The sequence below is a fragment of the Pan troglodytes genome, chromosome Y (genome assembly GCF_028858775.2).
Source record: "Pan troglodytes isolate AG18354 chromosome Y, NHGRI_mPanTro3-v2.0_pri, whole genome shotgun sequence".
Taxonomy (NCBI): Eukaryota; Metazoa; Chordata; class Mammalia; order Primates; family Hominidae; genus Pan; species Pan troglodytes.
In genome coordinates, this window is record NC_072422.2 from 25996857 (window position 1) to 26285214 (window position 288358).

Here is a 288358-nt window from a genome sequence, read left to right on the forward strand (position 1 = left end):
CCTAGTCTTCCTCAAAAGCCATAAGTGGGATGACTATTTCTTTCTTGTCCCATTCAGGACATTGTCTTTTAAAGTGACCTATTTTTCCACATGTGAAACATTTGTTCTGTAATTTTTTAGTTATGCCTGGCCAGCTATTGGTAACAAAGTGGAACTTTAACATTCCTTGTCCAAGGAGGCCTTCTTATTGTAGGCCAGCATATTTTCCCATTTGCTCTTTAAGCCTTTCTAAAAATGTTATCAGTCCCTCATCTTTTCGCTGTTGCATATTGGGTGCAGGACAGTGATTCTCAAATTCCTTTTATTATCATCTCCCTAAGGTCTTTCATATTTCCTGAATGGACTATATTGCTGTTATTCCATGGAAGATCCTGGGCTGGGAAGTTTTTGTCAGCTGCTGGGACGTTCTGATCTGGAAGGTGTTCACATTGCAAAACTATCATAGTGGCCCTGCATATCATGCTCCTTTTTCTTCTGAGAATAAGATGCCTAAGATAGACATTAACTTGGCCCAAGTATATAATTGGGGTCCTAGAAACCCGTCAATTTGATATGCCACTCTGTAAAGGTCATCTAAGAGTAGTTTAAGTTCCCTTTTTAGGTTTTGGACTTCTGAGCTCGTTAAGGGGGTGCTCACAAACTCAATGCCTCCTCCTTCAAGAGGCACTTATCTTAAGGAAAAGAGATGGAGCAGACTCTTTGAAGGTATTGGGGAAAAAGTAAAATTTTGGATATCTTTCTTACATTGTTATATCTCATGAGGAAGTCTTCTTAAGGGGTGACACTAAGGATTATGGGGGTAGGAATAACATGCATAGAGGAAGGGTTTGGGGTGGCAGCTGCTTGGGGGAGAGTAAGGTTAGCGGTATTTGGTGGGGGAAGCTGCTCTAAAGGGTCTCATGTGTAAGCATACTGTTCAGGTTTAACCTCTTCATAGGAGGTAGATTTTGACTTATCTCCTGTAACTTTTAGGGGATATTGGAGAACCCAACCTTGCTGCCAGCATAAGGCATAGTCTCTTTCTTCCTGTGAGACAGGATTTTTATCATTGTCATATTCTATTAAGAGTTGACAGATACAATCCTCATTTGATCCAAATGTTGGCCAGAAAACTGAGGGTTTGAGGATAGGTATTTTTGTCCAAATAAAACAGCAGTATTTTATTATTTGCTGCTTTTTCTTGTGTTTGCTCCTTTGACTATCCTTTCAGTATTCTAACATTAGGCCCAGGGGACTATCAGAGTGTATATTATCATGATCATGATCTTTCCTACATTTCATCTTACTTGTTTTATTTCCCATCCTGGAGAAAGTATTTTTCCCTGAGTTTACAGGCCTCACTGTCTCTTACTAGAGATTTCTTATACCCTAGCAAGCCTGTGAGGCTCAACCTCTGCTACTAGAGATTTCTTGTTCCAGAGAGGTTCAACCTCCCCTCTCTGCTACAGGTTTCTGGCACTCTTTATATTTTGCTTCATCCTTCACCATCTGCTTTCCTTGTGGGAATTTTCAGATCGCTCTTAGCATAGGCAGGTTGGTAGAAACCCCATGGCAGGCAAGCTGCTTTTAAGCTGTATGAGGTGACCTCAGGACCAGATCCAGATTCTGCACTCACTCTGCACTCAATTGTACATCTCACACACTTTCAACCTCCAGGGTGTTCTGATCACCAAGGAAATACTTCACCATCTCCATGGTTTTTCTTACCTTGGTCTCTCCACAGAGTTACTTGGTCATTGTGTATCTATAGGCCTTTACTTCCCACATCACTGAGAGTCCATGTTTATTCATCACAGCAGGTGGGTCTTGATCCCTTAGCCCTGAGACCACCACAGTGAGGCAGCAGTATATATCTCCTCATGAAAGATGATCAGAGATTCCTCCCCAGAGAAGAATGGGAATCTTGGATGGGCCCTTAAATTGTTAGAAACAGTTGCCCAGTGCCACAATGAAAACAAGCACATAGGCGGAAAATTCTTCAGCATGGCAAATTTACTTCTGTAGAAGGTGTGCAGCTCACCCTAGTAATGATCAAAAGATTATGTCAAGTGGGATAGGGCAGGGATTTTTATCCCTAATGTAGTTTCTAGCACTTCTGTGTCCTTTCTCCATTGGCTGAGGTTGGACCCCACAATCTAAGCTAACATGATTGGGGAAGGTTTAAAATTGAATAGGTTCTATTAGGTGGGAAGAAACAGAGATTGTTTGTTACTAGGCGAGAAGGCATATCTGAACTTGTCAGAGCACAGCAAAGATGGGAAAGTTGTTTACAGATTAGGTAGCTAGGAGACAAGACATAGAAGGAAGTTGGTCTTAGGAAACAAAGAACAGGGAACTAAAACTTTTTGATGAAGAATTTTTCATCTGTGACACTTCCAACTTCTGCTGATCAGAGCATCTAATTGTGTATTCATGGCAACTTGAGTCTGTTCTTCAGTGATGAAAGCCTCAAGCTTGGCCAAATAAACGCTCTATTTATATTAATTTTGCCTGAGTTTCTTCCTTTTATGTTGATCATCTCAAATGAGAAGAACCACACTATAGTTATCCTTTAGTGCCTGGCTTATTTCACTAGGTATGACATCCTCAAGTTTCAGGTACACTGTAGCCTGTGTTAGAATTTCCTTTCCTTTGAAGCTGGAATGCTTCAATCAATAACTTTTCATATAAAAGCTTTCAGGAAGGGCTCATCTTCCAAGATAAACACAGTTTTAAATACTTGGCAAATTTGAAACCTAGTTTAATACTGGCAAGGAAGCACTTTATGTTAACTGCAATTGCCAATTAACCTGATGTTGAAATCACATAGAAAAAAAAAAAAAAAAAAAAAAAAAGACTGAACAGAGGACCAGAATGGTATGTTCCTCTTAATTGTCTTATTGTACACTGAAAAAGTTGCTTGGTGCACAAAGATGTGTGTTTGCAGGAATCCACAGCACTTAGAATTACCTCAAGGTAAGCTAAGTTGTCTCATAGGAAGATCTTTTGACTCATTTTACCCACTTTTCAAACGTGGAAAATAAATAGCTCTCAGAAAGGCAGTTTAGAGTAGTCAGTGCTGCAGTTTGGCTCCTGGGGGAGCCAGGTTCCTCTCCTGTCTGCCACCTGGGTTTCTGAGGTTTACTTGGAGCAACTTCCTGCTGCCACAGGACCTAAGGCACAGAAACATCAGTCAGAGCTCTCATTTCAGCTTAAATATTTTTCTCTGCATGCTTCTGTACTGGAATACTTAAAGCCTGACAAACAGGTTTTTTAGAGGTTCTCTTGTTGAATACAAGGAGAAATAAATGCGTCTAGCTCAGAAACTTCTCCAAAAAAAAAAAAAAAAAAAAAAAGATGGAAAGAAAAGACTGGACATGAGGCTTGGGGAGGCAACCAGCTCTGCAGATCTTCCCCGGGAGTTCTCAGAACCAAGCAGATACAATGCAGATGGAATTTGATCTCCTAGTCCTTTCCCTTGCAAGTCCCTGATGGGGAGAAGGTTTTGAGAAAAGGCAGACCTCATGACTCCTGTTTCAAACTGTTCCTTTGAAGATCTGACCTAGATCTGTCTGCAGAAGCTGTACCCCAAACTGTTTTGTTTTGCTTTTTGCAGACAAGTGAGTCCTACCTAAGGCTGCAAAAAAATGACATATTTCTGGTGATAGGGATGGGGCCAAGTCTCCCTCCCTCAGCAAGGCAGGTTAATGGAGGCCTTGGGAATAGGTTTCATCTGATATCCATCTGTGGTTGCCGGTTTTGTTTTTTGTTTTTTTTTTTCAGGTAGATTTTCTTCTGTAGGAGAAAAAGAGGTTTGGCCAATGAGTTTTTGGGAACTGTAAGGTAAGCATAATGTTTTACATTACCAGAAAACAGCTGCAACTGAACAGAAGGAAAGCAGTCCTAGGAGATGTTCTAAGGAGGTTTAAACAAATGAATTTTGGTCTTGTTGTGCTTCCTATTGTTAGAGTAGGTAGGTAGTCAGCCATGAATGGGCAGGAGAGGGGTTCCCCCTCCCTCCTTTCTTTTCCCTCACATACCAGAAATGTGAAAATACCATCAGGTGATGGTCAGGTGATTGATAAACTATCCCTTTAAAATAATAATTGGGGCCAGTCATGTTGTTTCACATCTGTAATCCCAGCACTTTGGGAGGCTGAGGCAGGTGGATCACTTGAGGTCACTTGAGACCAGGCTGGCAAACATGTTAAAACCCTGTCTCTACCAAAAATACAAAAATTAGCCAGCTATGGTGGGGTGCGCCTGTAATCCCAGTTACTCAGGAGGCTGAAGGAGGACAATCACTTGAACCCTGGAGGTGGAGTTTGCAGTGATCCAAGATTGTGCCATTGCACTAAAGCCTGGGTGACAGAGACAGACTGTCTCAATAAATAAATAATAATTGGTCATGGCACCAGGGAAACACAGTCTCCTGATACACAGAAAACACCTGAAATGTGATCAGCAACTTCCCAATAAGATCTCAGGAGTCGGATAAATGGAATCAAGCATGCCTACTAAGAGACAAATGGGAGAGTGTAACTGCTATATGACGTTCTTCTAGGGACACTCAACTGGTAAAGGAAGAATGCCTCAAGTGAGCGCGTGCACAAAGCCACTAAACACACTGTGCATGCTCTCCTCCTGAGTGCTGGCATTCCCCTGCACTTGTGAATAGCCCACTCCAAGGGAAGAATCAGGGGAGAAGGAATGCAAGATTGCAGTCTAAAGGTCAATGCATAAAAACCCAAGTGTAATAGTAAAACCATGCACTTGACTCTGAAGTTGCCCACTAGTCTTTCTTCCAAGGGTACTTTCCTTTTTTGCTATCATTTTCTAAAGTTTTCTAAAAATCTTCCACTCATTCTCACTAACTTGCCTCCATCTCTCCTTCTGCCTTATGCCTCTCAGTCAAATTCTTTCTCCTGAGAAGGTAGGAATTAAGATTGCTGTAGAGCTGCATGGCTTTGCTGTTAGTGACACCAATACTTCAGTGCTTCCGAGGTGCCCTTTATCCACAGCTTTCTGCATGGCTGAGGAATGGGGCTCCCAGGAAGGCAAGCTGCTCCCAGAGAAGGAAGGGTACCTGCTGGGTGGGTGTGCACAGGTGGGCTCCTACCACCCAGCTGCTGCTTGGGATAAGATGAGGATATCCATGACAACACCCTAGAGACTCAGACTCAGAGGAGCTCAAAGGGTGTATGAGATGCAGCCACTGCTGAGAACTGGGAGAAACATAATCCCAAAGACAGGAGCAGCAGAGGGGATTTCATTTCCTTCAGGGTTTGACCTGGATACCACAAAGCACTCCAACAAAAGGCACAGTTAATAAAGGGTGTCCATAGTAACCTGTTGATGAAACCTCTCAAAAACCATTGCCGATTTTGGAATTTCTTTCCAGCCTCAGGCTCTGGCAGGACATCAGCCACTAGCCATGGGAGGATGGGTGTCGCATCTCTGAGACTGTGCAGTTATAGTTTTCTATTTTAATTGTTGCAAGATACACCTAACATACAGTTTACCACTTCAGCCATTTAAAGTGTACAATTTGCTGTTCTCAATAGCAAAAACTTGGAACCAACCCAAATGCCCATTAATGATAGACTGGATAAAGAAAATGTGGCACATATACAACAAGGAATACTATGCAGCCATATAAAAAGGATGAGTTCATATCCTTTGCAGGGACATGGATGAAACTGGAAATCATCACTCTCAGCAAACTAACGCAGGAACAGAAAACAAAACAGCGCATGTTCACACTCATAAGTGGGAGTTCAATAAAGAGAACACATAGGCACAGGGAGCCGAATATCACACAACAGGGCCTGTCAGGAGTTTTCAGGCTGGGGGAGGGATAGCATTAGGAGAAATACCTAATGTAGATAATGGATTGATGGGTTCAGTAAACCACCATGCCACATGTATGCATATGTAACAAACCTGCATTTTCTGCACTTGTACTCCAGAACTTAAAGTACAATAACAAAAATAATAAATAATAAAATAAAATAAAGTGTGGAGTTTGATGGCATTTAGTGCATTCACAACCGTAAGTTAGTGTTGTGTGAACAACAGGGTTGTGCAATGATTATGCCAATCAATGCTCAAACACTTTTTTTTTTTTTTTTTTTTTTTTTTTGAGACACAGCCTCACTCTGTTGCCCAGGCTGGACTGCAGTGGCTAGAACTCTGCTCACTGCAACCTCCACCTCCTCCCAGGTTCAAATGATTCTCATGCCTCAGCTTCCCAGCTAGCTGAGATTACAGTTACCCACAACCATGTCTGGCTAATTTTTGTATTTTTAGTTGAGACAGGGCTTTACCATGTTGGCAAGTCTGGTCTTGAACTCCTGGCCTTATGTGATCTACCTGACTTGCCCTTCCAAACTACTGGTATTGCAGATGTGGGCCACCATGCCCAGTAAAACATTTTTATAACTAACAAATATACTACATCCAATGATTATCAGCCCCTTGTCCAGCAATCCTCTCCCTACCTGAAGCTTCCAGCAAATATCAGTCTGCCATCTCTCTCTTTGCCTATTCTAGACATTTCATATAAATAGAATCATACAACATGAAACATTTGTATCTGTCTTTTGAAATTTAATATCATGTTTTCAATGTTCATTCATATGACAGCATGAATGAGAGCTCCATTTCTTTTCATTTTCCAGTAATAATCTGTTGCATGTGTGAACTCAATTTATGTAAATGCTTTCATGCTCTGATGAATATTTAAGTTGTTTCTACTTTCTGCCTCTTCTGCATCTTGCTGTGTTTGGCTATGCATTTATTTATTTAGCGACAAGGTCTTCATCTGTTGCCCAGGCTGGAGTGTAGTGGCAAAAGCTTGGTTCATTACAACCTCAACTTCCTAGATTCAAATGATTCTCCCTCCTCAGCCTTCCAAGTAGCTGTGACTACAGCTGTGAAACACCCCCAGCTAATTTTTGTGTTTTTTATTCAGATCACCTAGACTTAAGTGATATACCCACCTTGGCCTCCCAAACTGCTGGGATTACAGGCATTTACCACACTGCTTAACCCATGGTACTGCTATGAATATGAGTGTGTACATATCTGTTGGAGTCTGAATTATTATTATTTTTTTTAACTTAGTGATGGGGGTCTCAGTATGTTGATTAGGCTGGTCTTGAATTCCTTGCCTCAAGTGACCCTCCCATCTCGAGCTCTCAAAATGCTAAGATTACAGGGAGAAGCCACCATGCCTGACACAAATTATTCTCTGTACCTACTCAAGAATGGAATTGCTGGTCATGTGGTTGAGACTGTGTTTTATGTTGGATGTGTGTCAGCCTTCAACATCCATCCCATTCTGGAATAGAGCTACAGGTGGTTTCATAATGATATCTGACCTATATCAGACCCACTTTTTTTTTGGCTGATTGGTACTGTTTTTAATATGTCTTTAATCATATTCCAATGACACACATATTTGCAAATGACTGTGTGGGATTTGTTGTGTGGGGTGCTCAAAGGAGGAAGAAAGAAACAAGGAAGGGAAGGAAGGTGGGAAGGAAAAAAGAACAAAGGAAGCAAGAGAAAAGCAGAGAGAAGGAAGAAGGAGGAGAGGAGGCAGACGAGGAGGGAAAAGGAGATGAAAGAGGAGGAAACAAAGAAGGAGGAGGAAACAAAGAGGAGGAGGAGAAAGACAAGGAAGAATAGGAGGAAGAGGAGGAGAGGGAAACAGAGAAGAAGGAAGAGGAGCAGGAGGAGATATAAAAGAAAAAATAAGAGAAATAGTGAGCAGTGGAGCCAGTTGGACTTCTGGGTTGGGTTGGGACTTGGAGAATTTTTGTCTTAAAAGAGGATTGTAAAATGCACCAATCAGAACTCTGCAGCTAGGATTGTAAAACACACCAGTCAGTACTCTGCAGCTAGCTAGAGGTTTGTAAAATTCACCAGTCAGTGCTCTGTAAAATGGACCAATCAGCAGGACATGGGCAGGGACAAATAAGGGAATAAAATCTGGCCACCCCAGCCAGCAGTGGCAATCCACTTTGCTTCCTTTCCATGCTATGGAAGCTTTGTTCTTTTTCTCTTCACAATAAATCTTCCTGCTGCTCCTTCTTTGTGTTTGTGTCATTTTTTTTTTTTAAATGGAGTCTCGTTGTGTCATCCAGGCTGGATGGTGTGCAGTGGTGTTATCTTGGCTCACTGCAAGCTCTGCCTCCTGGGTTGATGCCATTCTCCTGCCTCAGCCTCCTGAGTAGCTGGGATTACAGGTGCCCACCACCATGCCTGGCTAATTTTTTGTATTTTTAATAGAGAGAAGATTTCACCATGTTAACCAGGATGGTCTTGATCTCCTGATATTGTGATCCACCTACCACAGCCTCCCAAAGTGCTGGGATTACAGGCATGAGCCACCATGCCCAACTGCATTTGTGCCATCTTTAAGAGCTGTAACAATCACTGCAAAGGTCCATGGTTCCATTCTTGAAGTCAGTGAGGACACAAACACACCAGAAATAAAAAAAAACTCAGAACACATCTTGGGGGCTCATCAGGGATAGCCCCATATGGTGAGTACCATCAGACCCCTTTTACTTACTATTGTGTCCTATTTTTCCTTGGAATTTGTGAGCTAAATGCCAGGCACCTGTCAGCCAATTAAAAGTGACTAGTATGGCAACCAGACTAAAGACATGGGTGTAAGGCTTTCTGGGAAAGATCTCTCTAAGAACCCCCTATTCTTCAGAGTTGGGAGCATTGGTTTGCCTGAAACCAGCTTCCACTTTTTCTATACTTCTGAGCTGAACTGAGGGTTGTCAGATAGGAAAGCCATTCAGCTGCGGGGTCCAGAGAATAAGTTGGTTGACCCTGCAGACATGAGGAGAACTCTTAAAATCATGTTAACCAAGTGAGACTTGCTTATCTGTCCTATCAATCCTGACCCTTGCCTCCTGGGTTCTAATGCCTGTAAGATAAATTTCCTTCCATCTCCCATCTCTGAGGCTAATCCCACTTGTAAAAACCATTGCTGATGATGGCCAAATAGGAAAAACTCCAGTCTACAGCTCCCAGCATGATTGATGCAGAAGACACGTGATTTCTGCATTTCCAACTGAAGTACCAAGTTCATCTCACTGGGGCTTGTTGGACAGTGGGTGCAGAACAGTGGGTGCAGCACGTCAAGTATCAGCCAAAGCATGGCAAGGCATTGCCTCACCCAGGAAGTGCAAGAGGTCAAGGAATTCCCTTTCCTAGCCAAGCGAAGCTGTGACAGATGGCACCTGGAAAACTGGGTCACTACCACCCTAATACTGCACATTTCCAATGGTCTTAGCAAATGGCACACTAGGAGATTATAACCCACTCCTGGCACAGAGGGTCTCATACCCACAGAGCCTCACTCATTGCTAGCAGAGTATTTGAGACCAAACTACAAGGTGGCAGTGAGTCTGGGAGAGGGGTGACCACCATTGCTGAGGCTTGAGTAGGTAAACAAAGCAGCTGGGAAGCTCAAACTGAGTGGAGCCCACTGCAGCTCAAGGAGGCCTGGCTGCATCTGTACACTCCACTTCTGGGGGCAAGGCATAGCTGAACAAAAGGCAGCAGAAACCTTTGCAGACTTAAATGTCCCTTTCTGACAGTTTTGAAGAGAGTAGTGGTTCTCCCAGCATGGAATTTGAGATCTGAGAATGGACAGACTGCCTCAAGTGAGTCCCTGACCCTTGAGTAGCCTAACTGGGAGGCACCACCAAAATAGGGCAGACTGACATTTCACACGGCCAGGTACCCCTCTGAGATGAAACTTCCAGAGGAATGATTAGGCAGCAACATTTGCTCTTCACAACATTCACTACTCTGCAGCCTCTGCTGTTCATACCTAGGAAAACAGGGTCTGGAGTGGACCTCCAGCAAACTCCAACAGACCTGCAGCAGAGGGTCCTGACTGCCAGAAGGAAAATTAACAAACAGAAAGCACATCCACACCAAAACCCCATCTGTACGTTACCATCATCAAAGACCAAATGTAGATAAAACCACCAAGATGGGGAAAAAAGGAACAGAAAAACTGAAAATTCTAAAAATCTGAGTGCCTCTTCCCCTCCAAAGGAACACAGCTCCTCACCAGAGGCAGAATGAAGCCGGATGGAGAATGACTTTGATGAGTTGAGAGAAGAAGGCTTCAGATGATCAAACGTCTCTGAGCTAAAGGAGGAAGTTTGAACCCATAGCAAAGAAGTTAAAAACCTTGAAAAACGATTAGATGAATGGCTAACTATAATAACCACTGTAGAGAAGTCTTTAAATGACCTGATGGAGCTGAAAACCATGGTATGAGAACTACTTGAGGAATGCACAAGCTTCAGTAGCTGATTTGATCAACTGGAAGAAAGTGTATCAGTGAGTGAAGATCAAATGAATGAAATGAAGTGAGAAGAGAAGCTAGAGAAAAAAGAGTAAAAAGAAATGAACAAAGCCTCCAAGAAATATGGGACTATGTGAAAAGATCAAATCTATGTCTGATTGGTGTACATGAAAGTGATGGGGAGAAAGGAACCAAGTTGGAAAACACTCTTCAGGATATTATTCAGGAGAACTTCCCCAACCTAGAAATGCAGGCCAACATTCAAATACAGGAAATACACAGAACACCACAAAGATACTCCTTGAGAAGAGCAACTCCAAGACACATAATTGTCAGATTCACCAAAGTTGAAATGCAGGAAAAATTGCTAAAGGCAGCCAGAGAGAAAGGTCGTGTTACCCACAAAGGGAAGCCAATCACACTAACAGATGTCTCCGCAGAAACTCTACAAGCCAGAAGAGAGTGGGGACCAATATTAACATTCTTACAGAAAAGAATTCTCAACCCAGAATTTCATATCCAGCCAAACTAAGCTTTGTAACTGATAGATAAATAAAATACTTTACAAAATGGAAAACATAAAAAGGCAGTGGTTGCAATCCTAGTCTCTGATAAAACAAATTTTAAATTAATAAAGATCAAAAGAGACAAAGAAGGTCAATACATAATGTTAAAGGGATCAATTCAACAAGAAGAGGAACTATCCTAAATATATATGCACCCAATACAGGAGCACCCAGATTCAAAAAGGAAGTCTTTAGAGACCAACACAGAGACTTAGACACCCACACAATAATAATGGGAGACTTTAACATCACACAGTCAACATTGGACAGATCAACAAGACAGAAAGCTAAAAACAATATCCAGGAATTGAATTCAGTTCTGCACCAAGCAGACCTAATAGACATCTACAGGACTCTCCAACCCAAATCAACAGAATATACATTCTTCTCAGCACCACATCGCACTTATTCCAAAATTGACCACAGAGTTGGAAGTAAAGAACTCCTCAGCCAATGTAAAAGAACAGAAATCACAACAAATTGTCTCTCAGACTGTAGTGCGATCAAAATAGAACTCAGCATTAAGAATATTACTCAAACCCGCTGAACTACATGGAAACTGAACAACTTGCTTCTGAATGACTACTGGGCACATAATGAATTGAAGGCAGAAATAAAGATGTTATTTGAAATCAGTGAGAACAAAGACACAACACACCAGAATGTCTGGTACACATTTAAAGCAGTGTGTAGAGGGAAATTTATAGAACTAAAAGCCTACAACAGAAAGCAGGAAAGATCTAAAATTGAAACCCTAAGATCTCAATCAAAAGAACTAGAGAAGCAAGAGTAAACACATTCAAAAGCTAGTGGAAAGAAAGAAATAACTAACATCAGAGGAGAACTGAAGGAGATAGAGACACAAAAAATCCTTCAAAAAATCAATGAATCCAGGAGCTGGTTTTCTGAAAAGATCAACAAAATTGATAGACCACTAGCAAGACTAATAAAGAAGGAAAGAAAGAAGAATCAAACAGATACCATACAAAATAACAAAGGGGATATCACCACCTATCCCGCAGAAAAAGAAACTACCATCAGAGAATACTAAAAACACGTCTTCACAAATAAACTAAAAAATCTATAAGAAATGGATAAATTCCTGGACACATACACCCTCCCAAGACTAAACCAGGAAGAAGTTGAGTCTCGGAATAGATCAATAGCAGACTCTGAAATTGAGGGAATAATTAACAGCTTACAAATCAAAAAAAAGTTCAGTACCAGAGGCATTCAAATCTGAATTCTACCAGAGGTACAAGGAGGAATTGGTACCATTCCTTCTGAAACAATTTCAATCAATAGAAAAAAAAGGGAATCCCCTCTAACTCATTTTATGAGGCCAGCATCATCCTGATACCAAAGCCAGGAAGAGACACAACCAAAAAAGAGAATTTTGTATCAATATCCATGATGAACATCAATGTAACAATCCTCAATAAAACATTCTCAAACTGAATCCAGCAACATATCATAAAGCTTATCCAACATCATTAAGTGGGCTTCAACACTAGGATGCAAGGCTGGCTCAACACACACAAATCAATAAATGTAATCCTGCATATAAACAGAACCAAAGACAAAAACCACATGATTATCTCAATAGATGCAGAAAAGGCCTTTGACAAAATTTAACATGACTTCATGCTAAAAACTTTCAATAAATTAGGTATTGATAGGCCGTATCCCAAAATAATAAGAGATATTTATAACAAACTCACAGCCAATACCATACTGAATGGGCAAAAACTGGAGCATTCCCTTTTAAAAATGGCACAAGACAAGGATGCCTCCTTTCACCACTCTTATTCACCACAGTGTTGGAAGTTCTGGGCAAGGCAATCAGGCAGGAGAAAGAAATAAAGGGTATTCAATTAGGAAAAGTGGAAGTCAAGTTGTCCCTGTTTGCAGATGACATGATTGTATATCTAGAAAACCACATCATCTCAGCCCAAAATCTCCTTAAGCTGATAAACAACTTCAACAAAGTCTCAGGTTACAAAATCAGTGTGCAAAAATCACAAGCATTCTTATACACCAATAACAGACAAACAGAGAGCAAAATCATTAATGAACTCCCATTCACAATTGCTTCAAAGAGAATAAAATACCTAAGAATCCAACTTACAAGGGATGTGAAGGACCTCTCCAAGGAGAACTACAAACCACTGCTCAATGAAATAAAAGAGGATACAAGCAAACGGAAGAACGTTCCATGCTCATGGATAGGAAGAGCGAATATAGTGAAAATAGCCATAGTGCCCAAAGTAATTTAGAGAGTTAATGTCATCTTCATCAAGCTACCAATGACTTTCTTCACGGAATTGGGAAAAACTACTTTAAAGTTCATATGGAACCAAAAAAACAGCCCACAATTCCAAGTCCATCCTAACTGAAAAGAACAAAGCTGGAGGCATCTCATTACCTGACTTCAAACTGTACTACAAAGCTATAGTAACCAAAACAGCATGGTACTGGTACCAAAACAGAGATATAGACCAATGGAACATAATAGAGTCCTCAGACATAGTAATACACATCTATAACCATCTGATCTTTGACAAACCTGACAAAAACAAGAAATGGGGAAATGATTCCCTATTTAATAAATGGTGCTGGGAAAACTGGCTAGCCATATGTAGAAAGCTGAAACTGGATCCTTTCTTTACACCATATAAAAATTAATTCAAGATGGATTAAAGACTTAAACGTTAGAACTAAAACCATAAAAACCCTAGAAGAACACCTAGGCAATCCCACTCAGGACATAGGCAAGAGCAAGAACTTCATGTCTAAAACACCAAAAGCAATGGCAACAAAAGCCAAAATTGACAAATGAGATCTAACAAAACTAAAGAGCTTTTGCACAACAAAAGAAACTACCATCAGAGTGAAGAGGCAACCTATAGAATGGGAAAAAAGTTTTACAATTTACTCATCTGACAAAGGGCTAATATCCAGAGTCTTCAAAGAACTCAAACAAATTTACAAGAAAAAAACTAACAAACCCATCAAAACTTCCCGAAAGACATGAACAGACATTTCTCAAAAGAAGACATTTATGCAGCCAACAGACACATGAATAAATGTTCATCATCACTGGCCATCAGAGAAATATAAATCAAAACCACAATGAGATTCCATATCACACCAGTGAGAATGGCGATCATTAAAAAGTCAGGAAACAACAGGTGCTGGAGAGGGTGTGGAGAAATAGGAACACCTTTACACTGTTGGTGGGACTGTAAACTAGTTCAACCCTTGTGGAAGTCACTGAGGTGATTCCTCAGGGATCTAGAACTGGAAATATCATGTGACTCAGCCATCCCATTACTTGGTATATACCCAAAGGATTATAAATCATGCTACTATGAAGACACATGCACACGTATATTTATTGAGGCATTAGTCACAATCACATAGACTTGGAACCAACCCAAATGTCTATCAGTGATAGACAGCATTAAGAAAATGTGGCATGCAAGATGGCTGAATAGGAAAAGCTCTGGTCTAAAACTCCCAGCATGATCGACACAGAAGACGGGTGATTTCTACATTTCCATCTGAGGTACTGGGTTCATCTCACTAGGGAGTGCCAGACAGTGGGCACGGGATAGTGACTGCAGTGCACTGTGCATGAGCTAAAGCATTGTGAGGCATTGCCTCACTCCGGAAGTGCAAGGGGTAGGGGAGTTCCCTTTCCTAGTCAAAGAAAGGGGTGACAGACGGCACCTGGAAAATCGGGTCACTCCAACCCCAATACTGTGCTTTTCCGATGGGCTTAAAAAACTGTGCACCAGGAGATTATATCCCACACATGGCTCAGAGGGTCCTATGCCCACAGAGTCTCACTGATTGTTAGCACAGTAGACTGAGATCAAACTGCAAGGCAGCAGCAAGGCTGGGGGATGGGCACCCGCCATTGCCCAGGCTTGCTTAGGTAAACAAAGCAGCTGGGAAGTTCAATCTGGGTGGATCCCACCACAGCTCAAGGAGGCCTGCCTGCCTCTGTAGTCTCCACCTCTGGGACAGGGCATAGACAAACAAAAAAGACAGCAGTAACCTCTGCAGTCTTAAATGTCCCTGTCTAACAGCATTGAAGAGAGCAGTTCTTCTCCCAGCATGCAGCTGGAGATCTGAGAACAGGCACACTGCCTCCTCAAGTGGGTCCTTGACCCCTGACCCCGGAGCAGCCTAACTGGGAGGCATCCCCCAGTAGGGGCACACTGATACCTCATACGGCCGGGTACTCCTTTGAGACAAAACTTCCAGAGGAATGATCAGACAGCATCATCCGCGGTTCATGAAAATCTGCTGTTCTGAAGTCACCGCTGCTGTTACCCAGGCAAACAGTGTCTGCAGTGGACCTCTAGCAAATTCCAACAGACCTGCAGCTGAGGGTCCTGTCTGTTAGAAGGAAAACTAACAAACAGAAAAGACATCCACACCAAAAACCCGTTTGTACATCACCATCATCAAAGACCAAAAGTAGAAAAAACCACAAAGATTGGGGAAAAAAAGAGCAGAAAAACTGTAAACTCTAAAAAGCAGAGCATCTCTCCTCCAAAGGAATGCAGCTCCTCACTAGCAACGGAACAAAGCTGGACAGAGAATGCCTTTGACGAGTTGAGAGAAGAAGGCTTCAGATGATCAAACTACTCTGAACTACAGGAGGAAATTCAAACCAAAGGCAAAGAAGCTGAAAACTTTGAAAAAAATTTAGACAAATGTATAACTAGAATAACCAATACAGAGAAGTGCTTAAAGGAGCTGATGGAGCTGAAAGCCAAGGATTGAGAACTATGTGAAGAATGCAGAAGCCTCAGGAGCTGATGCGATCAACTGGAAGAAACGATCTCAGTGATGGAAGATGAAATAAATGAAATGAAATGAGAAGGGAAGTTTAGAGAAAAAAGAAAAAAAAGAAACAAACAAAGCCTCCAAGAAATATGGGACTATGTGAAAAGACCAAAGCTATGTCAGATTGGTGTACCTGAAAGTGATGGGGAGAAGGGAACCAAGTTGGAAAACACTCTGCAGGATATTATCCTGGAGAACTTCCCCAATCTAGCAAGGCAGGACAACATTCAGATTCAGGAAATAGAGAGAATGCCATAAAGATACTCCTCGAAAAGAGCAACTCCAAGATACATAATTGTCAGATTCACCAAAGTTGAAATGAAGGAAAAAATGTAAAGCGCAGCCAGAGAGAAAGGCTGGGTTACCCACAAAGGGAAGCCCATCAGACTAACAGCAGATCTCTCAGCAGAAACTCTACAAGCCAGAAGAGAGTGGGGGCCAATATTCAACATTCTTAAAGAAAAGAATTTTCAATCCAGAATTTCATATCCAGCCAAACTAAGCTTCATAAGTGAAGGAGAAATAAAATACCTTACAGACGAGCAAATTCTGAGATATTTTGTCACCAATAGGCCTACCCTAAAAGAGCTCCTGAAGGAAGCACTAAACACGGAAAGGAACAACTGGTAGCAGCCACTGCAAAAACATGCCAAATTGTAAAGATCTTCAAGGCTAGAAAGAAACTGCATCAACTAACGAGCAAACTAACAGCTAACATCATAATGACAGGATCAAATCCCCACATAACAATATTGATTTTAAATGTAAATTGAATAAACACTCCAATTAAAAGACAGAGAGTGGCAAATTGGATAAAGAGTAGAGACCCATCAGTGTGCTGTATTCAGGAAACCCATCTCACGTGCAGGACACAAATAGGATCAAAATAAAAGGATGGAGGAAGATCTACCAAGAAAATGGCAAATAAAAAAAGGCAGGGGTTGCAATCCTAGTCTCTGATAAAACAGACTTTAAACCAACAAAGATCAAAAGAGACAAAGAAGGTCATTATATAATGGTAAAGGGATCAATTCAACAAGAAGAGCTAACTATCCTAAATATATATGCACCCAATACAGGAGCACCCAGATTCATAAAGCAAGTCCTTAGTGACCTGCAAAGAGACTTAGACTCCCACACAATAATAATGGGAGACTTTAACACCACACTGTCAATATTAGACAGATCAACAAGACAGAAAGTCAACAAGGATACCCGGGAATTGAACTCAGCTCTGCACCAAGAGGACCTAATAGACATCTACAGAACTCTCCACCCCAAATCAACAGAATATATATTTTTTTGAGCACCACACCACACCTATTCCAAAATTGACCACATACTTGGAAGTAAAGCTCTCCTCAGCAAATGTAAAAGATCAGAAATTATAGCAAACTGTCTCTCAGACCACAGGGCAATCACACTAGAACTCAGCATTAAGAAACTGACTCAAAACCACTCAACTACATGGAAACTGAACAACCTACTCCTGAATGACTACTGGGTACATAACAAAATGAAGGCAGAAATAAAGATGTTCTTTGAAACTAATGAGAGCAAAGACACAACATACCAGAGTCTCTGGGATGCATTCAAAGCAGTGTGTAGAGGGAAATTTATAGCACTAAATGCCCACAAGAGAAAGCATGAAATATCCAAAATTGGCACCCTAACATCACAATTAAAAGAACTGCAAAAGCAAGAGCAAACACATTCAAAAGCTAGCAGAAGGCAAGAAATAACTAAAATCAGAGCAAGACTGGAGGAAATAGAGTCATAAAAAACCCTTCAAAAATTTAATGAATCCAGGAGCTGGTTTTTTGAAAGGATCAACAAAATTGATAGACCGCTAGCAAGACTAAGAAAGAAGAAAATAGAGAAGAGTCAAACCGACGCAATAAAAAATGATAAAGGGGATATCACCACCGATCCCACAGAAATACAAACTACCATCAGAGAATACTACAAACACCTCTATGCAAATAAACTAGAAAATCTATAAGAAATTGATAAATTCCTCGACACATACACTCTCCCAAGACTAAACCAGGAAGAAGTTGAATCTCTGAATAGACCAATAACAGGCTCTGAAATTGTGGCAATAATCAATAGCTTGCCAACAAAAAAGAGTCCAGCACCAGATGGATTCAGAGCAGAATTCTACCAGAGGTACAAGGGGGGAACTGGTACTATTCCTTCTGAAACTATTCCAATCAATAGAAAAAGGGGGAATCCTCCCTAACTTATTTTATGAGGCCAGCATCATCCTGATACCAAAGCCGGGCAGAGACACAACCAAAAAAGAGAATTTTAGACCAATACCCTTCATGAACATTGATGCAAAAATCCTCAATAAAATACTGGCAAACTGAATCCAGCAGCACATCAAAAAGCTTATCCACCATGATCAAGTGGGCTTCATCTCTGGGATGCAAGTCTGGTTCCATATACAGAAATCAATAATTATAATCCAGCATATCAACATAACCAAAGACAAAAACCACGATTATCTCAATAGATGCAGAAAAGGCCTTTGACAAAATTCAAAAACCTTCATGCTAAAAATTCTCAATAAATTCGGTATTGATGGGACTTATCTCAAAATAGTAAGAGCTATCTTTGACAAACCCACAGCCAATATCATACTCAATGGGCAAAAACTGGAAGCATTCCCTTTGAAAACTGGCACAAGACAGGGATGCCCTCTCTCACCACTCCTATTCAACATAGTGTTGGAAGTTCTGGCCAGGGCATTTAGGCAGAAGAAGGAAATAAAGACTATTCGGTTAAGAAAAGAGGAAGTGAAATTGTCCCTGTTTGCAGATGACATGATTGTATATCTAGAAAACCCCATTGTCTCAGCCCAAAATCTCCTTAAGCTGATAAACAACTTCAGCAAAGTTTCAGGATACAAAATCAATTTACAAAAATCACAAGCATTCTTATACACCAATAACAGACAAACAGAGAGCAAAATCATGAGTGAATTCCCATTTACAATTGCTTCAAAGAGAATAAAATACCTAGGAATCCAACTTACAAGGGATGTGAAGGAACTCTTCAAGGAGAACTACAAACCACTGCTCAAGGAAATGAAAAAGGATACAAACAAATGGAAGAACATTCCATGCTCATGGGTAGGAAGAATCAATATCATGAAAATGGCCATACTGCCCAAGGTAATTTACAGATTCAATGCCTTCCCCATCAAGCTACCAATGACTTTCTTCACAGAATTGGAGAAACACTACTTTAAAGTTCGTGTGGAACCAAAAAAGGGCCCACATTGCCAAGTCAATCCTAAGCCAAAAAAAAAAAAAAAACAAAGCTGGAGGCAGTACACTACATGGCTTCAAACTCTACTACAAGGCTACAGTAACCAAAACAGCATGGTACTGGTACCAAAACAGAGATATAGATCAATGGAACAGAACAGAGCCCTCAGAAATAACTCCACTTACCTGCAACTATCTGATCTTTGACAAACCTGAGAAAAGCAATGGGGAAAGGATTCCCTATTTAATAAATGGTGCTGGGAAAACTGGCTAGCCATATGTAGAAAGCTAAAACTGGATCTCTTCCTTACACCTTATACAAAAATTAATTCAAGATGGATTAAAGACTTAAACATTAGACCTAAAACCATAAAAATCCTAGAAGAAAACCTAGGCATTACCATTCAGGACATAGGCATGGGCAAGGACTTCATGTCTAAAACACCAAAAGCAATGAAAACATAAGCCAAAATTGACAAATTGGATCTAATTAGACTCAAGAGCTTCTGCACAACAAAAGAAACTATCATCAGAGTGAACAGGTGACCTACATAATGGGAGAAAATTTTCATAACCTACTCATCTGACAAAGGGCTAATATTCAGAACCTACAATGAACTCAAACAAATTCACAAGAAAAAAACTAACAAGCCCATCAAAAAGTGGGCAAAGGACATGAACAGACACTCCTCAAAAGAAGACATTTATGCAGCCAAAAGACACATGCAAAAATGCTCACCATCACTGGCCATCAGAGAAATGCAAATCAAAACCACAATGAGATACCATCTCACACCAGTTAGAGTGGCAATCATTAAAAAGTCAGGAAACAAGAGGTGCTGGAGAGGATGTGGAGAAATAGGACCACTTTTACACTGTTGGTGGGACTGTAAACTAGTTCAATCCTTGTGGAAGTCAGTGTGGTGACTCCTCAGGGATCTAGAACTAGAAATATCATTTGACCCAGCCATCCCATTACTGGGTATATACCCAAAGGACTATAAATCATGCTTCTATAAAGACACATGCACACGTATGTTTATTGCAGCACTATTTGCAGTAGCAAAGACTTCAAATCAACCCAAATGTCCATCAATGATAGACTGGATTAAGAAAATGTGGCATATATGCACCATGGAATTCTATGCAGCCATTAAAAATGGTGAGTTCATGTCCTTTGTAGGGACATGGATGAAATTGGAAATTATCATTCTCAGTAAACTATTGCAAAAACAAAAATCCAAACACCACATATTCTCACTCATAGGTGAGAAATGAACAGTGGGAACACATGGACAGAGGAAGGGGAACATCACACTCCAGGGACTGTTGTGAGGTGGTGGGAGGTTGGAGGGATAGCTTTAGGAGATATGCCTAATGCTAAATGATGAGTTAATGGGTGCAGCACACCAGCATGGCACGGGTATACATGTATAACTAACCTGCACATTGTGCACATGTACCCTAAAACTTAAAGTGTAATAATAATTAAATTAAATTAAATTAAATTAAATCCTTCAGAGGCATAAAAAGATAAATAATAAAAGGTCAGCATTCAAGGATCCTTCCCACAATAACATGAAATTAATGAAATCTACCTCAGATTACAGAAATCTACCTAGGTAATAAGGAGCTATTTATTTAAAAAAGAAAAAGAAAATGTGGCACATATATACCATACACCATGGAATACTATGCAGCCATAAAAAATGATGAGTTCATGTCCTTTGTAGGGACATGGATGAAGCCAGGAACCATCATTCTCAGCAAACTATCACAAGGACAAAAAAACAAACACCGCATGTTCTCATTCATAGGTTGGAATTGAACAATGAGAACACATGGACACAGGAAGGGGAACATCACACACTGGAGCCTGCTGTGGGGTGGAGGAAGGGAGCGGGATAGCATTAGCAGATATACTTAATGTAAATGACAAGTTAATGGGTGCAGCACATCAACATGGCACATGTATACATATGTAACAAACCTTCACGTTATGAACACGTACTCTAGAACTTAAAGTATAATAAAAAATAAAACTAAGTAAATAAATAAATTAATTAATTAAAATAATCACTCTCTCTGTCTGGTGATTTTCCAACTTCTATTGTAAGAAAAATTTCTAGTACAAATTTCGGGACTCTGTTTCTTTCTTTAGGTACCCAGTCTCAACAAACAGGAAGACATAATTTTTGCCCAAAGCCCCATTGAGGGTTGGGGGATTATCTGGAATTTTAGGATCCCTCCTCAGACTAGCTGGCCTGAAAAGTCTATTCCTGAAGCTAGGATATGGGTAGCCTCAGAATTTTTTTCCTTCCTATTCATATGATGAGAAGTTAGGACAAAAGATGTCATTCTTCCAACCCTAGAGATCTCTTCCCTCCTTCAGGGTATGGCCATCCACTCCGTTTTTGAGGCATAACATCTTTATAGGATGGGATAAGGTCCCAATACTGACAGAAGAAAATGCTTAGAACTCTAACAGTTTTTAAGAATGCTTCAGTAAGGGCCACTACACCTGATTTTTCTTGGTCCTCTTTGTGTTCTAAGAGAAAAAGCAAAAGTGCAGGTTTTTGAATATGTGTCAGTAAGAGCCACTAAATCCGACCTTGCTCGGTCCTCTTTGTGTTCTAGGAGGAAAACTAGTGTTTCTGCTGCTGTTACGGTGAGCACAACTATGCCGATCGGCAGGATGCAGGAACCATTGCAGGTTCTTGGGCAAGAGGGGGATCTGCTGCTGCATCGGTGAGTGCAACTATTCTGATCAGTAGGGTCCAGAGACAATTGTGGGTTCTTGGGTGTGTGTGTGGGCGGGGGGGGGGGGTAGAACAACAAACCCAAACCACTGGCAGTTTTTTCTATCAGATGGAAAACACCCAGGCATCAACAGGCTCACCCTTGAAATGTATCCTAAGCCTATGGGAAGAATCTGGCCCCCAAACCCTGAAAAAGAAGCAGCTCTTTTTTTTTCTGCACTATGAGCTGGCCCCAATAATCCCTCTCTGATGGAGAAAATGGCCATACGTTAAAAGCATAAATTACAAAATTTTCTGCAGCTTGACCTTTTCTGTAAGAGGGAAGGCAAATGGAGTTAAATACTTTATGTCCAAGTTTTCTTTTCATTGAAGGATAATCTACAATTATGCAAAGCTTGCAATTTACAACTTACAGGAGGACCTCTCAGCTTACCTCCATGTCCTAGACTTTCTATAGCTCCACTTCCTATTAATGATAAGGCTCCTCTAATCTCCCCCACCCAGAAGAAAACAAGCAAAGGAATCTCCAACGGACCACAAAAACCCCTGGATTATCAGTTATGTCCCCTTCAAGCTGTAGAGGGAGGGGAATTTGGCCCAATCAGGGTACATATCCCCTTCTTCCTCTCTGATTTAAAGCAGATCAAGGTAGACCTGGGGAAGTGTTTAGATAATCCTTATAGGTATATTGATTTTCTACAGGGTCTAAACTTCTACCTAACTTGTAGAGATGTCACGCTATTGTGAGATCAAACCCTATCATTTAATGAAACAAATGTGGCTTTAGCTGTAGCCCGAGTTTGGAGATACCTGGTATTTTAATCAAGTAAATGATGAAATGACAGCTGAAGAAAGGCAAAAATTCCCTACCTGTCAGCAAGCTGTCCCCAGTATGGATCTCACTGTGAACTCAACTCAGATCATGGAGACTGGAGTCACAAACATTTCTTAACCTGTTTTCTTATAGAACTCAAGAGAATTAGGGCTAATTCTTATAGAACAAAACAAAATATAAGACTAAAGAGAATTAGGAAAAAGCCCATGAATTATTCAATGATATCCACCATAACTCAAACAGAGGAAGAAAATCCTTCCACCTTCCTCAAGCAACTACAGGAGGCCTTAAGAAAGTATACTACTCTGTCACCCAACTCACTTCAGGGTCAAATGATCCTAAAAGATAAGTTTATTACCCAATCAGTAACAGACATCAGGAGAAAGCTCCAAAAACCAGCCCTGGGGCCTGAACAAAATCTGGAGGCATTATTAAACCTGGCAAGCTCAGTGTTCTATAATACGGACCAAGAGGAACAGGCCAAAAAGAAACATGAAATCAGAGATAGGCCTCAGTCTTAGTCATGGCCCTCAGACAAACAAGCCTTGGTGGTTCAGACAGGGTAGAAAATGGAGCAGTCCAATCACCTGGTGGGTCTTGTTATCAGTGTGGTTTGCAAGGAGACTTTTAAAAAGATTGTCCATCAAGAAACAAGCTGCCCCCTAACCCATGTCCACTATGCTGAGGCAATCACTGGAAGGTGCACTGCCCCACGTGGCAAAGGTTCTCTGGGCCAGAAACCCCCAACAAGATGATCCAACAATAGGACTGAAGGTGCCTGGGGTGAATGCCATCTCCTGCCATCACCCTCACTGAGCCCCAGGTATATTTAACTATTGAAGACCAGCAAATTGACTTCCTCTTGGACACTGGTGCTGCCTTCTCAGTGATAATCTTCTGACCCAGAAACATGTCCTCAAATTCCACCATCATCTGAGGAATCCTGGAAAAGCCTGTAACTAGGTATTTCTCCCACCTCTTCAGTTGTAACTGAGAGACATTCGTCTTTTCACATGCCTTTCTTGTTATCCCTGAAAGCCACACAACCTTATTAGGGAGGGACATTTTAGTCAAAGCTGGAGCTATTATCTGTGTGAATATGGGGAACAAGTTACTAAATTTTTGTCCCCTACTTGAGGAGGGAACCAAACCTGAAGTCTGGGCATTGGAAGAACAATTTGGAAGGGCAAAAAATACCCACCCAGGCAAAATCAGGCTAAGAGACAGTGCCACTTTTCCTAATCAAAAGCAAAATCCCTTAAGGCCTGAAGCTCATAAAGGACTACAGGATATTGTTAGACATTTAAAAACTCAAATCTTAGTAAGAAAAAGCAGCAGTACCTGCAACACCCCAATTCTAGGAATACAAAAACCAAATATCAGTGAAGAGTAGTGCAAGATCTTAGACTCATCAATGAGACAGTAATTCCTCTATATCTAGCTAGCTCTATATCTAGCTGTACCCAACCCTATACACTTCTCTCTCAAATACAAGAGGAAGAAGAATGGTTCACTGTTCTGGACATCAAGGATGACTTCTTCTGTATTCCCCCACACTCTCACCCCCAGTTTCTCTTTTTCTTTGAGGATGCCACAAAACACACATCCCAATTTACGTGGATGGTCTTGCCCCAAGGTTTTAGAGATAGCCCTCCTCTGTTTGGTCAGACATTGGCCCATGATATAGGCCACTTCTGAAGTCCAGGCACTCTAGTCCTTCATTATGTGGAAGACTTACTTTTGGCTCCCAGTTTGGAAGCCTCATGCCAGCAGGCTACTGTAGATATCTTGAACTTTCTATCTAATCAAAGCTACAAGGTGTCTAAATTGAAGGCCAAGCTCTGCCTACAACAAGTCAAATATCTAGGCCTAATCTTACCCAGAGAAACTAGGGCCCCTGAAAGGAATGAATACAGCCTATACTGGCTTATCCTCTCCCTAAGACATTAAACCAGTTGTGGGGGTTCCTTGAAATCACCAGTTTTTGCCAACTCTGTTTATGGGTGGGTCCAGCAATGGCCATCTTAGTATCAGAGGCTGTCAAAATAATACAAGAAAAGGATCTTTCCGTTTGGATTACACATGATGTAAATTGCATACTAGGTGCCAAAGGAAGTTTATGGCTATCAGACTACTGCCTGCATAGATACCAGGCATCATTCTTCGAGGGACTGTTGCTTCAAATACACATGCTTGTGACACTCAATCCTGTGATTTTTCTCCCAGAAGATGGAGAACCAATTGAGCATGACTGCAAACAAATTATAGTCCAGATTTATGCTGTCTAAGAGGATACCTTAGGATTCCCCTTAGCTAATCTTGATCTTAACCTATATACTGATGGAAGTTCATTTATGGAGAATGGGATATGAAGGGCAGGTTATGCCATAGTTAATGATGTAACACTACTTGAAAGTAAGTCTATTACCCCAGGAACCAGAGCTCAGTTAGCAGAAGTAGTAACACTTACTAGAGACTTCGAATTGGAAAAGGGAAAAAGAATAAATGTGTATACATATTGCAAGTATGCTTATCTAATCCTACATGCCCACACTGCAATATGGAAAGAAAGGGACTTCCTAACCTCTAGGGGAAACCCAATTAAATACCACAAAGAAATCATGGAGTTATTGCACCAAGTTCAAAAACCCAAGGAGGTTGCAGTCTTACTCTGCCAAAACCATCAAAAAGGTGAAGGAGAAAAGGTAGAAGAAAATCTTTGGGCAGCCGCTGAGGCCAAATTTGCTGCCAAGCGGAATCTCCCACTAGAAATACCTATAGAAGGACCCTTGTTATGGGAAAACCCTCTCCTTGAGATTAATCCCCAGTATTCCCTGACAGAAACAGAATGAGGACTTTCATGGGGGCACAGTTTTCTCCCCTCAGGGTGGTTAGCAACAGAAGAGGGAAAGGTACTCATACCCAAAACCAACCAGTGGAAAATACTTAAAACCCTACACAAAACTTTTCATATGGGTATTGAGAACATTCATCAAATGAACAAATCCCTATTTACAGGGCAAATTTCCTCCGGACCAAACGACAAGTAGTCAAAGTCTGTGAGAAGTGCCAAAGGAATAATCCATTTGTCCATCCTAAGGCCGTCCTGGGAGAACAAAGAATAGCTCACTATCCCAGAGAGGACTGGCTGTTAGACTTCACCTGTATGCCTAAATCAAAGGAATTTAAATACTTGTTGGTATGGAAGTGGTTAAACTTTTAATTCATGAAATAATTCCTAGATTTGGGCTTCCCTAAAGCTTTCAAAGTGTCAATTGTCTGGCTTTTAAAGCCATGATAACTCAGGGAATTTCCAGGGCACTGGTGATAACTGCATCACCTTCACTGCACCTGGAGACCACAATCCTCAGGGAAGGTGGAGAAGGTAAATGAAACACTCAAGAGGCACTTAAGGAAACTAACACAAGAAACTCATTTCCCATGGCCTACTCTCTTGCCCATGGCCTTGTTGAGAATCTGAAATTCTCCTCACAAAATGGGGCTCAGTTCCTATAAAATGCTGTATGGATAACCTTTTCTCACAACAGAGACAGAGAGAGAGAGAGACAGAGAGAGACAGAAGAGCGAGGGAGAGAGCGAGAGAGCGAGCGAGAGAAAGGAGGAGGAAGGAGAAAAAAAAAAAAAAAAAAAAACGGGAGACAAAACCAAAAAGCAAAAAAGGAGGAAGTATTGCCGGCTGAACGGCAACAGTGACTCCCTCTTAAAAGTACCGCGGACGCAAGCTCGCAGTGGGGCTGAAAAAAATGTGGGGGAGGGAGTTCCGCGTCGTCCCAGCTCCACCGAAGGCCGAGGCCGGTGGAGGTCGCCGGCTCGGGAACGGGAATTGATGAAGGATATAACTTATTTGGCAAAATATCAATGAAACCTTAAAAACATACATGAAGGATGTTACAGAGAAAAGGGAACAGAGCTGTTTTAACTGGGAAATCTACTGTTTGTCAAATTCCTCCTCTCTAACTCCCCATCTATGTTTTTTTGTGGAGAGAACAATACTCAGTAATCCTCTCTACCCCCACTGCAGTTAAGGTGGCAGGAGTGAAGTCTTGGATTCACCACACCCCAGTTAAACTTTGGACACCCGCTAAGGAACCTGCTGGACAAACAGCTCAGGAATTCAAGGATCAGCAAGAGTAGGCTAGATACACCTGTGAGCCATTGGAGGACTTACATCTCCTTTTTTGGAAGGAAACATCCTAGACTAAAAAGACTCCTACAGCTGATCCTGAGGAAAAATCCCTTCCTACATAAAAAAGGTAAGTGAAAATCTACATAATTTTTAACACCTCTCCTTGCCCTTTTAATGGAATTCTTTTACTGTTTCATCACATTAAGCAGCATACTAACCATACTCTTTGAAATAGGGCTATATACTGTAGCTCCTGCAGGGATAAATATCCTAACCACATCAACCTTCTTTCTATCATCCTTCCTTCTGACAGCAATTTACTCCTACTTTTAACTCAGACTGGATAAAATGATCTCATCTTCAAAGCACCCCCTTAACCTTCCTAATTACTCTATGCCTATCTATCATTCCTGCTTCCTGGGATACCCCACACAGTCACCCCTCCCCTTCCACTAGCTTCTAATTACCTCTACAAGACTCTCAACTTAACCCACTCTCTGTTAAACCAGTCCAATCCTTCTCTGGCAAATGACTGTTGGCTATGTATCCCTCTACCTACCACTGCTTGCATTGCAACTCTCATTCCCGCAAAAAAACTAGGTCTCTACTAACTTAATCTACCACCCTCATTATGAAGGAAGAGATCGTTTCTCACTTCTAAATATGTAACCATCACCCAACTTCACCATCTCTGATAGGACCAAGAATACCCTAATATGACACACAATCCAACTTTTATGTTCTTACATGTCCAATCTCACCCAATACATAAGCAATGAAAAGCCAATACATGGCCCTGTAACTGCGAAAAACATCTTAACTTCCCAAGACCCTTTATGCATCCAACACAACCTGTTATCAGGCCTACCCCTGGGGTACCTACCTCCCCATCAGTGTAATTACACCCCACAACTTCAAGCCCCAAATGATCATAGTAACTTCCGAGTCACACAAACAGCTCCATTCAGACGGCTTGTCAACACAGCCTCCAAAAATTATCACCTCTTCCCTGCTTAGCAAATAGTTTAGGTTTTGTAATGGCAACCATACTCCCTGCATGACCATTCACCTCTGGACTCCCTGCAGCACCATCCTCACCACTGATGGATTCCTTCTTATGCCCTCTTTCAATCACTCTCTCAAATTGTTCCTAGTAGATACAAAATGTTTGGGTTTTTTTTTTTCCAATGGGGAAATAGAACACATTCTTCTTATGTGGAACTTCAACATTTATCTGCCTCCCCACCAACTGGACAGGCACCTGCACCTTAGTCTTCCTAAGTCCCGACATTAACATTGCCCCAGAAAATCAGACCCTATCAGTGTCCCTCAAAGCTAAAGTCTGTCAGGGCAGAGCCATACAACTAATACCCTTACTTATAGGGTTAGGAATGGCTATGACTACAAGAACCAGAACAGCCAGTTTGTCTACTTCATTATGCTACTACCACACTCTCTCAAAGGATTTCTCAGACAGTTTGAAAGAAATAAAATGTATCCTTACTCTACATTCCCAAACAGACTCTTTGCTAGCAGTGACTCTCCCAAACCGCTGGGTTCTAGACATCTCCACTGATGAGAAAGATGAGAAAGGAGGACTTTACACCTGCTTAGGAGAAGAGTTTTTTTGTTTTTATTTTTCTTTTTGTTGCTGTTGTTGTTGTTGTTTTACACTAAGTAGTCAGGGATAGTATGAAACACTGCTCGGCATTTACTGGAAAAGTCTTCTGAAATCAGACAATGTCTAGAGTTGAGCGATATGGCTTCTCCCCTTTCTAGACCCCCTGACAACCATCTTAATATTACTCACCTTTGGGCCCTGTATTTCTAACCTTCTTGTCAAATTTGTTTCCTGTAGGATGAAGGCCATCAAGCTACAGATGGTCTTACAAATGGAACCTCAAATGAACTCAACTAACAACTTCTATCGAGGACCCCTGGACAGACCCACTGGCCCTTTGACTGGCCTAAAGAGTTCCCCTCTGAAGGACACTAAAACTCCAGGGCCCCTTCTTCACCCCTATCCAACAGGAAGTAGCTAGAGCCATCATGACCCAATTCCCAACAGCATTTGGTGTGTCCTGTTTAGAGGGGGTATTGAGAGGTGAAGTCAGCTGGACTTCTGGGTTGGGTGGTGACTTGCAGAAATTTTCTGTCTTACAAGAGGTTTGCAAAATGCACTAATTATCACCCTGTAGCTAGGAATGTAAAATCCACCAATCAGTGCTCTGTAGCTAGCTAGAGATTTGTAAAATGCACCAATCAGTGCTCTGTAAAAATGCACCAATCAGTGCTCTGTAGCTAGCTAGAGGTTTATAAAATAGACCAATCAGCAGCCTGTAAAATGGACCAATCAGCACTGTAAAATGGACCAATCAGCAGGACATGGTTGGGGACAAATAAGGGAATAAAGGATGGCTACCCCACTCAGCAGCAGCAACCCACTCAGGCCCCCTTCCTTGCTATGGAAACTTTGTTCTTTTGCTCTTCAGAATAAAACTTGCTGCTGCTCACCCTTTGGGTCTATGTTATCTTTAAGAGCTGTTACACTCACCATGAAGTTCTGCTACTCCATTCTTGAAGTCAGCAAGACCACAAACCCACCAGAAGGAATGAACTCCAGACACAAAGAGGAGGAGGAGAAAAGGAATAAAAAATTAGAAAGAGAAGGAGAAGGAGGAGAAAGAAAAGAAAAAAAACCAAGCAGAAGGAGGAAGAAGAGAAGGAGAAAAAGAATGAAAACATGGAGGTAGAGGGAATAAGAGGAGAAGGGAAGAAGGAGGAGCTAAAGAAGAAAGGAAGAGAAGCAAGGAATGATAGTCACATACTGAGAACCCTTTTGCATTATCTACACAGATTTCATGTTCGGTTACTTGATGAATTCAAGGCTCTAAGGTAGCAAAAATATAAGTCAACAATATAAAGGGTACTCCTGGACTCATCTGAGTTTCACAGGCTGTTGTAGGTTAGAGTCTTCTCTGAAGGGCATGAGGTTTTATATATTTCCTTTTTTTTTTTTTTTTTTTTTTAAAGAGAAGGGGGAAGAGTAGGAGGAAGAAAAGTAGGGAGGTCTTGCTGGCTGAGAGATATCTGACATGATCCGGAAGTCACTGCTTCACCATGGGGAGATTGTTCTGGGTCATTGTTTACCTGATGCAATCTTTGATGGCTGTCTATGGAGGTACCTTCAAGTTCTGATAAAATGACCTAACGGTCAGGTCAGGAGGACTCTGGACTGAGACTTGTATGTTTACAACTGCACACCATACAAACGGTCTGACTCAGGACTCCTGTAGCCGAGAGAATTTACAAATTCTGCTTCCCACCTTGGTCTGTTCTGTCTAGCCCCCTCACCTGGCTGCACTCCTATACCCATACCTGATATCTGCGGTCCAATTTTATTCTAAAGGTTTTCACTGGGAACTTGCGCTCCAACACTAGTCCAAGGATAGAACCTTCCCAGCAGGTTCCCAGGGCACCTGCTCTGAGATTTTACCTCTTGGGAGAGAAAGGACGATATCCTGAAGTGAGTGTTTTATTTATTTATTTTTCTAAAGTGAATTGGAGAACTAAAGAATCAATCTCCTCAAACTTGAGTATGGCATGGAGTTAGGTTGGAATGACAAGAGAAGCTGGTGGATTGGGTTTAAGAAAGGCTGTGTACCTATGGTTTGACAGAGTGGTGGATTTGCTGGCATTAGCTTGTGTGATCTGAAATAAGGCTCAGGTGTCCTACGGCTAAGCAAGATGGGGGATGTCTTATTGGAGGCCATTGAAGGAAATTCTTAGGTGACAGAGAGTCAGATAGTGGCAGATTAGAAGATTTGGATGGAACCAGAAAACAGATCCATTAAAAAATTGTGATAAGAATACTTAACATGAAATTTATCCTCTCAAATTTTTTAAGTAGAAAAAAACAGTATTATTACTTTTAAATTATCTCACACTTAAAATAAATATTTGGTTAATTTTTGGGAAACTGGTGGTGTTTGGTTACATGGATAAATTCTTTGGTGGTGATTTCTGAGATTTTGGTTCACCCTCACCCTGGTAGTGTACACTGTACCCAATATGTTGTCTTTTATCCCTCATCCCTGTCCCATGCTTTCCCCCAAGTTCTGAGTGACCATTATGTCATTCTTATGCCTTTACATCCTCATAGCTTTTGCATCCTCATAATTTAGCTTCCACTTATCAGTGAGAACATATGATATTTGGTTTTCCATTCCTGAGTTACTTCACTTAGAATAATGGTCTCCAACTCCATCCAGGTTGCTGCGAATGCCATTATTTTGTTCCTTTTTATGGCTGAGTAGTTGAGAAGACAGTATTATTAACTGTAGGCACAATGTTTTATACAACAGATCAGAGCTTATTCATCTTGTGTAACTGAAGCTTTATACCTACAGAACGACATCCCAGTCCTCCTCAAAGCACCTGGCAACCACCATTCATCCTCTGCTTCTATGAATTTGCTGAGTTTAGACTGCACATATAAGTGAGACACGGCATTATTTGTCTTTCTGTGCCTGGCTGATTGTGTTTAGTATAATTTCCTCCGGGTTCATCTGTGTTGTTGCAAATGATTGATTGTCTTTTTTTATTAAACCTGAATAGTATTCCATTATATATATACATGACATTTTCTTTACCTATTCATCCATGCACTGACACTTAGGTGGTTTCCATGCCCAGGCTATAGTAAATGATACTGCAGTAAACATGGGGGTGCAGTTGCCTCTTTGATAATTTTATTTTATTTCATTTAGAGAAATACTTACAAGTGGAATTGCTTGGTCACATGATATACTTATTTCTAATTTTCTAAGAAACAGGAAATAACCATTTTTTAAAACAACATCTGGAAGAAGAGAGGAGCCATTGCGATAATTTCCAACACCTTCCTGTATGTTTTTTTCGAGTCGTTGTGTATAGTGTATAATAAACAAGTTAACTGCTTTGCAAATATTATGTAGTTCAATCTTCCCTTACCTTTGGAAACAGGTTGGTCTTAAAAAGCTTATCTGTGCTGTCTTTGAAATAAGATTTGGGGACAATCTCTACAGTTAAAGCATATGAATTCAGTGAGCTGCAGCTAACATTTTTGTCATCCAGATAAAATGAGAAAGAGGTTTGATCCCGATATAGCTCTTCATATGGTTTGGCTCTGTGTCCCCACTCAAATCTCATGTTACATTGTAATTCCCTGTGTTGGGAGAGGGATCTGTCTGGTAGGAGGTGATTGAATCTTGGGGCCGGATTTTCTTTCTGCTGTCCTCCTAATAATGAGTGAGTTCTCAAGAGATATGGCTGTTTAAAACTGTGTAGCACTTCTCCCTTCACACTCTCTCTGTCTCCTGCTGGGCATGTGAAGATTGCGCCTGCTTCCCACTACACGTTCTGCCATGTTTGTAAGTTCCCTGAGGTCTCCCCAGCCATGTCTTCTGTACAGACAGCAGAATTGTGAGCCAATTCGATGTCTTTTCTCTATACATTACTCAGTTTCAGTTATGTCTTCATAGCAATGTGAAAATGGACACATCCAGCTCTATTGAGTCAGAGAGTCTCAACTTCAGGCAGTCCTGTTTGGGGACGAACCCTCACCATATTATTCCAGTAGGTCTGTCGTAATAATATTCCACAGCCTGTGAGATTTAAACAACGGAGATTAATTTTCTCACAGTTTTGGAGGCTGGAAAGCCAAGATCAAGATGATATTAAGACTGGGGTCTGGGGAGGACGCTATTCCTGGTTTGCAGATGGCCACATTCTTGCTGCATTCTCACACAGCAGAAAGAAGGAAGGGGATGTGTGATGGGAAGAGAGAGAGATAATGAGCTCTGTTGACCAGGATTGGTGGGAGGGAGAATGAGGATGAGGATGTCTAGTAGGTATAAAGTTTTAGTTATGTAGGACTTACAATCTCTGATTTATTGTGCATATCTTGCCTATAGTTAAAAAAACTGTGTTGTATACTTAAATATTTAAGCAGATAAATTTCATATTAAGGGTTTTTACCACAATAAAAGAGAGAAAGAGAGAGAGAGAGAAAGAAAGAGAGAAAGAGATATAACTGGTGTTTCTTCATCTTGTTATGAGGACACCAGTCCTATAGGATGAAGGCCCAACTATTATGACCTCATTGCATCTTTATTACTTGTTGATAGGCTCTATCTCCAAATACAGCCACATGAGAGTCAGGGTCTCCCCATATAAATTTTGAAATTATGTCTTTCAGTCCATAATACCTACTGCAGCCCAGAGCAATGTGTTCTCTTTCCTTTGGCTGATTGTCTTGATGGAGTAGGAAGTAAGAATTTCATCCCCATCCTATACAGAACCTGTGGATTCTGGAACTTCTCTAATGGGCTGCAACTTGTTTTCAAAATAAGTAAGTGAAAGTTGGGGCCCAGTGCCTCACACTTGTAATCTCAGTTCTCTAGGAGGCACTTGAGCCCAGGAGTTTCAGACCAGTTTGTGCAAAATAGTGAGACCCCATCTCTACAAAATTTAAAAATTGAACAGATACCATCGTGCACTTCTTTGGTCCCAGCTACTTGGGAGGCTAAGAGGTGGGATGATGACTTGATACTGGGTGTCCAGGGCTGCAATGTGTTACAATTGTGCCACAGCACTCCAGCCTGGGTAACAGAAGGAGACACTGCCTCCCTCCAACCCCCTCAAAAAAAGTAAGTGAAAACTTCAGGGACATGCTGGCATGGGTTTGAAAACTCATGGCTTTCTCCCATGGTCACCCAGCACTGGAAGTTGTATATGTTTGAGGTACTTTCAGGTGTTTTGGACCATATAAAAATAGGATTAGTTTTTTACACCGTTGAATGTCTGCCACTTCTTTCTGGGATATAATTGGTGTGCCACTTACCTGTACTTTTTTAAATAATGAGGTCAGTGTTATCATCTTATAAATAAGTGCAGTTCTTAATTTATAAACTTTCTGCTAATTGCATATTACCCTTCCCTTCTATGTCCATAGGGATTTTGTATTATCTTCTAGAAAACCAAATAAAAGTTGTAAAGTCAATGAGATTAAAGTATCTTTAAAATTCCCAACATTCTGCTAAACATTTCTTTCAAAAATTTCCCCAAAGTGGTGCACAGATAAATCTTTTAAGATAAAGTCTTTTATAAATATACAGAAAGATTGGGATCTATTTGTGCATTGAGTTGTGGACAGTGTGGGGATGGGGAGGGCAAGGATTCTCTCTGCTCTTAACCTTGTTTTTTAATTAAAAAATGTTTTTATGAGGTCTTGCTCTGTTGTCCAGGCTGGAGTGCAATTGTGTAATTATGACTCACTCCAGCCTTGAAATCCTGGGGTGAAGCAATATTCCCAGCTTTGTCTTCAGGGTGCTCCACCATACCCAGCTAAATTTTTATTTTGTTTTTTGTAAATATAGGATCCTGCTGTGTTGCCTACACTAGTCTTGAACTCCTGGGCTTCAGTGGTACTTTTACTTTGGCCTCCAAAAATGCTGAAATTACATGTGTGAACCACTGGGATTGGTCCTGGAGATTAACTTCTGAGGTGACTGAGGTGATGTCCACTGTAGGCTTTGAGAGCTAGGAAAAGGTATTTTTTTCTCTATCGAGAGGAAATGTATAGAACATAAAATATACCATTTTAAAGTGTAAAACTCCGTGATATTTAATATGTTCACAACTGTATCTCTATTTAGTTCCAAAACATTTTCATCCTTCCAAAATGAGACACTGTACCCACTACAGATCACTTCCCATTCCAGCTGTCCCTCCCCTAACAACCTTATATTCTGACTCTGTGCATTTGCCTGTTATAGACATTGTGTATAAATGGAATCAAACAACGTATGGTCTTTTGTGCCTGGCTTGTTTCACTGAGTGTGGTTCAACAGAGTTGTGCAAGTATCACCATTATCAGTTTTCGAACATTTAGCTAAAGAGTATGAAGCTTCCTACTGAAAAAATGAAATGTTCTAAAACTGACAGTGGTTATGGTTGCACAATCCTGTGAATACACTAAGAACAATTGAATTGTATGCATTAAGTGGGTAAATTTTACAGTATGTAAACTATATTTCTATAAACCCCTTTACACCCCCCTCTGTCCATCCCTAAGCAACCACGAATCTACTTTCCATCTACATTGATTTCCTTGTTTGGGCTTATCCTATAAATAATATCACTTGGAACACAGCCTTTTGTGACCGGCTTCCATCACTTAGCAAAATGCCTTCAAGTTTCACTCATGCGGCGACCTGTGTCAGAACTTCAGTCCTTTTTAGGGTTGAAGAATATTCCATTATATGGATGGATCATATTTAGTTTATGCATTCATTTGCTGACAGGCCATTTGATGTTGTTACCACCTTAAGGCTATTGTGAATAATGCTGCTGTGAATATGTATGTTAAAGTGTTTACGTGAAAACACATTTTCATTTCTCTTGGAGATATACTTAGAAACGGTAACCGCCATATTTTAAATGTAAAATATTAGGATTGTCTTAGTGTTTCTAAATTTTTGCTTCCCCATTCATAAAATACAGTAATACTTTCCTTATAGGATTTGCGTGAAAATTATGTGATTTTTAGTTTGCAAAGAAGATAAGAAGTGACTGGTACCTCATGAATGCTTCAAAAATAACAGCTGGCTTGGTGCGGTGGCTCATATAATCCCAGCACTTTGGGAGGCCGAGGTGGGTGGATCATTTGAGGCCAGTAGTTTGAGAACAGCTGGGCCAGCATGATGAAACCCTGCCTCTACTAAAAATACAAAAATTAGCCGGGCATGGTGGCGGGCACCAGTAATCCCAGCTACTCAGGAGGCTGAAGTGGGAGAATCACTTGAACCGGGGAGGCAGAGCTTGCACTGAGCCAAGATTGCACCACTGCACTTTAGCCTAAGTGACAGAGAGAGACTCTGTCTCAATAAATAAATAAATAAATAAATAAATAAATAAATAAATAAATAACAGCTGTGGCTACTATATGTAAAAATAAATTTTAGAAAGAAGAAACCCCATATAATGAAGGTGATGGCTTGAAAGCACAGAAGAGTTTACCACGGATTCACATTTCTTTGTTGATGGCTGAATTGTATGCCCAAGTGAGATATGTTGAATCCTGAACTCTCAGCCCGTGAATGCGGCATTATTTGCAAACTGGGTATTTGCAGATGTAGCGAAGAATGTACGTGATGTCAGTGATGCAGATAGAGGTTAAGGACCTAAAGATGAGACATTCCTGGATTAGGGAGGGGCCTGAGTCCTGTGACAAGTATCCTTCTAAGAGTTGGAAGAAGAGACAGACACATCAGAGAAAGTTGTGTAGAGCAGGAGGCAAAGACTTGACTTATACAGTCAAAAGCCCAGGGACACCTAGAGCCCCAGGAGCTGGAGAGGGAGGAGGGATTCTCCCCTAGAGCTTCTTAAAGGAACCAAACACAGTCGCAATGGATTGAATGGTGATCCCCCCAAAATATGTTCAACTTCTAATACGCAGAACTTGTCATGGTATTTCATTTAGAAATAGAGTCTTTGAAGATGTTAGTAGTAAAGGATTCCATGATGAGCTCATCCTGGATTTCAGAATGTATTAGTCTATTTTCATGTTTCTGATAAAGACATACCCAAGACTGGCCAATTTGCAAAAGAAAAAGTTTTAATGAACTTACAATTCCACATGGCTTGGGAAGGCTCACAATCATAGGGGAAGGCAAGGAGAAGAAAATTACAACTTAGGTAGATGGTGGCAGGCAAAGAGAGTGCATGTGCAAGGAACCTCCCGTTTTTTAAAACCATCAAATCTTATGAGACCCACTCATTATCACCAGAACAGCATGGGAAAGACCAGCCCCCATGATTCAATCACTTCCCACATCTTCCTCCCACAACATGTGGGAATTGTGGAAGTTACAATTCAAGATGAGATTTGGATGGGGACACAGCTAATCCATATTAGGGAGGGTCCTGCATCCAATGACAGGTGTCTTTCTAGGAGACAGATGAGGAGACACAGACACAGAGGAGAAGAACTGATGGAGACAGAGACAGAGACTGGAGTGATATGGTCACAAACTCAGGGGTGCCTGGAGCCACCAGGAGCTGGAAGAGGCAGAAAGAATCCTCGTTTAGAGCCTGCAAGAGAAACTGGACACAACTGCAATTAGTTAAATGTTGGCCCTAAAACATATGTTCCTGTCCTATCCCCCAGAACCTCTGAATGGAACACTATTTGGAAATAGGGTCTTTGCAGATATAATCAAGTAAAGACCTTGAGATGAGATCATCCTGGATTAGGGTGGGCCCTGAATCCAATGACAGGTGTTCTTCTAAGACACAGAAGAGGAGACACAGATACAGAGTGGAAGCCCACACAAGAAGTAGAGAGACTAGAGAGATGCATCCACAAGTCTAGGGATGCCTGATGCCCCCAGGAGCTGGGAGAGGCAGGAAAGATCCTTCTTAGAACCTCCAGAAAAAGAGCAGCCCTGACATACCTTGATTTCAGACTGCTGTCCTCTGGGACTGGGAGACAATAAACTCCTGTGTTTTTAAAAGCTGTTCAGGTTGTGACAATGCATTATGGCAGCCCCAGAAAAACCACATGGGGTAAACACACTTGACACCCAAGAAGTGCTTCTTGCCAGGCACAGTGGCTCACACCTCTAATTTCAGCACTTTGGAAAGCTGAAGTCGAACAATTTCTTGAGCCAGGAGTTTGAGACTAGCCTGGGCAACAGAGCAAGACTTCGTCTCTACAAAAAGTAAAAAACTGCGGCTGGGCACAGTGTCTCATGCCTATAATCCCAGTACTATGAGAGGCCAAGGCAGATGGATCACTTGAGGCCAGTTGTTCAGGATTGGCCTGGCCAAAATGGTGAAACCCTGTCTGTAGTAATAATACAAAAATTAGTCAGATATGGTAGTGCACCCCTGTAATCCTAGCTACTTGAGAGGCTGTGGCACGAGAATTCCTTGAGCTAAGAAAGTGGAGGTTGCAGTAATAAACGATTACTCCACTGCACTCCAGCCTGGACAACAGAATGAGACTTTATCTCAAAAAATAATTTTTTTTGATTAGCTTGGTGTGGTGGTGTGTGATTGGAGTCCCAGCTACTTGGGAGGCTAAGGTGGGAGGATGAGTTGAGCCCAGGAATTTGGAGGCTGCAATGAGCCATGATCCCAACACTGCATTTCAGCCTGGGCAATAGAGTGAGAACCTTTCCCAAAAAGAAAACAAGAAAAAGAAGCAGAAAAAAATAATTCTTTCTGTGTTTTGTTTACTTAGCCTCTTTGTTGAAGAATCGGATGGGAGATTTAAAAAAAGTTTAGTTCAGAAGGCAGTATTTCCAATAAACTATCAGGAGGAATAGAAGAAAAACATCCAAATTCACAGCAGGTAACTGTAGGATAAACCAATGGCTTATTATGGGAAGCATCCAGGAGAATTCTTTGTCCTCTGACCTCTAGAGAAAGTGTCTCCTCTCTGTATCGTTGACATTTCTTTCTCTTCTTTCTTTCTTTCTCTCTCTCTCTTTTTTCTTTCTTTCTTTCTTTTCTTTCTTTCTTTCTTTCTTTCTTTCTTTCTTTCTTTTTCTTTCTTTCTTTCTTTTTTTGAGACAGAGTCTCACTCTGTCACACAGGCTGGAGTGCACTGGCATGATCTCAGCTCACTGCAAGCTCCGCATCTGGGGTTCAGTCAATTCTCCTGTGTCAGCCTCCCGAGTAGCTGGGACAACAGTTGCCTGCCACCAAGCCGGGCTAATTTACCATTGACATTTCAAACTGAGTCTTTGATTCTCTGTGGTGAGGGTTGGCCTGTGGACTGTAGGAGTTTTAGCAATATCTCTGGTATCCACCCACTAAGAGCCAGGAGGCTTCCCTCAGCCCCAAGTTGTGACAACTAAAAATGCCCTCCAGACATTGCCCAAGTATTCCCTGCTGAGGCAGAATTGTCCCTTCACTGAGAATCACTGATCTAGCCCTAGAAGTTGCATCATGGATTGAGAAAATGCTCTGTCCCTAGACATAGCTCCTTAAGTGTTAACTTGCAAACAAATCACTGAGTGACTGGCATGAAAATGTAGAATGTGATTTCGGAAGTTTGGGTGAGTCCAGGTTGTCTTTCTTCCTAAGCAAGTCCTGGATGCTGCCAACATTGTTGGTGCTTGGACTACAGCAAGTAGCAATGCATGTTGGTAACTAGAAATAGGGTAAAATAAAAGGTCTAGCCCAAGTGGAATTCATGGGGTATTCCTTCCTTCCTCCTTTAAAAAGAACATCAAAACAGTAGAAAGATGATACCAGTGTTTTTTATCCTCTGGGGCAGCCCACTGGAGCTCTGTATTTTCAGACTGCTATGAAAAAATATTATAAAATGAATAGCTTTTAACCCATTTCCCATTTAGAAAAAAGGTGCAGATCACTGCCAGCGCTCATTAAATTTGACATAACACACTCTTTGACTGAGGGAAATCTGATTTCCAATGGGAAAATAAAGTGCGAAAACTGTTCTTGGAGTTATTTCTAAACTGCAATTATGTCTAATCCTAACATAAAATCTTATACACTTCTTCTATTACATTAGGATGAGGGAAAAGAGTATTCTTCGGGTAAATGGGAAATGGATTAAAAAAAAGACATTTACTGCTCACAGTTCTGGAGGCTGGAAGTCCAAGATCGATGCCTGGTGAGGATCTTCTTCCTGTTTCACAGACAGTGCCTTCTCTTTGTATCCTCACATGGTGGAAGGAACAAGGGAGCTTTCTGAGACCCCTTTTATAAGGGCACTCATCCCATTCATGAGGCTCCACACTTATGATCTCATCACCTCCCAAAGACACCACCACCTAACACCATCACCTTGGGGATTTGATTTTCAATTGAGGGTAACATAAATATTGACTTTAGCAAGCTATATCACTGTGTCATTGTTTGACTACATATTTCATCAAAATCACTTTGCACAAATGTTGTACAGCTAAGGTATTTTCTTCTCAGGAAAACATTTTTTTTTTGGTCTCCCTAAAATAGTAACTATTTGTATTAAAATACTAACTGTCAACTCATGTTGCATGAGTTTTTGGAAGTGGGCAAGCCACAAAGTACAAATCACTAAATTTCAGAACAAAACATGAGTACAGTTTGTACACATTTCCTAGCTTTACAATATTTCTTGGGATGTTTTTGGGCTTAAAATATGGCCACACCAATGAGGTGGTATGTCAAAGAGCCTCTGTCCCACACCTCATTCTCTGGATTCCACATTCCAGAATGGGACTCCCAATCTCCTCATGGTTCACACTGGCAATGCCTGACACAGGATGCTGTTTCACCATTGAGACTAGGGTCCTCCTTCTTGTCCAGTTCCTGTATTTGGTATAGAATATTTTGAATAGCATTGAATATGTTTTTGAATATTGAATATTTATTGAATATTTCACATTCAATTGCATGGCACTGAATATTGTAGAATATTGTGGAATAACATTCCAAGCAGAAAAAACAGTAGGACACTTTGTTCTGACTGACAATCTCAGATCTCAGTTCTGACCATATAAGTCTTGGGTTGTTCATCATTCAGAAGACACTACAAAGTAAGATGGGTGTAAGGGGAATAATCAAATGTATACAAAGGTGCCTTCTTGAAGTGGACATGCAGTATGCCACGGAAGCATGAACGTGGTGTCTTTGTTGTTGAAAATGGTTCTAGCATCCTCAAGTTAGGCCTTGTGAATATGGTTTCAGAGGGAAGGTGGATTCCTTCACTGGTATTCGCAGAACAATTCAAAACTTTAGATTTCTCAGATTAAGATAGTTATCTAAGTCTACAGACCTGAAGACATAAACATTTGTTCACCAAGAAATGTTTAAGCCAGAAAGAAACCCAACCATAAACCACCAAAGCTACAAACAAAAGACGAAACCAAACTAAACAAAAAACCCACAAATAAGCAAACAAAAAACTTTCCCTGACAGAAGCCACAGAACTTTATTTTGGGAAAAGAAAACTTTTTTTTTTTTTTTTTGGTCAAACTATCAGTTGCTATGAAATACTCTTAGATTTTTATCCTGCGCTAATTTTTTTGGGGAATGGGAAGGTGTGTTGTTTATGTGTTATTGTGAGCTGCCAAAATTTGAGATGGGTCTGGTTTAATTTAGAAAGTTTATTTTGCCAAGATTTAGGACGTACATCCATGACACACCCTCAGGAAGTCCTGATGACATGTGTCCAAGTTGGTAGGGGAATAGCTTAGTTTTATACATTGTAGAGAGATATGAGACATCAATCAATATATGTAAGAAGTATATTAGCTTCTTCCAGAAAGATGGGGACAACAGAAGCAGGGAAGTGGCTTCCAGGTCACAAGTAGCTGAGAGAAAAATGGTTGCATTCATTTGAGTTTCTGATAAGTCTTTCCAAAAGAAGCAATCAGAATATACATCTGTCTTAGTGAACAGAGGGGTGACTTTGCATAGAATGGAAGGCAGGTTTGCCCTGAGCAGTTTCCAGCTTGACTTTTCCTTTTAGCTTAGTGATTTGGGAGGCCCAAGATCTCTTTCTTTCTAACTACATTAAAAATAACATGAAAAAAATTATGAGATATTAATGATGATGATGACGGTTATACAGATAACGAGAATGATCATGATATTGACATCCATCATGTAAGGGGGGGAAAAAAGGTGATGGTGGTGATAATAATAGAATATAAACTGCTTTGCTCCTCTTTGGGAAAGCCCTAGAGATGCAGACCTGGCTGGCCAGTTTATGGTGTATTTGCCTAAAATACCATCTGACCTACTATGTCTTTTCTGCTTTTCTGCCCTTGTTTTCTATAATTTTTCAATGTCTGTTTATGCTTCTAAAAATTCTAGATAACGCCATCTCAAACATTGCATTCATTCTCCTTTTCTTATAAAACAATAAGGGTTTTCATTAAGAAGTAAGTCACAAGACTGCAAGAGAACAAATATAACTCTTAATAGGTCTGTCTCTCTTCCTCTCCCTACACCGCGCTGGCTGGAGGTGGAGGATTCAAATGGAATTTTGCATGAAAAAGTGTCCTGCTCACTCCAGAAAACTGAATATTTTATTCATAATCATCTTTGCATCATTCACATTACCTTCCCTGACCATTATTCAGAGAACTCTAAGAAATATAATATATACATCGACATAAAGTTAGGAACAGTAGATATTGGGGAATATTAGAGCGTGGAGAGATGGAGGGGGCAAGGCTGAAAAACTCACAGTTGGATTCTATGCTCAGCACTTGGGTGATGGGATCATCTGTATTCCAAACCTTGGTGTCACATGATATACCCATGTAAAACACCTGCATTTGTACCACCCAAATCTAAAATAAAAAGTAAAATTATACATAAAAAAGTTTATGATCCATGAAATATAACAGACAAAAGGTGTCTATTATGGTGGTTAATACAACTGGAGTTCAAAAAGTAGGTGGCGGCCACAAACAGTGGCTCATGCTTGTAATAGCAGTGATTTGGGAGGCTGAGCTGGAAGTGCTACCAAGGGGTCCTTGCTCCTAGAGCTCCCTAGATGGCATCTTGGGCCACTTCCAAGATGGTGGCAAGCCTCTTCTTTTCTGATCTGGGGTTCTTGGCCTCACGGATTCCAAGGAATGGAATCTTGGGCCATGCAGTGAGTGTTATAGGTCTATTAGAAGCCGTGGGCCACAGAAGAGAACTGTGGAACCCAGGGACTAGTGTTCAGCTCAATTAGGACAAACCCAGGCACTTAGCCATGCAGGAACAATGGCAAGCCTTTAGTCCAATCAGGAGCAGCAATGGGTGCCTCACTGCGTGAGGAGCACAGCTGACACCCTGCCGGATCTGGAGGGGTGTAAGTCAGTGGTGGGTCTGCAATGGCAGCAAAGACCAGGAGTGGACAGAGAGCAAAAGCTCAGCTTGAGCCATAACAAACATGGACCAGAAGAGTGTGCAGATGTAAGACTTTATAATAGCGTGAATATAGAGCTCCCATACGAAAGGAGGGGATCCATTGCTGGCTCCAATGCCTGGGTGTATATCCCATCATTGTCCCTCCCGCTGTGTTCTTAGGTGATAGATGATTGGCTATTTCTTTACCTCCTGTTTTTACCTAATTATCATTTTAGTGAGCTCTCTTTTCTACCTGAATGGTTGGGTGTGAGCTAAGTTGCAAGCCCTGTGTTTAAAGGTGGATGCGGTCACCTTCCCAGCTAGGCTTAGGGATTCTTAGTCAACCTAGGAAATCCAGTTAGTCCTACCTCTCAGTCCCACTTCTCGACAGGAAATCCCAAGTGCTGTTGGGGAGGTTGGCCAATGATTGCTTTGTTTCCTGCTGAATTGTATTGTAGTAGGGGTTGTGGAGTTGAGATTTCCCTGTGAGGGGTGCCTTTGATGTCATCAACATCGGAGCATGGGCTTGCAGGCTGGTCCAGGGGTCTGTGGTAGATCTTAGTCATGGACTGAATCTGTGGCTCCATCTGAAGAATGATTTGTAGTTTTACAGCTTTGATTCTGGAAGAGACACACTTAACAAGGAAGTTAAAGATATAGGGATTGAAATGGCCTGCAGTGCAGGGGATTATTACTTTGGCACACTTCACAGGCCCTGACTATCTGCTTGATAGTTTTGAAAAGGACTCATCCAGTAAATAATAATTTGGCCATCCAATGGGTGCTATCAATGCCTAAGTGAAAGGTTTGGTGAAAGATTTTAAGCAATTTCCATTGGTTATTTGTAGGAAAAAGTATTTTTCCTTCCTTGGTGGATAGCTAACCTGAGGGGAGGAAACTACGTCCTCATGGGTTTTCCTATTCTATTTCTCCTGCTGAGTACCGGGGCTTGGTTTTACAGAGGGGATTACACCTTACTAGGGGTCCTTCCATAAGCATTTCTACTGGAGGATCCTGCTTTGCAGCTCTTTTGGCTTCAATATGCACTTGGCAGTTCCCTTCTATTTCCCTTTCCATTCCTTTCTGATGACCTCAGCTGTGTAAGACTGCCACATCTTTAGGTTTCTGTACAGCCAATAATAATCCCCTAATGGCTTCCTGATGTTTGATAGGTGTTCCTTCAGAAGTTAGGAATTCCCTTTCTCTCTATATTGCTGCATGGGCATGGAGGACTAAGTAAGCATACTTAAGAGTCAGTATATATATTTACCCTTTTTCATTTTCCTAATTCTAGTGCCCTAGTGAGGGCTATTAGTTCGGCCAGCTGAGTGCTAGTTCCTGGAGTGAGGGGATTACTTTCAAGTATTCCATTATCACTGACCACTGTGTACCCCACATTTCAAAATCCTTTTTCTACAAAGGAACTTCCATCAGTATACAAGTTGAGATAGGGATCAGTCAAGGGAACCTCTAGAAGGTCCCCTTGAGCAGCGTAGGTTTGAGCAATCACCTGTTGACAGTTATGTTCTATCTTTTCTTCATTGTCTGGAATAAATGTGTGTGGGTTAAGAGCTGCAAAAGTACGCAGTCACAGCACTGGCCCTTCAATTAATAGAGCCTGATATTTAAGCAAATGGTTGTCTGACAGCCACAAGTCTCCTTTAGCAGTGAGTATGCCATTTATATCATGAGATGTCCACACAGTAAGATATCTTCCCTGTATAATTTTAACTGCTTCAGATACTAAGACTGCTACTGCCATCACTACCTGTAAACAGTGAGGCCAATCCTTTGCCACTACATCAATTTTCTTACTCAGGTATGCCACAGGTTGCAAGCTGGTCCCTCAAACATCTGTAAAGACTCCTAAAGCTATTCCTGTTTTTTCTCTGACATATAAAGAAAAGTCTTGCCCCGTTGGCAAGCTTAACACTGGGGCTTGGGTTAGGGCCTTCCTTAGAGCGTGGAAAGCCACTTTTGTTTCAGGTGTCCATCTTACTAAATGGGTATTGGCTTTCTGAGTTTCCTTAATTAATGTATATAATGGCCTGGCTATTTTGCCATACCTGGGAATCCATATTCAGCAGAAGCCTGTTATTCCAAGGAACCTCTCAGTTGCTCTAGGGTTTTGGGATGAGGATAAGCCAGTATAGGCTGGGTAAGTTCCTCATTGAGGGCCTGGTGCCTTTGGGTAATTTTAGCCCTAAGTATGCAACCTGCTGTGAGCAGAGCTGAGGCTTTTGTTTGGAAACTTTGTAGCCACAGGTGGTGAGGAAATTTAAGAGCGTTTGGATGGCTTGATGGCACAAGGTTTCTGAATGGGTGGCTAAAAGTAAATCATCCACAACTGGGCACAGTGGCTCACATCTATTATCCCAGCACTTTGAGAGGCCAAGGTGGGTGGATCATAAGTTCAGGAGATCAAGACCATCCTGGCTAACATGGTGAAACCCTGTCTCTACTAAAAATACAAAAAATTAGTCAGGTGTGGCGGTGTGCACCTGTAGTCCCAGCTGCTGGGGAGGCTGAGGCAGGAGAATGGTGTGAACCTGAGAAGCGGAGCTTGCAGTGAGCCGAGATTGCACTACTGTACTCCAGCCTGGGTGACAGAGGGAGACTCCATCTCAAAATCAATCAATCAATCAATCAATCAATCAATCATCCGCATACTGAAGGACAAGAGTGTCCAGGTAGGAGAAATGGCTCAAGTCTTGGGCTAATGCCTGAGTGAACAGATGGGGGCTTTCCCTGAACCTTTGGGGGTAAAACAGTCCAAGTGAGTTGAGACATTGGGTTTCAAGGATCTTCAAAGGCAAACAAGAATTGAGAGTAGGATGTGCAGGGATGCAGAAAAAGGCATCCTAAGGTCCAGGGCTGCAAAACACTCTGCTTCCTCTGGTATTTGGGAAAGTAGAGTATAAAGTTTAGGTACAGCTGGGTACAGAGGGACAATGGCCTCAGTGATAATCCTGAGATCTTGCACTAACCTCCACTGTCCATTAGGTTTCTGTACTCCTAAAATTGGAGTATTGCAGGGGCTAGTCCATGGTTTTATTAGGCCTTGGGCTTTTAGGTCCTCAACAATCTTTTGGAGTCCTTGTTGGACTTTGGGTCTATGGGGGTACTGCCTTTGGTAGGGAAAGGAGTCAGCATCCTTTAGTTTAACTTGAACAGGACAGGCATTCTTTGCTCATCCATATTGTCCTTCTGTTGATCAGACTTCAGGATTAATTCCTTCCTCACGCAGGGGGAAACAAACAGGTGTTCCTTCACCTATGTTCAGGTGTATAATGACCCCTGCTTCTGCTAGAATGTCTCTCCCTAATAAGGGAGTGGGGCTTTCAGGTATAATTAGAAAAGCATGTGAAAAGAGTAAAGTTCCCCAGTCACAACTTAGTGGCTGGGAGAAGTATCTAGTGACTGGCTGTACTAGGACCCTTCTGATAGTGACAGATCTGGAGGACAGTTGTCCAGGACAGGAAAGTAAGACTGAGAAGTCCATGCCAGTGTCCAGGAGACAGTTAACCTCCTGGCCCTCAATGGTCAAGCATACCTGGGGCTCTGTGAGGGTGATGGCATTGGCTGGCACTTGCCCTGGGCACCCTCAGTCCTGCTGCTGGATCATCTGGTTAGTGGCTTCTGACTCAGAGAACCTTCATCCCCTGGGACAGCGGGCCTTCCAGTGATTCCCTTGACATAAGGGGCATGGATGAGGGGGTGGCTTATTTCTATTTGGACAATATTTTTAAAATGTCCTTGCACTGGAAGCAAGCCCCATTAGGCATTCAATTTGCCGCCTGCTCTTCCTGATCTCTATTATAAGAAAATGAGGTTGCCAAGTTCAATAGGGTATAGTAAGTTTTGCTCCAGGCCAAAGGTGGACTTTTGAAGTTTTTTTCTAATGTCTGCAACTGACTGAGTGATAAAGTTATCCTTTAATATTAGTTGGCCTTTAACACAGTCAGGTGACAGAGAGGTATGCTTCCTCAGCGGCTTTCTTAGTCTCTCCAGAAAGGCAGTAGGCTGTTCTTCCTTTCCCTGTGTTATAGTGGACATCATTGAATACTTTATAGGCTTCTTCCTAGTGTTTCTCAATCTTTCTAGCACACAAATTAGCAAATGTCTGTGGCACAAATCTACATTTGCTGATTCTGCATCCCATTGAGGGTCTACACTGGGAACTGCCTGCTGGCCTGTGGGGAATTGTTCTCTTTCCTCTGTTGTCATCCTATCATTAACCTGATGGAGACAGCAGAGATTGCCAAACTCTCAGGCTGCAGTTATGGTGGCACTTATCTCATTTGGGGTTAGCGTCCAATCTAGCAGTAACATTATTTCTCTCCATGTCAGATCAAAGGATTGTCCTAACCCTTATAAAACATTAACATAGCCATCAAGGTTATCTGAGAATTTACTTAGGTCTATTTCAATTTTCTTCAAGTCTGACAAGGAAACAGGTACATATTCTCTGACTGGGCTGAATACTCCAGAATACATTTTTGGGGCATCTTTGCCTTGGGGGGAATGTTTGCCTTGGGGGGAATATCAGCACCCCAGTCATTTTCTGATGAGCATTAGTCCTAGAGTGTCCTCTATGGTCATAATGCTTATACTTTTCCAGGGTGTGTAACCACCAATGGACTTCTGCTTAATGGATTAGTTATGCTCACCAATGTGGCAGTACTGTACCTGTTTTCCTGCCCTTCTTGACCACCAAGAAAGTGGTCTGGGCTGCTGGATTCTAGTGGTCCTTTACCAAGTGTGCCCAACATTGCCTTTGTACTCATAGGTGAGTTCTAGAGCTGGGCTGGGTTCCTGAGTATTTCATAACAACCCAGCTGCCCCATCAATATGCATTGCTATAAACAACAGTTCTTATGCAAATTTATTTCAGAGAGGGTGTAGGTAACCTTTTGAGTCAGGATTGAGGTACAGTCTTTTTTATTCTGTAAGTACTTTAATGTTTGGCTGAGTGCAAACAGCTAGCACGTTTGAGCAGACCAATTGTTAGGCAATTTTCCTAACTCTGCTTCCACAAGAGTCTCCCTATCAATTACTGAATAACCATTGTATTTTTGTTTTTTTCCCCTCAATCACCTGGGATGAACCATCTATCCTCCTGTCCTGAAGGGAGTTCCTCGTAGGTGTGGTCGGACTTTTGTATGGTAATTAAGATTTAAATTCCCTGTTAGGATATCTGCTGGGTTAAGGGAATTTTCAGTGGTTAATGTTAAATCACCTTTTTCTAAAGAATAGCCCCATACTTTAAGATGTTTGAGTTAGTAAGCTACCTTTATGCTTTTTGACTTAGAATAATTCTGAAATGGTGAGATGTGCTCACAAAGAGGTTTCGCCCAAAAGTTACTTTTCTACTTTCTTCTGTTAGCAAAGTAGTTACTGCTACAAATTGAATGCATTTGGGCCATCTGTAGGTTCCTGGGTTAAGGATTTTTGATAGGATGGCTACGGGTTGCCAGTGGTCTCAGTGTTTTCAGGGTATGACCTTGTTTACAATGCCAACAAGGTAGTATTGGAGTGTTATAGGGTCTTGGAGAAGACCTTCAATTATCAATTACAGGCTTTAAATTTACCCTGGCTTTTAAAGGAATAGGGCACACTGTTTTTTTCTTCTATCTGTCTTTCTCTTTCTTCTTTCTTTCTCTTTTTGACTCTTGCTTTGTTTCTCTCTCTTTCTCTCCCTTCTGTCTCTCTGTTTTCTGCTAGCCCTTTAGAAACCTGGGGCTTTGGCAAGGGTAGTGGGGAATGGGTCCCACATAACTGCCCACGTTGAGAGCTGTATGCATAAATTGGGAGGGATATCAGGGAAAAGACTCTCTGGGTTCATAGCCTAGGGGCCTAAGGATGCAGCTTAGAGCTTCCTTAGATCCCTTTGGAGATACAACTTGCTAGAGGAAATGAAAGTCTGAACCATTATTAATTAGGAGGCAGGGATTGGAGGAAGTAGATTCAGAAGTAAGGAGAATTTTGGGGCTACACTTTCAAGAAAGTCATGGTCAGGACCCAGGAGGTATAGATCAGAAGGAAAGGTGGGGGCACATGCATGGGCGACTGTTGAGTAGAGACTTCTGCCTGCACCATGATCTCAAACAGCTAATGCTGGGAGTTAGGGATGACAGCTTTCTGCCTCTAGTTAGCCCTCTGCTTCCCCAGAAATAATCAAAGAGGATGCTGGTTCTAGGCAGACCAATGATCCCGACCGAGAAGGGTTGAGATTGTTAGAAAGCCCTATCCCAGACAGCCTCACACCTGAGTCTTAAGTCCAGCACCATGCTAACGTTTTTAACTACCTGACAGGTGCCCAGTATTTTCCTCCAATTCTAAGGAAGGGTAGGACAGAATAGCAAGCGAAAGTGGTCCAATATTACTCACTGCTTTGTAGGTCCCTTTGTGGTTGCCAAAATGTTGCCAGGGGGACTTGCTTCTAGAGCTCCCAAGATATTGGGGGGGGGGGCACTTCCAAGATGGTGGTGAGCCTCTTCTACTCTAACCTGGAGTTCTTGGCCTCATGCATTCCAAGTAGGAATCTTGGGCCATGCTGTGAGTGTTACAGCTCTATTAGAAGTCATGGGTCACAGAAGAGAACTGTGGAACCCAGCTCAACTAGTTCAGCTCAACTAGACAAACCCGCGCACTTAGCCTTGCAGGAACAATGGTGAGCCTTTAGCCCGACTGGGAGCGGCAACAGGTGCCTCACTGGATCAGGAGCACAGCTGACACCCTGCTGGATCCAGAGGGATGGAAGTCAGTGGCGGGTCTGTGATGGTGGCAAAGAGCATTGGTGGATGGTGAGCAAAAGCTCAGCTCAAGCTGTAACAAACACGGATCAGAAGAGTGTGCAGTTGCAAAACTTTAAAATAGCATGAAAACAGAGCTCCCATACAAAGGGAGGGGACCCAAAGAGGGTAGCCATTGCTGGCTTGAATGCCTGGGTTTATAACCCGATCATTGTCTCTCCCTCTGCGCTCTCAGGCAATAGATGATTGGCTATTTCTTTACCTCCTGTTTTTGCCTAATTAGCATTTTAGTGAGCTCTCTTTACTACCTTATTGGTTGGGTGTGAGCTAACTTGCCAGCCCCATGTTTAAAGGTGGATGTGGTCACCTTCCCAGCTAGACTTAGGGATTCTTAGTTGGCCTAGAAAATCCAGCTAGTCCTGTCTCTCCAGAGGATCACTTGAAGCGAGGCGATCAAGAATTCACTGCTACAAAAAGTGAAAAAAAAAAAAAAAATTAGATGGGTGTGATTGTGCACACTTGTGGTCCAAGGTACTTGGGAGGCTGAGGTAGGAGAATCACTGAGCCTTGGAGGTTGAGATTCTAGTGAGCTATGACTGCACCACTGCACTTCAGCCTGGCCAACAGAGCAAGACCTTGTCTCCATTTGTTTTTTTGTTAAAGATCAAATGAAAGATGGACAAGAAGTGAAATCTAGAACTTTTCTCAAATACGTACAACAGGATGACAGTACACAACCTTCTTAATAGAGCTTAGCCAGAGGACAAGCTCAGTATTTTTTAGTTTGTTTTGTTTTTGAGACAGAGTTTCACTCTCATTGCCCAGGCTGGAGTGCAGTGGTGCAACTGAAGCTCCCTCCCGAGTTCAAGGAATTCTCCTGCTTCAGCCTCCCGAGTGGCTGGGATTACAGGTGCCCACAACTACGCCTGGGTAATTTTGTATCTTTAATAGAGACAGGGTTTCACCATGTTGGCCAGCCTGGTCTGGAACTCCTAACCTATGGTGATCTGCCCACCTCAGTATCCCAAACACTTCTCTCCAAAGTGTTGGAATTACAGGCCAGAGACACTGTGCACGGCCTAGGGTCAAACATTTAAAGGAAACTGAGGCAGATTAACTAATGAACTACCAAGACACCAATTAAGAATTTAGTTGGTCTGGGCACAGAGGCTCATGCCTATAATCCCAGCACTTTGGGAGGCCAAGGCGGATCACTGGAGCCTAGGATTTTCAGACCAGCCTGAGCAACCTAGAACTTCATTTCTACAAATAATTAATTAGCCGGGAGTGGTGACACAAACCTGTGGTCTCACCTGCTCAAGAGGCTAGGGCAGGAATCACTTGACCCTGATAAGTGCAGTGGCGTGATCACAGCTCAGTGTAGCCACAACTCCCCAGGCTCAAGCAATGCATCCTCACATGGTCATCCCTCTGTGGGTGTCTGTGCCCTTTTATTTTTTTAGAGACAGAGTCTTGCCGTGGCCCAGGAAAGAGTGCACTGGTGCAATCATGGCTTACTGCAGCTTTGACCTCCTGGACTCAACCAATCCTACCATCTCAGCCTCCTGAGTGGCTGGGACCACAGGTGTGCGCCACCGTAACCAGCATATATATATATGAAAACAGAGCAAGACAAGGTCTTGCTCTGTTGGCCAGGCTGAAGTGCAGTGGTGCAGTCATAGCTCACTAGAGTCTCAACCTCCAAGGCTCAGTGATTCTCCTACCTCAGCCTCCCAAGTAGCTGGGACCACACGTGTGCACAATCACACCCATCTATATATATACACACACACACACAAACACACACATAAACACACACATATACACACACATACACATATATATTTTTAAATACACACATACACACACACACACACACACACACACATATATATTTCTATACATGGAGTCAGGCTGGTCTCAAATTCCTGGCCTCAAGCGATCCTCTCGTCTTAGCTTCCCAAGTGGTTGGGACTAGCAGCACACACCATCATATCTACATAATTTTTTAAACTTTTGTAGAGACGGAGTCTTGCTATTTTGCCCAGGCTGGTCTCAAACTCTTGGCTTCAATACATAGCCTCTCGCCTGGGCCTCCCAAAGTGCAGGGATTACAGCACCCAGACCCAGCTGGACGTTTGTTGGTAGAACTATGAAAAATATGGCTGAATTAGAAATTGGGGGGTGCCGAGTGAACTTCACCCAATGCTTCTGTCACCGCATCAGTTCTTATGTACCCTTTTCGTGTGTTGGAGAACTAACTTGCAAGGCAGGGGACGCGGCTCCAGGGCGCTTTGCCTCCCTCAGGCGGCTCAGGCTCTCAGTGCGCGAGACCCAGGGAATCTGGAGTCAACGCTACAACCCGCCCAAGGGCCGTTCCCGCTCACGGTGGAGCTAGCGTCTCTGCTCGGGAGAGGGGTTGCGCGGCCAGTGCCCACCCGGAGCAACCGCTCCGAAGCCCAGGTCCCCTCCCCTCGACGCCGACCCACTGCTCTCCTTGCCCAGTGACGCCCCAGAGCAGCACAGTCCGGAGCCAGGCCTTCTGGGGACCCGGGCGCACTTGGCCCGAGCTGTCCTTGAGCAGGGGCACGGACCGACACTCGCCGCATGGGCGCGCGGGGCAGACGTTTTGCCTCCCAGCGCTTCAATACCAGATGTTCAAAACCAGATGTTTCCAGACCATATCCCCGTCGCTTCCGACACTTGGAAAGACCAATCGCCAGGCCCCAAGAAGGCAAGACCTTTGCGAAGGAAACCGCCAATCCGGTTGCTCGCTACTTCCAGGGTCGTGTGCTCCCTTACGCAGGACCCTGCCCAATCGTCACTGGGACGTCCTCCTACTCCCACCTCAGAGCTGTCACAGAGACTGTCAGTTCCGTCCCTCCCCTTCAGCCCTTTAACGCACGTCTTCCCGACGGCATAACTTGCTCAGTCCCTGCGGCCAACTGGGACGGGCCAATGGCTGTGACGGATAAGGGGTGTGGAGTGCGGGGACAATGGGACAGAGCTTCTCATGCAGCCTGCGCCAGCGCCGGGTCGGAGAGTCAGAGGCCACCCTGAGATGGACCGAGATCTTCAGTTGGGGAGGCGCCTCCGGTGAGCTTGCGGCCACACGCCCCCTCAGTAGTCCTCCGCAACGGGTGCCGCGCAGCCGAGTGGCGGGCTAGCATACCGCCTGCCCGCAATTCGGCCAGGCCTCGAGCCGGCTCCGCCTTCCCGCTGCAGTAGCGCCGCCGGGGAAACGCCGCCACGGGCTGCATGGGCAGCGCTCGCGCCCCGCCGCTGAGCCGCCGGGGAGCCGTCCAGGCTTCGAATCCCAGTAAGAGACGCCGCTGGCCTAGGGGCAGTGGTTGGGGCTGGCCCGGGGCATTCGCGCGGCCTTGCGGCCTGCAGCCATTCCCAGCCGGCAGAGCTGCTGTGTGGGCCTTGGGTCAGGCCTGGAGGGCCGGGATCGGGGTGGGCGGTGGACTTTGGGGGCTCGGGGAGGTCGTGAAGGGCCAACAGGGGGCTCCAAGCGGGTTTGGGAGCTCGAGGGGCTCGGAGCGACGGTTAGGGGGACCCGAGGCGGCTGTGCGGGAAGAACGGGGGCTCCGGGGCGGGGCTGGCGGGGCAGAAGGTCCCCAGGGGGCTGTGGGGGACCGACTGGGGGCTTCCGGGAGCGCCTGGGGGTTCTGGGAGCCCGGGGGCTGCTGTGAGGGGCTGCCTAGGGGGGCCCTGGGCAGGTGTTGGCTTCTGCGGAACTCGGGGGGCGCCGCCTTCTAACACACAAGAGGGGCGCCTTAGCTGTTCGGTTCTGGTCGTAGTTGTTATTCTCAGCGTTCCTATTAGTAGTAGTAGTAGTATTCTTTTTATTTTATTTATTTATTTATTTATTTTTGAGATGGAGTCTTGCTCAGTCGCTCAGGCTACAGTGCAATGGCGCGATCTCAGCTCACTGCAAGCTCCGCCTCCCAGGTTCACGCCATTCTCCTGCCTCAGTCTCCCGAGTAGTTAGGACTACGGGCGCCCGCCACCATGCCTAGCTAAATTTTTTTGGTATTTTTAGTAGAGACGGGGTTTTACCGTGTTAGCCAGGGTGGTCTCGATCTCCTGACCTCGTAATCCGCTCACCTTGGCCTCCCAAAGTGCTGGGATTACAGGAGTGAGCCACTGCGCCTGGCCAGCGTTCCTATTATTATCGCTCTTCTGGAATGAGAGCAGGCAGCTGCCGGGATCCCAGCCGGAAGGGGCGGGCGAAAGGCAGGGTTGCTGGAGGCACGCGTAGGTTCGAGTAGGGGCTGGAATGCTAGGGGCTGGAATGCGGGACAACAGTGTAGGGGTTATTAGGAGGAGGGTAGGCAGGTCGGAGGAGGGAGTCGGGAGGAAAGCGGCGGCGGTGGCGGCTTCAACAGCAGCTCTTGCCCTTAAGGAACAATGTGAGACGTTGCCTGAAATGTTAATTTCCGTTTCTCATTTCATCATCCAGGGCGTTGGGGAAGGGGGTGGGGAGAGTGTGCGTATGTGTGTCCCTGCCACATGGATTCTGTGTGTGTGTGTCCCTGCCATATTCAGTCGTGTGTGTGTCCCTGCCACATGGATTCAGTCTTGTGTGTGTCCCTGCCACATTGATTCAGTCCTCTGTGTGTGTATGTGTGTGTGTCTGTACTTGACACATTGTTTCAATCCCCTCTCAGAGGGATTGTGCTGTTAACGCTTGTAACTGTGTCATTTGGGAAGGTCGGTGGCAGGGGAGTCTAGGTTTTTCGCTAGGCCTGCTCTGTTCCTGGTGCCCGATTAACGTTTTCTGCTTCTGTTGTGTTTTTGAAAGGTATTCTTGTATACGAGTTCCAAGAAGTTTTGGAAGACGCCGGGAAAATGAAGCTTCTCTGACAGCTCCCTTTGCTTTAACTATTTTTCTTATAACAGTTAAGATGTAACATGCTTAGGTTTCATGGTTTTTGCAGGTTATGAGTAGTTTTGTATCCATTTGCAAGAACTGGATTTTTTTTTTCTTTTGTAGAGAAATCAGATTTCAGGCTTTCTTACATGAGGAGAGAGTTTCATGCGGTGATTTGAGCAATATCCTTTACACTTAAAATGAGAAATAAAATTGTTCACAATTGTTGAACTGCAAAACTTAGAATCTTTTGATCCTTTTTGGGGCAATGAGACTTATTCAGCCAACATGTAAGATGATATTGCTTGTGGAAAAAGTACTATTGAAACAGTTACTATTTTTGTTGTGTGCAAATGCCATTAATGGCATAACTAGGATAGTTCAAAATCAGAGACCCTGAGATTTTATTTGGCGTCTCTGAGCTCTTGATTTCTTTTATTAAATGTTGGCTGCGTGGAATACTTAGAGTTCTGTTAGTGTCTTTTGAGAGTTATTGAGCAAGTCCTGTAATATTACTTTGCAACTCGTACTTTGCCTGATCAAATGTAAGAGGAAATTTACTTTGCATATGGGCAATGAGCCCATCATCCATTAAATAACAGAGAGAGTATCAGTAAATGCTGGTTCAGAAAATAATCTACATTTGGTGGCCAAAATAAGTGTTTAGGTCTGTCCATTACCTTGTATAAGTCTCTTCATCGCTCAAATGGTAAGTGTAGTGGATGAGTGTTATTTAATAGCAAGGTATTTGCTAGTGAATAGGTGAAGATACATTGCTTGTCTAACAGCATGTTGTATCAACTTATTTAAATTGCTGTGTAGTCAGTGTTCTGTGGGAATTGTGACCCGTTTGGTAAACTTTATAGAAAAATGGAATGAATTCAAATAACTAAAAGTTACTGTTTTGAAATGTTGAAATGTTTTCAGTGTGTGTTTTTTTAATTTGAATTTTAAATGGAATGTCTGTGCAATTCAACTTTCTAGCTTTTATTGTAAAACCATATGAAAGAGGTGTCAATCTTCAGCTCTTGGAACTCAGGCAACTAAATAATTGCCTTAGAAAGCATTTTTTTTGTTTTGTTTTGTTTTTTGTTTTGAGGTGGAGTTTCGCTGGTTGTCCAGGCTGGAATGAAATGGTGCAATGTCCGCTTACTCCAACCTCCACCTCCCTGGTTCAAGTGATTGTCCTGCCTCAGCCTCCTGAGTAGCTGGGATTACAGGCATGTGCCACAATGCCTGGCTAATTTTTGTTTCACCGTGTTGGCTAGGCTGGTCTTGAACTCCTGACCTCACGTGATCCACCCGCCTTGGCCTCCCAAAGTGCTGGGATTACAGGAGTGAGCCACAGCACCTGACCCCCATAGAAGCCATTTTAGCCTTAGAACATGATCCACTTTAATGATCACTTCATTAATTTTGATAGACGTTTCTATTATTTTATTGTGTATTATTTGTTTATTCGTTTTTGAGATGGAGTCTCACTATGTCACCCAGCTGGAGTGCTGCAACCTCGGCTCGCTGCAACCTCTGCCTCCCATGTTCAAGTGATTCTCCTGCCTCTTGCTTTTCATAATATAGAGACAGGGTCTCTATGTTGCCCAGGCTGGTCTTGTACTCCTGGGCTCAAGTGAGCTGCCCACCTCAGCCTCCCATGTTACTGGGATTACAGGCAGGAACCACTACATCCGGCCCAGTGGTTCTATTATTAAGTGGCTTTTATTTGTTTGAGAAATCTTTTTCATGGCATCTCTTAACCTAGAGTCAGATTCAGCTTATATTGTTTTATGTATGTATAAGGCAGAACTTCAGATGTTATTTTTTTTTAATAACATCCCAAATGATGATTGTGGCCTAATTCTGAATACATGCCTCATTCTTTTACCCCGCCTCAGGCCTCCAGTCAGATCCTGCGTCATTCTGGCTGCCTTGGCCTTTCCTTTCCTCAGTTGAGCCAGGTACCATAGTTTTGGGCATGGCTTTGACATATCTATCGCTGTCTCCCATTCAGATGCCTCCATCACCACTCTAAGATAACTGTTACTCAGCCTTTGGGTCTTACTTTAATATCACTTGATTTTAGCATTTAGCAAGCCTTTTTTTTTTTTTTTTTTTTTGAGACAGCATCTCACTGTGTGGCTTACTATGGAGTGCAGTGGCGTGAACATGGTTCCCTACAGCCTTGACTTCCTGGGCTGAAGCGATCCTCCCACCTCAGACTCCTGAGTGGCTGGGACCACAGGCATGTGCCACCATGTCCAGCTAATTTACTTTTATTTTTTGTAGAAACGGGGTCTCCTGGCCTAGTGCAGTGGCTCACGCCTGTAATCCCAGCACTTTGGAAGCCCGAGGTGGGTGGATCACAAGGTCAGGAGTTCGAGACCAGCCTGGCCAACGAGGCGAAACCCCATCTCAACTAAAAAAATACAAAAATTAGCTGGGCATGGTGGCATGTGCCTGTAATCCCAGCTACTCGGGAGGCTGAGGTTGGAGAATTGCTTACCTGGGAGGTGGAGGTTACAGTGAGTCGAGATTGTGCCACTGCGTTCCAGCCACGGTGACAGAGCAAGACTCAGTCTCAAAAAAACAAACAAAAAATAAAAATAAAAAAAGAAATGGAGTCTCCTTATGTTTCATAGGCCTCAAACTTCTGGGCTTGCCTCAGCCTCCTAAAGTGTTGTCATTATAGGCGTGAGCCACCATGCGTGGCTCCCATTTGTTTTCATTACAAGTTTGCTTTTATAATTTACATAAAGGTGGGAACACAGTTTTCAAAATTGGCAGAAGAGATAAACATAATTAAAAGGAATGCTGTCTTTGTGGGAAGTAAATGCTTTCTGTGAAAGCAGTTTTAGTAAGACTGGTTTTTAGGCCAAAGTAGAAGGCCATAAGCTGTTTTTATTCTAATTTCGTCATCCTTTCCATCAGGGTTTCAGATGCTGTAAGGGATGGGTTGAAATCAGTTTTGGCTGCTGCTGTTTATGAGAATTTAATGTTTCATTTGTAACTTTGAGTACCTTCCAGCCAAATGTAGCTGAACAAGTGGAGTCATGTGAAAATTTTTGCATTTTAATGAAGAAAAAAATATTTTCTTTTGAGGGAAATACAACAAAATGGAGGTGTGCCTTATTGATTTTCTCATGTTTATGTTTTCAAAGTGTCTTTTTAAATAAAACTTAATTGGTGAAAAATGGCTTTTGAAAAGACTATGAGTATATTTAGGAGATCGAGACTTGTTTTCATTTTTTGGCTTCATAGTAAGAGGCAAGGATATTTGGTGGAGGGAAACTGGTTGCTTGTGGTTGAAAACATTCAGACACTGTTCTAGGTCTAAGAAATCTTACCTTGTAGTTCGAAAACTGGTTCTGTGAATGAAGAGTTAAAAGCACATTTTCAGTGTGAAAATAAAAGTAAGCCATCCTGTCAGTAATGGCTGAGATTTTTCAAGCGCTGAAAGAGCCAAATCTTGTTTACTGAAAATCCCATCTTCTGGGATGCCCCACACCTGCTTTTTCTCTTTCCTCTTAGAGGTCAAGGTTGAAGTGGCTGTGTGGGTGCTGCTGTCTTAGTTATAGTGTCCCTGTGGCTGGAGGAGTGTGAGACCTGTTTCCAGGCTTGTTCTTGGCATTTGTGTATTGAATTATTTATTATCCTGAAAAATCGGTAGGTCCCCTTTTTTTCCACTTACACAGCAACCACTGTGCACCCACTCTTTATTTGAAAATGTTGGCTTTTTCTCAATGCAAAACATTTCTGATCACTTCTATGAAATTTTTTTCTGTCATGGTAAAATTATGAAACTTTCCCCCTCATTACTTAACTCTAAAAAATGTGACTTTTAAGAATGGATGAAATTGAAATTCTATTTGTAAATGCTTAATAAGTTTGTGATATCAGAGGTTATTTTTTATGTAACTTTAGCAAATAGACCTCTTTTCTTGATGCATTAATAGTAAGTAGCTGGCTAGGCATGGTGGCTCATGCCTGTAATCCTAGCACTTTGGGAGACTGAGGCAGGCAGATCATGAGGTCAGGAGTTTGAGACCAGCCTGACCAACATGGTGAAATACTGTTTCTACTAAAAATACAAAAATTAGCCCAATGTGGTGGTGTGCACCTGTAATCCCAGCTACTCAGGAGTCTGAGGCAGGAGAATCACTTGAACCTGGGAGGCGGAGGTTGCAGTGAGCCAAGATCACACCACCACACTCCAGCCTGGGTGACAGAGCAAAACTCTGTCTCAAAAAAAGAAAAGAAAAAAAAAAAAAGGAAGTAGCACTTTCTCTCCTCCCTGTGGCAGTTTTTGGACTTAGGTTGCTAATGTCCTGAAATAATGAATGCAGTCATTCCAAGCAATGGGAAGATTGTGTAGGGTGCTTGATTCCTGAGGTTTTACCAGAGTTGGGATTAGCTTATGTCCTGCTTTCACACTGGCACAATCAAAGAAGATTTTGATTTAATTCTGGATGATGATGTAAACTTAAGATTGTTATGGCTATATTGTTTAAACTTACCTAAAATAGGAGAGAGTAAGAAGCAGTGAGGGACTGTATTTTACTCTTAAGATATCAAGCTTTGTTAGTATTCTACCATGTTTCTAAATGTGGTTTTACAGATACAAAACAATAAATAAAAGTAAAACAAATAAAAAACCCCAAAGCACCACTCTTGAAAGGCTTAACTTTTAAAAAGTTATTATTACCAAGATGTCTGGCTAATTAAAGGATGTGCAGAGCTCTAAATAAACCTTGCCTTTTTAGGTGGTGACAAAGAAAAAAAGCCAGCTTTTAGGAGGCTGAATAATGTCTTGAGAACTTGTATTAGTATTCCACAACCCCACAGTTGATTCTAATTTAAAGGAATTTTTAGACTTTGTGCATATTTCTTCACTAGAATTGTATGTTTGGCTGGTTATTTATTTAAATTACATACATAGATATTTTTTGTTACCTTGAGAATAGTCTATCTGAAATTTGAAGTTCTTTAGAGCATAATATATTAATATGCTAACAATCAAAACATTTTCTTATAGGTATTTTTTCCCCTAACATAAGAGAGGTATATTTGAATTGTATCCTTTATCTTTTAGTATGAAACTCAGAAAAGTGCTATGTACTTTCACTTAATAGTTTAGATAATGCTAAATAGATGTAACCTTAGTGAAATTTACATTCAAATTTTATGTTTCTTTGGCAAAGTGATTAGATCTGATTATACTAAACTTGGGTTCTTATCAGATGACTGGCTTTTTAAAGAAGATGATGCTGAAACTTTGTATTACTTTTTTAAAGAGGGACACTTAAGTTGAGGCTAATGGCACAGTGAAGTTTTCGGGAGTTGAGGAGAAAATCTGTCTTAGAATTTAACCTACACCTTCTCCTTTTCCTTAATAGCTTTCTTCTAAGTCCATAAATACATTGGTTCAGGGGGATGAGACGAAGGCAGATGGAGGGTGTGTAAGCAGCAGTGACGTGGGAGATACGGAAGGTAGAAGGGAAACAGCTCCCAGCCGTTGGAGAAGCACTGGCACTTTTATCAGTGCTGCCTGTGTTGGTTTTCTGGTGATGCTGTAACAAACCGCCATACACTTAGATGTATTGTTTTATAGTTCTGCTGATTAGAAGCCTAATGTGATCTGCCTGGGCTAAAATTAAGGTGTGGGTAGGGCTGGTTCCTTCTGGAGGCTCCAGGGGAGAATCTCTTTCTTTCCTTTTCCATGTTCCAGATGCTGCCTGCTTTCTGTGGCCTGTAGTGCTGCAATGTTCAAAGCCAGCCTCATGGCATCTCTCTGACTCTTCTGCTGCCCTGGTCCCCTTTTTTTTGGAAACAGGTTCTTGGCTGTGTTGCCCAGGCTGAAGTGCAGTGGCACAATCAAGGCTCACTGCAGCCTTGGCCTCCTGGTCTCAATCAATCCCTCTGCCTCAGCCCCCCGATGGTGCTGGAATTACAGGCATGGAACCACTGTGCCTGGCCCCTCTTCCTCTTGTGATTACAAGTGGAATCTTACTCTTGACTTGTGATTACATTGGGCCCATCTGAACAATGCAGGATCATCTCCCTCTCTGCTGATTAGTAACCTTAATTTCCTTTTCCATGCAACCTAAGATATTCACAGGTTTCAGAGAAAGGACACGGGCCCATTGGGACATTCTTCTCCTTCCCACATTGGGACCCTGTCGTCACATGTATGATTGGAGCAGGGTCGTGCACCTGGCTGCAGTGCTTTGAGTTGGTTCACCAGAGTCCATGTGGCCAGAGTAGTGTGGCATTGCTGGGGGACTACTGAGCAAGCTAGAGATTTTTCCAATAATGTTCCCTTGCTGTCCCAGGATCCCATCCAGGATCCCACGTTGCCTTTAGTTGTCATGTCTACTTAGTCTCTTGTATGTAACTATTTCTCAGTGTTTCCTTGTTTTTCATGACTTTGGCAGTTTTGATGAGGGCAGTGCTTATTTTTTATGTCTTTGTGACCATTCACACATTTGGCACCATTGTAAAACACTGTGTGGCTGACTTCTAGCTTACCTGTCTGCTCTTCCCAATGGGATGCACTCCATTGTGGGAGAACAGCTTTGTGTCTTTTTTCAACTTGAATGAGTTACATGTTTTATGGAAGACTTCTAAAACTAGACAAACTTAGCTTTTTCTGATGTGTTTTAGGAAACACAAAGATGGTGCAGACCCAGGCCCTGCTTTGACTGGGAGAAAGATGCATTCAGTTGACTAAAACTTGAAGTAAGTACTGGTTCCTGTGAAAAAGGATATAATATATCATAGGCGAGAAGGGCTCTGTGACCTGGGAGATTTAATGGAAGATGTGCTTTTTTTTGTTTGTTTGTTTTTTTTCATTCTGAGTCACCTATTCTGTAACCACCCTTCCCACTAAACTACCCAGCCTGCCACTCCGGCTCATACCCCTGCTCTCTTTAACATAGCCAGTCGGAATTAGCTTAGACTATGTGCAGTCCCACCCTAGCCAATAGGGGATGACACAGCAGTAGGGGCTACCTGTATCAGGAATAAAAACCGCTTCCCCTCCCTTGTCCAGGTGTGCTGTCACCATTACTCCATCTGCAACTTGCATCCTTCTATAGAAGTAAAAATTGTCTGCAGTGGCATGATCATGGGTCACTGCAGCCCTGAGATCCTGGGCTCAAGTGATTGTCCTGTCTTAGCGTCCCAAGTGGTTAGGCCTACAGGCAAGTGCCACCACACCAGGCTAATTTAAAATATGTTTTATAGAGATGGGGGTCTCGGTATGTTTCTTAGGCTGGTTTTGAACTCCTGACTGCTAGTGAACCTCCCTCCTCAGCATCCCAAAGTGCTGGGATTACAGACATGAGGCATCATGTCCAACCTTAAGAAGATCCTTACAAGAGAATCTGGAGAAACTTGAAACAGGGAGGGGACTTGGAAAGCAGACTGAGTAAGCAAGTTGTGAAGACTTAGTGGTGTTTCTTAACAGGTATTCACAAAAAAAAAAAAACTTGGAAAAAGAGAAAATGAATTGATTTCCAGTGGAGGGAATTGGGAAAACATTAGTTAGGGGAGTGGCTCTTGAAAGGATAGAGGAAAGGAGACAGAAAATAAAGCAGGAATGGGGAACAGGGCAGTGGAGCAGAAGCTAGGTGGTGTTTATTCTGTGCCTACTGTATGTCACACTCCATTCTCTGCCCTGGAAACATTTGACAGATGTGGATGTCACTGGTGTCATTTGCATACATTCTGGAGGGAGAAGTGGGCATCTTGGTTGAGGAAAGGAAATGGTTATCTGGGGAAGTGTGATGGGCAGAGCTCAGGAGTGAGGCTTGTGTTAGTCAGTTGTGTACCTGCTGGCTCTGATCAGCTCAACAGATGTGTTTCCTAAATAGCTCTATTGTCTAAGACAGACTGGTATTTGCTCTCATAGATTTTTGTCAAGACAATAAAGTGTGGGCCAAGATAGTAGTTTTGGGTCAAAATAGAAGGGGATTAGAGATTTTGAAGGTAGAAGCCTGCTGGTAGAAGCAGTATAGAAGGAAGAATATGGATTCTGTTTGCTCAAATGCATGGCTAGGCTCATCTTGGACTTGTTTTTTTTTATATCTCCTAATACTTCTATGTGCATATTAATAGATACCTAGTTAATATTAGGTTGAAATTTTGGTTGGAAGTCTGAAAAATTCTGATTTTTACAAAGGCTTATGGTCTGAGAAGGCAATAATACCTGACAGGAAATACTTAATATTTTATACAATAAACATTTAATGTGTTAAACTTGTGCCAAGCTTATGAACAAATGTGAGTGTTGGAGAGTTGTCTCAAGTGGGTATTATGCAGTCTTCATTCTGGATGTGAGCCTCTGTGGTCTGTGTGTGGGGCAGCAGCACTGGGCCCCTGTTAGGGAGCCTTCCATTGGATGGCTGTCTCCAGTGGCAGTGTTTCTATCAGTGCCCTAAATTACGCTTTGGCTTAACTGCAGATACAGAGATGAATGGAGAGCAGAAGTAAATGTTTTGGATGGCTCATTGCCCTGCAGTGTGCTCAGGTCCAGGTGCACGTAAAGGGAGTTGCTTCTGGGTACAGGAGGGCCCTGTGTGGCAAACTTTCTTTGTGTTTATTTTTACATAAGCCCTCCAGTTATGCTGAGTCCTTTTCTTAACTAGCCCTTCCCTCATATGGGAACATTTTACTTTTTCAGGTGTTATCTTGAGGGAGATAATTTGTTTTACAATCGTGGCATTGCCACAGTGCTGCTCCAGTCACGGTTTCCTTTTTGAGTGTTAGACTGCACTGGATTTGCTATAGAGATCCAGGAGGGCCTGGGTGACCTTTACTCTGGTATTTCTCTAGCTCACTGATTATTGTGCCAGTAGGAGCCAAGGGCTCATTGAAAGTATCTCTCAGGGCCTGACATCAGACAGGTCAGCTAGGCCTCTCCTTCATTTTATTTATTTATTTTTTCTGAGACAGTGTCTTGCCATGTCAGCCAGGCTGGAGTACACTGGCACGATCGTGGCTCACTGCAACCTTGACCTCCCAGGCTGGGGAAATCGTCCTTCCTCAGGCACCTGAGTAGCTCGGACCACAGGTGTGTGCCACCACACCAGGCAACTTGTGTCTTTGTTTGTTTTTTTGTAGAGCTGGGGTCTCGCTATGTTACCCAGGCTGGTCTCAAAATCCTGGGCTAAGCAATCCTACCTACTGCCTCCCAGAGGGTTGGGAGTACAGTGTTAGCCACTACGCCTGGCCACCTCTCCTTACCTATCCTAAAAATGGCTTGTTGTTTCTTTGTCATCCAGGGGTTCATTTGTTTTTATTTGCTGTATAACCTCCTCACAAGGATGCTTTTGAGGGTTCTGCTTTCAGTGAATCAGGTTTCATATAAATAATTTAAGATTAATGGGCTAAGAAAGGCTATTTAGTTTCAAAGTGTTCATAGCTGGGGCTGAAATCAACCCCTCCTGGGCTGTTGGGTTTAATAATCTTGCCGCCTCTTTTATTATCAGAGTCTCCTCTTTTTATTTATAGAGATGGGGTCTTGCTATTTTGTCCAAGCTGGTCTGAAACTCCTGTGCTCAAGCTGTCTTCCTACCTTGGTCTCCCAAACTGTTGGGATTACAGGTGTGAGCCACTGCTCCTGGCCTTAAGATATTTTTTATATCAGGTCACGTTTGTTTTATCTAGGGGGCAAACATTCCTTGTAAGTAATGTTTTTCTAGTGATGCTGCACTCTTGGAGTCAGTTATCTGTCACCTGAATCTTCAGGGACTGTTTTGGGCTATCCTGAGGGGGGATGCGGGGGTGGTGGCGTAGCAGGAGTTACTACTGATGGGACTGCTGCCCCTGTAAACAGGAGACCCACTGCTCACAGATTTACCAAAGGTGTGGGGTCTTGAGCCCCAAAAGTTGAAGTTGCAGTGAGCTGAGATGATGACACTGCACTCTAGTGACAGAGTGAGACGGTCTCAAAAAAAAAAAAAAAAGAAAAGAAAAGTGTTGGGTCATTATTTACGTACTCAAACAAGTGAAAGGCCTAGAAGGCCATCCCAAGTGAGGACAACTCAGTGCAAGAATGTTAACTTCCAGATTACCTCATCCTTGAGAAATTTAGGAATAATCAAAGTTTCATTCTGTTAAGGTGTGGTTCTTTGATGTTAGTCATGGGAGTAAGGAATTTGCATGTAAAGCCCTGAGGAGACATGTCAAAAGAAGAAGCTGCTGGCTGCTTCAGTGGTGCAGGTGATACCTGTGCAAGAGAACTGTGCACAGCCAGCTGCTGGAGGAGAGAAGATGGCCTCCAGAGATAGCTTCGCACTGGGGGGTGACTGTTGGGGGATGAAAAAGACACATTCATGTGATGATGCTCTATTGCTTATGTCAGTGGGATGTCCAGGTTGCTTCTTGGGGGCAGTGGGTCTTTGAGATCCTGAGACCCATTCTCTTTGGAACATTGTGAATTAACAGGTGGGATGAGGGAGAATGTTCAGGTGTGGTATGGAGACATCAGGTTGCTTAACCACAGAGGGAACTTTTTTTTCCTAAGAATTATGTGGATTGGGATGTCCACACAATAGACATCCTATTTATAGATTTGAAGGGCATTAAAAGAAAAACCAACTCCAATTTGGTTTTCCTTCTTTTTCAGTGTTGCAGCCTGAGTCTTTATTAGGGTCATAGCTTGTATGTGCATTTCTCTTTCTTGGACCCTGGCTGTAAAAAATGGGTCATTGAAGGTAATGAGAGTGTTTCTCTGGTCTCTGCCCTGTGTGTGCTGCTGACGAGGCAGCTGGTCCACATTTGCTGTGCCCAGATCCTCTGTGACCTAACAGCAATGTTAGGAACTATTCCCAAAAGTGATAAACACAATTTCAGTTTATTAGTGCTCCTCTCATTAAGCTATTGTTTTTTTCTTTCTTTCTTTTTTTAATTTTTTGATTAAAATGGAACAAGCTGGGCGCAGTGGAATGGGAGGTTGAAGTTGTAGTGACCCATGATTGTGCCATTGCTCTCCAGCATGGGAGACAGAAGAAGACATCATCTCAAAAAAAAAAAAAAAAAAAAGCAAATAAATATAATGGATCAGAAGGGTGTGATGTGCGTGTGACGCTAGTCCCTGCTTGTGCCGCCATGGCTGCTTCTGCCCGGCCTTGCTACTGCTTTGCTTCAAATGTCAGTGAGCCTCCTTATTTTCATTCCTAGGTTTATTGTTGAGTCAGATCGTTTTCTTTCTCCCTTTCCCTTCCCCTTAGTAAATGTTCAGATCTTCTAATATTGCACCTTAGAGATCTTGGTACCATTCCCCCAGATCCATACAAACACAAAAACACAGATGATACTCAGGTTGGAACAGGAGGGTGCAAACTTAGCATCCCTGTTTGCCTCTTACTCTTCTGGCTTCCGTCCTTACCTGTGTACTGTGAGTGTTTATTGGGCAGTGTTGATATTATGCCTAGACCGTTAGTTCCTTAAAGAAGACCACCAGAGTCCAGAGTCAAAGCCAAGCGGCAAGGATCTTTACTACAAGTTCGAACCTGGTCCCTCCATTCCACAGCATACAAGAGGGCCCTGAACAATGTGAGTGTTTGCTTTTTATAGCCTGAAAGTTACAGGGGAACAAAGGAATTCTTTTGGTTCCTGCTCTTTCAGTAAAACTTTGAACGGCTGTCTCCTAATCGGAGACTTTCCTGGTGGTGTTTGTACTGGGCTCAGGAAGTTTGAGAGATATATGGCGATATGTGGTGGGATGGGAGGATGCGATGTGTTTGTACTGGGCTTGTTTGTTTTGAGCCCGGGGCTGAGGAATGTGCCCGGCTCCTTTCATTCCCCCCCTTTCTTTTCAGGTATTTTTAGAGCTAATCTTGGGTCTTATAAGTCTGATTCTGTTTCAGCGTTTACAGGTTGGTATTGGGCTCTGAGGACTATGAGTTGTACAGTGTCAAACTTTTCTTTAATGAACCGCAAAATTCTGTTAACAACACAAGGTCTTACGGTAAGCAGAAATAGTAGACTCAGCAGGGGTCCAAGGAAGGGGGCTAACAGAGAAAACATAGATGAGTTCCACCATTGGTCTGCAGCTGAAGCAAACTGCTGTGTTCTTACTTCTGTGCTTAACTTGCGTAACTGTTGGACCCGGTCTTCCACAAGCCCTGATTCATTTATGTAGAAACAACAGTCTTCCTTTAGAAACATACACGTACCTCCTTTTTCAGCAATGAATAGGTCTAAGGCCCTCCGGTTCTGCAAGGTTACCTGTGCTAGGGACGTGAGCTGCCGCTGGAGGGAGGCAAAGGACTCAGCTGACTCTTCCATAGCAACGGCAAATTGTTGGTACAGCTTGTTACTTTCTATGAGGGTGTGACTTAGGGCTCCCCCAGCCAGTCCGGTTGCCATGAAGGATGCGGTGAGGGAGATTCCTGCAATGAGGGGGAGAAATATAGCTCGTGCAGGTCTCCGTCTAGGGTCTGGGTGAATAACAGCACTAGTCCAGTTACCGGTATACCTTAGGAACTCGCCGGCAGTAAGTAGAGTTAACTGGGGAACTAATGTGACAGGAAGACACAGTAGGTTGGTAACAGAGGGGCTTGATAGGTTTTTAGATAATGTTCTATTACACCAGAAGAATATGCCTGACGGAGCCCTTAAGGTGATATTAGGGGGCGTTGCAGTGATGCTGCAGAGGCTGGAATTAGTTCCTGAGAAACAGTAGGGAAACTTTTCTTGACTGGGGTTTAGGTATAGTGGCACGTTAGGGATAGGGGCATATGAGAGGTTTCGGTGGTTGTTAGCTTGGGCAGAGGTGGAGGATCCCCATGGCAGGGGGATAGCAGTTAGCGGTGGACGCCCTAGAGTGGCACACAGAAAGCAGCCAGACAGGCTGTGAAGTCCTGTAAGGTTAGCAAGTTCTAATCCTTCTTGCGATAATTTTAACCAGGAAAAAGGACGTAAATCTTGTGTCAGGCGGTTTTCTTGTCGCTGGATATTTCCATGGACCAGGGGCTGTACCTGCACTAGACCCCGTCACAGATAGAGGTGACTGCTAGGCCATGTGGAGGCGGAGGAGTAGTATACAGCCCCGTGTTGAGGCGTGGTCCAGCGGGAGTTCCAGGGGTCTCTAACTATCCATGTATATGAAAGGTCTCTATCTCGTCTGCAATGGAAGGGCCATCTGGGATCTATCTGTTCTTTTCCACCCCACCATTGGTATTTATGGATGTTACAATAGTTATAAGGGCAGCCGGCACTTTGGTGCCACCAATAGTGCTTACAATTGTATTTAGTCTGATCATACTCGAAGCATATTATTGGTGCCACTGGTTTGGCTATTGGGAAATCGGTAAAATTTAGTAAAATTGGGCTATTGCACCCTGAGGAGGGGCAATCTGCACTGGCCACTAATTTCCCGGGCTTATGAGGTTGCCTAGGGTGGGTTTGGTTTTCATAAAGCCAGAATCTCCAGACAAAGGGATTAGGAGCTGGCTTTATGTTTTCCTCAGCGGCCACTAGGGCGACTAATGTTAGAGTTAGACTACTTAACTGCATGTTTGCAGTGAGCTATGCTGCCGGCGCAGGGTGAGTTTTAAGGGGTTGTTCTTAGCTCTGTCCATAGTCCACGTGTCTGGTGCTTCAGCCGCCGCCACCGTGATTGGCCCCAGAAGGTCGGAGGTTGGGTCCACTGGCTTGACGTGGGTGTAGTGGATCCACGACGCAATGCCTTCTACCTTCAGGGTGGTGGGTATGGTCAGGAGTACTTGGAGTGGTCCTTTCCACCTGGGCTCTAGGGTCTCTTGTCGGTGTCGCTTAACCAGGACTGAGTCTCCCAGCTGGTACGGATGGGGTGTCGGTGGGGGACTGGTCTCATATAGCTCTTTCAGCTTGGGCCAGATTTCTTGGTGAATTTTCTGTAAGGCTTGTAAGGAAAATAAGAATTCAGAGACATTTTCTGTTTCAGACTTAAGCAGGTCATCTTTTAAGCTAGGAACCAGGGGTGGAGGTCTGCCATACATGATTTCGTAAGGGGTAAGGCCTAGTTTGTAAGGGGTATTACGGGCCCGGAACAGAGCATAGGGGAGAAGGACTACTTAATTAGCGCCAGTCTTTATAGTCAATTTAGTTAAGGTCTCTTTTAAGGTCTGATTCATCCTTTCTACCTGTCCTGAACTCTGGGGCCTGGAAGTGCAATGTAGTTTCCAATTTGCCTCAAGGATGGAAGCCAAATCCTGACTTACTTTAGTGACGAAAGCGGGCCTATTATCTGACCTTATCTGGATGGGGAAGCCGTACCTGGGAAGGATATCTTCCAGAATTTTCTTTGCTACGACCTGAGCAGTTTCTCTTTTGGTTGGGAATGCTTCAGTCCACCCTGAAAAAGTATCTACAAAGACAAGTAAGTACCGGTACCCATACTTTCCTGGCTTTATTTCAGTAAAATCTACTTCCTAGTAGATACCGGGCCTGGTTCCTCTGAGCTTTGTTCCTGTTGCAGCTTGAGATTGGGGGTATGCGTTGTTAAGCTGGCAGACTTTGCAACTTGTCACGATACTGCTGGCTGTCTCAGCTATATGTCTGATTTTGAGCTTGGAGCGTCTGATCAGGTCTATCATCCGCCGGGCCCCCAGGTGGGTGGTTTGGTGGATGTGTTCTAACACCTGTTGTCCTAATTTTTCTGGTAGGATAGTTTGGTCATTAGTATCAGTCCACCACCTATTCTGGATTTGTTTCAGGGGAAATTTGTCAATCCACTGGAGATCTTGTTCTGAATATTCAGGGAAATATGGCAAGTCCCGGGGGCCCGGGTCAGGGAGCTGGAGTGCAAGGAGTTGGCTGGGAGCCTTCGCCACATTCCTTGCAGTTTGGTCTGCCAGAAAGTTGCTTTGAGCAGTTGGAGTAGTTAGTTTCTGATGCCCTGGGCAATGTACAATGGCTAATTTTTCTGGCCTCCATAGGGCTGTTAGCAGGGCTAGGATCTCTTGCTTGTTTTTTATCTCTTTTCCTTCAGCCGTCAGTAACCTTCGCTCCCTGTAAATGGCCTCATGTATATGCGCCGTTGCAAAAGCATATCGGCTGTCTGTATATACTGACAGCTTTTTCCCCGCCCCTAAGGTAAGAGCTTGGGTGAGTGCTATCAGTTCGGCCTTCTGGGCCGATGTCCCCGGGGGCAGGGGTTCTGCCCAGATTACCTCAGTCTCTGAAGTTACTGCCGCTCCAGCGTACCTCTGGCCTTGATGCATGAAGCTGCTCCCATCAGTGAACCAGACGAGGTCGGCGTCAGGAAGTGGGCGGTCCTGCAGGTCTTCTTGAACTCCGTGCACCTGAGCTAGTATCTTGGTGCAGTCATGGAGTGGGGCGTCCAGGTCCGGGTTGGGCAGCAGCGAGGCAGGGTTTAAGGTCATTGGGGGCAGGAAAATTATCCTGAGAGGATTTAGTAGTAGTCCTTGGTAGTGGGTGAGCCAGGCGTTACTCATCCATCGATTAGGTGGCTGTTTGAGTACACCTTCGATGGCATGTGGAGTAACGACCCACAATTCTTGCCCCATGACAAGTTTATCAGCATCTTGCACTATCAGAGCCGTGGCCGCAATCATTCGGAGACAAGGGGGCCACCTGGCAGCCACTGGGTCTAACTTCTTTGATAGGTAGGCAACTGGCCTCCGCCAGGGGCCTAAGTTCTGAGTTATTACCGCCTTGGCTACACCTTTATTCTCATCTAGACCTAAGCCCTCCGTTTCCGCCCAAGCTTCTGGATATTGCTGGAGCCAGGTTGCTATGTCCTGGTCAGGGGCCGCTTTCTCCTGGTGGAGGCGGTACTCATCTTCTAGGTTTATAGTCAGGACGGACACGGGTCGGTTGTGGGAGTTGGTCATGACGGGCCCCTCAGGGAGGAAATGGATCTGTGCTCCTATTTTAGTTAGCAGGTCTCTCCTTAATAGGGGACAGGGGCTCTCAGGGATGGCCAGGAAAGAATGGGTTACATTCTTGGCTCCGAGGTTTACTGTTCTTTGTGTTGTCCATGGGTATTTCTTAACTCCTGTGGCCCCTTGTACCTACGAGGACTTGGAGGATAATTTCCCATTAGTTTTAACTAAGACCGAGTGCTGTGCTCCTGTATCGACCAAGAACTGGACTGGGGACCCCTCCACTTGCAAAGTTACCCTAGGTTCGGGGAGGGGGTCCGAACCCCGTCTTCCTTAGTCTTCGTCTTGAGTGACTAGTACGGGTGTAGACCTAGGGGGTCCCTGTCCTCGTTGTTTCTTTTTGGGGCAGTCTCTTACCTAGTGGCCAGCCCCCTTACAGTAGGCACATTGGTCTTTGCTCAGATTATCATGCCGGGGGGGCCGTCTAGGTTGGGTATACTCTGGCTGTAGATGCTCTTTCTGTACCACTGCTGCCAGTACCTTGGTCATTTTTTCAGTGGCCTTAAATTGCTTTTCCTCTGGAGTATCTCTGTTATTGTAAACCCGCTGGGCTATCTGAAGGAGGTCCTGAATCTGCTTTCTTTCCAAGTCTTCTAATTTCTGGAGTTTTCTCTTAATATCTGGGGCTGCCTGATTTACGAAAGACATTACAACAGCTGCCTGACTTCCTGGAGCCTCTGGATCTATGGGGGTGTACTGTCTAAAAGCTTCCATTAATCTTTCTAAGTAGGTAGCTGGGCTCTCTGTCTTTCTTTGCAGAATAGAATATACTTTAGCCAAATTAGTGGGCTTGCGAGCAGCTGCCCGGAGACCTGCCATTAGAGTCTGGTGATAAAGGTGTAGCCGTCCCCTACCTTCTGCCGTGTTGTAGTCCCACGCCGGCCTGGTCAGAGGAAAGGTTGCGTTTATGAGGTCGGGGTTGGCAGTCGGTTGACCATCGTACCCCGGGACCAGCTTTCTAGCTTCTATCTGTATTCTCTCTCGCTCTTCCGTGGTGAACAAGATTCGGAGGAGCTGCTGACAATCATCTTAAGTGGGCTGGTGGGTGAACATGACACTATCCAGTAAAGCCAGTAAATCTTTGGGGTTGTCTGAAAACTGAGCACTCTGAGTCTTCCAGTTATACAGATCACTGGTGGAGAATGGCCAGTACTGGAGCCTGGGGATTCCTGTATCATCTGGGGGTCCTATTTCCCAAAGGGGTAAAGCCACCGTGGAGTCAGGCGGCTGAGAGGGGGCTAGTCCGCGAAGTGCGCCCTCGCGTCCGCCCTGCCGGCCCTTCACAGTTACTTTCCTTTTCAGCGGGCCCGTGTGTGCCGGCCGCCTCCCATCCGCCTGCTCCTTCCCACAGCTCAGCCAGGGGGGCTGGGGCCTGGGGCCCAGAGGGGTACGGAGGGGGTTCTGTGAACAGTGGGTCCTCGCTGTCAGGTAGAACAGGATGGGGGGGGCAGTTGGTTGCTTGGATTTTAGTGGTTGAGCAACCAGTGCCTTACAGGGTTCAGAGGCTAATTGGAAAGGGGACAGCCAAGGAGGCAGGTTCTCAACAAGGTCCTGCCATATGAGGATATATGGGATTTGATCTAAGTGGCCCGCACGCCTAGGTAGGAAAATCTTGGACTTTTCCTTAGTGATGAGAGCAAGTCGGAAGGTCCCTTTGGGTGGCCACCCCACATCAAAGGCAGGCCATTCGGAGCGACACAGAGTAATTAGCTTTCCTTTCCTGATTTCTATACTAAGATCATGGCCCCTTGCTCTAACTTCTTTGAAATTATTCGTAAGGAGAGATAGAGGAGTGCTCTGGGTATTACTTATCCTGTAATAATTTGTAGTCTCTTCTTGTAAAGGAATGTGGGTTAGAATCCTTGTAAAGGAAATCTGATCTGACTTATTAATGATATCTAATCGCAGGCGCACTTTGGCAGCCCTGGTCAGAGTTAGCTGCCTGGATCGCGATCGCGCTGGGGCAGCCCAGATCAGAGATAGCTGCTGCCCGCCAAACCAGGGCAGTTCAGGTTGCAAGCGCGCACCGGAAGCCCAGGTCAGAGTTAGCTGCCTGGATCGCGATCACGCTGGGGCAGCCCAGATCAGAGATAACTGCTGCCCGCCAAACCGGGGCAGTTCAGGTTGCAAGCGCACACCGGAAGCCCGGGTCAGAGTTAGCTGCCTGGATCGTGATCACGCTGGGGCAGCCCAGATCAGAGATAACTGCTGCCCGCCAAACCGGGGCAGTTCAGATTGCAAGCGTGCACCGGAAACCCAGGTCAGAGTTAGCTGCCTGGATCGCGATTGCGCTGGGGCAGCCCAGATCAGAGATAGCTGCTGCCCACCAAACCGGGGCAGTTCAGATTGCAAGCGCGCACCGGAAGCCCGGGACAGAGTTAGCTGCCTGGATCGTGATCGCGCTGGGGCAGCCCAGATCAGAGATAGCTGCTGCCCGCCAAACCGGGGCAGTTCAGGTTGCAAGCATGCACTGGAAGCCCGGGTCAGAGTTAGCTGCCTGGATGGCGATCTCGCTGGGGCAGCCCAGATCAGAGATAGCTGCTGCCCGCCAAACTGGGGCAGTTCAGATTGCAATTTAGATCAGATGAGAGCCAGGGGACGTCTCCCACCGGTCTCCGCTGGCCGTCCTATAGCGTGTCTGCCAGGACTGTGCCAGCTCCAGTTTCAGACCTCGCGAGTCACAGATTCAGATTCAGAACAGACACAGACAAACGGAGACGAGCCAGCTCACCTATCAGTAGATCGATCCTAGCAGATCCGTTGACCAGGGGTCTCGTGGGCTTGGGGAATCCCGGACAAGCCCCCAGATGTTATGCCTAGACCGTTAGTTCCTTAAAGAAGACCACCAGAGTCCAGAGTCAAAGCCAAGCGGCAAGGATCTTTACTACAAGTTCGAACCTTGTCCCTCCATTCCACAGCATACAAGAGGGCCCTGAACAATGCGAGTGTTTGCTTTTTATAGCCTGAAAGTTACAGGAGAACAAAGGAATTCTTTTGGTTCCTACTCTTTCAGTAAAACTTTGAACGGCTGTCTCCTAATCGGAGACTTTCCTGGTGGTGTTTGTACTAGGCTCAGGAAGTTTGAGAGATATATGGCGATATGTGGTAAGATAGGAGGATAGGATGTGTTTGTACTAGGCTTGTTTGTTTTAAGCCCGAGGCTGAGGAATGTGCCCGGCTCCTTTCATTGACAGGAGCTTCAGTCTCAGAAGAAGGATAGGAAATTGCTCTCAGACTCTGAACCCTAAGATGTGCTGCTGTGTTACATTTCTGCCCCTAATCCTGATGGTTTCTCCTGCTCAATGAAGAGCACCTTTACCAAGTAGTCACCTGAGTATTAGGGCTGGAGGAGATCCGAGGGTACGACAGCTTCCCATTTTATTAGACGAGATTTGTCTGGAGATAAAATGAGCATGTGGTGTTTGGCAGGGCTGCATGTGTAGGTGGTAGCCATCACTCATGATGTTCATGGTCTTGTAATTGGAGTAAGGACCTAAGACACATTGCTAGATGAATGTTTTCCTGTTTCTTCTTTGCTGTGAGGTGTTGCATGTGAGTTGTGAGATATGGCAAGGTTTTTCTTCATAACAGCCTGCTCAGCCTTTTATTTTTTAATTCCCAGTACATGCCCCCAACTCCACCCCACCGCCCTTTCTTCTCCTTTTCTTCTCCTTGACTTTACTACCTGCCCGGGCGTGCCACAGCACCAGTAGCATTATCAGCACCAACTCACATTCCTTCCCTTATCTGGGAAAAGACTGGCTCTCTAGTTTGTCATAAACCACCCCTTCCTCCTCCACCCTCTCTCCCATCATGCGCCCACCTTATCTAAAAAAGTTTAAATGTTTAACCAGTTGAGCCTAGTTTAGATTGTGTGGTCCAACCCCAGCCAGTAGGAAAAAGGCAGACAAAAGTTGCCTTAAAAATAAAAACTTATATTCTCCTTTGTTTGGGGTGCTATCGTGGCAACCAGACATACGAGAGGCACCCTTCTGTGCAAAAATAAATTTGCTTTGCTTAAAAATCCTTTGAGGCTGGGCGCGGTGGCTCACGCCTGTAATCCCAGCACTTTGGGAGGCCGAGGCGGGTGGATCACGAAGTCAGGAGATCAAGACCATCCTGGCTCATACGGTGAAACCCCGTCTCTACTAAAAATACAAAAAATTAGCTGGGCGTGGTGGCGGGCGCCTGTAGTCCCAGCTACTTCGGAGGCTGAGGCAGGAGAATGGCGTGAACCCGGGAGGCGGAGCTTGCAGTGAGCCGAGATTATGCCACTGCACTCCAGCCTGGGCGACAGAGCGAGACTCCGTCTCAAAAAAAAAAAAAAAAAAAAAAACCTTTAAGTGTTCGTTTTTCCTTAAGACTCCAAGCCTTATTTCTATCATGAGTTGATTTGGATAGTAAATGAAATCATGCCTTAAGTATCTCCATGGTGGCCTAATTTGTTACCTGAAGCTTTTTCTTACAGCAGTCTCTAACAAAAAACCACTTCCTGTTAACTCCTTCAGGACTACAGGTAACTTGGTGAGTTCTTACTGTCTTGTGAATTCTTGAGGGAGATGAGAGCACCACACCACACAGGACTTGAGGGCAGCAGGCTTTTAGGTTTTGCACACAGCTTCTCAAACGGTGTGATTGGGAAATTGTTAGAATTTCCAGATAGTACCTAGTTTGGTGGTTCAATAGTGCTTTATTTTTATGTTTTATTTTTAAAATAAAGATGGTGTCTGACTGTCCAGCGCAGGCTGGACTCCAGCTTCTGAGCTCAAATGATCCTCCCACCTAGCCCTCCCAGAGTGCTGGGATTGCAAGAAGGAGCCACTGCACGCAACCGCAGTCATGCTTTTAGATTGAGGATGTAGAATGGAAGGCTTTGGTGTCTATGCTTTCGTGAGATTTCTTAGAGAATTTTTTTTCCCCATATAAGTCTATCATGTTAACCAATATTCCCTACATACATTTAGTCTGTGTACAAAACACCCATGGCTGCCTCTCCTCAGTGTGGTCACTCATGCCTCTCTCCTCAGACTGATCCACATTGACCTGGACTTGGATAAGCTTACCTCAATGTTATCTGGGGTGTGTGTTTCCCCTTGTGTGCCTGTCACATAATAGATCACATTTCAACGCTTTTTATATAGGGCAGGATTTGTAGAAAGGGTTTGAATCTTAGTGATAAGCTATGACCATGAGTAAGTTACTTTATTTTTCCTTGCTTTTGGTTTTCTTCTAAGAATTGGGATTATATCTCCTCTCACGGCCTTTTGTGAGGGATTAAATGAGCTAATGACTATTAAAGTAACTGCCAGAGTGGCACATGTAAGCCCTAAATAATAATTTTATTTCTTCCTTCCTGTTTCGCTTGGCATTTGAAGCCTGGCAACTGCTGCTTTTTCCTCCAACAACTTTATTCAGATATTATTGACATTTAATAAACTGTAGTTTAATTAAAGTATACACTTTGACAAATTTTGGGTATGAATACATTATAGATAAAGATAATGAATGCATCTATCCCTACCAAAGCTTCCTAGGACCCCTTCAAAATTGCCCTCTCCCATCCCAATTTGGTTTCTGTCCCTTTAGGGTACTTTACATTTTCTAGAACTTTGTATAAATGGAATCTATTCTTCTCTGTGTTGCCTTGTATCCTTGTCAAAAAATCCATTGTCAATATATGGGAGGGTCTCTTTCTGGGCAATTTCTTTCTTTTTTTTTTTTTTTTTTTTTTTTTTTTAAGAGATGGGGTCTCACTCAGTCTCCCAGGCTGGAGCTCAGTGAAGCCTCAAACTCCTGGGCTCAATCGATCCTCCCGCCTCAGCCTCCCAAGTAGCTAGGACTACAGGCATGCACCACCGTGCCCCACCATGCCCGACTACCTTATTCTTTTTTTGAATTTTTTGTAGAGATGGGGTCTTGCTGTGCTGCCCAGGCTGGTCTCAAACTCCTGAGTTCAAGCAGTCCTCCTCCCTTGGCTTCCCAAAGTGCTGGGATTACAAGTGTGAGCCACTGCATTGGGCCCCTGGACATCATTTTGTTCCTTTAATTTATTTATCTGTTATTACACCAGAAGCACACCATCATGATTACTGTAGCTTTAATAAACCTTTAAGTCAAAAGAATATTAGTCCTTCAACTTTTTTCCTTTTTCAAACATGTTTTGGTTATTTTAGGTCTTTCACATTTCTGTATTAATTTTAGAATCAATTTGTCAGTTTCCACTTAAAAGCCTGCTGGGATTTTAATTGGGATTGCAGTGACTTTGTGGATTAATTTGGAAGGAAGTGACATTTTGGTGAATTTGAGCCTTCTGACTCATGAACACAGCTTATCCTTCCATTGATTTAGGTGGACTGTGCTTTCCTTAGCAATGCTTTAGCTTTCAGTGTATGAATCTCACACATCTTTTTTCAGATTTATCCCTAAGTATTTCATATTTTGATACTGTTGTAAATGGTTTTGCTTTTCTAATTTTTGATTTTTTTTTAAACTGGGATGGAAACCAACTTTGTAAATATGCTGGTTTTGTATCCTACAACCATACTAAACTCAATTATTAATTCTGGTGCCTTTTTATAGATTCTGTTGGATTTTCTACAGAAATAAACAAAGTCAGTTTTACTTTTTCCTTTCTTGGATACCTTTTATCTCATTTCTCTTGGGCTAGAACCTGCAGTACAGTGTTCAAAAGAAGTGATGAGAGTGGACATCACAGGCTTATTTCTGACGGTAATTGGAAAGCGCCTACTTTTTTTACCATTAACTGTGATGTTTGCTGTAGAGTTCCATAAAGGCACTTTATGAGGTTGAGGAAGTTCCCATCTATTACAAGTTTGCTAAGTGTTTATCAGGAATGGACATTGAATTTTATAATTTATTTTGCCGTGGTCTTGGCTTACTGCAAAATTTGCCTCCCAAGTTTGATTGATTCTCCTGCCTCAGCTTCCTGAGGAGCTGGGACCACAGGTGTGCACCACCATGCTGGGCTAATTTTTGTATTTTTAGTAGAGACGGGGCTTCACCATGTTAGCCAGACTGGTCTCAAACTCCTGACCTCAGGTGATCCACCTGCGTTGGACTCCCAAAGTGTTAGGATTACAGGTGTGAACCACCATACTTGGCCCTATAATTTTTTTTTTTTACATTTATTTATCATTTGGTTTTGATTTCTTAGTTTGTAAATATTGTTAATTACATTGTTCTTTCAATGTTAAACCAATCATGCATTCCTGCATTAAAACCCACTTGGTAACAATGTGTCATTCTTCCTGTATGATACATGGCTGGCTGGGTGTCAGCTGAGCCCAGCACCTTTCACCATCCAGCAGACTAGTCACTGAGGCTACCAAGAACAGTAGGGCAGCAGAAGCTTGAGCTACACAGCTTCACTTTTGCTTCATTCTGTTGGTAAAAGCAAATCGCCGAGTGAGAAGAGATTCAAGGAGTGCAAAATAGACTTTCTCCCTCGACCTCCTTATGGAATGAGCTGCATTTGAATTGGAGGTGTGGGTGAGAAGGTGAGTCTGTGCAATTTGGGCATACCTACTGCAACAATTTAAACCCAGATCCTCTTATTTTTACTATTGTCATTTATTGCGGGATCTGACCAGCAGCCCGCAATGCAGTGGGGCTCTCTTTGTTCCCAGGCAGATCAGCAGGTCAAGGAATAATAGACACACACAAGATAGTGAAAGCTGAGTCCAGGGGGGTCACTGCCTTCTTGTCCCATGGTGCCAACAATGGACTGGATATACCAGCATTTATTATTAAGTTTAGTGAGGGCAAGGGTAGGTTAGTAAGGGATTTAGGGTCATTTGATTATGAGATGAGATGGTCACATGGGAATGAAGTAATTCTTTAACATAGCATCTGTATGCAAAAGCACAGTATACAGAGAGAAGAATTTACAATATAATGTGTGCATCAGTAATTTTTAACAGAGCCTTAAAACAGAAACACAGTCGTTCTATAACCTGTGATTAGCAAGATATTAATCAGCAGTAACAGTTGCAGCAAAAGCTGGTTACCAGCAATCCTTAGAAACAGGACGTGAAGCCAGACAACCAGTTAGACCAGAAATTCTCAGAAGGGAGTATGCTTTAACCCTAAAGAGGCCTAGAACAGCTGTGGCAAGATGAGGACATTTATAGCCCTATCTTATCCATATGGACAGGTGCCCTTCATGAATCCGTTTATAAGCTCTCCACAAGGGTCACATTCCATTCCCAGAGCTGTGAACATCTGCTTTTCTGGGATAGGAACCTTGGTGATATGAAACCTCCCTGACTGCACGTCCATTTATAGGCTCTCTGCAAGGGGAAGCACATCACAGGCTGTTGGCTCATTCTGGCAGTCCAACCTGGCATTGTCTTTACACAATCCTGCATGTAATTTTGTATTTACAATAATCAGGAGCATTTCATCTTTTATTCTATAGCAGTAATTTCAGGTGGTCTCCCTACAATCATCCAGATAATTGTTTCGTCTTTTGCTTTGGTTTCAAGTTATCACTAAATTACCAAACCCTTCTTTGCTAAGTTCACGGGAACAGTGTCCTAAAGTGAAAAAGGCTGCAGGCCAGGCGAGGTGGCTCACCCTTGTAATCCCAGTGCTTTAGGAGGCCGAGGTGGGCAGATCACTTGAGGCCAGGAATTCAAGACCAGCTTGGCCAACATAGCAAAACCCTGTCTCTACGAAAAATATGAACAAACTTAGCTGGGCTTGGTGGCACATGCCTGTAATCCTAGCTACTCGGGAGGCTGAGGCAGGAGAATCACTTGAACCCAGGAGGGGGAGGTTTCAGTAAGCCGAGATTGCACCACTGCACTCCATCTTTTGTGGCAGAGCAAGACTTTATCTCAAAAAAAAAAAAAAAAAAAAAAAAGACTGTGGGTAGCAAGTCACTCAGTTGTCTTACCTGATTTTTGTAAACATATCCAACATGTCCTGTGGTATCTTAATGGGATACACAACAGCATTTGGGATCAGCGATGCAGTGCATCCTGCATCTTGAAGTGTGATACAGGCCAGATGTGGTGCGCATAGTCCCCAGCACTTTGGGAGGCGGAGGCAGAAGGATCGCTTGAGATCAGGAGCTCAAAACCAGTCTGGGAAGTATATCAAGAAAGACCCCATGTCTACAAAAATAAAAATAAAACTTAGCCGAATGTGATGGTGTGTGCCTGTAGTCCCAGATGCTTGAGAAGCCGAGACTGGAGAGTCACTTGAGCCCAGGGGTTCTTTTTAGAGACAAGGTCTTACTCTGTGGTCCAGGCTGGAGTGCTGTGGTACCATCCCACCTCAGTAGCCTCAACTTCCTGAGCTCACGCAGTTCTTCCACCTCAGCTTCCCATGTACCTGGGACAACAGGCACATGCCACCCAGGTAATATATCTTTGAATTTTTTGTAGAGATGGGATCTTTCTTGCTATTTTTTATAGAGATAGGGTTTAGCAGTGTCGCCCAGGCTGGTCTCGAACTCCTGGGCTCAAGTGATCTGCCTGCCTTGGCCTCTGTACGTCCTGGGATTACAGACATGAGCCACTGCTCTTGGCCTAATTTCAGCTTACTCGTTTGGAAGACTTTGGATAATAAACATTTATGTGGCCTTTGTCTCCCCTACCTTCTCAGTCCTGGCAGATTTCCTACAACCCTTGAATTTTTTGAATGATAGGATGTCATTTGTTATTCATAACTAGCTCCTTTCTGATCACACCAGTATATAAGCAGTGAGGTGACAGGTTAGGGCTGGTCACCAGAAAGACGAAGTGATTAGAGGACTGCAGCTTTCATCTTTACCAACTAACCTCCAGGGAGGGAGCAGGAGCTGAAGATGAAGCTCTAAAAACTCTTGGACACATTCGAATGCTGTAAAGGCTCCCTGCCACCCACACCTTGTTCTGTGTATCTTTTGTTTGGCTGCTGCTGAGGTGCCTTTTTTGTGTCTTACATGTTGAACACATGGAATAAAGTTAAAACATCTTTTGTTTGTTTGTTTGAGATGGAGTCCCACTCTGTTGCCCAGGCTGGAGTGACAATCTGGGCCCACCGCAAACTCTGCCTCCTGGGTTCAAACGATTCTCTTGCCTCAGCCTCCTGAGTAGCTGGGATTACAGGTGCCCACCACCATGTCCAGCTAATTTTTTTATTTTTAGTAAAGATGGGGTTTCACCATGTTGGCCAGGCTGGTCTCAAGCTCCTGACCCTCAGGTGATCTACTCTCCTCCGCCTCCCAAAGTGCTGGGATAACAGGTGTGAGCCACTGTGCCCACTGTAAAACAGGTTTTAATGATTTTGTCTACTGATTTTAACACCTGTTTCAGTTCTAAGTTGGTTTCCATTGATTGATTCTTTTGTCTTCATTATGACTTTTTTTTTTTTTTTCAGCACTAGTACTAATTCTCTGAGGCTTGTATTTTTTTCTCTCCTTCTCATGCCTAGTAATTTTTATTGGATGCCAGGCATTAGGAATTTTACTTTGTAGGGTGGTGAATTTATTTCAGAAATTGTAAAATAAGCAACATAGTTCACAGAACACAAAATATACCATTTGAAGCTCACAATTCATGATTTTTAGTATATTCATCGTATATTGTGCACCTTATCACCATTGTCAAATTCCAGAATATTTCTATCCTCACAAGGTCCCCTGTGCTGTCAGTTTCTATCCCTGTTCTCCCCCTTCCCTGACGACTAGTACTCTACTTTCTATCTCTGTGGATTTGCTTATTGTGAACGTCTCCTTAAATGGGAATTAAGTCTTTTGGATTTTAGATAAATAGAATCTAAAACCCAAATCATTAGACTTATTTTCTCTTCAGATAACTGAACTGTCAACAACAAATTGGGACTGGTTACAGATGGGGTTGCATGTGCTCTCCTGTGTTCACCTGATGTGCCTGAGCCCACAGCCCGTGGAGCAGGTTCTGCCAGCATCTATTTCTGGGCACTTTGTTGAGGCTATGATACAACCTCCTTTTACTGGTCCCTGTTGTGATCAGCACCCTGAGCTTTTAGAAAGTGTGATAGTGGCTGTGTAGCAGAGGGGTCTTCTTTCACTAGTACATGTGATGTGCCAGGAGTACATGGGTGGTGTGTGCCAAAGGACACTTGAGATTTTTTCCGTTGTCTCATGGTGGAATACTGGAGGAGTAAGTGTTCCTACTTGTTAAGCAGGTATTCTGTGTGTGCTGAAAGAAGGCCTTTCGCTGATGTGTGCGGGCAGCCAGTGCTGTGGAGCAAGGCCGCCATGGACTGTCTGCTGTTGATGGTAAGAGTGTGCCACTCCTGTTCTTTGTCATGGCCTCTGCTATAAGATGAGAGAAGTCTGACACCAGTCTGATTCATGATTCTTTTGTAGGTAAGATTTTTAGGATTTTACGGAAACTTGTAGGATTTTCTATTTATATGTGGGAGTCTGACATTTCACTATTTTTAGGGTTTAGATTATGACTTCTTTATATTGGCTAGCATTTTGCAGCGCTTTAATATGCAGACTTGTTTTTTTAATGTCATCTCAGTTTTTCTGTAAATGGCCACAGAGTAGATATGTTAGACCTTGTGGGCCACACATTCCCTGACAGCTATTCAGCTCTGCCATTTATATCATGGATCATGGAGGGAACTGTGGGGCACACTTAAACAAGCCTGGCTGTTTTCCAATTAAACTACTGTTGACACTAAAATTAGAATTTTCTAATTTTAACTTAGCACAAAACATTATTTTCTTTTTCAACTAGCTATAAATATAAACCCCATTCTTAGCTTATGGACTGTCAAAAAAAGATATTGGGTCATATTTGGCCTCTGAACACCAGATTGTTGCCCTATCATAGTAGATGAACTTGGAACTATGTAACTTTATTGACTTTTGTCCTTGAAGCTTTCTTTTCTTCCTTTTGTAGAGTTTGTTCTCTGGTTTCTCTATTTATTTTTATTTTTGTAGACATGGGGTCTTTCTTGATACACTTCCCAGGCTGGTTTTGAGCTCCTGATCTCAAGTGATCCTTCTGCCTCCGCCTCCCAAAGTGCTGGGGACTACGTGCACCACATCTGGCCTGTATCACATTTCAAGATACTTTAAGAATTTTTAGGTTAGAGGGATAGATTCCATCATAGTGATTATTTATTTATTTATTTATTTATTTATTTATTTATTTATTTATTTATTTATTTTTGAGATGGAGTCTTGCTCTGTCGCCCAGTCTGGAGTGCAGTGGTGAGATCTCGGATCTCCGCCTTCCAGGTTCAAGCAATTCTCGTGCCTCAGCCTCCTGAATAGCTGGGAATACAGGCACCCACTACCACACCTGGCTAATTTTTGTGTGTTTAATAGAGACAGGGTTTTGCTATGTTGGCCTGGCTGGTCTTAAACTCCTGGCCTCAAGTGATTTGCCCACCTCAGCCTCTCAAAGTGCTGGGATTACAGGTATGAGCTACCACACCTGGCCTTACCATTGTGATTTAATAGTACTACAGTATTATTTTGTGTGTGTGTGTGTGAATAGAATTGCAGTCGGAACAGGAAGCATTTCCACTATAGGTGATGTGAAGAAGTTAATTTTTTCCATAACTAGAAAGCCATGGAAACATTAAACTTCATAACAATCTATTGCTTATGTGGTAACATAAGGAATTAATTTTGTATTAAATGTGAACTAAACAGGTTGCCATGGTGTACTACATTGAAATTATTGAAAAACTCTGAGCCAGTATTAATGATAGTTTTTATAAAATGAAGCTCATGACAGAAGGAAGTATACCAGTGGTGATGAATATGCTGAAATGGGCTTTTGCAGTAGATGCTCTGGAGGTCTTCACAAATGAGTGCCAGAGGAGGGAGAGGGCAGTAACTGAGTCTTCTGAACATTCTGAGAGCTGAGCTGTTAGGAAGAGACAGAGCCTTAAATGAGAACCCTAGTTTTTAAAACTTTATGTTTTGATGGAAGTGGCCATAATTGTTAGTGTTAAAGGATGCATTTATCTTATTGAGATTACAAGATGAAGTTCAGAGAACTTAGGTAGCCTCAATAAGATGATATAGTTAATGATTTTATGAATTTTTCCCTTTTTAGTAAATTTGTATTAAAATGGAATTATTAGGTGAGGTACAATGGCTCATGCCTGTAATCTCAGCACTTTGGGAGGCCAGGGTGGGCAGATAACTTGAGCCCAGGAATTTGAGACCAGTCTGGGCAATGTGGTGAAACACCGTCACTATAAAAAATACCAAAAATAGCGGGGCATGTTGGCACGTGCCTGTGGTCCCGGCTACTCAGTAGACTGAGGGTGAAGGATTGTTTGAGCCCAGCTGTATAAAATTTGCCATTTTTACCATCTTTGAGTGTACTGTTCTCTGGTATTATATTCACATTGTGTGAGGCCATCACCAACATCCCTCTCCAGAACGTCTTCATCTTCCCAGGTGACGCTGTGTACCTATCAAACACTTAACTCTTCATTGCCTTCTCCCCATAACCCTTGGCAACCACCACTCTACTTCCTGTCTCTTAAGAATTTCACTACTCCAGGTACCTCTCCTATAAGTGGAGTCATAAAATAGTTGTCCTTTGTGACTGGCATATTCCCCTTTTGGATCAGTTTGCCCCTGTGGGTCAGTCTTCAGTTGAACTATTTGCCCCCACAGCTTAGATTCCTCAATTGTGACCAGCTTGAATTTGTGGAGGTCAAAGTCAGTTTTTGTTACTTACTTACTTACTTTTGAGACAGAATTGCTGTCTTGCTCAGGCTGGAGCACACAGAGGTGCGATTGTGGCTCACTGTAGCCTCAACCTCTTGGGGTCAAGCAGTCCACCCACTTCGGCCTCCCATAGTTCTGGGATTACATGCATCAGCTGCTGCACCTGGTGTCAAATTTTACTTTTTTTAGTGGCTTTATTTTTGAGAAAATTTTCACTTCACCTGCCACAATTGGTAATGTTTATTTCAAGATACATTGCAGCCTATTCTTGTGAGTGCCTCACACTTACCAGCCATTGCATTCTGGATGTAGCATAGTGTGTTACCCATGGCTCCTGAATGGTCCTTGTGTCACCAGTCATTAGAGTGGTTGGTATGAGGCCAGTGCAAAGATGACTGTTTGTGGAAATGTATTCATGTCAATTGCCAATTGTCATGGGTCTCTCTTAGTTCTGAGTCTTTTCCCCAAAACCCAGCATTTCCCTGGCAATCTGCTGTCATTTTTATTATGGTCTGTGGACATCACAGAGAAAGCGACTGCTACTGTTACTGAAATTTCAACCCATATCATGGTCAGTATCCACAGTTTTTGTCACAAAACTATAGAGGCATCATTCTGAACTGCATCTAATACTGCTTGGAGGAGCAGCCCATTATTTGGAAATGGACAAGTGCTGTTGTAGCCACAGAATCAAGTGGCATCGAGGCTGTGTTCCCAGAAGGCCATGTGGCTTGTGGAGTGGGTGTAGTAGACATCGCCCATAATGATGTGTTGGACTTTCATTTGCCTGAATTTGTTTGTTGTGATCAATTTGGAAATAATGCTTTCAATTTCCTTCTACTGTACATATCAGAAAAATTTCCTGCTATAACTAATATGATGTTTTGACTTTGGGTTTTAATAAGTTTTAGTACCAATATTCAGGCAAAAATTCTTCATTTGAATACATGCTAGAGGCACATTGTTCACTACCTTTAATGCTCATCTGTTTTCTACCACGTAGAATTCCCTTCCTTATGTCACATTTTGATTCTCCATTCTTCTGTTGATGGACACTTTGGTTGTTTCAAGCTTTTGGCTGTTGTGATTAATGCTGCTATGAACAGGGGGCTACAAATATATGTTCAAATCACTCATTTTGCTGCTGTTGGATATGTAGCCAAGGGTATATAGATCTTTGAAGTAGAATTGCTGGATCTTATGGGTAATTCTATTTCTAATTTTTTTTTTTTTTAAGACACAGTCTCTGTGGCCCAGGATGGAGTACAAGGCCATGATCTCAGCTCACTGCAACCTCTGCCTCCCAAGTGATTCTCATAACTCAGCCTCACGAGTAGCTGGAATGAGGGGCAGGCCACCATGCCCAGTTAATTTTTGTATTTTCAGTGGAGATGGGGGTTTTACCAGGTTGGCCTGGTTGGTCTTGAACTCTGGGCCTCAAGTGATCTGTCTAACTTGGCCTCCAAAAGTGCTGGAATTATAGGCATGAGCCAATGCCACACTGCCTATACATGGATTTTTGACTGTGCTGGGGTGTCAGCTGTAATTGTTCAAGGGTCATATAATTGAGGAACTGATACCAAATTGGATGAAAAATTTTAGGATTATTCCACAGTGAATGAAGCTCAAGCAATGCCACAATGTGTTGTAGGCAGCTAATGAGCTGTTTTTCATCTGTTTCTCTCCCCCGTCTATCTTCACCCTCAATCTTTTCAATCAAGGCACTCTTTTCCAATCCCCAGGCTAATAATGTTCATAGTAATGCACCCCTGGGGGGAAGTGGTGTCTCACTTCCTAGCTATGTGACCCTGAGCAGGTGTCTTAACCTCTCTGGGCTTCCCTCCCACACCTATAAAATGAAGATAATAAAAGCTCCTGTCTCATAGCATGGTGATGAGGATTAAATGAGGTGAAACATGCAAAGCACATGTTAAGCTCTTTATAGTGTTAAAAAATCAACAAAAATTAAATGAAAGAAGCCAAGCATGGTGTTGCACGCCAGTAGTCTCAGTTACTTGGAGGTGGAGGCAAGAGGATCATTTGAGCCTAGGAGTTTGAGACCAGCCTAGGCAACATAGTGAGACCCCATCTTTTAAAACAAAACAAAAAAACTTAGCGCCGGGTGCAGTGGCTTCCGCCTGTTATCTTCACATTTTAAAAGGCTGAGGTGGGCAGATCACTTCAGGTCAGGAGTTCTAGACCAGCCTGGAAAACACAGTGGAACCCCATCTCTACTAAAAAATACAAAAAATTTGCTGGGCACGGTGGTGCATGCCTGTAGCCTACTCAGGAGGCTCAGACAAAATAATCACTTGAACCCAGAAGGCTGAGGTTGCAGTGAGTCGAAATTGCATCACTGCATTCCAGCCTGAGTAGCAAGCAGAGTGAGGCTTTTCCTCAAAAAGAAAAGAAAATACAAACTTTAAAAAAAGTAAAATAAATAAAAGTGAATTCAATGACATTAAATTAAAATTTTTAAAAATATAATGGGCCGTGCACAGTGGCTCACACCTGTAATTCCAGCACTTTGGGAGACCAAGACTGGCAGATCATTTGAGATCGGGAGTTTAAGACCAGTCTGAACAACATAGAGAAACCCTGTCTCTACTAAAAATATAAAAAAAATTAGCTGGATATGGTGGTCTATGCCTGTAGTCCCAGCTACTTGGGAGGCAGAGGCAAGAGAATAGCTTGAACTCAAGAGGTAGAGGTTGCAGTGAGCCGAAATTGCACCACTACATTCCATCCTGAGTGACGGAGTGAGACGCCGTCTCAAAAAATAAAGAAAGAAAAATGAAATGAAATAATGAAATGAGAAATGATGAAATGAAATGAAATAAAAAATAAAATAATAAAACAAAGGAAGCCACAGAGGGATCATGATATGCCCAGAGTCACCCAGAATATACCAGGCACAGAGGAAAGATTTGAACTCACAGCCACCTGATTCTATCCAGACTTGGCCAGGCATAGTGGCTCATGCATTTAATCCCAGAACTTTGGGAGGCTGAGGTGGAAGGATCGTTTGAGGCCAGGAGTTCAAAACCAGCCTGGGCAACATAGCTAGAACCCTTCTCTACAAAAAATAAAAATTAGCACAGCTGGCAGTGCATGTGTGTAGTCTCCACACTTTGGGAGGCTGAGGCATGTGGATCGTTTGAGCCCAGGAATCAGAGGCTGCAATGAGCCAAGATTGTGCCACCACACTCTAGCCTGGGCGACAGAATGAGACGCTGTCTCAAAAATAAATAAATAAATAAATAAATAAACAAACAATTAAAAATAAATAAATGAATAGAATTAAAAATTAAAAAATGAAATCCAAGCTTGCTCCAGAGGCCCCTCTTTTTGGCTTTCAAGGATGCCCCTTCCTGGGCTCCCACTGACTTACACTCCTTGCCCCTGCCAAGAGAATCTGCCTGTTTTCCCTGTGAATCCAGCAGACCTAGTGCAGTCTCTGAATGTTTGTCCATCGGGTCTGCACCCAGCTCCTCATGTGCCTGCCTTCACTTCTCTAAATCTTCCCTGTTGCTCCAGGCTCTGCTCTGGCACGGCCTCCTCAAGATAGACTCCCTGATTGCTCTAGATCACACAGGATGGGGAGGCCATAGCCCATACTGGGAAAATGAAAGGCTCCAAGTCAAGCCTGCCCACCCACGCCAGGCACAAAGAGGTGCTCAGGAAGGCTGACTGACTGCCCCTGGAGGTGAACCCTCACTTTCATCCTCTCCATCTGTGGCCTGAACTGGCCACCATACCACAAGGCACTTGAGGGGCCTAGGAGGGAGTGGGAATGACTGAGGAAGAAGCATATATTTCTAATAGTTCATAGACCAAGACAAGGATGCAAGAGACGACAGCTGGATCTACCTCAGGGCTTTTGCATTGGCTGTACCAGTCACCTGGTTTGCAGTTCCTGCAAACTCCCTCCCCTTCTGTTTCTTTTCTTTTTGAGAGAGAGTCTTGCCCTGTCACTCAGGCTGGAATGCAGTAGTGTGATCTCAGCTCACTGCAACCTCTACCTCCCGGGTTCAAGCAATTCTTCTGCCTTAGCCTCCCGAGGAGCTGGGACTACAGGCATACGCCACCATGCCCAGTTAATTTCTGGGTTTTTTTTTTTTTTTTTTAAGTAGAGATGGGGTTTTGCCATATTGGCCAGGCTGGTCTCAAACTCCTGACCTCAGATGATCCACCCACCTCAGGCTCCCAAAGTGCTGGGATTACAGGTGTGAGCCACCCCACCTGGCTGAGACCTCAGTTACTTCGTATAGAATACCTTCACCTTTACCATATAATGTAACCTAAATACAGGAGTGACATTCATGCTAGTTCACAGTGCTACCCACAGCCAAAGGATCTGCCCACCTCCATCTCTGGAAGTACTGGTATTACAGGCAGGAGCCACTGCATCTGGTCCTCCCCTTCCCTTTTTGATCTTTGCTCTAATATCACCTGCTGTGGGAAGCCTTCCCCAGCCATCCTCTTTAACACTGCAACCACCTCCCCTACCCTGGATGCTTCAGTTCCCCTTCCTGCTTTGTCTGCCCTCACGGCACAAAATACACATTTTGTCTTATTTATCTTGTTTTGTGTTCATCCCCCACACTCAGCGGTCAGCTCCACCAGTGCAAGGATTTTGCCTGTCCTCTTCCCGGGCTGATCTTCCCCTGTGCCTGGAACAGCACCTGCTATATAAATTATGTGCTGGATACACACACTCGAAAAGCAAGAGATCAGGCTCCCTGAGAAAGTGAGTCCTTGGAAGAGCAAGGGGTCACTGTGGCTGGGGAGAGCAGAGATTGAATGAGGAGGTGGTACTACGGCCACATTGTGAGGAATGATGAGGGTCTGATAGGTGGCAATGCAGGGAGAAGGTGTTGTATGGGGAGGGAACTGCCTGGGCAAAGGTAAGATGGCGGGAAAGCTTGTATGGGGAGAAATGGGGGAGTTAAGGGCGCCAGGGGCCAGCAGAGAGGAAAAGAGAAGAGGTGGATAGAGGCCAAAGGCTGTAGACTGGAATTAACGGGTGGATCTTCACTCAAGCCCTGGGATACAGAAGCCTGAAGTTAGTGGTTATCAGGCATCTAGGGCCTAACATCTTCTGTCGTCTTAAATTGTGCCGTGAGAATCTTCATGGACGCTGTTCTGCATTTCTCTTTTCCCAAGGCCACCTGGGGAAGGGCGAAAGTGGCGGTAGGGTGAGGGACACCAGTCCTGGGTGGCACAGTCTGCTACTTCCCCTCCTGAAAAGGACCACTTCCTTCTCCCGGAGCAGTCCTGGTCCCTAGAGAAAGACATAGAGCTGCTCCATCTCCTGTCTGCTGTGTGTCCTTTGGCAAGTTACTTGCCCTCTCTGTTTTACTTCCCTCCTCTATAAAATGAGAGAAATGATGCTTTCTTGACCAACTCATGGTCAGTTTTTGGTATGGTCCCTACACAGAGCCTGGCCAAACATGAGCTCAGTAAATGCGCCTCACTGGTATTTCCTGTTATCCAAACAGATCAAGCCTTTTCTGGTCTCTTAGCTTTTCTCTGTGCAGTTATTTCTGCCTAGAATGGTTTCTTTTTCCTACTCTGCTAAACTCCTACTCATCCTTCAAAGTTCCCAGGCAGAGTTCTAACTCCCCAAATCAGGTTTCTGCCTACCGCAGCTGGGTCTCTTCCTCTGTCAAGACTGGAAGGTTCTAGTCTTGTTCTGTCTTTTTCAACATTCAGGGGCTCCCTGGAGACTGAACCCAGGGCTGAGGGCTCTCAGCACAGAGGCATATTTACTGGATAGTCAGAGGGAACCCCCTCACAGGTAGGCACCCTCACATTGGTGTGGCCTTTGTGTGAATGACAGCAATTCACCCACAGTGGGTGGAGGTCTGGGGCGATGGCTGCATGCATGTGTGTGATGTGAGCGTGTACATGCATGCACGTCTGTCCACCTGGGCCTGATTTGTACAGGCAGGGAAGTCAGGCAGGAATATCTTGAAGGGATGTGTTTTTTGAGGGTTGTGACTGGGGAGTCCTGTATCTGAAAGGGATTCAGTGAAGGAAAATCTGTATTTGCCTCTTACCAGGGAGTAGGGGTTGAGATGTCCTCTACCTACCATCTACCTGCTCATGAATTTTTCAAGTCACCTTTCCACCCATCTACCACTCATGCATTCACCTGGACATCCATCCACCCACCCATTGGTCACGACCCACCCACTCACCCATCCAATTTACGTTCTCGTGGTTCTTCATCACCCTTTTATCAGGCTTCAGTCACCATCCATTCATCCACCCACCTATACCAAACACCCACCATCTCCCGCCATTCATCCATCCACTCAACCACCCTCTTACAACCATCCCTCCATCCACCCACCCATCCATCCATGCATCCGTCCACCCAACTGAGAGGTGACAGCGTGCTCGCAGCCCTCGCAGCCCTCGCTCGCTCGCTCTCGGTGCCTCCTCGGCCTTGGCCCCCATTCCGGCCGCGCTTGAGGAGCCCTTCAGCCCGCCGCTGCACCGTGGGAGCCCTTCTCTGGTCTGGCCGAGGCCGGAGCCGGCTCCCTCGGCTTGCGGGGGTGTGGGGTGTGGAGGGAGAGGCATGCGCGGGAACCCGGGCTGCGCGCGGCACTTGCCGGCGAGCTAGAGTTCCGAGTGGACTTGGGCTTGGAGGGCCCGCACTGGGAGTGGCCAGCCCCGGGCAGTGAGGAGCTTAGCACCCAGGCCAGCAACTGCGGAGTGTGCGCCGGCTACCCCAGCAGTGCCGGCCCACCCGCGCTGCGCTTGATTTCTCGCCAGGCCTTAGTTGCCTACCCCAGGGCCGGGCTCGAGACCTGCAACCCGCCATGCCTGAGTCCCCCCCACTCCCCGCTCCTGCGTGGCCTGAGCCTCCCCAACGAGCGCCGCCCCCTGCTCCAAGGCGCCCAGTCCCATGGACCCATGACTGCCCAAGGGCTGAGGAGTGCGGGCGCAGGGCTCCAGACTGGTAGGCAGCTTCACCTGCGGCCCCAGTGCCAGATCCGCTGGGTGAAGCCAGCTGGGCCCCTGAATCTAGTGGGGACTTGGAGAACCTTTATGCCTAGCTAAGGGATTGTAAATACACTGATCAGCACTCTGTATATAGCTCAAGGTTTGTAAACACACCAATGGACACTGTATCTAGCTAATCTAGCGGGGAGGTGGAGAACTTTTGTGTCTAGCTCAGGGATTACAAAGGCACCAATCAGCACCCTGTCAAAACGCACCAATCAGCTCTCTGTAAAACAGACCAATCGGCTCTCTGTAAAATGGATCAATCCCAGGATGTGGGTGGGGCCACATAAGAGAATAAAAGCAGGCTGCCTGAGCTAGCAGTGGCAATCCTCTGAGGAGGTCTCCTTCTATACTGGAAGCTTTGCTTTTTGGCTTTCTGAAATAAATTTTGCTGCTGCTCGCTCTTTGGGTCCACCCTGCGTTTAAGAGCTGTAACACTCCCTGTGAAGGTCTGCAGCTTCACTCCTGAAGGCAGCCAGACCGTAAACCCACCAGAAGGAAGAAACTCCGAACACATCAGAACATCAGAAGGAACAAACTCTGGACACGCCACCTTTAAGAACTGTAACACTCACCGCGAGGGTCCGTGGCTTCATTCTTGAAGTCAGTGAGACCAAGAACCCACCAATTCCGGACACACAGCCATCCATCCACTTATCCACCCATCCACTCACCTACCTATCCATCCATCTGTCCATCCACGCATCCACTCCATCCATCCATCCATCCAACAATCCATCCATCCAACCACCCATCCACCTATACATCCAGTCATCCACTCATCCATCAACTGATTCATTCCTCCATCCATCTGTTCTCCCATCCATCCATTCACCCATCCAATCATTCACTCATCCATCCATTCACCCGTCCATCCCTAGCCACCCAACTCCCCCCATCCATGGTGTGTACTCATCTACTCACTCATCCACTGTTATAAATAAAGTTTCAGTGCCACGAAAGAAATAACACTCAAATATAAAATTTTCTTTTTTTCTTCTCAGCAGGGCAGTTTACTTCTATAGAAGGGTGCACCCTCACAGATGGACCAATGGTGAGTGCACACCTTGATGGGGAGGGGAAGGGTTTCTTATTCCTGACCCATGTGGCCCCTGCTGCTGTGTCATTCCCCTGTTGGTTAGGGTTAGACTGCACAGGCTAAACAAATTCTGATTGGCTAATTTAAAAAGAGTGCCCGGTGAGTGATTTGGCGTGAAAAATGGTTTTGGCAGGTCAGGAAATTGGAATGAATCAGGGTGGGGAATGGGCAGGTAATCAGAACGATTCAGGGTGGAGCAGGTATTTGGAATGAGTCAGGGTGGAGCAGGTAATGGGAATGAGGCAGGGTGGAGCAGGTAATCGGAAAATGTTGCTTTACAAGGAAGTTAAGTTTAAAAGTAGAAGGCAAAGAACTGAACATACTGACATATTGATTCTTTGAAGAGGAATTTAGAACTAATCCATCCATCCATCTACCCATTCGTCCATTTACCCAACCACCAATCTATCTATTTGCCCACCCATCCATCCACCCTGGCATCCATTCATTTACATCTCCCCTGGTACCCATTCAATCACCGCCTAACTTTTTTTCTTCTAGTGTCAGGAGAATTCAGTCACACCCAAAGCAGGGGGTAATAAGACACCCAAGTGAGGACTTCACAGGCTGCTTGGGAGAAGACAATCATCCGTGGGCTTGGGAAAGGGAGAAATGCCTACTGAGTTTAGGGAATTGCTTGCTGGAAGAAATGATGGTAACTAAGAAGGACTTGGGTGGGATGTCGGGTGGGATGTTGAGCACCTGCATGGGAGGACACTAGGCAGGGCACAGTCTGGCAAGTGGAAGGTGGGTGCATGAACGAGTTTTATGTGTATGTCGGTGTGCCTAGGTAGCTCCTCAGCCTGGCTGGGACCCAATATGGCTTCTCCTTTTTCCACACACAAGAGCTCAGGGATCCTCCATTCTGGCGTCTCTCACCTCCTTCATCCCCTACCTCCTGCAGCTCCAGTGCCCTGAGCTCCCAGCCACAGTGCTCACTGCTGGCTCTGGTTATCCACTACAAGCTGCGCCACAAGCAGCTCCAGGTGCTCCCCTCTGACACCGAATCAATTCTGAGAGGGCAGCCCCAGGGGGTCAGGGATGAGCCAAGGGAAGAGACAGGCTAGGAGTTGACTGCCTGTTGGCCTACTGGCTCTGGTGGGAACATACCCATGATGTTCCCTATTATTGTCATTTTCTGGAAGGAGCCAGTATCTTCCTCACCTCTTGGCCTTCCCACTTGCTGTGCCTCCCACCAGAAACACTCTTTCTGTACTTCATGTAACTGCCAACCAGCTCTACCTGACTCCTGCTGCAACATCTTCTCCTCCAGGAAGCCTTCCTAGATGCCCCGAGTCTGGGTCAGGTGCCTCCTGTGAGCCTCCTCTCTGCTCTGTGCCCTCTGCACCCCCAACTGCACCCCAGCCACACCATGTCAATGTTTGTGTCCACCACCAGCCAGAAGAGCAGGGAGGGTGCTGTCTTTGTTGCCCAGTGTACCCAGTACACATTAGATGCCCAACACATGTTTCTTAAATGAGTCCTCAAGGTCACCAGCCCCAGTGACCTTGAGCAGGACCTGTCCTGGGAAATGCAGACTCTCTGTCAGTATAATATTCAGATAACTTAGACATTGAAGATCCTTGAATTGGGATCCCTACTGTCTGGAGTTGTCTGGCACCGTCCTTGTGGAATTGACTCATCTGTAAAAGGGAGTTAAGGGTACATCAATATCCCGTGTCCATAAATTTAGAGGTGACTGGAGAACTCTCACATAAGCGGCCACCTTCACTTCACTGGCTGGATCATGGGGCAGCTCTTTCCCAAGCCCGGCGAGTGCCTGCATGCAAGAAGGCGGGCTTCCTTCTGCCAGCAGTTAGCATGGCACCTGCTGTGTAAGCATCTTAAACATGCGCCTAGATGCGGGAGGCCAGATATGCAAGACGGACACTCGGCTCCTCCTTCGTCCCCGCCTCTCCTGGCTTCCAGGGTAGCGGCCTCAACAAGGGAAACTATTGTTCCAGTGGAGGCTGCGAGGATGTCGGTGATTTACGCGCCGAGCAGTAGCTACAAAAGGACAAGGGCAAGTGCCGGCCTGACCTAGGTGAGTGCAGCTGGGGTCCCGAGGGTAGCGTCCCAGAGCCGCGGGCTGGGAGGCGCTGTGGATGGCAGCGGGGCGCTGTGAGAGTATCAAGAGGTACTGAGGCTAGACAATGGGAGGGACTTCCCAGTGAGAAGGGAGTGAGAAGTGATAGCTCTGTGCACCCGGAGACGCAAACACGCCCAACCCTGGGGCCACCGGGCCGAGGCTGATGGGAGACAATGGGAGACGGCTTTGATGAGTGGAGAAACACCAGGGTTTTTTGTTTTCTGTTGAATTGGATAAAATGACAGCAACACACGTGGAGTGAATTTAAGGAGCGGAGAGTTTAATAGGCAGCATGAAGGAAGGAGCTTTCTTTTACAGAGACAGAGAGAGGAGGGCTCTATAGCCGAGATAGGAAACCTGGAGTGCCCTGAGATACTAGCCAGTTACATGAGGAGTCGGTGTTTGATATGCTTAGGGTATTGGTTTGACCAGGAATATTGTTCCCATAGTCTTTGAAAAAACTGACCCTTGCACCTTAGCCTTTTAATATGCAAACACAGGGGCCCTGATGTTCTATACACGTGGGGATATGTCGAGGTGGCCATGTTGCCAGGCAAATACGGGGGCAAGGGCAAGAGGAAAACCGTGAGAATCGCCATGTTTGGGTGGACCCAGTTTCTAATGGTGTGCATTTGCATGTCAAAAGTTGCCAGCGGGCTCTTAGCTAGGCTTTCCTGCTAGACAAGAAACGTTCCTGGAGCTGCTTTAGAAGAGATGAAAGCTTTTCAAGGACCCTTTTCCCCCTCTATCTGCCTGAAATAATTTCCTAATAACTCCTGTAACATTCCTCCTTCTGAACAAGTTAACCCTAACTGCTGTTAGGGTGTTTAGGGCCACGACATTTTCTCACTGCTTTCTGCTGAAAAGGGACGCTGAATGGGGAACAGCAGCTAAGGCTTCTCCGGGGGTTGATTTAAGGGTCCTTGGAAGAATGGCATATTCATGCGTGGTTTAGTTTGCAGCACCATTGGGAGCTGGATTGCTTTTAGGCAAGAAGAAACAATTTGACTTATAGTATTGTTACATATGAGCTGTAAATTTCTCTTCAAAAAATCGGTATGTATGTTCAATTCTTTGCTTTCTACTTTTAAACTTAACATCCTTGTAGCACAACGTTTTTCGATTACCTGCTCCACCCTGACTCATTCCGATTACCTGCTCCACCCTGACTCATTCCGATTACCTGCTCCACCCTGACTCATTCCAATTACCTGCTCTGCCCTGACTCATTTTCCACTCTGACTCTTTCTGATTTCCTGTTCTGCCATAACCATTTTTCCAGCCAAACCACTCACCCGTACACTATCTTTAAATTAGCCAATTGGAATTAGTTTAGCCTGTGCATCTAACCCTAGCCAATAGGGGAACACAGCAGCAGGGTCCACGTGGATCGGGAATAAGAACCTCCTCTCCTCCCTTGTCCAGGTGTGTGCTCACTATTGTTCCAAATGTAAGGGGGCACCCTTCTATAGAATTACATTGCCTTGCTGAGAATTAAAAAAAAAAATTTATATTTGAGTGCTGTTTCTTTTGCGGCACAAAACTTTATAACAATTTGGGGGGCTCACCTGTAATTACATTCCTCTCAGGGGCCCACCGGTCTCTGGCTTGCTCTTGTGAGTAGGTGCACCCTGCCCGCTTGTGGTGGCCTCAGGGGTGAGAAATCAGGACCCACCCAGTGAGAGAAATAACCCAAGCTGTCAGCAACGCGGAAAGAAATGGGCTAGCAACCTCTTAAAGCATCCTCACATACTGCGGCGATGACTCTGTGCACAGACCAAGGAAGGAGAGAGGCCGCGGAAGTCAGGTAGAGTACTTCCTTGGTGGTCAGATTCTGGAGGGCTAAACGTGTGTGTGCGTGAATGATCAAAAACAACCCTACTTGCGGTGTTGTTCATGTGGATGGTGACAAGTCCTACTGCTGGATGGCGTCAGTGGGTTTCTCTCCGTGGTTCCGTAGCTACCTCATATGGCTTAGGGCGGATTATGCCACGGGATTTATACTGGCACCCAACATTAAGAGGGGCCTAATTCTCCCTTGAAGGGGCAACCAAAGAGGATAACATGAGTGGGAAGTGTGCAAGGGACCTTCAGAGGGGGAAAGGGAGGAAACAGGTGAACCTTCTGGTACAGGCAAGGCTAGACATCCCTGGTTTGAGGTGGTGAGGCTTTGGGGTCAGGCAAGGCGAGACATCCCTTGTTTGAAGGGTTGAGGCTTTCAGGGCAGGCAAGGCAAGCCATCACCTGGTTTGAGCGGCTGAGCCTTCCGAGGCAGGCAAGGCAAGACATCCTTGGTTTGAGGGGTTGAGCCTTCTGGGGCAGGCAAAGTGAGACACCCCTGCTTTGAGGGGTTGAGCCTTCCGCAGATTTCAGGGGGTTGAACCTTACACAAACCTCTGGTGGTAAGAAAAATACTCAAAACTCCCCTTTCCTTTCATCTTGGGGAAAGAAAGAGTAGCTCCACTCCCACTGGTCCCTCCTCTAGGGGAACGGGAAGGGGAAGGAGAGGAGAGAACAGCAGCATAAGCGGCTGGCAGAGGCAGAGAAAGAGACACAAAGTCAAAGAGAGAAAAAGAAGCAGAGAGAGACAGACAAACGGAATCAGAGAGAGAAAGAGAGAGATAGTGGTAAAGAGAAAACAGTGTATCCTATTCCTTTAAAATCCAGGGTAAATTAAAAACCTATAATTAATAATTGAAGTTCTTCTCAGGAACCTTGTAACACTACAATACCACCTTGTCAGCGTAAACAAGGGCGTAGCCCGAAAGCACTGAGGCCACTGACAATCCGTAGCCTTCCTAATAAAAAACTCTTAACCCAGTAACCTGCGGATGGTCCAAATACCTTCAATCTATTGTGTCCAACGCTTTGCTAACGGAAGAAAGTAGAAAAATAACTTTTAGAGGAAGCCTCATTGTGAGCCCACCTCATCAGGTCAGAACTGTCTTAAATTAAAAAAAAAAAAAAAAAAAAGGCAAAAATGTAGCTTACTGACTCAAGAATCTTAAAGTGTGAGGCCATTCTGCTAGAAAAAGATGATTTAACATTAACCACTGAAAATTCCCTTAACCCCTGTAGGTTTCCTAACAGGGGATCTAAACCTTAATTACCACACAAAGGTTGGACCAGTAGGTTTCTTAACAGGGAATCCAAATCTTAATTACCACACAAAGGTCGGACCATACCTAGGAGGAACTCCCTTCTGGACAGAAGGATAGATGGTTCCTCCCGGGTGATTGAAGGAAAAAGACACAATGGGTTTGAAACTCTTGTAGAAGCAGAGTTAGGAAAATTGCCTACTAATTGGTCTGCTCAAACGTGCGACCTGTTTGCATTCAGCAAAGCCTTAAAGTACCTACAGAATCAGGAAGGAGCCATCTATACCAGTTCTAAGTTAATGTGGACTGAACAGGTCTTACTAATAGCAAAGAATACTTGAAATCCCAAACGTACAAAGTTTTCAACAAAAGTAAAGTTTGCTAAAAGTTAGCAGTGTAACATGCTAACTTAACTTCTAATCTTGTGTCCTTAGACAGTCTAGTCCCCATGTCTGTGGACATGAAGGAGGTTCACTTTGGAAAAGAATGTTTATCGTCTTTGAGAGAAAAAAAAAAGGGGGGGTAGAATTTATGTAAAATGGAATGCTATATGGTAAGTTATTTTCCTAAAATAAATTAACTGGTTGTTTAAATAAAGGGATATTTGCAACAAGTCAGAAAGTTGAGGCATGTGGAAGAATTGTCTGTGAAAGTCATGAAAAAAAGTTGTAAAATGGAATTTATGCAAGAAATGCTGTATAATTTAAAAGTATTAGGCCTCCTGAATGTAAAACTATTGAAGAAACAGTTTATGTGCAAGATGTGTAAGGAAAGTAAAATGTACTTTTGGTAAAAGGTTTATAAGGAGGCATAAGAATGTGGATTTTTACCAACATTAAAAGTTAAAAGAAATGTTTTTTTGTAAAGGTTTAAGCAAGTTTTGAAACAGGGAGTAATTTGCTGTTACTGGGTCCACTTTTCCCAGCCTGAGGGTGTGAAGTTTTTCTTCGGGGAGAGTGTTTTTTGGTACTGGGGGTGGAGTTTTCTCCTGAGAGGAATTAGTCGTCCAGTTGAAAGTGCTTTCATACCATGTTCCGTGTATTCCTGTTATGTTATTTTATTTTATTTTTTTTTTGAGACAAGAGTCTCACTCTGTCAATCTTGGCTGGAGTGCAATGGCACAATCTCGGCTCACTACAACCTCCGCCTCCTGGGTCCAAGTGATTCTTCTGCCTCAGCATCCCAAGTACCTGGGAATACAGGTGCCCACCACCATGACTGGCTAATTTTTGTGTTTTTAGTAGAGATGGGGTTAGCCAGGCTGGTCTGTAATTCCTGACCTCAGGTGATATTCCTGCATTGGCCTCCCAAAGTGCTGGGATTACAGGCATGAGCCACTGGACCCGGTGTACATCATGCTTTTGTGGTTACTTTTGCTTTGTAATAATTTTTGAAATCAGGTATTTATAGCCCTCTAACTTTGTTCTTCATTTTCAGTGCTGTTTTTACCAGTCTAGGCCCTTTGTATTTCTCTGTGACTTTTACAATCAACTTACCAATTTCTACAAAAAAGGCTTCTGGAATTTTTTTTTTTAATTATACTTTAACTTTTAGGGTACATGTGCACAATGTGCAGTTTAGTTACATATGTATACATGTGCCATGCTGGTGCGCTGCACCCACTAACTCGTCATCTAGCATTAGGTTGTTGAATTTTGTCAAAGGCCTTTTCTGCATCTATTGAGATAATCATGTGGTTTTTGTCTTTGGTTCTGTTTATATGCTGGATTACCTTTATTGATTTGCGTATATTGAACCAGCCTTGCCTCCCAGGGATGAAGCCCACCTGATCATGGTGGATCAGCTTTTTGATGTGCTGCTGGATTCGTTTTGCCAGTATTTTATTCAGGATTTTTGCATCAAAGTTCATCAAGGATATTGGTCTAAAATTCTCTTTTTTTTGTTGTGTCTCTGCCTGGCTTTGGTATCAGGATGATGCTGGCCTCATAAAATGAGTTAGGGAGGATTCCCTCTTTTCTATTGATTGGAATAGTTTCAGAAGGAATGTTACCAGTTCTTCCTTGTACCTCTGGTAGAATTTGGCTGTGAATCCATCTGGTCCTGGACTGTTTTTGGTTCGTAAGCTATTGATTGTTGCCACAATTTCAGATCCTGTTATTGGTCTATTCAGAGATTCAACTTCTTCCTGGTTTAGTCTTGGGAGAGCCTATGTGTCGAGGAATTTATCCATTTCTTCTAGATTTTCTAGTTTATTTGCGTAGAGGTGTTTGCAGTATTCTCTGATGGTAGTTTGTATTTCTGTGGGATCGGTGGTGATATCCCCTTTATCATTTTTTATTGTGTCTATTTGATTCTTCTCTCTTTTTTTCTTTCTTAGTCTTGCTAGCGGTCTATCGATTTTGGTGATCCTTTCAAAAAACCAGCTCTTGGATTCATTAATTTTTTGAAGGGTTTTTTATGTCTCTATTTCCTTCAGTTCTGCTCTGATTTTAGATATTTCTTGCCTTCTGCTAGCTTTTGAATGTGTTTGCTCTTGCTTTTCTAGTTCTTTTAATTGTGATGTTAGGGTGTCAATTTGGGATCTTTCCTGCTTTCTCTTGTGGGCATTTAGTGCTATAAATTTCCCTCTACACACTGCTTTGAATGCGTCCCAGAGATTCTGGTATGTTCTATCTTTGTTCTCATTGGTTTCAAAGAACATCTGTATTTCTGCCTTCATTTCGTTATGTACCCAGTAGTCATTCAGGAGCAGGTTGTTCAGTTTCCATGTAGTTGAGCAGTTTAGAGTGAGTTTCTTAATCCCGAGTTCTAGTTTGATTGCACTGTGGTCTGAGAGATTGTTTGTTATAATTTCTGTTCTTTTACATTTGCTGAGGAGAGCTTTACTTCCAAGTATGTGGTCAATTTGGAATAGGTGTGGTGTGGTGCTGAAAAAAATGTATGTTCTGTTGATTTCGGGTGCAGAGTTCTGTAGATGTCTATTAGGTCCGCTTGGTGCAGAGCTGAGTTTAATTCCTGGGTATCCTTGTTGACTTTCTGTCTCATTGATCTGTCTAATGTTGACAGTGGGGTGTTAAAGTCTCCCATTATTAATGTGTGGGAGTCTAAGTCTCTTTGTACGTCACTCAGGACTTGCTTTATGAATCTGGGTGCTCCTGTATTGGGTGCATATATATTTAGGATAGTTATCTCTTCTTGCTGAATTGATCCCTTTACCATTATGTAATGGCCTTCTTTGTCTCTTTTGATCTTTGTTGGTTTAAAGTCTGTTTTATCAGAGACTAGGATTGCAACCCCTGCCTTTTTTTGTTTTTCATTTTTTTGGTAGATCTTCCTCCATTCTTTTATTTTGAGCCTATGTGTGTCTCTGCACATGAGATGGGTTTCCTGAATACAGCACACTGATGGGTCTTGACTCTTTATCCAATTTGCCAGTCTGTGTCTTTTAATTGGAGCATTTAGTCCATTTATATTTAAACTTAATATTGTTATGTGTGAATTTGATCCTGTCATTATGATGTTAGCTGGTTATTTTGCTCGTTAGTTGATGCAGTTTCTTCCTAGTCGCAATGGTCTTTACATTTTGGCATGATTTTGCAGTGGCTGGTACCGGTTGTTCCTTTCCATGTTTAGCGCTTCCTTCAGGAGCTCTTTTAGGGCAGGCCTGGTGGTGACAAAATCTCTAAGCATTTGCTTGTCTGTAAAGTATTTTATTTCTCCTTTGCTTATGAAGCTTAGTTTGGCTGGATATGAAATTCTGGGTTGAAAATTCTTTCCTTTAATAATGTTGAATATTGGCCCCCACTCTCTTCTGGCTTGTAGGGTTTCTGCTGAGAGATCCGCTGTTAGTCTGATGGCCTTCCCTTTGTGGGTAACCCGACCTTTCTCTCTGGCTGCCCTTAACATTTTTTCCTTCATTTCAACTTTGGTGAATCTGACAATTATGTGTCTTGGAGTTGCTCTTCTTGAGGAGTATCTTTGTGGTGTTCTCTGTATTTCTTGAATCTGAACATTGGTCTGCATTGCTAGACTGGGGAAGTTCTCCTGGATAATATCCTGCAGCGTGTTTTCCAACTTGGTTCCATTCTCGCCATCACTTTCAGGTACACCAATCAGACATAGATTTGGTCTTTTCACATAGTCCCATATTTCTTGGAGGCTTTGTTCATTTCTTTTTATTCTTTTTTCTCTAAACTTCCCTTCTCACTTCATTTCATTCATTTCGTCTTCCATTGCTGATACGCTTTCTTCCAGTTGATCGCATTGACTCCTGAGGCTTCTGCATTCTTCACGTCGTTCTCGAGCCTTGGTTTTCAGCTCCATCAGCTCCTTTAAGCACTTCTCTGCATTGGTTATTCTAGTTATACATTCTTCTAAATTTTTTTCAAAGTTTTCAACTTCTTTGCCTTTGGTTTGAATGTCCTCCCGTAGCTCAGAGTAATTTGATCGTCTGAAGCCTTCTTCTCTCAGCTCGTCAAAGTCATTCTCCATCCAGCTTTGTTCCGTTGCTGGTGAGGAACTGCGTTCCTTTGGAGGAGGAGAGGCACTCTTCTTTTTAGAGTTTCCAGTTTTTCTGTTCTGTTTTTTCCCCATCTTTGTGGTTTTATCTACTTTTGGTCTTTGATGATGGTGATGTACAGATGGGTTTTTGGTGTAGATGTCCTTTCTGTTTGTTAGTTTTCCTTCTAACAGACAGGACCCTCAGCTGCAGGTCTGTTGGCATACCCTGCCGTGTGAGGTGTCAGTGTGCCCTTGCTGTGGGGTGCCTCCCAGTTAGGCTGCTCGGGGGTCACGGGTCAGGGACCTACTTGAGGAGGCAGTCTGCCCGTTCTCAGATCTCCAGCTGCGTGCTGGGAGAACCACTGCTCTCTTCAAAGCTGTCAGACAGGGACATTTAAGTTTGCAGAGGTTACTGCTGTCTTTTTGTTTGTCTGTGCCCTGCCCCCAGAGGTGGAGCCTACAGAGGCAGGCAGGCCTCCTTGAGCTGTGGTGGGCTCCACCCAGTTCGAGCTTCCCGGCTGCTTTGTTTACCTAAGCAAGCCTGGGCAATGGCGGGCACCCCTCCCCCAGCCTCACTGCCACCATGCAGTTTGATCTCAGACTGCTGTGCTGGCAATCAGCGAGACTCCGTGGGCGTAGGACCCTCCGAGCCAGGTGCAGGATATAATCTCCTGGTGTGCCGTTTTCTAAGCCAGTCGGAAAAGTGCAGTATTCGGGTGGGAGTGACCTGATTTTCCAGGTGCTGCCCGCCAGCGCTTTCTTTTACTCGGAAAGGGAACTCCCTGACCCCTTGCGCTTCCCGAGTGAGGCAATGCCTCACCCTGCTTCGGCTTGCGCAGGGTGCGCGCACCCAGTGACCTATGCCCACTGTCTGCCACTCCCTAGTGAGATGAGCCCGGTACCTCAGATGGAAATGCAGAAATCACCCGTCTTCTGCATCACTCACGCTGGGAGCTGTAGACTGGAGCTGTTCCTATTCAGCTATCTTGGCTCCTGCGGCTTCTGGAATTTTTAATGCAATTGCATTGAATCTGTAAATCAATTTGGCAGAGAACTGACGCTTTAATTATATTGAATCCTTTCACTCATATGAGATACAGTTCTCCCTTTTAAATTTTTTCTCAATAGTGTTTTGTTGTTTCTTTCAGGGTTACTTGTCTTTTATCTCTGCTTTTAAGATTATCTTTTTGTTACTGGTTTTAAGCAATTTGGTTATGATGTGCCGGTGTGTAATTTTCTTCATGTTTCTTATGCTTGAGTTTCATTTAACATTTTGAATCTGTAGGATATAATTTTCATTAAATATAGAAAAAGTTTAGCCTTCATTTCTTCAAATATTTTTTCTTTTCTCTCCAGTGTCAAGGATTCCGGTTATAGTTAGACCATTTGAGGTTGTCACCCAATTCAATGATGTTTTTAAATTTTTCTTTTTAATTATTTTTTCCTATTTTATTTTGTGCATTTCTATTGCTGTGTCTTCAGATTTACTATTCTTTCCTACCACAGTGCCTGTTCTACTGTGTGTTAGTTCTCACACTGCTAATAAAAACACACCCGAGACTGGGTAATTTATAAAGGCAAGAAATTTAATTCACTCACAGTTCAATATGGCTGAGGAGTCTTAAGGAAACTTACAAGCATGGTGGAAGGGGAAACAAACACATCCTTCTTCACATGGTGTCAGCAAGAAGTACTTTTTTACTCCAAAGGGGGAAAGACCCTTATAAAGCCATCAGGTCTCCTGAGAACTCACTATCATGAGAACATGATGGTGTAACTGCCCCCATGATTTAAGTGCTTCCTACCAATACTTGAATATTTTTTCTTCCTTCCCAGGACATGTGGGGATTTGGGGAACTACAATTCAAAATAAGATTTGGGTGCAGATACAGCCAAAGCATATCATACTGTTAATTCCATTTGTTGTATTTTTTACTCCAAGCATTGTTGTATTTGTGTCTGGAAGTTTGATTTGGATCTTCCTTGTATTCTTCATGTCTCTTAGCTTTCTGATCATGGGTATACAGTTTTCTTAGTTGTTTTCATGTCTGTGTCTGCTAGTGATAACACTTGTGAGTCAGTTTTGATTGAATGGTTTTTTCTCCTCATATGGGTCCTGTCTTCTTGCCTCTTTGCATATCTATTAAGTACACTCATAAGTAGAAGGAATGAACAAATTCTTTTGAAACTATAAAGTATAACAATTCAATCAAAATGGAATAGACAAAATGAATAGTCCTATAGCCAGTAAAGAAGCTGAATTAGTAATTGAAAAGCTCTAGGAAGGAAATGTCTAGGTGCAGATATTTTCACTGGAGAATTCCTCAAAACCTTTAAAAAAGACTTACCATCAACTTCACACAGTTGTTTCCAGAAAATAATTGAGAATGGGACACAACCCAATATGAGGTTAGGAATATCTGTATCTCAATACCAGAAAAAAAGTACAATTAAAAAAATACAGCTCAATACCCCTCATGAATGTAGACACAAAAATCTTTTTAAAAATTTGCAAATTGATAACAGCAGTATATGAAGAAGAGTAATACATCACAACCCAGTTCAGGTTACTCCAGGAATGTAAATCTGGTTCAGCATTCTAAAATCAAGCAATGTAATCAAACTTATCAACAGAATAAAGAAAAATCATACATACATACACACATACATACATACAGTCAAATCAGTTGATGCAGGAACACCATTTGACTAAACCCAACACCCATTTATGACAAAAAGTTTGAGCAGGTTCACATAGAGGGGAAATAACCATAGGTTGTTTAAAAAGAATCTACAAAAAACCTGTAGCCAACATCGTTCTTAATGGTGTAAGATTGAATGCCTCCTCTGTCACATTGGGGAAAAGGCAAGGATGTTTCCTATTACTATTTTTATTCAGTTGGCAGTTCTAGACTGTAATGCAAGGGAAGAAAATAAACAACATACATATTAGAAAAGAAATAAAAAGGCCTAGTAGCCTGGCATGCTGGAATGCGCCTGTAGTCCCAGCTACTCGGGGAGGCTGAGGCAGGAGAATCACTTGAACCTGGGAGACGGAGGTTTCAGTGAGCCAAGACTGCACCACCACACTCCAGCCTGGGCATCAGAGGAAGACTCTGTCTTAAAAAAAAAAAAAAAGAAAATTAATAAAATTGTCTCATTTTGCAGGTGTCATAATTGTGTATGTGTTGAAAATCCTAAGGGAGCTATAGAAAACATCCTATAACTAGTAAGTGAGTTCAGCAAAGTGTCAAGTTGTAGGATCAATGCATAAATACTAACCTCATTTTTATTTAACAGTGAACATATGGGCACAGAAATTAAAAATGCAGTACTCTTACAGTCATTCCTATGAAAATGAATCCTTACTTATGCTGAAACTTGGAATTTGTTGATAAAAGTAATCTAAGAATACATAAGTAAATAGACCCACTGTCTATTTGGATTGGAACATCCTACATTCCAGTTTTCTCAAAATTGTTCTGTAGGATGAATACTATTCCTATCAATATCTCAGGTTTTTAAAAGACATAAGTAATCTTATTCTAAAACAAATATGAAAAGTCACACACAGGCTGTAGAATAGATAAGCCAACTTTGAGAAGGAAAGTAAGTGGGAGGAAACACTTCTTGATGTTAAGGAATATTGCATAGCTACATTAATCAACATAATATGGAAGAATGATAGAGACAAAGGTTAATAAAACATTTTAGAGAACCCAAAATTAGACAAAGGTACAAAAACAACTAAATAGAGAAAAGGTAGCCTTTTCAAATGGGGCTGGGCACTTATGGGTGAGTAAAGATCATGGACTTAATGTGAAATGTAAAACTTTTAGAAAAAAAGAAGAAAATATTTAGAATCTAGGGTTAGGAAAATATTTCTTAGACTTGATACCAAAAGAACAATGTATAAAAAAATTTATGCACTGTACCTCATTAAAAGTAAAAATGTTTACTTTGCAAAAAAACGTGAATACAATGAAACACGAGCTATAGATTGGGAGAAAATACCTGTAAACTGTATAACTGACAAAGATTTTTCATCTATGATATATAAAAACTCATAAAATTTAACAGTAAAAAATTCAAATTAGAAAATGAGCAAAAGACTTAGACATTTTGGCAAAGATTTGCAGATAGAAAATAATCATGAAAATAAATTCAACATTCATTAATCATCAGGAAATGCAAATTAAAACTGAAATATCAGTATGTGTATGTCAGAACAGCTAAAATGACAGGATGGTGACAGCAGTTGTTGTAAACAATGTTAAGTGGATCACTTGTACATTTCTGGTGGAAATACAAATAATAGTTATTCTGGAAAATCTCTTGATAGTTTTAAAAAAAAAGAAAACTGTGTAACTATCCTACTACTCAGTAGTTGCACCCTTGGACCTTTATCACAGATAAATTTATATCGATACAGAAAACCTGTTGCAATTTCATAAAGTCCAGATATTCCAAATGAGTAACTAGTCAGAGAAGCAGCTGTGTTTCCACACCATAGCATGCACATGCGCATGTGGTGTTAGGAAAACACAGGGCTCTTTGCCCTTCTGATGTCCTTAGTCTTGGGGCGAAGGAAGAAGCAACAGAAAGTATCCAATTACTGTTTGAAATTACCTAGTTTGTTTATGAGTGCTCTGTACAAAATAAGAGAGAATAAGGACATAAAGAGTAATGGTCTGAAAATAAAATTTTACAAAATACTTTTAAGGCCGGAGCATGGTAGCTCATGTGAACCTATAATTCTGGCACTTTAGGAGGCCAAGGTGAGAGGATCACATAAAGCTAGGAATTTGAGACCAGCCTGCACAACATAGCCAAGAATTTAAAGAATTAGCCAGCTGCAGTGGCATACATCTGTTGTCCTTAGCTATTCGGGAAGCTGAGGCAGGAGGATTGCTTGGGCCCAGGAATTCGAGGCTGCACTGAGCCATGGTCACATTACTACACTCCAACCTGGGTAAAAGAACAGGAATCTGCCTCTAAAACTATTATGAATAAATTTCAACAAAATAAGTGCAAAATTTGCATTTTAAAAACTACCAAATATTGCTGAAACATATTAAAGAGACCAAAGTATATGGACAGTCCATGATCATAGTTCAAATTATATGTTGTTCAAAAGGCCGTGTACCCTAAATTGATCTATAGATTAAGTGTTACTATTCTCAAATCCCAGTTAAAGTCTTTGCAGAAATTGACAAACTGACTCTAAAATTCATATGGACATTGAAGCGCCCCAGAATAGCCAAAACAGTTTTGAAAAAGATGGGCAAATTTTGAATACTCACACTTCATTTGAAAATTTAATACAGATTTACAGTAATCAAGACTGTAGAGCTAGCATTGAGTTCACAGTGGAGAGTCCATAAAGAAAGTCTGAAATTTATGGTTAACTGAATTTTGACAATAATGCCCAGAAAATTGACTGAGGTAGTAGGAGTGTGTTTGGGCGGGTGCCTTTTTAGCCCCATGCTATTTGTGAAAATGCATCCATGTTTTGTGTAGTTGTTACCCACCCATTTTGTAATGTAGTATGACTTTTATCCATTTTACTGTTGATGGATATTTGGGTTACATCTAAGTTTTATCTAGTATGAATGATACTTTTGTGTCATATTTGACTATATCTCTTGGTGTACACATCTACCTGTTGCAGGAGCTGCTGTGTTTTGGGTCATGCAGTTCCGCTCTAGTAAATCCTTCACATCATTTTGCCAAGTGATATATTAAGTTATACTCCAGTCAGGCAGTGCCTTCACTTGCATTTTCAGCCTTTTTTGCCAACATTTGCATTTTCAGCCTTTTAAACTTAGCATTTATGATAAATATGTAGAAGTGGTTTTAATGCATCTTTCTACAGAGTCTAATAACATTGTATACTTTTTCATATGCTTTCATATATGCCTTTATTTTTTGTGAAAAGCCTGATAAAATTCCTTGGCATTTTTCTTCTAAGATATCCCTTCTTCTCATCAGTTTTTGGCCTTTATGCATTCTGGATTGGAGTTCTTTGTTAAGTTATATATGCGTTGCAGATATCTTCCTCTTCTTTCCGGCAGGCTGTGTTAAACAGAAATTCTTAAATTTAGTAAAGTCTGCTTTATTAATCTTTTCATTCAAGATTAGTTTTTTAAGAAAATTTTTGTTGATGATAGTCGTGTTGATTAAGCAATCCTTCACTACCAAAAAGTTATGAAACTATTCTTGTAATGTTTGATGAGCGATGACAATTCAATGAGGAAAGATGATTTTTTTTCTTTTAGGCATTTTAGTGTTCTTTCACATTTAGAACTGTAATTCTAAATAGATTTTGTGTTCACATTGAAGTCGAGATCAGGTATCATCTCCCCTCATTCCCTGACAGTACTCAGTTTTTTCAGCACTATTGATTTAAAGGATGATTATCTCTTTAATGATAATAAGGAGACTCCATAAATAGTGTCCATACATATGTGGACCTACTTTTGGACATCTAGTTTTGCATTGGTGTAGCCATCTGTCTTTGTGTAATCCTATCTTTTCTTGACTACTTTAATCTAGTTTTATTAGGTTATAGAGTTAATCTTCACATTTCATCAGAAACTTTTGCATTTCCTTGTATACATTAGGATTACCTTGTCAGTTCCCACCAAAAAAAAAAAAAAAAAAAAGCTAAGATTTTGACTGGGTTTGGGTATATAGACGAATTTATGAGCATTTGACGTACTTTCAGTAATGTACGTTCTAATTTCTGAACTCAATATATTCTATTTAGGTTTTATTTCTCTCAATATTTTATAGTTTTTTTGTGTAGAGGTCTTACACATTTTTGTTAGTTTTATTCTAGTGTTAGTTTTTTTCTTAGTGTTAGAAAGAAACAGCACTATCTGACAACATAGCTCCTTCAGCTTTAACATTTGAGTTTATTACTTGTTGACTGACAATCCATTTATTTACCATGGATAGTTAAGTCTTTATTAAGTTCAAAAAGTATACATAATTCATGACATTGTGTGAAGTATTCTAATTATATATATTTTTCTTTAGGCTAATTTAGCTTTCCCAACTGATAGAACTGTTAGTGATATTGATTAAATATATGAATAGTGACTTGTAAAAGTTTTAAATGCCGTAAAATATCTTTCAGTTTTTTTGTGTCATGAAAGAATATCTCCTCAAATCTGCAGGATTTTTTGTTTGCTTGCTTATTCAGTTGTAGATTTATACTTTAATGTCCATTATGTGTTGGTTTATGATGTGCTCTGTTCTGTGTTGGACATTGGAGGACCACTGTCATCACTTTCCTTGGCCATTTAGTCTAATGGGGAGGACATTGTTTTTTATAATGCAGTACCTGCTATGTTATACGTATTGGTTAAGGACTAACAGAGGACACATAAATGGCAGTATTTAACATTTTTTCATACTTGAAATTTTTTCTTTTGAGACAATGTCTTGCTCTGCTGCCCAGGCTGAAGTACAGTGGCATGAACATGGCTTACTGCAGCTTTGACCTCACTGGCTGAAGCCATCCTCAACCCTTAGCCTCCCAAGTAGTGGGGACCATGGGCCACCACTGCACCCGGCTACTTTTTAAACATTTTGTGGAAGTGGAGTTTTGCCATGTTGCCTGGGCTGGTCTCAAACTCCTGGGCTCAAGTAATCATCCCACGTTGGCCTTCCAAAGTGCTGAGATTACCAGCATGAGCCACCATGCCTGGCTGACATGAAACACTTTTAAAGTCACCACTAAATGCTCACTAATGGTAAAAAAAACTTAGCATTTCAACTAAAATGTGAATTAAAATATCAATTTTTATATACAAATTATAAGTGTTAGTTACTTCAACAATTTTTTTTTTTTTTTTTTTTTTTTTGAGACAGAGGCTCGCTCTCTTGCCCAGGGTAGAGTGCAATGTTATCTTGGTTCATTGCAACTTCTCCCTTCCGGGTTCAAGTGATTCTCCTGCTTCAGCCTCCCAAGTAGCTGGGATTACTGCCCTGTGCCACCACATCTGGCTAATTTTTGTCTTTTTAGTAGAGACAGTGTTTCACCATGTTGGCCAGGCTGGTCTAGAACTCCTGACCTCAGGTGATCCACCCGCCTTGGTCTCCCAAAGTGCTGGGATTACAGGCCTGAGCCATCATGTCTTGCTGCAAAATTTTAATTGTAACATTATTTTAGTTGTTTCTATAGCTATTTCTTCTTTGGAATGGAATTGTGTTAATTTATAGACCAGCATATAGACAATTAAATCTTTTGTAAAGCTCTTTGCAGAATCAATTAATTCTGTCCAACATGGTGTTTTTTAGGACTTCATAAAAAACTGGTATTTTTACTTTTTAAAAAACTTATCTATATATTATTATTGCAAAAATTGAAATTTACAACCATCTACACAAGCAAAAACAATTTTTATTACATTTTTAGTATGCGGCAATGAGAAATATGCTGTAGAAAGAGTATTTTACTTTGACTATAATAGATGCATGAAACCTTTGAAAAAAGAGTCCTCATTTTTAGATGAAGCTGCTTTACAAAGAAAATATATGTACTCCAGTTACGGGGATGATAATTTAGTAGTTTAATTTTCATTCTAAAAGATAAAAGTAGAAATTATCCTGTAAAAATTTTATTTGGTAATATATTGAATTCGTTAATATCTAAGTCATGTTTAATTGTTGATATTTAAAAACGCATCTGCTGTGTGATATATTTGCTTAAAAATAATCCTATCCTATCAGGACCTATGTATCCGATGTGTGTTTTCATTCAAATTCATAATAATATCTAATTAAATGATTGTTATTAAAATTTGATTGCTATTTTGCATTTGCAGTTTTATTCGTCAATTCAGCAAATAATTATTTATGTACCAGGCACTAATTTTTGCTCAGGATACAAAAGGCAGCAAACTTCAAAGAGTTCATATTCTATTTACTGGTGAAAGTACATACATTGACAGTAATAATCCTAATTGTATGAGTATTGACTCATGTAAAGAAATGTTTAGGGGTGGCCGGGCATCGTATTTCATGCCTGTAATCCCAACACTTTAGGAGGCTGAGCCAGGCAGATCACCTGAAGTCATGAGTCCAGCCTGGCCAATATGGGGAAACCCCATCTTTACTAACAATGAAAAAATTAGCTGGATGACGCATGCCTGTAATCCCAGATACTCAGGAGGCTGAGACAGGAGAATCATTTGAACTTGGAGGCAGAGGTTGCAGTGAGCCCAGATCATGCCACTGCACTACAGCCTGGGTGACAGAGCGAGACTCCATCTCAAAAACAAAGAAAAAAAAATAAATGTTTAGCGGTATGTATGAACAGATAGTTTTGCCTACTAAGTAGAGGTGGACTTTACAGAAAAGTTGCTATTTATATGGCCTGAACTTTCAAAACACAAAGATTAAAAAAAAGATAATTGGATAGAAGCCTACTGTGGCCAAGTTAATTTTGTTCTATCATAAGAGTGAACAGACAACCTACAGAATGGGAGAAAACATTTTTTTCAGTCTATCCATCTGACAAAGGGTTAATATCCAGACGCTACCAACAACTTAAACAAATTTACAAGAAACAAACAAACCCATCCAAAAGTGGGTGAATGGTATGAACGGACACTTCACAAAAGATGACATTTATGCAGACAACAAACATGACAAAAAACTCTTCATCACTGGTCGTTAGAGAAAACTGCAAATCAAAACCACAATGAGATACCATCTCACACCAGTTAGAATGGTGATCATTAAAAAGTCAGAAAACAACAGATGCTGGAGAGGATGTGGAGAAATGGGAACACTTTTACACTGTTGGTGGGAGTGTAAATTAGTTCAACCATTGTGAAAGACAGTGTGGCTATTCCTCAAGAATCTATAACCAGAAACACCATTTGACCCAGTGGTCCCATTATTGGGTATATACTCAAGGGATTATAAATTATTCTGTTATAAAGACACATGCATACGTATGTTTATAGCAACATTATTCACAATAGCAAAGACATGGAACCAACTCACATGCCTGTCAGTGATAGACTAGAGAAAGAAAATGTGGTACATATACACTATGGAATACTATGCAGACATAAAAAAGGATGAGTTCATGTCCTTTGCAGGGACATAGATGAAGCTGGAAGCCATCATTCTCAGCAGAGTAACAGAGGAATAGAAAACCAAACACCGCATGGGGAACATCACACACTGGGAATGTTGGGTGGTGGGGGGCTATGGAAGGGATAGCATTAGAAGAAATACCTAATGTAGATGACCAGTTGATGGGTGCAGCAAACCACCATGGCATGTGTATACCTGTGTAATGAACCTGCACATCTGCACATGGATCCTAGAACTTAAAGTATAATAAAAATAAATAGTAAGTGACATGAAAAAGTTAAAAATTAAAAAAAAAGAAAAACTGTCGGAAATCAGGAAACCTGAGTTCGAGTCACTTTGGTCAATTTCCGGGTGTATGACCTTGCCAAATAGGCACACGTTTTCATCTTCTCTGAAATGAAGGAGGTATATCAGGTAATATCCAGAGATTCTTTCTGCCCTGCCTTTCTGACTTTATTAAATAAATGAGCAGTTTTATAGGAATCTAAGCATGTTATTATTTTTATTAGAAACTAAGCATGTATCTTATTATTTTTAGTATGAAACCCCTAGAAAAATAAGTTAGATTTCAGAGTTACTGATTTAGTTTTTACTTATAAACAACATACTTTTTAAAAGGAACATTTTTAGTCATAAGAAAGAGAAAAATGTTTTCTTTCGGTTGTAGTTATGGTTATTAACATTGTAACAGGAGTTCAGCTCTACCTGGTAATCTAGTGACCTCTGTCTACTTGATACATTTACTTTATTATGTGTGTTTCATGTGAGTTTTTGTTTTCCTAACTGTGGCAGGGACTGGCTGGCTAGTTTTCCAACTCATTTCCCTTTCCTCTTGCAAGCACAGGTAGACTTCCTTTCCTGCTGTTAGGTGGGACTATGTCACTGAAATGTGGCAGAAGGTGGAGCCAAAAGTCTGGTATATCACATCTAGCCTTGCACCTAACCTCTTTTGCAGGTACCTGCTCTTCTCTTCCCCATTGTTGGGTAGGTGGCCACGACTAGCAGAGTCTTGGAAACTGCTTGTTAAAGATGGCAAAGCTTCCATGAGTCTGGCTTCCTGAATAAATGTGTGGAACAGAACCCCTCCCCTTCCATTACCAAATGAACTGTATTTGAAAGAGAAATAAACTCCTACTGTTAAGCACTTTAGTTTGCAAGATTAGTCATTTACCATAGCTGGTGTTACCTTAACTGATTCTCATCCTAATTGCTTTTCCTTCTGGAAGGCTTCTTATTAATTCTCTTTGCAATTGGTGATACTTATTTTTTGAGTGTTAATGCTTGTATTTTGAAGCCATCGTTTGCCAGTATTGGAGTATAATCTGCTCTTTTTTTCAAATATTTCGGCTGCTCTTCCTAAGAATAGTGTAGTAAAATCATTTAGGCTGCCTTCATAGTTTGTCACATGCAAATTACTCACTTGTAGTCCATTGCTTTGACAGCACAGACTGCTGAGTGGGAGAGCTCTGCAGGCCTTCCAGTCCCTTGAAAGGCTCATCTCTTTAACTGAATACAGAGGCCAGAATAAATAACCCTTGATCATGCATGTATAATCCTATGTGTTGTTGGATTTGATTTGTTAATGTTTTGTTAAGGCTTTTTGCATCTCTATTCATAAAGTATGTATTGGCTTATAGTTTTTTTCTTTTGCTTTTTCTTGTGTTATGTTTGTTTTTGTGTCAGGGTAACACTGGCCTTAGTAGAATGAGTTAGAAAGTGTTCCTGTTTTTTGGAAGAGTTTGTGAGGAATTATTAGTTTTTTGTTAAGGGTTTGGTAGAATTCACCAATGAAACCATCCAGGACTGGACTTTAATTTTTAAAAAAAATTACTAATTCAGTTTCTTTACTTGTTAGAGAATTATTCAGATTGTCTGCCTCTTCGTGAGTCAATTTTGTTAGTTTGTGTCCTTCTTAGAATTTGTTCTCTTTATCTAGGTTATCTCAACTGTTGCTATGCAGTTGTTTTCAGGATTTCTTTGTAGTCCTTTTTTATTTCTGTAATGTTGGTAGTAACTTACCCCCTTTTGTGTCTGATTTTAATAATTGAACTCTTTTCTCTTTTTTTCTTGGTCACTAGCTAAAGGTTTCTGAATTTTGTTGATCTTTTAAAATAACCAACTTTTGGTTTTAATGATTTTTCTCAATTGTTTTTCTGTTCTTTATTAGATTTATTTGTTTCTATTTGTATTATTTCCTTCCACTTGTTTTCTTCTCAGTTTACTTTTCTTTTTATAGTTTATTTAAGGCAGAAGGTCAGATTATTGATTTCGGGGTCTTCTTTTTCAATACCAGTACTTAAAACTACAAATTTTCATCTAAGCACTGTCTTTCTGTATTTCATGATGTTTGGTATTTTCTAATTGTTTTCATACATTTCAAAATAATTTGCTGATTTCCCTTGTGATTTCTTATTTGCTTCGTTCCTTATTAATTTATTTATTTAAATGGAGACAGGTTCTTGCTCTGTTACCCAGTCTGGAGTACAGTAGCATGATTATAGTTCACTATGATGATCACTATAACCTTGAACTCTTGAGGTCAAGCGTTCCTCCTGTTTCAGCCTCTCAAATAGCTAGGAATACTGGCACACATAACACACCTGAATAACTTTTAAATTTTGTTGTAGAAACAGCATCTTGCTGTATTGCCCAGGCTGGTCTTAAGCTCCTGGCCTCATGGGATTCTCCTACCTCAGCCTCCTAAAGTCCTGGGATTAGAGCTGTGAGTCGCCTTATGTGGCCTGATTCATAGTTTATTAATGAATATGAATTTCCACATATTTATAAATTTTCTAAATTTCTTTGTTATTGATTTCTAATTCCATTCCATTGTAGTTGGAGTGCATACTTTATTATTATTACTATTATTATTATTATTATATATATATATATATATTTTTTTTTTTTTTTTGAGACGGAGTCTTGCGCTATTGCCCAGGCTGCAGTGCAATGGTATGATCTTGGCTCACTGCAACCTCCGCCTCCCGGGTTCAAGCGATTCTCCTGCCTAAGCTTCCCAAGTAGCTGAGATTACAGGTGCCTGCCACCATGCCCAGCTAGTTTTTGTATTTTTAGTAGAGACAGGGTTTCACCATGCTGACCAGGCTGGTCTCGAACTCCCAACCTTAGGCTATCGGCCACCTCAGCCTCCTAAAGTTTGGGATTACAGGCATGAGCCACAGCGCCTGGCCACTTTATATTATTTCTATCTGTTTAAATGTATTCAACTTTGTTTAATGTCCTAACACATTGGATATCCTTGTGAATGTTCTGTATGCACTTGAGCAAAATCTATATTCTGCTCCTATTGAGTGGAATGCTCTATAGATTTCTCTACTAGTTGGTCTGCAGCATTGTTCAAATCTTCTTTTTCCTTATATATCTTCTATCTAGTTGTCCTACAATTATTGAAAGTGTGGTGTTGAATTTTATCAATATTTCTGTTGCAATATCTATTTTTTCCTTTAATTCTGTCTGTTTTTGATTCATGTATTTGAAGTTTTGCTTTCTTTCCTGGTTTCTTGTTTTCACCTTGGCTCTGCTGTACAGCTTTACGTGGTTTGCTTCTGAATCTTTCTAGATTTTCTCAAGTCATACATGAAAGATTGTATGCTAATGAGCATATTGTGTTCAGTCTAATCGATGCTACCATTTTCCTATGGTGTTACATAACTGTTTCCTAAAAATAGAATTAAAACTGAAGGTTTGAAAGTATATTTGAAAGTCTATATATGTATAAACTTGATAGGTCTTTTTTATTTAAAAATATTTTTAAAAATCTACGTATTATTTAAATCTGATTGTTGCTTCAATACCATCGTAGTATATTAGCACTGCTGAAATTTTGTCCATTTCTAAAATTTAAGACTGTTCATGTTTGGGAAGGGCTGTTATGAAGAGCAATTTATTTGTGAAATATGAATATTTTAATACTAGTATAGCAAAGTTATATAGATACATTTTAAGAGAAAAGATAGATTGCAGTTGTATCATCGACCTAAATTGAGAGCTTTTAATTTGTTATTCAAAACTTATTCCTAGAGTGAACAACACCTTTTTTAAAAAATAACTTTTATATTGAAATAACTATTTGACTCCTTGGAAGTTGCAAAGATAGTACAGGGCGATCCTGTGTTTCCCCTTCACCTAGATTACCCCAGTGGTTGACAGCTTATCTGTAGTAGAATATCAGATCAGGATATTGACACTGGTACAGTGTGTGCACATCGGGCTGTGTTATTTCATCTTAAATATGGGTTCCTATCACCATCAACACAGTCAAAGTGCAGAACTGTTGCACTACTGTGAGGATCTCCCTCACACTAACCTCGTGGGCTCAGCCATCCCTCTGCTTCCAGCCCAGGGGTGTCCTCACCCAGGGCAACCATAAATTAGTTCTCCATTTCAATAAATTTGTCATTTCTGAAATTCTGTGTAAATGAAATAAACCATTCATGACCTTTGGAGACACTTTCTACTTAGCACAACACTATTGAGATCCATCCAGGTTATTGTGTATGTCAATATTTCATTCCTTTTTTACAGCTAACTAGGATTTCATGGATGTATGCACCACAATATTTTTTAACCGTTCACCATTGTTGGTTGAAGCTTTTTGTTGTATACGGATTTTTGTTGTAAATAAAACTGCTTTGAACAATTATGTACAACTTCTTTGTGGACAAATGTTTTTATTTTTCTGTGACAAATGTCCAGGAGTGAGGTTGCTGGGTTTTGTGGTAATTATGTTTGTTTTAAGACTGACAGGAGCTGGGTGCAGTGGTTCATGCCTGTAATCCCAGCACTTTGGGAGGCCGAGGTGGGTGGATCACTTGAGGTAAGGAGTTCAAGACCAGCCTTGCCAACATGGTGAAACCCCATCTTTACTAAAACTACAAAAATTAGCTGGGTGTGGTGGCACACACCTGTAGTCCTAGCTACTCGGGAGGCTGAGGCAGGAGAATCACTTGAACCAGGGAGGCAGAGGTTGCAGTGAGCTGAGATCGCGCCACTGCACTCCATCCGGGGCGACAGAGTGAGACTCCTCCAAAAAAAAAAAAAAAAAAAAAAGACTGACAGACGGTCTTCCAGAGTTACTGTTTTACTTTACACTCCCACCAACAGTTCATAAGACTCTAGTTTTGCCACATCTGGCCCATGTGTGTAGTGATACTTCATCATGGTCTATATTTGCATTTCCCTCATGGCTAATGATGTTCAGCATGTTCTCATCTTCTGCAAAGATCTTTACATATTCAAAGTATTTAATTTTGTTAAAGTGCAACTGATCTATTTTTTTTTTTCTTTTATGGGTTATGCCTTTGATGTCCTATCTAGGAATTCATCAAGCCCTACGCCCTGAGTATTTCTTCTGTGTTCTTCTCCTAAAAGTTGTACAGTGAGATCTGTGATGTGTTTCAAGGTAATTATTGTACAAGATGTAAGGTTTAGGTCAAGGCTTTGTGGTTGTTTGGCTATGTATATCCAAATGCTCTAGCATCATTTATTGCGAAGACTCTGTTCTCCATAAATTGCTTTTGTGCATGCATCAAAATTAGCTGTCATATTTTTATGTTGGGGGGACTCTCTCTGGGTTCTCCATTTTATTCCACTGATCCGTGTTTCTGTTCCTTCTCCCGTATCAAACTATCTCGATTAGTGTAGCTATCTGACTAGACTTAAAATCTGATGGGCTAATTTCTCCCATTTTTTATTCATTTTTCCTCCCCATTGTTTTAGCTGTTCCAAACAACTTTGCCTATCTATGCATAATCTTACCTATATCTTTTTAAAAAAATTTTCCTGGGACTATGATAGTCATTAAGTTAAACCTGTTTGTCACTTTGAATGGAATTGACGTCTTTATTTTAAATCGTCTAGTTCATGTTATATCTTTCCATTTGTTTAGATCTCTCAATAACTTTCATCAACATTTTGTAGATTTCCACATGTAAATCCTATGAGTATATTATTAAATTTACATTTCAGTTTTTCATTTTTTAAAGCAATTGCAAATGGTATGCATATTTCTAACTTTGGTGTCCATGTATTCATTGCTTACATATGGAAATATAGTTAATTTTTATCTTATATCTGCAACCTTATGAATTCTTTGAATTGTATATGTGTGTATATATATACATAAATATACACAAAATCATGTTATGTACAAATAGCAACACTTTCTGAAAGTTGTTGACGTATCTTCTGCATTTAGTCAAATATTTTTAAAAATTCAATTTTATATTATGTGATTTTTCTTCTAAAGTCTATTCATATGATAGATTACATTGATTAATTTTTAAATAATGGCCCAGCCTTGCACCCCTGGAATACATCATACTTGGCCATGATTTATAGTTCTTCTTATGTATTTTTGCATTATTATGTACATTAATATTCTGTTGTGTTTCTGTGTCTGTTTATTATGGATGTATGTATGTAGTTTTCTGGTACTGTTTTCCCCTTTTTTTGGTATGAGGATAATAGTAGCCTCACAGTGCTCACTTCAGCAGCATATATACTAAATATTGGAATGATACAAAGATTAACATGGCCCCTGCACAAGGATAAAATGCAAATTTGTGAAGTGTTCCATTAAAAAAAAAATAGTGGCTTCATAAAATGGATTAGGAAGTATTCTCTTTTCCTTCTTTCCTTTTTTTTTTTTAAAGAGACAGGGTCTTGTTCTGTCCCCTAGGCTGAAGTATAGTGATGCAGTGATAGCTATGATAGCTCACCATAGCCTTGAACTTCTGGGCTCAAGTGAACCTCCCGCCTCAGCCTCCTGAGTAGCTAGGACTGCAGGTGTGCACCACTGGGCTCAGCCAATTGTTTTAGTGTTTTGTAGAGACAGGGCCTATCAATGTTGCTCAGGCTGTTCTCAAACTCTTTAGCTCGAGTGATTCTCTCAACTTCGCCTCTCAAGAGTGCTGTGATTACAAGCATGACCTACCTCACCTGGCCCCTCTCTTTTCTTTTATTTCCTGAAAGAGACTCTGTGCACTTGGTGTCGTATAATTGCTAACATTCTCAGTGATAACATCTGGCCCTGGAGACTTCTTTTGGGGGAGTGTTCTGGCTCTGGAAAAGAATGTGTTTTCTGTTGTTTGAGTGAAAAAAAATTTAAATGATTATTAGATCCTGTTGGTTAATGATTTTGTATCCTTGCTGTATTTTATATCCTTGCTTTCTCTCTCATTGTTCTATTAATTGTCAAGAGAAGGATATTGAAGCCTTTAAGTGTAAATGTTAATTTACCTGATTTTCTTTTCAGTTCAATCAGTTTGTGCTACACAGGTTTTTTTAGATTTTTTTTTGTTTGGTGTGTACACATTTAGGATTACCATACCTTTTTATCTTTCTGTAAATTTCTTGTCTGTGCTAATTTTTTTTTGTTCTGAAGTCTGTTTGTTCTAATATTAATATAGTCCTTCCTACTTTCTTAGATTTATGTTAAGACAGCGTATATTCTTATTACCCTTTCACCTTTTTCATGTATGTGTGTGTGTGAGACAGGGTCTCACTCTGTCACTCAGGCTGGAATGCAAGGTGCAATCATGGCTTTGAAGGAAGCTGGGGGAAAGTGAATGGATTCTTCACACCGCTGCCCTTCAGGCCACTGTCAAACCAGAGGAACTGAGTGAAGTTGAACTTACTGACATAAATGGGGAAAATCATTGTGCTGAAAAAGATTAAGCTGTCCTGAAGGAAGTGATGCCAACAAAAAATTTCACATTAAAGGAATTCTCAGGTGTGTTTCATGACACTGAAAGCCTCTACAGTACACAATGTAAGCTCATCTCAAGTTTCCATGGCCACATGGTAGTGCCCAAGCCTTGAGAAGATGCTGTCTTTGTATCATAAATTGTGTGATGAGGAGGAGGCAAGTTGTGTTCAAACTTCTGTAAGATTTTAAGAAAGAAGACACTTATTATCAGTGTTTCCACTGTTTAAATTACAGTGTACTCAGTGAACACTAGTTCTATTCTTTTTGTCTCTACATACATTTATAATTGACAGGAAGAAAGTTTCAGTCTTCTGACAAGTTTTTAATAGCCATGAAATGACTGCCATTTTCCCTTTAATTATTAAGATTACACTGCATGGATTTAGCTTAAATGGTCATGTTTATGTTCCCATGTTAACTGTGCAAAGTGATGGCAGCTCATGCTTGCATATGTGTATATGTGTTTCCGTATTACAGCACTAACGTGAACATGAATGTTATGGTAATGGAAGGTTATTTAAAATTTGTAATTTTTTTTCCCTTAGGATATGTCCCACTAGAAGGTACAGTTCAGTTTCTGTCTATTAAGTCATATGCAGTTCTCAAATCCTTGGAGATGGTTGTGCAACAGTTGTCATACGTTCCCAAATCCTTGCAACAACAGCAACAGAGCTGGCAACATAAAGCAGATTGCTGCACACCTGCAGTCAGCAGAAGAGGGCGTGTATATACCTTCGTGATTATGGAGATGTCATGATGTTAATGGTGGTTTCACAGATGTGCACATGCGCCATAACACATCAGCTTTTATATGTTAAGCATGAGGATTATTGTGTGGCCATTAGAGCTCAATAAGATTGTTGATTTTTAAATTAACACATATATCTAAGAGGAGAGACTAAGCAACTAGTTAGAGCCAAGAACTCCTATACAGCATTTACTATAAAATGAAATTATCACTTTGCTCTACAAAGCTCAAAATGCTGGCAGATCCAAACACACCACCCACAGCCACAGAGCCTGTTAGAAATCTAATTCTGTCTTCCCCCGAGTTCTTGAAAATCAGGATTCTCAATATGAAAGAAAGGACATGCAGCTGTAGGATAGAAGAGGCTAAATAAAACATCCTGTGTATTGACTTGGAATTGGCAATGTCAGTAGGAACTCACGAGTTAACTTATGTTTGTTAGTTCTCTCTCCCCCTCGCTCTCTTCTTGCTCTGTCTACTGAAAATACCTCGAAGCAATGTCCAGTACAGTAGCAATGAGCATCTTATAATATCAGATTGCAGTGAAATCACCAAAGTCTACTAGGTTCATGTTGCCAGTGCTAAAGCACCACATGAAAAGATTCCCATTGGCCAATCATGGGACAATATGAGATTCTGTAATAATAATAATTGTTGTTATTACATTATAATATTTAACATTCTAATTATATTATCCCATAGTAATAACAATTGGTATTATTATTAATCACATTGTATTGAAACTCATGAAATACTGGAGCTCACCCCACTGGTCACCATCTGGGGTTGGCAGTGCCAGTTCATTGTCTCAAAATGTGGGTGAAGAGGAACAGGGAGCCACCCTTTCCTGCAGGAGCTGTTCTACTGTGTGACCACACCCGGCCCGAAAGGGTAGAAGCTGACCTGTTTGCTTCTGTTCCAGCTGAAAGTAAAAAGGAGGACAGGTCATCTCCCTTTCCATCCTTTAGTGATATAGTGTCTGTCTGGGTGCTGAGCATGAGTGGCCACCACAACAGCAGAGGAGAACCTGGACCTAGTGCCTCTGGGTGGCAGCATTGCTGTGTTGCTGAGTGCCAGCTGGAGCATAGGCTGGGCTCTAGGTGGATGTAAGAGCCAGTCACCCTGGACCACAAGTATGCAGACAGCCAAATGAAGGCCTTTCAGCAGGTGAATCAGAGGTAGTGGTGAAGGGGACCTATAGATTAAACATGACTTTGAAGATAGTGAGGATGGGCAGAACTCAGCTCTAGTGTCTGAAGGTGTCCATTTGGGCATAAACTCTTATGCAAATCAAGGAGGTGGAAGTGATCCATCTTGGGAAAGAAGAGGGGACTGTGTTCAGGTTGGAACACTGGAGGGTCTCCTAGGGGACCTTGCGGTTGTTTAGAGAGTATTTGCCTTGTAATAACTTTCTAGGCATACCTACACTTGTGTAGTATTTTGAACTATTTTATTTTATAATTAAAATTTTTCTGGCTGGGTGCCAAGCATGGCTTATACCTGTAATCCCAGTACTTGGGGAGACTGAAGTGGGAGGACTGGTTGAATCCAAAAGTTTGAGACCAGCCTGGGCAACATAGCGAGACCCCATTTGTTCAAAAATTGAAAATAATTAGCCAGGCATTGTGACACATACCTATAGTTCCAACTACTTAAGAGGTTAAGGCAAGTGAATTGCTTGAGCCCAGGAAGTTGAGGTTAAAGTGAGCCACGATCACTCTACTGCACTCCAACCTGAGTGACAGAAGGGGCCCTAAAAAAGGAAAAAAAAAAAAAAAAAAAAAAAACTCTGAAACCTCAAAAGTCACTTGGATAAATTTTCTCTTTGATTAACCTCCGAATAATATATGCTGCTTTTTATTTTTTAGGAGTTTAAAAAGTTTGGTGTAATTGACTTTTTAATTATATGAAATATATATATATAAATTTTTTTTTTTGAGATGGTGTTTCGCTCTTGTCGTCTAGAGTGGAGCACAATGGTGCAATCTACGCCCATTGCAATCTCAGCCTCCCAGATTTAAGCAGTTCTCTCCAAGTAGCTGGGATTACCTGCCTGTGCCACCACGCCTGGCTAATTTTGTATTTTAGTAGAGACAGGGTTTCACCATGTTTGTCAGGTTGGCCTTGAACTCCTGACCTCAAGTGATCTACCCACCTTGGCCTCCCAAAGTGCTGGGATTATAGGCGTGAGTCACCGCACCTGGCCAAAATGTATCTTATTTCAAAGTGAACAGTATAAAATAAGAAATATTCAGAAGGCCTAGCATCTGTTCCTGTCCCCTTCCTCCCTCTGTAGGTATTACGCACACATACATGTCTGGACAGATATATGTGGACACACGCAGAAGCACTTGCAGACACACAGATGCACTCACAGGCACAAATAGGAACAGATTTGCATGCCCTAACATACACAGATACATGTACGGATAAACAGGCACACATTCATCCACACATAAATGTTCACACACCAATATGCACACACACGAACAGATCCTCAGGTGCTCGTATGCACAGTTATACACACACAGATACCCATGTACACAAACATACATGTGCATGTGCACATACAGATATGCTTGCACACACACATCACACAATGCAGATTAGACACTCATGCACACGCTGAATATGCACACACAAATACACAGATGCATATCCATACACTGATGAACATGCACATATACAAAGTTATACATGCATACGGATATGTATGAACATACACAAATTCTCTCCTTCCCTTGTTCTTAACTATAATGTATTTTCTATATATATGTGCTGCACCTTGCAATCTCCATTTCACTGTCTATATCCTTGAGATATTTCCATAACAATACCTTGAGGTCATCATGTTTGCTTTCCTTTCTTCCTTTCTCTGTCTTTACTGCTGCATTTGCTCTGCTTCATTCAGCTAGTACTGTTTGTTCCCCCTTTGTTTCACAAAAATCTTCTGTTGTTATAAATAATCCTGCAAGAAGCAGTCTTGTGTGTCATCTTTTGCTTTTGCTCTTCCGTTATTAGAATAGATTCTGAGAAGTAGGATGATGGCAATGGTCAAAGAGCAATGGATTTTTGTAATAGAATATTTTTCCATGTTTGAAACTAAATAGGCCTGTGAGCATATGGTAAAAACACCTGGATCTTAGTATTATAGCTGTCATTTTATGATTGAACTTTTTTTTATGATGATTGATGGTAAATCTGATTTTTTTTTTTTTTTTTTTTGAGACAGAGTCTCGTTCTGTCATCCAGGCTGGAGTGCAATGGCATGATCTTGGCTCACTGCAATGTCTGCCTCCTAGATTCAAGCAATTCTCCTGCCTCAACCTCCTGAGTAGCTGGGATTACAGGTGTGCGCCACCATGCCTGGCTAATTTTTGTATTTTTAGTAGAGATGGGGTTTCACCATGTTGGTCAGGCTGGTCTCAAACTCCTGTCTTCATGATCCACCTGCCTGATATTTTTATTAGCAAGATTGTATCACACACTCTTGCATGTTTTTCTGTTTCTGTTCTTATCCAAACATGGATTGAAAGTAGCAACAATCACTCTAGTTTTTGTAAAATAGACTGATTAATGTTAAACCTTGATAGGCAAGAACAGAAAATAGAAAATAAATGATTAACTAAAAAAAATTAAATGACCTACATCTTTTCAGCAGACTCGTTCTGCAAATCAAGGAAGATTGTGTAAAAAAAAAAAAGGTTTTTAAGGAGTTTTGTTTGTGGGAATATCTAGATTGTTATTTCTTTGTCCCACTGTGCCTTGGAATTATGCTTTAATAGCACCTGTAGCTCAGGAAAAACCTTCTCTAACACAATTCAAGAGTGGTAAATTTTTGTTCTCTACTTCCAAGGTTCATGTTTTATTCGAACTGATAAACTAGATGGTGAAACTTAGTGGAAGCTGAAAGTGGCAAAGAGCTGCATGCAATGGCTGCCGGCTCTGGGGGTGAGCAGCATCGAGACTACTGCATTCTTTTATTTTTAATAGTAGTTTCCAGGTTTCACATCTGTTTCTGTTTAGACCAGCTAATTTATTTAATGCATTGAGAATTTGTTTTGTAATTTCTTTATTCCTTATGTAGGTTCATTGAGAATCATGCCAAAATAGTTTCTGTGATAGCTTAGCACATTATTCAGTTTTAGGTAATTCTGGAGTTTCCTCGAACTTAGGTTTTCTTTCTTCTCCTCTTTCTCCTCTTCTTCCTCCTCTTCCTCCCCCTCCTGGCCCTCTCTCTCCCTCTATTTCACCTCCTGCTCTTCTTAATGTCCCTTTTCTTTTTCAATTTATTTTATTTTTTAAGAGACAGATTGTCACTGTTACCTGGACTGGAATATAGTGATATGATCATAGCTCACTGCAGCCTCAAACTCCCGGACTCAAGTGATGCTGTCTCCACAGCCTCTTGAGTAGATAGTACAGGTGCACACCACGCCAAGCTAATTTTTAAGGTTTTTTGTAGAGATGGGGTCTTGCGGTATTGCCCATGTTGGTCCTGAACTCCTGGCCTCAAGCAATCCTCTCACCTTCATCTCCCAAAGTACTGAGATTACAGATATGAGCCACTACACCCAGCCAGAAATTTTTATTTCTAATTTGACTGTTTGCCCTCCCTTTTGCCATTTCGTATTGATGCTTGCCAACTTGAAGTTACGTGTCTGCAAGTGTAGAATTTCAAATCAGTAAAACCAGATATTTGCAAATGAATATTCTGTTTTTAATTTTTTCTTTCTCAGGAACATAGAAATGTTTTTCTTTCTTCTCTTTTCTCTCTGTATGTCACATAAGCTCCATTAGTCTTCAAGTCAGAAGTTCTGTTTGAAAATTGTTCAAAGTCTGCTGATCTAGGTCAGGCTTGTTGGTCAAAGCCAGGCAGTGAGGTGCTACTCAGATGATTTGTTTTCACGGGATTTTAATTCCGAATGCTCTGTGATTGTTTATTTAAATTATGTAGGATACTATGCATAATTTATATTTTCAGAGTTATGACATTTTACATTTCTGTATGGTCAGTGAATGAAGGAAATAAGATTCTACTGAGCAGATGGAGATGCTGGGCTTGGCATTGACTCTTCCCTGTTGACAGTTGCCTTTTACCTGCTTCCCTGGGGGTAAGGAAAACCAGGTAGCTGTTAAATCGTGAAGTCATATGTCAGGGAACAGCACCTCCTTATCTGAGAATGGTGCTGGGGTGTGTGTGCATGCAGCAGTTCCTGGATCACACAGTGTAGCTTTCAAAGGGGCTGTCAAACTATTTTCCACAGTGGCTGTACTTTTACATATCCTCACCGGCACCAGATGATTGATCTGGTTTCTCTGTGTTTTTGCCACATTCAGTCATCAGTTTTTATTTTAGTCATTCTGATAGGTGTGCAGTGACATCTTATTGTGGTTGCAGTTTGTGTTTCTGTGATGGCTAATTGTGCTGAACATTGTTTCACGTGATTGTTTTGCTGTCTGTCTGCATGTCCTCTTGGTCATGTGTCCTGTTTTGTTTCTCTGGATGAGGAAATTCTTTCTAGTCCTAGTTTTCTGAGGGCTTTTGTCATGAATAAGTGTTAGATTTTTCCAAAGCTTTTCTGTATCTGTAGAGATACTGTAACAATTTTTTCCTTTATCTATTAATATGGTATGGTATTTTGATTTCATATTAGTCACACCAAACTTGTGTTACTGGCATAAACCTCATGGAGTCATGCTGAGTATCTTTCATATGTCACAGTGTTAGATTTGCTGATATTTTGTTTAGGACGTTTGGTGCTCATATTCATGAAATAGATGAATCTGTATTGGCTTTTTTATTGTCTTTAGTTTGATGTCTAGAGGTAAGTTGCGGATTTTTTTTAAAGCCTCCTGTAATATTTTTAATAGTTGGCATAAAATTTGTCTTATTTATTTTTTAAATGTTGAAAAATTCACTCTTGAAATGATCTAATCCAAGAATTTACTTTTTGGGAAAACATTTGATTGTGAATTGAATTTCTTTGGTATAGAGTTAGATTTTCTTGTTCATTGGAAATTTGTTTTTCAGAAAATTGGTTCATTTTATATGTTGACAACATTAATGGCATAAAGTTTATACTATTCCATTATTATTTTTTAGCCCTTGTTGGCTTCCTTCTTTCACTCCTAACATTGGTAATTTATATCCTGTCTCTATTTTAGTGATCGTTTCAAGGCAGTTGTTTTTGGTTTCATTGACATTGTCTGTTCATTTTCTCTGTTATTGATTTCTGCTTTTTATTTCCTTCATTCCGCAAAATTTATGTTTAATTTTTGTTATTTTCTTAAAGTGGAAGTTAGTCCTTTGATTTTTATATCTTATTTTCTATTTATAAATTTTAGACCTGTAAACTTCTAAGCATTATTTACCTGTGTCACACAAATTTTGATATACCACATTTTCATTGTCATTTAGTTAAAAATATTTTCAATTTCCTTTAATGATTTTTTTTTCTAACCATTGATTATTTGGAAATACATCGTTATGTGTCAGATAGCTAGGGATTTTCCCAATGTCTTGTAATTTATTTAATTCTATTATGATCACAGAACATATTCTGTTCTATTTCAATCCTTTCATATGTATTGAAACTTGTGACATGGCCCAGCATATGAACTCTCTGAGTCAGTGTTCCATGTGAGCTTAAAAAGAGTCTTTGCTCTGTTGTTGTGTGGATGTTCTGTAAATGTCCATTCAGTCAAATTGATGGAAACTGTGGTTTAAAAGCTTTATAGTTTTACCTGTTTTCTACCATTTGTTCTCTTAACTACTGAAAAGAACTTTTTTTTCTTTTTTTTTTAATTATACTTTAAGTTTTAGGGTACATGTGCACATTGTGCAGGTTAGTTACATATGTATACATGTGCCATGCTGGTGCGCTGCACCCACTAACTCGTCATCTAGCATTAGGTATATCTCCCAATGCTATCCCTCCCCCCTCCCCCCTCCCCCCTCCCCCCACCCCACAACAGTCCCCAAAGTGTGATGTTCCCCTTCCTGTGTTCATGTGTTCTCATTGTTCAATTCCCACCTATGAGTGAGAATATGCGGTGTTTGGTTTTTTGTTCTTGCGATAGTTTACTGAGAATGATGATTTCCAATTTCATCCATGTCCCTACAAAGGACATGAACTCATCCTTTTTTATGGCTGCATAGTATTCCATGGTGTATAGTGCCACATTTTCTTAATCCAGTCTATCATTGTTGGACATTTGGCTTGGTTCCAAGTCTTTGCTATTGTGAATAATGCCGCAGTAAACATACGTGTGCATGTGTCTTTATAGCAGCATGATTTATAGTCCTTTGGGTATATACCCAGTAATGGGATGGCTGGGTCAAATGGTATTTCTAGTTCTAGATCCCTGAGGAATCACCACACTGACTTCCACAATGGTTGAACTAGTTTACAGTCCCACCAACAGTGTAAAAGTGTTCCTATTTCTCCACATCCTCTCCAGCACCTCTTGTTTCCTGACTTTTTAATGATTGCCATTGTAACTGGTGTGAGATGGTATCTCATTGTGGTTTTGATTTGCATTTCTCTGATGGCCAGTGATGATGACATGATTGTATATCTAGAAAACCCCATTGTCTCAGCCCAAAATCTCCTTAAGCTGATAAGCAACTTCAGCAAAGTCTCAGTATACAAAATCAATGTACAAAAATCACAAGCATTCTTATACACCAACAACAGACAAACAGAGAGCCAAATCATGAGTGAACTCCAATTCACAATTGCTTCAAAGAGAATAAAATACCTAGGAATCCAACTTACAAGGGATGTGAAGGAACTCTTCAAGGAGAACTACAAACTACTGCTCAAGGAAATAAAAGAGGATACAAACAAATGGAAGAACATTCCATGCTCATGGGTAGGAAAAATCAATATCGTGAAAATGGCCATAGTGCCCAAGGTGATTTACAGATTCAATGCCATCCCCATCAAGCTACAAATAACTTTCTTCACAGAATTGGAAAAAACTACTTTAAAGTTCATATGGAACCAAAAAAGAGCCTGCATTGCCAAGTCAATCCTAAGCCAAAAGAACAAAGCTGGAGGCATCACACTACCTGACTTCAAACTATACTACAAGGCTACAGGAACCAAAACAGCATGGTACTGGTACCAAAACAGAGATATAGATCAATGGAACAGAACAGAGCCCTCAGAAATAACGCTGCATATCTACAACTATCTGATCTTTGACAAACCTGACAAAAACAAGCAATGGGGAAAGGATTCCCTGTTTAATAAATGGTGTTGGGAAAACTGGCTAGCCATATGTAGAAAGCTGAAACTGGATCCCTTCCTTACACCTTATACAAAAATCAATTCAAGATGGATTAAAGATTTAAACATTAGACCTAAAACCATAAAAACCCTAGAAGAAAACCTAGGCATTACCATTCAGGACATAGGCATGGGCAAGGACTTCATGTCCAAAACACCAAAAGCAATGGCAACAAAAGACAAAATTGACAAATGGGATCTAATTAAACTAAAGAGCTTCTGCACAGCAAAAGAAACTACCATCAGGGTGAACAGGCAACCTACAAAATGGGAGAAAATTTTTGCAACCTACTCATCTGACAAAGGGCTAATATCTAGAATCTACAATGAACTCAAGCAAATTTACAAGAAAAAAACAAACAACCCCATCAAAAAGTGGGCGAAGGACATGAACAGACATTTCTCAAAAGAAGACATTTATGCAGCCAAAAAACACATGAAAAAACTTTTAAGATCTCATAGTTTTTGTAAATTTAACTATTTCTCCTTTTGAATCTGTTAGTTGTTTCCTTACATATATTGAAGCACTGTTACTGGGTGCATACACATTCCAAATTACTGTATTTTCTTGAATTGACCTTTTTTCATTATTCCCGGTAGTATCCTTTGTTGAGACAATCTACATTTTCCTTTACTACTGTGGTAACTCTGGCTCTTTTTTTGATTAGTGTTTACATGATATATCTTTATCCATAATTTTATGTTTTATGTATCTGTTTCTTTGAATTTAAAATGTGTTTCTTAACATAGTAAAGGTAGGTACTGCTTTTTTATTCTAAGAATTGCTGCATTTTTATGGTGTCCATTTATTGTAATCATTAACATGGTTGAACTGAAGTCAATCATTTTACTGTTTAGCTTCTACTTATCCCAGTCCTTTATTTCTTTTCTTCTTCTTGGGTGCTGTGTTATATTTCCATTTAATTATTATTGGCTAATTGGCTATGTGCATTTTTCTGCTTTGTGTCCTTGTCATGTTTCCAATATGTTTTTAACTTATCACAATCTTTTTTCTGTGTCATTTATGGTGTCAAAGTCTTGCACAGTAGATGTCCACAGCTTCCTTCCCATCCTTTGTATTTGTTGTGTATCTTACTTCTACATATTATCAGACATATGGTGCATTACTATTTTTCGTTTAAAGTAGTTAAGCATATTTTAAAGATAGTAAAAAATGAAAGTAATCTTGCATTTACCCGTATGTTTACCTATTCTGAGACTCCTCTTTCTTGTGGTTGATCGAGGTTTCCATTTCCTGCCATTTTCCTTTAGTACTAAGAACTTCTTTCAACATGTCTTGTAGTGAAGTCTGCTAGAGATTATCTCAGGTTTGTTTCTTTGAAAATTGTCTTTATTTTGCCTTCATCTTTGAAAAATATTTTGAAGTTTTCATTTGACAGTCTTTATTTTGTATCTCTGCCTTTCAGAACTTTTATGGCTTCTGTAGTCCCCCGAAAAAATCTGTGCAGGCATTCTTACCATGCCTCTTCTTTATCCTCTGTGCCTTTCTCTCTGGGTATTTTGAAAGTTTTTCCTGTTTTGACTGGCTTTCAGAAATTTAGGTCGGATGTGTTTTGATTTGTCTTGATTGGATTTGCCAGGCTTCTTGTATCTGAAGTTTCATGGTTTTTATCCAGTTTCAAGATTTTCAGCCTTTATGTTTAATTTTTTTCCTTTTGCCCAAACTCCTCTATCTGGGACATAACACTAAATATTAGACCACTTGATGTTCCCACATGTCACTGAAGCTCTTTTACTTTTTTCTCAGTCTTTTTTTTTTCTTCCATAATTTCATTTTGATAGTTTCTTCTCCTCTGTCATTAAATTTACTGATATTTGTCTTTTTTAGTATCTAGTCTGCTGTTAAGCCCTCCCAATGAATTTTTTTATTCCAGGTGTTGTAATCACCGGATGTTGCATGGGTTTCTGTCATTGTTCTTGTTTAAATACCTTTTTAATTCTTTTCTAATATGTATATGGCTTCATTTAAATATTTCAGCAGTTTATAATGCTTCATTTTGTGTCTGTTAAGTCCATTATCTATGTCATTTTAGGGTGTGTTTCTGTTTAAAATTTGTTGCCCTTTGTAATAGGCCCATACTGAGTATATAAATGTTATATTTAATGTCTGAAATTTTTATTTCTGTCTTTAAAAGATCTTGATCTTTATTAAATTAGTTTAGCAACTTGTGGGTCAACTTGATCTCTTCAAGGCTTGTTCTTAAACTGTGTTAGAGTGGGCTACTTTATTGTAATGCTAATTTAATCCTATTACTAGAGCATGATCCTGCTGGGATTCTTCTGATATCTACTGAAATCCTTGCTGGTTCAGAGATGCCTCTAAACTCTGGCTAGTCAAAACTTGATCTCTCTCCAATTCTGTAGTCTCTGCGGGTGGCTCAGGTTCATCTTAACTGGTTATCCTTTACCTGGCCAGACATAATCTTATCCTGTATGGTGTGCATACTAGCACTCAGTAATACTCAAGTGGGACACTTTGCGTATTTCTGCAATTCTTTTTCTTCCTTGCCCCTTTTCAGTATTTTGCAAATGTTGTCAGTTTCCCTAAATTCTGGCCTCAGCCTTCTAAATTCAGAGCAGCTGCGTCCCTCCACCTGGCTTCTGCCCTATAAAATGTTAAAATTTTTTATGTAGGAAGCTGGGCTTATGTGGGACACGTGGCGTTGTTTCTCTTCTCCCTGAGGTCACAGTATCTAATCTCTGAAAACAGGTATTTTATAAATATTGTCCATTTTCTATTGACAAGATTTATAATTGTTTTTGTGGGAGGGCAAGTCTCATATTAGTTGCCACAACATGGCCTGTAGAAATCCTTGATTGATTTTTACTGAGAAATATTAAGTTCCTTGTGGATGAAACAAATTATGTGACATTTCAAATTATAATTAAACTAAAACAAACAGGTATTTGTGTATTGAGAATTTGCTTGTCAGCAGGGATCTACCTGCTGGGAAGACTAGCCTCCACGGGCCTGTGACTGCCTTGCAGAGCCTGGATACCTGCCATTCTGCCAAGTTTAGATGTTCCTTCCCTTTCTTAGGTGGCATTCCTTTAAAAAAGAGGTGGACGTTGGCTGGGTGCAGTGGCTCAAGCCAGTAATCCCAGCACTTTGGGAGGCCAAGACGGATGGATTATATGAAGTCAGGAGCTCGAGACCAGCCTGGCCAACATGGTGAAACCCCGACTCTACTAAAAATGCAAAAATTAGCCAGGCATGGTGGCACACGCCTGTAGTCCCAGCTGTTCGGGAGGTGGAGGCAGAAAAATTGCTTGAGCCTGGGAGTCCAAGGTTGTAGTGAGCTGAGATCGTGCTGCGGCACTCCAGCCTGGCCGACAGAGTGAGACTCTGTCTCAGAAAAAGAAAAAAAAAAAAAAAAAGGTGGATGTCAGTTTTTATTCCTGATTCTTAATAGTAATATGTGCATTTAAAATAATACATAAATCACAAAGTGGAAGAAAAACCCTCATAACCTGCCAGTGTGCACTGGCTATTATGAACATTTTGGTATAAATCCTTTTGTAATAGTACCTTCCCCTGGCCACATTCTTACATGGTTGGATAATGTTATATATTATTTTTTTTCTAGTAGAATATTTATTCAGCACTATGTTATGGGTTTTCTTCTCATATTAGAAATTGTGTATCTCTGCAAATTTTTTGTTTGTTTGTTTGTTTTTTCCTTGAGATGGACTTTGAGTCTGTCACCCAGGCTGGAGTGCAGTAGCATGATCTCTGCTCACTGCACCTCCACCTCCTGGCTTTAAGCAACTCTTATGCCTCAGCCTCCCAAGTAGCTGAGACCGCAGGTGTGTGCCACCATGACTGACTAATTATTATTTTGTTTTGTTTTGTTTTGTTTTGTTTTGTATTTTTAGTAGGGACAGGTTTCCACTATGTTGGCCAGGCTTGTATGGAGCTCCTGACCTCAAATTATCCACCCCTCCTAGGCTTCCCCAAGTGCTGGGATTACAGGCGTGAGCCACTGTGCCCAGCCTGTGTGTTTTCTCTTCTTAAAATATATAATTTCCTTTATGCATTTGTAGGCTTTGTTTTGTGTTTAGAAGGTTGTTTGTCCACCAGTGTTCATTTATCATTTTAACCACTTTTAAATGTTTGTCAGTAGCTAGAATTGAAAAGATCCAGGTAATTTGCATTGACAGTATTGTAATTATTAAAATATTGTTTCCTACAGTTCCACTTGATGTGCAAAGACCTAGGAGAGGGAAGTTGAATCATGTCACTTACTATTTATGGCTAGATAATTGTTTTAGAGTTAAGATTAAGTAGGTTCTTCTTATTATTATTACATGTTACGATCTGAACAGAATCATGTCTCACTCCAGCCTGCGTTTGTGTCATCATTTCCCTCCTCAATTCTTTCCCCTCCTCACTCTGCTTTCCCAGTGTTTTCTACTTGCCTTTTTATGTTGCAGAATAAATCTGTGGCATTACTGTATTAACTTATTAGTCTCATACTATTTATTAAGATAAATTAAGTTTTACCATGGAGACATTCTTGCAGCCTATTGACTTTCTAATGTAATTGGAACTGATTGCTGGATTAGTGCTACTGTTTCTGGCTTAGTGTTACATGTTTCTTCTTTGTGTTATTTTCTTTCTTGTGTGCATCTTCAAGTAATCTCTCCAGGATAAATGGGAGGATAATAAAGACTATGAATCCTTAAATGACTGGAGATTTTGGTTTGGGGTAACACTTGTGCAAAAGCCCCATCCTCTTTGTCTTCCTGCTGAAGAAATTTCTAAGAATTGTAGGTTCACTGGCAGTAGACAACTTGGGAGTTAAGTCTCACTAAAGGATAATTTTGTAATAGATTTAATTTTGCCTAGTGCAGTAGAAAAGAAAGTGTAGAATCAAAGCACTGTATTAGAAAGAAATTGCCAAAAGGAAAAAAAAAAGCCAAAGAAACAACCAACCAAGAGTTTTGGTGTATGGTTCCATTAATATAAAACTCTGTACAAACCGATCGGCAAGTGAAAAAGGTTAAGAGTGCAGGGTTGCGTGGGATGCAAGTGGGGTACAGGAACACTTTGTGACTAATAGAAATGTTTAGTACCTTCAGGTGGTGGTGGTCACAGGCATATACAAATATCAAAACCAAATTTTACACTTTAAATATGTGCAGCTTCTTGCGTGTAGATTACACCTAAATGAAATAGTTACAATTTTACCATACTGTTATCTGTAACTCTGAGTAATGCTCTTTGCCATGATTACAGGAAGTAACATTTTATTATCTTCAATATTACAAGAATGGTTTCTTATTTTTATGAGTGGCATTGTTGCAGGACAATCAAAGACTGGAGAGACTGAAAAACTTTCAGGAGAATTGATTAAGATGATCACCGGCTCAGCCAGACATACGTCCAGAAAATCTGAGCCCCGACCAAAGGACTTTTCCTCATTTTAAACATCTTAAGTCAGGAGCTATGTGAGTTGGGAAGCAACTTACAGAAGCCAGAAACACAGGCAGTTAATCAAGCATTAGGACATTTGTTACATCTTGAGAAAAACATGTAACCTAAACTTGCAATCTAAACTTCTTGGTCTTCTGCTCCTGCAGCAGTGCTAGGGAGGTAAGCAGGAACTCACTGGACTTGTAGGAATGTGAAGTTGGGGAGTATAGATAAGATCCACTGACCTCAGAGAGAAGACAGGCTGTTTTCTCTTTTAACTTGAGTGTAAGGAGGTTCACACTTTGCAGCAACTTTAAGAGGATTTTAAAATTTCTATCACTACTACTATTAAGTTATAGTTGATATCATTAATTCATTCTTCATTTCTGCCCTTTGATGCTCAGCACAAATGTAGATTAGTAAAGAGCACCACTGTTAACTATTTCTTCTTGAGTGGGTACATACTCATCCTGGGATACCAGTTGGTACTTTGCAGAGCCTTTATTTGGGTGGTGGTATGTCTGTCTACTACTGCTTCTATGGTGGATTGGATGCTTCTGATGAGAAGTGGCAGGAGACAGAGAAGCAGTAGGCATCCACCTATTATGGCTACAAAGCCTATTATTAAAGTTTTAAAGCCTCTAAACTGTGAAAACCATCCTCCAAAGAGTGAATTCAGTTTGCAACAAGAGCACTTCTGGACCGGAACATGAGCTAACTTTTGCATCCTGGCAGTGATTTCCATGACAACTTTTCCATTGTCATCATTTTGTAAGCAGCAATTTGTTAAGTTTTCCACAAACTCCTCCTTCTGAAGCTAAAAGATTAATCCAGTGCTAACCTTTTCTGATAAATGACATCTGTCATCTGGGTCACCTGTATGGCTAGCAAGTCTTAAGGCTCGGGCTGTTTTATTGACTAATTTCCAGAACTGCTTGAAACCTTATGATTTAACCTATTTATATGTTATGGTTTAACATATAAATAGAAGTACAGTGTCCCAATGACCCATCTTGTGCCCTGGTGACTGGCCCATAGTATTTGATAATTTTGTTCAGGGGGCCATTCGTTATCTTTCTAGCTCCCTATTTTAATGTCTTTTTTAATGTTAGTCTCTATTTTTTCCACAGTATTTGTTTTTGTAAACACAGTTCTTCTCATTCTTTTTCTGCCTTCATCATAGACCAGATAGCTTAGATCTTCCCTTTGCTGCAGTGGGAGTAGGCAAAAGGATGGCCTTATTGTTCCTAATACACATGGTCCTGTCCATTTATGGGGTAGTAATTGATAAGCCTTTGTTTCACAGATCCAATATAACCCTGCACGTGCTCTCCAAACACTTGGAGCATCTAATTGGTACCATGATTGATTTAGTGTTGGGAACTGCAAAAAGTGATTAAAGTCTGACACAGAAGAATTGTCTATAAAGCTTCTCCATTGTGTTCTCTTCTCGGATTCTTCAAAATGTTGTTGACCTAGGCAAGTTGCTTCCCCTACCTGGTTCTGAAAGGCCTTGTCCCAACAGGTGATAACAATATTTTCCAGTGATGAGGTTCCTTAGTAGCCAAATGCTTGGTTTGCATTGAATTGTGTAACAAAATCAGGCAAGGTAAAATTTTCTTGTGACATCAATTCTTTAACTTCCCAGGGCCATTGATCTCCCATATTAGTACCTCCACATATATAACATACAGTAACTCCTAAATTGTTATCAATACTTTCAGCTAGCTGAGCAAACAGGTTTTCAGCTGATATAGGAGGAATTTGATTTTTTGATACTTCAGGATTAAAGTGTTCATTGAAAGATGTATAAAACCTAAAGTGTTGCATTGGGCTAACTTGAACTTGGATCCTTTGGGTTTTCATGGTAATGACCAGAGGAATACCAAGTCCTAGGAGATTTCTTGCCTGATCAAAGGTTAATAGCCCTAAATTTATGCCTTTCAGTCCAGAAAGGCGTATTTGGCTTTAGTATTGTCAGATTGAGTGGGTTGCAAGTTCCAGTTGTGCACCCTATCTTCACCTCTTGGATGGCAAACAGAGCAACCCTTCCTGTGTATAGGTGCTGATAAATTCATGTGTGGTCCACTGATTATCACAATTAGGGCACACCTTTTTGGATTCTTCTGTTATGGCCTTGGTGGCTCTGCTGCTGACTCTTTCTTGTCCTAGATTTTTACAGATGGTCCCAATATTATTTAGTTTGCTGAGATGTGAAGCTTGGCAGGCATCAAAATGTATGGAGACAGGGCCTTTATGCGAGTGAGGGAATACTTCTTTTTTGTTTACAGGTTTACTGACCCTGATTTCTGTGGGGTTTGTATATGATGGCATTAGGGGTTCACCAGTTTGGACTTCAGAAGTCCTAGGGCACGAACTCTGGGTCTTAATATACTTGGGGCTGCCCATTTCTGGGATCACAGACTGAGTAACTAGTCTGGTTATAGACACAAATTCCTGTATGAGTCCCTGTACACTTATAGTAGGTCTGGCAAAACAGAGTTTTAGTCACATCTTTTCTGGACCAGGCTTCTATCATACAGTGATGACAGTCATCTTGGTCCCCTTTTGTAACCATAGGTGCAAGTGTCAGTGGCTTCAGTATTACTAACATGATTAAACTTATACTATGCGTGAGCACCCTTCTGGGTAACAACCTTGGCAGCATTTGCAAAGATAACATGACAGTAAACTAATCAGTACAGGTACGAGTATTAACTGTGCTTGTAAATTCAATCCACTATGCTTGTAAATTAAATCCACATTTACTTTTGTGTTGTTGACTTCCTCAGGCTTCGGCCATGCGTAGACTAGCCAGCTTCTGGATGTGTGACAAGAGCATGGCTTGATGTTGCCTTAAGGTTCAGCCGTGTGTGGACCAACCAGCCTCTGGTGTGGTCAGCATAGGGCAGTTGTCCTTGTCAGCAGTGGCTTACTTTCACCTCAGGATCATCCATGTCAGGTGGTCTGGGTTTTCTTGACTGGGCCACTGGTCCTGAGTTGCGGTCACTGCTGGTTTCAGCTGGCTATGATGAACCCGAGGTGTGATACCTGCAACTTTAACAGCAGTGGGGGTAGATAAGGTCACAGTATGGGGACCATCCCATAAAGGCTCGAAGATGGCTGGGTTCCATCATTTGATGCAGACAGAGTCGGTTGGAAGGGATGTACTGCATCTCTGAGGCTAAGAGGTATTCTTTCTCTTACTCACCCTTCTGTTTCCTGCATGTCCTCACCTAAGGCTTGCATTTATCTTCTTAAGGTTAATTTCCCAATTTCTTTTAAATCCCCTTCTAACTGAGTTATGATTGGGGGTGGTTGGCCGAACATTATCTCATAGGGTGAATACCCAGTTAATTTAGTAGGGGTGCGCCTGACTTGGAGAAGGAACATGGGCAGCAACTGATCCCATCTTAGATGAGTTTCTTGGCAAAACTTCTTTAACAGCTGTTTAAGTGTCCAGTTAATTCTTTTACCTTTTCCAGAATTCTGTTGGTGATAAGCTATATGCAGATTCCATTTGGTTTTTAACATCTGTGTTAGCTATTGTACTATCTCTGCCACAACTGCTGGACCACTGTCTGATCCTGAAATTAGAGGCAGCCTAAATCTAGGAATAATGTCCTTTAATAAGATCTTGGTTACTTCCTGAGTTTTCCCTGTCCTAGTGAGAAATGTCTCGACCCACCCTGAGAAACTGCAGACAAACACTAGCATATACCGGTAGCCTCTGGCTTGAGGCAGCTTGGTAAAGTACACAAAGAGGTTTTCACAGGGTGTAGCTCCAGTTTCTTGAATCCCTGGGGGCCTTGTTGGCCTGCTGTGGATTGTTTTGGGCACAAGTTAAACATTGCTCACAAATGGCTCTAGTGATGGCAGTTAGGCGTGGCACATAGAAAGGCTGTCCTGCAAGAGTCTCTAATGCAGTTTTTCTCACATGCGTTCCTTGATGAAACTGCTTTATGAACCGGGAGGTATTACTTCTGGTATGGTGAGCCTCCCATCCAAGAATTTCTGACAACCTCCTTTCTGGTAACTTCCACTCTCCTGCTCAAACGAAGCCTTTTCATTAAAGGAGTACTTAGGGGGTTCCATAAGGGAAAGCTCCAGTAAAGGCATGGTAAGGGTTTCCTCTTCTGTCTTAGTTACTTCTGTCATTGCAGCTCCTTTGGCTTCTCTGTCCCCCTTTCTGTTTCCTCTAGCCTCATCACCTCCTCCTGTTTGATGCCCTTTGCGATGGATGACTGCTACTTCTTTTGGAGCCCATATGGCTTCTGAGAGTTGCTGTACTTTCTTTTTATTTTTGATTTCCTTTCCTTCAGTAGCTAATAATCCTCTTTCCTTATATATGGCTCCATGGGCATGCAAAGTGGCAAAAGCATACCTTAAGTCATTATAGATGTTTACTGATTTTCCTCTGGCCAAGAGCAATGCTCTAGTGAGAAGTATTAGCTCTAGTGAGAACTATTAGCTCAGCTCTTTGGGCCGAAGATCCGACCGGCAGAGGGCAGACTTCGGCTACTGAATTCAGTGTTACCACTGCATGTCCAGCCGGTCTCACACCTTCAGATATGAAGCTGCTTCCATCAGAATTCAACATCTGGATTTTGTAAGGACAGCTCCTTTAAGTCTTTTAAGTTTGAGAAAACTTCATCCACTGTTTCCACACAACCGTGATACTCTGGGCCACATAACGGTGGCTTTCCATGTTCTGCCTATTCTTTTGGCAGCAGTGTGGCTGGATTTACAGTATTCACAGTCTCCAAGGTTATGTAGGGGTTTTTACATAAAAATCCTTCACATCTGAGGGTTAGAAAGCCAGCAATGCCCATTCTCCTCCATCAGGGTGATGACTGTATGGGATACCTGAATTATCAACCTTTGTCCAAACGTGAGCTTGTTAGCATCTTCTGCCAACAGGGCAGTGGCTGCCAATGCCTTGAAACTGAGTGGCCATCCCATAGCCACGAAGTCTAGTCACTTGGGCAAATATGTCATGGGCCGATACCATGACCCTAGTGTTCGTACCAAGACTCCTGTAGCTATTCCTTTTCTTTTATGGACATACAGGTAAAAAGGCTTTGTCATGTCTGGCAGTCCTAATGCTGGGGCCTGGATCAAGGCTTTCTGATTTCTTTGAAGCCCATGTGCTGCTCTTTTCCCTACCAGAGGGGTTCTTTTACCCCACCCTTTGGTAGGCTCACACAATGCAAGCCTCACACTTGCCAAGAACAAGTAATTTGGAATTCAAATGTGACAGAAGCGAGCTGCCTCTATAAAGTCCCTCACTTGTTGTCTAGAGTCAGGTCGAAGAATGCCACGCACAGTCTCTTTTCTCTCACATCCACCCTTAACACTGCCTTTTAGAAATGTCGAAGCCAAGATAATTTGCTCTTTGGCCACAGATTTGTGCCTTTTCCTTAGACATCTTATAGCCAGCCTCCCATAGAACATGAAGGAGGCTTCTGTGCCTTGAAAGCACTGTTCTTTTGTGGGTGCATAAATCATCTATGTACTGCAACAGGACACAGTGGCCACTTGGTGGCATGAAAGCCTTCAGGTCTGAGGCTAGTGCTTCCTCAAAAATGGTTGGGGAGTTTTTAAATCCTTGGGGGAGTTTGGTCCAAGTATACTGTGATGAGCTCCACTCAAAGGCAAAGATGCCCTGGCTTTCAGGAGCCAGTTGGATGCAGAAGAATGCATCCAAACATTAACTAAGTATGTAAACCAAGCAACATCAGCAGGAATTCGCCCAAGCATTGTCTATGGGTTGGGCACAATGGCATATAATGTAGCTGCAACCTTATGTATGGCCTGCAAATCCTGTACCAGCCAGTAATCTCCTATGGACTTTAACACCAGTAACAATGGAGTGTTCCAAGGAGAGGCACATCTTTCTATTATCCCAAATTTAAAGAGCCGGACTATATGCTTTCTAATCCCATGGGTGGCTTTTACTGGGATGGAATACTGACGAATTTGCACTGGGTAAGTGTCTCGCAGCAGTTCCACCACTATGGGGGCCTGATTTATGGCTAGCTCTGGGAGCCTGTCCTCCACCCAGGCCCCTGCCAGGTTGAGAAACAATTCCTTATACATTGCCTCATTTTCCTGCTGGCAAAATGCATCTTTACAAATTTTGCACCTCTCATAGAGTCTCCATTCCTCTGTTGTGGGGATGGTAAGGGTCATTATCATGGCTTCTTTGACCTAGGTTTAGAGTCATTTCCCCTTCTCAAGTAAAGGAGATTTGTGCTTGCAATTTCTGGAGCAATTATCTTCCTAACAGAGGACCAGACAATTTGGCAAATATAAAAAATCATGTTGGACTTGCTGTCCTCCAATCACACATCTTTTAGATTTGAAGTAAGGCCTCTTTCTATTATTCCTGTAGCTCCAATTATATTGAAATAATTTTTAGACAGTGAACCAATTGCTTGAGTTATTACTGAGTGCTCTGCACCAGTATCAACCATAAAGTCCATTTTCTGGCCCCCTACCTCCAATGAGACCATAGGCTCCTCCGGGCCTAATGAAATGGAGCCTGGTCTATCTCAGTCCTCATAATAATCATTGATTCCTGCCGGTCCAATTAAATCCATGTCTGACTTCTGAACCCCTTGACCAGTGGTGGTGGGTTCTGGCCAGCCGTTTTTTCCCTGATTGTTGCCTCTTTCCTTTTCTCTTTCTGGGCATTCGTTCTTACAGTGTCCCATCTGCTTGCATCTTGAACATTGATCTCTCTCAAGCTTAGGTTGGCACTCTTGTCCTGGCTTAGCTTCTTGGTTTTGCCTAGCTTGTCCTCTACTCTGACCATGACCATGTCTTATCACAAAACCCGTTTCTTGTGCAACTAAGGCTGTCTCCAGCCAGTCTGCCTTTTCCTTAGCTCTGCGTTTAGCTTTGCTCCTGGCCTCCTCATCCTGATTTACAAACACCTTAGTAGCCACCAGGACAGGATAAGCTGGGTAATATTCATGCCTTCAAAACATTCTAACTTCTGAAGTTTACCCTTTATGTCTCCTTGTGCCTGGCTTACAAATGCCACATTAACCATACACTAATTACCCGCAGCCTCTGGGTCAAATGGACCGTCCAGGTCATGAGCCTGTTTGGTTTATCAGGCCATGAGCCTATTTTGTGTATCCCCAGTTGTGTCACTTAAGACTGTGTCCATGGTGTGAGCCAGGCTAAGTAAACTTAGAGACCTGAGAGCCCATCTTGAAGAGCTGAGGAAGCAGCCAAGAAACTTTATCAATTCTGTTGGATTATCACAGCACCTAATATGATCAGAGAATTAAAATTTGTAAGAGTCATGTAATAATAGTTGTGCTGCAGATCCTGTAATGCCAGGTACAGTTTCTGCTTCATAGCTGTCTGGAGGCGCAGTTTTCAGAAACCATAGACATCTGAGAAATATGTTTCTGGCTTTTATGCTCAAGCAAATTTATTAAAGACCACAAGGCCACAGCGATATTCAATAAATCATGACATGCTGGTTATTTCAAAAGCTTCATATAGCAGTAAACAATACCACTTACATTTAATTAGTTTTATTGAACATAAAGCAACTTTAGTTGTAATGAACCACATGTTAGGATTAAGGATGTATTTTAATGACCTTTAAGTAATGCGACCAAGTTGTTGCCCTTGACCTCACAGCAGAGGCTTTCCTACATTATTGAAAACTTCAGAATGATTTTTAAGTTATCATGAAAAGCTTCAAATGACATTCTCCTTATTGTGTCTTTATTCAGTCCTCTGATGTTGACTATACTAGATGCATTCCTGTAAATGCTGATGTGTGTGTAGAAATGAGCTTCTTGCCAACCTGTTCTTAATTTTAATGTATCAAAAGTAGTTTGATGTATGAAAATTTCATGTTTTGAAAATTACCATGACAATGTAATATTTACATTCTCAAACTCACCCTATTCCTGGAATCATCTGAGTACATATCAGACATTCTACTAGAAGTTTCATAATTATCAGGTTATTGGAGAATATTTCTTTTTGTGTAAACTAGCTTGTGTTGAAAATGAATTTCGCTGTTAATAGTTAATACACAGTTTGAGCTGCAGTAACACTTGCAGTGCAGTAAATTAGTATGGTCAACCATTAGTCCACCCTTTCTGAAGCTGCTCTTCTTTAGAAAAGCTGAGGCAGGTGGATTGCTTGAGGTCAGGATTTCCAGACCAGCCTGGGCAACATGGTGAAACCCCATTTCTACTAAAAGTACAAAAATTAGCTGGGCATGGTGCTACACTCCTGTAATCCCAGCTACTCAGGAGGCCGAGGCACAAGAATCACTTGAACTCCAGAGGAGAAGTTTGCAGTGACTCGAGATCCCGCTACAGCACTCCAGCCTGGGTGAAGAATGAGACTCCATCTCAAAAAAAAAAAAGAGAGAGAGAGAGAGAAAACTGACCTGCGGATATCTTTCACAGTCTCTTTAAAGCCATGTGAATTTGCTTTAACATTGAACGTACTTTCACAGAGCTTGTAAGGTGGTAGTGAGGAGGAAGTATCTTTTTGCCTGTGTGTTTTCTGTGGGCAGGTATGCTTGGGGAGGTCTAAGCTCCTGCTGCTGCTCTCTAGCTTCAGGGCTTGGATGGGAGGCACTGTGTGCATGGTGTTCTCCAAACCATGTGTGTCAGATGTGATCCTTGTCCTGGGTCTTCTAAGGACCAGTATTTTGGAGAGTAATTTTGGATCTTCAGTCATGAACTTTATCTTTTCCTCTGATTTTAGAAACATCTCATTCTGTGTTTGAAGTCACTTTCTGCTACATGGTCTAAGATGGCATCTGTTTCCTGTACTGAAATGTGACTGATACACCTTAAATCGAAAGAGTTTTTCACCCTCACCAATAGCCCAGGTTGGTGATACAGGGGCAGCTTTGTCATCCCTCATATGTAAGTTTGCAGGCTGGGTCCCAGTGACTGCCGCACCTCCACAGTGGCCCACAGGGGAGGGGAAGCAAGGGCCCAGTAAGTAATTGGACCCAAAGGAACACATTATCTTCTTATCTTCTGCTGGCCATAATCAGTCACCTGGTCCTAAACAGCTGCAAAGAAGGTTGAGGAGTTCATTCTTTAGGTGGGAAGCCACCCACCCATCTAAAGCTCCAAATTTCTATTTTTCATAGGAAATGAGAAGAAACGTGGATGGTCTCTGCTGAGCCATTGCTTCATTTTCGTTGAGTGTCTGATTCACCCGTGCTTCTGCTGAGTGGAGTGCACTAAACCATTTGGGGAGTTCTCAGAGGATTGTGCTGCCCTGAGAACAGGATGCCCCTTAGAATTGCTGTTAAAATTACTAGTTTTATTAGCATCAATTATTATTACTATTTTTTCAGATGGAGTCTCACTCTGTCACTAGGCTGGAGTGCAGTGGCATGATCTTAACTCACTGCAACCTCCACTTCCCAGGTTCAAATGATTCTCCTGCCTCAGCCTCCCAAATAGCTGGGACTACAGGCGTGCACCACCATGCCCAGTTAATTTTTGTATTTTTAGTAGGGACAGGGTTTCACCATGTTGGCCAGGATGGTCTTGATCTCTTCACCTTGTGATATGCCGGCCTCAGCCTCCCAAAGTGCTGGGATTACAGGCATAAGCTACCATGCCCTGACTTGCATCAATTATTTCACATGCATTCTTGAACGAGCTCTAAGCAATTTACAAACCTTTATGTTAATGACTCACATACATTAAAATAGAAAATAAATGAAATATCAACAGAAAAATAGTATGTTTTCTAGAAATGAAAGAAGACTTATCAGTTTCAGATGACTGAATCTTCTGTTTACAGATTTTTAAAAAATACTTTAAGTTCTAGGGTAGATGTGCAGAACGTGCATGTTTGTTACATAGGTATTCATGTGCCGTGGTGGTTTGCTGCACTCATCACCCCGTCATCTACATTAGGTATTTTTCCTAATGCTATCCCTCCCCTACCCCCGCACCCCCAAACAGTGCCTGGTGTGTGATGTTCTCCTCCGTGTGTCTATGTGTTCTCATTGTTCAACTCCCACTTATGAATGAGAACATGAGGTGTTTGGTTTTCCGTTCTTGCCTTAGTTTGCTGAGAATGATGGTTTCCAGTGTCGTCTATGTCCCTGCAAAGGACATGAACTCATCCTTTTTTTATGGCTGCATAGAATTCTGTGTTGCATATGTCCCAAATTTACTTTATCCAGTATATCATTGATGGGCATTTGAGTTGGTTCCAAGTCTTTGCTATTGTGAACAGTGCTGCAATAAATATACATGTGCACGTGTCTTTATAGTAGAATGATTTATATTCCTTTGGGTATATACCCAGTAATGGGATTGCTGGGTCAAATGGTATTTCTAGTTGTGGATCCTTGAGGAATCGCCACACTGTCTTCCACAATGATTGAACTAATTCACACTCCCACCAACAGTGTAAAAGCATTCCTATTTCTCCACATCATCTCCAGCATCTGTTGTTCTCTTTTTCATGATCGCCATTCTAACTGGCATGAGATGGTATCTCATTATGGTTTTGATTTCATTTCTCTAATGACCAGTGATGATGAGCTTTTTTTCATATGTTTGTTGGCCGCATAAATGTCTTCTTTTGTGAAGTGTCTGTTCATATCTTTCGCCCACTTTTTGATGGGGTTGTTTTTTCCTTGTAAATCTGTTTAAGTTTTTTGTGGATTCTGGATATTAGCCCTTTGTCAGATGGATAGATTGCAAAAATTTTCTTCCATTCTGTAGGTTGCCTACTCACTCTGATAATCAGTTTCTTTTGCTGTGAAGAAGCTCTTTAGTTTAATCAGATCCCATTTATTTATTTTGGCTTTTGTTGCTATTGCTTTCAGTGTTTTAGTCATGAAGTCTTTGCCCATACAAATGTCCTGAATGGTATTGCCTAGGTTTTTTTCTAGGGTTTTTATGGTTTTAGGTCTTATATTTAAGTCTTTAATCCATCTTGATTAAATTTTTGTATAAAGTGTAAGGAAGGGATCCAGGTTCAGCATTCTGCATATGGCTAGCCAGTTTCCCCAACACCATTTATTAAATAGAGAATCATTTCCCTATTGCTTATTTTTGTCAGGTTTGTCAAAGATCAGATGGTTGTAGATGTGTGGCATTATTTCTGAGGCCTCTGTTCTGCTCCATTGGTCTTGGTGTGAGTTTGTTTTTTTAAGCGATAGACCATGACATACCACTCTCCAGCCCTTCTTAAGAAAAATATGGCAGACAAGAGTTCTGTGCAGAAAACATGAGGAAACCCTTCAGCTATGCTGCCCCTTTCTGAAAGGATCATTGGAATGCATGTGTAGAATCAACAGTAAAGACAATGACCAATACAAATGTAAAAGCTGAGCCAGAGCAGGCAAGACTGAGGTGTTCAGGAACAGGACAGAATAAATTCACATACCTAATATATTTAAAGAAATCTGAGAGGATGTTACTAGCAACCTAAATAAAAACAGAAGCTATGAAAAAGGTCAGGTGTAACATAACTCTAAGAAACATATGATTGCTGAAATTTTAAAAAAGTAAGTAAGTGTGGAAAATGAATTATTCTACATCCCTCAGAATGCAGGTCAGGGATGGGAAATACTAATTGAATTGATGGTTACCAGTTTCAGCTTGGTTCTCAGTGTTCCCTGTAATCCTTGTTATAAGGTATGATCAACTGTGGTTCTTCTTACTGATGGCAGTGCTTTCAAACTTTTCCACTGTCCTTTAATTTCTGATCCAACTGTCTTTCCTTCACCAGTTCATCTTTCTTTACAGGGAAAACAGATTCTATCTAATCCAAATTTCTTCAGTATCCAACTAATAAATGAAGACTATTACCTCTATTCCCTCATTTTGCTGATAATTACAATAAAGGATCAGTCCTTCTAAGAATAGTAATTTCATAGCTTTCAACTGATCTTGTCCTTGAATAGACCTTTTTGTCGTTGAATAGATTTGTTTCCCTCACCCACCCTTTATATTGTACAAAATAGCAATCAAGGGCAACATCCCACATGCAGTCAGACATCTTTATATAAACTTTTAACTTCCTAGAGAATCAATTATTAATAGCCTACTACTTACTACAAGCCTTACTGATAACAGACATTTGATTAACACATATTTTATGTGTCATATATATTACATACTGTATCCTTAAAGTTAGCTTATGAAAAGATTATTAAGAAAATCATACATTAGATATAATATGCTTATACTGTATTTATTGATAGCACAAGTGGAAATCATCTGTTTACAAGGTGAATTGTCTGTCTGAAATTGTGGGCAGCTACAAGCTGCAGACTTCAATCTACCACACATACTAAGCATTTAGCTTTTTCTTCTAACATCATGACTTTTGTGTACTTCTTGGGAGCATTTCCAGCATCACCAGAGGCACTTCTTATGGGTCGCATGGTGTTATTCAATGTTCACATCATGGTATTGCACTAAACACAATGCAAAATATGTGAGCACCATAAGCAAGCACTTGTTACTGTGCTTCACAGTGTCTTGGAGCGGAGAACTGCTCACACAGAGATCATTAGTTCCACATGGCATTTTCAGTGGACCCTTGCATCTCACAACAGGAGATGGCTATGCCATTATTCCAGTAGCACAGAACATACTACAATTAGTTTGATACAGTTCAGCATTCATGATTGTTTGCATTTCTCTGGACTGCAGAAGATGGCATGTACTGTCTGTGTGTGTGTGTTTATTTTACTTTTCGCTTTTTATAATTTTATGATATATGTATTTATATATTTATGTATAAGTTTATAGATTTATGTATATTTTATTGTAGTGACAGATGACTTCTACGTATATTTTATGCTCTCATGTTACACCAACCTTTAAATATTCAAAAAAATATTTCTAGGCTATGTGGTTCATCTTCAGGTTTTTTCAAATTGTCAACAAATTCCCAAAAAGTTTTCTAATATATTTATTGAAGAAAATTCATATGTAAGAGGACCTGCACAGTTCCAACCTATGTTGTTCAAGGGCTTACTGTACTCCAGCCTGGGCGACACAGCAAGACTGTTTCAAAAAAAAAAAAAAAAAAAAAAAAACCTAAAAAAATCACCCCAAAAAATCCAATGTAGCTAAAACCAATTTGATAATAACAATGATGTTTAAATGAGAATTGTGTCAGAAAAACCACAAACAATAATGAACAGCCCCTATGTAACCTATCCCCAGAAACCCACATAAAGAAGAAAACAGGGCTGGACATGGTGGTTCATGCCTGTAATTCCAACACTGTGGGAAGCTGAGAAGGGAGGGTAACTTGAGCCCAAGAGTTGAAGACCAGACCAGACGACATAGTGAGACCCCATCCCTACAAAAAATTAAAGTTGGCTGGGCATGGTGGCACACGCCTTTATTCTGAACTACTCAGGAGACTTATGTGAGAGGATTATTTGGAACGAGGAAGTCAAGACTGCAGTGAGCTGTGATTGTACCACTGCACTCCACCTGGGAGACAGAATGAAACTCTGTCTCAAAACAAAAATAAAGAAAAAAAATGATACCTGAGATATTAACTATGATCATCAGTGAGTGAGAGGATTATGGTTCTTTCCATTTTCTTTTAGCTTATCTTCATTTTTTAGTTTTCTGGAGGATCATTTATTGCACTAAGAAAAAAAAATGGCTGGACTCTGTAGCTCACCCCTGTAATCTCAGCACTTTGGGAGACCCAGATGGGCAGATCATGAGGTCAACAGATCTAGACCATCCTGGCCAAGATGGTGAAACCCTATCTCTACTAAAAATACAAAAATTATTAGCTGGGCATGGTGGCAGGTACCTATAGTACCAGCTACTCAGGAGGCTGAGGCAGGAGAATCACTTGAACCCAGGAGTTGGAGGCTTCAGTGAGCCCCAAGATAGCACCACTGCACTCTAGCCTAGGCAATAGAAAAAAAAAAAAAATTCACTTAATGGGAAAAGGCTAAAACGACATTGGCTAGTAAAATGTCATTAGTAAAAAACATCCTTCTTCATTAATGGACTTTTTTTCTTTCTCTCTTTCTCTCTTTCTCTCTTTCTCTCTTTCTCTCTTTCTTTCTTTTTTTTGAGACGGTCTCAGTCCAGGCTCGTTCAGGCTGGAGTGCAGTGGTGCAAACTTGGCTCACTGCAACATCCACCTCCTGGGTTCCAGCGATTTTCCTGCATTAGCCTCCCAAGTAGCTAGGACTACAGACGTGCCACCATGCCCAGCTAACTTTTGTGTTTTTCGTAGAGACAGGGTTTTGCCATGTTGGCCACGCTGACCTGAAACTCTTGACCTTATGTGATCCATGTGGCCACTTTGGCCTCCCAAAGTGCTATATTACAAGCATAAGCCACTACACCTGGCCCTTCTTTCTTTTGGCTAACTCTCTGAGCAAAACTCTTTCTGCCATGGGAGATCATTACCTTATCATTGGTCATTTTCAGGATCTTCTGAGAACACAGACCAGAAGTACTGAGGTAATCTTGGCACATTTTCTTAACTATTTTATGCTGCTTTTAAAATACCTTATATATAGCTGGGAAAAAAGGTTTTGCTAGATGATCTTTCAACCTTCATGAAAATAAAGATTTTACTAAAAAGTTTAAACCAAAGGCACTGATGGAAAATACAGAAGAAAACCTAAACAAAGTTTCCGTTCTCAGCCCCTCAGCAGCCACTAAGTGATGGGCGTTTCCTTCACTCCCCAGTGAGCACCTATTGTTTGCCCCGCATGGTGCAGGGAAGCCAGAATGGGCATGGGAGGAGCAGACCAAGAAACACGCCTTGGGTGGGGGCCACAGAGGGCTTGGGTGAACTCGCAGGACAGGGCGGGAAGGGAAGGCAGAAAGGCTATGAGCATGGGCTGCACTGTCAGCTTTGGAAGGGCGCAGTGACCCTGCATCTGTGGGAAGTATGGGGCACAGGCAGCCTGAGCTGCAGCCTCAGAGTGGACTCATCTCGGGGTCCACCTGGCCATGGCCTGGATTAAGTTTAAAATGATGAGCCCGTTTCCAACTTCCATACATGACTTTGCACAAGTCTGACAAACACTTTTGGGCCTCAGGAACAGCACCTTAAGTCAGAGTGCCTGCTTTTACCTCTGATGTTTGTCATCTTCCACACTGAATTCTGAATAATCATCAGAATCTGACAGATGACCATCCATCAAATCCTCTGTTTTTAGCTTTGTATTTGGGAGGTAGAGATATTTGTCTTGAAGGGTCTACTTTTAATGATTTTTTTTTTTTTTTTTTTTTTTTTTTTTTTTTAGTTTCTCAGTATGTTTTCTGTGCAAGTTGGAAATAAATGTACTGAACTGATTGAAAAAGATGTTACTGCCAGTGGGTTGGAAGACAAAAAAGGGGTCAATATGGAGCCACGTCCAGTTGGAGCCTTGGGGGCCGGACTCTTTGTAGGGACTGTCTGGAAGGCTGGCAGTAGTCCCGGTACAAATACCTAAGCAGGAGGCTGACATAGGTCACTTAGGAACCACGAATGTGGCTCGGTTCTCACTAGGAGCCATACCCTGAGTAGCTGAGGGCTGAAGATAGGAGCCCCACCAGGCAGGAATTCCCCTGTGCGGCTGGCTCTGTCTTGTATTGGGGCTGGTTTGTGACCAGTAGGGTCATTGTCCTTTCCTGACCTTTTGTTTCTCCAGAAGTTACCTTGACACAAATGGCTTCTAATTCTTTACATACACAAAGAAAACAAAGAACAAAGAAACATTGTGTTTATCAACATGTCCACAATTTTGCTTTCATCATAAATCCATTATGGACATTTTTTCTAAATTACATCTTACATATGAAAGTTTATGTAAAGTGTCTGTACTAAGGTGGTATTTTTAAGACCTTTCTGACCAGACACAGGCTGGGCTTAGTGGCTCATTCCTGTAATCCTGGCACTTTAGGAGGCCAAGGCAGGAGGATCACTTAAGGTCAGGAGTTTGAGGTCACCAGCCTAGCCAAACTGATGAATCTCCATCTGTATTCAAGATACAAAAACTAGGATGAATGTGGTGGCTAACACCTGTAATCCCAGCTCTTATTATCTCTTAATTGGTCATCAAATCAGCTTAGTGGATTATGACTGTTTTCTTTTTAAGTGATACAGAAGAAGACCAGGTGTGATGGCTCATGCCTGTAATCTCAGTAATTTGAGAGGCTGAGGCAGGCGTATCACCTGAAGTCAGAAGTTCGAGACCAGGCTAGCCAACATGGTGAAACCCCGTCTCTACTAAAAATACAAAAAAAAAAAAAAAAAAAAAAAAAAAAAAAATTGGCATGGTGGTAGGCACCTGTACTCCCAGCTGCTCAGGAGGCTGCAGCAGGACAATTGCTTGAACCTGAGAGGTGGAGGTTGCAGTGAGCCGAGATTGCACCATTGCAAGGGTGACATTTTGTTTCAAAAAAAAAAAAAAAAAAGGCGGGTTGGGGGGGCGGAATTACTAACTCCAGGAAAAAGAAAAAAAAAAAAAGAAGAAGATATAATCATTGTAGTCACTGGTTGATCTTTGAATATCATTGAAATCATCATTATAATGGAAACACTGATGATTTCTTAAACCAAATGTTGTGACCTAAATATTTAAAGAATGTGGTAGGAGGGAAAGGACATTTGTGATTCCATGGAAAGGCGTGCAGGAGAGTGTTACAGCCTGAGGGTTTCTTCTTGTCTGCTGCCCCCTGAAAACCCAACACACTGCTAACAGTGGATGTTGCAGCAAAGAAGGAGGTTAATAATTGCAGGGGCAGCTAAGTGAGGGGAATAGGAGAGATTTATCAAATCCGTCTCCCTGAAAAGTTGGAAACTATCGTTTTTGAAGGTACTTTGGTGGTCAGAAGGCTGGGGAACTGCAACACTTGCAACAATTGGTTGGCTGGGGATGAAATCGAAGGAGTGTCTAAAACTTTCTTTGTGCCCGTGAGTCAGTTCCCAGGAGAGGATATCTCAGGACCAGGTAGCATCTCTTGGTCTGTCAAAATGCTAGATCTGAAAAATGTTTCAAAGACCATTCTTGGGTTTTACAATAGTAATGTTATCTATAGAAGTGGTTCAGGAAATTATACTTTTAGTGATCCCTGGTTACATGACTCTGGTGCAGTGAGCACCTTACAGGAAAACACGCTAAGTGATGGCAGGTCATTGATTACTTATGCCTATTGTTTAGCAAAGTTCAAGCCCCTATGGTAATTCTAACCTTGTTTTCTGAATGTGGGTTGAATCTGCAGTCAAGGAGTGGGGTTAGTTTCCTTGCCTCAAAGTTTGACACACACTGTCTCTCTCTGCCTCCCTCCTTCTCTCTCTCTCTCTTTCTTGTGTGTATACATTTATTTACTATTATTTTTTGAGATGCGGTCTTGCTCTGTTTCCCAGTTTGGAATGCAGTGGTGAAATCATGACTGGAGCCACCAAGAGCTGGAAGAGGAGGGAAAGATCCTCCCCTAGAGCTTCCAGGGGGAGCTCAGCCCAGCCCTCACCTTGATCTCAGATTCCTGGTTTCCAGTACTGGAAAAGAATAAACACCTGTTACTTTAAGCCACCCCAATTATGGTTATTTGCTACAGCATACATAGGAATTTTAAAACCTAAGAGGTATGAATTCTATTTTGCTGTCAAAAGGCTTCTTCTGTGATAAGTAGATATACCACCTATATAGTTGTATCTTTTTCTCCTCTTCATTGGGATTGGAAGTCAGTTGATGTCTTCAGTCCTCCTATCTCAATGTTAATTTTACTTTCTCTTTAATTCTCTGTTCTAAAACAATCCTTTTTATATTGCTTAATTAAATATCAGTGTCTTTCTCATCAACATGAGACTAAAATCCTTTTTACTTTGGGTCTAGGAAGAAGCAGTATTCTCCTCCTCCTCCATCTCCTCCCCCTTCTACTCTTCCTCCTCTTCCTCATCTTATTCCTCCTCCTCCTCCCCCTTTCCCTCCTCTTGTTTCTTTTTCCTCCTACACTTTCCCCTTCTTCTTATCTGTCTTTTTAGAGATGGAGTCTCTCTCTGCTGCCCAGACTAGAGCGCAGTGGCGTAATCTAGCTCACTTCAGCCTCAAATCTCCTGGACTCAAGTGATCTTCTTACCTCAGCCTGCTGAATAGCTAGGACTACAGGTATGCATCACCATGTCCCCTTTTGTTTTACACTTTTGTGTAGAAATGAGGTCTCACTATGTTGCCCAAGCTGGTCTCAGGCTTCTAGCCTCAAATGATCTTCCTCTATGGCCTCCCAAAGCACTCGGATTACAGGTGTGAGCACTGCACTTTGGCCTGTTGGGTTATGCAGTAGGAGAGCAGGGATGGTGGTAGTGGCTCCATATGGATTCCTACAAAAAGTGGTGTGGGTGAATACTGGATGGCCCGTTATGTAGGAACATCTAAATTCCTGAGCTAAATTAGAAAAAAAGAAGCAGCTCTTGAAAGGAGTGATGTTGTGAAGGAGAGATGCTTGGAGGAACCAGTATACAACCCTTATAAATAATTTGATACTATTAGTTTTGATGCCCCTTCCTTTTAAACAGTTGTTGATTGAAATGACACAGCCAGTTGGGGTGGCTCAAGCCTGTAATCCCATTACTTTGGGAAGCGGAAGTGGGTGGATCACCTGAGATCAGGAGTTCAAGACCAGCCTGGCCAACATGGTGAAACCCCATCTTTACTAATAATACAAAAATTAGCCAAGTGTGGTGGTGCACATTTGTAATCCCACCTACTCAGGAGGCTGAGGCAGGAGAATAGCTTGAACCTGGGAGGCGGAGGTTCCAGTGAACCAAGATTGAGCCATTGCACTCCATCCTAGGTGACAAGAGCAAAACTCCATCTCCAAAAACAGCAAAGAAATGATGCATGACTCCAGCTGATCTTTTCCAGTTAAATTGCCCTAGAACATCAGAGTTTCTCAGATAAATTGATCTGGAATTTCAGAATAGGTCGTAATGTCTAAAATAGTAATGTCCAACATTCACCTCAGTGTGGGGAAACTGGTTGTGGCCAGGGGTGGTTGCAAGCTGAGTTGTATGGGTGGCAGAGTTCATCTGATAAACAAAAAAACATGTGAGTACTGGTTTGTGAGTATTGATTTCACAGACAAATAGTGACCATGGAAGTCAGTGTTTAAAAAACAAATAGATTTGGCCAGGCGCAGTGGCTCACACCTGTAACCCAGCACTTTGGGAGGCTGAGGCGCATGGATCCCGAGGTTGGGAGATCAAGACCATCCTGGCCAACATGGTGAAACCCTGCCTCTACTAAAAATGGAAAAATTAGCTGGGTGTGGTGGCACACACCTGTAATCCCAGCTACTCAGGAGGCCGAGGCAGGAGAATCGCTTGAACCCTGGAAGGGGAGATTGCGATGAGCCAAGATTGTGCCACTGCACTCCAGCCTGGTGACAAAGCAGGACTCTGTCTTAAAAAAAAAAAAAAAAAAAAAAAAGATTCAGGCCATAAGTTTGCAGGTTTGTTGCAAGATACATTGCTTAGTGAGGGGTATTGGCCTTCTAGTATATCTATCTCCCAAACAGTGAACATAATACGAGATAGGTAAGTTTTCAACCCTCACACCCTCCCACCTTTCCCCATTTTAAGGTGTCCAGGGACTCTTATTCCATTTTATAGGTACATGAATACCCATTGTTTAGCTCCACTTTTTAAGTGGGAACATACAGTATTTGATTTTCTGTTTCTGAGTTCTTTCACGTAGGATATTGGCCTGCAGCTGCATTTATCTTGGTGCAAAATACAGTTTCATTTTTCTTTTATAAATGCATAATATTCCTTGGTGTGCCTATACCACATTTTCTTTATCCAGTAAACACTAAGCTTCATTCCATGATTTTGCTATTGTGAATTGTGCTGCAATAAACATAAAACAGGAAGGTGTCTTTTTTTTTTTTTTTTTTTTTTGAGATGGAATTTTGCTTTCACACAAGCTGCTAAATCGTGAAGTGGCATGATCTCAGCTCACTGCAACCTCCACCCTCTGGGTTCAAGCGATTATCCTGCCTCAGCCTCCCAAGTTGCTGCGATTATAGGCATCTGCCATCATCCCCGGCTAATTTTTGTATTGTTAGTAGAGATGGGTTTTTGTCATGTTGGCCAGGCTTGTCTCAAACTCCTGACCTTGGGTGATCCACCTGCCTCAACCTATCAAAGTGCTGGGATTACAAGCATGACCCACTGCTCCCGGCCACAGGTGCCCTCTATGATAGTTCATTTTTGTTTGGGTAGATAGCCAGTGGTGGAGTTGCTGTGTCAAAATTAGCTCTGTTTTAAGTTCTTTGACAAATCTGCATACTGTTTTCCGTAGAGGTTGTACTAATTTATATTCTCACCGACAGTGTATAAGCATTCCCTTCTCTCTGTGTTCTTTCCAACATCTGTTGCTTTTGGAAATCAGTGTTTTTCTATGAGGCCTTCATATTGGCTATGAATGAAAGTGATAACTTGAAAGACAGTCTATTTTTGGACAAGCATAGAGGGGAATGGGAATGGTCAGGAAACACACTGGAATTGTAGGAGAGCTTGTTATTTTGATCTGACTTGAGCTCATGAAATGGACTAGCCTCTTCGTGGAACAAAGTTTCCTCCCTTGTAATGGTAGTTGCCAGAGGCAGTAACAGTGAAATACATTAAAAAAGTGAAAGCCACAGGAATCATTTGATTAGAACTTTCAGTGGCTTTGAGTCACTATACCAAACAGCACAATTATGTTATCTCTGCTGTGAAAAAAACATATTTTTCTCATATGTACATCTCTTGAACACAGTCTCACATAAAACATGCCCTAATTACATGGTCCCTGTTAGACACTATACCAGGGAGTGCTTGACTTTGATGTTGCCCTGATTGTCTGAAGTCTACAAAAATCTCCTGCAGGCAGAGCTTAAACCTCCTGCTTCCATGGAACCAATGCATTCAAAGGTTGTAAGCCACCTTTCAGATTTTTTAGGCTGGCTACCTAGTCATATGTAGGAGAAAGATGAAGTATAACAAAGCCAAGTGATTTTCAGCCATACAATGTGTACCTTGGTCTAGGGTCAGGTTATTCAGCTTTCTACTACACCAAGTTTTAGAATACAATTTTTATTAGGTGGGATTTAATTAATGTCATTGTATAAATTTAAAGAAAAAATACATGTTACCGATATAAGACATAGAGATTATATATGTATGTATATACATAAGAGAAATAGATGGACAGATGGATAGATTGATGGATAAATGGTTGATAGAAAAATATGTACATAGCCAGGTATGGTGGCTCACACCTGTAATCCCAGCACTTTGGAAGGCCACGGTGGGTGGATCACGAGATCAGGAGATCGAGACCATCCTGGCCAACAAGATGAAACACCATCTCTACTAAAAATAGAAAAATTAGCTGGGCATCGTGGTGCGTACCTATAGTCCCAGCTACTCAGGAGGCTGAGGCAGGAGAAGCACTTGAACCCAGGAAGCAGAGGTTGTAGTGAGCCGAGATTGGCTACTACACTCCAGCCTGGAGACAGAGTGAGACTCCTTCTCAAAAAAAAAAAATATATATATATAAAGTAAAATAAAACAAAATTATAAAATAATAAAATTGTGTCTGCAGCCGAGTGAGGTGGCTTATGCCTGTAATCCTAGCACTTTGGGAGGCAAAGGTGGGCAGATCATGAGGTCAGGAGATGAAGACCATCCTGGCTAACATGGTGAAACCTCCTCTAGACTAAAAATACAAAAAATTAGCCGGGTGTGGTGGTGTGCACCTGTAGTCCCAGCTACTTGGGAGGCTGAGGCTGGAGAATCACTTGAACCTGGGAGGCACTGGTTGCAGTGAGCCAAGATCACATCACTGCACTCCAACCTAGGCAACAGAGCAAGACTCCCATCTCAAAAAAACAAACAAACAAAAAAAAAACAAAAAACAAAAGATTATGGCTGCATATGGTCTCTTGTCTGGCGAGTGTTGCATATTAGGTATTTATATTGAGAATTTCAGATAAACTCCTGAATTAATTCTGCAGGCAAAAAAATTGGTGTTAGCACCATTTGATTACTTGAATGCATGTAATAACAGCATTTTAATATGCTTACAGCAAGGGGGATGGGACCATACCAAGGATGTACTTGGTTGTTTTTAAGGTTAAAAATACCAAGACAGCTGGGCACAGTGGCTCACTCCTGTTGTCCCAGCAGTTTGAGAGGCTGTGGCAGGTGGGTCACTTGAGCTCAGGAATTTGAGACCATCCTGGGCAATGTGGCAAAACCCATCCCTACAAAATATACAAAAATTAAACAGGTATGCTGGTGCATGCCTGTAGTCCCAGCTACTTGGGAGGTTGATGTGGGAGGATCTCTGGAGCCTGGGAAGTCAAGGCTGCAGTGAGCAAGATCGTGCTCCAGTCTGGGTGACAAAGTGAGACCTTGTCTCACAAATAAAAATCAAAAAAATAAAAATAAAAAATCGAGGTAGGAGCAGACATTTCCAAAGAAATAAAATGTCCTCATATGGGGATTATTGATGTACTAGTCTATTCTCACACTGCTAATAAAGACATACCTGAAACTGGGTAATTTACAAAGGAAAGAGGTTTAATGGACCCACAGTTCCACATGGCTAGGGAGACCTCACAATCAAATGGCACAAGGCAAATCAGGGACAAAGTTACATCTTACTTGGTGGTGGACAAAAGAGTGTGTGCAGGGGAACTGCCTATTGTAAAACCATCAGATCTCATGATATTCATTCACTATCAACAAGGACAGCACAGGAAAAACCCACCCCAATGATTCAGTTACCTCCCACCAGGTCACTTCCACCACACGTAAGGATTATTACAATTCAAGGTGAGATTTGGGTGGGGACACGAAGCCAGACCATATCAATTGATAATTAGCACATTAAGAGGAAAAGGGTGAATTGATTGACTAAGACAGCCTGCATGTTTCCCTCAGGTTGATTATTAACACAGTTTTCCTCCTGACCTCCTTATCTTTTTAATTTTTTTTTATTGATACATTATAGACGCACACATGTTGGGGGTACATGTGTTTGTTAAATACATTCATATAATTTGTAAAGATCACATCAGTGTGATCAGGATATTCATAAACTTAAATATTTGCCTTTTCTTTATGCTAGAAACATTTATATTCTTCTAGCTATTTTGAAATGTATAATAGATTATTGTAAACTACAGTCACACTGCTGTTCTATTGAATACTAAGTCTTATTTCTTTTATCAAACTGTATATTTCCAAGGTGGGAGGATTGCTTGAGCCTCGAAGTTTGAGACCAGACTGGGCAACCTAGTGAGACCGTGTCTCTACAAAAAATACAAAAATCAGCCTGGCATGGTGGCACTCAGCTGTAGTCCCAGCTACTAGGCAGGCTGAGGTGGGAGGATAACTTGAGCCCAGGAGTTTCAGGTTACTGTGAGCTATGATCACACCACTGCACTTCTGTCAGAGCAACAGAGCAGAATCCTGTCTCCAAAGAACAAAAATCAAACAAACAAAACTCTTACATATTTGTACTCATTAATCAAACTATTTTTATCTCCCTTCTCTGCTCCCTTTCCCAGCCTCTGGTAGCCACCAGTCCACTCTCTATCTCCATGAGGTCCAGTTTTTATGCTCCCACATGTGAGTGAGAACATGCAATATTTTTCTTCTGTACTTGCCTTATTTCTCTTACATAATGAGCTACAGTTCCATTCATCAGGCCTCCTTTTTCATAGAGGATTTATGTTAGAAAACTTGGAATTGTGAGTTTTTTCTATACCTATTTGTGATGCAAATCTTCTAGCTTCTTTCTAGTTTTACAACCTGGGAATGCCTTTCGGAAGACTTGAGAGCCATCCCTTTAAAATGCAATAATTGAAGGAGATGACACATCTGTCTCTCAGTCTTTGTAGAAGGATGGGTTCCTAGTTTTGGAAAAATTCCAACAAGCCAACATGGATAGCTTTACCACTCTTTCCCTTTCTCCCCTCCCCTTTTTTCTTTTCTTTTTTTTCCCCCCCTTTTCTTTACTTTTCTTTGTTTGTTTTTTGGATGGAACCTCGCTCTGTCCCCCAGGCTGGTCTTCAATGGTGCGATAACGGCTTACTGCACCCTTGGGTTCAAGAGATTCTTCTGCCTCAGCCTCCCAAGTAGCTGAGATTACAGGCACACGCTACCACACCCTGCTGATTTTGTATTTTTTGTACAAATGGGGTTTCACCATGTTGGCCAGGCTGGTCTCTTAACTCCTGACCCCAAGTGATCTGCCTGCTTCAGTCTCCCAAAGTGCTGAGATTACAGACATGAGCCACCGCACCCAGCCCACACTTGTTTTTGAAAAGCAATTCTTGATTTCATTTATTTAAAAAGGATCATCTCTTCCTTCTGTTACAGTGATGTGTGTGTGTCTTAAATAGCAAATTGAATCAAATTGATGGCACCCACAGTAGCATTTTTGGAAACTTAATAACTTAGAAGTCAATGATTTTTGACATTCTGGTGTTCTCTCTTAGACCCCCATGTGAGGTTTAGCTGGTGGGTGAAAATGCATGAATGGTAATATTTTTTTCAATGAAAGGAGCTGTCTAGTACAGAGAACCCATGTGTGTAATTACTGTTGCATCCTGGGTCAGCCGGGTGTGCTTAGAATGTGAGAAAAAAGTTATCCTATCATTTCCAGGTGAGCTCAACCAGAGGTGAATGAAACTGGCTTAGTCACTTGCTTGGGGTACAAATTAAGACTGCATCTTGAAGAGAAGCTATTACAAGGTGTGTGGGGAGTGCAGTGAGTAGTGTGGGGTCTTACACTCCACTTGGACTGATTTAGAGTTTAAAAATAAGGCAACACTGCAAGGTGCAGTGGCTAATACCTGTAACCCAGCACTTTGCGGGGCTGAGGTGGGCGAATCATGAGGTCAGGAGTTTGACACCAGCCTGGCCAACATGGTGAAACCCAGTTTCTACTAAAAATACAAATATTAGCTGGGCCTAGTGCCAGGCATGTGTAATCTCGGCTACTCGGGAGACTGAGGCAGGAGAATTGCTTGAACCCAGGAGCTGGAGGTTGCAGTGAGCTGAGATCACAGCACTGCACTCTCGCCTGGGTGACAGCAAGACTCTGTCTCAAACAAACAAAGGCAACATTTTCTTCCATTATTTTTAGTCAATTTTTAAGGTTTGTATGCATTTTTAAAATTTAATTATACTTATTTCTCTGTTTGCCAGACATCATGCGAGGCCCTGAGGATGCAAAATAGAATAGTCTTCCATGTAGAGATTCTAAATTAAAGAAAACAGCAGGCAGTCAGACAAATGAAAAGTCAGCAATGGCTGAATGGTGATGTGTGTGACACACACATGTGATGTGTGATTGCTTGCAAAGCATGGAGATCTGCATTCAATACCCAGGACAACCTTCGAAATCAAAGGACCTATGAAATTGAGTCATGTGTTTTATTTACTTTTCGCATGTTATTTGTTTCTTTAGTATTTCCAATATTCTCTGCTTCCTCCAGGAACAGAGTAATATTCTGTTGTTATTCTGTTCTGGGAGCAACTCAAAATTTGTAAAACAGAAGGCTCTCCTTAATACCATCCCAAAGCCACCTGTCAGTTGGGATAACTAGTTAAGTGCCTTCCCTTTTTCCTCTTTCCTGGACCCACCTGTAGCCAAGTATCTTCTCAAACAATTGAGAAGACTCTAGTCAGCTGAGTCTTTCAGTTGCCTTTTGAGAATGTCTTTTTAGAGTATGCAGATGGAGTTTGAAAGTGATTTACTGAAGTTTTTGTTACTGTGAGGAAGAATATAACGGACAATGTCAGTGCTTAACTTTCTTATTCTTTCTGATGTGTTGGTTAAAAATTATCTTTTGAAAATCATTTTTTCAATTTCTAACAGCATTGTCAGCCTTATTTACTATATCTTATATAACAGCCACTCAGGGCCAGGAGTGGTTGTTCATGCCTGTAATATCAGCACTTTGGGAGGCTGAGGCAGGAGGATGGTTTGAGGCCAAGAGTTCAAGACCAGTCTGGGACACATAGTGAGACTCCATGTCTACAAAAAAATTTTAAATGTTAGCCGGATGTGGTGGTGTGTGCCTGTAGTCCCAGCTGCTCAGCAGGCTAAGTTGGGAGCATCGCTTGAGCCCAGGAGTTCAGGGCTTTAGTGAGCTGTGATTACACTGCTGCACTCCAGCCTGAGTGACAGTGTGAGACCTCGACCCTAAAAAACAAACAAACAAAACTCACTCAAAATGTGGTCAAAACCCACATCAGTTTGGAAAGGGTGAAGATGTGTATCTGTGGAGATGTACTCAGTAATACATTTATTGAAGCAACAGTCTTGTGGAAAGAAGCACAGGCATGAAAGAACATGCCCTAGGTTCTGAAAATGTTTCCAGAAGTCAGAACAGCACCTATGAGTATGCGGATAGCTCTAAGGAGATTACTTTAGAAGAGTCAAGATTATCTGTGTACTTTCACGGATTTAAACAAAATATGTGTATTTTAGAATGGTCAGTGTTGCCCCATAAATGTCATGCTTGGTACTCCCCAGTGCTAATAGTGTCTGTGACTCTCTGTACAGAAAACACAGGTCTTAAAATGGAAGTTTTGGTGTTGGGCCTAGTGGCTCATGCCCATAATCCCAGCAGTTTGTGAGGCTGAGGCTGGAGGATGGCTTGAGCCCAGGAGTTGGAGATTAGCCTAGGCAACATAGCAAGATCCTGACTCTACAAAAAAATTTAAAAACTTAGCTGCACATTGTGTTGAACACCTAGTCTCAGCTACTCTGGAGGCTGAGGTGAGAGGATTGCTTGAGTCCAGGAGGTTGAGGCTGCTGCGAGCCATGACTGTACTACTGCCTTCCAGATGGGGAGATAGAGCAAGACCTTGGGTCAAAAAAAAAAAAAAAAAAAAAAAAAAAGGAGAAGAAACTTAAACTAACACATTTCTGCATTCTTTTTATTCTTTTTATTCGTCTCATACTACCAAATGGTAAATGAAGACATTTCATTTTCTTTACTCAATCCTCCAAAAAAATATGCTGGAGAATCAGATGCCTTTTGTGTTTGTTGTTGTTTCTGATTTGGGGATGACAAACCATTCTAACCCCTCTGTTCATTGCCTAAGTGTATTTTACGTGCCAAATTTTCTTGAATTATTCAGAATTAATGACTTACATTGTTTGTTTCATGTACAAATATGTTGAGCATAGGTCTAAGCTAGGTGGTATATATTTTTTCCTGGCCTCCTAAAATTTCATAAGCTTTAAGAATATTTTTATGTTTTCTTTATTATGAAATTAACATGAATGCCTTTTGGAACTGGTGATCTCCTGGGGAAGATAGAGTTATATACTTATAAATAAATAATAACCCAGGTTCAAGGATCACATAAACTCTCTATAAAGAAAGTACCACAAGAAGTCAACCGAAGACTGAATTAAAGATGTACCTGTTGGCTGGCATGGTGGCTCACACCTGTAATCCAGCATTTTGGGAGGTCGATGCAGGCAGATCACTTGAGGTCAGGAGTTTGAGACCCACCCTGGCCAACATGGTGAAACCTCATCTCTACTAAAAAATACAAAAGTTAACTTTGGGAGGCGGAGGTGGGCGGATCAGGAGGTCAGCAGATCGAGACCATCCTGGCTAACACTGTGAAACTCCGTCTTTACTAAAAATACAAAAAAAATTAGCTAGGCCTGGTGGTGGGCACCTGTAGTCCCAGCTTCTCAGGAGGCTGAGGCAGAAGAAAGGTGTGAACCCAGGACGCAGAGCTTGCAGTGAGCAGAGATCGCGCCACTGCACTCCAGCCTGGGCGAAAGAGCGGGACTCTGTCTCAAAAAAAAAAAAAAATTAGCTAGGCATGGTGGTAGGCACCTGTATCTCAACTATTTGGAAGGTTAAGGCAGGAGAACCATTTGAGCCTGGGAGAGAGAGATTTCCGTGAGCCGAGATTGCACCATTGCACACCAGGCTTCCAGCCTGGGCAACAGAGCAAGACTCCATCTTTAAAAAAAAAAAATGTATTTATTAAGTACCAAAAGCCACTGTGTAAAGAAAGTCAACCATAAGTGTTTTTATCAATGATTAAATTTTCATTTTTTAGCCTTTACACCTTGTTTTCTATCCCATCCCACAAATTTGAGCAGCTGTATATCTGCAGTATCTAACTAACTGTGTGAGAAGGATAATTAGCCAATATAATATTATCTCCAAGAATAATTTGGCTGTTTTGCCACATAGGATGAGCACTTTCGTGGTGTCTACTCATAAGTCAATACTTCTTCTTTTGAGTTTAAAAGACATTCAAAGAAATTTAGAGTGCATGAATTTAATATTTGCTCATTTTCCTACTTCTTGATAAAAACTTTTGAAACACTTGCACTATATTGACCTTTAAAGATGTCCTTATGAGGGAGAAGTTTCTTTTTTGTTTTTTGTTTGTTTGTTTGTTTGTTTGTTTTAGACAGGGTCTTGTTCTGTTGCACAGGCTGGAGTGTTGAGGTTCCATCACAGTTCACTGCAGCATCCACTCCTGGGCTCAAAGTATCCTCCTGCTTCAGCCACCTGCATAGCTGAGCCTACAGACTTTGCCACTGTGCCTGGCTAATTTATTTTATTTGACTTTTTGTAGAGATGGTGCCTTCCTATGTTGTATAGACTGGTCTCAAACGGTTACGCACAAGTGCTCTTCCTACCTTAGCATCCCAACGTGCTGGGATTACCAGTGTGAGCCACCATGCCCTGCCCCAAAGTAGAAGTTAGATCCAATGCTCCCTCAGGGAGGAATCCTTCTTCATTTTAAAGTTCTACTTTCCCTTATTCCAGAGTCATGTATTTTAAGAAAATTAACATACCATTTTCCCTTTTGATTACTTAATTCTTCTGTTTGTCCCTCAGAATACATTACCAGGCATATAACCAAATATGGTAATAATTAGACACTTTCCAAGTATTTGCTGTGATAAACAAATGTATTTATTCATTGGCATTTCATCTTGGCAAGTAAAGAAGCCAAAAACCATTATTTAAGCAGTTAACACATGATATATTGTTAAAGGGACAAAGTCACATGTTGGAAATCATTTACAAAGCAAACTTAATATCCAAATATGCTTAATGCTTAATCTTTTAAGACTTAATTATTTTCTTCCATTGTTAAGCATCAGTGTACCTGAGCATATTCTTTTCCTTTTCTTTCTTTCCTTTTTTTTTTTTTGAGACAGGGTCTGTCTTTGTCATCCAAGCTTGAATGCAGCGGCCTGAACATGGCTCACTGCAGCTTCAACCTCCCAGCCTCAGGGAATTTTCCTGCCTCAGCTTCCCAAGTAGCAGGAACTACAGACATGCACCACGACATCTGGCTAATTTTTAATTTTTTTTGTAGAGACGGAGTCTGGCTATGTTGCCCAGGCTAGTCTTGAACTCTTGGGCTCAAGTGATCCCCCCCACCACACAGCCTCCCAAAATGCTGAGATTACAGGCATAAGTTATCATGCCCAGGCCATCTGGGCCTTTCTGAAACACATCCCAGTTTCTCATGAGAACAAAGAGGGTTTTCCCATTCTACCACAAATACAGCTTCCCCCGAAGAGAAGTGGGTGGACTAGCAAGGTAGAAATGGTTCCAAATGATGGATGACTGCGTGCTTGGCATTGACAATGAGGACCAGCCTTCTGAAAGCTGCCTTGGCAATAACATCTACTAGCAGAGACTGTTTCATGGAAAGACTCTGGCCCTGGGTCCCCTTTTCTGGTTCTTAAAGGGTTCAGCATGAGAAACTATCAGTCAGATAGGGAGAGAGAAGGTTTGACATTGTGGTTCAGACCTGTAGTCCCAGCACTTTGGGAGGCTGAGGTCGGTGGATCTCCTGAGCTCAGGAGTTCAAGACCACCCTGGGCAACATGGTGAAACCCCCTCCAAAAAATTACTGTGCATGATGGTGTGAGCCTGTAGTCCCAGCTACTTGGGAGGCTGGAGCACAAGAACTGCTTAGGTCCCAGAGGTGAAGGTTGCAGTGAGCTAAGATCATGCCAGTGCACTCCAGCTTGGGCTACAGAGTGAGACTCCGTCTCAAAAAAAAAAAAAAAAAAAAAAAAAAAAACACACAGAAATGTAGACACTTTCTTTTCCTGAGATGAAAATTTGATTGTATAAATAATAAATATAGTTACAGAACAGCCAAAATCATGGTACTTTAAATGTATCAAAGCTAAAGCCAATTCTCTTTTCTGATGGAAACATGAGGTTGTAATATCTCCATGTGGCTGCTGGAATTGTGTGTGCAGTGCTTATGGAAAGAGTGGAGGCAAGACAGCTTCTTAGGAAGTTGAAATATATAAATTTGAATGAGTCTAGAGCCCCTGAGCCCATGTTCATATTTGAACTTTGGTATTCACATTCCCCTTCATTGGGCTCTTGAAATACATCAAAATTAATTATCCAAGACCCATTTTGTTTCAAAAATGCTGTAAGCCTGGGCACGGTGTCTCACACCTGTAATCCTAGCGGTTTGGGAAGCTGAGGCGGATGGATCACTTGAAGTCAGGGGTTTGAAACCAGCCTGGCCAACATGGTGAAACCCCATCTCTACTAAAAATACAAAAATTAGCCAGGTGTAGTGGTGCATGCCTGTAATCCCAGCTAGTTGGTAGGCTAAGGCAGGAGAATCACTTGAACCCAGGTGGCAGTGACATGAGAACGTGCCACTGCACTCGAGCCTAGGTAACAGAGTGAGACTGCATCTCAAAAAATAAATGCTGTAAGCAGGAAAAAAAAATCAGAGGTGGTTACATAGATGTAAATTTTCTTCATTGTAAATTTTTGGAAATTTGAAATCCATACAAAATTAAACACAAACCACTGAGACTATCCCATGAAACCAATGATATATTGTGTTTGAAGTGTTTTACATTTCCCTTCTATCTAGTTTTCAACTTAAAGAATAATCAGATCATCTTTCATAATTCAGTGTAATAGAATTTTTTATTTGTAGACCTTCTTTGATATTAATTTGCAATGTCACAAAATTTCTCAGCATGGACTCTTAAAAACTAGCTATGAACATAGTAGATTCCAAATACATTTGCAAAATGGAGTTTCCATTTCTGTGGTCCAAAGCAATTGATTTAGAGGAACAGCAACAAATTTACTGTTGAGATCTGATGGATGAGGGCTAAACAGCTTAAATAGCCATTTTTCTAGAGTTCAATATGGTCAGTCACTGATCAAAATGGAACAGAAATGAAAATATGAAAGAGAAAAGATGTGACTAAGAAGATGGAGAAAGTTAGAAAAAAATCAAAGGGCAGAGAGAAAGACAGTAGAGGGACAAGTTGAAAGGAGAAATTTTAAACCAGCTGCCACAAAACACAACTTCTTATGCTGTCAGCATGGAAAACGATTTCCTAAGGAATAAAATACTTTCATTTTCTGTGTATTATGGGCTACGCTGTGTTGACTATTTGTAGAAACATGTTGTTCTGCCTTGAGCTAAAACAGAACACAGACCAACAGCTTAGGGGAAACAAATTCTCCTACCAAGGTATGACTGCTCTTAGCGTCTGCTTCTACAGAAAAGCAGTGCTGAGTTCTGGACAGAATGTTGGCCTGGGTTTTGGAAATTCTGGTCTCAGCATCCAACTTTACAATTTTAGGCTGTGTAAACTAAGAATTATCTTCTGGTAGTCATTTCTTCAGTTGTACAATGGAAGTGATACACACAGAGAGATACATATATAAAGAGAGAATAGAGTGTAAACTAAGAATTATCTTCTGGAAGCAATTTCTTCAATTGTACAATGGAAGGGATACACTCAGAGAGAGAGAAAGAGTGAGAGAATTATTATTATTAGAGAAGTTTCTTGGCAAATATTTGAAGAGTGAGTTTTGCTCATTTAGCTCAGTCAACCTCCATTGAATGGCTAAGCTCTAATTCTAGGACAGTCTTTCTTTCTCCTCTCTTTTTTTAATTATTCAAGACATGGTCTTTCTCTATTGTCCAGATTGGAACACAATGGTGTAATTCTGGCTCACTGTACCCTTGACCTCCTGGACTCAAGCAATCCTCCCACATCAGTGTCTCGAGTAGCTGGGACTATAGGCACACACAACCACATCCAACTCATTTTTATTTTTATTTATTTATTTATTTATTTATTTATTTATTTATTTATAGAGTCATGGGTCTCACTTTGTTGCCCAGATGGGTCTCAAACTCCTGCATTCAAGCAATCTTCCTACCGTGGCCTCACAAAATGCTGGAATTATAGATTTCTTAATGTTTACTTTTGCTCCCTCCTAGAGCTGGAAAAGGAGCCTTAACTACTAGGATTCTCATTGTGTTAGAACTATTGCCCTTTACCTGGACATCTGTCCTTAAAATCCACTTACTATTGCATTAGCAATGGTACATTTTTAACAAGTATGGCTAGGGATGGTGACTCATGCCTATAATCCCAGTACTTTGAGAGATCAAGGCAGGTGGATCTCTGAGCTCAGAAGTTCAAGACCAGTTTGGGCAACATAGTGAAACTCTGTCTCTACTCAAAATACAAAAATTAGCTGGGTGAGGTGGCAGTCCAAAGCAATTGATTTAAAGACAACAGGTACATACCTGTTTTCTCAGCTACTCGGGAGGCTGAAGTGGGATGATTGCTTGAGCTCGGGAAGTCAAGGCTGCAGTGAGCTGAGATTGTACTGTACTCTAACCTAGACTCTATATCAAAACAAAATAAAACAAGTGTATCAGACCTATGGAATAGGTTCTCATTTTCTGGTGCAGCTTAACCCAACAGTACTGAAAGGCTATTCCATGATGCAGCACCTCCAGCAGGATCAGAGACCCCAAAAGTTGTAAATTTTGGGGTTGTACTATTTGACTACTAAATCAGAACTTCTGGGATGGGGTCCCAGAATCCATGTGTTGCTAGGCCCTTTGGGTGATCTTTATGTGAGTAAAGTTTGTGCGGCCAGGCTCTGCTGGAAAGTTCATTGGATGCGGAGTCAAAATAGGGCTTTCCTTCTCACACCAGCTAACAATTAACTTTGTGAAGGTCATTTCATCTCTTTACATCTTAGATTCCTCGAAAATTCCCCGCTTTTTGATGGTGTGTTGAAGAGTGCAGAGATTGCATCAAGAACAGCAGGACAACAGAAAACACAATGTGTTTGACTTAGCAGTGTGATGACTTAGGGAAGATGAAACAATTATTTGGCTTTCTCTTTGTGGATCTGGGCAACAGAGCTGGGCTATAAACATTTTCTTTGAAGAGCAGTCTATGGAAATGGCACTGGACCCATCTTCCTTCCCTGTTGGCTTCTGTATCTGCTTTGATATCTTTTTGTTTGTTTGTTTTGGTGGGTGGCAGTGAGCATTAACTTGGGCATAATCTGAAGAAAACTTGCAAATAGTAAGTGTTCTCTCCGAGTGGAAAAGGCCGTCTGCTGTCATGGGAGGTTTCACATGTCCCATCCTCAAGAGTGAGGAGGGAGATTCCAGAACTAGGTGAGGAGCTAGAATTCATGACTCCTGATGGGTCTTCTGACTGTGAAATTTTTATTTAAAAGAGAGTGATGTTCATGACTACATATAAATGCTTTGTGGATGAAAACAACGTTACCAGGAGAAAATATTGGTTAAACATGGTGAGAGTCCCAGTGTGATGTCTCACACCTGTAATTACAACACTTTGGGAGGCTGTTGGGAGGGTTGCCTTGAACCTAGAACCTTGAGACCAACCTAGGCAACATAGAGAGCCCCTGCCTCTACAGAAAATTAGCGGAGTGTTGTGTGATGCATGCCTGAAGTCCCAGTTGCTTGGAAGGCTGAGGCAGGGAGGATTGCTTGAGCCCAGGAGGTTGAGGCTGCAGTAAGCTGTGATCCTGCCACTGCAGCAGAGCAAGACATTATCTCAAAAAAATAAAGATAGTGAGAAAAACAAGCAGACGAATATTTCAAACAATGCTAATAAAAGTTCAAAAGTTGGCTAAAAAAAATTTAAGCCACTTTGAACATTTTGCAGGAATACAGCAAATATATTCTCACAGCACTCATTAAAATAGCTTTGAGGCATCTGATGTCAACTTATTTTTCCCCTGACCTACCCTCAGGACATGAAATAAACTTGATTGAACTTAGCTAATGATGGACATGTAAGTTCTTCCCAAAGTACGGTGTAATACTTTCCACTATAACTCCAAATTATTATTATAACAGTCACAGTTTGACAAAATAAAATAGAGTTAATGAACATCACAGCACCTGTTAAGAATTTTTTAGCTATCAATTTTTAAATTAAGCATTAAATATTTATTAAGTATGAAGTAATGTTATATACTAAATATTAAGTATTTGATATTTAAAATATGAATTACAACATTAAACAGCAGAATCAATACTTAACACATTATTTGGTTATATAGTTAAAATTTTTCTTAATGGATTTAGTGTGTGCAATTTTTTTTTTTTTTTTTTTTTTTTTTTTTTTTTTTTTTTTTTTTTAAGGGCAGAGTCTTCCTCTGTCACCTAGGCAGCAGTGCGGTGGTGCAGTCTCAGCTCACTGTAACCTCTGCCTCCTGGGTCAAGCCATTCTCCTGACTCAGCCTCCCAAGTAACAGATTACAGGCGTGTGCCACCATGCCCAGCTAATTTTTTGTATTTTTAGTAGAGGATTTCCCTATGTTGGCAAGGCTGGTCTTGAACTCTTTATCTTGAGTGATTCACCCTCCTCCCCCTCCCAGGATTACAGGCATGAGCCATGGTATCAGCCACATTTTTTATATGGATATATTGTGTCATGATGAAGTCTGGACTTCTGGTGTAAATATCAGGAGAATAGTGTACATTGTATGCATTAAGTAATTTCTGGAACTAGGTGGGAAGCTAGAATTAACATACCCAAATACTGTACAAAATACAGCTTCCGATCCTGCCACCTATTCTAGTTTCCAGTGTTCATTATTCCACTTTCTAGGCCCTTTTGTACACATTATTTAGCTCCCACATATACATGAGAACATTCAGTATTCGATTTTCTGATTTTTAGTAATTTCACTTAAGATAATAGGCTCCAGTTCCATCTATGTTGCTGCAAAAGACATGATTTCATTCTTTTTTATGACTGAGTAGTATTTCATTTTGATATATAAATATATATTATATGATATATATATATAACATTTTATCTGGTCCAATGGATATTTAGGTTGATTCTATATCTTCACTACTGTGAATAATGCTTCAATAAATTTGGGAATGCATGTATCTTTTTGATGTAATGATTTATTTTCCTTTGAGTGGATACCCAGTAGTGGGATTGCTGGATGGAATGTTAGTTTTATTTTAGAAATCTCTTATCATGTTTTCCATAGAGGTTGAACTAATTTACATTCTTACCAGCAGTGTATAAGCCTTCCTTTTTTTCTGCGTTCTTGCCAGCATCTGCTGTTTTTTCAGTTTTTAATCATAGCCATTCTGACTGGTCTGAGATGGTGTCTCATTGTGCTTTTAATTTGCAACTAGAATAATTTGTGTTAATCACAGATTCAAGCACACTCTCTTTTAGTTAGTTTTGTAAGTTTACACGTTAAACAAAAGCTGATATTCTGAACAGATCTTAAAGAAACAGGCTATCACAAAGAATCATTTTAGTTCTGTTGAAGTCATGTCTATATTTGCCTTCCAAACATGCATAAACTTCAAGTGTCCTATGGGAGATCGATTTGAAAGCTTTTGATGACGGGAATGGTTTATATGATTTATTTCCTAAGTCTTTTGTAATTCTGATAAAATCTGCCCAACAGAGAAAAAGAAAGTTCTGTGAATGTGCTTCTGCATGTTCAACCCAGAAATCAGTTTCCCTGTCCAAAGCAAAATAGGAATAATAGAAACAGAGAAATAAAATGCTGATAAATTAAATTAGCTTACATATTTCTTGGTAAAATTGTGTCTAAAATATACGCCAACAGGGAATCACTGGTTATTTCTCTGTGGCATACTGCCCTTAAAGTTAGTGGCTAAAAAAACAACTACTCATTGTTTAGCAGAAGAGTGTCTAGTTTTGTAATTTGGACTAGGCTCAGCTGGGTGGCTCTTCTTGTCTTGCCTGGGCTCCCTCATGTATTTGTGGTCACTTCACAGGTTGACTGGTGGCTGGAGAGTCTAGGACAGATTCAAGCATGGTGACAACTCATTTCAGCTCCTAGTGGTTTGAATGAACTCTAGTAATTTGGTTCAGATTTGTACATATGGAACCTCAGTAGAGGAGGTCCAAGAGCAGAAGCATGCTGACCTTGTGAAGCCCAGGTTTAAAACTAGCATGGTGTCCCTTCCACTGCATGCTGTTGGCAAAAGAAAGACAATGAAGATTCATGCAGAGGGCTAATGCACTTCTCTTGTTAATGAGAAGAGGGACAAAGTTGTCTTGCAAAGGGTATGGATGGGGAGGGACTATGGCAGGTGGCCAGTTTGCAATGAACCACAAATAGTAAAACCTACTATTGTTGAGTTCTCTAAAAGTATATTATATTTCACCTCAAAATAATAAACTAAGACGAGTGTTGAAATCTCTCTAGAAAAACCATATAGCTAGATTTTTAGGCTTTATATTGATGATGATGATATAAAAAAATAGACTCTTACGGGAATAACTTGGAAATTAACAAACAAAGAACAGGACAGCTTTTTTAATGGCACTTTTTCATTATATATATATACACACATTATATGTATATATAAAATAAAATTATTTAAATCCAAAAACAGATAGTAGGGATTGTCAAATGAAAGCACTTTAATTGTGAGCCATACAGATGTGTCACTAAGGTATCACTTAACTCTAGTTTTTTTAATAATGCACACTCACACTTATAAGAGAAAAGAGTGAAATACAATGGAACACATAACTTCTTTTTCTTTTTAAATTATACTTTAAGTTCTGGGATACATGGATAGATGTGCAGGTTTGTTACATAGATATACACATGCTGTAGTAGTTTTCTGCAACCATCCACCCGTCATCTACATTAGGTATTTCTCCTAATGCTATCCCTCCCCAGCCCCTCCACCCACTAACCCAGGTATGTGATGTTCCCCCTCCCTTTGTCCATCTGTTCTAATTATTCAACTCCAACTTTTGAGTGAGAACATGTGGTGTTTAGTTTTCTGTTTCTGTGTTAGTTTACTGAGATTGATGGTTTCCAGTGTCATCCATGTCCCTGAAAAAGACATGAACTCATCCTTTTTTATGGTTGCATACTATCCCATGGTTATATGTGCCAAATGTTCTTTATTCAATCTATCATTAATTGACATTTGGGTTGGTTCCAAGTCTTTGCTATTGTGAACAATGTCGCAATAAACTTATTTGTCCATGTGTCTTTATAGTAGAATTATTTATAATCCTTTGGGTATATACCCAGTAATGGGATTGCTGGGTCAAATGGTATTTCTAGTTCTAGATCCTTGAGGAATCTCCACACTGTCTTCCACAATGGAAAAACTAATTTACACTCCCAGCAACAGTGTAAAAGTGTTCCGATTTCTCCACATCCTCTCCAGCATTTGTTGTTTCCTCACTTTTCAATAATCACCATCCAACTGGCATGAGATGGTATCTCACTATGGTTTTGATTTGTGTTGGGAACAGGCCCCCCCAAAATCTGGCCATAAACTGGCCCAAAACTGGCCATAAACAAAATCTCTGCAGCACTATGACATGATCGTGATAGCCATGACACCCACGCTAGAAGGTTGTGGGTTTACTGGAATGAGGGCAAGGAACACCTGGCCCACCCAGGATGGAAAACCACTTAAAGGTGTCCTTAAAGCACAAACGATAGCATGAGCAGTCTGTGCCTTAAGGACATGCTCCTGCTGCACATAACTAGCCAAACCCAACCCTTATTTTGGCCCTTGCCTTTGTTTCCCATAAGGAATACTCTTAGTTAATCTGTAATCTACAGAAACAATGCTAATCACTGGCTTGATGTCAATAAATATGTGGGTAAATCTCTGTTCAGGGCTCTCAGCTCTGAAGGCTGTGAGACCCCTAATTTCCCACTCCACACCTCTATATTTCTGTGTGTGTGTCTTTAGTTCCTCTAGCACCACTGGGATAGGGTCTCCCTGACCAAGCTTCTCTTGGCAGCTTTACAATTCTCTAATGACCAGTGATGATGAGTTTTTTTCATTATGTTTATTGGCCGCATAAATGTCTTCTTTTGTGAAGTGTCTGTTCATATTCTTTCCCCACTTTTTTATGGGGTTGTTTGTTTGTTTTCTTGTAAATTGGTTTAAGTTGTTTGTAGATTCTGGGTATTAACTCTTTATCAGGTGGATAGATTAAAAATATTTTCTCCCATGTTATAGGTTGCCTATTTACTCTGATGATAGTTTCTTTTGCTGTGCAGAAGCTCTTTAGTTTAACTAGATCCATTTGTCAATTTTGGCTTCTGTTGCCATTGCTTTCAATGTTTTAGTCATGAAGTATTTGCCCATGCCTATGTTCAGTATGGTATGCCTAGGTGTTTTTGTTTTTGTTTTTGTTTTGAGACAGAATCTCACTCTGTCACCAGGACAGAGTGCAGTGGCACAATCTCGACTCACTGCAACCTCCACCTCCTGGGTTGGAGTGATTCTCCTGCCTACAGGCATGGGCCACCATTCCCAGCTAATTTTTGTATTTTTAGTAGAGATGGGGTTTCACCATGTTGGCCAAGTCATCTCAATTTCTTGACCCTGTGATCAGCCAGACTCAGCCTTCCAAAGTGCTGGGATTACAAGCATAAGCCACCACACCCAGCCTGCCTAGGTTTTCTTCTAGGGCCTTCATGGTTTTAGGTCTTATGTTTAAGTCTTTAAGTCATCTTGAGTTAATTTTTGTATAAGGTATAAGGAAAGGGTCCAGTGTCAGTTTTCTGCATATGGCTAGCCAGTTTTCCCAGCACCATTTATTATATTCGGAATCCTTTCCCCATTGCTTGTCAGGTTTGTCAAAGATCAGATGGTTGAGATGTGTGGTGTTATTTCTGAAGCCTTTGTTCTGTTCCATTGGTCTACATATCTGTTTTGGTACCAGGACCATGCTGTTTTTGTTACTGTAGCCTTGTAGTATAGTTTGAAATCAGGTAACGTGATGCCTTTGTTCTTTTTGCTTAGGATTGTCTTGGGTATACGGGCTCCTTTTTGGATCCATATGAAATTTGAAGTCTTTTTTTTTTTTAATTCTATGAAAAAAGTCAGTGTTACCTTGATAAGGATAGCTTTGAATCTACAAATTACTTTGTGCAGAATGACCATGTTTCATGATATTGATCCTTCCTATCTATAAGCATGAAATGTTTTTCCATTTGTTGATGTCCTACCTTATTTCTTTGACCAGTGGTTTATAGTTCTCCTTGAAGAGGTTTTTCACATCTCTTGTAAGTTGCATTCCGAGCTGTTTTATACTCTTTGTAGCAATTGTGAATGAGAGTTCACTCATGATTTGGCTCTCTCTTTGACTACTATTGGTGTATAGGAATGCTTGTGAATTTTACACATTGATTTTGTATCTTGAGACTTTGCTGAAGTTGCTTATCAATTAAGGAGATTTGGGGCTCAGATGATGGGGTTTCCTTTTTTTCTTCTTCTTCTGAGACAAAGTCTCACTGCGTCACCAGGCTGGAGTTCAGTGGCCCCATCTCGGCTCACTGCAGCCTCCGCCTCCCGAGTTCAAGTAATTCTCCTGCCTCAGCCTCCCAAGTAGCTGGGACTACAGGCACGCTCCACCATGCCCAGCTGTTTGTTTGTTTGTTTGTTTGTTTGTTTTTGTATTATTAGTACAGACAGGCTTTCACCATGTTGGCCAGGATGGTCTTAATCCTTTGACCTTGTGATCAGCTAGCCTTGGCCTCCCAAAGTGCTGCGATTACAGGCATGAATACTGATGGGATTTTCTAAATACACATTCATGTTATCTGCAAACAGAGACAATTTTACTTCTTCTCTTCCTATTTGAACACTCTTTATTTCTTTATCTTGACTGACTGCCCTTGCCAGAACTTCCAGTGCTATGTTGAACAGGAGTGGAGCAAGAGGGCATCCTTGTCTCGTGCCACTTTTCAAAGGGAATGCTTCCAGCTTTTGCCCACTCAGTATGATATTCACTGTGGGTTTAGCCTAAACAGCTCTTATTACTTTGAGATATGTTCCATCAGTATCTAGTTTTTTGAGAATTTTTAGCCTGAAGGGGTGTTGAATTTTATTGAAGGCCTTTTCTGCATCTATTGAGATAATCATGTGGGTTTTGTCATTGGTTCTGTTTATGTGATGGATTATGTTTATTGATTTGCCTGTGTTGAACCAGCCTTGCAGCTGACTTGATCCTGGTGGATGAGCTTTTGATGTGCTGCTGGATTCAGTTTGCCAGTATTTTATTGAGGATTTTCGCATTGATGTTCATCAGGGATATTGACCTGAAATTTTATTTTTTTGTTATGTCTCTGCCAGGTTTTGATATCAGGATTATGCTAGCCTCATAAAATGAGTTAAAGATGAGTCCCTCTTTTTCATTGTTTGGAATAGTTTCAGAAGGAATGGTACCAGCTCCTTTTTGTACCTCCGGCAGAATTCAGCTGTGAATGCCTCTGGTTTTGTGCTTTTATTGTTAGTAGGCTATTAGTTCCTGACTCAATTACAGAACTTGTTATTTGTCTATTCAGGCATTTGACTTCTGGTCTTGTTTTGGTAAGGTATATTTGTCCGGTAATTTATCTGTTTTTTTCTAGATTTTCTAGTTTATTTGCATAGAGATGTTTATAGTATTCTCTGATGGTAGTTTGTATTTCTGTGGGATCAGTGGTGATATCTACTTTATCATTTTTTGTTGTGTCTATTTTACTCTTCTCTATTTTCTTCTTTATTAGTATGGCCAGCAGTCTATCTATTTTGTGGATCTTTTCAAAACACCAGCTCCCAGATTCACTATTTTTTTTTTTTTTTTTTTTTTTTTTTTTTTTTTTTTTTTGAGACGGAGTCTCGCTCTGTCGCCCAGGCTGGGTGCAGTGGCGCGATCTCGGCTCACTGCAAGCTCCGCCTCCCGGGTTCACGCCATTCTCCTGCCTCAGCCTCCCGAGTAGCTGGGACTACAGGCGCCCGCTACCACGCCCGGCTAATTTTTTGTATTTTTAGTAGAGACGGGGTTTCACCGTGTTAGCCAGGATGGTCTCGATCTCCTGACCTCGTGATCCGCCCGCCTCGGCCTCCCAAAGTGCACTATTTTTTTTAAGGGGTTTTTGTGTTTCTATCTCCTTCAGTTCTGCTCTTAACTTAGTTATTTCTTGGCTTCTGCTAGCTTTTGAATTTGTTTGCTCTTATTCTCTAGTTCTTTTAATTGTAATGATAGGGTGTTTATATCTTTCCTGATTTCTTTTGTGGGCATTTAGTGCTATAAATTTCCCGCTAAACACTGCTTTAGCTTTGTCCCAGAGATTCTGGTACGTTGTGTCTTTGTTCTCATTGGTTTGAAAGAACGTATTTATTTCTGGCTTAATTTTATTATGTATCCATTATTCAGGAGTAGATTGTTCAGTTTCCATGTAGTCGTGTGATTTTGAATGAGTTTCTTATTTCTGAATTCTAACTTGATTGCACTGTGGTCTGAGAGACCATTCATTTTGATTTCCATTCTCTTGCATTGGTGAGGAGTGTTTTACTTCCAATTATGTGGTCAGATTTTACAGCTGGGTCTCCGGGGTGACATCACATGTCAGCAGGTTCCGTGATGCCCCTGAGCCACAAAACCAGCAAGTTTTTATTAGGGATTTCAAAAAGGGAGGGGTGTATGAATACAGAGTGGGTCACAGAGATCACATGCTTCAAATGGCAGTAAAAGATCACCAAGGCAGAAGGGCAGAGCAAGGTCACAAGGCCAGGGTGAAATTAGAATTACTGATGAGGTTTCATGTCCCACTGTGCACACATTGTCATTGATAAACATCAAAACAGGAAACAGTGTTCAAGAGCAGAGAACCTATTGCACTAGAATTCCCCAGGCTATAATTTCCTAATCCTAGCAAGCCTGGAGGCACTGCAGACCAGGGAGTATTTCATCCCTTATCTTCAACCGCATAAGGCAGACAGACAACCCCAGAGTGGCCATCCATAGGCCCCCTGTGGGAATGCATTCCCTTCCCAGGGTTATTCCTTACTGGAAAAAGAATTCAGAGATATCTCTCCTACTCGTTTTCTGCAATAAGAAAAATATGACTCTGTCTTGCCCAGCCCTGCAGGCAGTCAGACCTTATGGTTATCTCCTTTGTTCCCTGAACATTGCTGTTATCCTGTTCTTTTTCAAGCTGCCCAGATTTCATAATGCTCAAACACACATGTTTTACAAACAATTTGTGCAGGTAACGCAGTCATCACAGGGATCTGAGGCAACATCCATCCTCAGCTTATGAAGATGATGTGATTAAGAGATTAAAGACAGGCATAGGAAATTATAGGAGTATTGATTGGGGAAGTGATAAATGTCCATGAAATCTTTACAGTTTATGTTCAGAGATTGTAGTAAAGACAGGCATAAGAAATTATAAAAGTAGTAATTTGGGGAACTAATAAATGTCCATGAAATCTTCACAATTTATGTTCTTCTGCCATGGCTTCAGCCGGTCCCTCCATTCCGGGTTCCTGACTTCCCGCAAGAAAATATTCCTCCATCTTTTTTTTTTTTTTTTTTTTTTTTTAATGCCTGTGTGTGTCTTTGCACCTGAGATGGGGTTCCTGAATGCAGCACACTCATGGGTCTTGACTCCTTATCCAATTTGCCCATCTGTGTCTTTTAATTGGGGCATTTAGCCCATTTATATTTAAGGTTAATATTGTTATGTGTGAATTTAATCCTGTCATGATGATGCTAACTGGTTATTTTGCCCATTATTTGATGCAGTTTCTTCTTAGAAACTGCTTGTCTTGCTAATTTGGGGAAGTTCTCCTGGATAATATCCTGAAGAGTGTTTTCCAACTTGGTTCCATTCTCCTCGTCACTTTCCGGTGTACCAGTCAAACGGAGGTTTGGTGTTTTCACACAGTCCCATATTTCTTGAAGGCATTGTTGTTCAGTCTTTTTCATTCTTTTTTCTCTAATCTTGATGATCTTTACAGTTTATGTTTTTGCAGTGGCTGCTACCGGTTTTTCCTTTCCATATTTAGTACTTCTTTCAGGAGCTCTTGTTAAGACAGGCCTGGTGGTGACAAAATCTCTCAGCATTTGCTTGTCTGTAAAGGATTTTATTTCTTCTCACTTATGAAGCTTAGTTTGGCTGGACATGAAATTCTGGGTTGAAATTTTTTTCATTAAGACTTTTAATATTGGCCCCCACTCTCTTCTGGCTTATAGTGTTTCTGCAGAGAGATCCACTGTTAGTCTGATGAGCTACCCTTTGCGGGTAACCCATCCTTTCTCTCTGGCTGCCCTAAACATTTTTTCCTTCATTTCCACCTTGGTGAATCTGATGATTATGTTTCTTGGGGTTGCTCTTTTCAAGGAGTATCTTTGTGGAGTTTTCTGTATTTCCTGAATTTGAATGCTGGCTTGTCTTGCTAATTTGGGGAAGTTCTCCCGGATAATATCCTGAAGAGTGTTTTCCAACTTGGTTCCATTCTCCTCGTCACTTTCTGGTATACCAATCAGACGGAGGTTTGAAGTTTTCACATAGTCCCATATTTCTTGGAGGCATTGTTATTCGGTCTTTTTCATTCTTTTTTCTCTAATCTTGTCTTCACACTTTATTTCATTAAGTTGATCTTCAATCTCTGATATCCTTTCTTCCGCTTGATCAGTTCAGCTGTTGATATTTGTATATGCTTCACAAAGTTCTTGTGCTGTGTTTTTCAGGCCCATCAAGTCATTTATATTCTCCTTTAAACTGGTTATTCTAGTTAGCAATTACTCTAATGTTTTTTCAAGGATCTTAGCTTGCTAGCATTGGGTTTTAGCTCGGAGGAGTTTCTTATTATCTACCTTCTGAAGCCTACTTCTGTTGATTCATCAAACTCATACTGCATCCAGTTTTATTCCCTTGCTGGTGAGGAGTTGTGATCCTTTGGAGGAGAAGAGCAGTTCTGATTTTTTTGTTTTTGAAATTTTTAGCCTTACTGTGCTGGCTTTTCCTCATCTTCATGGATTTATCTACTTTTGTTCTTTGATGTCGGTGTCCTTCGGATGGGGTTCCTGTGTGGACTTTTTTTTTTGTTGATGTTAATGCTATTTCTGTGTTTGTTAGTTTTCCTTCTAACGATCAGGCCCCTCTGCTGCAGGTCTGCTGGAATTTGCTGGAGGTCCACTCTAGACTGTCTATATATTTTTTTGAGACAGGGTCTTGCTCTATTGTCCAAGCTGGAATGCAGTGGTGCAATTATACCTGTCTGAAGCCTCTACTTCCCAGGTTCAAGTGATCCTCCTGCACTAGCCTTCCAAGTAGCTGGAATTACAGATGCATCACCACACCCAGCTAATTTATTTATTTATTTTTAATTTTTTTATGGAGACAGTGTCTCACTATGTTGCCCAGCCTGGTCTCCACCTCCTGGGCTCAAGTGATTCTCCTGCTTGGACCTCCCAAAGTGCTGGGATCAAAGGCATGAGCTGTCATGACTGGCCATATTAGCATTATAATTTATTTTTTTCCACAAATGTAAAACATTAGCATAATTAGTGGTGACTGATTTGCTCACAATCCATATCTAGAAAGTGTGTAAGTCAGGACTGATTTGAATCTCCTGACATCTAAGTTAATGTTATTTCCACTAGAAGTTTTTTCATTCTTAATATGAGGAGACATTTAAGTATTTCTTAATCTGTCTAGGTCTGTCTGGGTTTCTGTGTGTGTGTGTGTGTGTGTGTGTGTGTGTGTGTGTGTACAGGTAACATGACCCCTTGATTTACCATCTCCTGAGATCTATGGTTTGGAGATTGAGTGTTATAAAATATGTTATAACTTTGGGGCTGGCCAACGTTAAATTGGAAGATGATTTTAATTTTTCCTTCTTTACTATAAAACCCAGCAGTTCAACAGCAGCAACAGTAACTGAGTTAAACTAAAAAGTGGAGCAGTTAATTTTTCATGAGCAAACTGGACCACAGGCTTGTTATCATCAGGTGGGTTGGCAGACAGCAAATGAAATACTGAATAAAAGCTATGGTCCAAAAATAACCAATGGAAGATACCAAAAATATTACCGAGCAGGGGTGACAGGTTGGCCCACATGACATGCACATTCATAGGTAAATCAAGTTAAACAGTCATTCTCTCAGTCTTGTTGTAAGATATAGTAGGTGTCCAATGTCAGTACTGCTAATATCTGGACTTCAACAGAATATATTGGAAATCTCAATGGTAGCCTCTTCAAAATGGGGTAATCCACTACCTTCAAAAATTACACCTCCGGGCAAGGGGCAGTGGCTCACACCTTTAATCTCAACACCTTGGGAGGCCCAGGTAGGAGGATCACTTGAGCCCAGGAGTGTGAGACCAGCCTGTGCAACACAGTGAGACTTCATTTCTACAGAAAAATACAAAAATTAGCTGTGAGTGCTGCCGTACACCTGTAGTCCCAGTTGCTCAGGAGGCTGAGGTGGGAGCATAGGTTGAGTCCGGGAGGTCAAGGTTGCAGGGAGCCAAGGTCACAGCATTGCACTCCAGCCTCAGAGACAGAGTGAAACCCTGTCTCAAAAAACAAACAAACAAACAGACATGAAGAAATAGTCTCAAATCTGAATGGTCAAGGAGCTTATATCAAAGGACTTTTTTTTTTTTTGGAAATAGAAGAACCTTATGGTACAGAACACAAGAGTCATGGGGTTTTGCTTTCTATGTCAAAACCAGATTGGCTAAAAGAAACCTCAAAAAGCCACTTAACTCAGAGCTAGCATGGACAGCACAACATTCAATAAACTCAGCAATGATGAATATCAAATAATTTGCTGTGGCAATAAAACAAAGTAGAAAAATGTTCTTTAAAATTTTTAGGTTCAGCTGTGCATGTGCAGGTCTGTTACATATGTAAACTTGTGTTGTGGGGGATTGTTGTACAGATAGTTTCATTATCCAGGTGTTAAGCCTGTTACTCATTAGTTATTTTCCCTCATCCTCTCCCTCATCCCAATCTCCATCCTCAAGTAAGGCCTAGTGTCTGTTCTTCCCATCTCTGTATCCATGTGTTCTCATAATTTAACTGTTACTTATAAGTGGGAACATGTGTTACTTGATTATCTGTTCCTGCATTAGTTTGCCAAGGATAATGACCTTGGGCTCCATCTGTTCACCTGCAAAGGACATCTTCTCATTTTTTATGGCTGCATAGTATTCCATGATGTATATGGATTACATAGTATTCCATGATATATATGGACCGCGTTTTCTTTATGCAGTCCACATTCATGTACATTTAGGTTGCTTCTCATTCAAATGCAGTCATGGTGCTAATATAGTGCCAGGAGATCTTGAGATCTGCCAAAATATATAATTGAAAATGAGATGTGTTTGGAAAGAGATGCCTGTTATGGAGTGGGGGGGCATAAGTGAAGCCTTTTATGTGTAATAGTAGCCAAGATAGAGCTAAAAACAAATGCGTACAGTTACTTTCTCCACTCAAAGATAATGGTGCCATACGCAAGACCAGATATCCTCATCACCATATGTTTTGTTGGTCAAAACAGAGTGAATGGGGAATTTGATGCAAACTCATCACCATTATTGTGTATACAGAGGAGACCAAGCTCGACTCATGGTTTGAGCTAGTTTAAACAGTTAGAAAAGGCAGACGATAAAAAATGAAGTTTTGTTCTGGTCTTTGAATACCTCTGTTAACTGAAATCCTACTGAGTCATTCCATCCTTCTTCCTGTTCACCCTAATATTTGAAGAATAGATCTTCTGTCTTCTACTGTGATGTCGTTACATTGTGTTACTCTTCTGTTGCTGTGTAACGAGTATCTGGATTTTATTTTATATTTTTTATTATATGTTATTTTATTTTATTTATGTTATGTTATGTTACGTTATGTTATGTATGTTATTTTATTTTAGTTCAATTTTATTTTTGAAATGGAGTCTGACTCTGTCACCCAGGCTGGAGTGCAATGGTGCGATCACAGCTCACTGCAACCTCTGCCTCCTGTGTTCAAGTGATTCTCCTGCCTCAGCCTCCCAAATAGCTGGGATTACAGGTGCACACCACCATGCCCGCCTAATTTTTGTAGTTTTAGTAGAAATGGGGTTTTACCATATTGACCAGGCTTGTCTCCAACTCCTGACCTCGTGACCCACCCTGCTCAGCCTCCAAAAGTTCTGGGATTACAGGTGTGAGCCACCCTGCCCGGCCAATATCTGAAAATTTTAAAAATACTTTTGAGACAGGGTCTTGCTATGTCAATCAGGTTGCAGTGCAGTGTGGAGATCACAGCTCACTACAGCCTCAACCTCCTGGGACCATGTGATCCTCCCATCCTAGCCTCCAGAGTAGCTGGGACTACAGGCATGTGGCAACTCATCTGGCTAATTTTTTGTATTTTGTGTTAACGCCGGGTTTTCCCATGTTGCCCAGGATGATCTCAATTCCTGACCTCAAGCAATTCATCTCCTTCTGCCTCCCAAAGTGTTGGGATTACAGGCGTGAGCCACCGTGCCTTCCTTGCCTGTGTCTTTTATGGAAGCCCAACTAAGGTAAAGAAAGGATTGCATTCAAGTTCCCTCAGGTAGTTGGAAAAAAATGGATTTACTGAAGCTGGAAGACTGAGGTGTCTGTTTCCTTGCTGACTGTTGTCTGAGGATCACACTCAGCTCCTAGAGGATGCCCCCAGGTCATTGCCCTGCAGATCTCTTTTTAGGCAGCTTAAAGCATGGCTGTTTGCTTTTTCAAGGCCAGCAAGAGAATTTTAACTACTTTGAATTTCTCCCTCAGCAAAGGCTTGAAAGTTTTTGTTTTTAAAGACTCATATAATGTACCTTAATCAAGGGATTGATTAGCCCATTATATTCATACCAGGCATTCACTCCAGGAAGTCAAAACCATGGCAACTATCTTAAAAATTCTGCTAACCACTGTCAACCTGTGACGATTAATGGTGTACATCCTTTCCAAATGCAAAATGCATTCCTTTCAGTGCTCCCAGGAGTGTCCTCCTACTTTTCTTGAAAAGATGTCATCCTGTAAGTTTTTCTTAGGTCCTCAGCTTACATTGACTCCAATTTTTCTTTAATTAGACTTTTCACAATTAACTGATTAATGTACGTTTGTGTTTCTCCCTTGCTGCTTTGAGGGTAGAAACATTTCTTGTGTTACTTTGATATATCACAGAAACTAAAATGTAGCTTGGTAAAATTGTGTAGGACTCACAAATGCTTCTTCATTGACTATACGATTTTGCAGGGTGAGACTTCAAAAATTAAGGGCCTCTAAAAATAATGAACTTCTTTGGCGATGGAACAAATATGTAAGAAAGAGCCAGGAAAACTAAATTCTCAAATAATTCATAATGGGCGAAGTGCTTTATTACATTATTCTAATACAGTCTAACAATTCTAATACATATATTAATGATTTCTTTGTGATATTAAGATTAATAGATATATTAATGATATCAAAATGAAGGAAAATTTTGCACCTGAGATGTTTTCCAAGCATTAGCAACTTCATAGTTAAGACAATCCAACAGGGAGATACATTTTGAAAAAGTCTGTTGGGATGGAGCATTAAAATCTGTGATATCGAGAAAAATTCTACAAAGGCTTGAATTTAGAAACTGTCTGCCCCTCCTGTGGCATGTCCAGATCATTCTAATACATGTGCATTCTCAAACAGAAAAATAAATAAATAATAAATTCACAGGGCTAATTACTGTGTGCCTTTCATAAAAAGAAAAGATAAATTTTGGGGCAATAGGGGGAGTTCTTGCCCTGTGGAGATAGACACCAAAGAACCTGAATGGTTGTCTTCCACTTGGACAAAAATAAACAAATAAGGATGAATACAAACCTCAGTAGTTAGACAAGAAGAGATACTGTTATTATCGGTGACTTGATCGCAGTCTGCACTGCTGATATTGGGGAAGGCTCAGGGGGTTTGCTCTGCTGGAGCCATAAGTCAGCAGCTTAATTAATCTCACAGGCTCAGTGGGGACCTTTGGGTTTATTCATTAGCTGTGAGGGTGAAGCCAGATACATATGGTCATGCTGAGGCAAAATAAGGGCAGAGCGAACAGGGGATAAGTGCATGGGTCTGCATGTGTCAGAGAGATGAAGGAGGAAAACAACTTGGTGGACACCCATCGTGAAAGGCAAAACAAACCTGGCAGACCTGTTTCACCACATTGCAATCAATACTCCTTGTCTATACAAATTTTCTGCTCACCACACCAACGTTCATTTGCTGATGAGATTCTAGAATATGTGCACCTATGTGTCAGAATGAAGCCGTGGTCTCTCCCACACTTTGAGGAAATGGACATCATTGCTGACATACACTTGATAGAAAATGTTAGTTCTAGCTAAGTGTTCAAAACTCTAGCAAGTAAATAGGAATGCACTGTTTTTGTTTGTTTTTTATGTTTTTATCGTTATATTTGGAGAATTTTCTGAAGTAGCTCTTTTTTAAAAACAGCTTTATTGAGGTATAGTTGAAATGCAAAAGAGGCACATATTTAATGTATACACTTTGATGAGTTTGGATGTTATTGGGGACAGCTGTTGTGAAACTTCGGTTCTTGTCTTCTCAGTTTAAAAGAAGCAAGAGACACACAGCAAAGGAGATGCAGTGTAGAGTAATTTATTGCAAAGGAAAAAGAATATTTTGAAAGTCAGCCTAAGAATAGACAGTACACCCTGAGAGAGAGAGAGATTTCAGGGCTGGCTGCTCCTAAGAGTGAGACAGCATTGATTATTGCTGGCGAAACTCATTTTGGACCAGGAGTAGTGACTCACACCTGTAATCCCAGCACTTTAGGAGGCCAAGGCAGGTGGATCACGAGGTCAGGAAATTGAGACCAGCCTGAACAACATGGTGAAACCCATGTCTACTAAAAATAGACGAAAATTAGCCAGGCGTGGTAATGTGGCCTGTACCCCCAACTACTCGGGGGCTGAGGCAGGAGAATTACATGAACCTAGGAGGCAGAGTTTGCAGTGAGCTCAGATCACGCCACTGCACTCCAGCCTGGGTGAAACAATAAGATTCCATTTAAAAACAAAAGGAAGGGAAGGGGAGCAGAGGGAACAGGAGGGAAGGGAAGGGACTCCTTTTATGGGAGTCAGAGGTGTTACTAGTAAGCATGTTCTGGGTGTTCCTCTGGGTGCACCAAAGGGTGTGTTTTTCACTCTTAAAATGAGCAAAGGGTCACTTTGAGGACAGGTAACATCAAAATGCACATGCTGTCTAGAATGAAAAGTGCCTATTGAAGATAGCTAAGCTTGAATGAGCCCAAGGACATTGTGAATGCTGAGGTTTATTGTGTTGATTACATAGTCACTTCCTTGACTACCTATCCTGCCTCAATACTGTCATTACTATCAAGATAAGAAATATATCCATCATCTCCAAAGTTCTTTGTGTCTTTTTTGTTTTTTAGAATTTTCTTGTGTGTGTGTGTGTGTGTGTGTGTGTGTACTAAGTTCTGATTTTTTTGTTTTGTTTTGTTTTAAATCTTGCCCAAATTCCTATGTAATAGGCCTGGGGTGTCATGCTCTATAAAACATAAATTCTCATCCTATGAGTTTTACTTAACCCTATATATCGGACTTACCTTCCAATCTGACTCGGGTGTAACATTACATCATGAAGAAAAAAATAAAATTATTTTACCCGAAAACATGTTTATTTGGCATATTTAGAAATGGCCCTGCAAAGCCATCCTTTGTGGAAGAAAATTTGCATCTGCAGAGAATCTCTGTTAACAAAACTAGATCTTCCAGGCCCTCCCAATCCTAAAGAGATTAACTGAGAGTCTAGAACCTTTTAAAGGTCTGAATAGGAAATAGTCATCTATTGTCTCTAAAGGCAGCCACTATGATACTTCAAAAGAATCTTGGTCTCCACAATCATTTCTCCTAACCTCAACATTTCCTTTCTGTTAATCCCAGGTCTTTAGACAAACTCAAACAATTGTCAACCAGAAAATGTTTATATTTACCTGTAGCTTGGAAGCCCTCTCCTCCATGCCCTGCTTGACTTGTCTCACCTTTCTGGACTAAACCAATATATTTCTCAAATATATTTATTTGATTGAGGTCTCATGCCTCCCTAAAATACATAAAGCACTCGACCACCTTGAGCACATATTCTCAGGACTTCCTAAGGGCTGTGTCATGGGATGTGGTCACTCACATTTGGCTAAGAATAAATATCTTCAAATATTTTACAGAGTTTGACTTTTTCCATTGACAGTGTGTGTGGTAAGAATACATAACATGAGATCTACCCTTTTAACAAATTTTTAAGTGTATGAAATTCTGCCTGATTCCATTTGTGGTATGATGATACATGCTGGTTTTCATTCATGGTTCCTGGCCCATAACTCCCATAGCCCTGTTTACAGTCTTTTGTTATAATATTGCATTCATCAGTGCTCAGAAGCAGGCCTCTCATAGCCTTTCTGATTGTGAGACTTAAGACCTTGTCATGAGAGAGGTCCCACCTTATTCCCTGGAGGAAGAAAAAAGTGCTGATGTTATGAAGCTTTCATAAAACCCCAAGAGGACAGGGTTCAGGGAGCTTCCAGAAGCTGAACACATGGAGGTTCCTGGAGGGCGGTGCTGCAGGGAGGACATGGAAGCTCTGTGCCCCCTCCCTGTCAATAAAAAGAGTCAGACTCTGTAAAATACTTGAAGAGATTTATTCTGAGCCAAATATGAGTGACCATGCCTTGTGACACAGCCCTAGGAGGTCCTGAACATGTGCCCAAGGTGGCTGGGGTGCAGCCTGGTTTTATACATTTTAGGGAGACATGAGACATCAATCAAATACATTTAAGAAACACATTGGTTTTATCTAGAATGGTCGGTTACCTCAAAGGGGTTGGGGGCATCCAGGTCATAGATAGATTTAAACATATTCTGACTGGCAGTTGGTTGACAGAGTTACTATCAATAGAAAGTGATGTCTGGCTTAAGATAAGGGGTTGTGGAGACTTAGGTTTTATTATGCAGTGGAAGCCTCCATGTAGCAGGCTTCAGAGAGAACAGATTGTAAATGTTTCCTATCAGACTTAAGGTCTGTGTTGATGTTAATGCTGAACGGCTATAATGAGGTATCTCCAAGCCCCACTTCCCATCGTGGTCTGAAACAGTCTTTCAGGTTAAATTTTAGAGTCCCCTGGCCCAGGAGAAAGTCCATTCAGGTGGCTGGGAGGAACTCACAATTTTATTTTTGGTTCCCACCCCCAAATCTTGCCCTACACATGTTCTTATCTGTATTAGAAAAGGGTAGGAGAGAGTGAGTGAGATTAATAGTGTGGTGGAGATAGCTGGGGAGAGGTAGAGGGTGGCATAAGAAAAAGATTGAGTATAAAAGTAAGGAATAGGATATCCTTTGTAATAAACCAGTAAGTGTAATTAAGCAGTAACTTGAGTTTTGTGAGTTACTCCAGCAAATTAATTGAATACAAAGAGAGGTTGCGGGAACCCCAATTTGAAGGCGGTTGGGCAGAATTTCTAGAAACCCAGACTTGTGACTGATGTGTGTGGGGCGGGGCAGTCTTGGGAATGGAGTCCTTAGTCTGTGAAATCTAAAGCCCCCCAGGGGAGTTGGTGCTTGCCACCAAGGTGAAGAATCAAGGCAGTTCTCATAACCTCCAAAATCTATTTCCTTCCTCGCACCTGACATATACTTTCTTCTCCCCAGCTCCTTCAGCTATACTCACTCTTTGTTGAGTCTCCCACAGTTACCACTGTTCCTGGCCCAGACTTCAATCCGGCCTGCCACATTATTCCAGATAGCACACCTGATGCCCATGACTGTATCTCTCTGATCCACCTGACATTCACTCCTTTTCCCCATATTTCCTTCTTTCCTGTCCCTCACCCTGATCACACTTGGTTTATTGATGGCAGTTCCACCAGGCCTAATTGCCACTCACCAGCAAAGGCAGGCTATACTATAATATCATCCACATCTATCATTGAGGCTAGTGTTCTGCCGCCCTCCACTACCTCTCAGCAAGCCGAACTCATTGTCTTAACTCGGGACCTCACTCTTGCAAGGGGACTACGCATCAATATTTATACTGACTCTAAATATGCATTCCATATCCTGCACCGCCATGCTGTTATATGGGCTGAAAGAGGTTTCCTCACTACGCAAGGGTCCTCCATCATTAATGCCTCTTTATTAAAAACTCTTCTCAAGGCCAGTTTACTTCCAAAGGAAGCTGGAGTCATTCACTGCAAGGGCATCAAAAGGCATCAGATCCCATCACCAAGGGCAACACTTACACTGTTAAGGTAGCTAAAGAAGCAGCTAGTGTTCCAACTTCTGTCCCTTACAGCCGGTTTTTCTCCTCATTGGTCTCTCCCACCTACTGTACCACTGAAACTTCCACCTATCAGTCTCTTCCCACACAAGGCAAATTGTTCTTGGACCAAGGAAAATATCTCCTTCCAGCCTCACAGGCCCATTCTATTCTGTTGTCATTTCATAACCTCTTCCATGTAGGTTACAAGCTGCTCGCCTGCCTCTTAGAACCTCTCATGTCCTTTCCATCGTATACATCTATCCTCAAGGAAATCACTTCTCAGTATTCCATCTGCTATTCTACTATGCCTCAGGGATTGCTTAGGCCCCCTCCCTTCCCTGTACATGAAGCTCAGGGATTTGCCCCTGCCCAAGACTGGGAAATTGACTTTACTCTCATACCTGGAATCAGGAAACTAACATACCTCTTGGTCTGGATAGACACTTTCACTGGATTGGTAGAGGCCTTTCCCACAGGGTCTGAGAAGGCTATTGCGGTCATTTCTTCCCTTCTGTCAGACATAATTCCTCGGTTTGGCCTTCCCACCTCTATACAGTCCGATAACAGACCAGCCTTTATTAGTCAAATTGCCCAAGCAGTTTCTCAGGCTCTTGGTATTCAGTGGAAACTTCATATCCCTTACCGTCCTCAATCTTTGGGAAAGGTAGAGTGGACTAATGGTCTTTTAGAGACACAACTCACCAAGCTCAGCCTCCAACTTAAAAAAGGACTGGACAGTACTTTTATCTCTTGCCCTTCTCAGAATTGGAGCCTATTCTTGAGATGCTACATGGTACAGCCCATTTGTACTTTTATGTAGACACACTTTCTTGCTCGGCCCCAACCTTGTCCTAGACAACAGCCCTCTAGGTGACTCTACTGGTCCTCCAGCAGGCTAGACAGCAAATTTGCCAGGCTGCTAATCTCTTGCCTACTCCAGATTCCCAGCCATAGGAAGAGACCCTAGCTGGACGATCAGTTCTTATTAAGAATCTGACCCCTCAAACTCTACAGCCTTGATGGACCAGACCCTACTTAGTCATCTATTGTACCCCAGCTGCTGTCTGCCTGCAGGACCCTCCCCATTGGGTTCACCATTCCAGAATAAAGCTGTGTCCATCAGACAGCCAGCCTGATCTCTCCTCTTCCTCCTGGAAGTCACAAGTACTCTCCTCTACTTCCCTTAAACTCACTCGCATTTCTGAAGAACAGTAATAACCCTTATGAGCCTAATACATCCCTTCATTCTATTAGGTCTATTGGTCCTTACCCTACTTTTTGCAACAGGGCTTTACGCAGTCACCTCCACTACTTGGACTGCTCCCCAAAAACTTGTCATCCCTACTATCTTCTGTCTAGTTATACTCCTATTCACCCTGCCCTTGTTTCCACTGCTGGTTTACACTTTTCCTCCAAATCATTGCAGCAGATATCTCCTGGTACTATCCCCAGTCCACCAATCTTGACTCCCTCTTGGAGTGGACAGATGATCTTTTCTGATAGGGCACCCTCCAACACTTTCACCCTGATTAAGTCCTATTCTTTCCTTTTATATTCACTCTTATTCTCATTCCTGTTCTTATGCCACCCTTTACCTCTCCCCAGCTATCTCCACCACACTATCAATCTCGCTCACTGTCTCCTAGCCTGTTCTAATCCCTCTTTAACAAACAATTGCTGGCTTTGCATTTCTCTTTCCTCCAAAATCGCTGAGGCCTTGACTTACTCACTGCTAAGAAAAGGAGACTCTGTATATTTTTAAATGAAGTGTGTTGTTTTTACCTGAATCAATCTGGTCTGGTATATGACAACATAAAAAAAACTCAAAGATAGAGCCCTAAAACTCACCAGCCACCAAATAATTATACTGAACCCCCTTGGGCACTCTCTAATTGGATGTCCTGGGTCCTCCCAAGTCTTAGTTAATACCTACTTTTCTCCTTCTCTTATTCGGACCTTGAGTCTTCCGTTTAGTTTCTCAATTCTTACAAAACCACATCCAGGCCATCACCAATCATTCTATACAAAAAATGCTCCTTCTGACAACCCCACAACGTCACACCCTACCCTAAAATCTTTCTTCAGTTTAATCTCTCCCGCTATAGGTTCCCACACTGCCCCTAATCCCGCTCAAAGCAGCTCTTCACTTTAAGCTTACCCACTCTAGGTTCTCACATCGCCCTAATTCTGCTAAAAGCAGCCCTGAGAAACATTGCCCATTGTCTCCCCGTACCATCTCCACAAAATTTTCACCACTCCAACACTTCACCACCATTTTGTTTTGTTTTTGTTATTAATATAACAAGACAGGAATGTCAGGCCTCTGAGCACAAGCAAAGCCATCATATCCCCTGTGGTCTGCATGTGTACATCCAGATGGACTAAAGCAACTGAAGATCCACAAAAGAAGTGAAAATAGCCTTAACTGATGACATTCCACCATTGTGATTTGTTCCTGTCCCACCCTAACTGAAAAGATATATTCTCCTCTGTCCTTAAGGTACTTTGTAATATTCTTCCCCTGCCCCCGCCCCCACCTTGCCCACCTTAAGCCCTTAAGAAGTCACTTTGTAATATTCTCCCTGCCCGTGAGAACGTACTTTGTACTGCTATCCCAAACCTGTAAGAACTAATGTTAATCCCACCACCCTTTGCTGACTACTTTTTTGGACTCTGCCTGCCTGTACCCAGGTAAAATAAACAGCCTTGTTGCTCACACAAAGCCTGTTGGTGGACTCCCTTCACATGGACGTGTGTAACAGTTTGATGTCTCATGCCTCTCTAAAATGTTTAAAACCAAGCTGCGCCCCAACCACCTTGGGCTCATGTTCTCAGGACTTCCTGAGGGCTGTGTCACAGGCCATGGTCACTCATATTTGGCTCAGAATAAATCTCTTCAAATATTTTACAGAGTTTGACTCTTTTTCTTGAAAGGTCATACATTTAGTCACAGAATGCTTCTTATGTGTCGATGATGTTTTGTAGTTTAAGAGCAGAGGCAAAACACAGTTTGAAGCAAGTTTTTGTGTATACACTATTCATATGAGGTGCGTAAAACAGTCAAACTTAGAGACGTAGAAAACAGAATGGTGGTTCCTAGGGAAGGTGAGGAGAGTGAAAAGGGAGACACTGATCTACAGTTAAGTTACTTGAGATGAGTAAATTCTGAAGATCTGCTGTATGTCACAGGGCCTAGTGTTAACAATAAGGTTTTATGGACACTTGAGTAACTCCTAAGAAGAGACTGATCATGCTTTTGACCTTGCAAGGAAAAATCTCAGTAGAAAGAAAAAATTCCTTGATATTTTCAACAACTCAAGATGCTGTTTAAAAGATTTGAAAATTAATACATAATTGTAAAGCCTTAACCTTTTTTGAAAGTGGTTTAACATCTTTCAAGTGAAAAGGAGCACATTTCATTGTATTTTAGCTGCACTTTGTCCTCCGTAAGCTGAATATTCAGAATCTCTCACATTTTTATCATCTGGTGTGTAGCAGCTGGTAGATTTTTCTTTTTATCCTTCATGTTTTTATTTGATAGTCCAGCTATATAAATTTAAGAATCAAAAAAAAATTATTTTATTTTTTTTCTCTTAGAAGGGATTTGTCTTCTTTAAGACAACTTCCTGACCTCAGACATGTAGAAGGCTGTTGAATGCATTGGTGGATCCTGTCATTTCAAACAAAATCACATTTAGCTTTATTGAGAGCTGCAGGCCTGGATGGTGTTATATTGTGTCATTTAGTATTAAAGAAAAACAATAATACTTTGAATGCCTGATCATGTGTCTAAGCTCTTTACTGTGGAAAGGTAGGAAACTGGCTAGGGCAAAAACTATTCATTTGAAAAATAAGGATTTGAGGTACCTCAGACAACCACAGACACAGAACCCATGGTTTAAATTGGTATTTGTGGCTGGGCACAGTAGCTCATGCCTGGAATCCCAGGACTTTGGGAGGCCGAGATGGGTGGATCACCTGAGGTCAGGAATTGGAGACCAGCTTTGTCAACATGATGAAACCCATTTATCTATTAAAAATGAAAAAAAAAAAAAATAGCCACTGTAGTCCCAGCTACTCGGGAGGCTGTGTCAGGAGAATCTCTTAAACCCAGGAGTCAGAGGCTGCAGTGAGCAGAGATTGCACTACTGCACTCCAGCCTGGATGGCAGAGTGAAACTCCATCCCAAAAAAGTAAAATAAATAAATAAATAGGTGGTTGTGTGGTTATATTTGGAGGCATAAAAAATAAACAGATGTAAATTTATCAAATGAACCCAAGCGAAACCAGTTCAAAGGAAGTTTCCATGAGAAACTCCATATGTTAAATTTCTCTTTCTAATACCAAATGACAACAGACTTAAAAGAACAGACCATACCAACAAGGGCATTTTATCTCTAAAGGTGAGAAAAGGTTTTGGCACTATTTTTCTGTCTTCTCTTTATAGTTGGTCTCACTATTTGGGTTATATTAAAAATAATTGGCCAGTCACAGTGTCTCATGCCTGTAATTGCAGCACTTTGGGAGGCCAAGGTGGGCAGATCATGAGGTTAAGAGTTCAAGACCAGCCTGGCCAATATGGTGCAACTCCATCTCTACTAAAAAAAAAAAAAAATACAAAAATTAGCCCAGCATGGTGGCATGTTCCTGTAGTCCCATCTACTCCAGAGACTGAGGCAGAATAATCACTTAAACCTAGGAGATAGAGGCTGCTGTGAGCCGAGATTGCACCGCTGCACTCAAGCCTGGGCTACAGAGTGAGACTCTGTCTCAAAACAAAAAACAAAATTATTGAGGAGAAACTTTCTCTCTCTCCTTCCTTCCTTCCTTCTTTCCTTCCTCTCTCTGTCTCTCTCCCCTCCTCACTCTCTCCTTCTGTCTCTTTTTCTCATATTAAAAATAATTATACAGGAGAAACTTCCCTCTCCCTCTCCCTCTCTCTCTCTCTCTCTCATCTTGTTCTGTTACCCAAGCTGGAGTGCAGTGGTGTGATCATAGCTCACTGCAGCCTTGAACTCCTGGACTCAAGGGATCCTCCCACCTCAGCCTCCCAAGTAGTTGTGACTACAGGTGTGCACCACCAAGCCTGGCTACTTTTAATTTTTTTTTTTTTTTTTTTATAGAGATGGGGTCTCCGTATGTGGCCCAGGCTGGTCTCAAACTTCTGGCTTCAAGGGATCCTCCCACCTGGGCCTCCCAAAGCGTTGGAATTACGGGCATGAGCCCACCATACCAGGCAGGAGGAACTTTTTATAACAGCCAATATATCCTGAGTTAGGTATTACAATACCATACAGTGACAATTTCCAAGTATATATATGTCTTGGTTTAAGGAGTAAAACATAGTTGAGTCTATGCAGCATTCATCTTGCATTAGTACATGAAAGATATTTTCATTGGTAAAAAGACTATATTTTCAATATACAGATGACCCTTGAACAGTGTAGAGATTAGGGGCACTTACTCTCCCATGCAGTCAAAAATCCATGTATTACTTTTAACTCCTCCAAGACTTAACAGTTAATATACTGCTGAAAAGACCAGAAGCCTTACAATAACATACAGAGTCAACTAACGCATATTTTGTATGTTATGTATACTATATACTGTGTTGTTACAATAAAATAAGGTAGAGAAAAAATGTTATTAAGAAAATCCTAAAAAAATGAAATATAGTTACTGTTTATCAAGTAGTAGTGGATCATCGTAAAGGTCTTCCTCACGTCATCTTCACACTGAAGAGGCTGAGGAGGAGAATGAAGAGGAGGGGTTGGTCCTGCTGTCTCAGGACCTCCAATGCAGTTCAAACTCATGTTGTTCAAAGGTCAATTGTAAGTTCTTCTTCCAAAGACAGGTGTGTATTACCTTTGCCTGACTGTCATAGTTCACCCATATAGGTGTGTAGGCTGAGTCTGACACTTAATACTCTCAGTTATGGCTCTCTGTTTCGTTCTATGCTATTTTTGGAAGGCCAAGAAAAAATACAGAAAAGATCTTCTAGATAAAGAGTCAACTATTTTATGAAAAAAAAATGTTGTGAAACTGATTGTGTTTCATAGTAATAAGCCATATTCTGTTTAGGAACTCAGATATCTGTTTGCAGTAACATACGTTTATGGATGCTCACACATACATGAATAAAACCTAAATAGATTATCTAGTTTAATTCCTTTTTTAAAGATGGCTAGATATCTAAGTTTTTCAGGACAAATAACATTTTCTTCCTTAAAAAAAAAAAAAATTATTCCCTGCAGGACATGGTGGCTCACACCTGTAATCTCAGTACTTTGGGAAGCTGAGGCTGGAGAATTGGTTGAGGTCAAGAGTTTGAGACCAGCCTAGGAAACATAGGGAGAACCTGTCTGTACAAAAAATATAAAAAGTAGCCAGGTGTGGTGGTGTTCTCTCTTAGTCCCAGCTACTCAAGAGTCTGAAATGGGAGGATGGCTTGAGCCTGGGAGTTGGAGGCTGCAATGAGCCACAGTCGCACCACTACACCCCAGCCTGGATAATAGAGTGAGGCTGTGTCTCAAAAACAGAAGAAAACAAAACCTGAAATGAAAAAAACCTTATTCTTACACCTGAAGATGGTGAGGGAAAAAAAAAACTTACACTTACACCTGAAAATTGTGAAATCAGTCTTTCTTATTAGTCTTGACTAATGTATAATCAACTTGTAATTAGGTTGACTTAAGAGTTATTAAGTAGTTCCTTAATTAAAAAAAACCACTCAAATACTTTCTGGATATGTTTTAGCTGTCTGTTTATTCATTTTATACTTAGGATAATGAATGAATATCTTCTGCATACAATTAAAATATTTTGAAGATAGTTTAGCCAATCATCTTTAAACTCCCCATTTTCAAGCTAAATAGGCAAAAAATCTATTATTTTTTATTGAACTAACTTTCTAAGCCTGGTCTTTTCATGCATGTAAAACCTGAAGTGTGGGAGTCAATGCTGATCCCAGGGTTTGGTTTAATGATGAACAGTTTCTTGATTTGAACAATGGGTATGAGACAAAGGACTATTTGGAACCAGATTTCCAGCAGTAGGGTAAAGTCAATTACAGCCTTGTTTTCTTTCTGAATTTGCAACCCCAAAGTATGTTCCCTTTATGAGACCTAAATGCAGCAGCAGAAGTCCAATGTTAGAACATGTGATTCCACTTCCAGCTTAAAAGGAAGAGATTCCATGTGTGACACTGGCTACTTCTTAACTTTGCCTTGGTATTTTTGAAGTATTTAAAATATGCACCAAAATGTTGCTTGACTTCTTATTATTGTAATTGTTTGAGACAGAGCGTAACTCTGTCACCCAGGCTGCAGTGCAGTTGTGCCATCACAGCTCACTGCAGCCTTGATCTCCCTAAGCTCAGATGATCCTCCCATCTCAGCCGTCTAAGTAGCTGGTACTATACTATCATGCCCAAATAATGTTTGAGTTTTTTCCAGAGTTAGAGGTCTCACCATGTTGCCCCAGCTGGTCTCAAATGCCTGAACTCAACCCATTTACCTGCCTCAGCCTGCCAAAGTGCTGGGATTACAATCATGAGCCACTATGCCTGGCCTTAACTAATTTTCAATCTGTAATGATAGTCTATCAGCCATATCAACTCTTTTATGAGGTTTGATATAGGGCATACATAATGTTAGAATGCTCAAACTAGTAGACAGCCATATAGGTCTCAAGAGAGTCTATGCCTGAAGAACCCCTGCTTTGGTGGAACAGTTTCCATTTACTCTATCAGGCCCTTCCTTGAAGCCAACGCCTGGCTGTTACCACCAAGTGGCTTAGTATGGATGATGTATTTGCTGCACACACCAACACGTGCTGGACCCAGTCCATTTGATTTCAGACAACACTATTGTGATGATTAATTTTAGGCAGCAACTTTAGCTATCTGAGGGATACCAGGTGTGTGCCTGTGAGCAGGTTTCTGGAATAGACTGGCCTTTGAACTGGTGGACTGAGGACGGCAGACCCACCCTCAGCAATGTGAGTGGACATGATGATTCAGACTGTACAGCGCCAGAGGTAGAAAAAAAATAACAGAGGAAAGGTGAATTTGCTCTCTCTCAAGCTGGGCAGTCATCTTCTTCTGCTCTCTGTCACCATAACTTAGGTTTTCAGAAGACAGAACCTTCATATCTGGAACTGACACTAGTGATGTCCCATATTCTCAGGACCTTGATCTTGGACTGATAGTTACATGGTGGACTCTCTGGTTCGCAGCCTTCGGAAATACCTGCAATTACACCAGCTTTCCTCTTTCTCCAACTTGCATGTAGTAAGGCTTGGGACCTCTCAGCCTCCATAATAACTTCAATTCCCATAATAAATCTTTATGTATGTATGTATGTATGTATCTATCTATCTATCTATCTATCTATCTATCTATCTATCTATCTATCTTATCCATCTATCCATCTTATTATGTCTCTATGTATTGGTTATCTGTTTATTATCTGTCTATCTCCATCATGTATCTATCATCTATCTATATTGATCATCATCATCTATCATATCTATCATCTGTCACATCTATCTTCTATCAGTCATCTATTATTTTTCTTTTTCTTTCTTTCTTTCTCTCTTGAGAGAGAGAGAGAACATCTCCTTCTCTTGCCCAGGCTAGACTGCAGTGTTGCAATTTTGGCACACTATAGCCTTCAACTCCCAGGCTCAAGCAATCTTCCTATCTCATCCCCCCGAGTAGCTGGGATTGCAGGTATGTGCCACCATGGCCAGCTAATGTTTGCATTTTTAGTAGAGATGGGGTTTTGCCATGTTGGCCAGGCTGGTCTTAAACTCCTAGTCCCTAGTGATTCCCCTGCCTCAGCCTCCCAAAGTGCTAGGATTACAGGAGTGAGCCACCACACTCAGCCTCTATTATTTTCCCTACTGGTTCTGTTTCTCTGGAGAACTCTGGCCAGGTAATTGAATAGTTTGTGCCAAATTTATCTAATCAGATGCATAAATGAAGATGATTCAGCACATGTAGTCACATTATACAGATAGATTTCTTTTCTTTTCTTTTTTGAGATGGAATCTCACTCTGTTGCCAGGCTGGAGTGCAGTGGCGTGATCATGGCTCACTGCAATCTCTGCCTCTTCGGTTCAAGTGATTCCTCTGCCTCAGCCTGCTGAGTAGATGGGACGACAGGTGTGCAACAGCATGCCCGGATAATTTTTTGTATTTTAATAGAAACGAGGTTTAACCATGTTGGCCAGGATGTTTTCGATCTACTGACCTCATGATCTGCCCTACTTGCCCTCTCAAAATGCTGGGATTGCAGGTGTCAGCCACCAAGCCAGTCAGAAGGATTTATTTGGGAGAATATTTTGGTAAGTATGAGTATGAGGTGTGAGCAGTTGTTCAGAGAGAACCAAATTCCCTCTTCTTGTGTTGAAGGGTTAAGAGTGTAGGCATGTAGAATTTACAAAAAACAAAAAAATTGTTTTGCAAATTTTTATCAGTCTAAAAATGTGATCTACCTATCCAACATTGTTGATAGCACATTGTTCATTGTGGTTGTAAGTCATCTATTCTCATCTTTCCTTCTTTCTTCCTCCTTTTTGAAAACCAAGATAGAGAAGTCGGGCACGGTGGCTCACAGCTGTAATTTCAGCACTTTGGGAGGCTGAGACCGATGGATCACAAGGTCAGGAGACCAAGACCATCCTGGCCAACATGGTGAAACCCCATCTCTACTGAAAATACAAAAATTAGCTGGGCGGGGTAGCACGTGCCTGTAATCCCAGCTACTCAGGAGGCTGAGGCAGGAAAATCGCTTGAACCCAGGAGGCAGAGGTTGCAGTGAGCTGAGATCGTACCACTGCACTCCAGCCTGGTGACATAGTAAGACTCCATTTCAAAAAAAAAAAAAGCCAAGATAGAGAATTTCAGCTGGTCAGCACCAAGGTAGAACTTACATGTTGAAGAGAGTGTGTAGAATGTGTCTTTGAGTTCCCTAAATGGTGAGATATATACTACAGATTTTTGATTTTGAAGTTTGGGGAAGTATCTTGATCTGCAAGAAGTTCCAACGTCTGGGTATTTACCCATGGGAAAAGAAAAATTGTCTAAAGAAGACACTTGCACTCATATGTTTATCACAGCACTATTCACAATAGCCAAAATATAGAATCAACCTAAGTGTCCATCAGTAGAGGACTGGATAAAGAAAATGTGGTATAGGTACACCATAGGATATTATCCAGCCATAAAAGAAGAGTGAAATATTGTCTTGTAGTAACCTTGATGGAGTTGGAGGCCATTATCCTAAGTGAAATAACTCAAAAACAGAAATAAAAATACCCCATGTTCTCACTTGTAAGTGGGAACTAAACAGTGTGCAGGTAGGGACATAGACAGTAAAATAATGGACACTGGAGACTTAGGAGTGTGAAAGTGGGTAGGAGCTGAGAAATTACCTATTCGGCACAATGCTTACTATTTGGTTGATGGGTTCACTTAAAAGCCCAGATTTCACCACTACAAAATTGTGTATGTTAGAAACCTGCACTTCTACCCCTAAGTATAGAAAACTAAAAAATTTCTTAAAGGAAAATAAGCAAAAGTGATGTATTGGAAGTCTCTTCCACCCTTTACTTTCTAGTGTTTTATGATTCCATAATCAATGAGTAGTTGACAGAAGCTCATTAATGATGTGATGATTATTCACTTTGAAGTTGACATGGTGGGCAAGTTTCTGCTTGCTCTGCACAAGGCCTTTGGACTGTTGTCAGGAGGACTTGATGGAAGGGTTATGAAACCAACTTTACTTTTGAACTCATCAGTGCCTAAGGAGAAATAGGAATCTTCCCCAGAAGTGTGGAAGTGGGTAGGGGTTGAGAAATTACCTATTGGGCACAATGCTCACTCTTTGTTTGATGGGTTCACTAAAAGCCCAGACTTCACCACTATAAAATACGTGCACGTAAGAAACCTGCATTCGTTCCCCTAAATATAGAAAACTAAAAAAGTCCTTAAAATAAATAGGAAGTCAAATAGGAAAGATGCTTGAGGTTATCTGTAGTTTTTACTCAGCTCTTCCTGGCTCCCCTTACCACAAGAAGACAGTTCTTTTGGCTTCAAAGCACTTCAAAGGCATCAAAGAAGCCACATATGAGTGGGCTCACAAATTCCAAAACAAAGTGATTATATTCTTATGTTAAATGTTCAGACTCATGACATATCACAGGATTGTGAGTCGAACAACGAGGTAACATTCCTACTCTATGGAATCGCAAAGAATCAAAAACCATCTCATAAAGACATGTCTGTGAGGAGCGAGAATAAATTCATGACATAAATTCATGATATTTGGTGATGAGGCCAATTTACAAAATAGTATTAATCACCTGTGAGCTAATTGGTTGGCTCACTCTTTTGGAGGAGAACTCAGGAGGCAGAGATTGCAGTGAGCCATGATCACACAACTGCACTCCAGCCGGCAACAGAGTGACATTCCATCTCAATATTATTCATTTTATTTGAAAAGGAGCATCGGTAGCTGAATTTACAATAAGCATCCGTTGGGGAGATATTTCTTAGAGGCAGCATTTCAAAGTTAAAAATATTTACATTTCAAACAGGAAAAGATTTAAGTGTGTGTGCCATATTTCATTTGGTCTGATGGCCATGACATTGAGAAGGATGGTATTAGAAAGACCAAAACAACGTGGGACTTCCCCTGTGAAAATGCTGTGGGCTTCTGTGGAGTTCAGGATGTGCAGGACACGGGAAGCCCAGGGGAGGAGCATTCTGTAGCTACTGGGCCACGTCTCCATGGGATGCTTCCCTAGCCCAGACTCTTTGCCTTTATTTCAACTGACTTTACATTCTAGGGGATAAAGCTTAGCTGTGACTCTCATAACTACAGAAGGATCATAGAAGTTCTTGTTGGGCTGCTATTTCCAAAGACCACCTTCCCAAGGGGACTCAGATCTAGGAATCTTCCCTTTCCTTAGGGAAGGAGGTCTTCATGGTGCCATGAGGTTGAATGGGTGCAAAAGAAGAGGCACTGAGACCTGGGAAGAGGGTATTCTTGCTTGCAGATATGCATCCCTGCAGGTAGTATAGGTTCAACTGTTTCAACATATACATCTCATAGATTTATGTCACTCCAGTGTGTACTAACTGTATTGTGAATATATTCAAACATGATACTTTTATATTAATAAGATATTTACTCTTTGTATGTTTTGGCATCATGACCAAAATATGTAATATATACTATATGTAATATAATCATTGCAATATAATTTACTCATAATAATATAATAATTATGTAACATACTAATATAATTATGTAACATAAAATGTTTCATTATGTACTATTATAATATGTAATACTACATACTGTGATATATATAGCATATAATCACAGTATAACTGTAATGTAATATATAGTATTTATATCATATGAGATATATTAATTACAACATAATTATATATTGTATAAGTTATACAATTATGTTACTATAACATATAACATGTCTTATATAATATGTTATATATAATAAGATATATGTTATAATTAATATATCTCAATATAATTTTTTATTATTATTATTATTTTACTTTAAGTTCTGGGATACACGTGCAGAACATGCAGGTTTGTTACATAGGTATATATGTGCCATGGTGGCTTTATAAATTCTATTTTAGTTATATAAATTTTATATAACATTATGTAAATATGTTATAGTTATGTAATTATTTAATATATCATATGAAAATATTTGGTGACTCATGCCTCTAATCCCAGCATTTTGGGAGGCTGAGGTGAGAGGATCACCTGAGGTGAGGAATTCAAGGCCAGCGTGACCAACATGGAGAAACACTGTCTCTACTAAAAATACAAAATTAGCTGGGCATATTGGCACATGCCTGTAATCCCAGCTACTAGGGAGGCTGAGGCAGGAGAATCACTTGCATTGGGAGGCTAAAGTTGTGGTGAGCCAAGATTGCACCGTTGTGCTCCATCCTGAGCAACAAGATGAAACTCCATCTCAAAAAAAAGGAAGAAACAAAAGTTTATAATAACATATATTATGTATTATAAATTTTTCATATATACATAGTATAATATTATAATATAAAAATAAATTTATTGATTTCTTCATTTATTATTTGTTTACTTTTTGGTTTTTTTTTTTTTTTTTTTGAGACGGAGTCTCTCTGTGCCGCCCAGGCTGGATTATAATGGCATAATCTCCGCTCACTGAAACCTCCGCCTCCCAGGTTCAAGGAATCCTCCTCCTTCAGCTTCCTGAGTATTTGGGTATACAAGTGTGCACCCAGCTAATGTTTTTGTATTTTTAGTAGAGATGAGGGTTTCACCATGTTGGCAAGGTTGTTCTTGAACTCCTGACCTCAAGCAATCCACCCGCCTTGGCCTTCCAAAGTGCTGGGATTACAGGTGTGAGCCACTACGCCTGGCCTCTTTACTTATGTATTATTGTTTTTAGAGAAGGAGACTCATTGTTTCCCAGACTGGTCGTGAACTCCTGGCCTCAAGTTATCCTACTACCTTGGCCTCCCAGTTGAGATTATAGGTGTGAGCCACTTTGCCAGGCCTAAAATATAAATTTTAATTATAATATACTATATGTGATATACAGTATAGCCTTCCTTCTATAATGTACATATATGTATATTACATATACACATTACATGTATAACTATATATTATATGTAACATATACATAACAATTCATGTAAATTATATTTATAAAATATATTGTGTATTTATATTAATATAATTATGCATGTGTGTATACGTATATATACCCACATATATATGTGTATGTGTGTGTATATTTTTTATATATATGTATATATCTCATAATGATAGCTCTATCTTTCATTCTGTATCTGAATTGACATTTTTTATATTTGAGTATATTTTATTTAAAAATGACTATTATAGTTAGTTGCTATCTTAATATTTTAGATTAGCCATTATCATTCTTTCTTTATAGCTCACTAATGAGGTATTCCTTTTAGGTTGTTAAAAGTGGTCTGCCCTTTCTAAGTAATAATGTATACCCTGACTATAAATCAAGTCTCAACAGTGAGCTACATTTAAGCTGAATAAATAAATACGGTCCTGGGAGATCAATTCCAATATAATGCAGGTTATCTGGACCAATCACTGATAATAATTTGTAAGACAGTGATTAGAAGTCAAAAGTAAACATGTTGCAATTATTAAATTTTAAATGTTTTTAATAATTTTAACTTCCATTTTGATTGTGTTTTAAATAGAACTGTCCATTTGGCTATGAGCGAATCATCCTGCTTGCTTTTATAAGCATTTATCCTGAAAAGAAATTTAAAGCAGACATCCCATAAATGGAGTCTGGGACAGAAACCTACACACTGGGGTAGGTTTCAGAGGAATGATTAAGAGCAAAATATCAGCTTAACTTAAATGACAGGTGACAAATGAGTACAACTGAAAATTGTTCTTGTCATGTTCACACATAGCTCATTACTTTCTAACCTTTATTTTTCCCCTGCCAGACCTTGGAGGAAAAGCTTAATTTTAAAATGTCATGGATAATTGTGTATTCATTCCTATTACCATTTATTTCTGTAAAATCATTGATTTATTCTTTGTGCTGCATTTTTAAAATTATTTAAATATCATTTTATAAGCTTTTTAAAAGTTATCACAACTCAGTGCTATCGCTAAGATATATAGCACCCTTAGATAGAGATGAAAATTCTCTTAGTTTTTATTAGATTGAAGGAGTAACTCCACACGGAGACAGATGATACAACTCAAAACAGTCCCTTGAGCTATGAAAACTTGTATGGCAGGAGAACATTAAAAACCCAAAGTATTTTTGAAGCTTAGTGTATTTTTCTTTTTCTCTTTTTTTTTTTTTTCTTTTTTCCAGGCTTGGTGGCATGCATGTTTAGTCCCAGCTACACAGGAGGGAGGCTGAGGCTGAAGGAATACTTGAGCCCAGGAATTCAAGACTAGCCTGCACAACATAGTGAGACCCTGACTTTAAAATAAATTTAAAAAAATTAAAAGCAACAAGACTTTCTGCTTGTATATGATAATGTTAGTATGCTGACTTACAAGGTTAGATCATTCTGATATGTGTGATGTAGGTTTTCAAAGCTGGCACTGTTTCATGCTTCAAATATTATTTTTATTCATTGGTTCTCATGGGATTTCATCACTAAGCTGTAAATCAATAATCATAATGTTGAGGGGAGGGGATTACAAAATAGCTCTTCAAAATCATCTTTGCATTTCTCAATAAACAGCATTCCCTTTTGGACTACAGTGAAAAATATTGAGCTTTGTTTACTTTGAAAATGAATCTTAGTCTATGAATGCCTGGGTAGGGTCAAGAATGAAAAATGAGAGGAAGAGAGAAGCATCAGGAAGATAAAATGATCAATCTCACAAAACTTGCTATTTTTAGAAAGCAGCATTCTAATTTTGAAACCAAAAAAATGGAGAAAAACAGAGTAATGGAATAATAGAATGCCTCATGTACAAAAGCAACAATTTCAGAGATGATCTAAAACAACTTATTAGTTATAGGAAGAAATATACCTGAAAAGGGCAAAAATAAATTGGGTTTGGCCTCTTGTCACTGAAATTATCTACTAAATCTAACAGCATCTATGTTCCTTTAGCTGTTGTGTATATTGTACACAAATGTGAAACCATAACTCATATTTTACCTATAACAATTTGCAGTAAATAACTAATTATGAAGGCTTGCATGTCATTTTTGAAGACCTTGTAAGTCTAATTCAAAGGAATTTTCCAAGAAAAATATTGGGAGGTAGGGTTATACATTGACATATATAATTATACACCTATGCCACATATATGTATGTATGTGAATAATGAACACACATAGGTAATTTGAGATTGATTCCTCTAAAAAACTGTGCTCACCAGGTGTGGTGGCTCATGACTGTATCCGTAGCGCTTTGGGATGCTGAGCCAGGCAGATCACTTGAGGTCAGGAAGGAGTTTGAAACTAGCCTGGCCAACATGGTGAAAACCCATATCAAGGGTGTGGTGGCATGCACCTGTAATCCCAACTTCTTGGGATGCTGAGGCAGGAGAATTGCTTGAATGCAGGAGGTGGAGATTGCAGTGAGCCGAGAATGCATCACTGCACTCTAGCCTGAGCAACAGAGCAAGACTCAGTCTCCAAAAAATAATAATAATAGTAATAATAATAATACTCGGAGCTTACTAATTTTTATAGGTTTCTTAAAAAATAGTTCTAAGTTTTAGAACTCCATGTTTTATGTGAATACTGAGTTATTTTATATCTATTTATTAGACATTCTTTTCCCATTTAATTCCTTTAGCATTCCTGCCAAAAAGCAACATACTATATAAATTAGGGTCAGTGTATGTCCTCTTTATGCATTGCTAATTTGCCTCTATGTATGATAATAACAGGACCTCTGAATTCCTGATGTTTACAGTAAATTCTGGAATTACACAGCCTCCTGTATATGCAGTTCTTTTTCAATATCATATGTCTCTTCTTGGTCCTTCACATTTCCAGATAATACTTAGATAACACTTCTCCATTTCTGCTTAAAAATCCTATCAGTATAATGAGAAAATTTGCATTAAATGTATCAACCAATTTGAGAAGGTTTTGTATTTAACAACATTAAGTCGTTTAATCCATGCACTTGGTATATATTCCAATTTATCTCAGTCTTCTTATTTTCTTTCTTTTATTATTATACTTTAAGTTAAAGGGTACATGTGCACAACGTGCAGGTTTGTTACATAGGTATACGTGTGCCATGTTGGTCTGCTGCACTCATCAACTCGTCATTTACATTAGGTATTTCTCCTAATGCTATCCCTCCCCTAGCTCCCCACCTCCCAACAGGCCCTGGTGTGTGATGTTCCTCGCCCTGTGACCATGTGTTCTCATTGTTCAGCTCCCACCTATGAGTGAGAATATGCGGTGTTTGGTTTTCTGTCCTTGTGATAGTTTGCTTAGAATGATGATCTCCAGCTTCATCCATGTCACTGTAAAGGACATGAACTCATCCTTTTTAATTCAGCGTTCTTCTTTTCTTAAAATCGTGCTATGTGGATTTCAGTGGTGAGATCTTGGATAATTTTTTTTTCTTTTAAATATTCTGGCCAGTCATGGTGGCTCATGCCCAGCACTTTGGGAGCTGAAGTGTGTGCATCACCTGAGGTCAGGAGTTCAAGGCCAGCCTGGGCAACATGATGAAAGCCCGCATCTACTAAAAATACAAAAATTATCTGAGCACGGTGGTGCATGCCTGTAATCCCAACTACTCAAGAGGCTGAGGCAGGAGAATTGCTTGAGCCCAGGAGGTGGAGATTGCAGTGAGCTGAGGTTGTGCCATTGCACTCCAGCCTAGGCAAAAGATCATGGCTCTGTCTCAAAAAAAAAAAAAAAGAAAAGAAAAGAAAGAAAAAAATTCTAAACATTTATTGTTTGTTTTTATACTAAAAGGAATGAATTTTTTAGTTTTATTTATAATGGCTAGCTGCTAGTAGGTAGAAAAATTGATTTATTTATATCACCTTTGTAAATTGCAACCTTGCAAAGTTCATTTAATGGTTCTACTATTGATTTTGAATGTTCATTAGGAATTTCTGCATTTGAAAAGCATATTGTCTTTGGATATAGACAATTTCCCTCATTGTTTTAAAATCTATATGAAATATATTTGTCTTTCTTGGAACACTGCAGTGGCTGGGACTTCCAGTACAATCTTGAGGAAATGAGGTGATAGTGCATATCAATGCTTAGCTCCCAATCTCAAAAAAGACAGTGTTCCATATTTCACTATAAAGCAGAATGCTAGCTATACGTTTTTATATTAGATGTCACTGATCAAATTAAATAAATTCTGGGCCAGATTATGGGCTCACACCTGTAATTCTAATACGTCGGGAGGTTGTGGCAGGAGAATAACTTGAGCCTAGGAGTTTAAGACCAGCCTGGGCAATATGGTGAGACCCTGACTCTACAAAAATTTAAAAAATTTGCTGGGTGTGGTGGTGTATGCCTGTATTCCCAGCCACTCAGGAGGCTGAGGCTGGAGCACTGCTTGAGCCCAGGAGTTGAAAGCTACAGTGAGCTATGATCACGTCACTGCACTCCGGCTTAGGCAACAGAGTGAGATTCTGTCCATAAAAAATAAATAAATACATAAATACATAAATAAATTTTTTTTATTCTTACTGTATGTGGAGATTTTATCTTTAGTATTTTTTGTATCCACTCTAGTAAGAAATTATCATGCTATAATTTACTTTTCTTTGTAGTATTTTTGTCAGGAGTTCATATTAAAATTACATTGACATAAAATAAGTCTCTGAGTGTTTCTTCTCTATTTTCTGAAATAACTTTTGAAGACATATATAATTTCATTAAAATTGTCAGTGTGAGGAAAAACATTCTGAATTTCTAAACCACTTAAGACATGGATAAGCATATGGAAAATCATACCTGGTTATGAGACCTTCCCAACACAAATGAAATGCAGCAACAGAGATATTTATATTATTATTATTATTATTTTTTTTTTTTTTGAGACTGAGTCTCATTCTGTCACCCAGGCTGGAGTGCAGTAGTGCAATCTCGGCTCACTGCAATCTCTGCCTCCAAGGTTCAAGCAATTCTCTGCCTCAGCCTCCCGAGTACCTGGGATTACAGGCACCCACCACCACACCTGGCTAATTTTTGTATTTTTAGTAGAGACGGGCTTTCACCATGTTGGCCAGGATGGTCTTGAGCTCCTCACCTTGAGATCCACCCACCTCGGCCTGCCAATGTGCTGGGATTACAGTCATGAGTCACCACATCTGGCCTAGATATTTATATTCCAATCCAGTTTTATTGTGGCTGTCTTCTGACCATGGTTCACTTCTGCTTCTACAGAATCTGTCTTTATCCCTCAGTTTCCTAATGCAGTTTGTTTAGCAATTAATTAGACATTATGGTTGTCCAGGTATGTGACATAGTTGAGTGGTTAAACACATGGAGCTCAGAGTTAGAAAGGGAAAGTTTCTAGACCTGGAGTGTACCCTTGCTAGTTAAGTTGTCCTGGAAAAGTTATTTAAACACTCTAAGTTAAAGTGCCACTTTCTTTAACACTGGCATAATAATATCTTCTCAGTAGATTATAATATAAATTGAATTTATTAATGCTTATTAAACAGAGTTGACAGCCCTGCTCATGGTGAAAATGGTACTTCTTGCAATTTGGTTCACATTCATATTGTGTTGAAACAGCCATTTATCTTAGACTTTTTACACTAACCTTACTTTCAGCAGATTTCTTGTAACAAAGAGGTAATTTATTATTTATTTATTTACTTTTGAGACAGAGCCTCCTCTGTCACCTGGGCTGGAGTGCGATGGTGGCATCTTGGGCCACTGCAACTTCTGCCTCTTAGGTTCAAGTGATTCTCATGCCTCAGCTTCCCAAGTAGCTGGGATTACAGGCATGCGCCACCAGGCCCAGCGAAGTTTTGTATTTATAGTAGAAATGGGGTTTCACTGTTAGCCAGGTTGTTCTCAAACTCCTCACCTCAGGTGATCACCTGCCTCTGCCTCCCAAAGTGCTGGGATTAAAGGAATGAGCCACTGGGTCGGGCAAACACAGAGATAAATTGAAAGCATATTTAAATGTTTCCTGTTTCATCAGTGTTTTGTCTCCTCAGTACCAAATAAAACAATATGATAACATCCAACAATAGCTTCACATAATGAAATAAAATTGTTTGAATACAAAGATAGGGCAACATGGCTAATGCCTTTATGAAATGCATTTGGAATTTGGATTCTGAAGATTGTATTGTGAAATTGTAGTTGCCACTTAACAAATGTAGTAGCAATTGCTATTGCTGCCTGCTTCAAAAACACATGGATCCAATGTAGAAACAACACACTGAAAGCTACATTTCATATAATTTCAATTACTAAAATTGGCCTTGTCGAGAACACAAGTACTCTAAATTGGGTGTGTGAACTTATAGGTCCATAAACCTACTCCTCGATTAAAGAAGAAAGTCAAAGGGTTGTTATTGTTACTCTTCCCATGTTGGCAAGTGAAGCCAAGCACAATATTATCGCTGTTGTTTTCCTTTTTTTCTTTTCTGCAAATATATTTTCCAATATATTCTGAAGCAAGTGGTGAGCAAATATATTCTCCAATATATTCTGAAGCAAGTGGTGAGGGAGGCTGACTTCAGTCATTTTGTAGAGTCTCAGAACTTACATTTAAGGTGTTGCCAGATGACTATTTATAAGGAAACAGAAGTTAACTCTTCTGCAATAGTTTCTGCTAGTTATAAAACATCTTTGATTGCACACTTAACACCAACCCAGTCATCTTTATTTAAAGAATGCATTCAAGGCTGGGTGTGGCTGCTCATGCCTATAATCCCAACACTTTAAGAGGCTGAGGCAAGAGTATTGCTTGAACTCAGGAGTTCAAGACCAGCCTGAATACCAAACCAAGATGCTATCTTTATAAAAAATTTGAAAATATTAGGCATGGTGGTATGTGCTTGTAATTCCAGGTACTTTGGAGGCTGACATTGCTGAGACCAGCTCAGTCGAGGAGACCCTAACCCAGTGGCGCTAGAGGAATTAAAGACACACACACACAGAAATACAGAGGTATGAAATGGGAAATCAGGGGTCTCACAGCCTTCAGAGCTGAAAGCCCTAAACAGAGATTTACCCACATATTTATTAACAGCAAACCAGTCATTAGCATTGTTTCTATAGATATTAAATCAACTAAAATATCCCTTATGGGAAACAAAGGGATGGGCCAAATTAAAGGAATCGGTTGGGCTAGTTAACTGCAGCAAGAGCATGTCCTTGAGGCACAGATCGCTCATGCTATTGTTTGTGGCTTAAGAATGCCTTTAAGAGGTTTTCTGCCCTGGGCAGGCCAAGTGTTCCTTGCCCTCATTCCGGTAAACCCACAACCTTCTAGCGTGGGCATTAGGGCCATTATGAACATGTTACAGTGCTGCAGAGATTTTGTTTATGGCCAGATTTTGGAGGGTTTGCTCCTAACAGACATGGTAGGATTGTTTGACTCCAAGAAGCCATGGCTGCATTCAACTATGATCACACCATTGCAATCCAGGCTAGGCAACAGAGCAAGACCCTGTCTCAAAAAAAAATTTCATTTAAATCTGAACAAAATTTAAAGAAATAAAAAACAACACTTGACTGCATTCATCCTTCTGTCTGTCTTGTTTTTGACGAGACATGTTGGCGAATTTATAAATGCTGCTTTGACTGATATTGATGAGGTTTCCCTGACAACTCTAAAAGCACTGAAAATGTACTGATGAACAGAGCTTCTCTCATGTTATTTTCCAGTCCTGTAGGACTCTGAAGCATTCATTTATTATTTCCCCTCCTTGAGGCAATAACCTCTGAGAATTCACCCTAATTGGATTTGAAAGAATCGTATTGCCATGAGTTTGTAATCTCTCCTGGTTTCCTCTTAGCACTTGAGAGAGACTTCTGACTTCTTCGAAGTTTACTTCCATTGGTCTTCCCATCAATTATATTCTCTAGGGTATCTTTTGTGTCTCAGTCCTTCATTAACATTATTTTTGTCTCTGGTCAACATTATCAGCCCTCATTACTTCAGCTTCATCTGTCTGTAGCTATTCTGGATTGAAGAGTGCACTCCTAAACTTCATGTACTCTGGAAACTTCAGAATGTGACCCTATTTGGAAATAGGGTCTTTGCAGATGTAATTGATTAAGATCTTGGTATAAACTCATGGGCCCTAAATCCAATGACTAGTTTCATGATAAAAGAGAGAGAGAGAGAGAGGAGGATGCAGAGACAAGAGAAAGAAGAACATGGAAAAATGGAGACAGAGATTGGACTGATGGAGCCATATGCCAAGGAACACCAGGAGCCACTAGAAAATGAAAGATGCAAAAAAGCATCCTCCCCTAGAGCCTTCTACTGGAGCATGACCCTAAAGTCACCTTGATTTGGAGCTCCTCAGTTGTTTACTGCAATTTATTACAGCAGCCCTGAGAAACTAACCCTCTAGTTAGCTCAGCATTCACTTTCTCTGATCCCATCTGCCTTTTCTCCTTTGAGTTCCAGACCAAAATTTGAACTCTACTGAAATGATTAAAACCATCTCAAATTAACATTTCTTTTTTTTTTTTTTTTTTTGGTACTTTTAATTTAGGTTCAGTGGTCCATGTGCAGGTTTTTTATACAGATGCATTGTGGGATCTAGGGTACAGATAATTTTGTCAACCATGTAATAAGCATAGTACCAGATAGGTAGATTTTCCATTCTCTCGCTCCTCCCTTCCTCCACCCTCAAGTAGGCCACAGTGTCTTTCGTTTCCTTCTTGAATTCATATGTACTCAATGCTTAGCTCAATGTTATACTCAATGTATAAGTGACAATATGTAGTGTTTGGTTTTCTGTTCCTGTGTTACTTCACTTAGGATAATGGCCTCCAGCTCCAAACATGTTGCTCTGATGGGCAGGATCTCACTTTTGTTTATAGCTGTGTAGTATATATGTGTATACGTACCACATTTTCTTTATCCAGTTCACTGTTGATGGGCATCTAGTTTGATTACATGTTTTTGCTATTGTGAATCATGCTGCAATGAACATATGTATACATTATCTTTATGGCAGAAGGATTTATATTCCTTTCGATATATACCTGAAAATGGGATTGGGTCTGATTAACATTTCTAAAGCAACAGGTATCTCCCTCCTCTTCCCAAAAGCTGTCTGTTCCTTCAGAGATTCATATTTGTAATACTTTTCTTAACCCATTTTGGAGTCCAAGCTAAAACCTCAGCAGAGACTCTGTCCTCATTCCATACTTATGTTTATTTGGACTCCAAATTCCGTGGATTCTTGTTTTATAGTTTTCCTAATTTAGATTCCCTCTTTTTCTTTACCATTGCAATTGATCAAGATGACATCAATACTTAAAGAGTGTCACACCCTAAAAAATATCACCTCTGCATTTGAATCATCCTGTCTGCTGCAAGCACACCCTTCCTCAGGCCAGCCCATTACTGCCTGGAGGAGATAGTTGAAACACTGTCACATGTTATACACACAAAAGCCAACAGGTTCTGCTGCCTGACCAACATTAGGGTCTTAAGTTTTCTTGCTTTTCTTGATGTTCATGCTGGGATGTTCCATCACTCCAGTTTTCCTCCAGGCTCCTAAAGAACCCAATCCTTTTCTGTAGCTTTGTAAATTATTATTACCAGAAAGTTCCCTTTTGTGCTGGTCCAACTTCAAAATTATTGAAGTCCCACTTCAAATGTTATCTCTTACTTCAAAGTCTTCCCAACTCAGCCTATGTGACAAAATATCTGATCTCTTTCTACCCCTTTGGACCCAGTATTTATTTTTCATTTAGCTCTATCCTTGTTTTTTTTTTTTTTTTTTTTTTTTTTTTTAAGAGGACTTACATGGTTTTTCACTCGGCAGTAATCTAAAAACTTTTTCAGTAAAATAACTCGGACTCATTTATATGTTCCCTTGTTGCTTGGCTTAGTGCCCGAGAGTGTACAGATATTAAATGCTTCTGAATAAAAGAGACTCATGTGAGTCAGAGTCAGACCACATCTCTGAAATCTTGTGTTCAGTCCAACAAACTATGATTTAATTGTTTGGACCTGGCAGGAAGAAATATTTCCTTCAAACCTGAAACAGAAGACCTCAAAATTAAAGCTCTTCAAATGCGTAATATGCCTTAGCAATATAACAAACTCAGGATGATGAGAGTTTTTTTGTTTGTTTGTTTGTTTGTTTGAGACGGAGTCTCACTCTGGGATGACAAGAGTTTTATGAAGAGTCAGACGCATCATCAGAAACAGAGGGAGTAGACTCTAACATGTAGGGAAGGCTGTGTTATGTAATATATGGAACACTGGCGGCCTTTCAGATCCTTGGCTGTTCATCTTTGCCTGTACTGCATCTCCACATTCTCCTTGCAATTGGAATGTGTATTTGAACAGAAAGTCATTAGAATAGCAACCTGCACGCTTTGTATGCCAACCAATGGTTTTCCTGCCAATTTTACTGCTAAACACTGAAGCTCCTAATGGGGAAAATAAATACCTCCACTGTGGTGCAAACTAAGCTATCATAAAGAACAGGTCATTAGTGGTGGCAGTTTGTAAGAGCTGTGGTTATTATCCAATAATAGAAGATGCTGAGGAAGCCATGATTGTCTTTGAAATAACTTATTCAATCACCTGCCACACAACCAGAATGCCACCTCCAGAGCAGTGTGCAAAACATCCACCCTTTCCATTTCAATAAAGACAAGAAAACATACAAAAATAGAGCTGGGATTCTCTCTGCCAAACCACAAAACCTCTTCACATCTGTTTTAAAAAGTATTAGATATAGACACATTACATTCTGGCAAGAACCTCTAAGGCTGAATAGTCAGTTCATTATTTTTATCATTCTACCATAATATAAAGAAAAAAAGGAAACAGTGCTTGCTCTTAATACACTATTTACAGACAGACACTGGGAGCCAGAAATAACTGTGATGTGAAACAGTGCTCATGAATTATTTATGTTGTCTGGTTTATATTATTTCTGGCACTCACAAGAAAACAAGGAGCATGAATCCTTTGGAGAATAATTCGAGACTCATCAAATTCAAAGGATACCTTAGAAAACAGTATCAAACCCTGAAACACAAGCAGAGTTCTAATGGAGTTGGGCAGTTGTCAAAAACAAAACAAAACAAAAGCAGAGAATTTACTCATTATGCTAAGTTATTAGATAAAGCAGGAAAGGGCACATGTTCCTTGCTCCTCTGAAAAATATCCAAAGGGGTGGCAGGGTACGGTGGCTCATGCCTGTAATCCCAGTACTTTTGGAGACCGAGGCAGGAGGATCGTGAAGTCAGGAGATCAAGGCCATCTGGCTAACACGGTGAAATCCTGCCTCTACTGAAAATACAAAAAAATTAGCCGGGCATGGTGATGGTCACCTGTAGTCCCAGCTACTGGGGAGGCTCAGGCAGGAGAATGGCGTGAACCTGGGAGGCGGAGCTTGCAGTGAGCAGAGATCGTGCCACTGCACTCCAGCCTTGGCGACAGAGAGAGACTCCGTCTAAAAAAAATAAAATAAAATAAAATAAAATAAAAATATATATATACACATATACACACACACATATACATACACATACATACACACACACACACACATATATATATATATATATATGTATCCCAAGGGGCAGGGAGGTATACCATAATAATGTCAAAGAAAGCCCTGATATACAACATTACCTTGATGGTTATCTAGAATATGCACCAAAGCACTAGATGTCAGCCAAGAGGGCAGCATGGCGAAAACAGAAAGGGCTCAGGCTTGGTTTCAAAGACAGCATGGGTGAGCCACAACTTGCGTGACCTTGAAAAATCCCATCACCTGCTTCCTCATGTGGAAAACTACCTAGCACTGATGGATGATTTAATGGGGCACCTAACAGTACTGGGCAAATTGCAGGTAATAAATGGCCATTCTTCTTCTCTCTTTCTGTCAAGGAATGTGCAGACTTCTGGGAAAACCTCCTTAGAATGTATGAGGGAGGAGAATCTAAAATTTTTATTATAAGAGGAAGTACCTATCCTCAGATGTGTTTGACCTTGTATGATGGCATGATGGACTCTAAGAGCTACAGCAATTTCTAAAGCTCTTCTTTGTTAGAAATTTTATCATCGTGTAGAGTTCTGCACTGGCAGTCAATTTAGGTTTCAACTGACATCAAAATGTGAATGATGAGTGAGAAAAATCTAAATTCCCTTCTTGACTCTGGTTCTTACCAGAATGATGACTTTAAATGGGCCTCTCCTGGTCTGCTTATCAGAGGTAGATCTCCCCAACAGTGAAGCATGCATTTGGACGTGTTGGCCACCTGTTCTCACGAAAGTGCCTTCTATCTTTGTTTAGTAGCTTGGATTCTGCTAGGCAGCATTTTGCCTGCTTCATCTCAGGGTTCTTTGATTTATCTCTCTCTCTATGTGTAGATATTTCCTCCTAATTTCCCAGCAGACAGCTCAAATATATGATGAACAATTAACTCATTAATTCCCCAAAAGTTCTCTTCCTGGAGTATTCATCAATTGATTAAAGTTAGCATTACTTACCCAGTCCTTGTAGGGAGAGACTTCAGCATCAGCTTTGCCCCTTTTTATTTTCTCTGAATCAGATTCTAACATTTTTTTTCTTTGAGACAGAGTGTCACTCAGCCCACCCAAGCTAGAATGCAGTAGTAGGGAGAGACTTCAGAATCAGCCTTGCCCTTTTTTGTTTTCTCTGAATCAGATTCTAACTTTTTTTTTCTTTGAGACAGAGTCTCACTCTGCCCACCAAAGCTACAGTACAGTGTCACACTCATGGCTCACTGTAGCCTCAACCTTCCAGAGTTGAGCAATCTTCCCAACTCAGCCTCCTGAGTAGCTGGGACTAGAGGTGTATGACACCACACTTGGCTAATGTTTTATTTTTTTGTAGAGATGGGGTTTCATTCTGTTGCCCAAACTGGTCCCAAACTCCTGCCGTGATCAGATCAAGTGATCTGAGGCCTCCTGGGATACAGGCATGAGCCACTGTGCCCAGCCAGATCCTAATATCTGATTACTTATTACAACCATCCCTTGTTCTCTGTTCCCACCTGATGATGTTCCTTCTGTCCATTCCATTTGTTTAGCATTAAATAATATTACAATCTGTATCAGTTTTAGAGCTACAGAAACAATGTTCCACAAACTTGTTGCTTCAGGCAAGATAAATTTATCTTCTCACGATTCAAGAGACCAAAAGTCAAAGAGTTAGCAGGTCTGCATTGTCTCTGAAAGCTCTATCAGAGAATACTTTCTTGACTCTTCCAACTCTGCTGGTTTCTGGTAATCCTTGGGTTGTGGACACATACTTGCAACCTTTGCCTGGATCATGACTGTGTGGTGTTGTCTTCTCCTCATGTGTGTTGGTCTCTGTGTCTTCTGTTCTCTTTCTTTTCCTTCCCTCCTTCCCTCCTTCCCTCCCTCCTTCCTTCCTTCCTTCTCTCCCTCCCTCTCTTCTCTTTCCTTCTTTCTTTGTCTCCTTCCTTCCTTTCTTCTCTTTTTCTCTCTTTCTCTCTTTCTTTCTTTCCCTTCCTTCCTCCTTTCCTTCCTTCCTTCCTTCCCTTCTTCCCTCCCTCCCTCTTTCTTTCTTTCTCTCTCTCTCTTTCTTTCTTCTTTCTTTTTTTGTTTCCTTCCTTCCTTCCTTCCTTCCTTTTCTTTCTTTCTTTTTTGAGGCAGGGTCTCTCTCTGTCACCTAGGCTGGAGTGTGGGGTGCCATGCTGGCTCACTGCAACCTCTGCCTCCTGGGCTCAAGTAATCATCCCACCTCAGCCTCCTGAATAGCTGGGACTACAGGTGCACATCACCACACCTGGCTAATTTTGTATTTTTTGTAGAGGCAGGTTCTCCTGTGTTGCTCAGGCTGTTCTCAAACTTGTGAACTCAAGCAATTCTCTTGCTCTGGTCTCCCAAAGTACAGGGATGAGCCACCTTGCCAAGCCATCTCTTCTTATAAAGGCACCAGTTATACAGGATTAAGGTCACACACTACTGCACTATGACCTCATCTTAACTTACTTCTTAATGATATCTGCAAAGACTCTATTTCAAAATGAGGTCACGTTCACAAATATTACAGGTGAGGAATTCAACATATTTTTTGAGGGAGACAAACCAATTCCTTACAAAGGAATAAATTGGTATAATTGACTTTCTTTTCTCCAAATTCAATATCATCACTCAACATTCAGCATGTCTCCAGGAGTTCTCTTTATTTGAAAACTCCAAAGCAAAGCCCATGCTTTAAGTTTTCCTTAACCAGCTCCCATGGCATAGCACTGTTTGCTCTTCACTTAGAAAGTTCTTTAAAATTGAGTTGCAGAATGCCTTGTTAGCCTACATCTTTCTTTCTTTTTTCTTTTTTTTCCTGCCGAGTTTTGCTCTTGTCACCCAGGCTGGAATGTAGTGGCATAATCTCAGCTCACTGTAACCTCCACCGCCCAGGTTCAAGTGATTCTCCTGCCTCAGCTTCCTGAGTATCTTGGATTACAGGTGCATGCTACCATACCAAGGAAATTTTTCTATTTTTAGTAGAGATAGGGTTTCACCATGTTGGCCAGGCTGACCTCAAGTAATCCACACACCTTGGCTTCCAAAAGTGCTAGGATTACAGGCATGATCCGCCATGTGAACACATCTGTCTTAATCATCATTTCTCCATCTACCCCAAGTCTTTAAGATTTGCTCGATTAGCGTGACCTGTTCCTCTGCCCCAACACCAGTGCCATCTTTTTGTCTATGGTTCTTTTCCTAGGATTTTCTAAGATTCAAATAATCTCTCATCAGTTCTGCCTCCTCCCCACAAAATATTATGTACATTATCTTCCTTCTTCCTTCTTCTACGCCTTTTATTTTAGCATTTGTGTTTTAGGGAAAATGATAATTTTCTTGTAGTCTCCACATCATGCATCAGACATGAGTATAGATGCTCGTCAATCAATTTCTTGCTTAATCCTTGTGAAGACATAGCTCAGTGCAGAATTATTCCTCTCACTTCAAAGGCAAGAAAAGTAAGGGTCAGGGAGATAAATGTACTTAAGTTTCTATGGCTAAAATTTGGTTGGAACCTTAATCTGATGCTGTTACTCATTCTACCCAGCTAATTTCCCCCTACTTTGTGATTATGACAGACTAGCACACAAACAACATCCTGTTGATCTTTGTATGTCTAGAGCTCATTAGTGCCATGAGTTTTCCCAGATGGAAAATGAAGATATAATAGATGCATAATCTCTCTGCCGGTTGAATTCTCTATGGGTGCAGGACCTTACTGATGCTTCACATTTAAATAATGTTTTAGAGAATTCATATAGAGTGAAGGCATTTTGTCACAAATATTGCTACCAAAATGATCTTTGACCCCTTCAATTTCACCATTGAGGACTAATTTCCATGCATACAATTCTGAAACACTCTGTGGACATTTCTACTGTATCTACCATGGTAAAAACCTATCAGGTTTTACTTCTAGTTTCTGCTTTGATTTGAAGATAAAGTCAGATACACCCCCAAAAAAACATAAATATGAAAATATTATAAAAACTGAAGATGAGACACTATGGAAGTGATGCAGCATCAACATTTAAATCAATACTCTGATTAATAAGTACAACTTGATTTAAGGCATTTCAGCTTGGGAGAGCTTTTAATGTTTATTATACAAAAATTAAAATGCTTTTCCTCTCAGATAAATACTAATGGCTTTGTCTGGATAAAGTTGATGTGTGAGAAAATTTTGTTGATCTTGTTTTTAGTTTAAACTTTGAGACATACTGAATTTTATTTAATTGGTGTTTGAAGCAAGTTTTGAAGTGAAACAAATGTAAATTCTCTCAGTGAGTGAATTATTTAGGTTTGTATATTTTGAGTGCATTTTACCAAGTGTCATCTCAAATATTAACTCCCTGAGTCTTTCATAATACCTTATCAATGTAAAATTAAGTATAATGAACTATGTATGTACATTTATGTATGTATTTAAAAGGTACTCTGTGAACCCAAAATATCTGAGACAGTTCTCAAGTAATTTAGGCAAAATTAACTAATTTTGCTAAGGTTAAGGACGCACTGTGACACAGACTCAGGAAGTCATAATGATATGTGTCCAAGGTAGTTGGGTACAGTTTGCTTTTATACATTTTAGGGAGACATAATACATCAGTCAATACATGCATAAGATTTACATTGGTTTGATTGGGAAGGGCAGGACAATTGGAAGTAGGAAGGTGGGGGACTTGCAGGTCTTAGGTAGATTTAAAATTTTTCTGATTGGCAATTGGTGGAAAGAGTTATTATTAGGTTGGCCCAAAAGTAATTGCATTTTATTTTCCATGGCAAAAAACAGCAATTACTTCTGCACCAACCTACTATCCATAGAAAGGAGTATCTGCCTTAAGATAAAGGGTTGTGGAGACCCAGTTTTTATCATGCAGATGAAGCCTTCACGTGGCAGGCTTCAGGGAGAACAGATTGTAAAAATTTTCTATCAGACTTAAGGTCTGTGTTAAGTTTAATTCTGGAGAGGTAGAATGAGGCAAGTCTGACCCCCTCGTCCATCATGGCCTGAACTAGATCTTCAGATTAACTATAGAATGTCCTTATCCAAGAGGAGGGGTCCACTCAGATGCCTGGAGCAGGACTTAGAAGTTCATTTTTGGCTTACAATACATATATATATGGTGTGTGTGTGTGTGTGTTTATATATATATGGTATATATATATATATGGTATATACATATATATGTATACATATATATGGGTATATATGTACATATATCGTATCTGTATGGTATATGCATATATGGTGTACATATATGTATACATACATATATATAGTGTGTGTATATATATGTACATACATATGGTGTGTGTGTATATACATGTACATACATATATATGGTGTGTATGTATATATATGTATGGTAAGCCAAAAATAAACTTCTAAGTTTATTTTTGTGTATATATAATGTGTATATATAGTTTGTTTATATAATGTATATACATGCTTTACCTAAAACATATGGTATATATGTGTATATATTGTATAATACAGAATATTTTAGCACACACGTAATAGGTATATATCCATATAAGTAGTATGTAGATACATATATATGTATCAATATATTCAATATGTATGATTAGTATTACTAATATGTCATATGTAGTATTCTTTTTTTTATTATACTAGTTCTGCGGTACATATGCAGAACGTGTAGGTTTGTTACATTGGTATACACTTGCCATGGTGACTTGCTGCACCCATCAACCTGTCATCTACATTAGATATTTCTCCTAATGCTATCCCTCCCCTAGCCCCCCACACCCCCAACAGGCCCTAGCATGTGATGTTCCCCTCCCTGTGTCCATGTTTTCTCATTCTTCAACTCCCACTTATGAATAAGCACATGCAGTGTTTGGTTTTCTGTTCTTATGCTAGTTTGCTGAGAATGACTGTTTTCAGCTTCATCCACATCCCCACAAAAGACATGAACTCATCCATTTTTTTTTTTTTTTTTTTTTTTGAGATGGAGTTTCACGCTTGTTGCCCAGGCTGAAGTGCAATGGCGCAATCTCGGCTCACTGCAACTTCTGCCTCCCAGGTTCAAGTGATTCTCCTGCCTCAGCCTCCCAAGTAGCTAGGACTACAGGCATGCACCACCACACCCGGCTGATTTTGTATGTATGTATGTATGTATGTATGTATTTATTTATTTATTTATTTTAGTGGAGATGGGGTTTCTCCATGTTGGTCAGGCTGATCTCAAACTCCCAACTTAGAGGTTCCATCATGTGTATGTGCCACATTTTCTTTATCCAGTCTATCATTGATGGCCATTTGGGTTGGTTCCAAGTCTTTGCTATTGTGAGCAGTGCCGCAATAAACATACATGTGCACGTGTCTTTATAGTAGAATGATCTATAATCCTTTTGTTATATACCCAGATTGCAGGGTCAAATGGTATTTCTAGTTCTATATCTTTGAGGAATCGCCACACTATCTTCCACAATGTTTGAACGAATTTACACTCCTGCCAGCAGAGTAAAGGCATTCCTGTTTCTCCATATCTTCTCCAGCATCTGTTGTTTTCTGACTTTTTAATGGTTACCAGTGTAACTGGCATTAGATGGTATCTCATTGTAGGTTTGATTTGCATTTCTGTAATGACCAGTGATGATAAGCTTTTTTAAATATGTTTGTTGGCTGCACATGTGTCTTCTTTTGAGAAGTGTCTGCTCATGTCCCATGCCCACTTTTTGATAGGGCTTTTCTTAATTGTATATTTGTTTAATTTTTTTGTAGATTCTGGATATTAACCATTTGTAGGTGGATAGATTGCAAAAATTTTCTCCCCTTCTGTAGGTTGCCTGTTCACTCTGATTATAGCTTCTTTTGCTGTGCCAAATCTCTTTAGTTTAATTAGATCCAATTTGTCAATTTTGGCTTTTGTTGCCATTGCTTTTGGAATCATGAAATCTTTGCCCATGCCTGTGTCCTGAATGGTATTGACTAGGTTTTCTTCTAGGGCTTTTATGGTTTTAGGTCTTACATTTATATCTTTAATCCATCTTAAGTTAATTTTAGTATAAGATGTAAAGAAGGGGTCCAGTTTCAGTTTTCTGCATATAGCTAGCCAGTTTTCCCTACACCATTTATTAAATAGGGAATCCTTTCCCATTGCTTGTTTGTCTCAGGTTTGTCAAAGATCAGATGGTTGCAGGTGTGTGGTGGTATTTCTGAGGTCCCTGTTCTGTTCCATTTGTTTATTTCTCTGTTTTGGTACCAGTACCATGCTGTTTTGGTTACTGTAGACTTGTAGTATAGTTTGAAGTCAGGTAGTGTGATGCCTCCACCTTTGTTCTTTTCAGTTAGGATTGTGTTGGCTATGTGGGCTCTTTTTTGCTTCCATATGAAATTGAAAGTAATTTTTTTTCTAATTCTGTGAAGAAAGTCAATGGTAGCTTGAAGGGGATAACAATGTAATATTCTTAAGAGTATATTTTTAAAAGATGATAAATACATGGTAAAAATTTCAATGAAATTCAATATATAAAATGAAATATGCTTCTTCCACTCTTATTCATGACAGTAAAATATTATTACCAAGTTGTTTTGTACTTCCAAAATATACATACACACACACACAAACACATACACAAATACAAATACAAACATTTATTTGTACATGTTCACTATCTTTCTGTTTAATCTTTTTGTCCTTTTAAACAACACACAAGAAAACACCACATATGTACACAAATGCACATACACACACACACTCATTTGTACAATGTCTACTATCTTGCTGTTTAATCTTTTTACATATCTATATAAGAAACCACTATGGAGATTCTGTCTGCAACTTTTCTGGTTTTGGAGGCTTCCCAATAAAATTGAAAATAAAAATAAATCATTATGTAATAGCAATTTTGCTTAGAAAGGCAGTGTGTCCAGATAAAAATATTTACCTGGTCAGAATTCCCAGAAAGTAGCACGCCCATCTAGACCTCTTCCTAACCAATGAGACATGAGTGGAAGGTGGTGGGTGGAGCTTCTAGGAACCGCCCTGAGAAAAGCCAGATGCTAATATGTTACACATTCCTGATTAAACCTATTCCTAAAACTGAAACTCCTGAATCAAACTATATGTACATTTTTCATCATGATAGGTATGGCAAAATTCCTCAATGATGTTACAATGGTCTATATTTTCATCACTTATTTATGAGAGAGTTTCTCCATCCACTCGTTAATTTGCTGTGTGTTACGAAACATCCTCTTTTCCAATCCAGAAAGTGAATGTTTAAATTTTAATTGACCTTTCTCCTAATGTGATGAGTAATAGCTTTTTTATAAATAAAATAGTATTTTTGTGAATAACGGATTAATGTATATTATCTTTTTTCTATATTCTTTATATATTTGTATATTCAATATATTATATTCATTTTATATATTAAATACATTAATATTTAATGTTTTCATGTATACTTTGTTTTTATTGATAGTACTTGCAATCTACTAAAATGTAGCCCAACATATCAACCTTTTAACAATAGGTGATTTCAGTGCTAAAATCATATTTACCACTCTGAGATCATTTAAGCAAAGTAATTTCAAGCTTTTTTCTGCTGCTTCTTTTAACCTTGAAATATTTAATCCAGAGGAAATGAATTCCTCAAGGTGGAAACTTGCAATTACAAATTTTCAAATTCGATGGATGCCTACATCATATACTAACTTGTTTTATATTTTGGGATCTGTTCCTGGATGCACTAATTTGTTCCAAGTATTTATTCAACTCTTCGTATACTAATCCCAACTCATTACTCAGTTTCCAATTATGCCAACAATAATGTCACCATGGCTAACAATTAGGTACCCCCTACACATTCGTGGCTATATGCATACTACATACAGGACAATATTTTAACTACCTTCTTTTGCATATGAATCCTCTTCTATTTATACAAAGACTGACAATATTTGTGATTTATTGTCACAATTGAAAACATGAGAAAACATAAAATGATGCTAAGGAATTTGCTGTACGTCTTGAGTCTAGTAAGAGGTATTGCAAGAGTTGTACAGTCCCCAGTTTCTGCTCTGAGCTGCATATTTGTCTAAGGTATAAATAAAGCACTAGCATAAATTATATGGTAGGAAAAATTCCATGCATTACCCATTTGCTTTAGAATATTCTATTCTCCCCAGTTTAGTTTTCTGTAAAATAGTTACTACATCTGATTTTTTTCCTTCTAAAAAGTGACATCTTAAAAGTAGAATTGAATTCACTTATAGTTTAACTTGGAGATAATTGATATCTAAGATTGATAACTTGGGCAAGAAGATAGTGCTTGTTTCTCTTAATCCACGTAGACTGTATCCTCCTTTGTAGCACTGGAATTATAATCACCCTCAGAATATGAAAGAGATAGACTCCAGGACTCCTGCTTACACGAGTATCATGCATACTCAAGTCCCAAAACATGCCCTGCAGAACACATGTAAATTGGATCTCAGTACACTCAGGTTTCCTATCTCATGAATAATGTATTTTTAATCTGCATTCGGTTGAAAAAAAAATCTGTGCCTAAGTGAACCCTCAACTGTATTCTTTATAAAGTTTTTGTGTGTTCTCCAATAAGTTCACTCCTGAGATCCTAGGACAATTATAATTCCATCCTTAGTTTATATTTGCTGCAGTAGTTTATTTCTTTTTTTTTCTAAATTGTGTGTGTGCTTGTGTGTATAATTTGCTTTTAATTTTTATGTATTCATTTATTTATCCTGCAGAATTCCTGCATAACACCATTGTCTAAGGAAGAAGTTCAATTCAATATTTTCCTCAGTTTTGCATTCTTATTAACTGCAAATATTGCTAATGTGTTATTTCTCCCTGACTTTGTATGATTTTTAAAAATTGCTTTCATCTCAGGTAGTTTGTCTAAAACAATCAAGTCAAAGTGGCCTTAGTAGTAAACACTGTCTCTCGTGAGATAGAATTCTTGCCTGAGGAGAACCAACAACTTTTATTCTGAATGTTTTTCAGAGATGTTTGAAATACAACAAAATAGTTGGAAGAATCTCCCAACACAGTTGGAAGACTATCTACTGGGGAGAACTGTTCAGTATCATAAAGATAACATCTCATCCAGAGGAAAGTGGTAGGCGATTTTGCTTGCAGTCTCTCACGAAAGAGGGAAATATCTTAAGCTTCAAGTTCCTCAGCTGTAATGCAAACTTACCGCAAGAGCAGTATTTACCTACATACTCCAAGTCATCTCTACAGAATGACAGGGAGAAATCGCAGAGAGAATGACAGCGAGAATGCAGGGAGAACTCACACACATGGGAAGCTCATGTTGCCTGCTGTGCATGAGTAAAAATATCTTTTGCCTCTGATTCCAGAACCTCATGTCTTCCATCAGCATTTATGGAAACCTGCTAGAGTAAATTGTCTGTTTGCAATGAGGGTGATATCTCAGATCTTTCAGTATTTTTGACAGTCTTGCATTCCTCTATTAAAGAATTTATTTAATACAATTGATGACTATAGTTAGCTTGATATATTTATGATTATTTGTCCACTTCTGTTTATCACCTGATTTTGTTCAGTAAAATTTGCCTTTATTTCTCCTTTATATTTCTTGAGAGAAAGAGCATGAGTGTATGTGTGTGTGTGTGTGTGTGTGTGTGTGTGTACAAGATAAAACAAGATTTTTGAGTGCTTGCTTGGAAAAAAGAATGAATCAGTCAGCATATATTGTGCCTCATCTAATTCCTTTTTGTTTCACCTTTGCAGCCCTAAGATTTTAGGATTTTCCTCCACGTTAATCATTTAGAATTAGTTTACTTTGGTATTTTTATTTTTGTTTTTTGACTTTTTTTTAAGTTCAGGGGTAGAAGTGCACGTTTGTTACAAAGGTAAACTTGCATTGTGGGGGTTTGCTGTACAGATTATTTCAACACCCAGTATTAAGCCTAGTATGCAGTAGTTATTTTTTCTGATCCTTTCCCTTTTCCCACCCTCTATTCTTCAAAAGTCCCTGCTGAGTGTTGTTCACCTCTATGTATCCATGTTTTCTCATCATTTAGCTCCCACTTATAAGTGAGAACATGGGGTATTTGGTTTTCTGTCCCTGCATTAGTTTGCTAAGGATGATGGCCTCCAGCTCCACCTATATCCCTGAAATGACATGATCTCATTATTTTTATAGCGCCATAGAATTACATGGCATATATGTACCACATTTTCTTTATCCAGTCTATCATTGATAGACATTTAGGTTTATTCTATGTCTTTGGTATTGTGAATAGTGCTGCAATGACCATACATAGGCATGTGTCTTTATAATAGAATGATTTATAATCATTTGGGTATATACCCAGTAATGGGATTGCTGGGTTGAATGGTATTTCTGTCTTTAGATCTTTGAGGAATCACAGCACTGTCTTCCACAATGGCTGAACTAATCTGCTCTCTCACCAACAGTGTATAGGTGTTTCTTTTTCTCTAAAACCTTGGCAGTATCTGTTATTTTTTGACTTTTTAATAATAGCCATTCTGACTGATGTGAGATGGTATCTCATGGTTTTGATTTGCATTTCTTTAATGATCAGGGATGCTGAGCTTTTATTCATATGGTTGTTGGACACATATATGTCTTCTTTTAAAAAGTGTCTGTTCATGTTCTTTGGTCACTTTTTTATGGAGTTGTTTGTCTTCTTGTAAATTTGCTTACTTTCATTATAGAGGCTGGATATTACACCTTTGTCGGATGCATCGTTTGCACAATTTTTCGCCCGTTCTGTAAGTTGCCTGTTTATGCTAATGATAGTTTATTTCGGTGTGCAAAAGCTCTTTAGTTTAATTAGATCCCATTTGTCAATGTTGGCTTTTGTTGCAATTCCCTTTTGTGTCAACATCATGAAATCTTTGCCTTGTCTGTGTCTTGAATGGTATAGCCTAAGTTGTCTTCCAGGGCTTTTATAGTTTTGGATTCTACTTGTAAGTCTTTAATCCATCTTAATTTAATTTTTGTATGTGATGTAAACAAGGTGTCCCTTTTCAATTTTCTGCCTATGGCTAGCCAGTTATCCCACCACTATCTATTGAATAGGGAATCCTTCACACTCCAATTCAACATAGTATTGGTATTCCTGGCTAAGGCAATCAGGTAAGAGAAAGAGGGCTTCCAAATAGCAAGAGAGGAAGTCAAACTATCTGTGTTTGCAGACAACGTTATCTTACATCTAGAAAACCCCATAATCTTAGACAAAAAGCTTCTTAAGCTGATAAACAATGTCAGTGAAGTCTCAAGACACAAAATCAGTGTGTAAGAATCACTAGCATTCCTATACATTAACAAAAGTCAACACAAGAGCCCAATCAGGAACAAACTTCCATTTGCAATTACCACAAAAAGAATCAAATAACTTTGAATACAGCTAACTCAGATGGTGAAAGATCTCTCTTGGAGAGCTACAAACCACTGCTCAACCCAGTCAGAGATGACTCAAACAAACAGAAAAACATTCCTTGTTCATGAATAGGTCGGAAGATTCAATACCATTAAAATGGTCATACTGCCCAAAGCAATTTATAAATTCAATGCTATCGCTATGAAACTACCATGGACATTTTACTCAGAACTAGAGAAAAATATTTTAAAATTTGTATGGAATCAAAAAGAGCCCAAATACGCACAACATTCTTAAGCAAAAAGAACTAAGCTGTAGACATCACACTACTTAAATTCACACTATACTACAAGGGTACCATAACAAAAGCAACATGGTACTGGTACAAAAACAGACATACACATCAATGAAACAGAATAGAGAACCCAGAAATAAGACCTGCACACTCTTAATAGTACCTTTAAGTTGGTTCAGTGTTTCCCATGACCTCTTTTGCCAGAACTACTCTCCAACATTAATTTAGGTAAGAACACTCTCTTGTACTTTTTAAAAATGTGTGTGTGTAGACCCAGGTGTATCAAATTTTGAATTTATTGCATTTAAATAGATAGCTTAACAGTGACTGACAATTAGGGTACAAGATTATTGGGCTCTATGTTTTTTTCCTAGAGATTTTATAACTATCTTCTCATTTATTGCCGTTTTCAATGCTGCTATAGAAAAAAAAATCTGAGTTTTCACACCTCCAGATTCCGTGTGTCACCCAAATATCATGAATTTTTGTGTTAGCTTTATTTTATTGCATCTTAGTGATTATAGGTGTGGATACACATTTCCTGGGAGATCGTTTTGCTTTTATGTCTATCCATTACTATCTCTTTGAAATATATTTTCTGTTCCACTTGGTATTCTGTTTTGAAAAGACAAAAAGTTGTTCTTGATCTATTGGAACTAGTTTAAACATCTTTTCAATTATCTTATCAATAGGCTCTTTTTAAACTCATTTATTTTTCTTGAATTTACCTTTGATTATACTCTCAACCCTTTTCTTCAATCTCTGTTGCTATTGTGAGCAAGGTGCATTGTAATTTTGTTTCACCTGTTTTATTTTTTGTGGATACATTGTAGGTGGATATATTTATGGAGTATATGTGATATTTTGATACAGACATGCAATGTGTACTAATCATATCAGGGTATATGAGGTATCCATCCTGTCCAGCACTTATCCTTTGAAGTACCAACAATCCGATTACACTCTTTTAGTTATTTTTAAAGGTACAATTAAATTATTATTGACTGTAGTAACCCTGTTGTGCTATGAAATTCACCTCATCTTATTTTTATTTTCTTTGGCATTTTTGATGATTATGTCACATATTTCTTATATATCATGCACACTTGATCTCTCTATTTATTACTTATTTCTAGACTTTACCCATTTTTTGTGGAGGTTTTCAGTATTCTTTTCCTAAAATCTTAGAGAAGATATTTGCATACAAAGAAAACAAAATTTATGTGTTTTGATATGACATTGAAGACAACTTTTTCTACTGCCTCATTTTTTTAATGACAACTATTCATGATGCACTACTTTATTTTTTCCTGAGGGTGACACAGTAAGTGGAAACTACTCTACCTTATCTTTGCCAAGGTAGACATGTTGTGGGAGTGTGAAACTGCTTCTTCCAGTATTAGAAAATTAGATAACCACCAAGCTAAATGAGAGGAGGTCAAGTATCTATGGAGAAGTGTCCAAGGCCAATCATGAGGAATTCCTTGGAGGGAGTATATATTTTCTGTTAGGACCCAAGCATCTAGCATGAAGAATTGAGAGATGAAGAGAATGTTTTCTTCACTACAAATTAAGTGAATAGTACCTTACTTACCTACCATTATCTTTCTATTCAGCATCTCCTCTTGCTGAAACCAGCCCAATTTCACCATAGAACTGATGTTTATTATTTTTTATGTTTATGCATTTTAATTTTAATTTTTATTTGTTTTCATTTTGTTTTTGTTTTAATTTTTGTGTTCATTTTTTATTTTTGCTTTCTATTTTTTACATTTTCAAATATTTAAATTTAAATTTTGTTTTTAATATTTTTAATTTTTAATTTTAATTATTCATTTATTTATTTTGAGACAGAGTGTTACTCTGTCACCCAGGCTGAAGTACAGTGGCACAGTCTTGGCTCACTGCAACCTGACTCCCAGGTTCAAGTGATTATCCTGCCTTAGACTCCTGAGTAGCTGGGATTACACACTCACATCACCACGCCCGGCTAATTTTTTTAATTTTCAGTAGAGACAAAGTTTCACCATGTTGACTAGGCTGGTCTTGAACTCCTGACCTCAGGTAGTCCACCCATCTCAGCCCCCCAAAATATTGGTATTACAGGCATGAGGCACCATGCCCAGCCTATTATCATTATTTTGAATCAACATAGAAATAGTATCTTCCTTTCTCAGAGCTTGAAACTCACATTGGTTTAATCTGAGTTCTTCTCTCAGGAAACTGACCCTCAGGCCTCCTATGTAGTATCAGGGAACTGAAACTCCTTTTCTTTACTGCCCTCCCCCAGTTCCTGTAGATTCCTTCCCCACCACATAAACCACTAGTTTGACTTGGTTGCAGTGATGGATTTGACATTTATCTCCTGTCTCCTTGGCTAAAGCACCCATAAAAGCCTTCCTTGGTAATACTTGTCTCAGTGATTGGCTTTCTTTCTGGTGCAACAAGATCTAAACCAAACCCGTGGTGTTTTGGTAACATTTCCCTTGTTATGAGATCAAATCAGGGAGCTTCATATATGCCTCCTCGAGGCTGAGATAGATGAGACACAGCTGAAAACTCTGTAAGTGACCTCTAGTCCATGGTTATCAGCTCCCAGTGCAGAACAGGGAGGGTTTCTGTACAAATCTTGGCACCCAAAAAGATAGATTATTGAAACTGCATCATTTGGTCAATTTGGCTATTGATACCCAAAGGAATATAAATCATTCCATTATAAAGATACATGCATGTGTATGTTCACCACAGCACTATTTACAATAGCAAAATATGGAAACACCTTTTGTTTCATTGGGGGTTACATTTCAACATGAGTTTTCGAGGGGACAAATATTCAAACCATAGCATAGGGCAAGTGAAAAATTGTTAAGAGTTTTGATTTTTGTAATTAGACTGGACTTGATTAATTTTTATCACCTAAACAGGGCCTTATTGCTATTTCCTAAAAAATATAATAATAAGTCAAGAGAATGCATCAAAATGACAAGAAAGAATATGCAATAATATGCCACTTTGCACCATCATGTCCACAGTGGTCAACTGAAATTGCATTTATCCACTTTTCATTATTGTGTGTGTGTATGTATGTATATATATGTATGTATGTATATATGTGTATGTGTATATATGTGTATACACATACATATATGTACTTTATATATATTATATGTGTGTGTGTGTGTGTGTGTGTGTGTGTATATATATATATATATATATATATATATTTTTTTTTTTTTTTTTTTTTTTTTCAGATGGAGTCTCGCTCTGCTGCCCTAGCCAGAGTGCAGTGGCACCATCTGGGCTCACTGCAAGCTCTGCCTCCTAGGTTCATGCCATTCTCTTGCATCAGCCTCCGGAGTAGCTGGGACTGCAGGCACCAGCCACCAAGCCCAGCTAAATTTTTTGTATTTTTAGTAGAGCTGGGGTTTCACTGTGTTAGCCAGGATGGTCTCAATCTCCTGACCTCATGATCCTCCTGTCTCGGCCTCCCAAAGTGCTGGGATTATGGATGTGAGCCACCGCACCCAGCCCCTATTGTATATTTCATTTTGATGTTCTTTCATTTAGTTTGCACAAGGACAAGAGCATCTTATTGAAAGATATCTGTAAATGTAGAAAAATAATACAACACTCTATTAATATAGATAAGGGATGCAGTTTAGCATCCACAGTCAATGTTACAAAGTAGGATATTGCAGCATTTTTCATCGTGAATCCCTTGACATTCCATCTGCATGAAAACTCCCAGCTGCCAAGAATACTCCTGCTGGGTCTGCTAGAAAAACACCACGAAGCCCATTGAAACACTCTATTGGGGGTTCATCTAAGAACATTTTATCATATTCTTCACGTTTAAGTAACTGCTTTTGAGGACCTTGCAAATATTAGTTCTGCTTAGTGAATTCTGTCTGATTTATTAGAGATATTTGTGTCAAAGGGAGGTTACTCCAACTAGAACAAGGCCTTTTGACATCATACACCCCACTTTCCTTGCAAATATTAGTTCTTGAAAGTTCATCACAAGTAGCACAGTGAGGTGACAATTATTACCATGATTTAACAGATTTAATGTCAGAGGCTTGAATCCTGGAATCTATACCCAGCCTGCTCATTCCAGAATGTCTCTCCACCATACCACTCTGCCTCTCTTTGTTTGCTACTGGCCGTGTATGGCCATGATGAAGATTGTGTGGGTTTATATCTGTCTGGCCTCCAAGGACACCATCCATGACTGATAACCTCCTCTTGTTTTTTTCTTCTGAGTGCACTCTTTCAATTTCACCCTATAACTCATTTGGAAATGATGGCTATAGCTCTACTTATTACAATAAGTTAATTTCACAAAACAGCATTACTTTAGCAATCTATTTAAAGTAAATTCATCTGTAATTTACTGTAATACAGTAGGGGTAGCTTCAAAATTATCTCTTCCTTTCTGTGCTTTGAATGTGAATCCTAAGTCCACTATAATACAAGAATTATTTGGTAGACTTTATTCCTTCTAAAAATACATATTACCTATTTTGAAATGTAATATATATTACATTTGATAATGTATTATCAAATACATTGCATTTATTACATTACATGCATATTACATGTGAATTTGAATCCTAGGTCCACTCTAATATATAAATTATCTGGTAGATTTTTTTCCAATTAAAAATGCATATAGCCTATTTTGAAAGGTAATACACAGGATATTTGGTAGTGTATTCTCAAACACATCACACTTATATTACATGCATATTACATTTATAATACCTATCGAATATTATATATTACATATTTTCATTTTTCACAATAGACTGTGCCAAGTCACAAAGTAAATGTAATTGGAAATGTGTTTGATCTTCATTAAAGCTCTGTATGAACATGGTAGAAAATTTCCATTTTCTCCCCTTTCCCTGTTGCCTTTTTCTGTAGTATCCAGTCATAAACAGCGCACATAATTTGCCTCTTTATTTATGCTAGTTAGATTTGATATTTTTCCTTATAAAATTGTTAAAGTTTCTTTGAGTAGATTCATTTTCTCCATCTTATCTTTTAATCATTGCTAATGCTTAGAAATGGCTTTAGATTTATTAATTCTCGTGTTAATTTGATTGTCCTGAATTGTCTATGTATTTAATTATATCATCTTTAAAAACATAATTATAATTCATCCTTTCCAAAAATTATATCTCTCTTTCCTTTTGAAGTCTTGTCTTAGTACAGGCTGCCAACTAAACAGATAGGGTGGCTTAAACAACAGACATTTATTGCTCACAGCTCTGGAGGCTGGAAGCTGGCAGCGAGTCTCCATGGCAGATTGCCTTCTCTAGTTAGGGATCACTTTCAGCCAAAAGTGTTGTTGTTTCTATTGTCGCTAACATTTACATTTATAACAAATTTGGAATTAATATTTTTTTCTATTATATCAATATTTTGAAGACTTTAATAATTACTCAGAAGTCATTGTGGGGTTCAAAGGGCTGGTCTTTCCCACCCTCCCTTCCTTCCTTCCTTTTTTCCTTCCTTCCCTCTCTCTCTTTCTTCCTTTTCTCTCACCCTTTTTTATTCTTTGCCTGCCTTCTCCCCCTTACCTCTCTTTAATTCTCCTCCCTCCCTCCATTCATCAAAAGTAGCAGAGTGAGGTGACAATTATTACTATGATTTAACATATTTAATGTCAGAGGCTTGAATTCTGGATCTTTGAATTTTTGAAACCTTGAATCTTCTCTTCCTTCCTTTCTGTATTTGTTCTCACCCCTCCCCTTCTTTTCTTTCTCTTTCCTTGCTTCCCTTTCTCTTTCTTTTTTGTACCTTCCTCCATCCCCTTTTACCTTTCTTCCTTTCTTTCCTTCAAGGAGAGAACATTTTCCTTTTGGAATGCTATATGATAAATGTTTTCACTCATTCATGTCCTCTGCAACCTAGTTTAGCTATAAAAATAAAGTTGTAGCAAGCTGCAGGTGAAGGGGCAGTAAGGAGACCTCAATTTTAGTCCTGACACTTGCTTTCCTGCTGTGTGGCTTTGTATCCTTAATCTTTTGGTACTTAGTTTTCCATCTGTTAGGCACATTTACTCCTGTGCAATAATATAAATAATTTATGACCTCTCTGCTCCTTAGTGAATGTCCATGCATATTTTAACATGAGATTGGCAATCTTTAGTCACAATGTGAATGCAAAATTTACTAGACACCTTGTTGTAACTGCTATTATTGCCATATTACCTTTGTCTTAATGTTCTTAAATCTGCAGGCAGCATTTCTCAAGAGCACTATTTGTCCACCACCAGGAGCTGCAATCTGTTCCTTTAGGTGTAGCAAGAGGAAAAGATAAGTCCATTCCCCTTTAATGTACTACATTTAAAAGCTCTCTTTTTGCATTCATCTGAGACAAAGGATTAAAATCAAATTTAAATGCATTCAACAGACTTACAAATGCCTTTTGACATTCAGGTATACGTGCTGAAACTTATTTCACAACTGCAAACATAAATCTCAGAATACATTCTTTTCATGATTGCAATCATAAATGTTGGAATACTTTTTTATTACACATGACTGAAACTTCAGGAACAAAATTCTCTACCTCACCATACCTTATGTTTATTACCATTATCAAATTTGTCTTTTTTATATTGATTCAATAAGTACTTAGTGAGTGCTAACATACTCCTCTACTTGGCCAGATTTATCAAGGAATGGAACAAATATTACATTCTTCTGATTCTTGACCTTGTTCCTTTTCTCGTCCTCCCTTTTATTGTTTTCCTATTTCTCTTTTTTTTTTCTTTTTCCCCCTCCCTGGAGTTTAATCAAATAAATAAATAAATAAAATCCTGGAATCTTAGAGAAGGGAAAATGAGAAACCATCTTCCAATGACATTTCCCAGATGTTGGCAATTAGTGCTGTGTTGCTAAGTCCACTGTTCAATGCTTATTATTTTACCTGATCGATTAGAACTCGATGTATATTTATTCCCTACAGCAACACCCTTGTGTTCGTCAGGATTTCCTAACCTTGACTTCTCTTCTTCTTCATGTTTGCTTTCTTTTATCCCCTTGTCTTGGCCTTTCCTGTTCACTGGACCCGTTCATGCTGGAGTTCTCTAAGTCAGTACTGCTCCTCTTCTTCACTATGTTCCTGTCCTTAGGGATCTCACCAACTATCATGACTTTAAATCACATTGGCATAGTTTATTTTCCCCACACTTACAATTCCAGCTTAGAATTCTCTTCTGATCCCAGGCTCTGCACCCAAATGTCTCCTTAAAATCTCCATTTCCTGGTCTCTTGTGCATCCTACCCTCAACAGGTCAAAAATCATACTCTAACTCACCTACAGCCCTGCTCAATTTACTTCCTTCCTCATTCCATTGTTTCAGTTGCTCAGACAAAATCTTTGGCATCTGTGTTCATTCCTTTATTTTTGTTGGTGGTTTTTTGCTTTTGAGACAGAGTCTCACTCTGTCACCTGGGCTGGAGTACAACGGCGCTATCTTGGCTCACTGCAACCTCTGCGTTCTGGGTTCAAGCAACTGTCCTGACTGAGCATCCCAAGTACTACAGGCACACACTACCATGCCCAAGTAATTCTGTAGTTTTAGTAGACTAAAAATCATAGACGCTAGGTTTAGAAGAGACTAGGTTTCGCCATGTTGGCCAGGATGTTCTCTTACTGCTGACCTCAAGTGATCCGCCCTCCTCAGCTTCCCAAAGTGCTGGGATTACAGGAGTGAGCCACTGTGCCAGCCTTTCCTCTCTTTGTTAATTTCTCTCTTTTGCTCATGGCATTGTATGCTCCACACACTAAAGGCACTTCTGTTGGTCTACCTTGGAAGACCCGTCCATCATTTCTCAGTTTTTGTTTTGTTTTGTTTTGTTTAACTCAACAACCTCTTAACAGACCTACCTGCTTCTCGTGTGCCGTGTCCTTGTCTCAACACAGCAGTCAGGCTTATCTTTCAGAAAACATGAGGTTGTAGGCATCATTCCTTTCTCAGAATGCCACAATAACTCATATAGCCTTTAGAATAAAAACCTAAGTGCTCAGCAGCACCATAGGTCTGATGCTCCTGCTCCCTTTCATCTATGAACTTCTCTCCTCTTAGCCACACTACTGCAGCCACACTGGCCCCCAGGTTTCTGTTCAAATATCCCTGTAAGGTTTTTCTATCTGGGCTTTGCCTTAGCTATTAATTCTTTTTCCTGAAATATTACCATCCCTCTCAAATAGAACCTTACTGAACTTTCTCACCTCTTCCTAAATCTTTGCTCAAACATCCCACTTTCAATGAGACCTGCCCTAATCGCTCTTCTGAAAATTGGACACCCCCCTCCCAACCTTTTATGTTGTGATCACCCTCATGCTGCTGTATCTTTGTTATTTTTGCATAGCTCTCCACACCTTCTAAAATACTAGATAACTTTATTGTATTGTCAATATGTGTAATATTACTTATCTAGTATTCTAAAATACTAGATACCTGGTTTTCTGTAATCTGTGTCTAGTCGCAAAGATAATTTTCATAAATGTGGGTGTCTTTCTCAATCTATCTTATCAACTGTATTTCTAACAGATAGAAAATTGCCTGGATGTATTTATGTTTCTTTAAACTATATTGAATTAATAGAATAATACATTTAAAAGCATTGAATTTTGGCCAAGTAATAGGATGGCTATCACAAAGTTTTTCCTAGCTATGGCACAGTATCTTAGTGCTAGGAGTATGGAGACCAGCTAGTTATACAAGAGGGACTTTTATTCAGTAACATGTAAGTTCAACATTTTAAAAATTAATGTGAAAAATATACATATATATGTTTATATCCATACATATGTATACATATAAGCATACATATGTATATATACACATATACATATATATGATACAAACACATACACACACACACACACACATATATATATGCATGTGTTCCCTCCACAGGCTCTAGGAGAGGATCCTTCCTGCCAGCTCCTGGTGGCTGCAAGAGTCAAGGGCTTCTGGCTGCTTCACTCCAGCCTCTGCCTTCACCTTCATGTGCTCTTCTCCTCAGTGTCTGTGTCTCCTCTTCCTCTCTCTCTTATAAGGAGACTTGTCATTGCAATTAGTGCCCATGCAAACAATTTAGAATAATCTAATTTTCCCATCCTTAAATGGATTACATCTGCACAGACCTTCCTTTCAACTAAGGTCACATTCACAGTTTCCAAGCATTCGGACATGAGCATATGTTTTAGGAGGCTACCATTCAACCCATGCCCATGAACACTAAAATGCAGAATGATAAATGAGCACCATGGAGCCCACCTCCATCTCAAGCACTGGTGCAGCACCTGCCTCTGAGGTTATAGAATATTGCCTGGATGTAATTCTTGATTATGAAATTTTACTTATTTAATAAAACAATAAAATTCAAAGGCATTCAATTTGGATCAAAAATCAGGTTAGATATTGTAAAGGTCTTCCTAATGTGGTGAATTGGTGGCAGAAGTCTGGAGACCAATAAGTTATATAACAATGACTGTTCAGGAATTGGTAAGTCACGTCTTCTTGCTAAATTTAATTTTTAAAATATACACATATAAATATATGTATATTTATTACACAGATTTTTGTAGATTTTTTGTAAACATAAGATCTAACCAAATGCAATAATTGTGATTTTAGAGAGGGTCTCACCATAAAAAATATATTATATGAGAATCTTCTTACTCTGTTTGCACACTTTGGACATAACTTTTATCAGACATGTAGGGTTTCAATTTCTACTGCCACAATAAAAACAGCATGTGTTTTCACTGACTATAACTTTTTACTAAAGAGATGTTTTCAATTTTAATGTATGCTTAATTTTTATATTTATATTTATTTATTTATTTATTATTATTATACTTTAAGTTTTAGGGTATATGTGCACAATGTGCAGGTTAGTTACATATGTATACAAGTGCCATGCTGGTGCGCTGCACCCACTAACATTAGGTCATCTAGCATTAGGTATATCTCCCAATGCTATCCCTCCCCTCTCCCCACACCCCACAACAGTCCCCAAAGTGTGATGTTCCCCTTCCTCTGTCCATGTGTTCTCATTGTTCAATTCCCACCTATGAATGAGAATATGCGGTGTTTGGTTTTTTATTCTTGCGATAGTTTTCTGAGAATGATGATTTCCAATTTCATCCATGTCCCTACAAAGGACATGAACTCATCATTTTTTATGGCTGCATAGTAGTCTATGGTGTATATGTGCCACATTTTCTTAATCCAATCTATCACTGTTGGACATTTGGGTTGGTTCCAAGTCTTTGATATTGGGAATAATGCCACAATAAACATACCTGTGCATGTGTCTTTATAGCAGCATGATTTATAGTCCTTTGGGTATATACCCAGTAATGGGATGGCTGGGTCAAATGGTATTTCTAGTTCTAGATCCCTGAGGAATCGCCACACTGACTTCCACAATGGTTGAACTAGTTTACAGTCCCACCAACAGTGTAAAAGTGTTCCTATTTCTCCACATCTTCTCCAGCACCTGTTGTTTCCTGACTTTTGAATGATTGCCATTCTAACTGGTGTGAGATGGTAACTCATTGTGGTTTTGATTTGCGTTTCTCTGATGGCCAGTGATGATGAGCATTTTTTCATGTGTTTTTTGGCTGCATAAATGTCTTCTTTTGAGAAGTGTCTGTTCATGTCCTTCGCCCACTTTTTGATGGGGTTGTTTGTTTTTTTCTTGTCAATTTGTTTGAGTTCATTGTAGATTCTGGATATTAGCCCTTTGTCAGATGAGTAGGTTGCGAAAATTTTCTCCCATTTTGTAGGTTGCCTGTTCACGCTGATGGTAGTTTATTTTGCTGTGCAGAAGCTCTTTAGTTCAATTAGATCCCATTTGTCAATTTTGGCTTTTGTTGCCATTGCTTTTGGTGTTTTGGACATGAAGTCCTTGCCCATGCCTATGTCCTGAATGGTAATGCCTAGGTTTTCTTCTAGGGTTTTTATGGTTTTAGGTCTAACGTTTAAGTCTTTAATCCATCTTGAATTGATTTTTGTGTAAGGTGTAAGGAAGGGATGCAGTTTCAGCTTTCTACATATGGCTAGCCAGTTTTCCGAGTACTATTTATTAAACAGGGAATCCTTTCGCCATTGCTTGTTTTTGTCAGGTTTGTCAAAGATCAGATAGTTGTAGATATGCGGCATTATTTCTGAGGGCTCTGTTCTGTTCCATTGATCTATATCTCTGTTTTGGTACCAGTACCATGCTGTTTTGGTTCCTGTAGCCTTGTAGTATAGTTTGAAGGCAGGTAGTGTGATGCTCCAGCTTTGTTCAAAAGCCAAAAGGCTTAGGATTGACTTGGCAATGTGGGCTTTTTTTTTTTTGGTTCCATATGAACTTTAAAGTAGTTTTTTCCAATTCTGTGAAGAAAGTCATTGGTAGCTTGATGGGGATGGCATTGAATCTGTAAATTACCTTGGGCAGTATGGCCATTTTCACGATATTGATTCTTCCTACCCATGAGCATGGAATATTCTTCCATTTGTTTGTATCCTCTTTTATTTCCTTCAGCAGTGATTTGTAGTTCTCCTTGAAGAGGTCCCTCATATCCCTTGTAAGTTGGATTCCTAGGTATTTTATTCTCTTTGAAGCAATTGTGAATTGGAGTTCACTCATGATTTGGCTCTCTGTATGTCTGTTATTGGTGTATAAGAATGCTTGTGATTTTTGTACATTGATTTTGTATCCTGAGACGTTGCTGAAGTTGCTTATCAGCTTAAGGAGATTTTGGGCTGAGACAATGGGGGTTTCTACATATACAGTCATGTCGTCTCCAAACAGGGACAATTTGACTTCCTCTTTTCCTAATTGAATACCTTTTATTTCCTTCTCCTGCCTAATTGCCCTGGCCAGAACTTCCAACACTCTGTTGAATAGGAGTGGTGAGAGAGGGCATCCCTGTCTTGTGCCAGTTTTCAAAGGGAATGCTTCTAGTTTTTGCCCATTCAGTATGATATTGGCTGTGGGTTTGTCATACATAGCTCTTATTATTTTGAAATACATCCCATCAATACCAAATTTATTGAGAGTTTTTAGCATGAAGCGTTCTTGAATTTTGTCAAAGGCCTTTTCTGCATCTATTGAGATAATCATGTGGTTTTTGTCTTTGATTCTGTTTATATGCTGGATTACATTTATTGATTTGCATATATTCAACCAGCCTTGCATCCCAGAGATGAAGCCCACTTGATCATGGTGGATAATCTTTTTGATGTGCTGCTGGATTCGGTTTGCCAGTATTTTATTGAGGATTTTTGCATCAATGTTCATCAATGATATTGGTCTAAAATTCTATTTTTTGGTTGTGTCTCTGCCCGGCTTTGGTATCAAGATGATGCTGGCCTCATAAAATGAGTTAGGGAGGATTCCCTCTTTTTCTATTGATTGGAATAGTTTCAGAAGGAATGGTACCAGTTCCTCCCTGTACCTCTGGTAGAATTCGGCTGTGAATCCATCTGGTCCTGGACTGTTTTTGGTTGGTAAGCTATTGATTATTGCCACAATTTCAGATCCTGTTATTGGTCTATTCAGAGATTCAACTTCTTCCTGGTTTAGTCTTGGGAGAGCGCATGTGTCGAGGAATTTATCCATTTCTTCTAGATTTTCTAGTTTATTTGCGTAGAAGTGTTTGTAGTATTCTCTGATGGTAGTTTGCATTTCTGTGGGATCAGTGGTGATATCCACTTTATCATTTTTTATTGCGTCTATTTGATTCTTCTCTCTTAATTGTGATGTTAGGCTGTCGATTTTGGATCTTTCCTGCGTTCTCTTGTGGGAATTTAGTGCTATAAATTTCCCTCTACACACTGCTTTGAATGCGTCCCAGAGATTCTGGTATGTTGTGTCTTTGTTCTCGTTGGTTTCAAAGAATATCTTTATTTCTGCCTTCATTTCATTATGTACCCAGTAGTCATTCAGGAGCAGGTTGTTTGGTTTCCATGTAGTTGAGCGGTTTTGAGTGAGATTCGTATTCCTGATTTCTAGTTTGATTGCACTGTGGTCTGAGAGATAGTTTGTTATAATTTCTGTTCTTTTACATTTGCTGAGGAGAGCTTTACTTCCAAGTATGTGGTCAATTTTGGAATAGGTGTGGTGTGGTGCTGAAAAAAATATGTATTCTGTTGATTTCAGGTGGAGAGTTCTGTAGATGTCTATTAGGTCTGCTTGGTGCAGAGCTGAGTTCTATTCCTGGGTATTCTTCTTGACTTTCTGTCTCGTTGATCTGTCTAATGTTGACAGTGGGGTGTTAAAGTCTCCCATTACTAATGTGTGGGCATCTAAGTCTCTTTGTAGGTCACTCAGGACTTGCTTTATGAATCTGGGTGTTCCTGTATTTGGTGCATGTATATTTAGGATAGTTATCTCTTCTTGCTAAATTGATCCCTTTACCATTATGTAATGGCCTTCTTTGTCTCTTTTGATCTTTGTTGGTTTAAAGTCTGTTTTATCAGAGACTAGGATTGCAACCCCTGACTTTTTTGTTTTCCATTTGCTTGGTAGATCTTCCTCCATCCCTTTGTTTTGAGCCTATGTGTGTCTCTGCACGTGAGATGGGTTTCCTGAATACAGCACACTGATGGGTTTTGACTCTTTATCCAATTTGCCAGTCTGTGTCTTTTAATTGGAGCATTTAGTCCATTTACATTTAAACTTAATATTGTTATGTGTGAATTTGATCCTGCCATTATGATGTTAGCTGGTTATTTTGCTCATTAGTTGATGCAGTTTCTTCCTAGTCTCGATGGTCCTTACATTTTAGCATGTTTTTGCAGCAGTTGGTACTGGTTTTTCCTTTCCATGTTTAGTGCTTCCTTCAGGAGCTCTTTTAGGGCAGGCCTGGTGGTGACAAAATCTCTCAGCATTTGCTTGTCTGTATAGTATTTTATTTTTCCTTCACTTATGAAGCTTAGTTTGGCTGGATATGAAATACTGGGTTGAAAATTCTTTTATGTAAGAATGTTGAATATTCGCCCCCACTCTCTTCTGGCTTGCAGAGTTTCTGCGGAGAAATCCGCTGTTAGTCTGATGGGCTTCCCTTTGAGGGTAACCCGACGTTTCTCTCTGGCTGCCCTTAACATTTTTTCCTTCATTTCAACTTTGGTGAATCTGACAATTATGTGTCTTGGAGTTGCTCTTCTCGAGGAGTATCTTTGTGGCGTTCTCTGTATTTCCTGAATCTGAATGTTGGCCTGCCTTGCTAGATTGGGGAAATTCTCCTGTATAATATCCTGCGGAGTGTTTTCCAACTTGGTTCCATTCTCCCCATCACTTTCAGGTACACCAATCAGACGTAGATTTGGTCTTTTCACATAGTCCCATATTTCCTGAAGGCTTTGCTCGTTTCTTTTTATTCTTTTTTCTCTAAACTTCCCTTCTCACTTCATTTCATTCATTTCATCTTCCATCGCTGATACCCTTTCTTCCAGTTGATCGCATCGGCTCCTGAGGCTTCTGCATTCTTCATGTAGTTCTCGAGCCTTGGTTTTCAGCTCCATCAGCTCCTTTAAGCACTTCTCTGTATTGGTTATTCTAGTTATACATTCTTCTAAATTTTTTTCAAACTTTTCAACTTCTTTGCCTTTGGTTTGAATGTCCTCCCATAGCTCAGAGTAATGTGATCATGTGAAGCCTTCTCTCAGCTCCTCAAAGTCATTCTCCAACCTGCTTTGTTCCATTGCTGGTGAGGAACTGCGTTTCTTTAGATGAGGAGAGGTGCTCTGCTTTTTAGAGTTTCTAGTTTTTCTGCTCTTTTTTTTCCCCATCTTTGTGGTTTTATCTACTTTTGGTCTTTGATGATGTTGATGTACAGATGGGTTTTTGGTATGGATGTCTTTTCTGTTTGTTAGTTTTCCTTCTAACAGACACGACCCTCAGCTGCAGGTGTGTTGGAGTACCCGGCCGTGTGAGGTGTCAGTCTGCCCCTGCTGGTGGGTGCCTCCCAGTTAGGCTGCTCGGGGGTCAGTGGTCAGGGACCCACTTGAGGAGGCAGTGTGCCTGTTCTCAGATCTCCAGCTGCATGCTGAGAGGGCCACTGCTCTCTTCAAAGCTGTCAGACGGGGACATTTAAGTCTGCAGACGTTATTGCTTTCTTTTTGTTTGTCCGTGCCCTGCGCCCAGAGGTGGAGCCTACAGAGACAGGCAGGCCTCCTTGAGCTGTGGTGGGCTCCACCCAGTTTGAGCTTCCTGGCTGCTTTGTTTACCTAAGCAAGCCTGGGCAGTGGCAGGCATCCCTCCCCCAGCCTCGCTGCCACCTTGCAGTTTGATCTCAGACTGCTGTGCTAGCAATCAGCCAGACTCCGTGGGCATAGGACCCTCCGAGCCAGGTACGGGATATAATCTCCTGGTGCTCCGTTTTTTAAGCCCGTCGGAAAAGCGCAGTATTCGGGTGGGAGTGACCCGATTTTCCAGGTGCCATCTGTCACCCCTTTCTTTGACTAGGAAAGGGAACTCCCTGACCCCTTGCTCTTCCCGAGTGACGCAATGCCTCGCCCTGCTTCGGCTCGTGCACGGTGCACGCACCCACTGACCTGTGCCCACTGTCTGGCACTCCCTAGTGAGATGAACCCGGTACCTCAGATGGAAATGCAGAAATCACTTGTCTTCTGCGTTGCTCACACTGGGAGCTGTAGACCGGAGCTGTTCCTATTCGGCCATCTTGGCTCCTCCCCCTCCCATTTTTATTAATACTTAGGATTTTCTAATTGGAATTTAAAAATTATATTCAGATGTATGTCATTTGTAAAAGGCAAGTTTTAGCAAACGTGTAGAACATTTGAGAATGAATAAAATGCATGTATGTAAATATGCACATATATATGATGTGTGTATATACAAAATATATAGTGTATATTATAAATTATTATAATACATATATGTATTTTTAAAAACATGTATACATATTATACATGTTATCTATAATATACATATTAACATATTTATATATGTGTTGCTCACATATTTTCATGTAAATACATGAATATGTAATGTATATTGTTTGTTATATACTTATACAACACATGTACATGTGTAATCTATCTGTAATACATATGTATTTATAATAAACATACTATATGTATTCACGTATATATTTGTGCACTATAAATACATATATTACACTATAAATACATATATAATAAATACATTATAGATACATACAGATAACACACATAATATATACTTTGTGTTATATAAACATATATAATATATGTATATGTGCTACATAACTGTATAATACATGTATGTATTACATAAATATATGATGCAAATTTTATATTACATAAATATACACATATTTATATAAAATGCATATTTTTATATTACATAAATATATACATATTTATATAGAATACATATTTTACATTACATAAACATACACATGTTTATGTAGAATACATATTCTTATGTCACATAAATACTAATATATATTTATATATTTACACATAAAATAATCACATTTATTCAATTATGTATTTGAGTATATATTATATATTATATTAAAATTTAATGCATAATTTAAATTACATATAATATATGAAATATATAACATCTAATGTATTTTATATATTTACATATTATATTTATATATTTTCATATTCAAATTTTTATATATAAATTTTAATATTGTGTATTATATATACTATACTATATAATACATTATATAATATAGAAACTATAATATATGATACATTAAATATGTATGTAAACTATAATACATAATATATAATTCATTACATATATAAGCTATATATGTTATACATAATAAATTAATATAATATATAATGTTAGGTTTTAATACATTATCTATAATAAACGTGTTTAATGTCAAATGTTTTATATGTTCATATATTATATACATATGTATTACATAAATATATATGATGTATACATATTGTATAATATAATCACATGTGTTATACTATTACATACATATGTTTTATAGTATACATATACACACACACACACACACACAAAAACACATGATCTCCCAGATAAATCTGTCAAAAAAAATGGACTTAGCATTTAAAATAAGATAAATGGAATTTAAAATCAATTTTTTCTGAGAGGAAGAGGAATTTTTTTTTTTTTTTTTTTTTTTTTTTTGAGATGGAGTTTCACTCTTCTTGCCCAGGCTGGAGTGCAATGGCACAATCTCAGCTGACTGCAACCTCTGCTTCCCCAGTTCAAGCAATTCTTCTGCCTCAGCCTCTCGAGTAGCTGGGATTACAGGCATGCAGCACCATGCCCAGCTAATTTTTTGTATTTTTAGCAGAGACGAGGTTTCTCCTTGTTGGTCAGTCTTGTGTCAAACTCCCCACCTGAAGCGTTCCTCCCACCTTGGCCTGGCAAAGTGCTGGGATTACAGGCATGAGCCACCACTTAAGGCCGGGAGAGGAATATTTTATGCTGATTCATGGAAAACTTTGAGCATAAACTAAAAGTTATGGTCTAGAAGCCCAAATAATTACAAGTAGAAATGAAACATCCATAGTAATACTTAAATACCATTGCATCTATGAATGTAAGTAACTGATGAGCTTAAAAATAACATAAAAAGAGGGTTTTAAAAGTCTATGTAAACACATATGTTCTCATCTAACCAAACTCTAGTTTATAATGCACCTCAGCATATTTACAGTATACATTTCAGATTCAAGAAATCTTACATTATATAATAACAAATTAAAAACTCCATGTATCTGAACTGCACATTAATGTGAAGTCAGCTCAACATTGACACTGTTAACCACTCCCATGCAATAAAAAAATTCTGTTAAAAATTGAGATTTTAAGGGAGCCAATTCTGCCACAGTAGTAGAAAAATAAGTCAGGATTTTTGGTAGAGCTTATTTAGTTTTCAGACCATATTTTAGCTCTTGGTGGCCTGTGTTTGGACTTAGTAACTTTTATGAAATTTATCTTATCCAAGAAATACGCAACCTCTGTGTTAGCAATGAATGTTCCAATTAATTCTTTACAACAGCTAGAGGTTATGCATTTTCCTTTAGTTATTTTATTTTGCTATACTATAAGTTCTTTTTCAAAAAACATATCAATATTTATTCAGATATCAGGAGAGCCTTTATAATGGTGCAAGTTTCATATAGCCAGTGTTTAAGTCTATCATGGTTCCTTTAGCAATGTATGCATTTGACCAAAAATAGAATAAATTCTCAGAGAAGTATGCACTCTCATCCCTAGATAATCTCAGTGCTAGAAAAGGTTTCATCCTTGAAGTCTTTCCTCTTGCCCTCTATGATCTGCGATTTACAACCTCCTGTAAGCTCCCAGACAAAGAGTTTCTCTGTGTAGGACAATGTCTGGCAACTCCTTTACATAACTGTCCACAAAACTGTGTTTGCAGCAAGGTTCTCTCCTTTTACTTCACATCACTACACACTTGCTAGGTCTCAAGCCCTTTTGCTTTCTTTGCTATTGTAAAACTCAACAGTATTGTACTTAAGAATTTTCTCTTAGCATTGCCTTCTCAGATCACGTGCAAGCACGCTTCGATCTTAGACTGGGTTTTGGAACCTAGGGAACTGGCACCTTATGATTTCAGGTATATGAACCCAACATCCCAGTGGCCTTCTGCTCCTTCTGTAGCAAACCTGAGAATCGGGAGTTTTGTGGAGTCCTCAGTGCTTCCTATTGATGACATAGGCAATTCTTCCTCATAGATCCCTGGGACAAAAACAAAACAAAACAATACAAAGCAGACACTAGCTGGACACAACAGAAATAAAAGAGAAGAAAAGGAAAGGAAAGAAAAAAAAAGTCAGTGTTTTAAAATGAGCTAATCAGCTCAAAATTTGTTCAAAATGCTAATATCTGAAGATTACAAATTAATTGATACATCTTTAAAATAAAGATAATTTTCTGATTTGAATATTCTGCTACCCACCCCCTCACTGCCGGAAATGTCAGACCCACTCATCTGACTTGATTTTCCAGAAGTTTAGCAGAATTTGAGGATTTGGGTGGCATCTACAGTGACTGCACATAATTTGCATGTTTGAGCCAGGACGTCAATGAGCAAATGCACATAGGGAGAGTTGAGCACTGGTATGGCCCCAGCAACTCTCTGCATCAGTTGTCTCCTTACCAAGAAGCCAAGCATTTCTTGCTCTAACTTGCAGTTGTGATCTTTGGCCCTGAACTCTGACCTTTGAACCCAAGATGCACTCCTCCCTCATCTGCTAAACTCTGACCTGTGACTCCAGTTTGGTCTTCTTTCTTCTGAACTCTGACCTGTGAACTTCAGATTGGTCTTCCATCTCAGATCCCTACTCTGTAACTCTTACTTGTTACTCTATCCATGATTACCACTCTGTGACCCTTAAATGTGGACTCTGAGGGTAATTTCTGACCTATAAAATCCAGGCTCCATTCTGTGAACTCAGATGGGACACTGCTCCTCGTATTTGATGTGTGACTCACTCCTTAAGCTTGAAATATGCTCCTCAACTTTGACCTGTGATCTCCATCCGTGACCTGTGTCACCAATGCCTGACTTATGACCTGGAACTGTGACCTTTCTCCACAAAGGGGGAGATGGGACTTCAACTCTCAGTTTCTGCCCATGAATTCTCCTTGTGAATCCCAGATGGCATGTTGCTCTCCAGTTCCCTCTCTGTGACTTCCATTTCTGGTCTCTGCCCTGTTAAGACCAGGTCTCACCTCAGCCCTCAGCCCCCTTTATGTGACTTCCAGAAGCCCCATGATCACTGAGGCTGACATTGTGACCTCTTGAAAACTAACATAGTAAATAGAACTTGGTTTTAGCTATGACAGGTAGAGAGCTTACAAGCTGACACTCTGTTTTGTCAGAATAAAAATGCTGAGCAAAGTAAAATCAGCAAGTCTGCTTAGAACCTTCAGAGAACTAATGGCACAGAAAGATGCCATTCAGAAAACTGGAGAGACAGGTGAATACAGAGATGCACAGCCGAGGTCAGCTCACCTGGAGCAGAAGACACATAATCCTTAATTGGTAGGGAAACATGTCCATGGGAATTTTGCGCAATTACTAGAGGCTGACTGGAATAGCATGAGAGTAAGGAACTTCTGGAGTCAACTCTCTTTAGGGGAGCCGTAACTCTAATGGACCTTACCTCCAGAAACTCCACCAAGTTTTCATTATGAAGATTCCAAACAGATTCCTTGTGGCTCTTCAAGGGGCTGAGAAATGAAAGCACTGTAAAAAATAATCAAGTTACCTCCTGCTTTAGGGAAAATGGCTTTACTCAGCTTTAATCCAACTAGAAGAAAATCATTCTTCACATCTTAGACAACCTTTAATCTTCCTGCCTCACAAAAAAGGAGAATATAAATGCTTATCACTGGAGAAACATTTTTAAAGTTCTCAGCTCAGATCTATAGTCCTCCCCACAAAAAAACAACTGAAATTTAATATTAAGATTATGGATTTCTTTTTTCCTCTACCCTGATCACCACAGTAAAAGGGCTCCACTTTAATAACAGTGAACTTCAGCAGAAAGAGCCCAAATTGCCAAACTCTCTCCAAGAAGAATTATCTAGGAAAGTCAAGACAGTAGCAAGCACAAGAATACCAGAGGAATCTGACACCTTTGACATAGATAGATAGATAGATAGATAGATAGATAGATAGATAATAGACAAATACATAATAAATGATAGGCAGAGGATAGATGATGTGGATAGACAGATATATCTAATAGGTAGATGATAGATAATAGGTAGATAGAAGATAGGTAGATAGATAGATAGATAGATAGATAGATAGATAGATAGACAGACAGATAAGAGAGAAACAGAAATATAGTGACACAGCATCACTACTGGACAGATTTACCTGAATACTCACACTAAAGGACTATTTACTTCAATTCCTATTACCTGATACAACTTATTCAGCTCTCAGAAAAAAATCGTAAAGAGTGCTAAAAGACTAATAATAATAATAATAATAATAACAACAACACAGGCTGAAGGATAAAACCAGACTCACATATACCACAGAAGAAATTACCAGAGATGAAATATAAAATGTTATGGTTACTGTATCAGTGTTTCTAGTGGCAAAATAGGCAACATGCAAGAACAGATGGGTAATGTAAGAGCAGAGATGTAACTCCTTAGAGAATCAAAAGAAAACACTAAGTATCAAGAACATGTAACCAGAATGAAGAATGGCTTTGATGGACTCATTAGGAGACTACATAGTCAATGAACTGGAAGACAACTCAATAGAAACTTCTCAAGTTGAAATACAAAAAAGGAGAAAATCATAAAAATCAAAAATAGGACACAGAACACCCAAGACACAAGGTAAAATCTCAGAAAGTACAGTGAATGCACAATTGTTTTATCAGAAAGAGAAAAGAGAACAGAATCAGTAAAAATTTTTGAAGCAATAATGACTGAGACTGTTTTAAAATTAATGACAGATACCAAACGACAGATACAAGAAGCTCGGAAAATAACAAACAGGATCAAGTATCCAAAATGAAGCAAAACAAGCAAATAAACAAAAACTTAGACAAATTATTATCAAAGTGCAAATTGTGCAGACACAGAACGTTAAAATAGGCCAGAGTTCTCTCTCTCTCTCTCTCCTTCTCTCTCTCCCAAATAGGATAAGAAATAAATTGTAGCAGAATTCTCATTAGAAACTATGCAAACAAAAAGAGAGAAAAGTGAAATATTTAAAATATGGAAAGGAAAAAGTTCACACCTACTTAAAATTCTAGATCAAGTTAAATAATCTTTCGTAAGTGAAGCAAAATAAAATATATTTCAGACAGACAAAGCTGAGGAATTTCAATGCCAGTAGACTTGCCCTGCAAGAGATGTTAAAAGAGGCCCTATAGGGAGAAAAATATGGTGCCGAATATATAATGCAGTAGCTGGGATCTCCATCAATAATTGGAGAGTGTTAGAGATGGAATAAAGATAGTTAAAAAATTAAGTCCTAGTCTTCTTTTATAAGCTTTTATTTTAGGTTTAGGGATACATGTGTAGGTTTGCTATATAGGTAAATTTCTGTCACGGGATTTGTTGTATTGATGATTTCATCATCCAGGTACTAAGTCTAGTAACCTATAGTTATTTATTTTGCTCCTCTTCCTCTTCCCACCCTCCAATTTGAAGTAGGCCTCAGGGCCTGTTGTTCTTTTCTTGTGCCCATGTGTTCTCATCATTTAGCTCCTGCTCATAAGTGAGAAAATGTGTTATTTGGTTTTCTTTTCCTGCGTTAGTTTTCTAAGGACAATAACCTCCAGCTTCACCCACATTCCCACAAAAGACATCTCATTGGTTTTTATGACTGCATAGTATTCCATGGTGTAAATATACCACATTTTCTTTATCCAGTCTGTTATTTGTGGGCATTTAGGTTGATTCCATGTCTTTGCTGTTGTCTACAGTGCTTCAGTGAATATTTGTGTGCATATATCTTTATGGTAGAATGATTTATATTCCTCTGGGTATATACCCTGTAATGGGATTGCTAAATGGAATGGTAGTTCTGTTTTTAGCTCTTTGAGGAATCACCATACTGCTTTCCACCGTCATTGAATTAATTTACTGTTTCACCAACAGTGTATAAATGTTCCTTTGCAACGTGACCAGCATATGTTATTTTTTGACTTTTTAATCATAGCCATTCTGACTGGTGTGAGATAGTATCTCATTGTCGTTTTGTTTTGCATTTTTCTAACGATCAGTGATATTGAGCTTTTTTTCATATGCTTGCCAGCTACATGTATGTCTTCTTTTGAAAAACATGTGTTCATGTCTCTGCCTACTTTTTAATGGGGTTGTTTGTTTTTTCTTGTAAATTTGTCTAAGTTCTTTATAGCTGCAGGATATTAGACCTTTGTCATATGCATATTTTGCAAAAATTTCTTCCCATTCTGTAAGTTGTCTGTTTGCTTTGTTGATAGATTCTTTTGCTGTACAGAAGCTCTTCAGCTTAATTAGATTCCAGTTGTCGACTTTTGTTTTTGTTGAGATGTATTTTGGCATCTTTGTCATAAAATCTTTGCCAATTATTATGTCTAGGATGGTATTGAGTACGTTGTCTTCCAGAGTTTGTATAGTTTTGGGTCTTATATGTAAGTCTTTAATCCATCTACAGTTGATTTTTGTGTATGGGGTAAGGAAGTAGTACAGTTTCAGTCTTCTGCCTATGACTAAACAGATAGAAATTTAAAGTAATCATAATAGCAATTATGAGTATTAAGAGTATTATAAGTATTAAGAGACTATAGCATATATGCAAATAAAAATAAACACATAGCAGTAATTACATAAGTAATGGGAGGGTGGAATTAAGAATACTCTTGAGAAACAGTTCCATTGTCCAGGAAGCAGTATCATAGTATTCAACAGGTGACTTGTATTAGCTAAAAGGATATATTAGTAATGTTCAGGAAAATACCACATTGTTTTAAAGTTTAATATATATGCCAAGAGAAGGGACAAATAAGATTGTTTAAACTGCTCAAAATATCCCACATATCCCAGAAACATATACATCTATGTACATACAAAAAATTAAAATAATTTTAAAAAATACTCAAGCAGAGAAAGCTGAAAATGGGCAAAAAACAAATAAAAAATATATCAAATTGAATGATTACCAACATGTTAAAAATTCATTCAACTATATTACTTTAAACACTCATGTTTATGTACATCAATTAAAAGACTAAGATTATAATGTGATTATAATTTAAAGGAAAATAAAACCCACTATACGTGTCTAAAGAAACTCATTTTGACTTTAAAAACACAGACATGTTAAAATAAAGAGAGGGACAGGTATGCCATCTAAACACTAATGAAAACAAATCTGGAGTACTTAATGATTTCATACAAATCAGACTTCAGAATGAGGAAAGTTATCAAGGATAAACATGCACATACTGTAATGACAAAGGGAACAATTTTCAAAGAAAACATATCAACTCTAAATATGTTTCACCAAAAACAGGAGTATAAAATTGCATGAGGTAAGAACTGATAGAACTAAACGGAGAAACCGACTAATCCACTGTTTTAGTTATAGATTTAAAATCCCCTCTGTCAGTAACTGATAGAGGAAACAGCAAAAAAAAAAAAAAAAAAAAAAAATCAGAAAAATTGTAGTTGAACTAAACAGCACTATCAATTAACTTGACTTAACTTGAATTTATAGAATGTGTCATCCACAGAACCAAAATATACATTCTTCTCAGGCTCACATAGAATACTCACCAATACAGAAAACATTCTGGGCAATACAACTTAACACATTCACAGAAATAGAAATCATACTAAGAGAGGAGAAAGTAAAAAACTGGTCACACATGCAGTTAGGGTAGGTTCTTGGTAAAATTTCTTCAAACAAAGAACAGCCTGAAAATCAAACTGCAGGCCCCAGATAAGAAAGAGCCCATGCCTTGAATAGAAATGTTTACTTTGTGAACCCAGATGAACAAATTCCATTCCTTTTTGGACAAATTTCTCTCTCCTGGGCAGGCCTTAGTATCTTACTTTTCACCTATTTTACATATGCTTACATTTCTGTAACTGGCTGTAGGCTAAGTCTACATTTACATAGGGTGAATCATCACTTCAGTTGCTGATTGTTCCCAGGACAAGATTCTGGGCCAAGCCTTCACCTCTGTCTCCAATTGGTCCTTTACGCTCTCATACCTCTTTCTAAGTGCTGCTTTCTTGAATAGAGTCTGCAGCCCAGTGAGCACATTCCTCCCCTTCCCAGTCCATCAAAACCCCAGACTCAGCTTCATACTTGGCTATCCTCTTTCAGGCCTACTCTCCACTGTGGAGAGCTTTCTTCTTTTGCTTATTAAACTTTCACTCCAGCCTCACCATTTGTGTCCACATGCCTTAATTTTCTTGGCCGTAAGATAAAGAATTTTGGATGATACCTGAAACAATGAGACTACTACACTGTGGCGCATTGGTGAGACTGTAACAAAACAAAATATATTCTCAAACCACAATAGAACTAAACTAGACATCAATAACAAAGGTAGATGGAGATTCCTAAAATATCCAAAAATGAAATAATACTCTCTTGAAAAACACGTGGGCCAAAGAAAAAGTGTAATGAAGAAAATGTTTTAAATATTTGAATTCAATGAAAATAAAAATATAACTTACCGAAACATACAGAGTGCAAATGAAATTTTAAACCAATGAACGCATATATTAGAGAAAAAAATCTAAAATCAATAATCTAAGTTTCTATCTTAGTAAAGTACAGAAAAAGAGATACATTTAAATTCAAAGCAAGTAGGAGAAAAGAAAGAAATCAGAGCAGAGAAAAATAAATTTGAAAACAGCCCACAGAAAAAATCAGCAACCAAAAAAGAAGTAATTTTTAAAAATCAATATAAATAAAAAACTTCTATGTATACTACCCAAGCAAAAAGAGAAAAGGCACACTTTGGTAATATCACAAATGAAAGAGGGTTTATCATGAATGATCCCATGGATATGAAAATGTAACAAAAAATTATAAATAACTTTATGCCCACAAATTTGATAATTTCAATGAATAGAACAAAATTCCTGAAAGACACCACTGTCAGAACTCATACAAAGACAAATAGATAATTTGAATAGGCTTATAGCTATAAAGAAAATGAATTGCTAATTAATGTCTTTTCCAAAAATGTACCAGAGTCACCTAATTTAACTACAGAATTCTACAGAATTTCTAAAGAATAAACATACAGTAGTCTGCTTGGCTGCCATATGAAATACCACAAGATGTGTGGCTTAAATAACATAATTTTATTTTTTCACAATTCTGAACACCAGAAGTCTAAGATTAAGGTGTCTACAGGTTTGGTTTCCTCTGAGAACTCTCTCCATTCTTATAAATGGCTGTCTTCTCCCTGTGTCCTCACATCATCTTTTCTCTATGTGCAAACCACCTGGTGTCTGTTTATTAGGATACCAGTCATGCAGGATAAGGGCCCCATCCTAATGGCCTCTTTTTAACTTATGGCCTCTTTAAGGGCTTTATCTTCAAGTAAGGTCACGTTCTGAGGTACTTTGTGTCAGAACTTTAATGTATGGAAACTGCAGGGTAGCAATCCAGCTCATAAGAAACAATCCCAATTTTCTAAATATTTTCCATGAAATAAGAGTAAAGGGAACCCTTTTTGTCTCCTGCTATGTGGCAAGTATGAGCCTAATACCAAAACCAGATAAAGACATTGCACAAAAGAAAAACTACAGGCCAATGTCTCTCGTAAACATAAATGCAAAAATTCTTAACGTAAGTAATAGAAAATAGAATTCTACATGATAAACAGATAAAGACATTACACAAAAGAAAAACTACAGGCCAATGTCTCTTATAAACATAGATGCAAAAATTATTACCATAAATATTATCAAATAGATTTCTACCATATGTGAAATTATATATACACAATGACAAAGTGAGGTGTATCCTGTCTATGCAAGCCTGGTTCACATTTACAAATCAATTAATGTAAGCAGCAAGCTAAAGAAGAAAAGTCATTAGATTATACAAACTGAGCCAGAAAAAGCATTTGATAAAATTTAACACCAATTCATGGAAAACAAAAACTATGAGCAAGTTAGAAGTAGAGTCCTCAATGCCTTGATTTTATGAAGAATAGCTCCACACATCTTAATGCTAATATCCTGCTTAATCAGGAGAAATTGAATATTTTCTCCCTCAGACCAAGAAAAAGACACAGATGTCTCCTCTCACTATTCATAGTTCAAAGTGTGATGGAGTTTCTAGGTTATGTAACAAGACAAGAAAAGGAAATAAAAATTATGTAGACTAGTAAAGAAGATATAAAATTGTCTTTTTCTTTGTAGATAATATGATCATCTATATGGAAAATCCCAAAGAATTAACAACGACAGCAAAAACTCTTGGAATAACTGATTATAGGAAAATCACAGAATACAAAGTTAATGTGAATAGTCAATTGCTTTTCTATTTACCAGTAAGGAGTAATTGAATTTTTTTAAAAAATTAAAAGGTTAACTAACACCATAAAAAGACAATTGACTATTGCAAATAACCAGAGAAAAATCTACCCTTATATTAGGGCTTTGTGTATAAAAACAAAATGTTATAGACAACCTCAAATCTGTTAGTAGGGAGATGGCTAAACAAGCCATTGTATAGGTATGATCATTTATAAAGAAAGACACACAGAATTATATTACTGATCTCTATGTACTGTGATGCACACCAAACCTACATTATATACTATATAAGTACCATATAATATTATCAACGAAACGTATCCAATTGTCCACATGTTGTCTGTAGGTATTTATACATATGCCAAATGATGATAGCTAGCTCTCTAGAGGCGGCAGGAAAATGAGACATTGACTTTTTATATATATATATATACAGAGTCTCACTCTGTCACCTGGGTTGGAGTTCCATGGCACAGTCTCAGCTCACTACATCCTCCACATCCAGGGTTCAGCAATTCTCCTGCCTTAGCATCCCAGTTAGCTGGAAATACAGGTGTGTGTCACCACACCCAGCTAATTTTTTTTATTTTTTGTAGAGAAAGGTTTTCACCATTTTGGCCAGATTGGTCTCCAACCCCTAACCTCAGGTGATCTGCCTGTATTGGCCTCCCAAAGGGCTGGGATTACAGGCATCAGCCACCGTGTCTTGCCACTTTCACATGATTTCTATCAGATGCCTAGCATGATCCCCTTCCTTACAGATGGAGCAACTGAAGCTCAGAGAATTACTGTTAACAGTGTTACCATCTACAGAATCAGAATTAAACTTGGTCTGTGAAGTTCAAAAGTTCATTCTCTTGCACAAGAGCCCCACATTTTATATTCATAGAGCAAACAAAATGTATTCCAATGAGACATATTACCTAGAAGTAAAACATGACACTCAGCATCACTGGAATGGATTGTTAGAAGATCCACTTCCAGATTATAGGGTCATTTCTGACCTCAGTAAAAAACCCATAATAGCAGTGATTTGTAGGTATTGTTATAAAACCTCCTAATAAAAATTCCTATATAAGTATCCAACTCATTTCAACAAGAATTCATTAGTTTGTTTTACCAATGTAAGCAAGTTGAAAATTAAAGTTTCATAACAAAGTGTTTTGGACATCACAAGTGGTGAGCTTGTGTGAGGAACTGTTGGGTTCTTGGTCTCACCGACTTCAAGAATGAAGCCACAGACCCTCGCGATTGAGTGTTACAGTTCTTAAAGGTGGTATGTCTAGAGTTTGTTCCTTCTGATGTTTGGATGTGTTCGGAGTTTCTTCCTTCTAGTGTGTTCCTGGTCTCGCTTGCTCAGGAATGAAGCTGCAGACCTTCGTGGTGAGTGTTACAGCTCTTAAGGTGGCACATCTGGAGTTGTTCATTCCTCCCGGTGGGTTTGTAGTCTCGCTGGCTTCAGGAGTGAAGCTTCAGACCTTCGCAGTGAGTGCTACAGCTCATAAAGGCGATGTGGACCCAAAGAGTGAGCAGCAGCAGAATTTAATGCAAAAAGCAAAAGAACAAAGCTTCCGCAGTGTGGAAGAACCCCTGAGCAGGTTGCCACTGCTGGCTCCCACAGCCTGATTTTATTCTTATCTGGCCCCACCCACATCCTGCTGATTGGTCCATTTTACAGAGAGCCAATTGGTCTGTTTTACAGAGAGCTGATTGGCCCATTTTGACAGGGTGCTGATTGGTGCCTTCACAATCCCTGAGATAGACACAAAAGTTCTCCACCTCCCCACTAGATTAGCCAGATACAGAGTGTCAATTGGTGTGTTTACAAACCCTTGAGCTAGACACAGAGTGCTGATTGGTGCATTTACAAACCTTAAGCTAGATACAGAGTGCTGATTGGTGCATTCACAAACCCTGAGCTAGCCACAGGGTGCTGATTGGTGTGTTTACAAACCTTGAGTTAGCTACAGAGGGCTGATTGGTGTATTTATAATCCCTTAGCTAGACATAAAGATTCTCCAAGTCCCCACTAGACTCAGGAGCCCAGCTGGCTTCACCCATTGCATCCTGCACCCATCAGCAGATGGAGCTGCCTGCCAGTCCCTCTGCGGTTCCTAGGCACTCCTCAGCCCTTGGGCAGTCTATGCGACCTGTGGCCCTGGAGCAGGGGGAGGGCTCATCAGGGAGGCTAGGGCCATGCAGGAGCCCACGTTGGGGTGGAAGGAGGCTCAGGCATGGGAGGCTGCAGGTCCCAAGCTCTGCCCTGCCGGGAGGCAGCTAAGGCCCCACGAGAAATCGAGCACAGCAGCTGCTGGCCCAGGTGCTAAGCCCCTCACTGCCTGGGGCTTGCGGGTGGGCCTGCCGCTGCCAGGGCAGGGCCAGCAGAGCCCACGCCCATTTTACAGAGACTCCTGATGACCCGCAAGCGCCATGCGGCAGCCCGGGTTCCCGCCCACGCCTCTCCCTCCACACCTCCCAGCAAGCTGAGGGAGCTGGCTCCCGCCATGGCCAGCCTAGAAAGGGGCTCCCACAGGGCAGCGGCGGGCTGAAGGGCTCAAAAGGGCTGAAGGACTCAAGCGCGGCCAAGGAGGCTCGGAGAGCCATCGAGGGCTGCCAGCACACTGTCACCTCTCAAGCTGAGATGAGAGATACAAATTTAGAAATGAGAAAGGAAGACTTCAAAATATACAGACTGGGCTCTAAAAAAATGATGATGAACACGTGTAGCAAGGTGAGAAATAAAATAAAAGCAAAAATCAAGGATGTGCTATTTTTACTATGGATCTTCTTATTTCTGTATCTTCTTATTTTTCAGGATATCCCCCCAGATATGCTGAAAAAGTGAAGATATACAGCCATCCTCAATAGAAGCCAGTCATGATCACATACCTAAGTGGGGTTGAATGCACACAGAAATCTATTAATTTCAGACTCTTCCTCTATTTGGGGGCATTTCTACTAGCTAGGATGCTGCCATAGCACTTGAATTTTAATTTTCAATATCAAACCCAAGATTACTTCACTCCTGCTGGATATTACTTTGTCTATTTAAACAATTTTTTGTCTTTGTTTCCTTTCTTCCTCTCTCCCACCTTCCTTCTTTCCTTTCTTTTTCCCACCCTCCCTTCTTCTTTCCTTCTTCTCGCTCTCCCTTGGTGATGTGAATTTTGTTCTGGCATACATTGAATGACTTGTCTGCCACAAAGTTGAATTCTAATACACAATGGTGTTTGGTTTCGCATAGTGTAATCACAATTTTGTGCATTTTAAAATTACCTTAGACAACACTCAGATTTGCAAGAGCAAAGGAAATCATTAACAAGTGAACTATCAACGATTGCCAAAATTCTTTCCATATTGGCTGCCTATACTTGGGTCCTCTGCAGCCAGAGTTTGCTCTGTTTCCTCTTTTGGAAGCTAGAAAAATTAAAAATCATTGTTCTATGTTTAAAAACTATAGAAATGCTGTTCTCCAAAGAGAAAAGACTGGAGCAGAACAGGTGTATATTCTGTGAACTTTGTTTTCCAAAAAGTCTTGTTGAGTATTTAAGGTCCAGCTACCTACCAAGAAATATGCCAAGGTCTGCAAAGTGTAGAATGCCAAACAATGGCATGTGTTTCATCAATTCAATCCATGTGTTTCATCAATTCATGCATTTTTTTTCCCTTAAATAATAAGTCAGTTTTATCCTTTTGGTTGAACCAGCACAGCTTAGGGGATGACACATGCATACAGTAGACTGTCAGAGTGGTATACTTTGTAAAATAGAAATAAATGAAGATAAAACAGAAAGGAAAAAAAGCAGATGATTTGCTAGGAACTCTGCCTGACCTGTAGTCTCTCAGCACATAACATTGTCTCTGGGGAAGAAAAGTTTATCTTGGGCTGCAAACAGACAATAAATGGTAAGAAGGCTCAAGTTCTGAGACTTGGATAACCACAGTAAGTATCCCTTATGTTAGGGCAGTGCAGAGCTCAGCTTTCTAAGATGGAGATTTCTAACGAAGAGACACATTTCCCTATGTAATGAGAAAGTTGGGCTTAGAGGATTTTTTATTTTGCTTATTCATTGTATGCATGAAAATTTTTGCTCTCAAGTTTATTTTTGTCAGATATTGACAAAATTCAGACTGCATAAAGTTTAAAAAGGTATCTACAGCAATTTTTTTAAAAGCATGGTTGAAAATCTCTTATCTTCTCCCTACTCCATTTAATTCATCAACCTAGAAGATGTGGTTAAAGCCCTCTTCTTAACAGTTTAGAAGTGTTGTGTTACCATGGACTTTTGTTTGAGTAATGTAAAATAACTCGTGGATAGTCTGACACTTTGCAAGAAAGCATGTAACTCTGTTGTTCAAATATAACACCAGGAGGCCTTGGGATTATCTACCTATCAGTGCTGAGATGGAGAAAGAGTCAAAAGCAACCCTTCTTGCTCCAAGCATGTGCAGGATGTTTTTTGGTTTCAGCATTTTGTTGCATACTGACTATGTCCTTTACCTTCTCTTAAATTATGTATCAATTCATGCTGGTTTATTCACTTCCTGATGTCTATATGAAGAGGCTGTCTGCCAACATCTTTCATCACTCTGCCTGCAACTATGAAAAGTTTAGTTCTAAAAAATGCAAGCTTGCTAGATTGAGTACTAATAGGATTGGTTCAATTATATTCTATGTCTGTTCCATATTGACATTGTGTGCATCTTTGCCATGCAGGCTTTTTAGGAATTATCGCATCTCTAACTTCCCACGAGTGTTTATGAACATATTTAGATTTAAAGAACTTTATTGCTTTAGACAGAATAAAGCATGGAGTTCTAACAGAAAGATCCATGAATTCCAGAAATATCACTGAAAATTATTGACATTTAAGATTATTTTCTGTTTGTTACTATGGTTCACAATTCAAGAATAACTCTGGCCAGGTGCAGTAGCTCACACCCTGTAATCCCAGCACTTTGGGAGGCTGAGGTAGGCAGATCACTTGAGCTCAAGAGTTCAAGACCAGCCTGGGAAACATGGCAAACTCCCACCATTACAAAAAAATACAAAAATTAGTTGGTCATGGTGGTGTTCACCTATAGTCCCAGTGACTTGGGAGGCTGGGATGGGAGGATCTCTTGAGCCCAGGAGATGCAGGCTTGCAGTGAGCCATGATCATGCCACTGTACTGCAGACTGGGTGAAACAGCAAGATCTTGTCTCAAAAGAAAAAAAAAAACTAAAAGAAAAAGAAAAGAAAATAACTCCCATTACTAAAGACATATATGCTTATCAGGTTAAGATAAAGTGAATTTTGTCCTTCCCAATGACATTTCAGGATATTTGTTCACAGGAAAGAACATGTTGGGAATTGGTACTGGCTAGAAATTTCTGTTGAGTATTTATTACCCCATGGTAATAACGGTAAACCACAGTTTAGAAAGATTTTTTTTTTTTGACAGCCACAGCATGTTCCGAAGAGATGATTGGAAGATGGAAGTGGAGGGTTAAATAATGAAATGCAGCTAACATTTCGGAAAGTTTCTAAAAGTTGTACAACATGCCCTACAGCTACCCTTTAAATCTCCAAATCAAATGAGGTGAGTTCAAGTGAAGTGCATTTTACAGATGAAGACATCAATGGTCATCAGGGTTAAGTGATATTCTAAAGTCACAGATGAAACTTTGGAGCTAAGTAGAGGACACTGCCACATTTAATTAAAAATTATAAATTGCAATGTTTATTCAAAATTAGTTGAAACTTATACACATGAAAAGTCCCAAGAAACTCTGGTCCAATTACAATTATTTTTTGTAATAGAAGATCTGGAGAGGCCTCAGAGAAGGACCCATCTTCATCTTGCCCTCAGAAAATGCATTTAACATAGTAGACAGGGAGGAGAATCAAGTTAGAATGAAGAAAGTTGTGGAGGGTTCTCCCAGAACCATCCTGGGTTTCTTGAGTGTACCACTTGGAAAACCAGTGAGAAATTATCATGTAGTTGTAACTTCAGGCTTAATGTTTCTTCTTTTTTAACTCGATGTGGAGGTAAAAGAACATAAGCTATGTGTATACGACTGTAATAAGAAAAGTACAACAAACCAGGAGCTTGAAACAACAGAAATAAATTTTCTCCCAGTCCTGAAGACCAGAAGTCTGAGATCAAGGTGACTCAGAGACATCCATTCTCTGAAGACACTAGGGAAATATCCTTCACCCCTCTCCCTGCTCCTAGTAGCTCCAGGAGTCCCTGAGCTTGTGGACACATCACTCCATTCTCTGTCTCCATCTCACATGGCCTTCTCGTCTGTGTGTGTCTCCTCTGCTGTCTCTTATAAGGACATCAGTCACTGGAGTTAGGGTCTACATTAATTCAGGATAATCTTATTGCAAGATTATTTATATAATTATATCTGCAAACACCCTTATTCTAAATCAAATTTTATTTACAGGTTGCCAGTGTTAGGACACAGGCATACTTTTTGGGAGCTAGCATTCAGTCTGCTGCAATGCACAGCAGAATGCAGAATGATAAATGAATAGCTGTGTACTCATGACTAACTTAAGGCCTAGACTGTCACTTGCCTCTGAGGTCTTTTATATCCAAACTCAGATCTCACATATAAAAGCTAAGATCCTGTGTCCAGCATCTGTCCAGAACCCACCTTGTTAGGTCTTTGAATGATACCACTGGGCATCATGAGTTGTGAATAAGTCCATTGAAATTCCATTATTTTCAGGATTTCCCCTTGTATTAGTCTATTCTCTTGCTGCTATAAGGACATACTAGGTAATTTTTAAAGAAAAAGAGGTGGCTGGGTGTGGTGGCTCACACCTGTAATTCCAGGACTTTGGGAGGTTGAGGCGGGTGGATCATGAGGTCAGGAGATCGAGACCATCCTGGCTAACATGATGAAACCCCATCTCTACCAAAAATACAACAAATTAGCTGGGCGCAGTGGTAGGCACCTGTAGTCCTGGCTACTTGGGAGGCTGAGGCAGGAGAATGGTGTGAACCAGGGAGGTGGAGCTTTCAGTGAGCCGAGATCACACAACTGCCCTCCAGCCTGGGTGACAGAGCTAGACTCTGTCTCAAAAAACAAAAAACAAAAAAATAAATATAAGTTTAATGGACTCACAGTTTCACATGGCTAGGGACACCTTACAATCATGGCAGGAGGCAAAGAAGGACCAAAGGCACGTTTTACATGGCGGCAGGCAAGAGAGAAAGAGAGCCAAAAGAAAGGGGAACCCCTTATCAAACCATCAGATATTTTGTGACTTATTCACTACCACAAGAATGGGAAATCTCCCCCATGATTCAGTTATATACTGAATTCAGTTATATACATATTCAGTTACATACCTACAACAGGTAGGGATTATGGCAGCTACAATTCAAAATGAGTTTTGGCTGGGGACATAGTCAAATCATATCCCCCATTCATTTTGAAACACAATGTTTCACATCTCAATGTATTCTCCCACAAGAACAAAGTATGAAAAAGGGACATTTGCTTTAAAAAAATGGAGCGGCAAGGTTGTGGTTTTGGGGAAGTTACAGTTTTGCAAGGAAGCTGCAAGACAGTAAGACTTTTGCAGTAAATTTTACGAAAACGTGAATGTGTCAGTTCAGGTAAACCAGCAAGGGCAATGGGAGATAGAAAAGAAGACATAGGAATTGGCTATGTGATCATGGAGCTGATGAGGCATTCCTGAAATCTATAAGGCAAGAAACACTAGCTGGAATTCTCAGAAGTGAGTGGAAGCTCCTGTCCATGAGCAGAATCTTCTCCAGCCAGGGAAGCTGCACCTCTATTCTTAATGCCTTTTGCCTAACAGAGTCAGACCCACCAAGATTACATAGAATAATCTCCATTACTTTACATCAACAAACAAGGGGCTTCATCACATCTAGCAAATGGCCTCATGTCAACCTCTAAATTTATATTTAATTATAAAGCTAGACCCAGTAGCCTAGCCTCATGGGCACATAAAGCTGACCATCACAGTGATGATGAGGAAGATATCTATTCTTTAACTGAAAATCCTATTTGAGTGAAATAGGAGTCAATATCACCAGCACCTCTAGGAAATACAAAGAAGTTAATGTTTGGAGGAAGTTTGAAGTCAAACAGAGGAACAGGAGACAGATTATTTGCACCTATGACAGGGTTATCATTAGCAAATTCCTCTGGAGCATATATGGAAATGCCCAACACATACCCTTCTCTTATGACTTGCAGGAGGCAATGGAATAGGTTCAGTTTAGCAGGAAAGGGTGTCTGCCTCATTTATGTCTCAGAGTGCTGAGGGTGCTTGAACAAAATGCCATAGACTGGGCTTCTTCCAAAAGAGGTTTAGCTGGGCATAGTGACTTACGCTTATAAATCGCAGCACTTTGGGAGGCTAAGGCAGGATTGCTTAAGGCTAGGCATACAGGACAAGCCTGGGTAACATAGAAAGACCCCATTTCTATAAATTTTTTTTAAATTAGCAGGGTATAGTCACACATACCTGTAGTTCTAGCTACTTGGGAGGCTAAAGTGAGAGGATGGCTTGGGCCCAGAGTTGGAGTTTGCAGTGAGCCAAGGTCATGCATGCCACTGCACTCTAGCCTGGGCAGCAGAGCAAGACCTTATCTAAAAAGAAAGGGGTGGGGGAGAGAGAGAGAGTTATTTTTGTTAGTTTTGGTGGATACTATCAAGTCAAAGATCAAGGTTCTGATAGATTTCGTCCCTGGTAGGGGCTGTCTTCCCAGGTTTCAGATAGTCATCTTCTTGTTTTGTCATCACATAGTGGAGAGGGAAAGGGAGAGAAAGCTCTGGTCTCTTCTGCTGTTTATAAGGACACTTGTCCCATCATGGGAACTCTATCTTTATAGTCTCATCTAAATTTAATCACTGACCAAAAGCCCCATCTGTAAATACCATCACATTGGCAGTTAGCTCTTCACCATGAATTTTTAGGAGACACTAACATTCAGTCAATAGCATTCTGCAATTTTGCATTTCCTTCTTCTCTGAGAAACACAGCCCTGTTTTCAAGTGCAGTTCTTAAGTCTCCATGACTGACGTCTGACCCTCTCCTCTAGCCTTACCCAGCTGACTAAGAGTGGAACAACTTGGGTGCATCAAATGACTTTTTCCAGTGGTGAAGGGAGGCAGAACTCATTGCTCCAGGAGCTGTGGAGGTGCACATTCTGTCACATTTTCTAGAAAAAGGATGAAAAATAGTAAAGAATCAGGAAATCATAGGCATGAGGCTGAGAATCATTCTTTGATCTCCTGCCATGTCTTGATTCTAGCACTTTCTGAAATCCAGCGGTTATCTAGATTTTACTTGTTTGTTTGTTTATTTTTGAGGTGGAGTTTCACTCTTGTTGCCCAGACTGCAGTGCAATGGCACAATCTCGACTCACCACAACCTTCTCCTCCTGGGTTCAAGTGCTTATCCTGCCTCAGCCTTCTGAGTAGCTGGGATTACAGGCATGCACCACCTCACTCAGCTAATTTTGTTGTTGTTGTTGTATTTTTAGTAGAGACGGGTTTTCTCCATGACGGTTAGGCTGGTCTCAAACTCCCGACCTCAGGTGATCTGCCCACCTGGGCCTCCTGAAGTGCTGGGATTACAGGCATAATCCTGAGCCACCACATCTGGCCTATCTATACGTTTAAACCAATATCTATGTTTGTTTTGATGAGTTTAAAATACTTGTCTGCTTATGACCAATTATAGGCAGAATTCTTGTTCCTTAGCCAAATTCATATGTGGAAATCTAACTCCAAATGTGTCCTCTGAAATGTATATGTTGAAATACTAAACCTCAATGCAATTGTAGTTCCAGGTGGAGCCTCTGGGAGGTGATGAGGTCATGAGAGTGGAGCCTCATGAATGGGATGAGCACTCCTACAAAAAGGATTCCAGAGAGCTCCCTTGCTCCTTCCACAGTGTGAGGACACAGCGGGAAGGCTCTGTCTATGAATGAGGAAGTGAGTCCCCACCAGACATTGAATCTGCCGCATCTTGATATTGGACTTCCAGTCTCCAGAACTGTGGGCAATAAATGTCTGTTGTTTATTACCTGTTCAGTATCTTTGGTATTTTGCTATAGCAACCCAAATGGACTAAGAAAACACTAGAGGCCATACCTAATAAAAATATTGACATCACAATTTGTTGTATCAGGTGACTGTTTTTCCACTAAAATAGTTACTTTAATTCACGAATAGGTAAGTCAGGTAAATGAATTTTACTGCGCAGTATACTTTTCTTATTACTCTATGTATGTATTTATGTAACTATGGGTCTATCTCTCTATTTATCCTTTATCTATCTACCATACATTCAGATATATATCTAAGTATCTATCCATTCCTCATTTATTCATTATTTGTCTATCTATCTATCTTCTCTTCATCCATCCACCCATATAGCTATCCATCTGTCTAATCTATTATCTATCTATCTATCTATCTATCTATCTATCTATCTATCTACCATCTGTCATCTATCTGTCAATCAATGAAACAATCACCTATCCATTATATCTATCTATCCATCAGTCTATATGTTCATGTAGTTATTAATCTATCTAATCTGTCTTTCTTTCTTTCTTTCTTTCTTTCTTTCTTTCTTTCTTTCTTTCTTTCTTTCTTTCTCTTTTTCAGACAGAATCTCCCTCTGTCACCCAGGCTAGCGTTCAGTGGCACAATCTCAACTCACCACAGCCTCTGCCTCCTAGGTTCAAGCAATTCTCCTGCCTCAGCCTCCCAAGCAACTGGGACTACAGGCATGTGGCACCACACTCAGGTAATTCTTTTGATTTTTACTAAAGACGGGTTTCACCATGTTATTCAGGCTTGTCTCGAACTCCTGACCTCAAATGATTCACCCACCTTGAGCTCCCAAAGTGCTGGAGTTACAGGCATAAGCCACTGTACCCAGCCCCTATCTGTCTGCTTTCTATCTATCCATCCATCTACCTGCCCATCTCTCTTATCCATCCATCCATCCATCTACCTGTTGATCTAATTTATCTTCTATCTATCTATCTATCTATCTATCTATCTACCTACCTACCTACCTATGTATCTGTCTGCCTATCTTTCACTGCTGACCTAAGTGTCATCCATGATAAGTAAAATGATTCTGCTTTACCCCCACTAAAAAAAACTCAGGTTTGCAGCCAAGAACTGGGGCAATGTTGTCTCCGACTTCTAATTAACTTCCTTCTCCCCTACTAAAGGAGACTCAGTCACCTCTTTGGTATGTCCGATTCATTTTGTAAGTGTTTACTACAACCTGTCTTCACATGATAGACTTCAAGTAAAAATTGATTCTCCTCAGGACCCGGAAAGTTGGATTATTCACAAGGAACAGTTTTCCATGCAGGGCATATCTTTTCCATCTCACATCTCTCCCTGTTTGACCACGTATGAGCCTTGTAACTAAGCTCTACAATGTATGTCTATCAAATTTAGCTTACTTCTATTTTGCATATGTGAACTAAGATTCAAGCAGATTAAGGAACATATTTAAATAATGAGTGAAAGTCAGATTCAACTGAATTGAAACACTGGGCCTTGCCCAACACAGTAAACTAAGAAGAACATCATGTCTTACATAGCTCATGGCTGTAGTAAAATGCATTGTGTCCATTTTAATACCCATTTCTGGATATTGCCAGCAAACATTTTTTTGTGTGAAAGCCTATCATTTATATTTCCTTATAGCATCTTCTCTTTAAAAAGCATAATATTTTCACTTAAAATATGAAAAACTGCTATTAGGAATTGATGTTATTACAGAGTAAAATTTTATTTTATCTTCAAGCTCTATCAGCTTTACCATAACTATCTAGGTGCTTTTGTTACATAATGCATAGCGTTTTCCTGTTAAAATTTGAAGCTTTTGGGTTGGAAACCTCATTTCAATAAGAAACCAGGGGTAGTAATCCCATTTTATAAATTTTCACCACAACCCATATTCTGTTCAGGTAATTTGAATGAAATTATACAGATATGACATAAATCTTACATACTAATACATATATATGTTTTAAAAGTTTAATTTTTAATTTTTTAATTTTTTCTTAACTTCCCTGCTTTTGGGACTTGGACTGAGACACTACTGGCTTCCTTGCTCCTTAACTTGCAGAAGGCCTATATGAGACTTCACCTTGTGATCATTTGAGTCGATACTCCCTAATAAACTCCCTTTAATATATACATCTATCCTATTAGTTCTGTCCCTCTAGAGAACCCTGACTAATACAAGGTGCTATTACAAAATATCATAAACTGGGTAATTCATGAACAATAGACATTTATTTCTGACAGTTCTGTTGCCTGAGAAGTTTAAGACCAGGGTGTCAGCATGGTCAGTTTCTGATAAGTGTCACCTTCTGGGTTGCAGACTGCTGAACTCTCTCTGAATCCTCAAATGGTAGAAGGGGCAGGGAAGCTTTCTGGGGTAACTTTTAGAAGGTCTCCAATCGCTCATGACTTCTTCACCTCCAAAAGGCCCCACCTCATAAACCAATCACATAGATTATTAGGTTTTCAACATATGAATTTTGAGGGAACAGAAACATTTATACCATAGTAAGAGATTATGTCATGTTAATAAATTCCTGAATAACCAAAAAAGTCTTGAATGAATAGTCCCTTGTATTAATATTATTGATACTTTAGAGTGAATTACTTAAACACTGTATTCAACTTGCAGATTTTCAAACAGTGATGTTGGGCAGAGTGTAAAAGCAGTGAGTTCTGAGACTTTGAGAGTACCCAAAAGAAGAAGATGCAAATTTAAAAGAGAAGACACAGTAATACATGTTATGAATAGTAACAGAGTTTGAGGGATTTCTTAGATGAGTTGTGTATTAGACTGTTCTTATGTTGCTAATAGAGACATACTGAAGACTGGGTAATTTATAAAGGATAGAGGTTTAATGAACTCACAGTTCCACATGGCTAGGAAGTCCTCACAATTATGGTGGATGGCAGATGAGGAACAAAATAGTCACATCTTATATGGCAGCAGGTAAGAGAGTGTGTACAGCGAAACTCTGCTTTATAAAAGCATCAGCTCTCCTAAGACTTATTAACTATCATAAGAGCAGCACAGGAAAGACTAGCCCTCCTGATTCAATTACCTCCCATTTTGTCCCTCCCGTGACACATGGGGATTATGGTAGTTGCAATTCAAGATGAAGTTTTCATGGGGACATGGGCAAACTATATCAAGTTCCAAGGTGCCATTGTACAACTTCAGAACAGTGATATATCTATCAGATACACAAGGTGATGCTCCAGTAACAAGCAATCCTCCATCTCTAAAATGTAACTCAACCAATGTTTGTCTCTTACTCACTTTTTCTTCATAGCAGTTGCTAGGTGACAAAGAAACAATGTCACCCAGGGAATTCAAGGATACAGTCACATGGCTGTGAATTCTCATAAAAAGGTACTGCAAAAGTTTTAAGCTACTTAGCAACAAACATTAAAAGTACTTTCAGTAGTTGTGCTGATAGAAGGCAGGAGAGGAAATGCTATTTAAGAAAATGAACAATGAATAATGACACGTCTTTAGAGAACTGTAGAAGAAAAGAGGGATTCATTAAGCACTATGATGGGTGTGTGGGATTGAGGTTTGGGAGAACTGAAGAAAGTTGAACATATTGAGAGTCCAATTTACCATTGTAATAGAAATTGCAGTCCTTGTAACTGTATTGCATAATAATATTTTCCTTACTCCTTTTGCTTTGTCACTATTTTGCTGACTTAAAATACAATAGTATTGGCTGGGCACAGTGGCTCATGCCTGTAATCATAACACTTTGGGAGGCCACGGTGGGTGGATTGCCTGAGCTCACAAGTTCAAGACTAGCCTGGGCAGCATGGTGAAACCCCGTTGCTACTAAAATATAAAAAATTAGCCAGGTATGGTGGTGGGTCCCTGTATTCCTAGCTACTCTGGAGACTGAGGCAGGAGAATCACTTGAACCCGGGTTGCAGTGAGCCGAGATTGTGTCACTGCACTCCAGCCTGGGTGACAGAGCTAGATGCCATCTTAAAAAAAAAAAAATACAGTAGTGTTGAGGATATTTGCACAGAGAAACCCTCTTTTTAAAAACATTAATTATCTGTTCTTAAATATTTTTGGTGTATAATCGTAAGGGAAGATTTTTGGGAAAATAGCATCAGCTTCACTAATTTTTGTACTTTATTCATTTCTCTGTTGATTGAGTCAGAATCATCAATTTTGTTAGAACTGAGTCAATGAGAAAGGACTGAAATTTTGTTTCTTACATTAAAATTTTCATTCATCAGCTAGAGGAAGCAAAGCAGGTAGGTACCTACTTGCCTACTTGTTCATTATATTGCACTAATACATTGGCTGTCTTTCTGGAGACAGAGACGTGGGATGAGTAGGATCATGATTGTGTGTGTGTGCGTGTGTGTGTGTGTCCACCCAAAAATAGTGGATCCACAGTTAACACTTGGGAACTGCTCCTCCTGAATTTACAAGACTATAATGCACAACAGATTGGTCAACCTTTTATTCTCAGTATTTCTTAAAGGTCCATTTTTGTTTTCATTCCTAAGAAGTAACTGTCCAAATAGAATTGATTTCTAAGTATGATTAGAGATAAAAATATTCAAATGCACAGAACAAATTTTCAAATATAAGGAAAAGAACACACTTATTTAATTAAGATCATATAGAATACATTAGGTTGATGCAAAAGTAATTGTGGTTTTTCCATGAAGAGTAATGGTAAAAGTAGTAACTGTCTATACATCTATAATTATGACTACATCTATATCTATAATTACATTTATAACTGTAACTATGTCTATATCTATAACTGCATCTATATCTATATTACATCTATATCTATTACCATATCTATAACTACACCTATAACTACATCTACTTCTAAAACTATGACTACATCTATATCTATACATCTATAACTGCAAGCATATCTACACTATACTTTATCTATAAGTACATCTGTAACTATATCCATAACTATGAATATATCTATAACTACATCTATATCAATATATCTATAACTACATCTATATAACTGCATCTATAACTATAAATATATCTATAACTACATCTATATCTATAACTAAATATAAACTCTAACTATGTAACTACATCAGTATCTATATCTGTAACTACATCTATATCTATTACTACATCTATAAAAATATATCTATAACTACATCTATAAATATAAATCTATCTAAACTACATCTATATAACTACATCTATAACTATAAATCTATCTATAACTACATCTATATCTATAACTACATATAAACTATAACTATATCACTACATCTGTATCTATTTCTATAATACATCTATATTTATTACTACAAATATAAATATATCTAATCTATAACCGCATCTATATCTATAAACATATCTCTAATTACAGCTTTATCTATGACTACATCTCTATCTATAAATATAGCTATATTTTAATTATATCTATGTCTATATATCTACATATCTATGCTGATACCTATATGTATATATCTATATATCTACATCTATATTACCATATCTACCCAAATACCTATGTATCTATACATCTGTATCTCTATCTCCACATATATATCTATCTATGATGACATCTGTATCTATAAACATATCCATATCTATAGTCATAAACATACCCATACATATATCTATATATGTATTCATTTATTTATATATTTGTAACAGTATCTATATCTAATCTCTATTATCTATGTCTATACCTTTATCTATGTAGTTATATTTATATCTATCTATATCTAAATAACTACAGTCATCTATCACTTAACAATAGGAATATGTTCTGAAAAATGAGTTGTTAGGCTGACTCTGTCATCACAGGAATATCCTAGTATGCACTTACACAAACCAAGATGGGACAGCCTACTACATACCTAGGCTGTATGGTATAGCTTATTGCTCCTAGGTTACAAGACTGTACAGCATGTTCTTATACTAAATACTATAGGCAGTTGTAACACTATGGTAATTATTTCTGTGCTGAAACATATTGCAAGGTGGTTGTAGAGAAAAGTATCGTAAAACAGAGAAAAGGTATTGTAAAAATATGGTCTCATAATCTTACAGAACCACTCTCATATCTATGCTTCTCTGTTGACATAAATGTCATTATGCACCCCATGAGTCTAAATCTATTTATAAGAATATATCTAAGTCTATATAACCACATGATATAGATTAGATATGTGTCCCTGCCAAATCTCATGTTGAATTTTAAACCTCAGTGTTGGAGGTGGGGCCTGGTAGGAGGTCTTCAGGTCATGAAGACAGATTTCTCATGGCTTGGTGCTGTCCTTGAAATAGTGTGTGAGTTCTTATGAGATCTGCTTGTTTAAGTCTGTGACACTTCCTCCCTACCTCACTCTCTATTTCTTTCTGCTGCTTTTGCCATGAGACATGCCAGCTGCTGCTTTGCCTTCTGCCATGAGTAAAAGTTCTCTGAGGCCACCCAGAAGTTGAGCACGTGCCAGTACCACACTTCCTGTACAGCCTGCAGAGCCATAAGAAAATTTAGCTTCTTTTCTTATAAATCACCTTTCCACAGGAATTTCTTTATACCAATGCAAGAATGGACTAATGCATATATCTATGTATAACTATCTTTATTTCTATATCCATCATCTATGCCTTTGCCATAACCATCTATGAATGAACAGTGGGCATGCTACGTTGTCTGATAAAGCTTTATACTGCAATGCTATTTGGAGCTCCCTAGTGCAGGATTCCTTTGAAATGAGTCTTTCTATGCTCTGCCTTATTCAGTTTCTTTCTTATTCATTAATGCAGACCAGAAAGACTGGCTCCTTACTTCACTGAGTCACTGAGATTCCCTAGAATACTCTGGGGCCCCATTCCATCCACTGGAATACTTTTAGGGCTTTTCTGGTTGGCTACTGCCAACATCTGTTTGAAACTGTACCCATTTTCCTCCAGATAAAAAAACTGTAGGGACATAGCAGAAGAAAATAACACCAGTTGTGATATTTGCCTGTATCGATGAAGACAGCAGATGGATGGAACTTCTGAAAGCCAGACCCTATCTTGAGGTCAAATTTTATTGAAAATACATTGAAGAAAACAAGGAGATTCTTCCACTTCAAATATTTTCAGTAGTTTTTCCTTGTAGAGTTGATATTATTTTTTCTTTGTCTATTTTGAGATTTTATAACAATAATGAACATGGTGTCAGCAATGAAGTCATTTCCTATGTTAAGAAATTAACTACTACCTTTGTGTTAGACCAGTACATTTCCTTTTTCCTTTTTTCTTATTTATTTATTTATCTATTTATTTATTGAGACTCTGGCTGGAGTGCAGTGGCAGTGACCTTGGCTCACTACAACCTCCACCTCCCTGGTCCAAGCAGTTCTCCTGCATCAGCCTCCTGAGTAGCTGGGATTACAGACGCCCACCACCACACCTGGGCAATTTTTTTGTACTTTCAGTAGAGACAAGGTTTCACCATATTGGCCAGGCTGATCTCGAATTCCTGACATCAAGTGATCCTCCCACCTTGCTCTTCCAAAGTGCTGGGATTACAGGACTGAGCCACTGCACCCAACCACAGCAATACTTTTCAAACATTACTGAGTGTGTGCATATGCATGTGAATGAATGTGTGTATGTTTCTGTGTGTGCATGTCTATTCACTCATGCAGGAAAAATTAGGGCTACGGTGAATAATCCACCTTACTTTCCTTGAATTATACAGGGCAATATTGCATAACAGAATGGATAGCAATGCATTTTAATAGGTTAGACTTAAGTGTCTTCACCACAGTTCCTATTACTATAGCTCTTGGTGGGGTTAAGCTTTTAATTATCTCCCAAGTGACCCTGATGTTGAAGAAAAGAAAGTCAAAAACAGGGGCCAGGAAGTGGTTTTTTGTTTTGTTTTGTTTTGTTTTTTTGTTTTTTTTTTTGAGATGGAGTCTCACTCTGTTGCTCAGGCTGGAGTGCAGTTGCGCAATCTCGGCTCACTGCAGAATCTGCCTCCATGGTTCAAGAGATTCTCCCACCTCTGCCTCCCATGTAGCTGGGATTACAGGCTCCCACCACCGCCCCACACTAAAACTTTTCATATTTTTAGTGGAAATGGGGTTTCACCATGTTTCCCAGGCTGGTTTCAGAATCTTGACCTCAAGTGATCCACCTACCTTGGCCTCCCAAAGTGTTGGAATTACAGGCATGGGACACCATGCCCAGGTGATTTTTGCTTTATTTTCAATGGCAAAAACTGCAATTAGATTGGCACAAATCTAATATATCTTATGGACCAAACCTGGCCCACCTGATGCTTTTGTAAATAAAGTTTTATTGGCATACATCCATGTGAATTCATTTGCATATTACTTATGGCTGCTTCGATACTACAGTGGCAGAGTTCTGCATTTGAAACAATGTTGCACTGCCCTGGAAAGTCAGATTATTTTCTATGTATAGTAATAGATAATATTATGGTATAGTAATAGTATACACATCTATTTACTATCTGTCATAAATTGCTATAGTTACAAGCTATAACAATATTTGGATCTTTACCAAAAAATGTTTGCTGACCCCTGGTTTATAGGATTCATTTTGTTGAAAGCAGGGAATATGTCCTTCACTAAGTTTCCTTAAATTGCTTTATGATGCTTTTTTTTTTTTTTTTTTTTTTTTTTTTGTGAGACAGAGTCTCGCTCTGTCGCCCAGTACTGAAGTGCAGTGGCGCAATCTCGACTTACTGCAAGCTCTGCCTCCTGGGTTCACACAATTCTCCTGCCTCAGCCTCCCGATTACCTGGGACTACAGGTGCCCACCACCATGCCTGGCTAATTTTTTTTCATTTTTAGTAGAGACGAGTTTCACCGTGTTAACCAGGATGGCCTCAGTCTCCTGACCTCATGATCTGTTTGCCTCAGCCTTCCAAAGTGCTGGGATTACAGGCAAGAGCTACCACGCCCGGCCTTATAATGCATCTGCTATGTCCTTTACATTCTGTCTCATTTTGTAGGCTCACAACTGCAGGATTACAGAAGCTGTTTTAAGTCAAAAGATTAGCCTGCAGTCCCAGCTACCTGTGAGGCTGAAATGGGTCAATTACTTGGGGCAAGGAGTTTGAGTCCAGGCTGGGTAACATAGTGAGACAGTGTCTCTAAAAAATGATAGCAATAATAAAAAGAACAAAGATTGATATATATACACATACAAGCACACACACATGTACATCTCCCATGCCCATTACTGGAGAAGAATTCTATCTCTAATTTCAACTGCAATGCAGTTGAGTATTTATAATATTTAACTGTACTAACAAGAGCAATTTTGTGATTACATATATTACATCTATATATTGCATCCATAGATAATTGATATTCTGTATTTGATAACTCCTGTATCTGTAGTGTGACTTTAATTAGTATTTTATGACTTACACATTTCAGCTTGTTTCTCGGTGTGTTTTGGTTAGCTTTGGTTGAGAAATCTATTAGGTCGGTTTTAATTTGGAAATATTTAGAGACCTCCAAATTCCTACAGAAAATATGTGTTTGTCTGAAATAAAGAATGCTTCATACCTACTTATTTTTTCTTCTACTCTCCTCATCAAATTTATATTTCACCTGGCAGTTCTTGGGTCATTTTTTCTATCTTGACATTGGTCCACAGCACAGTATAAGCATTTGACCTCTAAACAATTTTGCACTCCATGTTTATTAAGCCTCACTGTCCCTGTATACTGGTTCCCCCAACACACACCTTTATAGCGATATTTGTCATGCCACAATATCTAATCTGTAATTTATTTATTTTTTGGAGATGAGGTCTTACTCTGTCACCCAGGTGGGAGGGCAGTGGCATGAACTCTACTCACTGCAACACTTGCCTCCTGGGTTCAAGCTATCCTTCCACCTCAGCCCCCTGAGTAGCTGGGACCACAGGCACACACTATCATACCTGGCTAATTTTTCATATTTTTGTTAGGTACAGGGTTTTGCTATGTTATACATGCTGGACTCAAACTCCTTAGCTCAAGCAATCTTTCTACCTCTGCCTCCTAAACTGCTGGGATTACAGGTGTGACTCTCCTTACCTGGCTCAATCTGTTATTTTTTACAGCTGTCTCTTCTCTTTCTATGATCATCGACTGTTGTTATAAAGACCCAGTACTCTTATTTATATATTTGAATATGTTAAATATACTTAATTAAATATCTTTTTCTGTTTCCTTGATCACCTCTTCACTTAGATGGAGTCTTTGGATTACCAAATGTATAATTTATATAATAAAGTAGGCATTATTTTCAAATGTTCATTGATTTTGAAGACACATGCATCCATTTGATTTATGGCTCTTGAATTCATCAGTAATGCTTAGTTGTTGATGTTATGTATGTGTTCATCACTTAGTTGAGATTCTCTTATCTGTGTGATAGAATTCTTATTTAGACTTTCTGGTGTGGTATTGCATTTAGCTGTTGGAAGATTTTATACTATTTTCCATTTTATACTATTTTCCATCTACTGGGTATAGATGTTAGCCTTCAGACTCTTCATTTTTTCTGAACCCTTTAGTTAGGTTTGTTACAAAGGTAAATTGCATGTCATGGGGTTTGGTGTATGAGTTATTTCACCACCTAAATAAGCACAACCCAATAAGCTTTTTGTTCCTCATTCTCCTCCCTCTACCCTAAACTGATCCCAGTGCTTGTTTGTTCTCTTCTTTGGGTCCACAGGTGTCCAGTTTTGAGGAAAAATTTGCATATTCTCTGTTCTCACCTGTAGTCAACAAAACCCAACATTGTTAATCTAATTCACTCATAGAAGTGAATGAGTTTGCTCCAGGATCCATAAGTCCAGATTCTTTTCTTGTAATAGCCCAGGCCTTCATACCTACTAATCTGCCCTCTCTTTTTTTCCCTTTTGCTGTTTGCAGTGCCTTGCTTCTTCACACTTAACAGAACTTCCTATAGTGCCCTGCATTCTGGTGACTCCTCCAAGGTCTGGGTTCTTTCTACCTGTTTCCTATTTCCTATATGTGTGTTCTTCCTGAGAAATCCTCATACTAAATACAGTCATTGTTATACCTGTAAGTAGGTGTACATTTTATATCAGTCATTGCTATACACATAAGTATATATAAGTATGTGGACATTTATATGTTAGAGTACGCATAAGCATATATACATTATATTGAAAGTAATGGCAAAAACCGCAATGACTTTTGTGACATCAACAAAATAACTTAAATAAATCTTTCAACTCATGGGAATTAAGCTGTCACCCTGGAACAGGAATTAAAAGAAATTTAAAACTGTGTAAGCAAAAACTCAGTTGTATGTAAGAAAAACCAATTCCCCCTGAGGAAGAGGAAGAGCTGAAGTCCTTTAAAAATTAACTGCCTATTTTTCTGTGGCTAGTGAGCCTTATCTGTCCCTTTCCCAGGCATTGTGAAGACTCTGTTTCTCTAGCTGTGCAGCTGCAAGGTTACTAAACAGATAATCTCAAGTCATAAAACATGCTGTTCCTTGAAAAGTAAGAAATAATGTAATAAATGTCTTAACTGAATAACTGCCTTTGTTTCTCACTTCTGTAATACGCTTCTCCCTGCACAGCTCTCCCCCTGCCCCAAGAGATGCTTAAAAGGTATCTTGACTCTTTGTTTGGGGCTCAGTCCTTTGAATGTGAATCTGACTGGGTCAGTGCACCTAAATAATTAAATAATTCCTCCTTGACCCCTCAGTCTCTCTGATTCCTTAATTTTCCTGCTGCAACCTAATTTGCTATTTCTTGTGTTTCCTGAAATCTCTGGGTGCCCTCAAGAAGATTACATCTTTTGAGCATTATGTGCTTCTTGGAGCATCTAAATTCATGAGGCATGGTGAGGATTTTTTTTCCTAATGCATTTATTAGACAATGACTGCCACAGTTGAATTGGTGTGAAGGAATAGGTCTTTACCCAAACAGAATGGCAGATCATACACATAAACACACACCCTGTCAGGTTTTATGACAGGGAAAACAACCCATGACAGGAAGATACTATCATGGGTTTACATCAAGTGTTACTGCCTAGGAAGACTGTAATGCAATATCCTCTCCCACATATTTCTAACAGAACACACTGCCAGATCGACCCAACTGTCTGTGGCTGTATCATCCCACACATTCATTTTTCATAATGCTTTGATGCCATATAGATTATTTCTATGACTTTCCTCATTCATGTTTCTTTGCCTCCTTAATAGAATTTTAGATAAAGATAGTTTATTTCACAAATATCAATGTTGTTTAACATGTTAGACTTGGTTTTCTGGTACAATTTGTCATCTGTCAAAAAGCCATAGCACTGAGTTGTGCTGTTCATCTCTATTCAGTTAACAAAGTATCACTTTTCCATGGAGGACCCTGATATTGATGACACTTTTCAATATATGCAGAACTGTATAATCATCTTTTTTGAAATAAAACCATTTTGGGAAACTCTGTGCATGCTTTTTGGGCAGACACCTCAGATGTGGTACAAAATAGCATAGACAGCCTTAGATATATGTGGCATCAGACTTTTCTGAGCTTCAGATCTAATAGAGCATATTCCTTTTATGGCTACTTATCAGGGCTGTAGTAAGGGAATCTGAGAGGATTTGTCCCACAATTCTGGGTAAATCAGAAACAATCTCAAAGACTTCTGTGTAAAAACTACTCTGTAACTGAATGAAAATGAATAATTCAGGTCAGTGCTGACAGCTTCTTGACAGATGGTAAAATTTTTCAGGAAATCAAGTTTATCCAAGCTGTGTCCAAAGTAGTTCATAGATTTCATTTTTTATGACTGAAGGACCACTTTAAATCCAAATCATATTTGCTGAAAATATTAATGTTAAACAACATTTCTGTTAAACAACTAAACAGAAAGCAGAAAACTTGGTCCCAGAAATCTCTTGGCATAGATCCTTTTTTTTTTGTCTTCCCTGAGTAAATTCTGATTCCTATTCATAGAGCTGAGTCTCTCAAATTTGTGCGACGAATTTATTCTCCAAATGAAAATAACTCACTAATTTATTTTAGAGGGGCTTGGAGGAATAGGTGAAAACAAAACCCACAGGCATATAATGCACACACTGCTAATCATATATAAATAGAGAAAAACTAGGTATCAAGAATGGGTTAAGGAAGATGAAAGGCAGAAGAAACCATGGCTAGTCTTTTATTTTCAAAATGATTTCCAAGGTGGACAATGGGTTCAAAATCTTGTCCTCAGCCTCCTAAAGTCCTGGGATTACAGGAATGAGCCACTGTGAGCTGGAAACCATTATCCTAAGCAGCAAATTAAGACAGAAAACCAATTATAACATGTTCTCACTTATAAGTGGCAGCTAAACATTGTATACTCTTGGACATAAAGATGGGAAAAGTAGACACTGGGGCTACTAGAGGCTACTAACTGTTGGGTACTATGCTCAGTACCTGTGTCATGGGATCAACTGTATGCCAAACCTCAGCATTACGTGATATACCTAGGTTACAAAATTACACATATGCTCTCTGAATCTAACATAAAAGTACAAAATAAAAAAAATGAAGAAAATGAAATCCATTCTCTCTATTTTCTGGAAATTGAATTCTGCTGGACCAGGGACAACGGAGCTTTACTGAATAAGAAGCCCTCATGACACAAGTCTTTTGAAACTTTTTCCCACCATGTTGATTTCCTCCTAGGCACCTATTTTCCTTGATAGGACCAATGCATTCTCTCTTCAGGACATATTGAGGCATGGGCTTGCAATGGCAGCCTGCATTTTCAAACTCAAATAAAGGTGACAGCAGAACCACTGCAGATAATGACTCTTCATTTGAGAGGGTCAACAGTTTCATTCTGAAAGACATGGAAGCCTAAGACCCAGAAATATTAGTTAATGTTCAGAAGTACTTGTGCTGGCAGAGTGTCCAGTAAATCCTTGCTCTGTCTCCAATACATTTTCAAGATTATTTCTTGGTACCTAATCAAGTCTTACTGTTGTATCTGGCAACATTGATCTGCAACAATTTAAGTCTCCTTAATAATTTAAAGCAAAAATGCCACAAAGGAGGCACTACAGTACCTGCTTTCACCATAAATCCAATAGAGTTCTGTTAAATATGTATTGTTAATTCTACAAACACCTTCAAAAATTGTTATTGTCTACATCAGCAAATGAACTGGGTACATATTAACAAATGTAGTTTGTCCTGGGTACATTTTAAATAATTTCATTCCAGGATAATTGGTTGTAATGTGTTTCAAATTACAGTCTTTAAGAAAGGCAGATCAATTTCAATTTAAATAAACATTAAGAGTTGCAGGCTGTGCCAAGAATTGATGTTCATGTTGTAAATCAAACCTCATTTTCTGCTTAGAATTACTAATTGATTTTCTTCCTATCCAAAGTCCTATTCAATCACAAATAGAAATAGGTATATGATAAGATGTGCCTGTAGATATTTAATGTGCAATTCAGACATTTAACATTTTTTAAATGTTACATTGCCAATCTCCCTTTCTTGCTATTATCCACACAATTTTGATATGTAGCTGATTTAAGAGGCATGAGGAAATTTACATTAATAGTCTACGTTTTAAGGCGGCAGAGAGAGAGAAAGACAGACAGTGAGTGTGTGTGTGTGCATGTGTGTTTGTGTGTGTGTGCGGAGGTGGGGTTCTCCCTCTGTTGACCAGGCTGATCTTCAACTCCTGGGTTCAAATGATCCTTCCAGTCGGTCTCCCAAAGTGTTGGGATTACAGATGTGAACTAGGCCCTTGAGGTTCTTAATATTGATTATTTTGACAATTTTAAAACAGGCAGCATCTGTACCCTTCTATCTTCTGAACATGTTCAAAATTCTACCACTTCAAGGGAGTTTTCTATAAATTATCAATGAAAATTGTTCATATATGAAAAAAGTAGTGCCTAGCATTTAGTAATTCTGTATATTCCAGAGACTCTTGTTTGATAGGGTTTACATTATTTTAACCTAAGCAATTGTTAAGTTGTGAAAACCGAGAAGCCCACTGCTAAGACTGAGAATTAATTGAGACATGAATGGTGCTTTTAATTTGCCTAATTGGGTCAAAATTTTGCCTTAAGAGTGGAAGCATCATTTTCTCCTATAGCAAATTTTATTTTCATAATTCTACCCCTTAATACATTATCACTGCATCAGAGTAAACTGCTACATTTTTTATTTGGTGTTTGACACAAAAAGTATTCTTGGGCAGATATCTCCATTGTTAGATGATTCTGAAGGGGGTGATGCTGTTTTCTAGCTTAAGAAAAAAAACAAAATGAAGATGAAGAGCACAGTTTGGGGAGCTTTTGATATGCAGCTGGGAGACTTCTGCAGATAGAATATAAGACAAATATAATTTGTGTTTGGAAGCAGTATGAATTCAACTGAAAAATAAATCCCCATAAACAAAAGTGCTGTAAAGTCCTTAAGAGTATAATCACACTGTAATTACATGGCCCTACAAATATGACACTGCAATGGTGGATCCATATCACTATACATTGGTCCAAACCCACATTTTGCACAACACCAAGGATGAACCCTCAAGTAAACTATGGACATTGAGTGAAAATGATGTGTCAACATAGTTTCATCAACTGCACCAAATGTGCCACTCTGGTGGGGGATGTTGATAATGGGAGAGGCAGTGCATGTGTGAAGGAAGGAATATGGGATCTCTCTGGACCATCCATTCAATTATGCTCTGAACCTAATGGATATCTAAGAAAATAAATTCCATATAAATTATATATAAGATACTATGCTCTCATTTTAAAAAGACAGTAAGAACTTAGTAACAACTTAAAATAAGCTAATTCATTCATCAAGTAATTTCAATGATATTATATTTGTTGCTTAAGAATCAAAGACAAAACACCAAGTTGTGTAGGGGATGGGAGTGTTTATGTGATATTATATTTATTGAGTCCATTACATTACTTTCCCTCATGACTGGCAATGGAGGATCAGTTGCTATCTTTATATTTTCTAGAGATATCTCAGAATCTCACATTTTTTTCAGATGAATGCTTACATTGTTTCTTAATTTCTATTTTTGTCTGTCAAAGAGAGTGTGTGTGTGGGTGTGTGTGTTTCCTGGGAGTTACACCGTAAAAGGCATAGCTGTCATTCATTTTTATACAAAAGTGGAACTTAGAAACAATAAAACCTGGCAGCTCCAAACCAAGAGAATTCTGTACTAGCTAATTATTGCCTATGCAAATGATCACATGCAGATCGGACCATAAACAGCATTTAAAAATCTCTTCTCTCTCAGTGTCTGCCAAAGAGAATGGCATACACCACAAAGTAAAAATTAAAATGCTTGCATAGGCATTAATAGGCATTAGTTAATTGCAAAATAATGACCTCAGACCTTATGAAATGTCACTTCATAGAAAAGAAATGCACAATCCCTAATGATACCTCTGTTCAAAACCTTAGATCACATATATGCATCAGTTTGAATGGTGTTGACCTAAATTAGGTCACCTAATTTAGGCATACTTTAGCCTAATAAGTCATGCCAAAACTTGCATCCCTAAGGGACCTCCCCTGAGGGGGAAGTGTGCTCATGAGAGAAGACTTTCTAATTACTGGAAAATTTATCTCTGTCTTGGATAATGCACAGGTTTTTACAGATCACTGAGTACTAGTTGCATACCATGCACTTTCCAATATTAGTCCTAATCATAGGGGAAAATAAGGTAAGACTTTTCTTGGATCAAGAACCACCCAACCTGTGCATCCATTTACATTACCCCTTTATTTTATTAGTTGTCCCCATCAATCTCGACATTTCCATTCTTCCTACCCACTCTGGAAGGTTGATTGCTGTAGTTTGGATGTTTATCTTCCCAAACCTCACGTTGAAATTGGATCCCCAGTGTTGGAGGTGGAGCCTAACTGGAGGTGTTTGGATCCTGGGAGTGAATTCCTCTTGAATGTCTTCATGCCATCCTTGCAGTAATGGGTGAGTTCTATTAGTCCCTGCAAGAGCTGGTTCTTTAGAAGAGCTGGGCAGCTCACTTGCTGTCTCTCTTGCTTACTTTCTCACCATGTGATTTCTGCACAAACCATCTCCCATTCTGCTATGAACAGAAGAAGTCTTAGGCCATTACAAGGTGCCCAATCTTCCAGCAACTAGTATCATGAGCTAAATAAATTTTTTATCATCAATTACCCAGACTGAGATATCATTTTATAGCAATGCAAAACTCTCTAAGACATTAGTCAAGGTCAATGGATAATGAGATACACTTGTTGAAATCACTTGTTGTATAAGCATTTGAAAGCTCTGAAGCCTCTGTTGTGAGCATGGGGTGTCTTCATGTATTTTATCTGAATGAGGTTCACCTGGAGTGCTTTTAAGTACTAGATTGTTTTAGGAGCATTTCTCACCCACCATCAAAGAATTAATTCTCTTGTTGTAGTATGCAAAGATCTTTATTTTAGCAAACTCCCCAAATGGTGTAGTGAACACTACATTGGGAAAAACTTTTCCAGAAGGCAAATGATAAATTTTCTACCTTCAGCCAGATGACATGTGTGCTTGGGTCTGCTGGGTAGGAATTAGAGAAGGAGGAGAAGGCATGGCCTTGGTCTTCTGTATTAGGAGTCAACAATAGCCTCTTCAATATTCAGTGTCCTAATCTGAATTTTCTATTTAAAATGATTTTTTTATCTCTTGAAGCCAATGTATTTGAGAGTGCGCAGATTAACTAACTCTCAGTTCAAGCTGAGGCATGAAGAAAAAGTGTGTTCCTTGAGGTAAGATTTGGTACAAAGACACTTACGTAGATTATTAAAAAAACAAAAACAAACTCTGTATGACCAGCTTTGATTGACCATATATGTGATTCATATTTTCATTCATCTCAAACTGCCACATATTAAGATATCCATGTTAAATACTCAATATATGAGTTGTTTGGAAATAGCACTAGTTCTTTTCATTAGAAAAATAGGGAGAAGAGCTCTGACCTGAGAAGCTCTTGGCCTCTTGTGCACACAAACTGACACACAAACACACAAACATGCCATAATCCCAATAACTTTCAGTGACCTATATTGACTAAAGGGATTTCTAATTTCTTCATATACTTTAACTTAAATCATCTCAGCATTTGGGATTAACTTAATTTATACAAAAATAAACATGTGGAAACACAGAATTCACATTGTTGTTGCTTAGTTGGTAAGCCTAAGGCAACTGTTATTTTAAGCCAAGAACAGAAAAACAAATGGCATATGGTCTTATTCATAGGTAGAGTCTAAAAATGTTTATTTCATGGAAGTAGAGAGTAGAATGGTGGTTAATGAGGGCAGTGGGTGTTGGAGAGATGTTGGCCAAAGGATACAAAATTTCAGTTAAACAGGAGGAATGAGTTCAAGAGATCCATTGCACCACGTGGTGGCTACATGTAATAGTATGTTGTATTCTTGAAAAATGCTAAAAGGGTGTATGTGAAATTTTCTCCACAAAAATCATAACTATGTGAAGTAGTACATTTGTTAATGAGCTAAATTCAGTTATTCCACATTGTATATCTACTTCAAACCATCATGCTGTCCATTGTAAATACATGAAATTTTCTTTGTCTATGTAAAAAAGAAACACGTAGAAATACATATCTTCCAGAAAATATTCACCAATCCTCAAGTTATAATGTTAGCCAAATGTGGTTTCAGATGAACTGGAAAAGGATTTAGAAAAAAAAAGTCTATATATTTTTTATTTGGGGGAAGACAAATATAGACATGCAAATATATACATAATTGAGTAGACTTTACCTAATTTTGTGAAAACAGCTTTCTCATGAATGTGCATAGAAGTAAAAACAAGAGACTTATTATTCAGACCAAATGAATTGTATTTATCTTCTATGTGCTGCTGTATGTGTGTTAGAGAGCTAAAAGGGAAGAGCCCCTTACAAAACCCTCAGATCTCATGAAAGCTCACTCACTATCAGGAAAACAGCATGGGGAAAACCAGCCTTATGATCCAATCACCTCCCACCAGATCCCTCCCTTGATATGTAGGGATTACAATTCAAGATAAGATTTGGGTGGGACAGAGAGCCAAACAATATCAGCACCCAAGTCCACAATATTTTATTATAGCAACTCAAATGAATTAAGACAATTATGATGATTAACTTAGAATGAAAATATGGGTTAGTTGAGGAAATCATTGAATAAAGTAATGTATTGTCATGATACTGACTTTTGTCTGTGTGGTGGTTTGCAGATGCTTACTCCATTGTATGCAATACCAAATTAAGTAACTAAACAAAACTCAACTAAATGCACCATCAAAAGGCCAGTAATGAGTGTGCATGACTCAGATATTATGATACATCAAATTCTGTTCATCCATGTGACAACATAAACCAGACATAGCAGGTTGCTAGGAAAGCTTTGTGAAGAAGTTTATTCTGGGAGAATGAACAATGGAAACAATGTGGATAGGTACCAAAAGCATTGGCACCCTATACAGGGTTTGAGAAGCATTATGTGTGTTAGAACTAAGAATTGAAAATTCTCCTTTATGTTTCTTTAGTTGACAAAAAGCATTAGTCTTTCCCCAAAAAACATTTCCTTATTCCTGAAATACAAACATATGTCATTGCTGTTCGCAGCATATAAATGAATTGCTACATTAACAATTTTTTTACATGGGTCAGGTGTGGTAGCTCATGCCTATAATCCTAGCACTTTGAGAGGCTGAGGTGGAAGAATCACTTGAGCCCAGGAGTTCAAGACCAGCCTGGACAACAAAGCAAGACATCATTTCTACAGAAATAAATAAATAAATAAGTTAATAAGCAAGCCAGGTGTGGTAGTCACTTGAGCCAAGGAGTTGGAGACTACAGTGAGCTGTGATTGTGCCACTGCACTCCAATGTGGATGACAGAGTGAGGGCTTGTCTCAAGAAGTTAAAAAAAAAAAAAAAAAGATAAAAAGGTATTTGTAATATAGTTCCCAGAAAATAGTTTTTAGGAAAGTAATACCCTATTCTCTATTTCTGCCTTTAATTTCCCTTCCCTTTGTTTATTCTAAGGATTCAGAGTACACTATTAAGACCCTGCTGTCTGGCCAGAGAAGTTTTTGACCTCTTGTGCACACACACACACACACACACACACACTTTCTAATATAGATTCTCCATGAATAACAGTGAGGTTACATCCAAATAAACCCATCATAAGTTGAAAATATTATAAATAAAAAGTGCAATTATAGGTTTCTAAGAACTTGCTTTATGAATCTGGGTGCTACTGTATTGGGTGAATATATATTTAGTATAGTTAGCTTTTCTTGTTGCCTTGATCTCTTTACCATTATGTAATGCCCTTCTTTGTCTCTTTTGACCTTTTTGGTTTAAAGTCTGTTTTATTAGAGACTAGGATTGCAACCTTTGCTTTTCTTTCCTTTCCATTTGCTTGATAAGTCTTCCTCCATCCCTTTATTTTGAGCCTATGTGTGTCTTTGCACATGAGATGGGTCTCCTGAATACAGAACACTGATAGGTCTTGACTCTATCCAATTTGCCAGTCTGTGCCTTTGAATTGGGGCATTTAGCCTGTTTAAATTTAAGGCTAATATTGTTATGTGTGAATTTGATCCTGTCATTATGATGCAAGCTGGTTATTTTGCCCATAATTGATGCAGTTCCTTCATAGTGTTGATGGTCTTTGCATTTTGGTTTGTTTTTGCAGTTTGTGGTACCAGTTTTTCCTTTCCGTATTTAGTGCTGCTTTCAGGAGCTCTTGAAAGGCACATCTGGTGGTGACCTCCTGACCTCAAGTGATCCACCCATCTCAGCCTCCCAAAGTGCTTGATTACAGGTGTGAGCCACTACTCCTGGCCATGTTTCACTTTCACATAATCATAAGTCAAATCATCCTAAATTCCAATTATCTGTACCATCACCTTGGGGATTAGGACTTCAACATATGGGTTTTGGGAGTGACACAAATTTTCAGTCCATAACTAACATGGATCTTATGTTTGGGATATTCTTACTTCCTTTATGTTGTTTAAAATGAGACCTTGTTTCACTGGCCTGTATTTTTAAACATGCATATGTTTATTTTTATTGGCTTTAATTTTCAAAAGAAAAAAAGGGTAAGTGTCAGTTTGGCATCTTGTTGACCTCATGATTTTCGCTGAGTAAAACCACTGCTGTTTCCCACAGTGCTGTGCTGTGTGATAATGAGTGGCACATGAAAATTTGTTATGTGAGGACACATGTGCTATTATCAGAGGTGACCTGCATGGTCTCTAGAGTTTGTATTGAAAGCCATGCTGCTATGTACATTATTCCACATTTTTTTTCCATTGTCTACTGTATATGTTTCAGTTTCTATTTGGTATACACCTAAGAGTGTTGTGGTTAGCCACAGGCTCTGGGGATGTTCAGCCTTACAGATCATATTAAACTGTTTTCCAAAGTGTTTGCACTGATTCACTCTTCTCACTCAGAATTCATCAGGGATACTATGGATTCATATTAGAACATATGCTTGACTGTTATCTGATTTGTTTCTATTTGCCAAACTTGCAAAATATCATCATATGAATAAAATATCATCTGGCATGTGTGTATCCTCATCTCATTTTTAAAGATAATGTAGCTAGGTGTGATGAGGCTCATACCTCTAATCTCAGCACTTTGCGAAGCCAAGTTGGGAGGATTGCTTGAGCCCAGGAGTTAAAGACCAGCCATAGTGAGACTCCCTCTCGATAAAAAAATTAGGCAGGTGTGGTGGTGCATTCCTATAGTCCCAGCTACCGGGGAAGCTGAAGTGGAAGGATTGCTTGAGACCACAGGTTGGAGGCTGTGGTGGTGAGCTAAGTTCTTGCCACTGCCCTCTAGCCTGGGCAGCAAAGTAAGACACTGTCTCTGAAAATAAATGTAAAAAATAATAATAATAATGTGCTTCCTTTTAAGGCAATGTTTGCTCTTTCTTTCTTATGTTCTTTTACTCCATTAAGTAAGTTCCATTTGATTTCCAATTTACAGTGTATTTTGAGATATAACAATTAAATATTATCAATGACTTTTCTTTTTCCAATTAGAGGATCGTATTTTCTCTCCTAATCCAAAACTGAGATAAATTTCATTTCTAGACTTTTTAATAAGCAATCTCTGCTGCACAGTGACAAACCCAAATGGGTCATGGTATATTATTATTTTTATATACCATTACATAAAACTTGTTAAAAATGTCTTTAGATATTTGAAAGTAAATTTATTTTTTATTTTTATTTTTTTTCTTCCCAGGTTCTTTTTTAAATTCTTATTTCATTTTATTATTATTATACTTTAAGTTTTAGGGTACATGTGCACAACGTGCAGGTTTGTTACATATGTATACATGTGCCATGTTGTTGTGCTGCACCCATTAACTCGTCATTTAGCATTAGGTATATCTCCTAATGCTATCCCTCCCCCCTCCTGCCACCCAACAGCAGTCCCCAGAGTGTGATGTTCCACTTCCTGTTTCCATGTGTTCTCATTGTTCAACTCCCATCTATGAGTGAGAACATGTGGTGTACATTTATAAGTGAAATGGATTCATTTTTTATTTTCTTTTTCTTTTTCAAAATCTTGGTCAAGTTTCAGTGTTCAGGATGACATGACAGCCTTAAAATATGAGTTGATACTCTTCCATTTCCTTTTTTTGTGTGTGGTTGCATAAACCTAGGATGATCTGTTTCTTGAAGACCTGTAAAAGTTATCTGGGCTTGATGCTGTAAACCGTTGAAAGACTTCTAGCCATTCCTTTTTTACTTCTTAGTAAGCCAGCCTTAACAAAATTCTTAAACCTTCCCTTAACATTTGCCCCTATGTCAAAGTGTTTTCTTAGTTGTTTTTCAAAGAACAACTGTTGGTTATGTTAAGTTTCTCAATTGTACTATTAGAAACTTTCATAATTTATATGTTTTATTTCTTCTCTTATTTATCCCTTTCCTTTCATATTCTTGTAATGTATGCTATTGTTCTTTTTCCTGTGTGTTTGTGTGTGTGTGTGTGTGTGTGTGTGTGTGTGTGTGTGTGTGTGGTTGTTGTCGTTGTTTGTTTCTTGATACAGAGTGTAGTTCTGTCACCCAGCCTGGAGTGCAGAGGTGTGACCAGGGCTTACTGCAACCTCTGACTCCCAGGTTCAAGCAATCCTCTCACCTCAACTTCCTGAGTAGCTGGGAATACAGGTGGATGCCAGAATGACAAAATAAAAAAAGAAAAAAAAGGAAAAAGAAAAGTATGTTTTATGGAGATCGAGTTTCACCAGGTTGTCTAGTCTGGTCGCCAACTCCTGAACTCTGGTGATCCACTGGTTTCAATCTCCCAAAGGGTGAGGATGACAGGTGTGAGCCACCACACCCGGCCCCTTTTATTGTTTTTATGTGAGCACTTGGATGATCACTTTTGAATTGCTTTGTTTTTTGCTTAAAATTTCTAAGGATATAATCCCTCCAGTGAACCAATTTTACTTAACATAGCATTTCTCTATGTAGTATATCCATTATTATTTAGTTCTATTAATACTTTCAAATTCTACATGATTTCATCTGCAATCCATGAGTTGTTTACCTAAGCACATTCATATTTTTATTTAGTATGTGGGAATTCATTTCCTACTTTCTTTTTATTATTTATAAATTACAGTAAACTAATGTCAAAATAGTATGAATTAAAAGTTAGACAGAAAATATGATCTCCATGATACTTTTTCTTTGATATTTGTGGAGGGTTTTTTTATGGCCTAATACAGGATCAATTATTGTAATACTCTAAATGCTTAAGAAATAAAATGTCAATTAACATGGTCCATCTGACACCCACACACTTTATTATTGGATACTTTTTTGTGCATTACTTCAGACTAATTTAGTTCTACCTCCAATGCATACTACTTTGGTGCTCAGTTCCATGCAGGTCTTATTTAGTTCAGGCAAATGCACTAGCATCTTTCTGAAGTTGTAGAATTCTGCAACTTCTCAGGGACAAACAAAAAATATTGATGGAGTTTATACATTTAAGGGGACAGGTTTAGCAAATGAATTATATGGTTGCTTAAAATCAATGCTTCCACATTTTACCTTTTCATCCCCAAATGTGCACTTGTGAGAAACAATTTGTAAACGTCCAAGTCTCAATGGGATGAAGAATCAATCACCAAACTTGCTAAAGATTATTTTCATTAGCTGTTCTGCCTTTCCTGTCCTGTTACAGAGGGTTAGAGAGGCATGAGCAGAGCAGGAGAGGGTGCTTCCACCACCACCAGGAATGTCAGGTGAGAATAGGATTATGGTTTGAAAATTATCACATTGCCACTCTAAAAGGGATAAATTGGCAGCTGGCACTAGGGGGAGGCCATTTCCTAATTGTCCACATATCTTGCACTAAAATGTTAATTGAATACAAACACCAAGGAGAAGCAACTTCCCAGCCATGTGCAATAAGAGACAGAATGGCAGTGTACGACCTTCCAGGGGCGCTCCACCAGAAAAGAGAAGAAAGCTTCAGACTGGCATGCATACAACTTACTGAACACACTGCATGTGCTCATTTGCCAAGACTAATGAGGGCACTGTGCATATAGGCAGCCCACCCTAAGGGAAGAATTATGGGAAAGGGGTGCACACGGAAGAGGGCAGCCTATAAAGTCCTATATTCAAGGTCAAATGTCACACTTGTCCTTCAAGTTGCCCGCTTGGGTCTCTTCCAAGTGCACTTTCCTTTCTTCCCTGTTTTAAATTCTTTTTAAATAAACTTCCACTCCTGCTCTGAAACTTGCTTCAGTCTCTTTTTCTCCTTATGGCCCTCAGTTGAATTCTATCATCTGAGGAGGCAAGAATTGAGATGGCTACACATGCCGCTGGTTACTCAGATACCTTCGGGCAGTAACAATCCCACTCTAGCTCTTCACTTGTTTGCTCATATTTTCAATTAACTACTTGGGTGCAGGCCTTTCCACAAGTTACACTGTAGGAGAATCCCAGAAGAAGAGAGAGAGAGGGAGAATGAATTTTCAGATGTGCATCAATTCATGTCAATTTTTCCCAGCTTCTCTCAAGTTCCAAACTTCTATCCTACCTGGATTTTGCTAAGAAGATTTTGCATCTCCCAATATGAGTCAAGACAGGTAAGGCGGAGTCACTGTGTCATACCACAGCCATGATGTGAGAGAAATAAAACCAACTGTTATCTTGCCCTCTCTTAACCTCTAGAGCCATTCAAGACTGCCCCAGTCTGAAGGCATCCTCAACTACTTCAACCCATGCACACCCATTCATTGCCCTGCACCACTCTATTTGCTCTATTTGATTTTACGTTTTGTTCTCTCCACTGTCGAAGAATTGATCTTTGGAGAGATGGCCAGTAGCTTAAGCAGTCCAAGACCTCATTCAGAACACCTATGTTTGATGGATGATTGTGCTCGGTGCCTTTCCACATCACTTAAGTGATTCATCTCCCTGGAGTGCTCACAGGCTAAAGTTTCCCTAGCAGGTTAAACAGAAAGCCCTTTTCACCACGTCATTAATCAGTCCCTTGTCCTTGCACTATCTGGGTCCATTCTGTTGCTATAGGCATTGAATATTGTATCTTTTTATATATAACCTTTTCTTCTGGAATAAGAGGTTGGCCAGGAGTGATAGCTTATATTTGTAATTCAGACACTTTAGGAGGCTGAAGTGGGAGGATGGCTTGAGGCCAGGAGTTGAAGACCAGCCTGAGCAATACAGACAGACCTTATCAGTACAAAACAAAACAAAACAAAACAAAACAAAACAAACAAGAAATAGCCAGGAATAACAGCATGCACCTGTAGTTCAAACT

At 40.2% G+C, this 288358-nt stretch overlaps 1 long non-coding RNA gene and 1 other non-coding gene across 2 annotated transcripts; both read left to right on the top strand.

Moving 5' to 3' along the window:
* Positions 1 to 52382: 52382 nt before the first annotated feature.
* On the top strand, positions 52383 to 202514 carry TTTY14 (testis-specific transcript, Y-linked 14). The gene is made up of 2 exons (NR_002708.1): positions 52383 to 52523; positions 202390 to 202514. It is a non-coding gene; the product is annotated as a testis-specific transcript, Y-linked 14 (long non-coding RNA).
* On the top strand, positions 118272 to 118376 carry LOC112209737 (U6 spliceosomal RNA). Its single transcript, XR_002944544.1, has one exon. It is a non-coding gene; the product is annotated as a U6 spliceosomal RNA (small nuclear RNA).
* Positions 202515 to 288358: the final 85844 nt, after the last annotated feature.